The sequence below is a fragment of the Periplaneta americana genome, chromosome 15 (genome assembly GCF_040183065.1).
Source record: "Periplaneta americana isolate PAMFEO1 chromosome 15, P.americana_PAMFEO1_priV1, whole genome shotgun sequence".
Lineage (NCBI taxonomy): Eukaryota > Metazoa > Arthropoda > Insecta > Blattodea > Blattidae > Periplaneta > Periplaneta americana.
Window position 1 is genome coordinate 186,365,838 of NC_091131.1, and position 288,358 is coordinate 186,654,195.

The 288,358-nt window shown below is 35.1% G+C and overlaps 1 protein-coding gene and 1 long non-coding RNA gene across 13 annotated transcripts; one reads left to right on the top strand and one right to left on the bottom strand.

The window, feature by feature from the left end:
* Positions 1 to 24,083: 24,083 nt before the first annotated feature.
* LOC138715586 (uncharacterized) lies at positions 24,084 to 172,428 on the bottom strand. Of its 2 annotated transcripts, none has more exons than XR_011336506.1 (3): positions 172,400 to 172,428; positions 46,599 to 46,707; positions 24,084 to 24,255 (listed from the first exon to the last, which is right to left on the bottom strand). It is a non-coding gene; the product is annotated as an uncharacterized lncRNA (long non-coding RNA). The 2 variants fall into 2 exon arrangements; XR_011336507.1 differs by lacking the exon at positions 24,084 to 24,255 and adding an exon at positions 43,182 to 43,237.
* LOC138715584 (CD2 antigen cytoplasmic tail-binding protein 2 homolog) lies at positions 24,185 to 112,209 on the top strand. 11 transcript variants are annotated; one of them, XM_069848658.1, is made up of 13 exons: positions 24,185 to 24,286; positions 24,671 to 24,789; positions 25,246 to 25,377; positions 36,602 to 36,697; positions 40,407 to 40,529; positions 43,765 to 43,961; positions 48,561 to 48,724; positions 54,172 to 54,337; positions 76,790 to 76,968; positions 85,421 to 85,631; positions 89,132 to 89,244; positions 106,647 to 106,785; positions 112,096 to 112,209. In XM_069848658.1, exons 10-12 carry the CDS (start codon positions 85,493 to 85,495, stop codon positions 106,656 to 106,658), a joined length of 264 nt encoding a protein of 87 aa, XP_069704759.1. In that variant the 5' UTR covers positions 24,185 to 24,286; positions 24,671 to 24,789; positions 25,246 to 25,377; positions 36,602 to 36,697; positions 40,407 to 40,529; positions 43,765 to 43,961; positions 48,561 to 48,724; positions 54,172 to 54,337; positions 76,790 to 76,968; positions 85,421 to 85,492; the 3' UTR covers positions 106,659 to 106,785; positions 112,096 to 112,209. The 11 variants fall into 11 exon arrangements, 6 of the variants coding, with proteins under 6 accessions (XP_069704759.1, XP_069704760.1, XP_069704761.1 ...); XM_069848659.1 differs by lacking the exon at positions 112,096 to 112,209 and adding an exon at positions 107,466 to 108,272; XM_069848660.1 differs by lacking the exon at positions 112,096 to 112,209 and adding an exon at positions 107,249 to 107,458.
* Positions 172,429 to 288,358: the final 115,930 nt, after the last annotated feature.

The window sequence follows — 288,358 nt, forward strand, 5'->3', positions numbered from 1 at the left end:
TTACGAGCGTCAAATCATAGCATGGGAGAGAGGAGACTCAGCTGTAGCGTGCAGCATTTAACCTGTTTGCAGCTTCAAAATATCAAATGATAGACCAATCATATAATAAATAGTATCTTTATTAGCTATTTAATTTACCTTTCAAGGCTATAACTATGAACGTTTCATTCTATTTATTCGTTCAAATCTATGCTTAAATAATACCAACCTTTCTTATCGCATATTATCACTAAGTGTCTGCCGTTGTGACTATAGGTGTAGCGCATATGCTTCCCAACACAGGACTGGGTGTTTATCCGTTGTCTTGTGATTGTTCTGCGATATCTCTGCGGTGGTGGCCCTGCGTCACGCCGATACTGTTTTCAGGAAGGTCCGAATTTGTGAACCTACCCGCAGTGGTCTGTAAGTCGGATAAAAGGGAGGTTTAGCAGAATAAGAAATAAGTTTATCTAAGTGAAGGTATTCCGCGAATTGCGATAGGCGACTTCTTTACACCAAATCACGACAGCAGGCACTGCAGGTAGACTGAAAGGTGAAAACCCGCCTGTCTGCCAGTCTTGTTTCAGTGCAAAATGCAATTATGGGATAATATTATTCATGGTACGTGAAGCTAATAATTAGAGAATTATTCTCGTAGTTGAAATATTATGATATATCAGTACTGTTCACGTGCAGTGTTTAAAGTAACTAATATAAAGTAAGTAACTAGAAAATAAAATTACCTGGGCGGGCTTTAAGCCATTTGGACTAATTTATCTGAATTGGGCTCCACGCCTATGGAGCCCTCGTACCTAAGCACAATGATTTTTATTTTCAGGACCAACCTATGGAAAAGTAAATTATGATTTATTTAACGACGCTCACAACTGCAGAGGTTATATCAGCGTCGCCGATGTGACGGAATTTTGTCCCGCAGGAGTTTTTACATGCCAGTAAATCTACTGACATGAGCCTGTCGCATTTAAACATATTTAAATGCCATCGACCTGGGCCGGGATCGAACTCGTAACTTCGAGCACAGAAAGCCAGCGCTTCACCGGCTACGCTACCCAGACCAACCCAATCTATGGCTACTATAGGAAAATGCGTAGCAGATCTGGAAATGGCAATGACAGATGTGAGGATACAACAGAAACAAGAATAAGTGAAGTCGCCCTCGGTAGCATATTTGGTGTAGTGCTGGCCTTCTATGCTCGAGGTTGCGGGTTCGATCCCGGCCGAGGTCGATGGCATTTAAGGCCCGTATTCATAGACATTCTTAGCGCGGGCTTCCGGTGGATGATCAGCTAACTAACGTTTTTCGTATTCATAAACCAGTGTTAGCGATATGATATAATAGAATACCGTAGAAGTAACCAGTCGATAGCCGGGGCTAGTTTAGCACGCTCGTAGCGCGGGCTAGCGAAATGTCTATGAATAGCACCCTAAGTGTTTAAATGCGACAGGCTCATGTCAGTAGATTTACTGGCATGTAAAAGAACTCCTGCGGTTCAAAATTCCAGCACACCAGCGACGCTGATATAACCTCTGCAGTTGCGAGCGTCGTTAAATAAACCATAATTTATTTAAAAGAATAAGTGAACATAATAAAGTTGTTAATTTAAATTATTACAGCTTGTGGAATGAAGTACTGAAGACAATTCTTCCAGCAGAAATTAAAGTCAACATGAAAATACAATAGGTTTGGTACTACATTTCCAATTTTCTTTTTTTCATTGTCCTTAGGATCTTTCTGACAATCCTAGTGACTGTTGCGTCAAACGAAAAGTTTTTCCGTGCTTAAATGGATCAAAACTTATATATTATTTTAATGTACCGAAGTACATATGATACTTCCATGCAGATATTCTGCGTCATCGTACGATGAAAGAGTAGTGGAACGGAGAAAAATTCTCTCCGGCACCGGGATTTGAACCCGGGTGTTCAGCTTTACGTGCTGATGCACGGATCCCGGCCAATTAGTCCCTCATAACGAGTGCACCTCCGCACATATATGGACAATGTCCTACGTTCATAGACATCTATGACGTAGTGCAGAGGGCAGGCCACTAGAGGGAACCCAAGAGGTGGAACCTGAACTGTGAGGATTCGGGTGTGGCTTAGTGGATAAAGCATCAGCATGTAGAGCTGAAAACCCGGGTTCAAATCCCGGTGCCGGAGAGAAGTTTTCTCAGTTCCACTACTCTTTCATCTGATCAAAACTTATTTGACATCAAAAAAAAAAAAAAAACCACAATCCAACAAAGGTATCATTTTGATATATCGTATTATTGAGCAAAATTATAAATAAAGAAAATTACAGACAGACAGACAATATAATAATAATAATAATAATAATAATAATAATAATAATAATAATAATAATAATAATAATAATCTTACTGGCTTTTAAGGAACCCGGAGGTTCATTGCCGCCCTCACATAAGCCCGCCATTGGTCCCTATCCTTTGCAAGATTATCCAGTCTCTACCATCATATCCCACCTCCCTCAAATCCATTTAATAGTATCCTCCCATCTACGTCTCGGCCTCCCCGAAGGTTTTTTTCCCTCCGGCCTCCCAACTAACACTCTATATGCACTTCTGGATTCGCCCATACGTGCTATATGCCCTGCCCATCTCAAACGTCTGGATTTAATGTTCCTAATTATGTCAGGTGAAGAATACAATGCTTGCAGCTCTGCGTTGTGTAACTTTCTCCATTCTCCTGTAACCTTATTCTCAAACACCCTGAATCTCTGTTCCTCTCTCAAAGTGAGAGTCGAAGTTTCACAGCCATACAGAGCAACCGGTAATATAACTGTTTTATAAATTCTAACTTTCAGATTTTTTGACAGCAGACTAGATGACAAAAGCTTCTCAACCGAATAATAACAGGCATTTCCCATATTTATTCTGCGTTTAATTTCCTACTGAGTATCATTTATATTTGTTACTGTTGAATAACAATAATACTAATAATAATAATAATAATAATAATAATAATAATAATAATAATAAGCTTAACAATAAAGTTAGTAAACATAAATCTTGGTGCGAAATTTAAAAAAAATCAAACTGTGTTTCGTAATTCTCCAAGAAGAGCAACAGATATCTTCAGACTAATAGCTGGACATAAGTCTTTGTCAGCGTATCTCTTCGGAATTGGGGCTTATGCTGTACTTCAACCATGAACTTACAGCACATACTGCACTGCACGCTCTCAACTTTTGAGAAAATAAAATTTCTTAATAAAATCGCAGATGTTTAATTGCATATTAGAAAAGTAAAGAAGAAAATCAAATGTTACGAGCACTTGAATAAAATTATTTGAGATCAATAATGCATCAAGAAAGTTTCAACAGTCTCATAATTTTATTCTATCCATTGGATATGAAAATTATCTGGAGCTTGTTAAACTTAGACAAAATCCTAAAAGTGATTGTAGGGTAAAAATCAAGAAAGACAATTTTTTCACGTTAATGCCCTGATCACACACACTTGCGCGCACGCACGCACGCACACACACACACACACACACAAAGACCGAAGTACTGAAGACACTACGAGAAGAGAGCATGAGGAGTTGGGAATGATAATGGCGAGCTAACAAACAACGGAGCCGAAACAAAGAAGTAATTTCCAAGCATCGCAGAGGTACTAGTTACGAAAATCCCAATTACATCGGGACTGACGACCATGTTCACAGGACACGGAAGAATAAGAGCCTACTTCTATAAATTCCACATAACACCAGGTGCAACTTGTCCCTGTGAAGGTGGAGATCAAACCGTTGACCATCTTTTGCTCGAATGCTCCAAATACATGGAAAGGCAAACACTGCGGAGAAACATAATAACCAAGCGAGGAATTTGGCCACCAGATAGAAGAGACCTAACGAAAAGATTCTTAAAAGACTTGTGCAAAATTGTGAATTCAATTAACTTTAATTCAATTGACTTTACAAACAATTAAATTAGACTAGAACACAGAGTAGTAACAAGTAAGGAGCGGATTCCTATGTAGGCCTAATTAAATATTATTTTTGCGCGTGATAAAACACAATTAACAAAGTTAAAAATTCCGAACATGAAGTTTCAAGTTTAAAATTCGAATTTTATTTCAAATAAAAACACACATTTCACAAAAAAATATGTAAATACATATTTTCAGGAAATCTATTATAAACGCATAAAGCTTGGAGTTTTTTACTTAAATAATTTTTTACAAGTACTTTCAAATATTTTAAAACTAAATCAATTATATCACTCAGAAGTACGTAATATTTTTTACGAATTCTTGGTTGCTTCGTGTTTCTAAGCGCTGTGTGGTGTATCCGTGATCCATTTTTGTAATAGGCTTAGTTTCGCCTCAAGTTCTGAGAACTGCTAGGCAGCATATCAGTGTTATTATCAGAGAATAAATTAACATGGACAAGGAGGAGAGATCTTGCAGCACCTATAAACAGGAATGCTTATTGTTGCTGAAGATGATTTCATTCCACGTTTTGTTTGTGAAATACAACAGATAAGAGCTCGGGTATGAACATTATTTAATTTAAACAAATCTCTCGCCTCTCGCTCATGTCTGTCAAGTAAGGCAATATATCTTGTTGAGAGTCCCTGTAATCGGGCTTTATCAATCGATATCCTTCAAGATATACTGAAAGATGGTTGTTTAAAAAACGATTTGGCTTTCTTATTAGCAAATCTAAGCTTTTTGTGTGACACCATAAAAAAACTCGAAACATCCAAAAACCTGTTGTCTGAAACTGGGAGGTGCATGCCGTGGAAATTACATTAGACTCGCTATCAGGTTCAGAAGTACAAGTACTAAGGGACAAATTCCAGAATGTGTTTGGGAAAAATAGTGGATATAAAAAAATGTATAAAGTTGCTCAAGTATTGGAGGGTGTGTCTGTAGGTGAAATTGACAGTGTTTGTGTTTGTGACATTCCTCTCTTTAAATTTGTACGTCTGACGTTCTGTGATGTGGAAAGATCGTTTTCACAGTATAAGTCGTTGTTCAGAGATAATCGACATGCATTTGTGATGGAGAATTTGGAGATGATCTTTGTTGTTCACTGCAATTCTCGGTCAACTACTAGCTCTCAAGTATGGTTGGTGAGTACATAGTAATTTTTTTTCAAGCTAAGTAAAGTACTTTTGTCATATTTAAAAAAAAAAAATATATATATATATATATATATATATTTTTTTTAGCAAATATTTTCGTACATTTTACAACGTAAAAAATAAATATATCTAACTTTTTAGCACATAAAAATCCGCTCCCTAGTAATAAGCATACATCTGTACATAATGTAAATACATAAACGTAGATTTAGGTAAGACAGAATAGAATTTATTAAGAAGTAAAAGCCAAATTGTACAAAGCACAACATTACTAAACTCAGGCATTCCATACAAATAGCGGCACAATACAAGCTTATATTCTAATTAGTCAACTATCAGGTATAGGCCTATGGTAGCTTATCAATCATCAACTAAACACAACTGAAATTCAACTTAATAACTTATTCATCCCAGGCAATAGAGATGTAAACCAGAACATGTAGTATTACAAACTGTAATGGAACATGTTGTTTAATTACGTTTCTAAAACACACACACACGTCTGTGATCAGGGATTAAAAGCTCTAATACTAATAGCCTATGTATTTCCACATAACAACGAGATAGGCTTGATCATCGAGTAATTGAGGACTGAATATGGTAAACGATGAAAGAGTCACAATGTCAATTTATGTTTCTTTGCATCAAATGATAGTAGGCCTACCTATGTGCCGTGCTTTGTAACCTGATAAACTGGAATGTGCCAGATGCATCCGCTTTAGTAATAATTTTTGTAGTAAGATTTCCCTAATGATGAATAGGCCTATCTTAATCGAGTAACACTGGGGAACGCTGGAAGTTCCTCTGCTGGGCGTTATGCGAATTGTGTGATTGATTAAAAAAAATCCAGTTTTTCTTAGGCCTACACTCTCTATTTAAATGGTCAAAGTTTAAATTTTAAAAAATCCAGCTTTTCTTACATCCTTTATCCAAATTTTGTCGTGTTTTGTTTTAAGGGTTTTCTGTTATTTTTTAATGTAGCCTAATTGCCTACAGAATTTTTAAGTCTAATACAAAATACAAACTTGTAGGCCTAATAAGATGAAATAAAGGTTTCGAAAAGTAAAATAACAAAATTTTGTAGAATAAATCTTAGTAGGCTATGTAGGCCCTAATTCATTTATCCCTAATGCTTATTATTTTCTTCATAACGATTAGCTTATTCATTAGCCTAATCCTACCAATATACAGCATGCCTATAAGTTATAGCCTATTATTTCAGTGCAATAAAATATGTTTCTTAATAAAATATGTGGAAATGGTGAACGATGAAAGTGCCTTAATGAAATATATGGAAATGGTGAACGATGAAAGTGCCTTAATGAAATATGTGAAAATGGTTAACGGTGAAAGTATCTTAATAAAATATGTGGAAATGGTGAAAGTGCCAGAATTATGGAAAAATACTGTCTGGCAAGATTCCCACACTTTTTGTCTGCAGTACTTTAATCATTTACAATATTGAGTCCTCAATTAGGGTAAACGCGGGTGAATCGGATTGGAGGACGAATCGGATCAGTTTATACAAATTGCTGGTCCTAGAGTGCGCTAGTGAGTTCATGGTGATACTATCCTCTGAATTCAAAGAATGCAAGTACTTGATTTCGATGACCATAAGAAGTTGGCGTGTGTACGATCTGCTAGTGAGAAATAGACTACTTTTTATAAGTTTGAGGTACGTAGATGCTCTGAATTTGCCGTTTTGTTATTTTCTAGCTCTGGATTAAACAATTTTTTGAACACACATTATTAAAACTGATGCAACAAGTTATGTAGTAGGAAAGAACAGTCTGTCTTGATTCTATAACCTCACCTGATGTTCTCATTTATTTGCTGCCAGTGCTGCCAATTTTAAAATATATATTTGTCTGCATGTGCGGGCGAAACGGATCAGTGAATGGCGAGTAGTTTTAATTGCTTATTTTATATAGAAATGGCAATATTGTTTTTTTTTTTAATTCCGGATGGGTAAATAACAAGAAGTTACGTACTGTAACAGCAAAGAACAGTTTTCTTGATGCTATAGTCGCAACTTTTTTTTTTCTAATTTCTTTACTGCCAGTGGTGCCAACATGCAAATATGTATTTCTTTGTATGTGTGTGCGAAACGGATCAGTAAATGGTGGTTAGTTTATACAGAAAAGGCCTTCTGGAGATAGAAAAATATCTCAAATCAATTTTGGGGACATTTTTAAGAAAGCTTGGAACAAAGCTGCTACAACTGGAAATGCTCAAAATAGGTTCTCCTCTTGTTGGATTTATCCATATGATGCTGATGTCGTTCGCGAAGACGAGTATACCCCCACTTTGTCAGAAGCACCATCAAATCCTCCTGCTCCAAGTACGAGTGTCTCTGCTCCAAGTAGTGGTTCATCCAGAAGCTTCCATGACTTGCTTCCTACTTCAACAAAAGCAAGGAAGACTTCAGCACGAGGAAGACCCAGACAAATTGCTTGTCTTCTTACTTCACCAGAGAACATAGCACAAATGAAGAAAAAGTAAGAATTAAAAAACGAGAAGATAAATAGTAAGAAAGGATGCAGAATGGACAGAAAAAATGTACAAAGAGAAAGTGAAGACATGATTGAGATTGACGATAGTGATGATGACGACGACGACGATGATGATGATAATAAGGATGTGGTTATAGAAATAGACAATGAAGGGAGTGATGACATTTGCCAATTTTGTATGTTGAAATATTCTGATCCCAAGTCTGCGAAGAAAGGAGAATGGATCCAGTGCCAACGTAAGGGTGAATGGTACTACGAGGTGTGTGTGGGAGCTAAGGGTAGAAAAACGTTTATCTGTGGAAAATGTGTTTGAAAACAGAGAAACTAAGAAATGTGATTTTGCTATTACTGAGCTTCTGATTTTGTATCTTACAGCATGAATAATAAGTTTCCACTGGTTTTTCTTTCAATCCGATTCACCCGCAATACCAATCCTATTCACCCGCCACTGGAGGATGATTCGGATCAATTTTAACAACCAATTAAGTTGAAGAAAAATAAAACATAATAACTATTTCTGACAGAGTGTTGCTCAGACTTAAAGTTAATGAAATTATTTTGCAGCGGACAGGAAGAGACGCAAGAATTAACAGCTTATTACCACTTTTATTTATAATTATTTTAAAAATGATCCGATTCACCCCCGTTTACCCTATTGTATACAGCCTATATAATTAGATCTAATATCAAGCATAAACGATTGTGATTTGAACTTACACTCCTACCTGCTAGGAGAGGCACGAAATTTTCTATTCCGCCGAATGTGCCGACGTCAGTATTCTGTACGGACATGACTTTCTCAGTAGCGTTTAACTTATTTAGGTTATTTATTTATTTATTTAGGCCTATTTATTTATTAAGCGGAGCCGTCCCGTGTGCCCCGTCGTGCAGCAGGAAGAGGTAGAGAGCATACCCTCTAGCGACTACGAACGCACCATAGTGCAGTGTGTTCTCCACGGGTAACGGACGCAAGCCCCAGGGTGCTCTGTGCTGATGACCGCTGCTCTAGAGCAAAGTTGAAAAGTAAAGGTGATAGTGCATCTCCTTGCTTTAGTCCACAGTGAAACACATCTGATAGAAATTGACCTATAAGGACTCTGCTGTACGTTTCACTGAGACACATTTTAATTAATCGAACTATTATATAAAACTTCTCTCTTAATCGATACCACATTGATGATCCCCGATAAATTTCATCTACATATGGAATTAACCTCCACAAAAGAATATTCGACAAAATTGTGTATGACGACAACAAAAGTGATATTGTCCTCCTTTTTAAAGATAGGTACCTACAATTATGGATTCCTTCCATTGTTCTGGTACAATTTCCTTTTCCCAAATAGCAAGTACAGTATCACTATTGATGTTAATAAATTTTGAAGGAAACCGAAGTAAAATAACAGTAACTATCAGGGATGAATCAGCCGATATGTGTCTTTTACTTCAATACAACTTCCGTAACCTATGCAAATAAATACATTACGTTATTGTGATATACCTCTTTATAATCATATTTGTTAATTTGACTAAATCTGCATTAACGAACAAATTACTTCTGTGTACGATGACAGTGAGAATTTTATTTCTGAAAATAGAAATATAATGCAACTTACCAAGTTATCGTCTTGCGATGAAGAATAAATGCCTGGCAGTTATCTCTATCCCAGTAGTTTAGAAGTTGCACCAGCGAATAGGGATTATAAAGAATGGACACTGAGCGAATTTTCCTGTGTTTTGTTTCTCTGTGCGCCAGCGGTTAGTTCCACTTTCAAGCGCTAGAGGTAGTGTAATCGAGCATAAGCTAAGATAATAATTGAGAATAGAGTTGAGACACAGGATCCAAACATCGCCTATCTTATTGCATAATCCAGTAACGCTTTGCTTCAAATAAATTCAAATTAACAGCTTTTCCTTATTTCTCAGTGACGAACTAGTTGTAATAATAATATTTTATATTTCAGATATAATACATTATATTATAAAATAATATAATATATTATAAAATTAAGTATCGAATTCGTTTAATATTTGTATATAATATAATATAGGTATATGGTTTTACTTCTCGTAAGAGTTTTTTTTTTTTCCATTTCAGTGCTATGAAATCATTACATATTTTAATTGTTGTTGGGGTAAACGTCTCAACTCTCATTATAAAGTTAATGACGGATTTATTATTTTATGGATCCAATTTATTTTATTTGAGTACATAATGTACCTAGATGTATGAATTATATGTGTTATATTTCCGCTGTGTCGACTGCTAGCTGGTGTGATGTCAGCGCCAACTCTAGGGAGAAAGCAGAATCTCACGCTTTAACTGGCTTGAAGGTCATTGAAATCAGTCCGTCTACATCAAAGGTACCGACGCGGAGTGTCCGTTCTTTATAATCTCTATTCTCTGGTTGCACCACAGAGAGCGAAATAAGACGAATCCAAGTTGTGACGCTGCAAGGTCAACTTTTCCCATAAAAACTAAAAGGCAGGAAGGGAGTTTCGTATGTCAGGAATTATATTGGCATTGTCCTCACATCTGTAGCGTGTTCGATGTGGTGCGCGGAGTGTTTCATTATTCTTAGAATAAATGTGTTTGTAAATATTTAAATTCTGTTAATTTTGTAAGTAAAATTATCCTGTAGCAAGCTATGATGCGTGTGTCGCCATAAGAGATATTGATTTATTATGTGCTAGATAACACATGTATTAATATTTGAAAATGGAAGGAACGAAGATTCCGGATCTTAAAAGGTAATAATGCAATGTCTTGATCATAATGCTTAAATATAAAAATTATATTGATTGTTAAAATACAGCGTAAAAATGTTAAGTGTCATTAGGACATAGTGATGTGTAGTATTGTTCATGAATATCGTAAATAATATAATTGAAAAAAAAAACAGGTACGTTGCAATTTTAGTATATTGCGTTATAGATAGATACTGCGTCCGAATTTTAGAACCAAACATTCTAATTCTTCCACATGTAATAGCTATATTGCTAGTGGTTTTAGAAAAGCGACGAATATTTTTTTAATAATATAATTCTTTGTATATCATTTATTAACTTCTGTTTCAATTTGGTGAATGTTACTTATGTCCCGCCCACTATAGGAGACATAGGCCAGTTTTACACTAATCCTAAACATTTAGTAGCCTATAACTTGTTGCTTGTGTAGGCAGTCTTTTACATTAGATTTGTGAAAATTGGTTTATAGCGCAACATTGGCAGTGATAAAAGTGTGAAATATTCGGGTGAAACAAGCGTTGAGCGATTTCCGCCGATTTTGGAATAGGCACCGACGCACTAGAACTGCCAACATAGAAAACAAAAAATCACACTCAATCGCTTTCACCTTCATCTTGACGGGATAACAAAAGCCTAACCTAACCTAACCTAACCTATTCTGTTCCAAAATCGGCGGAAGTCGCTCAACGCTCGTTTAACGAATATTCGTTCAGTGGGTGGTGACATTGACCTTAAATTTTTAGCTCTGTATTTATACGAAAGTAAGATGAGTATTCCAATGTATTGCAATGTTCCATCATTAACGATAGATGTGTAGAAGTTCAATGCCTCTGTCTTATTATGTGATATATTCTACAAATGTTTTCGTAGTTTGTTAGCAATTCCTAACAGTCTTACGTTGTTAGGTTGCACTATTCTCTTCACTGTTTACGTGGAAATATGAGATATTTGGTAGCGCGGTGTGATGAAACCTAACAGTAATAATGTTCGCGTTTATGCGGTAAACAAAGACTGTGTCATTATTTTAACTGATGATTATTCATGTTATAAGGAAGAAAAGATGTCCTTACAATTTTTTTCTAATTTCAATATTTAACTAATTATTAAAGTTTACAATAATAGACGTTTTACAACGTTGTTGGATGGTGAGGAGGGAGTTTAGAAGCACATAGTACAGCTCTAGCGGGTGGAAGGTGGTTTAGAAGTACACAGTACAGCTCAAGCGAGGAGGAGGGGGTCCAACAGATGCTCTGTTCTAATGCAGGAGCGACCATGACAATACTGTTATTTACATAAAACGAGCAGCAAATATAAACTTTCAATGTCATTAATAGAACATTATGGTAAATTTACATTTTATGTAACAATATTGCTCCGTTTTTTATTGTACGTCTAAAAAATAAACAATAATGGTTTTCTGCACAAAATCACACAAACATTTTTTCTAATGCAACATTTTAATCTCTCCCGGTTCGTAAATCGGTATCATTTTTAAACAAATTCCTGGTTGTGTGACTTTCGAAACGGGGTAAGACACTCTTAGTTTCGAAAAATTGTTGAGAAACTGCTACAAAAGTTCGCCGATTAGGTAACCTTCTTTGAGGAAAACGTTGACGGTACATCTTCTTGCCTTACTTGAATTACGACGAGTTTCTCCATAATTTAATAACATATGATATTCTTAAACTATGAATGACATTGTAAATTGTTTATGGAATATGCTGTACCGAACTGTCATCCGCTCGGCAGTAGACCTATGGACAGGGAGCTTGAACTCAGCCTACTCGTACTTACGTCTGTGCAGAGTACTGCCTGCTGAACACGTTGCCACGTCTCTCACGCCAGAATATTAACAAATTTAAGCATGCAATTTTATTTAATTTCACGAAAACGTAATGGAACAAACAAATATTTATTTAAACTAATATTAACTCTTTGCTAGATATACCTACTGATGTAGCCTATTTGTCTTCATAATTTTACCAACGATATAAGCAGCATAACGCAAATAAAATAAAAAAGAAATATTTTTTCTGGAAAAACTATCAAGTTTTGACCCTATGTTGTATGGACATTTTTTGATCCTGTAAACCAGCGGTCCTCAGCGCAGAGCACCCTGTGGCTAGCGTCACTTACCCGCGGAAAACACAGTGCTCCATGGTGCACTCGTAGCTGCTAGCGGGTATGCTCTCTACCTTTTCCTGCTGCACCGCTTACCCTTTGCACATTTCAGCGAGTGCTGACGACCACTGCTGTAAACTGTCCCCAACGACTGTGAAAAGGACAGAACTCATACCTCTTACACTCTGTAGGTATAGATATTGCGTCCGAGATTTAGAACCAAGCATTCTATTTCTTCCACATGTAACACGTTGCTAGTCGTTTTAGAAAAGCGGCGAATATTTTTAATAACATTATTCTTAGCATGATTTATTAACTCTTGTTTAAATTTTTATCTCAGCATTTATATGAAAATAAGATTATTCCAATCTATTTCAATGTTCCACTATTAACGATAGATGTGTAGAAGTTCAATGCCTCTGTCTTACTATATGATATATATTCTACAAATGTTTTCATAGTTTGTTAGCAATTCGGAACAGTCTTACTTTGTAGGTTGCACTATTCTCTTCACTGTTTACGTGGAAATAGCCTATGAGATAATATTGAGTGGCGCAATATTATGAAACAACCATATTAATGTTCGCGTGCAGTGTACATAAACATGACACATTACACACAGGCACGATTGACAGACTAAAAAATGGCAAAGCAAGGAGTAGAACTCTTCTAAAAAAAAACCTGACTAAACGTGAAGACTTCATATGACGAATGTAATACAGATATGCGGAAAATTTTTATATCATAATCATGGGTGGACAACTCGTGCTCTCAAAGTGTGAACACAACGTCAGTGCAGGTAGAACGGACTCTGTACTAGCAAGTTTGCTCGCGTCTGCAGTAAGTGGTGGCTCGTTTTTAGTGAAAAACAATATAATCTCCAGATCATTTCCCTTCAGTGATGAGTCGAAATAGAAAGATTATTTTATTAAGAAGGGAAGTAACGCTTGTATTATGCTTTCTTACACACGACATTTAATGTTACAAATAAACACAGTGAAGGTTTTAGTAAAGAAATACTGTCTAGATCTGCTTTAGAATAGCTAAAAGTAAAAATGGGATATCAACAAGGTGAGGCTGATATCAAATATCGTTAGCACGTTGTGCGTGCGAGTTACAGAATTGCACGACATATGATCGACTAGCTAAGAGCATTTATGGATAAATTTGAAATGTGACAGTATTATGTAGAACATAGAAAACTTTACTATAAACTATCTTGAAGTGTGTTAAAAAAATCTTCTTATCAAATATAGGACCCTACTTCAAGACTTACAGCAGAATTTATTGGCAAGTTTGGAAAAGCAGTGACAATTGACAAGGAATCGAGATTTTTCTGAAATCCTTTTGGCTTACAGCCGATAGAAGATCCTGAAAGTTTATAGCTTGAATTTATAAATCTACAGAACAGCACGCCACTCACATTCCAGCGAAGTCGGGAATCGAACTGTTCGTAATGCTGCCTAAATCAGAATATCCAAATATATATACTCTTTGATTCCATAGGCCTATATACTGTATGTGTTTGAGTCAGAGTTTAATACAAGAAAGAAATGTAACAGCCCTCAATGTACAGAAAGTGCTTAGAAGTAAGTTTAGTTCATCTGCCGTGACATGTAAAAATACTTGAATTTGCGATTGTTTGCGACTACAGACTATTACTTTTCTGAAAACAGAGGAATACTCTTTAATGTATAAAGACTTGTAAATTCTCGTGTTATATGTTTCAAATAAGACATATAATAAGAAATATTAACAAATAGTGTAATAATAAATAAGTGTTGCAGCTATGTTTGTTGTATCTTGAAAAGTTTGTATTCAGTTTGTGTTTCCAGTACTAAACTAATTTACAAAACTAGGAAATAATATAGTTTTGTTATGTATGCTTGGGTACATTCTTTATAAAATTACTGTAATTATTGTACCATGCGTCATTCTGAAATTCAAATCATGGAGTAGATATCACGACCAGCTGCATGAGCCGCCAGAGCGCACCGTGGCAATGAACTGCTTTTGCAGCGAAACTACAAACAACTTGTAACTGCTGCGGCTGGCTCCGTCTGTCTTTCTCTCTTTCAAGGTTTTTTAGCACTTTGGGAGCACGAGTTACCCATCCATGATCATAATTGTTATTTTTATATAACATTGCTCGACGTAGCCTACATTTTGACAGCGAAAGGTAAATATCGAACAGCAGCAAAACACGCTTTCATGATTATCTTTTTAAAATACTTCCTCATAATATTGTCGTGAGATATCTTATGACTAGGAGTTTATATTCCGAGAAGAACAACGTCTCAAGATTGGCTGCACAATGTCAGGAGGACATTGAAGCCGAATATCGTGAGAAAGACATAGAAGCCGAAATTATAAAAGACAAGGCAGATGTAAACGTATATTCCAGACATATTGCTGTTCAAGTAAATACTGTAAGATTAAGTGAACTGTAATATCATAAAAATATTCGAGCGAAAGTGTACAGACTCGAAAACAAAATTGTGGAAATAGAGAAGGAACTTCAAGAGGCGAAGGAAGAAATTAATAGCTATACTGAGACAAAGTCAGTAAAAGGTAAAAAGTAAAGGTATCCCTGTAATATGCCATGAAGGCACTTAGGGGACATGGAGGTATAGCCCCATGGTTTCCATGACCTCGGCACTAGAATGAGGTGGTGTGGTCGGCACCACGCTTTGATCGCATTTTACCCCCGGGAAAGACCTGTTACTCAATTTTATAGGAGGTTGAGTGAACCTCGGGACCTTTCTGAAAGTTTGGCAACAAGAAAAAATCCTGTCACCACCTGGGGTCGAACCCGGGACCTTCTAGTCCGTAGCCAGCTGCTCTACCAACTGAGCTACCTGAGAGAAAGTCAGTAGATAACATAAAGAAATCAGCACATGATGGCTACAAAATGGCTGCATATATATACTGGATCAAATTAGAAATTAAAAAAAAAATCGTCCAAAATGGTCCGAGCCAATTATTCGGTACTGCTTGTGTTGGCGAATATCGTCTCTTAAAGGCTACGACTTTGGAAGAAATTTGAAATTAATACAAGCACCGTCGCGCAGCATATTAGATAGGTATATGGGCTCAACGGAATATGGCGTTGGTGTTTCTCCTTTAATTAAACAGACACTAAAGTTAGAAGCCACAAAATTGAATGAAATTGAGAAAGTAGTTTCTCTTATATGCGATGATATAGCAATAAAAGAAAGCTTGCTTTATAATAAAGAAGAGGATAAAATTTTTGGTTTAGTCGAAGCTGAAGGAGTTTATAATAAAGAAATAGGAATAAATCCCGTCTTAGCCAACAAACTTCTGTGTTTAGTTATTCATGGATTATCTACCAAGTACACAATACCGGCAGCATATTTCATGGTACGAAATTTGCAAGGAAATGATCTGCTCTTATTAGTTCAGCAAGTGTTGAAAGCTGTAAAGACTGTGGATTTCATGTGCTTCGGCTTGTAACTGATAACCATAGAACTAATACTGCTATGTTTAAGGGTTTAGGCGGCGGAGATCTACAGCCTTGCGTAGTACACTCATGTAACTTGCAACATAATTTATATTTAAGTTTTGATTACTGTCACATCATCAAAAACATCCGTTCACAGTTTCTAGACCAGGATATAGCAGACAGAGAAGGAATGATCAGTTCAAAATTCATGAAGGAAATATACAGGATACAAAAGGACTTAGCTGTGAAACCCATTCGATTTCTAATGAGGAAGCATGTCGAACCCAGTTCCTTTGAGAAAATGAAAGTTCTTTATGCTGTACAGACATTTTCACTGGAAGTTACAAGCACTTTGGACTATATGAAGGACAATCATTTACGTCTGACATCTCGGGTAAATTTTTCAGAAGCAGGACCAACAATACGTTTTATGAAAAATGTGTACAAATTTTTTTACTGTACACGACATAAGCGATAAATTATCTGTTTACAGTATTTTACTCGGCATTTCTTTTCGGGGACGGGGGAGAATTTCTTAATGAAAGCAAAATTTATCACACTTCAAATGGGCCTTTTATATATGGGGAAGTTACTTTTTGGCAATACTGAACTTAATAAAACAGTAGACCAAGCGTCCGTATAACAATTTCATGGATTGGAAAATATTGCAGGAAGATACCACATACTGTCGTTAATTCAAACCGTGATTTCCAATAATCTCGTAGCTCGGTTAAAGGAAGCATATATTTTTTCGTAAATATATTTAAACTTTTTGAAATATTTTATATAAGTTTCAAATATTATTTCTATTACGTTAATTGATTTTAATAATAATTTTAGTAAACGCCTAAAGCAAGTATAGGCCTACTTATTTGGATGTAGTATCGCTTAGAAAAAAAATTAAGTTTTAATTTCAGTATTAATAGTATTACATATTAAGCATTGCGGGAGGATTCGGACACTCTGGGCCATCGTTTCCATAAGCCCTTGTCTCTTCTGGCACCTAAGACTTCGTAATAATAGTTATTTTAGGGTACTTTGCATATATTGATAATGTTAATAGTGGTAGGCACTAACTGCCGCCTAGCGGCAAAATAACTTTTTTCAAGACTCGCACATAAGCGTTGATTGAGCAGGCAGTGTAAACAGCCATAGGATGTGATCCAGCAGGCAGTGCTGTATTACGATCACAGAGTTTGTAAAATTAGCAGTACAAAACTCTTTGGTTTCGAAAGTTCTTTGGTTATAAGCAGGGAAAGGATTTATATGTAAATACATATTTACTTATAAAGCTAATATAATTTATATTTTGCATTATCTTTATGTTTCACAATGTGTAGGGTTGAAAAATCCTACTTTTATTTTCCATATTTTTCCATATTTTAGAGTTTAGTACATATTTTCGTTAATTTCCATATATTTTCCATATTTCATATAAAACAGTCCATATTATATTAGGTTTAACAATAAAACAAAACAAAATTCCATTAACTTTTAAAAATACATTTCAACAATAGAGATTTAAACACATGTTCAGTAATCCCTTTAACATCAGAGTTATTTGAAAATTAGCAGTCCTATCAACAATGGGAAAGTAAGTTACAAAACTGTATTAATTTAATTTAAAATTTTTAACAGACTTCAGTTGTGCAGCTCAACAGTTAAATGCCAGTCAGAGTACACATAGGTTCAGTTTTGTAAATCATACTATAAAGACGGTAAATATGCCAAAAGTACGTCATTCAGTCAATTTAAAATCAAAACTAACAAGTTACATTTCAGAATTTAAAGAAGATGGTTTATCAACTGACAATAAAATATTATTTTGTAATTTGTGTCAGTGTGCAGTATCATCTACACAAAAGTTCCTGGTGCAACAACACATTACAACTAGTAAACATCAGGCCAACAAACAACTAAATTCCAAGCAGAGACAATTGTTTTTAACACAACCAACAACATCGAATGTAAGATCTGAGTTTAACATCGACCTGTGCCGTTCTCTCATCTCTGCTGATATTCCTCTCTACAAACTAAAGAATAAGGTCTTCAGGGAATTCCTTGAAAAATATACTCAACATACAATCCCGGATGAGTCAACACTTAGGAAGACGTATGCTCCATCCATCTACGATGAGACAATACAGAAGATAAGAGATGAAATTAAAGATAGTTCAATTTGGGTTTCCATTGATGAGACTCCCGACAAAGAAGGTAGACTTGTTGGTAATGTAGTTATCGGTTTGTTAAGTGAACAATATTCTGAACGAATTCTTTTACATTGTGATGTTCTAGAAAAGTGCAATAACAAAACTATAGTTAAACTGTTCAACGAAGCTATGGGTATCCTGTGGCCAAAGGGTGTTATGTACGATAATGTGTTATTCTTTATTAGCGATGCTGCCCCTTATATGGTCAAAGCTGGACAAGCATTATCTGTTGTATATCCTAAATTGACTCATTTTACTTGTGTGGCGCATGCATTTCATCGTGTGGCAGAAGTGGTCAGAGACAATTTCCCTAAAGTAGATTTGTTGATTTCATCAGTGAAAAAAGTATTTCTCAAAGCTCCCAGTAGAGTTAACGTGTTGAAAGAAATGTACCCTGAAATTCCATTGCCACCAAAGCCAATTTTAACTAGATGGGGTACATGGCTAGAAGCAGTTGAATATTATGCCGAACATATAGACTCTATTAACAATGTTCTCCTTGCATTGGACTCTGAAGATGCAGTCTCAATTGATACTGCGAAAACAGTTACCTGTGACATAAGTGTGAAGAATGACTTAGCTCACATTCAGCATACATTTTCATGCATCATAAAAACGCTCAAAAGTCTCCAAAATAGGCACCTTTCACTATCTGAAAGTTTTGAAATTATAAATAGTACTGTGGAACAACTGAATCGTGGTAGAGGTAAAGTTGCAGATGCAGTAAGAGCTAAGGTGGACACTGTACTTTCAAAAAACCCTGGATATGAAGAACTACAAAAGGTTGTTGCTGTGATGAGTGGTGAATCAACAGTGAAGATTAACTTGGACTTATCCCCAGCAGACATTGTGAAATTGAATTATGTACCAGTTACTTCTTGTGACGTCGAACGCTCTTTTAGTCAGTATAAATCTATCCTCAGAGACAATAGAAGAAGATTCACTTTTCAGCACTTGAAAGAAATGTTTGTAACCTATTGTTATGGTAACAGACAATAAAAATTGTGTTTTGTTGAAACTACATTGGAAGATAAGGTACGTCCATTATATTTTTTGTTTAGTTTGATTAAAATGTACCAATATTTAACGTACATAGTCATTTTTTTATAATTTTAAGTCCATATTTAATTCCATATTTTGGTAAAAATCCATATTTAATTCCATATTTTGGTAAAAATAACTACATATATATTTACATATTTCATATATTTTTAGTCCATATAAATCCGTTCCCTGGTTATAAGTTTTGCCCAAAGACGTTATAATAGTATACTAGACTCACACAGAGCGCTGGTGTGTTGTCCAAAATTGAAACCAGTCTGCGCATGTTTACGCCTCCATGCTACTGGTAGAAATAGAGCGGTAAACACGATTGTCATACTTGTCCTTTGTTTTGTCTCGGGTGTTTTTAGTGAATAGTGTGAAAGTAATGGCAATATAATTTTGAAAGATGATATATTATCGCCGCGGACTCATGCTTAACATGCCGGCATTATACAATAACGTGCGGTGTGGTTTAAAAAAAAAATTTTGCCGACCGATTGTTGCTCTGTAGGTTTCACTCTAAGCGTCACGTTGTCACGTCTACTTTCTCGATAAGAATAAGCACTAGTTTGTTATATTGTTAAATGGCTATTATTATTATTATTATTATTATTATTATTATTATTATTATTATTATTATTATTATTATTATTATTATTATTATTTCATATACGAGTACGTTGGCTTTCTTAACTCTTAATAATAACTCTTTAATAATAATTTTTAATCACATACCTTAATGTTCGTCCTCAGCACAAGACATTACAACCTCGGGTTTAGTCTACGTGGATTAGACAAGTAAGTGTCATTTAATAATAATTGAAGCAGCTTATTGGTTGCATTATTGAAATTGAGGCGAGTGATTGGAGCGGCGACACAAGAAATTGAAAACAATAATACAATTAAATTTCAAAGACCTGCCGAACGCATGAGGCCGCTCAAAGACCTGCCGAATGTTAACCATGAGAGCGCGGCGATAATACCATCCCTGTTTAATTTTCCAAGCTATTTGCAAAAGGTACGATATAATATTATCTCTTTTGTTACAATATCAATATCATTAAAAATCAATCAGTAGTTTACGACAATAAAGAATACTTAATTGTTAGTAAAAGTATATCAGACTGTAGAGAAATCCCACTGAGTGAATTATTTAGACTTACACATCAGATCTTAAAACATTAGTGGAAAGATAACTTTTTGTTTTTATTATGTAAATGAATTTATCTGCAAGATAATAAACTTTCATTCAAGATCCATATATGGATAAATAAATATACAGATAATAAATAAATAAATAAATAGCTATAAAAGCTAAGCCTCCTTTGTGAATTTATGATTCAGAGTTCACCTATAAATAACTCTTTTACATTTTGCCGGATATATTTTATTAACAAAAGCAAGGAATGGCATCTTATTGATATTGCATATGTGCATAAAAATTATGTACCATCACTCCGCAAGCAATGATAATATATCTATTTTATTTATTTAAAATAAAAATACAATATGTAAAAAATCCACACATAAAAAGTATGTGTTTTTTTATCTTGCATAAAGTGATTGTTTAGTTTTTAGGTCTTCACCTTCACGTTACCTATTGTTTGCAATGTATTAGGTACCGATACTTTTTGTAATTGATAGCATTCCCTTTATTAATTGAAGAATGAATTCAATGTAATTTGGCTACCTTCGCATATTATATTATGCCAGATTACCTATGTCCTGTGGTCTAAAAGTACCGGTAATATAATTCATTTTTGATTCTCTAAAACTTAACAACAAGTCTATACTGATTATCGCATATTTATTTCACTTAAGAATTTGATTATAACAAGAACTTGTGTAATCAAGGTGCATATATTTATGTCTTGTGATCTAAGAGTTAATATGTTAATATAATTTTAGATTCTCTGAAACCTAACAATTTGCTGATTATCGTAAAATTATACAATCTATAATGTGTATTGTGTAGGCCTAATTATGGATGTATCAGTATGTTTTCTATAAATTGCTGCATACGTATTTTCTTTTCTTTAATGTTCTAACACATATCAATGAAACTTTGAATATGTTTATTTCGTCCTAATTTTACGTTAAACGTCGAAAATGGCCATAATATGTCAATTTTAGATCATCACAGCGTTAAATTGCGTGATTTACGCACTGCTATTATTTGTCTGCTCTCCAACAATATGGCGGCAAGCGCAGCGTTTAATTTGCCCCGGTTTCCTCGTTTCGCGCAGCCGAGACTGTAGGGGCTTGGTTTTGCCAATATGACAGTTTTAAACACATATTATTAATATCCATTATTTCAGAATATATCAGTTTTATAACATTCGGAGTATTATTACTATTACTATATAGCCAATTTGAATTTTCATTCGAGGACAAAGTAGTCATATTAGTCTACTGTGTATGACCTATTAACCTCATTTGTTCAGTTGATAATTGTTGGATGTTGGCATTCCTATTCTGTTTAAATCTTGAATAAATTATGGAATGGACGAACATGGCTGCTTAAGGAAGAAATTTGAACAGATCCAGTTAATTTAGAAGTTACTGGTGCTTTCCTGGGATAAACTCCAGAACATGGATTGCACCCTTTCCCTCTTACTTCAAAATTCAAACCTTGTGCACACAAAATAAATTATTGGCACTGAAAAGTGCCTTTTCGTAAATATAATGATGCGCATTCTACAAACGCAGACAAATCTGCTCTTTTTAGTATTATAAGACAATTTGGTAGGTGCAATCCGTGTTCTAAAATTTTCGGCTAAACTCCAGAACATGGATTGCACCCTTCCCCTCTACCCTCACCGCACCTACCGTGCAACTAGCTACTTTCCTTGCCAAAGACGTTGTAGTTATATATCTAGACACACAATTGGCGTTGGTGTCGTGTACAAATTTGAAACCTCTCGCGCAGGTTCGCGCGACGCCATGTTTGGGGAGCACGAATGATTGTTTCTATAAAGCATTCGGAGTTTAGAAAATACCATTGAGTATATAGGCGTTTTCTTAGTGGATTTCCTCCTTCACTGTAATATAGCTAAACTTATTTTCGTATTTTCTAACGTATAATATAAAATAACAGAAGTAAATCTAAATATTGTAACTAAGCATTGTTTTAAATACAAACGCCTTATATTGCTCATAAATAGACTTATTAGTTTATTTCTATTTCCTATGACCGAATACATGGAATATTTTTACTTATGTTATTTTATATACGTTAGAAAATACGTAAATAATTTATTTAAATTATGTTACAAAGAGAGGGATGTCCGCTAAAAATGTCTATAATTATACCCAATGGTATTTTCCAGACACCTAACGCACTGTAATAATAATCCTCAGTGTTTTGAGAATCAGAGGCGATATGACTCTTCTACTGCAGACATTGATTGCAATTCCCTTATTCTTACATCATTCTCAATGACACAATATTGTCAAAATGTGATTGTGTTCATTGCTGGCTTAGTTGTTAAATAATTAAGAAAAATATGGTGTAATAAACCTAAAGACTCAATTTATGGTACGTAGCCTACCAGCAGTAAACAAAATCTCTTTTATTTTTTTAACGAAAGAATAATGGGAGTCTTGTCATCCCATCATCTGAGATTATAGAAATATGCCCCTTAAGTGAAAGAGCGATTATACAGATGTTGACAGTTCAATGGCATATTACCACCCACTCTTACATCGTGTGAAAACAATGTGCTCCAGAAGTAGAACACTTGTACAATATTTCTACACTTATAGGAACATATTTTAGAAAATGGATCCCAGATTCCTCCCGAGAATCATATTTTTAACTTATTAAACTGACCATAAAAGTACATCAAGATCTACTGACGTAGCTCAGTGGGCTAAGGACTGTCGGTCTGGAGTCGCGCTCGGTCACGGGTTCGATACCCGATGATTTCCTGGTTGGGTTTTTTCTTATATCCCCAACCGTAAGGTGAATATCAGGTAATCTGTGGCCAATCCTTGGCGTCGTCTCGCCAAATATCATCTCGCTATCATCAATTCCATCGATGCTAAATAATCTAGTAGTTGGTACAGCATCATTAAATAACCAAATAAAAGAGAGTACTACATAAAGAGCAGATGTTAGCACACAGCTTAAGGTTACCAGTACAACACGACTTTACATAAAAATGTTGTAAGACAATATTTAACGGAGTCAATAATAATAATAATAATAATAATAATAATAATAATAATAATAATAATAATAATAATAATAATAATAATAAATCAATAGGCAAGATGTTCTGTACACTAGGCATGAGTTCTATTACCGTATATGACTAATTGACTAATTCATGCATGTGACGTTTATTTCATACTACAGCTGTGATAATGAGGTATTGCACGGTAGACCTACTTAAATTTCAAACTAAAACATTAGGTACATGTTTCTATTTTACAGGTGTAGGTCTATATTATGTGAAATGGAAGCGAAATTGTTCATTTATCGTCCACATCAAAGTAACGTCTTATACAGGCAGTGTTTTGTTAATAATAGTTAATACTAATAATTTTCTTTTCATCTGAACTATTACTACAATATGCATTTGTATTTCTGTTGTCAAATAACTATACAACATCTTTAGTTACGGTATCAAATTGTTACAGTTTTCTTTCGTTTCATGTCAAACTATCGGTAACTAAGCTTGATTATGTCTTTAACGTGGTCGCTTTAAATGTTAATAAGATTTTTTTTTTTTCATTTATCCATTCAGATTGATTTATAAGAGAAACCAAACATACATATTAAACATTCAGCATTGTATAGTGCAGCCGTCTGCTGACTGCTAGCCGGTGCTTCTCCCAAAGCATGGCGGCGGATGCAAGCTTCAATTTGTCCCTACTCTAAACTTCTGCGCAGCCTCGGCTGTAGGGGCTCGTTCCTTGCAGACTCCTCCCTCTCTCGCGTTCTCACGCTTCATCTCGCTCCGTCCGAGACACGCGCCACCTCGAAACTCGAAACATCATGGCGGCCACTGGCGATCTCCGCAAACATCGCACCCCTTCCTGCAACAAGAAATAATTCGCAACGTTAAAGGTAAGAAAGAAATACGTTTGAGATTACAAGACTTCACGTCATCTACACGGTACAACTTTTTTTTCAACTTCACACGTTCAAGCCATGGTGGAAGAATATTCTTCCACCACGCGTTCAAGGAATGCCTGCAAAATTGGTATTTTAATACTAATATGGCGTATCTTGTAGGTAGAAAATCTTAATGTATCTTAATTCAAAATGCGCTTTAAACTTGATTCTTTCAATATTCTTCCCAGACTGCGTGCGTACGAGCATGAAAAACTGAACCACGTAGATGCAGCTTAACTGCACCGTAATGTTTTTTTTTTTTTTTTTTTAATTTAAACTGAATTCTTCCATCATATCTTAAACGTTTATTAAACTGAGAACTGTAATTTTTTTAAGGGATAAACTTCAGAACGCGATTACCTTCCTTCTACCACTACCACATGATGAATTGACTTCTGTGTTGAATTACAAGAGTGTATTAGGGCCTAACTGCAAGTACGCCAAAAGCTTTAAAGGTAAGCTAACAGAGTTAATATGCACTTTGGGTATGAACGAACATCTTATTTTTGCATATAGCTAAGTTAAGTTGGTCAGATATCTTAAAATTCATGGGACAGAATCTGATATGACTAAATATGTTGTTCCCGGTTTAATTCTTTACAGTTGCGTTACCAAAGGATGGCGACGTACCCTAGCTTGGGAACGCAATAGTAAAGAAGTGTCGTTCCCGAAAAGACATATTTTAGAAAATTTGACTTTACAGTTAACAGTAGTACCTTTACTCGAATAATTTTGATAAAATAAAAAGAGTTAAATTGCCGGAGATATTTATTATTTTTATAGACTCATGGATAGAATTCTTCCAGGAATATTTCACAAACGTCGATTATACTGCAATCCTTCAATTGTTCTATGAAATGTAGTGTTATTAATGCATTATATGATACTAGCGTACTGCTGGTTTGTTTCAGTTGATAGAAAGACAAATGACGGAGTTTTACACTGTGAATGTGCTGCAGTGTACTGACAGAAATCGGATAGTAATGAGAAGACCTGGTTATTCCTGTTTCCTATGCCGAGTAATGCAGCACACAGCTTAAAAGGTAAACAATGGCGTTGGCATAAGCTCAATGCAAAGATATCCTTATATATCTTCAGTAAATAGTCAGGGTTGATAAACTGTAGTGATTTTTAAATTTAAGTGAGAATTTTTTGTCGAAATCAGATTTGTTTATTAAAATGGGTTTTTGCCTTCTTTTGTAATTCATTTAAACTTAATTTGCGCATTAGTTCCTACATAATTGTGTATTTTTTAATGTGTTATTTTAAGTAATTAACAACATCGCTTCAAAAATAATTTACTATGTTTACACATAAGCCTCATTATTAATACATGAAGAGTTACAGCACTAATAACCTGTACTTAATGATAATAATAATTAGCTTAGACTTAGGCAAGATATTATGCTCAGTTTGTTATTCATTAGAAAAGAATTCAACTATTTAGAGAGATTAATATTTACAAATAGATTTATCAGAAGAGCTTAGCATTGTGTGTTTTCAAAGTAAATACGTAGCCCATTTGGCATTGTGCAACTTTTACTTTGAATATTGTTATGAGCTACAGCAATTCATTTCAATCCTCAGCATCATACTATGCTTTAATTAGGTGGTGATTCACCACTGTGCGCCGGTGGCGATATGAAGTTCAAGGAATAATATAATATTCGTTTTATTTGGTTATTTAACGACGCCGTAACAAATACTAGGTTATTTATTGTAGATGGAATTGGTGATAGCGAGGTGGTATTTAGCGAAATGAGCTCGAGGATTCCCCACAGATTACCTGACATTCGTCTTATGGTTGGGGAAAATCTCGGACAAAACCAACCAACTAATCAGCCCAAGCTGGAATGGAACAGAGAATAGAAGAGAACAATGGAAAACTAAAAAAAATACCGAAAGTCTTCGTAAATGTTTAAAAGTAAATACGAAACAGGTTATACAGGTATATGCAGTACTACAACTTATTTTATCACTAATGAATGAATATAAGTTCTTGTTTGCTATAATTTTATGATAATCTGTAGCCTAAGCTTCTTCCGACCAGGTCGACCTGGTTGGCAAGTTGGTATAGCGCTGGCCTTCTATGCCCAAGGTTGCGGGTTCGATCCCGGGCCAGGTCGATGGCATTTAAGTGTGCTTAAATGTGACAGGCTCATGTCAGTAGATTTACTGGCATGTAAAAGAACTCCTGCGGGACAAAATTCCGGCACATCCGGCGACGCTGATATAACCACTGCAGTTGCGAGCGTCATTAAATAAAACATAACATTTTTTTCTTCCGACCATGAAACTGAACAGAGGGTGATCAGTGAGGGGTGGGGAGGGGATGGATAAGGCGTGGTTTTCCTGCTTGCATTCCTGTCCCTCACTTAATATCAAATTTCGATAATCCGAACAGGTCCCTGTTCCAATTGGTTCGAACTAGTGAGGTTCTACTGTATAGCAGTAGCGGCTATTCAAATGAAGAAGGTGAAAAACATTTCACTTGTAATTTGCGAGCCTTTTGATTTATATTTCATGTATTAAATTATTCAATTTAAAAACTATAGCGCTATAAATCAATAAATGTCAAGTACAGCATCACCAGGCTGTTTTAATATTCCCGCTGTTCACGTCTCAGTTCCTTGAGCGGCAGCGACGAGGCAATGATTCTCAGATTTAAAATATTATTTTGTTCTTCTATGTTAGGGTGGTTGCTATGACAACGACACACACTTCCACATTCTTCAAGAAACGGGTGTTGCTGTGACGAACACGTATTTGGTCTTCAGCCCAGCCGATGCGCTTTCTATAATGGGCAACACGGAAATTTACGACTATTTGTCTGGCCAGTAACATGGCCCGTCCTAAAGAAATTTCTTTCCTAAAAATTCTGCTTCGTCAATTCTTCTTCCCATATAGGTCCTATTATGTTTTATGTTTTTAATTTTTGTGCTGATATCTTCATTCCTTTCATTTTTTATTCTTCTGGCCACAATTTTACTGTTCCTCATAGGAAAATTCTATTAAAAATTAATACTATGAAAGCAATGGAAAGAAAGTTTGATATTCCGAACACAGCCTTTTTAGTGGAAGTTTGAATGAATTTTTGCCTTTCCTCAGTCTGTTTTTCGTCGTGTTTTGTGTCAGTAGGCATATGTCGAGCTATTCAGTTGTGATAGGCCTAATTTTTAAAATATAATTTATTTTACTTATCACTTTATTAGGTGAAGATATTAAGTGCATTTCAGTTTTTAATTAATTTCTAATAAGTGTGTTAGGACCTACCCTATAAGTTTTTGTATTGTTATGTTGCAATGTGAAAATGAATCCGTTCAATAACATAATGTGTACCTTAATTCAAACCTCATTTAATCGCTGGTGTGAGCAGTATAAGAGATATCTATTGTTTTTAGACAGAACTAACCAATTTTAGACATAAACTGTAAAAAGTTTAAACTCACAAGCTGGTAAATCATACGAACTTAATTTTACAACTTCATGGTACTGCAAGCATCACTGAGTGGTTGTGTGGGAGCCACTACATTGAAATACTATATTATTAGTCATGCCTACTACTTGGAGTTAAAAAAACATGTGTGGAATGAAACTGGATTCAGTGATTTTCTAAAATAATGTTAGTCTTGCTCTACAAAAACATGAAAATTCGGCAGAACATTTTTTTAAAGTGCGTGCTGCAGTTAAAAAATTTACAGAAAAATATGAACACTATTGGGAATAACCTGAAAAAAATGCTAGGCTATTGTTAATGCAATATATTGAAAATGTTTGTTTAAACAGACATGTTATGCGGTCAGTCATCGACACTGCTTTGTATTTAAGCAAGCAGGAATTATCATTTCGGGGCCATGACGAAAGCATTTCTTCACTTAATGTGGAAATTTCAGATAGCCTACTGCACTATGTTAGAATTTTGAATGTAGCAAAAAGTAGAAGTGAATTCTCAGGGAGAAAGTACAGACTGCTGCTTCAGTTGAAAAAATGATGTAGAACATGATCGTAATTACACAATATTGTTCTTTGAGATCATTGACAACATCATCATGCAGAACGATAAAAGATTTGGGGATTTAGAAAAACTTCGTTTCGTCAGCCTTGCTGATACTTCCAAATTTGACAATTACCTATAGTATAAATTTCCCACATGATCTGCTTTTTTCACTATAAGCTAGCTATTTCAACATATTAAAAAAGACCCAGGTTCCAAAAACTGAACTTGAGTTTTATACCAGAACAGTGAATATAGGAATAAACCAATTAAGAAAGTGCTAGACTTCTTCGTGACACAAAGATGTATTTGGAGAAGTGTATAAGTTATATTCCCTCATTTTAATACTACCGTCTTACTAGCGTACCAGTCGAGAGGAGCTTCTCATGTTTAAAACAAATAAAAACAAGACAAAGAAACTCAATGTCACAGTAGAGACTGTCAGCGTTAGGGAATATTTCGCTCCAAAAAGATATGTTGGACAAGATGATGGAATCACAGGCCCTCCATGAGAACGTTATTGGCAGGTTCGCAGCCCTGAAGGAATGGAGAATCAACTTAGTGTACAAGATAGGTAAGCAATAAGCATATGAAGAGTCCACTGCAAGAATGATGGATGTCACTTTCTTTTCGAAAATGAAACAAGACTGTTAATGTATAGCTTAAGACATATAGACTGTACATAGAGAGTTATATGACATTAACACTGATAGTTATTGTCCAGTAATGATCAGAAAAATCACAGTTAAGCTTTGAGCGCTAAGCATTTCAAACTTTCAATTGCTTCTCCTGAAAAATTATTCCAAAAGACATCCATCATTCTTGCAGTGGACTCTTCATATCTTAATTTACATGTACCGGTAAGTGCATTGATAACTGACAGAAATAAATGCAATGAAATCGCTTTCACGATTGAATATCATGGGAATTTAAGGGAGGGAATTACTTTAGTTACTCGTACATAGAGTTCCGAGTATCAATGCAACTAGCCTACATGGGCTTTGAAAACCTTGCAACAATTTTGTGCTTCACCTACTTTTTCAGGTATGAGCCGCTACTGCTGTATACACCCCATAATAATAATTAGCCTTTGTAATTCAGCTACCTATAAACTGGAATGTGGTTGTCTGATACAAAGTACAGTATATGTGACGTCACAGCGCAGGTACAGGTACGTTGGTATACAAAATAGTAATGCATCCTCTCCTCTCTTCCTCTAGAACAGCGGTGACCAAAGTGGGTGTCGTGATTACATCGTGTAACATAGACATTCAAACGGGTACGAGGAGTTTACTGTACATTGCTGTGTGTTTCATTCATGTACTGAAGGCAAGCAGTGGCAGTATCATGTCGCTCTACAAACTCTGTCTCTACAAGCAATAAGAGGTGGTATCGTAAAGAATGAAGAAACATTTTTCTTGTTCTTTCGGACAAAATGTAATAGCCTATTATGTTTACTTTGCTCAATGGTTCAATTAGGAGTATGTATATAGAAATATTAATTGCCACGCTGAATAATGTATTATTATTTTTAATATCATTATTATTATTATTATTATTATTATTATTATTACTGAGCACTAAGTATGTGTTTCTATAATTCTTCTGTAGTGCATGAATATTGATATTTTTAGATCTTCTCCCTAGAAGGGTAAAATTATTAGGTTTTATCTCAATTTTAATCTTCTTAATCTTTAGATGAGGGTAACTGTTACAACTCTAAAAATTTCCTACTAGGACATAAATGCACATATAACAGTTTTAAAGTTATGCTATTTATTTATTTTTTTTTCAATTGGAAAGTGTTATATTTTACGTTGTAACAGTTTTCCATTCTCAACTGTTGCTAAAAGCAATGTTCCATTTTGACTTGTAACACTTTCGCACTGAAAATATCCATGCTTCGAGTTTAGATTTTGCACACCTTGCAGTACTTAAAATAATGGTAGCATAATGCTGCCTGCATTGTGTTAAACATAATGTTGTTATTAATTTTGTCTTCACCATCGATGTAGTATTGAAATATTAATCATCGTGCATGTTCTTACACATCAGTATTTAATTCACTTTAATGTTTCATATTTTATATCCCTAAGAAAGATCAATGTTGTGTATATACTGCATATAAAATAGTACAGAAATTAAACCTGCAAGAAAGTTATAATAGAAATATAAAGGAAAGAAACATCAAGGGCTACAAAGACTAAAGATATGAAATCAGCAAAACAGGCTCCAAGCAAAGTTTTGTGCTACTCTGATCTTCAGGTTGTAGGCTACTTCTTTCATCTTGTGGTGAGTGTTCATCTTTATATTATAAAAGAAAACTGTCCTGTTACAATCTCACAATATATGAATATGACCACCTCTGTGGTGAGGGTTTTCCCTGAACTGTAAGGCAAATGCCAGGAAATTCGGGCCACAATGTTTCTGAATATCACCGGTCTCATTCATCATCGAAATCTTATCTATAACAAATCAGTAATACATGTACAGTCGCCATCTAGTTCACAACAATAGAACCAGTCTCAACAATAGTACACAGGCCTTTGCATTTCACCCAGAAGATTAACTCGCGATGTGACCAAAGATGTTAAAGCAAGTATAAATAACAGCGGGGGAAAAAATATATATATATATATGAATGACATCACAAACAGCCAGGGCCATTGTTATTTTTGACATGAGGGCTTGGCCAAAAGAGGTTCAAATCAGATTGACACATGTCTCTATAAATTTCTCACTTCTTTGCCAAACACAGTAACAAACCAGGTAATTTTGTTTTTAGACAATTGTGCTAGACAAAACAAGAACAAATTCATTGCCTCATTACTTTTGTACTGCGTAACTAACCTGAAGGAAGTTCATGCATTTGCATATTTGTTCTCTATCGTTGTGTGAATATGCTGAAAGATTATCTACATGAATCACAAATTTCTGAATACAATGATATTACTTTTATTGTGCATAAAAGTGCATATTTTGTCTTTATTTATAAAAGCATCATATTTTAAAATTTATACAGGGAAACTGCATATCATGTATGTTTATTTGTCTTTCCCTCATTTTTTAAAAGTGTGTAACCTCGTAAACACGACTAATTTATGTTTATGAATTTTAAACATAACGATGACGCCCTCATAGGGAGCCTCTCAAGTTACCAATTGGTATTCCTTTACTGCAGTCTTTAGCAGATTTCGATAGAACAATATTCAGTTTAACATCAGTTCCAGGGAATGTAGGAGATAAAGTGAACGAGAACACAGCAAATATTTTTTCCAAAAACCCTGGCTATTATCAACTTAAAGAAATTCAAGATATTCTCGAAGGAAAACGCCCCAAAAACCAACAAAATTTTCTATAGAACAACTCCCAGCTTTTGTGCAAACCCCTCTTACTTCTTGTGACGTAGAACGAAGTTTTTCGCGCTACAAAGCTATGCTGAGAAACGACAGGCGAAGAATGACAACAGAAAACATATGTCACTGCTTAGTTGTGAACTGTAACAGCATAAATGGAGCATTCAGCAATGAGGCAACCACTTCAAAATCCATACACTAAACCTAAGTTACCTATACCTTATTATTCTGTTAAAATAATCTCAGACTGATAATGCATATTTTGTAGCCTATTTATCTATTTTTACGTCATAAATGAATACATATTCTTCACGTTTTCAGGGCATGAACTTCCTTTCCCTGGTCATAGCACAGAAATTTTTAATCATAGGTCATACCCAGAATGAGAATGACTGTGCATTCTACTATTGAACGGTGGGGGTAGGAAGAGTTCTTAAAGGAGGACCTATTATACTGCAAACACAATAGATACCAGTACTGAAATTGGTCAAGAGAAAAGGCAATACCCTATGTACAAAGTCAATGAACTAGATACACCAGACATCTTAGGAAATAGAGCTACATTTGACTAACAAATAAACATATGCTTTTTCTGACTACAAGATGCAATTTATTTATTATTATTGTTGTTGTAGTCATCCTGGTTGGTGTAATTTATTTATTTTTATTGTTGTAATAATCCTGATACCAATCAATCTCATTTTGTTTCTAAATCTATATTTGGCATATTTTTCCATTGTATTATCTGAACTTATTACATAGTCATATAAGGAAAAACCTGTTGCAAATAACAAAATATTATGATATACAGTTATATCTGAGAAGTTTTGTCTGGATATTTTAATGCGAAAGTGATGCAACTAAAAAAAAGTCACATAAAAATTACATAAAATGTGTGTATGTGTGTGTGTGTGTGTATCTAATGCTCTGTATTTAACAATGAAGTTCTCATTCTTTTTGCTTCCCAATATTTTGATGGAAGGTCCACAAATGTCCTAAGAGTTTCACAATTAGCCAGGTGCCCCATCTCCATGTCCTCTTCTCTGGTGCACAGTAAGCATTTAGGTGAATTCAGTACTCCAATATGATGGAGGTGTTTACTGAGGCGATCATGACCAGTAATCAATCTAAACATGGTCAAGGCAGATTTTCGAGGTAGATCAGGAATTAGTTTTGGATCTTTGAGTGATTCTTTCCATTTTGAATTTTGATGTTTTTCCTGTTGGCTGTTACTTATTCTTTTTATGACTCGTTTTATTTATTCATATGGGAACTTTAAATTTGTCTTTAAGTTGATTTTAGTTCCTTTCTTTGCTAACTTATCTGCTTTCTCGTTACCGTTCAGTCTACAGTGGGCCGGGATCCATTGGAAGATCATTTGTTTATTTAGCATTTGAATTTGTTTTACCATGCAATGAATTTCTTTTACTTTTTCCATTTTAGGGGATGTAGTTGAGCTGATGGACTGGATTGCAGCTTTGGAGTCAGACAGGATGACTGTTTTTGCACTGGTTTAGCCAAACAAATACATTTTGAAGTGATGTATAAATGGCTTCAACTTCACCATCAAAATTTGTTGTGTACTTGCCAAAATTTTTATAAAGAGAAAAGTATTGATAAGTAGCTCCTGTTCCAGCTCCTTCATTTTGATCCATGAGAGATCCATCAGTGTAAATGTACAACCAGTCTTTTTGTGGATATTTTCTATTAATTGTTTGTAGGGCAATGGATTTTGCTACTTCTGGATTTATATCGTTTTTGTTGAAGACTTCATCAAAATCAAGGCAGCAGTCTACTTTGAAGTTATTTGAAGTGGATTAGATCGAGACCTAGAGGGCGCGTCCCCAGGTGGCGGATCGGGGAATGCCTCTCAGAAATTAGTGGTAGGAGAGAAATAAAATATCTCCCGTGGACCAACAGGTAATTATCTATGCTAGCCTGTCATGGCATAGAGATGCGTCCCACAGGAGGCAGACGTGGGAACGGTTGGTGGATTCAAGTAAGCCCTCCCGGCTAGGTCCGAAGGACCCGCTGACCAAAGACTGTGTTCCTTCCATATAGGGGGTTGAGAAAGGACAGTACAACCACCAACTCTTAAAAACATGGCGTCCTTCGAGAAAATGGTTAAAATCAGCTCATGAAATGTTGCATCCCAAATTACATAAAATAAATACCGACAAAATTAATATTTTAATATACTTTTATAACAATAATGAATGTATATACCAATTTTCATTGCTGTGAGATGATTATCTGATTTACCATCTACAATGAAAAACTTTAGGAATATGTATTATATATCTTTCACGTGTTAAATATTACAGTACCTGGTTAACTAGTTTTAGAGTTCTGAAGATGGCCCATAACAGGCTGACACTAGTTAATTAGGTACTGTAATATTTAACACGCAAAAGATATATATTACATATTCCGAAGTGATACAGTGTTAAAAGTTGTGTAATCAAAATGGAAAACTTTAAATGTCTGTACTGAAAAATCTCTATTTTTGAGTTGTAACAGTCTCGTTCTGAATCATCAAGTTATTTTCCAAGATGATATCATTAAAAGCACATACGCAGCAGATTAAATCGGTTAAGGCACTTGCCTGCCGATCCGGAGTTGCGCTTGGGTGTGGGTTCGATTCCTGCTTGGGCTGATTACCTGGTTGGGTTCTTTCCGAGATTTTCCCCAATCGTAAGGCAAATGTCAGGTAATCTACACTACTGTCTTAGGCAGGTAATAAAAATTGTAAAAAAAAAAGAACAAAAATACCATGAAAAATAAAGTATTTATTACCAAAGTATTTAGAAAACACAGAAAAAAGCAATATCACACACAAGAGTCACAGAGTAGGTTCATGGCACTAATATGATGTGTGGCCGCCTTTAGACAACAATATCTCTTGAATTCTCTTAGATATACTTTCTTGCAATTTCTGGAGAACTGAGGCAGGAATATTCCTCCACCTGCCACAATATAGCTGCAGACTTTGGCTGCTTTTTCACCTTCTCTTTGCCTAGATAATCCCAAAGACACTCGATAATATTTAAATCTGGACTATGAGGAGGCCAGTCCAACAGCTGAACATCTCCTCTACCTTGTTTTTGCTGCAAGTAGGTTTTCACTATATTTTCTGTGTGCTTCGGATCATTTTCCTTTTGAAAGACAAAATCTCTTCCAATTAATCGCGAACCTGATGGCATTGCATGATGAATCAATATTTGTTTGTATTTAACAGCTGTCAGCTTACCTTCAATTCTTATTAATCACTCACTCCATTAACTCCATATTTCCACACTACCACCCCCGTGTTTCATAGTTGGTTGCAGACATGCCTCCTTTAATCATTCTTCTTTCCTCCGCCTGACATACTGCCTTCGATGACTTCCAAAGATTTCAAATTTTGATTCGTTGCTCCAAAGGACTTGTTTCCATTATTGGCTCCCTATAGATTGTGTTCTCTTGCAGATGATAATCGCTTTGTCCTATTACCCTTCCGTAAGAGAGGTTTTTTTTGCAGTAACACGTCCATGAAGACCATTTTTGATGAGTGACCGTCATACTGTAGATGCATGTACTTTAGTATTGTTGTTTTCAGAAAGTTCTGCTGCCAGCTGTGCACTTGAAGCTGCTCTACTTCTCAGGGCTGTCACTTTCAGATATTGTTCATCCCTTGCAGTCAATTTCTTGGGCCTGCCAGTCCGCATTCGATCATCTATTGTCCCCAACTGTAGCTTTTCTCTCAGAATCTCCTGCACTGCGCAATACTTGCTTGACAATGATACCGCTCACTCAAAAAATAAACTTTGTATGTCATTTCAACTGAAATTTTTACCATAGCTGCATTTTTTTCTTGTTCAACCTGCTAAGAAGAGACTCAGTCTATTACTAACTTCAATGTTCTATTCTTTAAAGAAACACATTCATTTCATTTAGCACACAGTATTGACTGCAACTTGTTCTGTTTATATGCAATTTGTAAACACAGCAGTCAATATACCCGATTGAGGGTTGTGTCATGGGTCTATAAAGGAATGTGGTGTTTCCATGGTTTTACATTAAGCTCGGTTTTGATGACGGAGACGAATTCTTGTACTTATTTCACCAGTAAGACTTCATTCTAACTTGTTTTAGACTACTTTCATTCTGAATTCTAGGAACTAGAACACAATATAAACATATTGCATCGGGTGCCTAAGACTTTTGCACAGTAGTGTATGTCGAATCCTCGGCCTCATCTCGCCAAATATCATCTATCACCAATTCCATCGACATTAAATAACCTCGTGGTTGATACAGCATTGTTAAATAACCAAGTATATAAATATGCAGCAGATAAACTGATTTTCTTTAGTGTGCCAATTGAAGTTATGTTCAGATATTCTCCCCGATATTGACAAACTGGTGAAAGCTAACAGGTATCAGCGTTCCTCTTCAGAACATGTGCAACACGAATAATAATATTATGCAGCTGTCTCTATTATATTATTATAGTGTTCTGAATTGCATTGTGTTACTTACAAACCGCCTTCAAATACACCACTGGCGTTGACATAGCCAGCGGTGAGTCAAAGTATATCTCACCCCTACTTGCGAGTTTCGCATCCCTGTACTAGACCCTTCAGATTCATCCACTTCATCTGATGAAGAATACATAATTTATAAATTTATCGAATAACTGTTTTCAAACATTCTTTTTCTGGCACAGATGGACCTATAAAATTGGCTCACCTCCTTGTTATTTACTTACTGTTATCTTATTTATTTTCTCATAGATATAGTGCTACAGTGCTGGACGATCAATAATATCTATTAAAATATTGTAGACCTAGATGTGAAATACTTTTTTTGGAGTGGCCAATGAGTATTGTAATTACTCTTATTAAATTTATAATATGAAATTCTGTATATTTTCAGAAACCTAACCTTGAACATCATACTTCACGTACCGGGACTTCTCATGAAATACCAGATAATAGTGACCGGATATTGACTTCTGATGAATATAGTCAGGTATGACCAACATTTTACAATATGACTCAATGAAAGTTCTTAAAATATTGGCTAATGTTGTATTAAGTTGTGAAATAAGAATATTAAAATTACCAACGTAATTCCAAATATGAAATAAAAATGTCATTAAAATGATGTTCTTTGCCATTATACAGCAAGGTATGTTAAATATGTGTCCATTGTAAAATTCTTGCAAATCCAGTTTTCTTCCATTGCAGTATTTTCTCTCTCTGCTGTAATCCTTCCCCGAGATGAATGATAAGAAAGATGATGGTTTGTTTTTAGCCTCCCCAAAAATATATATAGACTGCTAAAATTTCTCTCCTTTCAATTCCTCAGGAGGCTTCTCAAAAAAAAAACACTCTCTTTCCCTCTCCCCCTCCCTCTCCCCCTCCCTCTCCCCTCCCCCTCCCCCTCCCACTCTCCATCCCCCTCTCCCTCTCTCTCCCCCTCTCCCTCTCTCTCCCCCTCTCCCTCTCTCCCTCTCCCTCTCTCTCTCTCCCTCTCTCTCTCTCAAGCCTTTCTGGTCTGAGCTGATGGCTGCAGCTCTAGTCAACTACAGACTGACCCAGCCTGCACCCTTGAACTGGCGGCCAAAGGGCCATTGGCGCATGCATGTAGAAACGAGAAAACATATCAGAATTTACCAAATCGAAAATCCTTTCCTGAACACACATGCTCTAAAATTATAAATAAACAGCAATCATACATATAATTACATCCTGCCAGATTACAAAGACAAATCATTCATACATATACCGTTACAATATTAATATTTACAAAGCAGGGGATGCTTGGATTGTTTTTTTTTTTTTAACAGCAGGTCTGCAGTTCTAAGCTAATCATGTGCAACAGATGGCGAGGGATAAAGAGTTTTGTTTGTCATGTAATTCAACATTTTCGAAATTACATGAAATTCTGTCCTAACCTTGTATGCATTGAAAGTAAATATGTCGGTTGCTACATTAACCATTGTACTGTATCGTTTGCTACCCGTTGCTTGTACTCCCACTCCCCTTTGCGCTGCATATGTCTCGACATTGTGAATTTTCTCTCTTCATTCAATTGCACTTTGGAATATTTTCAATTTAACTTGTCGACTATTGATTGTTTCTCAATTGGAATTGTAGCCTGGTTCGTTACGAATCATTTACACAATTGAGGAGCGTTTTTGCTAAACTTGATAGATGCAAAATTTTGAGAAAATGAGTTATATATCACAATCATATGATGTTTAGCTTCTGTATCACCCATGCAGTCAGATTTTGCACAACTCGGTTCATACCGTGCGTAGAGGATGATTAGAAATATCTCCTTCCCACAACATAAACTGTGTATACAATAAAACTCGTTTTCTGACAAAAGTAGTTTTGTGCATTGATCGAGTTTAGCAAAAACGCTTCTCAATTGTGAATGTTCTATCGCTTTGCATTCTCGAGTTACACTGCCAAGGCTACAATGGGACCTGCCAATTCGTGCCTAAACTTCCCCCTTACCGCAGTGAAGATAGATGATGTCACTCACTCCAACTCAATGATATGTTGGATACATTTATCCTTCTCTTGGTCTCCATTTACTTTATTGGAATGTATCGTGTAGTTTAGAAATTATATGCACGACAAAACTGGCCTGAAAATGTATCGACCAAATTTCTATATTACCTAGTGTTGAACAGAACTTACACACGTTAAAAAAAATAAGAATTGCTTTACTATAAATTTTCTGGCTTAAACATATAGGAGATCAGAAAGTAGGCTCTATTAATATCCTCTCAGCCTGTTACTGACCAGAAGAAACGCAGGGAACAGATATTCAATTCAATATCATTAATGATACAATGAGTCTACCAGAGCTTAATATTCACAGAGTGAACCGTAAGTACTATCAATAATTTCAGGGAGTTGTTTGAGATATTTCAAACAAAACAGTTTAATACAATTTTGCTCGTTTTTGCTTCCTTTTGGAGATAAAAATGATTTTATATGAAACATTTCATAGCATGTTTTGGGAAAGCCACTGATTTAATTCCCAATATACTCCGTCAATTTAAGAGAGCAATGAATTATGATAATGAATGATTGAAAGAATTTTAGTTTTGTTCTTTAAATGTGCAGAAATTTAATCCGGATAAATGTAAGATTGTTGTTGTTATTGTAGTTGTCTAATGGCAGGTGTTTCACAATAAAGTCATTTGACCTCTTGCACTCCAATATTTTTTAAAGATATTATCATGGTCAGCCACTGAAGCACAGATTTTGAGGTGTTCCGAATCCATTTCTTGGTTTGAGTTGCACAATGGGCAGTTAGGGGACTGATATTTTCCTATTCTATGCAGGTGTTTGGCCACACAATCATGGTCTGTTGCCAATCTAACTTCAGCTACTGACGATTTTTGTGGTAAATCGGGAATTAACTGTGGATTATGATGCAGAGAGTTCCATTTTTTTTTCCTTGAGATTGTGATATCAAATTTTGTTTGTTGAAGTCTAAGTATGTAGATTTAATAAATCTTTTCACAGAGTAATACATAGATTTAGTAGCAGGTCTGTAAGTAGCAGTGCTGTCCTTATTTGCTAAAGCATCCGCATTCTCGTTTCCCAGGATTCCACAATGGGATGGTATCCATTGGAATACAATTCTTTTATTGAGTGATATTAATTCAGAAAGAATTTTAGTTATTTCTGCTGTTTGAGATAAAGGTGTCTGTTTAGAGACTATTGATAGAACAGCTGCTTTGGAGTCTGACCATATAACTACATTCTTAAATTTATTGATGTGGCATAGAAGATTCCTGAGACTTTCACTTATTGCAATGATTTCTCCACCAAAACTTGTTGTTCCATATCCAAGAGATCTATAAAGTGAGAAGAGACAGCACGTAATACCTGCACCGGCACCTTGTTCTCTGGAGATCAAGTATAAATGAAGCCAGTTTTGTGGAGGGTACCTAATATTAATTGTCTCTAAAGACAATTGTTTCATTATTTCAGTGTTTACTTCTGATTTCAGTATTTCTTCTGTTAAATTTAGATTATATTCTATATTTAATAGAGTTAAAGGGTTTGGTTTAATTTGTAAGTTTTCTTTTAAATTCGGGATATTGATTTTCTGTTTTAATTCTTGAACAATGGATATGAAACTTTGTTGAGTTTTCAATCTACAGAGAGGACTGTATGAATGCCAATTGTTTCCTGGTAATCTGATCAGTTTTTCATATTGAATCAGTGCTTTTTCTTCTATTGTCATTTTGATGCTGTTAATATTAGTGAGGAATCTCATAGAATCTATGGAGTTGTTTTGATTCCACCAGTAATGGGCCTGTGAGCTTGGTTTTGAACATATTCTACTTCGTTTATGGAAGGTAAAGTAATTAAAATTTCTCCGCAGTATGTCAGCACTGGCTGTATAAACATTTTGTATGTAGTGTTTAAAGTATTCCTGGAGCATCTCCATTTCTATCCTGCTAGACTGTAAAATTCTTTTGCAGAACGAGAACGATAAATTAATGATATTACTTACGGTTCACTCTGTATAAGGAAAAATACAGGAAATTGATTTAAAAAAGCAATGGAATATATGAGGCACTGCGTATACTAGGGGTGGACTCAACAAAGAATCACGATTTCAAGTTTGCTCCTAATACAAAGTATCCACAACGCCTCATACTCTTTCCAGCATAATTATTACTTGTTTCTGTTTTTCTTCATAGCTGCCGAGTGGTGCATTGCAGTTATATGATTCAAAGGAGGATCTCCTACAAGATATTCTGCACAACAGTCTTGCTAAGGAATAGAAGACGATTCTAAGACTGAGAAAAGTACCGGTATTGAAAGTAAGTAATACTTTAGTATACATAAGTTACATAAATCAAAATGTACCGGAATGTTGCCGACAGACTTTTTATAATTGTTATAACACTGGATCTTCATGTGATAAACATTTATTGAAATCAATTTTTAAACACATACTTCTTTACTTTGTAGAGAAGATATATTCATATCAGCTTTTGGACTGTAAGCTTTCCATTAAGAACTTTATTTTATTCGACTTCCACAAGGAAATACGTATGTGTTGTTATTATCTGCTTTATACCCACCTTCCTTTTAGTACATAATAATAAATTGACACACATATCCGTAGTGCCCGGATTTTATGTAATATGAAAATGAGAAATATGTACATAAATATGTGGCTAAAAATGGCAAAATATGTAGATAAATATGTAATAAATAAAAAAAAATGTAATTTAAAAATTAAACTTTATTACATTCATTTTTTATTTTAGTAGGTTATTTTACGACGCTTTATCAACAGCTTAGGTTATTTAGCATCTGAATGAGATGAAGGTGATAATGCCGGTGAAATGATTCGGGGTCCAGCACCGAAGGTTACCCAGCATTTGCTCATATTGGGGTTGAGGGAAAATCCCGGAAAAACCTCAACCAGATAAATTGCCCCGACTGAGAATCGGAACCGGGCCACCTGGTTTTGCGGCCAGATGCGCTAACCATTACTCCACAGGCGTGAACACTTTATTAGATGTATTTTTGCACACTAATAAAAAATTACAGGTGCACATCTGATTCAACCTCAATTAATTATTGTTCGGTGGCGCAATTAATAATTAAATATTTTTCCATATTTTTTGCTGTCATTGATCGTCTCGTCAGTGGCAACCCATACATAGGAATCATCAACATCAGCTCTAATCGTTTCCATTGTGTCAGAGTAGCAGGAGTTCAAATAATTTTTATGGAGTATTGATTCATGCGAACTATTGAAGTTGTAGTATTTGCGTAGGAAAGCTTAAAACTTTGGAGCTCCAAGTTTATACCATGGTATGTTTGCAGCAACCATTGCCATGCACAAATTTTTATTGAATTCACTGGTACAAGACGAAGAATGTTTCAGCACCACTTGTGTAAGAAGAACTTCTTTCTTTTCGACGGAGCATGATTTTTATTTCTCATGTGAAGTTCAGTTTCTAAATGCTGTTCTAATTGTGACTTCATGGAGCACCCAATGTGTTTGTCACACACTTTGCATAGCACGATTTTACCATCGTAGTAAAGGAATCGTCAATTGAAATCCAATCTTTAAGCTTGGATGTGAATAACAGTAGACTAGCTATTTGTATCACCTGATGTAAAAATAAACTTCTTAAGAAAACAGAAAAAACTATTGTTTTCTTTTAGAGCAACCTGATTGGCGATGTTTGTGCGAAATGGTCATACCCACAGGGTAACTTTCACTTTTTCCTTCACCGTGTTAGCAGTACAATGACCCACCCTTCGCAGTGGTATTTGTTTCTACTTTACCGTTACTTCTTAAGGGATATATACACTATTAGCATTGCAAACAAATGTCTATTTTTTTCACAGAATACATTATCATTTTCAATTACTAAATTATATTTACGCACTACAGACGAAGAAATAAGCTTTATAAACCATTTTAAAATGTATAAGTTAAGAATTAAGTAGAGGGAAAATTGGTGAAAAAATGTGTACTGTATTCTTTCAAAATATGTAAAAATTTGTAAAATATGCCAAAATATTTATTATGCACCAAAATGTGTAAAAATATATAACTTAAAACTTTGGAATAATTATATCTTTGATATGATCCGCCGATATTTTTGCTTTCCTTATAGCTACGTATATAGGAACAAAATATGTAATTACATAAAATCCGGGCTCTACATATCAGTAATGAAGCTAAGGTATAAATATTGGGTAGCCTAAGCTGAAAAAATTTGCTTACCTTTTTTTTTTTGTGACAGACCCCTCAAGAAGGTGAGGTCCACTCATTTTCACCCCAGAACAGAATACAGATATATCGTTGTTGTTCCTGCAATAACTCCTATGTGCAAAATATAAAAGTTTTCAGTAGGAAGAAAAAACACATTTATTCATCCTATGGCAGCCGTACATAGGAGACTGTGAATTCTTACATTTTCGAAACAAAGAATTTAATATAATTGCATATAGGAGATTTTATTATTTGCTGTATCACTATTTAAGTTATTTAATAGAGCAAAAACCTGAAAATCGATAAATATGTCACATAGGAGTTATTGCAGGAACAACGACGATATGTCTCATAACATTCTGTTAGCGAAGGATATTTCTTATACCATGAAAATTGAAAATTTATATTTTGCTTTCCACCATGTGCTTTTTTAATATGTAAATTCGGTGTCGATCTTCTGTTTTGTAAGCACATTTTGTTTCATACGTCCAACTTGAAAACAGTTTCTCTTTTAATTCTACAAATAATGACTTCAATGTGCCATTTTACACAAAATTAATATGCAATACACAACACATATTCGCGAATGATTAAACTAATACTCAAAACGCAGCTCATTTAGAGAACATCAATATGGTTGGTTGGTTGGTTGGTTGGTTGGTAGGTAGCCAAAGTTCTGGTATCATGGCAATGAAGCCATCAGCCGTCTTGCAGTTCAGTATTTTTCCGTGATGTTGAGGTTAACAGGCAAGGCTTCTCAATCTTCCAGGTGGTGCTTATCCATGATATCTCCAGCCGCAAAGGAAACATTATTAATAAAGCACCAACATATCTTACAATTGAAAATTACAAATTTGAATATGTAAAAAATGTTATATATGAAGACCTCCCTCAAAGAACGTTGTATATCAACGGCTTTGCATATGATATACAACGTTCTTTGAGGGAAGTCTTCATATCTTGGCTTCATGATCAATAATGACGACATCAGTCTTGAAATTAAGAGAAGAATATCTATAACAAATAAATGTTACTTTGGATTACTGAAATATATTAAATCGAAATTCTTAACTATCTCAACTAAAATAAGAATATATAAGACACTTATTAGGCCGGTGTTGACGTATGCCTCGGAAACTTGGACTATGAACAAACAGGACATCAGAAGACTTAGTATCTTCGAGAGGAAAATTCTGAGAGCAATTTATGGACCCGTCAAAATAAATAATGAATGGAGAATTAGATATAATAAAGAAATATACGATCTGTTTAAGGAGCCAGACATTATAACATTTATTACAATTGGTCGATTGCAGTGGGCTGGACACCTGGTAAGAATGGATGATACTAGACCCGCTAAAATAGCCTTTACATCCAATCCTGGAGGAATCAGATCCAAAGGAAGACCAAGGAGCAGATGGGAGGATAATGTATACGAAGATGCCAACTTTATTGGTGCACGAATGTGGACAGTCAAGGCCAGAAGTAGAGACGGCTGGAATAAAATACTGAGGTAGGCTAAGACTCTCAATGGGTTGTTGAGCCAATGATGATGATGACTTATTTATGATTACGTCCTTTCCACATTACACACAAATCGGTGAGAGGGAGATGCCGATTCTATATAATTGAGCTGCCAAACAATCATGCCCGGTCAGAAGGCAGAAGGCTGTCACTGCTGAATTTCTTGGTTCTTCAGGGATGATGTTTAAATTTTAGAGGACGGGTTCCCATGATTTATCTTTAGCTGATTCCTTTATTCTGTTCAAAGTTGTAGTTTGTATTGAAATTTTTTATTAAATGTGACAGAAATAAATTATTTTTGAGTAATATGTTTTTGTATTAGGGTGCAGCCTTTCGCAGCCAGCTGACCCACCAATTCATTATCTGTAATGCCGCAGTGCGCTGGAACCTATTGCAGAACTATTTTCTTGCCAGTTTTTGGAACTGCTTGATCAGGGTGCAGCATTGAGAAGTTGCGTCAGCTTTCTGTGAACTATTATTAGCTGTAGCTTGTATAGCTGCTTTTGAGCCAATGAAGATTACAGCTTTGGAAAATTTATTTTTTATTTGAAGTAGATTGGTTAGAATAGTGTATACAGCTTCAACTTCTCCATCAAAGTTTGTGGAGTCCTTCCTGACTTCTTTATAGAACGAGAAAAATTTACAAATTCCTCCAGCTCCTGCAGTATCAAAATCGTTTTGTAAAGATCCATCACTGTAAATGTGTAGCCAGGTTTCACAACGATATTTGCCATTAAATGTTTCTAATGTTAATTGTTTTGCTACATTTGGATTTGTATCATTTTTAACAATTGTTTATTATTGTTTATTGTTAGTAAAATAACATGTACAAAAATACAGTCTTAATTCTTCCCTGAAGGAGTAAAAAACTCGTGCTCAGGGAGTTATCTAAACACATACTTAACACAAACAAAGTGGGTCAAGAAAAAAAAAATTATAGGAATAAATTAACTTTAAAAATACAATTTCAATTTTAACAATTTAAATCATACAAATACATACACATATTAAATAAAAATTTAGAAATCTTCTCACTATTTGTGAGATGCCACAAGGGAGAAAGAGTACCTAACCATATAAATGTTTACAAGTTCAGTGAACCATTAACTCCTACAAGTACATAGCTGCAAATACATTTTGTGATTGGTGGAAATACAGTATACCTAGTTTTAGAGAGGCAAGTGTTACAAAAAAGTAAAGAATGTTAATGAACTTGGTTTCATTTCGAATATAGGTGATGCTTCAGGAGAGCAATTGATCCTTTCAATGCAGCTAAAGTTACAATCGGATTAATAGATGTAGGTATTCCAAGCCTCTTAAACACATCTTTCATGAAGAGAATAGCGGTACCTCTTGCTCCAACCAGAAGTCCAATTACTTCAAGCTCTTCTAGCTGGTACTTTTGGAGGTAATATGGAATGGTAGGATTGTAGATATTCTTTTTTCCTTATCCACTTCTGCTGGCTGTTCCTCATTCGTTTCGAAACGCACAGTGGAATCAATTATGAATCTAGATCTTGTAGATTCCTTGAAAGCTATTATATCTATGCGCTGTGTACTGCCAGTGACAGAGAGACCATGTACATATATTCTTTAAAAATTAAATTCCTAATGCTACTTTTGAAATTTCTGATACTAAAATTTTCCAATTTTGGGTATTTTTCAATTATTTTATTGTATAACCTTGGACCAAAGTAGGTACCATGGCTCAGAGCTGTGCTTGTGAAATACTTTGGGTCCTCTAGTCGTATAAAATCGGATCTTTTAGTTCGATATTTATGATGATACAATTTGAATTTATTACGATTGTAATGTATGAAGATTAATAAGGCAATATAATACATCTGTTTAATTTTCAAAACATTAAACTCGGTGAACAAAAGCTCAGATGAGTAATCAATTGGTTTATTAAGGCATATTTTAATAATTCTTTTCTGAATAAGTATTAGTAGAGTGAGATTAGAATTACAAGCATTTCCCCATCCTAAAATTCCATATTGGAGAATGGATTGAAATAAAGCTAAATAAATGAGACGTAAAATATTAACTGGTAAATAAAATGACTGAAGTATAACAAAGATATAAATAACGTAATCTATTGCATAAATATTTAATATATTTATTCCATCGTAAGTGTTGGTCGATTGTAATGCCTAAATACTTAATTTCTGAGGGTTCGGTTAATATGAGACATTCACAATTTTGAGAAGAACAATCAGAATGATGAATTTTGAGCCTAAAAGAAGATTGAGGAGATTTAAGACCACTGGACCTTAGTGAAAATGGAACAACAGTTGCTTTGGATGTGTTTAAGGAAAGTGCCTTTGGTTTGGTTTGGTTTGGTTTGGTTCCAATAAGTTGTTTCCAGTTTGAATATTTATGTATTCCAAGGGATTTTGTCGGATTTGTGACATTTCAGTGTTGAGAATGAGATGCGTTTGTAATCTTTTACCTTTCTGCATAAATCCTTGTGTTTTTAATTTAGTAGGCAAGATTTTGTATTTTCTCTAATATTCATAAGACATAATTACACAGAATAATTATGTATATTTAATAATAATAATAATAATAATATTTTAAAGTAACTAATTACTTAAACTAAAAGTAATTTGCCATTACAACTTACATAGACATACATACAGCCCAGTTACTTTATGGTGACAGCTCATCGACGCGAGAGAGGAGAAGTTTCGACTGTGGGAGGGAGACCGATCCGACACGAAGCGACACGTTTTCTAGATGGAGGGAGGGAAATACAGTCTTATTAGAAATGAAGTCTCACGTTGCTATCTCGCACGTTGCAGTGTCTGGATAATTTTGAGCTCCTATCACTGTGCTCCCTTCATACTCCGGAACAATAGTCACTAATAAACACTAATGTGGAAATACAAGGAGCAGGAGTTCGGAACAATAATAAACACTAAAGAAGTAAATTAATGTGGAAATACAATGCGCAGCAGTTCGGAACAATAATAAACAATAAAGAAGTAAATTAATGTGGAAATACAATGCGCAGCAGTTCGGAACAATAATAAACAATAAAGAAGTAAATTAATGTGGAAATACAATGCGCAGCAGTTCGGAACAATAATAAACAATAAAGAAGTAAATTAATGTGGAAATACAATGCGCAGAGTTCGGAACAATAATAAACAATAAAGAAGTAAATTAATGTGGAAATACAATGAGCAGCAGTTCGGAACAATAATAAACAATAAAGAAGTAAATTAATGTGGAAATACAATGAGCAGCAGTTCGGAACAATAATAAACAATAAAGAAGTAAATTAATGTGGAAATACAATGAGCAGCAGTTCGGAACAATAATAAACAATAAAGAAGTAAATTAATGTGGAAATACAATGAGCAGCAGTTCGGAACAATAATAAACAATAAAGAAGTAAATTAATGTGGAAATACAATGAGCAGCAGTTCGGAACAATAATAAACAATAAAGAAGTAAATTAATGTGGAAATACAATGCGCAGCAGTTCGGAACAATAATAAACAATAAAGAAGTAAATTAATGTGGAAATACAATGAGCAGCAGTTCGGAACAATAATAAACAATAAAGAAGTAAATTAATGTGGAAATACAATGTGCAGCAGTTCGGAACAATAATAAACAATAAAGAAGTAAATTAATGTGGAAATACAATGAGCAGCAGTTCGGAACAATAATAAACAATAAAGAAGTAAATTAATGTGGAAATACAATGCGCAGCAGTTCGGAACAATAATAAACAATAAAGAAGTAAATTAATGTGGAAATACAATGAGCAGCAGTTCGGAACAATAATAAACAATAAAGAAGTAAATTAATGTGGAAATACAATGCGCAGAGTTCGGAACAATAATAAACAATAAAGAAGTAAATTAATGTGGAAATACAATGCGCAGAGTTCGGAACAATAATAAACAATAAAGAAGTAAATTAATGTGGAAATACAATGCGCAGCAGTTCGGAACAATAGTCACTAATAAACACTAATGTGGAAATACAATGAGCAGCAATCGAATCACTATATACAACAGTTAAATTAACAATGAAATATACTCATGCAGAAATACCGGTAATGTTCATCAGTGCTTCACTGTACTTTTCCCATCATTATCATCATCATCATTCATCATCATCATCATCATCATCATCATCATCATCATCATCCATGTAAATGATGGGGGCGGCCTTCTTCTCTGTACTTCTTTATTTTCCTCCAATACTGCAAATTTTTGGCCCTAATGCTGTGATGCTCCACCAGAATTTGGCGATTATTTTGTGTTTTTATTTCCAATGAAATCCTAATTTTAAAATGACTTTCTTCAAAGTCTAGATACCTCCCTGAAAGTCGATAGTCTTTCAATTTCAATAATATTTTTTTAAATTCTGGGCTTCTGTTTCTGTGAAATATAGAACTCGTGTATGGTTCGCCTTATGACAGCTTCATTAAAGTTGTCCACAGTTGATTTTAGCACCGATCGATATCTTTCTTTACTTGGAGCACTAAAAGAAGCTGAAACCCAGGAATCAATCTGTACGATAGGCCTATTCTTCTTCCCATTAATTTTATTTTTTTATATATGTTCAGGTCAGGAAGATGGAGCTGGTGGTTTTGATGGTGAGGTTCACATTACGCCATTCAACATGAAGGAAGAATTTGAAGAAGGGCATTTTGATACAGATGGCAATTATCATTGGAAGTAAGAAGGAAACATAAGGGATAATTGGCTAGAAAATATTGACTGGGTGAAGGTAATAAGCAGTACAATTTATTTACCCGTAATACGTAATTTTAATTAAATTATTCGTTGTTACAGTAGAGTAATTTTGGCTTTTGTCAAAATAGCATGCTGTTTGAGACTGACATGCTTAAACTTATAGGTCTAGGCTATCTATTTTACGAAATGTCGGATGCTTAATGGCCCTAAGGTGTAATGCAAAACTATTGATTTTTAGAGGTCTATATTCATTATATGTGAAATGTTAGAGCTATTTAAAGTTCTTGGTAGGCTAGTTCCCAAGGAAAGTTATCTTGCCCATCCTCACCAAACATCCAAAAACTGAACCAGACTAGACTAGGTTAGGTTCTCTAGGTTTATTTACTGTAGGTTAAATTTGTTGATGAAGGCAGAGTACTTTTCCTTGGAAATTCAGCTTTGTTATTTTTGTATAAAACGGTTGGAATACTAGCCTATAGCTGCAGATGGGTAAAAAATATTGCAGTTGTGTCATTTCGTTCATACCAGAATTAATGTAACTTGTTAGTGAAATTTAGCAATGATAGTTTAAATTGAGCACACGATGTTCACAAATAAATACTTAACATTTTCGTTTATAATGTCAATAACTGAAAAACTTAAGTTATATCTCCTCTGAAATTGTGTCAATCCTTTATGCAAAGCAATAATAAATTAATAAAGAAACATAAAATGCCATGACGTAAAACTGTAAGAAGTGTATATGTATTCAAAATTAACATAAATATGGATATTGTCAAAATAAATAGTCTGTATTTATGATCGACTTTTTCATTAATGTTAAATAACTTATACAAAAATTGATGGAAAAGGGAACTAAAGCTAAAATTGCATCATCTTGCAGCAGGTGTTTTGAGTATGTTTGGCCCAATATATGTTTGTGAGAGACTATTTTCCATGATGAAATTTATTAAGCCATGCCACCATAACATACTCGTGGATGAGAACTTAAAAGCATCACTGAGGGTCAGCTGTGCTGCTTCACATTGCGTTTCTTTATTGTATTTTAATTTGTCATTAGCATGACACATGTCATAGTGGCACTGCAGGTTATATTTTCTCATCATATTGAAAATCTTCTTGCAAATTAAATATCTCGAAACATTCTCAAACTTTGTAAAAAAAATGCCTCCTCGCATGAATGTTTTTTAATTGATTTACTGGGCGTGCTTCCGAATAGGGGTAGCGGCATTTCCCTTAAGGTTAGAGCTCAGTTTACTGTCTTCCTCCAACGAGTTTAGCACTGGGACCTGAGGTATTCTTGCCATCGGTGCAGGGGGGTTGCAGGTAGATTCTTTTGTTGCTGCAGACAAGCCGAGCTGAGCGGAGTGGGAAGTATTAATCGTCTAAAAATATGCAGTCTTCAGTTTGTAGTAGTGTGTGAATATTTCATATACATATTGTTTACCTAGGCCTATATGGTTTTGTTATTAATATATTAAATATGTTGTTGCAATTTTTGCTCAAACATCTCCCTGATGTTAGCTATGTTAATATTATATGAATTACTCATATTAAATATTTCACTGTTACAACTCATTTATAAGGAAACATGCTGTGGAAAAGTTTTTAGTTTTATTCTATTGGAATTTTAGAATATGTGTGATTGGTATCGTGAAAAACAGATTCCTATAATGTCATGCAAAAATAATTTGTTGGTGATATCTTAAAATACAAATCAAATAATTTTACTTCTGAAGTGAGTTTAGCAGTACAGTATATTTAAATTGATTACTTTACAAAAATTAATTCAATTCTACTAACCACTAAATTTTATAGCATGATTCTTCTTTTCATTTATATTATTGTAGTTTTATTATGATTTTTCTTTTTATTTATTTTATTGTATTTGTATTTCTGATGGTGTGATGGCCTTAACTTCACCAGAATAAATAAATAAATAAAATTTTCTACAATACTTTCCTTCTCTGAACACGTAACTGCGAATGGTTGTATCTCTATCTCGCCGAAAATACGTTAGAAAACTAATAGGCATACTGCTCTCGTAAATTGGGCGAATGTTTTCAGTATGATTGTACTTCCTTCCAGACTGCCGCTGTCACTGTTCCCTCCCACTCCAATACCGCGCTAGACTAGTCGGAACCGCATTCCTCTCAGCACTAAACTCCTCAGAGGATGACAGTAGGTGTGTGTGTATTAATCGAAAAAATGTCATATAAACATGCGTCCTTTTCTCAATATTTTCTAGCCCCTAATTTTCGATTAATACACACACACTTAAATTGAGCTCTAACCTTAGAGGAAATACCGCTGCCCCTGATCGGAAGTGCGCCCGATTTATTTTACGATGCTTTATCAACTGTGATGGCTATCTAGTGTTTGAATGAAATTAAGGTGATAATGCCAGCAAAGTGAGTCCAGGGTAGTCTACAGCACCAAAAGTTACCCGTTAATGGGTTGAGGGAAAACTCTGAAAAAAGAAAAAACCTCAACCAGGTACAAATCAAGAAAAATTGGCTCAGTATCTGGTGGAGTTTCTGGGTAGCTCAATTGGTAGAGTGTTGGTACGTTTAACCAAAGATTCCGGGTTCGATGCCTGGCCCCAGAACAATTTTTCCCTCGAAATTATTCAAATCCTCAATACTTCCCATCTTCAGAAACAGGGATATAAACCGGAGATTAAAGGTAATGCTATATAAAACACTCATTCAGAGTATAGTGATGTATGGAAGTGAAATGTGGACCCTCTCAAAGAAAGCCATGGAAAAGATCGATTCTTTCGAAAGGAAAATCCTGAGGAGAATCTACGGACCTGTATGTGTGCAAGGGGAATGGAGAATTACATATATTAACGAACTGTATTACTTGTATGGAGAGCTACCCTTGTCGCATGTTATTCGGATAAAGACACTCAAATGGGCAGGTCATCTAATTAGGATGGAAGAACATAGAGTTCCAAAGAAGGTATTTTCAGGAGATTTCGGAGGAGGAAGGCCTGTGGGAAGACCACGTAACAGATGGGAAGATGGTGTATGTCAGGATGCACTACAAGTCCTCAAAATCCGAATTGGAGAGTCGCAGCACAGGATTGACAGGTTTGGTGGAGTGCAACTGGGGAGGCCATGACCCGAAAACGGGCCGATGCGCCATAGAAGAAGAAGAAGAAGAAGAAGAAGAAGAAGAAGAAGAAGAAGAATTATTCAAATCAACGTTACAGGGAGTTATACCTGAAAGCTTGATTTGCATAATACACGTCACTGTTCGTTAACAGAAAACCACAATTTAAGTCACATAGAGTTAGTGTGCACTCATTGTTGGTTGAGGTCTGTGGATACAGAGGGAAAAATTGGATCGGTGTCTGGTGGAGTTCCCAGGTAGCTCAGTTGGTAGAGCGTTGGTACGTTTAACCAAAGGTCCCGGGTTTCGATGCCCGGCCCCAGAACAATTTTTCCCTCGAAATTATTCAAATTATTCAACTCAACCAGGTAACTTGTTCCAACCAGGATTTGAATCCTGAAGTATGAAGTGTTAACAACATAGGGGTAGAAGGCCTTTGTAAACCACTATCTGAACTTTCAGCTGTCATGTACACATGCTACTCACAAATGTCTACTGACTACTCTCCACTGGTCAATCACCTACATCAACTAAGGCAGTTTTCTCCCTCTCCTTCCTGCACAGTGGTGCATACTCTGATCAAATATTGTCCAGTAATAATATTGGAAATTTTATGATAAAAGTGGCGAATGACTCGCAGTGCTATCTAGCAGCAGGGATTGTAGGCAGCGAGTATGACTTGACTCATAGCATAGCACAGTGAACTTTGATGTGAGTTTTGTTGCAGAGGTCCTGAATCACTCTCCATAGGCTGTGTCAATTATGGTGATAAGGTATATGTACACATTTACGTACAAAAAATTTTGTTTTGTATAATTTTGCTCTGTAAAATTTTTATACAATTGAGAATGGTATCAGAACGAGAATGAAGTGAACAGATCCCTTGAAATTAGGTCTAAATTGTTTATAAAAATTATTTTGTTTATAATTTTGACTTAAAACTTGAAACATGATAGCTCATGCAGTTTTTAAGATAGAGCCACAGTTTCTTCACTGTTTTATAGCTAAAACTATTCTTTAGTGCCTGACATAAAGCTATTTTTTATTTTCATTTACATTAATTAAATATTAGCATATATGTAACTTATACTAATATTTTATGTTGCATATGTCATTTAAAAAATTCATAGATATGTATTAACTATATTAATGTTATTTTACTCATTGTCAGGCACTGGGGGACATTTCAAGCTTCAAAATGACACCAATATCTTCTTGGTATCACCATATTTGGCTGAGATATCATGTTTGAAAGAATTAAATATTCTAAAATTACTATTTACAGGAAATGGAGCCACAAACTTTCAGAGCCTAGAAGACTGCATCATCATATGTCACCCCTTAAGCAGTTTCATGTCGGTCCAGTTTCAGCTTCTTTCTGGCACTCAAATACCTCGTCCTTGTTTTAACTTCAGGTGTTGAATGTTTTTTTTCTTTTTTTTTGGTATTTTTGTCCCTATTTCCATTGATGCAACAAATCCTGTGATGGTGTTTGTCCCAGAGTTTATGCCCATCCTCCTCAGAATTGTAATTTCTACTTTTACACTCTTATTAAAATGACGTACAACATCATTGACACACAAATTTACAGTTTTATGACTAACAGTAAAAGATTATAAATTGCTTCAATATGTAAAAAAGTTTTTTCAATCTCATGATCATGCCTAGATATCTATGCATCTATTTCGGGACTAGAAAGAAGTTTATTTTACAAGCAATGCTGGACGAGGGGATTGACTGCTACGAAGATCACTCCAAAAGTAATGCACTCCAAAAGTAAGTGACCGTGGCTGATGATGCAGCATTTTGGAAAATGGGACTTATCTGAAAAAACATAAGGCATAAATCGAAAATTCTTATATCAAATTAAAGGGGAGAAAATTGTCTATTAAAATAGTTATATTTTGAAAATTCTAATTATTCATCATTTTTTGCGTTTTGTGGGTGTACATATACCTTAAATATACAAATAAAAGAGCTTAATAAGTTCCTATTGATTTGAAAGGGTTTCTTTTATTTATTTATTTTTTTTCGTACTTTACTGATGACGTGAAACAACATTAGAAATAAATTTAACTGTTAGTTTCTTATTAATTCTATACATTAAAGTAATAAACATAGTCATCAATTATGTCTGATCCTTTTTAAATTAATTGTCTTAGCTCTCAAGAAAAATTCCAATTATTTCAGGAAAATGGTGGTTTGTGCTTTATAGACTAGAGCAGCCAAAGTTTAAAATCTGCCTCATTGTGCGTGTGTAATACTGAGGATGGATATGGATTAAATGAATTGTTCTCTCTTTCTAAAAAAAATAGAATAAATATTAGAGATAACATCTTACTTCAGTCTGTTTCTTTCTATTAGATTAAGAAGAAGGATGAAAAGCCAGAAGGTGCAGAAGGTAACGAAAATGATAGCGACAGTGATCATTCAAACCCTGGAACTCCATTTGATCACATTGCTGTCTACAGGCAAATGTTAGAATTGATGAAGCCAGGTGAAACTGTTGCGAAATCTTTACGAAGGCTGGGTAAGTTGCTGAAATTTAGTGATAATATTATGGACCATATTCTGGCCCAGGGTATACAGAAATAAGTTTAGTTGTTCATAGATTATATTGACGTGATGTCATGTTTGACTCGTGCCACATATATTATAATGAAACACTTGCATCTTGTTTGTGCTGCAGTTGCCGTTCTATTCATGATTCAAAACTAGACTCCGCTGACTGTTCACAATGCATTATAGTGATAAAAACTGATATTATGATGACCTTACCTACTATTTAAATCATTTATTTATTTTTACTGGTAGAGTTAGTGCCATATGGTATTTTCTTCCACTCAACCAGTATAAAAGTATGTTACAAATATAAATAACAGCAATACAGAAAACAATATAATTATAATAAAAATAATAATAATTATAATAAACTTACACATACACTCACCCTAGTACATAATATACATAACTCTTAACAGATACACATCATGTACAGTGTAGCCCACCGAAGTGGTGTACAAAGTGAAAATGAGTCACAGTCCTGCCATCTATCCGTAATATACGGAACCCAAATCACGCAAGTGAAGTAGGTAGGCATTAGACACACACACACACAATTATAATAATAGTAAGAGCAAAATGCAGATGTGTTTAGTTTAATTACGTGTAATTCTAAGAGTTAAACAATTACAGTGTAGCATTAAATAATATAATTTGGACTGAAGGAATGATTAACATAATGAAGGAAAATTGATACATTAAAAATAAAAATCATGTTCTACAAAAGTAGTATTTGAATAAATATCTTATTCTAGAGACGAAAAGCAGTCTTTTTGACAGTCTGATTTTGAAAACAGTCAATGTCTGACAGCCCCTACACTAGAATTACTACTTACATTATTATAAAGAACATACGCTTACATTCATTAAACATGAGTATTTACACTATTACACACTATTTAAAAAGTAAGTAGGCTATAGTATTATTAAATAAAATACCTTGCATTAGAATACACAACACTGTACATAATAGTGTAAATAATGTTTGATCAATGTAGGCCTACATTCTTCATAATAGTGTAAATAGTAAAAACTAGTGGCTTGTGCATCAAATGCTGCAAACGAAGTTCATTAGACGTTCAAATAAAAATATTTCAGATTTATTTTCAATGAAAAATACCAGACATTTTGAAAGTTATTTGCCTCCATATTAATGAAACATACTCCCTCTGAATGTTATTTTTATGCCAAATACTTTTTCTTGAACCTATCCACCTTGAGTTTTTGAGTTTCAACGCGGAAACGTAAGTAAAAATGTCAGGACGATCAGTACATTTTTCAAGTGAGAGAAAAGCAATAGCTATTTCAGGTCATTGTGGATTGTAGGTGAAAATTAAAGAAAGTCAGGTTTGCTATGCTTTCGAACAATAGACATAGCATCTTGGTGTAGCTGCCGCATGTAGAGCTTGAAATGTAGAGGGTAAAATCATTTTATCAACAGTAATCTCACTAGAGGTTTTGATTTATCTAGAGAAAATCAAAACTCGAGTGGGATTTAATTGACTATTACACTATTACAAGAAAGTATATAAAGATTAGAAGTAAAGTACTCCAATACGATAAAATATTAATTGGCTTACAAAAATACAACTGTCTTCAAATGTATTATTGTACCATCTCAACATTATGCTAGATGGCAGTAGTGTTTTATGATTATGTTTTCTTGTTACCGGTATCAGTTGTGCCAACTATGGAATCTTAATTGAAATCTGTGGAAGGTTACTAGTCAAGAAGGCTTTGTTGATTCAGTTTCATTTTTATTAAAACATTTGCATTCCACTTCAATCATCCGGATCCCAGTAATCAACGTCACTTGACAGATGATTTTCAATAACTCTTAGTATTAAGCAATCTCTGATACGTGACTATCCATAATATCATATAGCAGAAGCTATAACAAACATAACCTAAATAATATAAACAAGTGTTAGAAAAGTTTTAATTAGGGATGATGAAATAAACAAGAAACGTTTTAATTAACAATGATGAAATAAAAAATAAATATGAATAATTTTAAAAGAAACAATTATTGAAAGTACAATTTTCAAATTTGAATGTTTTAGTGGTTGGTGGTTCAGTTGATGTTATATTGGACGTGTGCGTAAAAGAAGTGAACTTGTTGATGTGCATGGTGTATCCCTCAACTTATTCAGGATTTCCGAATGGTGCTCTTCAGCGATCTTTATTAATTCTTGTTCTTGAATGGCAATGCGAGTCATATTTGAAAGTGCTGTGCATTGACTGGAGTGGTTTGTAATTTTCTGTTTTTTGACGTCCAGACCAGTGCAGTTTGAAATGTTGGCACACAAAGAAACAAATGCTAGGGTAGTGATAAAAATAAACAAATGCTAGGGACGCGATAAAATTAAGCAAATTCAAGGGACGTGATAAAATTGAACGATAAGCAGCCATGATTGGTTGAAAGACGTCCTTTCGTACAGTTTTATTGGTCAAAAGTAGTGTGACGTAGTAAAAGTGTAATAGTCCTGCTAAGAGATCTTGCTGAAATTATCGGATTTTCTAGGCCTCTTATTTTATCAGTAAGTAATATCGTCTTTCCTTAGGAACTGTAATTTTTGCGCTCTCTCAAGCCAATACTGAATCTACACCACACAACCATTAAATATATGAAAAAGACCCAACCCACTTGATTAATAACTATAAAATATTTGATTTTTAATAATAATATTATTATCTTACGCAAGTTTTGTAGTTTATATATTAACAGCATGGCATTAACTATATTAATAATTAATTTCTAATGGTAATGATGTCATCAAACCACCTCAAGTTTTGTAGATTTTAATATCCAATACACAGCTGTATTAAGAAAATTACACACTGCAGAATCAGACCTGTAAATTATTTTTAGTAATTCTTGAAGCTTTTAATAACCAATTGAATTTGAACTCTAAATATGTCAGCAATCCTGCAGGTCATGGTCTTCGTGTAATAGCCCATTGGGTCATTCCATGGTTGCGTGTGTGACATTTTAACAGCAGATTCACTTACAAAAGATACTGTAGATTAAATGTTTTAAGAGATAACATTTTTATTTTTATATATTATATTAACCATCAATTACTTAATTCAGTTATGAAGTTTTGAGTTGGTTAAGAAGAATACACTTAAAAATAAAATATCAATCTTTGTTGCGTGTGTGACAAAATGATACAACTCCTTCTCATGCAAGTGAAGATTTTATTACAATTCTGTTCTCTTGGATTATGAATATGATTGTAACTTGTTGGTGATATAAATAAAATGTATACTTTTGAGATGATATAATAGAAGTTGCTGAGGAACATTAAACATTCCACGTAAATTCCAATTTGAAAATGTTGCGTGTGTGACCATTGCATGTGTGACACTTGAAGACATGTTAAGTTTCCATATTTTTACCAGCAGCAATGTGACATAGATATTTTTTATTTACAAAGGAAACAAAAAAATACCACTGCTATTGAAATTAATTTTAAAAAACATACAAATTTCAAATTTTTTACAAACATTCATGTAGGCTAAAATGCAAGCATAGTCACCTAAAGGCAAATTGACCCCTGTTATTAAGCAAATTAGGAGATTTCACTTTCTTCAGGATCACTGAGAAGTCCTCCCAAGATTTGTCCTCATTTACTGCCTACAACCAACACTTTCCACTGGGATGCATATACTTGAACAAAATTTGATTAGTCTCGTCCTCATACTCTATCACAATAGCAAAGAAAGGCCACCAGCATGGTTCAGTCGGTTAAGGCGCCTGCCTACGGTCTGAAGTTGCGTTCGGGCGCGGGTTCGATCCCCACTTGGGCTGATTACCTGGTTGGGTTTTTTCCGAGGTTTTCCCCAATCTTAATGTGAATGCAAGGTAATCTATGGCGAATCCTCGGCCTCGTCTCGCCAAATATCATCTCGCTATCACCAATCTCATCGATGCTAAATAACCTAGTAGTTGATACAGCGTCGTTAAACAGTCAACTTAAAAAAATAGCAAAGAAGACGTCTTGTTTCCTGTTAGACTTACCTGTTGCATTTAAAGATACAAGTACAAAGTCCCATGGCTCAAGTTTGGTATTGTCCTTGTTGCATGAAGATCTAGACTTCTTCTTCTTCTTCTTCTTCTTCTTCTTCTTCTTCTTCTTCTTCTTCTTCAAGATGTAATAATTAGACTGTTGCTAATTCTTCTTGTTGAGAGCTTACAGAAACCTTCACCACACCTTCTTTAATAGGAGACACAAAGTAAACTTTATGCAGGCTTGGAATTGGCTACACATTTTTCCAACGATTATCCAGGAATGATGATAATTAATTCACTTCTTCTGCAGAGTAAATAGTGTTGTTACACCTTTTACACTATGTTTGGTACATTCATAGAATTCAGAAGGCGAATTTATAATCACTTGGCGTGATTTCACTATTTGCCAAACAGTTCTTTTCAAAGTTCTCCCAACATTATCAACTGCTCCTTTGCCATGGGAAGTGGCAAAAAAATTCCAGTCTGCAGAAATATTGAAGTCAGACTGAATATGTATGAGGTTCAACACTGCGAAGCAATTCTTGAACTGTGCAGCACAGCCACCAGAGAATATCTTCACATGTTGAATATTCGGAACTTGTTTCAGTTTCAAGTCTTAGAGAAGGGTTTTAAGGAATACCTAAATAGAATATTTGCTGTGTGACAAGTCATCACTTATAATGACATAATTATAGTTCTTCCCACATTTCAACCAAACAGCAGCAGTGAAAATGGTGGTTTGTCACTGACTCCAGTCAGCACTTTGAATTTCATCTTGGCTCAAAGATATGTAGTTTTCTGCAAAATCAGTTTGGATGACTGCATCATGAATTAGAAATTTTTTCTTCACCTCTTCAGAGTGTTTGGACTGTTTTCTTTTCATGTAACTATGGAGCTTGAATGCCATTCAACTGCATTTGTATTTTCTTCACATAGATACAGTTCCAGTTTCCAGGACAATTTGAGGTTGTCCTTCCACGTCTCTGCACTGAGGCCATTTCATTTCATTATTAACTGTTTCTTCATCACTAATGATGTTTTGAACAGAATTGCAGGCCGACTTGCATTTCTCACATGTATCTGACATCATTCAAAGTGTTCAATGTCACATACAAGGATGGCTAATAAATCTTGTTTACTACGTGGAAATAGCTACATCAATTTCTTTCCTACACTTTCCACCAAAAACTGCATGTTCCCATAGTAATGTTATGGGCCACAGAGGAAACGGGAAATACAAATGGTGGGCGAAGCTCGAAAAAATTGAATTTCTTTATCACACAATCAGGATATTCCTACACAAACTCTTTATAGGCTTCAGCAATGGTCATCATCATAGTTCATTTCTGTACCACTTCTTTCTTGCTGGTTTGAACATTCTTTATGGTGACTTTGTCTTTTTTACCTAGCTCAGTCCTGCTTATGTCATCACGGAGATAAAACTGCACCATGTTATCTTTTGTTTCATCATTCAATCTTTTACCAGTGGCGTATACTGGTTAAAGGGTTTGGGCTACCACTGACCCTATTATTACACAAAATATATTTTAAAATCCCTATAATAAAATTCCTTACATATTTATGTGAATTCCAGACGTCTTGATTGGGACGAAAATACGTTGATGACTTCGTCCTTGAAATTACAGTTGGGCCACTTGCAAAGTTTCTGTAGAAATGACTTTTCAATGGATATTAGTGCCAAGCCGGATAAACGTTCTTGTGTATGAGTTGATCTACAGTAGGATTTTATTCTCTTCAACGCAGAAAATGTTCTTTCTACCGATGCTGACGTAGCTGGTATTGTCACAATTAATGTTGCCAATTTAAGGACTTCAGGAATAACTTTGTTCAGCTGGTTTTCATATATGGCAGATAATATTTCATGGATAGGTTTGTTCGAAAAATCAAAGACTGCTGCTGAATATATTACACTTAATTCATTTTTCAAACGTACTTGATCAAAGTGACTGTTATAGGACTGAAATAATTTGTTTAGTGCCTCATTCGGGAAGTTTTCTCTATAAGCAGAAAATTTTTGAGAATCTAGAAGATGTGTGAACTGAAGCTTTCCATAATCAGAAAATCTGTCAGTAATTTCCATGTGCATACGATCTAGTATGCTGTAGTACAGCTGCCTGTATTTCAATTCATCATCTCCTTTTCTTCGCTTTAATGGTGGTTCCATTGTATTGGCTGAAGAGTTTTCATTTTCCATATTACTCCATATGGACGGAAACCCACTACGTCTGAACTCGGATATAGTATTTTTTTTTTAACTTTGATACCTCTTGCAAGTAGTATGCTATGTCTAGACTTTTTGTCTGAAGAATATTGTAGAGCACATCTGTATGTGCGAACACTCTAGCATAGACTTCAAGAAGAAATATATTCTGAAACTGTGTGAAAAAATTCAAATATCCTTGAGCCTGCACATTTACAGCATCATCCCAGTTTTCTTCAGAGTCATTACAAATGATATTTTTAAAGAAAGCAGTCCGTTTTTCTCTGTATTCCTTTACTGTATTTACAAGCCGAGATGTAAAATTCAATCTAGTTGGTGCTACTTTTGGGAGTTTCTTGTTCATAAATTCCTTGAGTTTTCTGATCTTTTAGGAGATGATGAGAAAAATGCAGCTAAACCCGACAGTGTTTTGAAAAAAATGCGGCATTTTGGAATGGATGAAGTAGTTTGTTGCAAAACTAAATTGAGAACATGGCTGTAACAATGGACAAATAGTGCTTGAGGATACTTTTCTTGAACTTTTGTTTTTAAGCCATTAATATTTCCCGCCATAACTGAAGCACCATCGTATGTCTGTGCAATTAACTTATCGCCGACATTGTATTCTGCTATAACACCTTCCACATGCTGAAACAAAGCAGCAGCAGTTTTGTCCGAACTGACATTTGTGAATCCTATAAACCGTTCTTGAACATTGGCAGTACTGTTGACGTATCTTAAAACAGTGGACAATTGACTCTGATTAGAGCAGTAACTTGTTTCATCAACAACAATGGCCACAAAAGGTTTTATGTTCTTTATCATAACCCCACTTATAGCAAATATTAAGTCATTCTGAATTGCGAGAGAAGTACCACGAAATACTGTTGAACTCTCAAGATGATTGGCCAGTAAATGGTCAAATTCACTTAAGGAACTTAAATATTCAATATAATTTCCTATATTGTCTGATTCCACACTCTCGTTATGACCCCGAAAAGCCAATTCTTGTTTTCCTAGAAAGCAGACTGCGTTAATAAGATGCAGTAAAATCTCCCGATTTTTTTTCACAAGAGCATTGTGTTGGTTGATGTGTAGAGCTTTTCGCTTATCTGGCTGTAAATCAATTCTTGTCTTCCCAAAGTTTGCATAGTTCATGCTACTACAAATATGAGCGTTTGATTTGTCGTATTCTAGGACTGCCGTTCGAAGGGAGTTCATATTAGAAAACCCCTCTTTTGACCAGACATTAGTTTCGCGGCTAAATAACAAACATGGCCAGCAAAATAGTTTAGACAGTTTAGAACTACCACACAACCAATTCCACTTACCATATGATGTTGAAGTGAAATGGCGTGTGTACTCACGCTGTTTTTCTTTTACGTCCATGGACAAATTTAACTCAGGAGTTGGTCTTTCCATTTTCACAATTTCAACTTTCTCGTTGTTATGTACGACTGTTAAAAGGCACTTTTAATAAACCTTCTATTACACAGTCATTTTCAACACAAACCTCTCCAGAAACTTGTTCTGCCATATTTTTCACAATATCACTTAATTGGGAAATTAAAAACTTAATAATTCACAATTAATATAACTCTTAGACACTCGAACAAATCACAGATTTAAAATAATGTACTGCAAGAACACAATCACATTCATGAGCTAGCGTACTAAGCGTATTGCTGCTTCGTGCCTGCAAATAAACCGATCACGAGAGCGGCAACTCGCCCGGCCTACATTGCACGATGGAAACAGAAGGGAGAGGGTGGGGACGGGCAGTTGTGCGACAGGACAGCGTGCGCGGTACGGTCACAGGCTACCTCACATAGCAAGTGGTTTCTCCAGCGATGCCGCCTTGACAACTTGTTTCTTTTCGAGAGCAGAGAGTGCATATAAATCTAACAATTACTTTAATTTTATTTACTATGGTAAAACTAATAATACAAAATTATTACATTATGTTATATTATAAACTTTTTCTTTTGTAATTTCCTTGGGCTACTGCCAGTAGCCCCGGTAGTCCGCAAAATACGCCCCTGTCTTTTACGTATCTTCTTTTTTTAATTTTTGTAGCAGATTGTCTTTTTGCAAATTCCGGCAATTCCTCAAATATAAATTTCGATACCACTGCTTTCCTTTTCCTTAGGCTGTTCGATAAACCTCTGTTCACTTTAGAAACTGCTTTCCCTAGTGATCTGTTGCTCCTATATGAACCCCTTCTTGGAGATGCATTACTTATCTCAGGTACTCACTTTAGTTTTTCTCTATACTGCCTCTGTCTTATTCTGTTTTGCTTGCGCTTTAGCTTTAACTTTATTTTATCAGTTTGAAGAGCTTGTTTTTGTCTTTCCCTGTTTTTTCATGTTTTGTGTTGCAGGTGTGACATTTGATAATATGAGGCTAATGTCACACACGCAACGCAATTTTGAGAGCAAAATAGTCACGCTACAAAAAAAGTTGTTATATGTTAAAATTTAGATCTTGTGGATAACCTCACTTTCTGAAAGTTTCACTTTGCTAAGTTAATTACTTTCTTATGGGCATAAATAAAATTATATTTTGTGTTGCGGGTGTGACATGTGATCTTAATATTTTGATTTAGTCCATGTACTTCAAAAACTCATCTGATTTGCTTCAAAATTTCACAGTAGAATGTGGAACATCTACACAGCAAGTTTCTCACGCAACAACAAATCAGAAGACAAGCAAAGATGATCAAAGCAGGAAACATATGAGGTGTATTTTTTCCTTTTGTCAGCAGTACTATTAATAATAAAGTCAAATATGCATAGACATTAAATAATTTAATATTTTCATGAAATTAACTGTTTATCTGGTGTAAAGGTTCATCTACTCTAGAAATATGAATATTACAATTACTTTGAAATATTTTATTTTTTTTTGCATTCAGGGTCCTTTGACATGGAATGACCCTATTGTTTATTGTAGTGTGTGTTTTGTTTTATTTTGTAATGTAATTAGTTCTCAAAACTGACGAAAGATGGATTTTGGAAAATATGAAAATTATGTAGGAAAACTGACATTTCACTGAAAACTACTATTTTTCTGAAAAAAACTTTGGGTTCCAAGCTTCAAAATGAGGGGTCATTTATTAAAATCCATTGAGCTGTTGTCCCGTAATTTCCATTACCAGTTCAAATTATATATATAGATAGCGTAGTTTAGTATACATAATGTAAATAATTTATATTGTAAATATTAGTGTAATAATTGTTAAAGTGGTCCATGTTTTGTTCTGCCGAACTTGACCACAGTCATGTGAGCAATTAGTCAAGTACTTCGCTTGCTAGATGCACGCGCATTGTCTACTTAAAACTCCAGTAATACTTAACCTTATAGCCTCGTTGGACAAAGTATGGTCTCTTGTGATAATTGTACTACATCATAACATTTTGTACTTTACTGTATGTAAGTAGGTTATACATATAATCAGAAAATGGAAGAACAGTTGAAAGAAGAGCAGTTTGGCTTCAGGAAGGGAAAAGGTACGAGAGATGCAATTGGACTGCTACGAACAATCGGCGATAGATACCTAGAGAAGAATAAAGAAGTGGTTATAGTATTTTTGGACCTAGAAAAGGAGTTTGACAGAGTGAATTGAAATAAATATATGGGGATCTTAAGAAAATTGGCGTGAATTGGAAAGAGCGGAGGCTGTTTAATAACCTTTATATGAAATGAGTCAAGTCAGGATAGGAGAAGAAATGTCAGAAGGAAGCAAAATAGGAAGAGGAGTAAGTCAACGATGCCCTTTATCACCTACCCATCTACTTGGAGGATTTAGTGAAGAACTGTTTTCAGAACATGGGAGGAGTAATAGTAGTAGGGGGAAGAAGAATAAAGTGTATAAGATTTGCTGATACGGCAATGTTAGCAGAAGACGAGATGATACTAATGGATATGCTACTAAAGCTAAATGACAGCTGTGAGCAGTATGGAATGAATATAAATGCCAACAAGACGAAGACCATGGTCATAGGAAGAAAAATAAAGAAGGTAAACTTGCGAAATCTAAATGAGGCAATAGAGTAAGTGGACAACTTCAAATACTTGGGGTGTACTATAAACAGTAACATGAGCTGCTGCCAAGAAGTCAAAAGGAGAATAGCAATGGCAAAGGAAGCCTTTAATAGGAAAAGGAGCATCTTCTGCGGACCCCTGTAGAAAGAACTAAGGAAAAGACTAGTGAAGTGCTTTGTGTGGAGTATATCATTGTATGGGGCAGAAACATGGACATTACGATGAAGTGAAGAGAAGCAACTAGGTTTAACATCATAGATATTTATAACTTTAGTTGTATTAGATTTTAGATTCCGACTCGAAATTCTTGTATATATGAAGATATCTATGGCAGTTCATGAAAAATACCACATCGTTGCACTGGCGTAGTGTGCGTGATTAGAATGCACAAAAATGTCGATTTAGACAGAATTTTAAAAGTTACCATAATTTAATGGCAGACCTGGTGTATTCTGGCAGAGAGACTCAAGCATTTTGTGTCACGCTCAAAGAACTTCGATATGAAGAGGTGGATTCCAAACTGGCATAAGTCCAAATGACAAGTTATGAGAGAAATGACGAAAACTGGTAAAATAAATTTAATGCTCTTAGATCCGTTTGAAAAAAACATATGCAGACACTAAGTTAAGACTTAGGAGAATCTGTTAAATAAACTTAGACAGTTATAGCACAGTCTAGTATATACAGTCACAAAGTTCAATACATAGGGAATATGCATCCCTAGATAGTTGCTAACCATTAGGATCGCTACTATCACCTCATCGCAGACAACGTGAAATAGTACCGGCACAGTCTGTTGTTCCTAGTACCCTAGATCATATATAAAACAGATTGACCAAGCTTATATTAAATTTAGACGCAACTGGAAAATAACGGACGCTATGCGTCGCTAGTGTCGAGAAATGAGCTTGCAATAACAAACACTAGATGGCAGAGTACCTGAACAGTACATAGAGTAATACGACTGTGGGATGACTTTTTTTACGTCATGCCACCTCCAAATTTCTTTCTCATTGTAATGTGAGGTTATGTTACAATAAGACTTTGATGTGTCGCTAAATTGTAGTATACAGAAGCTTGTTTTATCCAAATTCATCAACACACATAGATGACATTTTGGTACATGGCTGATATAATGTTGTTTGCGTTCAATATATAATCTGTCATCATTTGATGTACGAAATCTAATTGTTTTTAATTTTCAGTATACAATACCTCCCTAGCAACAATTATCACAAAATACTAAAAAGATCAGATTTGTCTGCGTTTGTTGAATGCACATCATGATGCTCACGAAAAGGCACTAATTTATTTTGTGTGAACAAGATTACAATTTTTGAATATGAAGGAAAAGCAGGTATCCCTCTTCTGAAATTTATCCGAAAGGGGAAGAATTACAACTCCCTCCCCCCAAAATTGTTTCCTCTTTTTCTAGGCCTATATGTTTTCATTTTACAGGTGTATTATATGATGCGATATGGAAGCAGATAAATAATAACTGTACGTTTCTCGTCCACATTAAATTCAACGTGTTCATAACGTAGACCTGATATATTGCTTTATGTAGGCTACACAGCTGGCAGTGTTCTTTTTACGAATAAGCGGTCGTACTAATCATTTTCTTTTCATCTGAACTATTGCTAGAATATGCGTTTGTGTTTTTATTTGCTCTGTATGTTGTTAAATAACTACTGAACATCGTCTTTGGTTAACAAATTGTTCTAGTATTCGTTTTATATCAGTCTTACGGTATTGAATTATGTCCATAACGTGGGCGAGATATTATCAGGCTGGAAAATTCGCTCTGAATGCATTTTTTACACAATTTTCTAATTTTCAGCAGATTTACGATACCCTGTGCGGTTTCTCTGCCAATGCAGAGTTAATTGCAATATACGGTAATTCTGTTATTTTCCTGACACTTTTATATCCATTCTCAAACGTACTGATTTAGATTCTTTACCCTACTGTAGGTATTTTGCTCTCTACAAATCATCGTTAGTCAAATGAAATAGCCTATAATAGTTGTTTGCAACTAATTAGTAGACAACCTCAATCCCTCCTGACCGCCTCCCTTACGAATTTCTTTCTCACTTTAATTAAATTTACTTTATACTGGTCCTTAAATTACTGAAACTAGTGCTGAGGTAGTTACGGTGATTTATGAAGTGAAAATCGTTCAATTTATAAGGGTGAAATCAAAAATAACTTTTGTAGCCTTTCCTTGTCCTTAATTGGAAATTTGAGTAACTTCATATGACGACAATATTTCTTCCTTCTTCTACAGTTAACATAATCGCAGATGGGCATTTCTAAATGAAGTTTGTTACACAGAAACCTTTGAGACAATATTGACACTTGAAGTTCTTTATGTAGTTCATCTATAAGAATTAAATTAGCGCTGAGATAGTTTCCTTCATACTCAGCTTATTCACCTTACATACATGAGTCTGTAACAGGTTAGGTTTGGTCAGTGCTGTCATGGTAATTTTTTTCTTGGCCATACACCCCACCCCTTGTTTTCTCCCTTGAAATATATTTTACTCTCCTCTCTCTATTTCTCGAATTGTCATTTAATTATTTTTTTTAATACTAAAGAAGAAGTAAAGAAATTGTTTTGCTTTACAATTTAATTGTACAAGTTTGATTTAAAGAATACACCATGTAGCACCACCATAGATGCACACTTGTCTCGATGAATCTTGGAGTGTATATTTGCAGCACTTCTTGTTTTTCAACCATTATTTTATATAATTATGGATTCCAGTGCTGAAGAGGTGGATAATTTTTGTTTATGAACATCAAACAAAATAGGCGGTAGGTACAGTAGGAACAGGAAGAGATGATCTAAGATCTGTATAGATCTCCACGTACAAAACTTAGGCACCCATATGCCGTATGGCTCCTTACAGACAAAATTTTCATTTCCCCATACGATTAATTAAAAAAAATTGTAGGTTCCATATGATATATGGCCTCGTGTGGCCTCCATGACAGCACTGGGGTCAGTTAGTTTAGGCATGTACATCTTGCATGTACAATCAAATGCATCTCCACAAAAAAATTCCTTATAAATTGAACGGTTTTCACTTCAGAAATCACAGGAACCGCTTCACCCAGGTAAGTAGTTAGCAGTTAATCATTTCAAAGCTCTTGTTATATTATGAAATAGCATCACACAATGCTGCCAAAATAAATGTTCCCAGTGTTAAAATTACAGAGTGTAAATTTCGCTTAGGACAGTTTTTGCTCTGGAAAATTAAAGGAAACAAACAGTATATCAAACCAGCAGCTGAGACACAAAGCACCTGAAATTCGAAAGTGGTTAAAAATTTTTATATTTCGTTCTTTCTTATTTACCAGCAACAGAAGTACCGATATCAGATTTTTTGCAGAGCTAATATCAGAGGCCCCTCCTATTAGAGAATGTTTTGAATATTATTATATTCTGGAAAACTACATTGGCACATCAACCTCCCCTCCCCCCGCCTGAATTCTGGGCTGAAGCACGAAAATTTCAAAATGTACAAACTACAGATGCGGCAGAATATTACCACAATGGTCTTCAGCAAGAATTTTGTAAGACATATCCAAATATCTTCATGGTCATTATATGTATTAAAATAAAACATATACTACATGTGAAGTACCTACTAAAAATGAGAGAAATAGAAATGGGAAGGACAATAAAAAAAGTGGAATGGACAAACACTAAGAAACTATTCATCCTGGATCAGTATGAACAATAGGACACTTTTTTTTGGTGTTAGTGGTATAGAATATGAAATTAAGTTGCATCAATAAGTTTTTCGAGTTTAGCATTACTTTAAGTATTTATTGTCCCCCTGTTTGAAAGATGGAATTACTTTGTTTGAAACTTGATGAAATTTTATTGTACCTTAACTCAATTTATTAAGGTACAATAAAATTCAAAATAATAACTGCAGGCCATTTTAAAATAAATCTGTTGGATGTAAATTATTTCTTAATTTATTAGGACCATAAAGGTATTGTTACAAGCGATAGATTGAATCATTTTTATCTTAATAATTTAATGTAGGATGATTATTTCGGGAATTGTTATGAAATTATTCAAATCAACTTTACAGGGAGTTATACCTGAAATCTTGATTTGCATAATACACGTCACTGTTCGTTAACAGAAAGCCACAATTTAAGTCACACGGAGTTAGTGTGCACTCGAAGTTGGTTGCTTGACGGTTGTCAGCCCACTTTGAGGTCTGTGGATATAGAGGGAAAAATTGGATCGGTGTCGGTTAGAGTTCCCGAGTAGCTCAGTGGTAGAGCGTTGGTACGTTAAACCAAAGGTCCCGGGTTCGATACCCGGCTCCGGAACAATTTTTCCCTCGAAATTATTCGAATCAACTTTACAGGGAGTTATACCTGAAATCTTGATTTGCATAATACACGTCACTGTTCGTTAACAGAAAGCCACAATTTAAGTCACACGGAGTTAGTGTGCACTCGAAGTTGGTTGCTTGACGGTTGTCAGCCCACTTTGAGGTCTGTGGATATAGAGGGAAAAATTGGATCGGTGTCGGTTAGAGTTCCCGAGTAGCTCAGTGGTAGAGCGTTGGTACGTTAAACCAAAGGTCCCGGGTTCGATACCCGGCTCCGGAACAATTTTTCCCTCGAAATTATTCAAATCAACTTTACAGGGAGTTATACCTGAAATCTTGATTTGCATAATACACGTCACTGTTCGTTAACAGAAAGCCACAATTTAAGTCACACGGAGTTAGTGTGCACTCGAAGTTGGTTGCTTGACGGTTGTCAGCCCACTTTGAGGTCTGTGGATATAGAGGGAAAAATTGGATCGGTGTCGGTTAGAGTTCCCGAGTAGCTCAGTGGTAGAGCGTTGGTACGTTAAACCAAAGGTCCCGGGTTCGATACCCGGCTCCGGAACAATTTTTCCCTCGAAATTATTCAAATCAACTTTACAGGGAGTTATACCTGAAATCTTGATTTGCATAATACACGTCACTGTTCGTTAACAGAAAGCCACAATTTAAGTCACACGGAGTTAGTGTGCACTCGAAGTTGGTTGCTTGACGGTTGTCAGCCCACTTTGAGGTCTGTGGATATAGAGGGAAAAATTGGATCGGTGTCGGTTAGAGTTCCCGAGTAGCTCAGTGGTAGAGCGTTGGTACGTTAAACCAAAGGTCCCGGGTTCGATACCCGGCTCCGGAACAATTTTTCCCTCGAAATTATTCAAATCAACTTTACAGGGAGTTATACCTGAAATCTTGATTTGCATAATACACGTCACTGTTCGTTAACAGAAAGCCACAATTTAAGTCACACGGAGTTAGTGTGCACTCGAAGTTGGTTGCTTGACGGTTGTCAGCCCACTTTGAGGTCTGTGGATATAGAGGGAAAAATTGGATCGGTGTCGGTTAGAGTTCCCGAGTAGCTCAGTGGTAGAGCGTTGGTACGTTAAACCAAAGGTCCCGGGTTCGATACCCGGCTCCGGAACAATTTTTCCCTCGAAATTATTCAAATCAACTTTACAGGGAGTTATACCTGAAATCTTGATTTGAATAATAGATTAATTTCAGTGTATGTAGTATCAAAACTGAAAGCGGTAACTAGTCTATGAATGATGTCTTAACAAGTATAAATAAAATGGACTCTTGACAAGAGACACACATTTGGCTTCAGTAATAACTAGGACTTCAAGGAATTTATGGTAGCTCACCTGTCAGGCAAAACTCTGAATAGTCAGCATTGTCGAACTATAGAAGCGCGATTAAAATGTATTTTTTTCCCCACCCATTACATATGATTGCTTTTTTCAAGTCCCGGTAATAACTTTATTAAATTAATTATCCCACATATTTGGGTGGTGCCTTTCTTTGTTTCTGACATAATTTATGAGAGTTTCTCTTTTACACTTCAATAGAGAAATACAACTTTCAGTGGACAATGAACGTGTAACTCTAATGGAACTCTAAGAACCACAGCATTAATGTTTTCTTCTTTTCTTTCATGCCCTTTAGTTTTTGTTGCAGATAATATCATGCTATTGGATAATTATACATGCACCTTTCTAATAAAATTGGCATATATTTCACTGGTCTCAGAAGTAAAATTAAATGTATAATAGCTTCTTGGTGCAAAATATTTACTGAAAATTATTGTAGGATTTGACTAGAAATGTCACTTCTCAGGCAAGGTTATTCGTGGATGACTGTATAATATACAGAAAAAATTAGTTATAAATAAAATGGACTCTTGACAAGAGACACACATTTGGCTTCAGTAATAACTAGGACTTCAAGGAATTTATGGTAGCTCACCTGTCAGGCAAAACTCTGAATAGTCAGCATTGTCGAACTATAGAAGCGCGATTAAAATGTATTTTTTTCCCCACCCATTACATATGATTGCTTTTTTCAAGTCCCGGTAATAACTTTATTAAATTAATTATCCCACATATTTGGGTGGTGCCTTTCTTTGTTTCTGACATAATTTATGAGAGTTTCTCTTTTACACTTCAATAGAGAAATACAACTTTCAGTGGACAATGAACGTGTAACTCTAATGGAACTCTAAGAACCACAGCATTAATGTTTTCTTCTTTTCTTTCATGCCCTTTAGTTTTTGTTGCAGATAATATCATGCTATTGGATAATTATACATGCACCTTTCTAATAAAATTGGCATATATTTCACTGGTCTCAGAAGTAAAATTAAATGTATAATAGCTTCTTGGTGCAAAATATTTACTGAAAATTATTGTAGGATTTGACTAGAAATGTCACTTCTCAGGCAAGGTTATTCGTGGATGACTGTATAATATACAGAAAAAATTAGTGATAAATCTTATATCACCGCCTTGCAAAACTAGCTTGATGTTATTGAAAACTGGACTACAACAAATAAAATTAAAATCAATGTGAGCAAAAGTAAATCAATATGTATCCTTCTGTAAAACACAAAATTAAATTCGTCTCATATACCAATTAAATGGATCACCAGTGTCACAAGTAAACACTTAGGTACTGTATATATTTTAGTAACAAACTGGTTGAAATAAGTCACTAATATTACAAGGATAGCCTGGAAAACACTACATTTCTTTATGTGTATTCTTAAGAAAGCTAACCGAAAGTCAAAAGAATTAATGTACATAACCCATGTTCGGTCCACTGCTGTGGAGTAATGGTAGGCACATCTGACCGTGAAATAAGTGGGCCCGGGTTCAAATCCTGATTGGGGCAAGTTACCTGGTTGAGGTTTTTCCGAGGTTTTCCCCAATTGTAAGGCGAATGTCATGTAATCTATGGCGAATCCTCAACCTCATCTCGCCAAATATCATTTCACTATCATCAATTCCATCGAGGCTAAATAACCTAGTAGTTGATACAACATCGTTAAATAATCAATTTAAAAAAAGACGTCAGATAAGCAGAGGAAGTTACAAAAGCTTGTAGTGGTGAAGAATTTAAAGCATCTGTGTTGTTAAAAAAAAAGGGAAGTACTACAAATGGCAGAAAAAGTGGATAGTTTATATTGATGTATTTGTTACGTGACATTACACAGGAGATATCACCACATATAGTTGTAAACAACCGTGGTTATTTTAAATCTGAAAGTGTACTTTAGTGTAATTTTTTTTTATTGGGTTATTTTAAGACGCTGTATCTACATCTAAATTATTTAGCATCTGAATGATATGAAGGTGAAATGAGTCCGGGGTCCAGCACCGAAAGTTACCCAGCATTTGCTCGTATTGGGTTGAGGGAAAACCCCGGAAAAAACCTCAACCAGGTAACTTGCCCCGACCAGGATTCGAACCCGGGCCACCTGGTTTCGCAGTCAGACGCGCTGACCGTTACTCCACAGGTGTGTAATCAAGTGTTGCTTTGTATAATAAGAACTGTAGACACAGTGTATACGGTAAATCTCTATATGCATTTGAAAAGATTAGTAATCAACTTGACAGAAATGTTCGTGTGTCACAATATAATTTGTAATATTTTATTTGTTAATGGCACTGTTATTTTTATTAAAGTATGCGATTTAGCAGTTACATGTACTTCACAAATGTCTCAATTGTTTCAAAAACAATTAAATGCATTTATGACATTTGGCACAATAATATGAACATTTTCCATTTTGGTAATGAATTAAGTGGCAAGAAAATGTTCATGTGTCACACCATATAATATTTAATATTTTTTACATGATTAATTATTCCTTTTCATTATGATTTTCTGTTTATATTTTGGAATGCTTACGTTAAAAAAAACAGTGATGTGTCTTTCATGAACTCCTAAGTATTTGATTAAGTATCCTGTGAAGCTCATAGTTCGAAAATGTTACGTGTGTGACTATGGAATGACCCATCAGTATTGTTAGTATTGTTACAAATTACAGTCCACACCTGTGGAGTAACGGTTAGCGCGTCTAGCCGCGAAACCAGGTGGTCCAGGTTCGATTCCCGGTCGGGACAAGTTACCTGGTTGAGGTTTTTTCCGGGGTTTTCCCTCAACCCAACATGGGCAAATGCTGGGTAACTTTCGGTGTTGGACCCCGAACTCATTTCACCGGCATTATCACCTTCATCTCATTCAGACGCTAAATAATCTAAGCTGTTGATAAAGCGTCGTAAAATAACCTATTGAAATAAAGTTACAAATTACAAAACCTGAAACTGTTAGAATGGGATCAGGAGTAGTGACAAAAAATGTAATGTTGTAGGCCTACATCAACATGACTATTTGAATCCAGTTTCTAATAGTTTTTAAGGTTTGAAGGCCTTTTGAGGTAAACAGTATTGAACATGTGAGGGAAGGGCTATTTCTTGGTAATGGATTAGGCCTGTATATTTTATAATATTATTAACTATATATTGTTAAAGTACCTAGTAAATATCGTAATATGTATATTATATAATACTGTAAACGAGACAATATCACAGGCTGCAAACTAGATTATTCTTGTTTTTGTATAATTATACGAACAAGTCTGAAATAAACACGACTACCATTGGTTAGGTTAGGATAGGATTACTTATATATTGTAATCAGGCTATATGCACAAATTTTCCAATATACTACTATCATAACTAAATAGGTAATGTTAACATTAATTTTCATAAGTTTTTGTGGTGCAAATTAAAATAATTCAAAGTAAAGTATAACAAAACTCCGACAACATTATAATTATGAACGTCAAATTCTCTTATTTTATTTATTTTTCAGTGTTTAGTCCCTTATTTCCCATTGTTCTTTGGATTTATCATTAGTGAAATATCAATTAACGGATAAATTATGTTATACACTCAGTTGATAATATAAATAATATTCACGACAAATATATAAAAACAGAAGAGATAACGAATCATAATTTAGCCCATCGATAACTTTATAACATGGTCTAAAAATTCTAGGTAGATTGGCTTTGCGCGAGACTCTGCATTGTATTCTATTCAATACAAAGGCGTACTTTATCTTATCTCTCCGCTTCGCCCACGTGACAACTATAATTAGAACTCCCTCGTTCCGAACTTGCCTAGGTCATATAGGCCAATAATATTTATCCATGGTCATCAGTTGTCGACAGTACATACCGTTGCTTACGAGAATATCTCGTAGGCAAGAAATAATCGATTTAGACCGACCAGACCGGTTCAGAGTTCGTGTCTCGTGATGGTGTTGGTCATTGTGCCATCTGTTGACGATTATTGAACTACATCAAGCCGGCCTCGACTGCAAACCCTAAAGCCTATATAAAAGAGCTATCTGTTAGTATATATGATCTAGGCTAGTACCCACAACAACTCAAGCTTCGTGACTGTATATACTAGACTGTGGTTATAGCCTATATAGGCTTGAAAAGGATTAATTAAAGCTTGAATAAAGCAAGTTAAAATCTTAAAAAAAAAGACTTAGGACACTTTGGAATCCTCCTCTTCATATGTGCAAACTCCCCCACAGTGGCATGGCAGATGTCCAACCTGCACTCCACCTCCAACCAGATATTCAGAAACATTTGTGCTGTCGATAGCTTGACGAATTTTGTGTCACAAATCGTTGAAGTTATCCTGAGGTACATGATACACTTGGTCCTTCACAAAATTTCACAGGAAAAAATTCAGATGAGTAAGATCCAGTGAACATGGGGACAAGTGAATGCTTCGGCTCAAATCGACTTCCTCAGGCTTCTTGCAAAGATGAATTCTTTCCACTTTTTCCTCAAACACCGTCCTTTTACTATCACAATAAAGCCCATTTCTCGTAATTGTTTGTCTCATTTAATTTGCTCACATCTAGGTAGAAACATCTTTGTGATGCTTAAAATTAAATTCATTCCGAAATGCACATTGCCTACACTTCACGGATTTCACTTCCATCAGTGAAAGAACGCAGAACAATTTCTGTTGAGGTGTTCATATCTTCGCTCATTCTGATCATGCACATCACACCAGCACCAGAGTATGGTATTTTTCATAAATTGTCACAGATATCATCATATTTACAACAATTTCGAATTGGAATCTTAATACAGTGAAAGTTATAAAAGGTCGTAATATTAGACCTATAAGCCAGACAAGTGGTACAGTAGTTATATAATGTGTTATGATCTTAAATTTTTCCATAATTTCGTAAGAGTAACATCATACAATATTGTATTAATTGTATTGTTCATGAATATAATTCTATGTGCTGTATTCTCTTTCATATAATAAGCATTAATATCCTTCGGAATATGTATGATAAGAACTTTCTTGTGTTAAATTTTAACGTACCTTGTTAACATGTTTCGACCTATTTTCGGTCATCTTCGGAACTGCTCGTTGTTGGTCTTGGCGCCTCTTGTTTCCTGTGTGGGTGCGTTCGTGTTAAAAGTTGTGTAATCAAGATGTATAATCAAGATAATACAAGTCATTTAATACACAAATATAGATCGGAATGGATAAAAGCCATAAAAACATCACACCACTTACATTTTAACCACGAATGCCTAAAACACACCCCAACGATATTTTCAACACACAACTCAATTTCAAAACACATACACTCTTTGACTCTACACTACGAACGCACCCACACAGGAAACAAGAGGCGCCAAGACCAACAATGACCAGTTCCGAAGATGACCGAAAATAGATCGAAACATGTTACAAGATACGTTAAAATTTAACACACGAAAGTTCTTATCATACATATTCCGAATTGATACAGTGTTAAAAGTTGTGTAATCAAGATTTGTAACATTTATATCCGTTGTAGATCACAATTCAGTCACATTTTTCTTTTCATTTTTATTGGTTCTGAAATCTTGCTATTATCATGCTATTCTTAAATTCCTTACGGACTTCTGTTTTCCTGTTTTTAACTTATTTATATGTCGTTTCTCAGAATTATTGGGAATATTATTTTGTAAATTTTTTAAAAGTCGCCTAGGCCTATTAATAACTTACTGTTCATGTTACCTTAAGCTTTCTCACAACCAACAAAATATGATATATGGTGATAAAAGTCGTTCTTTTACAATATTGCGTATACAACTTGTGCTCTTCTTAAAGCGGCACTTTTCTCTCTCTAAGATATTCTCAAATCATGTTTGAATTCATTTTGTATAATGCAGATAATTCATTACTATATTTTCTTTTGCCTTGTTTATTAATGCAGTCCTTATTTTCAATTTCTATGTATCTGTTTATTTCATTCATTCGTAATTGTCTGCCCAAGGGCAGATCTATCAGTCCAAATCCAATTTTTTCCAATCTTTCCTCTTTTCCTCCTACTTCTTAAACAATCTATACAATCTCTATATCTTAATACTGATCTGCTTATTGTTGTTGTTTAGTCAACTGTCCGAAGACAGGTCTGAATCTCATAAGTGACACCATAAAGTATCACTCATGAGGCAACTAGGCCATTGCATACATCGCTGACTAGTTACATATTACACTAATCAGACTTCAGATGTATACAAACAATTAATCTGTCTCTGATACATATCATCAAGTGATGTACTGCCTGATAATAGATGTACATATCAGCCAGAACTGCAATCAGAGGTAGATGTGTTTATTATTCTTCATTAATTTATGGTCTTTTAAATTTTTTAATGCAAAATAAAAATTAGAACTGTTACTTCCTCAGGAGGCAACAAAACTATGTCAGCATCAGAGTGATGGAGGCGAAAGAAAGCTGGACAAGATGATGGTCAGCAGGGAAACCAGCAGCAGGTAACGGATTTGACAGAACTGGCTAATCGTCTCCTTACCGAAACTGGTAACATGGATATTTACCAGGAAAGCTATGAACATATATCGAAGTTGGTAAGTTCATTTAGATAAATATCTATAATGGCTTTCTTACATAAATTTCAGAGATATATGGTCTTACTAATAAACCATATATAGTTTTTATACGAAACTTATGTAGAGTTGGGACAGTAAAACGTTACTAATAAATCATGCATAAGTGTTGGATGTATAAGAAGCCTGTAACTATACATGGGAATTGCTTTGCAGTAGTTATGTACACGAAATCCCTTGTTTAAATGTTGTACAGAGATAAAAAAAAATGGGCACCCCTCCAACAGCTGTTTGTATACTTACTGGCTTTTAAGGAACCCAGAGGTTCATTGCCACCCTCACATAAGCCCGCCATTGGTTCCTATCCTGAGCAAGATTAATCCATTCTCTATCATCATATCCCACCTCCCTCAAATCCATTTTAATAATATCTTCCCATCTACGTCTCAGCCTCCCTAAAGGTCTTTTTCCCTCCGGCCTCCCAATGAACACTATATGCACTTCTGGATTCTTCCATATGTGCTACATGCCCTGCCCATCTCAAACGTCTGGATTTAATGTTCCTAATTATGTCAGGTGAAGAATACAATGCGTGCAGTTCTATGTTGTGTAACTTTCTCCATTCTTCTGTAACTTCATCCCTCTTAGCCCCAAATATCAGCTGTTTGTATAGAGTGTCATTTTATGATGATGGTTGCCATGTAACTACAGAAGAACAAACCAAAGAGCACAGAAGAATTAGAATAATATTGCTGTAGCTCATACTCTTTGACCAAAATATAGTGTGGTAATCGACTAGGTCCAGTTTTACTATCAATACTTAGCATGGCACACTAGCGCTCACTATTGGATGCAATAGAGAACCACAATTTTATTATTCTATCACCTTTTGTAATGAAGTAATGACGAAACTATGACATAGTTATGTAAACAGTTGTACTGTTATACATTATGTATGTAGTGATTATTAGTAAGAAATTTACACACTACTTATAAACGAGCTATCATTGTGTAAGTATAAGACAGTTAAACGTCTGTATAAGAGTTTTTATTAGTAAGACATTATTAAAAATGTCTGCCAGAGACAATTCTGAAATGTTATAAATTCATGGCAATTCCAACTTTGTAATACAGCTCAGAAACATGAACCTTAACATTTTGGCAACTTCAAAGAATAAAAGTGCAGAAATGAGAACTCCTAAGGCCTTTGGTTGGATATACTTTATATGATCACAAATGGAATGTCTACATCAGGAATGAATTAAACATAACTGCCATCACTGGTACCATATCAACATACAGAAACAACGGGTATGAACATGTATCACGGATGCCCAATAACAGGCTGCCTCAGAGGCTATTTCACTACAATCCTTGTGGGAAGAGAGAGATCTGGGCGACCAAAAGTGCAATGAAGAGACCAGCTTTCAGCCAGCATCCAACATGGACCCTATTCTACAAAAGTATGGTCTAATACATTACAAGTTTATTGAGCTGTAACTAATAGTTATTATTAGAGCTAGGATTCGTATGTATTAAAAGCTAATATTTTTAGTCGGTATAGTTTATAAACATACAAGCCATGCTCCCCAGTCCTTATATTTGCCATTCTTGTCATTCAGTACTTCCATTAGTTAGCACTAAGGATCTTTAATCCTCTTAACCACCACTTACAAAACAGCAGGGGGTTTAAAAGCTGCGTTGTCTAGTCCTTGTGACTTTTCTTGCATTTCGAGTCTTGTCAACCAGGCTTAAAACCTTCTTAACTGGCATCACATCGACTCAACTATACTCGGCATCATTCTTAACTCTTACTAATATAAATCCTAGCTCTAGTTATTAGTGACAAAGATTTCTTGTACATTTGTACTTTATTACTCCATATTTACAACAGTAGAGTTGTAACTTTATATTCCACAATACTATACAAGAACATTTGAGGACCGTTTTTGCTAACTGAAAAAAACTAAATTTTACAGGAGAGACAAAACACTATAGTAAGCACGTTTTGCTGTATGTCTCACTTATAGCAGAAAGCAAGTTTTGAAAAAACGATCACACTTTGACACACTACAATGAAGAGAAATAACCCAATTTTACTAAGATGCTTTGAACATCATGTAGAGATCTGCCTTGTATTAACAAATCCATCAAAATCTCAATTTTGCAAATTTTGCAGTTAGCAAGTTTTGCAAAAATGGTCCTCATTTACTAATGAACCTTGTATTCCCTACCTTAGTGCCAAGTATAACATCCCTCTCTTCAATTGGTCAGTGACATTTATTTTTTGGTGCTCGGAGTACTTTACCAAAATTTACATATAATTTTTTAAAACAATTACTAATATCTTTTGAAATTCAAATAAATCATCTCGCAAATTCTTAAAGATTCCCTGCAGATTATACAATTTCATTTATACCACTCAGAAGGCCTTAATTAAGGATATGGTAATTTTAAATAAAATCTTTTATTTATAAGTATAATTTTAAAGTAATTTTCTAAGATTTTATTTTATAATTGATAATCAGTGGTGCTTAATTATTACATTTTATTTTTATAACAATACTCATATTTAATTAATTATATTTTTATTTGCTATTAATTTCCGGATCCTTGTGGTCATCCTTAATTAAGGCCGGACGATTTATTTCTCTCTCTCTTAATGTATTAACCACTTCCCTTATTATCCTGAGTTAACTCGGGTTGCTAACATGTGTCAAAATTTATTAACCCGAGTTAACTCGTTTGAGTCCCATTGTCTACTTCATAGTGATTTTTTAAGTATGTAAGAAAATTAGTGATGTACAGTGATTCTGCAATATTAAATGACCTCTTTACGAAAATAAAAAAAATGACACTTTTTTTTCACAAAACTGGTAAAATAAATAGTAAGGGAAGAGGTTAAACCATACACCATACTAATATGGTGTATAATACAATTTGCTGCTGTAAATTACTATAAACTGAAAATTTTCAACGAAATTGCAAAGCGATTTTGAATCTTTATTTGCCACCTCTAACATAAGAGTGCTGAAAGCATCAAGCACAATTCTCACTTCTCCCTATCCACTTTCTAATCCACACTTTTCTTTTCCGTTTCTTATTTTTATTTTTTCACTTTTATTAAAGGGAGTCATCAAGCCCTATCTCACTAATGTTAAAACAGCTATATTAATGACCCGTTATCACAGAACATACTAGGTATAGAAATGTGATATTTTACAGGATGTTTATGCATTCCTTCTGAGTGCACTGATTCGTTTTGATGATAAAATATCTAATAGAAAAACAATATTTTTTTTATAAACTTATAAAATTAAAAACAAGAATTAGACATTTTATTTATTTTTATTATTATTATTATTTTTTAATAAGCTATTATAGCAAACTCAATCAAAGGAATTCCATATCATCACATTGTTACCTGAAATGTATCGTAAAAATTTCATGCAGATAGACCTAGTAGTTTCTGAGAAAACAGGTCATTTATGTTGAAAAATGTAGTTTTAAGTAAATCATGTTTGAAGTAAAAATTTCTATAAAAATTCACCTATTACAGAAAAAAATATTTTAAAACCCTTCTGGTTGGTGGTCCTCGTCTTCTTCTCTATCCTGCTCAACTAATACTGCCCTCCTTCTCTTGGATCTTGCCCCTTTGGTTGTGTTTGTTACCATTATTCGCAATGTGTCCAAGTTAGCCATGTTTTTTGAGGTATTATATCCTATTTGAATATCTAGATCCTTCGATGCCTGTATTCTTGCAATGTATCCATCATTAAATGTGAGTACAGCATCTAGTATACTAAATTCCAACGTTGACATACCAACAGACACATTTTTTTGGGACTCAGTGTCCACACCTGTGGAGTAATGGTCAGCGCGTCTGGCCGCGAAACCAGGTGGCCCGGGTTCGAATCCCGGTCGGGGCAAGTTACCTGGTTGAGGTTTTTTTCCCGGGGTTTTCCCTCAACCCAATACGAGCAAATGCTGGGTAACTTTCGGTGCTGGACCCCGGACTCATTTCACCAGCATTATCACCTTCATTTCATTCAGACGCTAAATAACCTAGATGTTGATACAGCATCGTAAAATAACCCAATAAAAAAATAAAAAAAAAAATAAAAAAATTGGGACTCAGTGCCAAACAACGTTATTAAATGATTCATTAATATTGTGAGTTCATCAGAATGGGAAAAATCTTGAAACACAGGCTCACGAAGCATTAATTTTACTATTAAACAAGTCAAACCACAGTCTTCTAAGACAATTAGTTCCTGAGATAATAATTTTTTTGTGAAAAGTGGTAAATTTTTTCTCTAAAACACAAATACACTAATATTTTTAAAAAAATATTTTAAATAGCTAATATTTGAATATTTTCATAAACCGAACACCAAATTAAGCAGAATGAACCATACTTTCATAAAGTTTAAAAAAATTTTAAATGTTAATTTTTTTTCCCCCTTAATTTAACAATTCTGGCCATGGCTTCAACTATTCCCACTTCTAACATTTTCTTATGATAGTATGGTCTCATTCTGAGTCTCATGTAAACACTTCCAATAGAATTCCAAACGGAAATAACATTTCAATGGATACCTAGTCATTGTGGTATACCTGGAAACGAGAAAGTCGATAATATTGCAAAACAGGCAACATATTTGCAACCAAGACCTCTTCAAGTGATATCTCTATCCAGTGCTTTTGCTTCAGTAAAGTCTCATTTTACAAACCTATGGATCAACAATTGGCTCTCTTCTGACAAAGGAAAAATTTTACAGTCTGTACAGAAGAAACCAAATGACCTGGAAATGTACAAAAACTTGCCCAGATATGTTCAAACATTTTTAACAAGAGCCAGAACAGGTCAAATTGTCACTCAATTGTACCTACACCAATTTCACATTTCTGATAATCCTACTTGCCTGTGGTATAATAATCATGATGAAGATCTGGAACACATTCTTCTATACTGTCCATCCATAAACCACAAAAGAAGTAAATTAAAATCATCAGTACCAGTTGCAGAAGACACAGCCCTGCAGTATATATTGACTACACCTCAACTCTGGCTACTAGCAACAGGCATCTATAATGAACACCGATCAAAATACCCTCATTTCTCGTGAAAAACAAAAACTGAATTTACTACAGTGGACTTTATGTTGTCAGCAAACAGCTGGATACATTAAGATAATTGATTGATTAAACACTTCCCATCATGAGAGTGAACTATAGCAACTCTCACGAGAGAGCTGTCACTGTGTAAAAGAGGCTTTAATGTATGTAGTGTAAAGTAGGTTCACTTTGTGTTTCTCAATGTACCATAACTGACAACTCAGGTAGTGCTAGCTACCAGGGATTTCTTCAGTTATTTGTTCCATAGACCATTTATCACAAAAATATCATGGCATTGGTCTCCTGGAAAAATGATGGGTACAATGCAGTAGATTTCCATTGATTTCTGCAATAACCATAAGGATGATTGTGTCAGTTATGAAGCAGTGGTCGAATGACAGCACAGAAAAGGGGAATATTCTGGAAAAACTTGATACATCATCATCATTGGTCATTACAAATTTTACTTAGATTGCCTGGATTGGAAAGTTTGTGCTCTAGCTGTCTGGGAATAAAACATCAGATTCATCTCACACCTCCTGAAAAGAAGATTCTGAAATGTTGTACCTCTCAACCATAATAATGCCAAGCTATATGCATAACTCAGTGCTTAGTATTTATGAATAGGGATTGGATTTCTGTGACATGTCATATTTTTATCCCATTCTCTTTTTATAAGCTTAAGTTAAATTAAACATATTTCTAGCTTTTCTAAACATATCACAGTGTTTATTGATTATGTTGTTGGTGTTGACCAATACTAAGGATCTTAGATTTCTTCCATTCTCCTGCAGGTGTGCCAATAGTATTTGGTGAGCTGCAATGGTAAATCAGCATCTAATTTCTTTATTGCTGGGCATTGTAGCAAATGTTCTTTATCCATGATGGAGTTCTGATTTCTACAGAGGGTGCACTGTGAATGCTGGTAGATATTAATTCGATGTAGATGAGAGGCGAGACAATCATGTTCAGTTGTTACGCGAAATATAGCAACAGCCTTTTTTTCGTGGTAAATCTGGGATATTATTACTGTCTAGCAGAATATTCCAATGTTTGCCTTCGCTTTTCTTGAGGAATTCCTGTTTACAAAAGGACTGGACTATGTGTTTGATCCTGACTTTTGAGGCATGAAAAGAGATTGTATTATTTTGAGTTTGTCTGATGTTTGTTCCTTTTTTGGCCAGGAAGTCAGCTTTCTCATTATCTACTATTCCACAGTGTGAGGGTATCCATTGAAAAACTAGCTCTTTACGCACCCTTGTAGCATTTTAAGAGCAGAAAGAATTTCTCTTCCTTGTCTGTTTTCTGGAGGACTTGATGTTAGTGCTTGGAGTCCAGATTTACAATCACTAAGTATAACCACTTTGTTAAATTTATGTATGTGATGATAAATCTGTTTCAGGGCTTCTAATTCACCATCATAATGAGTGGACAGTATTCCAAAAGATATGTGAGAGCTAAAAATGTCACTTAGATTCATGCTCCAGCATTACTATGTTTATCAAGCAGAGATCCATCTGTATAAATATGAAGCCATTCAGATATTGGATATCTTGTACATATGCTTTCAACAGCTAGTGATTTTAATACTGATTGGTCGACGTCACATTTTGCAGTGATGTATTGTATCAGATCATTTTCACATTTAATTTCAGGCTAAGAGAGTGGCTATACTGAGAGTAGAAGCTTTTCTATATTATCAGTTGTTTGTACATTGTATTTACTTTGTAATTTATAAATATCCTGGAAGAAGCCAGATTGTGTTTTGAGTTTCCGTTCAGTTTTTTAGTTCCTCCAAAAATCATTGTTTATTGTTTATAAAAATCCTTATTTTACCATTAAGTCATATTTGATCAAAAATGGCAGAAAAGCATATTTTTAGTTATATTACAACAATCTTAACAGTTCTCCAAACATGTTTTGTGTCAATAATGGCAAGAGATTTTATTTACATTTGGCTATTTATTTGGATTTATTTCCCTAAGAAATATTTTGTGGTTAAATGAAGTTTGAAGGTAATTGGATTCGCCAGCAATAAGTTGTCAAAACACAAAGGACAAAAGGATGTTAGGATTATGGTCAAATTGTTGCTGATCGGTCTCACCTTCATCTCTTCACCCTGTTGCCATAACAGTCAGTGACCCTGTTAACATAGCTGTAATAAAATTAGTCACGCAGAGGACAGATGTTGGATATTTTTCACCCGTCTTTTACCCCTGCTATTTTTATAGGCTGAACAGTTTGCTATGGACAGTACAAGGAGTTAATATTCACAAAAACAATTTTGCAGAATAGCCAATACAGAGTTTTTAAAGTAATTTTTAGACTATATTTAATTTGTTTTGCGTCATATTTCCAGTTTTTCTTTACCATATTTTAGTATTCTTATGGCATATGTGCATACATATTTCCAGAGTTTTTAGTAATAGAAATCCGAGCTCTATTTCTGATTATAGGCACTTTTGGTCGTCTAGTCACTGCCACAGGTCACAGGAGAGCCAAATCCTAGCAATTCCTGTCATAAAGTGTTGAGTTCAGTGTTAGAGAAGGCTTTATGGCCTTAACTCTGCCTGGTTAAATAAAACCATTATTATTTTTATTATTACTATTCATCCTCTTTCACTCTCTCAGTCCCTCGTCAATGGAATTCTCTACTCAGAATATTAGGGACTACCAGACAATAACTACTTTCAAGAATAGGCTAAGCAATTTCTTACGAACATAGTCAAATTGAAGATATCATAATCATAATTGAGTTTAATCATTTCATTATATTGTAGGTCTAATAATGAGTATTATTATTATTATTATTATTATTATTATTATTATTATTATTATTATTATTATTATTATTATTGGTATTTTGGGATGACAAAAGAAACTGTTTTTATTGTTTTACATTAATGATGTATTATGTAGCTATTATATTATATATTATATTATATTATATTATATTATATTATGTTTTGTTTATAGCAATGTACTAATTTTATATCATACTGATTGAGTGGAAAAGAAGGATGAATGTCCTTAACTCTGTCAATTAAAATAAAACAATACATTGGAAGAATTTTAGTTGAAAAATACATTTTTTAATTACTTTAAGAGTCGACCTGGTGACATAGTCGGTAGAGTGCTGGTTTTCTGTGCCTGATGTTGCTTAAATGCAGTAGGCTCATGTCAGTAGATTTACTGGCATGTAAAAGAACTCTTGTGGGACAAAATTTCAGTACACCAGTGGTCCTGATATAACCTCAGCATTTGTGAGTGTTGTTAAATAAAACATAATTTTTTAATTATTTTTAGAATTTTAGTAACTTGTAATTATTATTTATTGCATTTATGTCCATTTCAGATTGAGGATTCAGAACGTAAAAATGTCAAGAAAGAGAGTAGATGAGCAATAAATTATGATGATGCATTGGATATGTATGCTGAAGACTTTGACGAAAAGGAAAAAGCAAGATTTGAAAAGAAAAAGGAAGGAGTATCTAGTGCTGGTACAGGAGAAGAAAATGGAAATAGAGTTGATGATACATCCAGAAGTGCACACAAAGAAAGCGAAGGTAATTATAATGCTGTAATCAGGCAGTCAAATTTATAATGATAGTAGAGTGATAGTGATGGTGTATATATACATCCACATGTGAGTGTGCATGTGTTTTCTTTTGTTTAACTGCTGTAACTGCTGTCAGTACTTAAGATCTGTTGGAAACGTTTAGAGGCACTAATTAAAAAAAAAAAAACAGCATATATCATAGTGAGGATCATGTAAGAGCAGTTCCTAAAGGACTAATTTGGCTGTCTCTTCAGTGTTGCCAATTAATACCAGATATCACCAAAGAGGGTAAAATCACAATGCCATGTACTATAGAAGTAATAATAATCATCATCATCTTTGCTTGTATTGGACCTAGTGGCCCATTACGGTCTCTTGCCAACGGTTGAACGGCCTGCCCAAGGATCTCTTGCCCACAGGATGGTAATTTAAAATTTGGCGTGGAATTCTAGAACGAGGCATTCAGATGACATGTGATCTCCAGTTTTGTCTGTATTTCTGTAGGTATTCTGTAATCGGTTCAATCTGCAGTTCTTTCATAATGTCAAAATTTCTAATGTGATCCATTCTCGTGTATCCCGCTGTATGACGCATAAATCTCATTTCTGCTGCCGTTAATCTTTGTGAATCAATATTACGAATCGTCCAAGCTTCACTACCAAAACAGAGTATAGGTCTGGCCAATGTTTTATAAATTCTGGTGAGCGTGTGTTTTTGTACTAAGGTTGGTTTGAATATCTGATTAATTATCCCCATTGCTCTGTTGAATTTAATAATTTTCTCATTCAAATCTTTTTCTTATTCATATGAAATTTGGTAGCCGAGATATCTAAAATTTTTAACTTGTTTGATGATCTTATTATTGATGCAAATTTTGCTACAGACTGATTCCTTTCCTAATAAAGTCATCACTTTAGACTTGTCATTCCTTTCCTAATAAAGTCATCACTTTAGACTTGTCAGTTGAAATTTCCGTATTGAAACTTTGTGCCATTTGATTAAAGTTGTAAACCAAATGTTGTAAATTATTTTCTGAAGTTGCCATAAACACAATATCAGCAGCAAATAATAAGGTATCCATTTGGGACAAACGTCTTATCGGTATACTTCCATGTGGTTTCAATCTCCATTCCTTAATAATGTGATTCATGTATATTATAAATAATAGAGGAGATAAACTACAACCTTGTCTCACCACTTGATTTATGCGTTTCCATTCTGAATATTTGTTTTCAATCCTAACCTGTATATAATTATTATTATAAATATTGTAAATAGCTGTTATTTATTGATTTGGAATACCATCATGTGCTAAAATATTTAATAATTTGTTTCTATCTACTCTGTCGAAGTCTTTTTTCATATCAATAAATGCCAGGTGGGTTTCAATATTAAATTCTCTATGTTTTTCGATCAAAAGCTTCAGTATAAAATATAATAATAATAATAATAATAATAATAATAATAATAATAATAATAATAATAATAATAATAATAATAATAATATAGTATTAACAGTAACGATGTCTTGCTTATGTGCTCATGTACCACATCTCATCTTTATGTTGGGAGGCGTCTTGTAAATGGTTCAATAATTTGTGAAAGAGTATGTTTTTCTCTTGGACCTCTCGCACATTATGTTGATAATTAGTAGATTAATATGATTTAATGTTTTATTTTCAAAAGGAAAATATTTGACAAGTTTTTGGGCATTGAATCTTAGTTGCCTTGGCTAGGTAATAGGTACTGTTTTGTTTCCCTAAAGTTTGCAGCACTTACTCATAGAGAGATCAGCTGTTAATGTATGTTTTTCAAGGAGTTATTGTTGAAGAAATATTTAGAAAGTCTGCACTGTTAATTCCAGGATCAACTTTTTACTCTGTACTACATTCTTTCTGCCATTCATTTTCAGTAGTTTGAGTTAATAACAATTAAGAGTTCAAGTGAATATTTTTTTGAGTTACAAATGTCACAGTTGTTTTGAAACTTGAAAAATTAAGGACATCAACTCATCTGTAACATTCATGACAAAATGTGTGTAACTTCCGTGACATGAAAGAAACACCTATAAAATATATAGCGATTATGATTTTGTGAACTAATTGGATGCCATGAGATTTGCATAGCTTTCACATCGACACTATGAGAATGAATCTCATTTTGCTTGAGGTAGAGACCTGAGTTTTACACTTTTCATTAATGAGATGTGAAGTGAGTTCACAAATCTTCTAACATCTGTGACGGAACCTTTTCTTTATTTTCTGCAATAATAATAAATATTATTCAACAACTTTTTTTCTGTAAAATGATAGTGATCTTCTAAATTGATTCTAATAATAAAAATTGACAAAAGTCACTTCATTTTCAATATATAGAGTTTGAAAATAGTAAAAATGTAGCATCCGTGGCAACTGGAATGGCTGTTGGTTAAGTGAGATATGGTCCACTGTGCAATAAGTCCTCTCTACGAAAATGTCCTTGTTTAGAAATGTCCACATAGAAAATTCGTCCATGCCATAAAAATATCCTTACCTGAAAAGGTCCACTGTCAGCAAGTCCTCTCCATAAAAATGTCATACGTTTGAAAATGTCTACATATAAATTCGTCCATTTCCCTAAAATGTCCAATAAGGAAAACTGCAAGGAAAGTGCCGAGGAATTTATTGTCATTTCAATTATGTTATACAAAAGATACATCTATTGTTCATCTTGAGGGTCACTATATAATTTCAAATCGTATGATATCGCTCTAAGATATCGAAATATTTCATTCCTATCTTTGTAATCTTGGTAATTACCAACAATGTTGAAAATTCTGGTTTAATTATTGATATACCGTTTATTTACTAGTTGCCTAATATGTGTATGCCCACCAAAGACCTTTGTTACTAAATGTTCTGTCTCTGATTGCTGTTGTTGCAAATGGCTAATGAATCGCCAAATGTTCACGTGGTGTCTCTACAAGTCGTTGGAATTGAGAGTGGAATTCTTCAACCACATTATTCGTATGCTGTCTGCCATTAATTACTAATTCATAGACTTTCCATGTTTCAGGAGAGAATCTAGGGGGAACTGCTCGCCTTCGCCCTCTTGCCGGATGACCAGTAATATATGTAGGCCCTAATTATTATTACAGTTAGTAACTCATTTCTGTTGAACAGCTTTGTATATTGGACCTTTCGAATGATGGACTTTTCCGTATGATGTGCTTTATAATATGGTGGACCACATAGATGTTGGGCTTTTTCATTCCATGGACGAATTGTATGTAGGACTTTAAATGTTGGACAATTTAGTTTGTGGACATTTTGTTATGGACCTTATAACCTGGAAGCTGGCTGTTATCAGAATTTCTCAGTGTTGTAAATTTGAGGTTACTTGAACTTAACATTGTATTTAATGCATTATCTTAATTTATTATTTGCATGTCTCTAGTATGCTTTGTCTATGGACAACCTCGAAATTTGACGAAGCAATAAAATAAAATGTATGCATTTCTTTTAACAGAAGTAATGTGGGAATTTAAATGGGACGAGAAGAGTGCGGACGTACATGGACCACATACAACAACTCAGATGCAGGAGTGGGTAGAGCAAGGCTACTTCAAAAACCCTGTATACGTACGTAAATATGGTACAGATGGCAATTTCTACAACTCTTCGAGAATTGATTTTGAATTGTATTTGTGAACTTCCTATGACATTGTTCACCATCTTTGTAAGTAGCTATACTTCTTATGTAGCTCAGGAGACTTGACACCGTTTTACTTTCTTCACATATGTCTTTCTGCAAGGCACAGAAATATTTTAATTTTCTGATGGGTTAAAATGTACTTGATTCTGATAATATTGCTTTAATAATCTCCCTATTGGAAAAGAGAGAGAATAGACAGAGTGAATGAGTTACAGGGAAGGGACAAGAAAGGAGAGATCATGTACGTTATTTTTCTTTTGTCATATATTTGGTTTGTTCTGAGTCCTTTTAAACAAATTGTTTCTTCTCTGATAAAGTTAAGCATAGTAGTAATGTTATTGTTAATTCTTAAATTTCGTAGTTAAAGAAATTTTTTAAGCATTTCCATCCAGTCATGTATTAAGGGGAGAGTATGGTATTTTTTTTAAACTTTTTTTCCTTTTTGGTGTAAAATATTAATTTTTTGTATGTGGAGAGCTCATAGCTGTGGCAACTCAACCAAATAAAAATATTTTGAAAAAAAATATATTATTTGGGGGCCCAAATTTGAAAAAAAATATACCCAATGCAGGATTGTAGTAAAACCGATGTATCTAAACCGTTTTTAAAGATAGATTCAAACAGTTTTTTGCAATGTATTTGCAAAAGCATGTTCTACAAACTGTCTGTAACAGAATTTTGATATTAGTCCCTACATATGTAAAATAAACAATTAAAATTTAATAACAATTTTCTGATTTCCTTTCTTGCAAACAAACGGACGTATTTTTTAAATGAAATCAATTAACAAAATTCTGTTACAGAGAAAAGTTTCCTAATAGTCTAAAGAATGTGTGTTCTAAATTTCATGCATGTATCTTTAATAGTTCAGAAATTATATCCATTTTTGTCTGGCAATGTAGCAAAAAAATGAAGTTACTGGAAACCGATAAAAGCGGGCGATTTAAAAATCCATAGTGCAGAAAGTTTAAAAATGACGTCTCAACATCCACAAAATGTTATGCAATGCATTCCACACATATCAAAGGGTATTTTAAAGAAAAAAAATTGTTTTGAAAATTTAATTTACCGGAAACAACAATAAAAGTGGGCGACTGATTTAAAAATCCTTAACGCAGAAGTTTAAAAATGGCGACTCAACATCCGATAAGGGCACAAATACCCACAAAATGTTATGCTATGCATTCCGCACATATCACAGAGTATTTTAAAGATTTTTTTTTTTTTTTTTTTTAAGTTACTCATTTTTCACCAAAAAATACCATTCTCTCCCCTTAATGTTTTATACTTTATTTTACAAAAACAATCCAAAGAAGCAGTGGTAGTTTTTCTTCTTTTTTTAAGAATCTGGGAAATTTTCATGAAAATATAAAAGTAGACCTGTTACTTTGGGTAAGGAATAAATTATGACCAATATCATTAATTTCAAGGGGTTATTCTTTGAGATATTTCAAACAAAAAAGTTAATACAATTTTTATATGAAACATTTCATAGCATGTTTTTGGAGAGTCTTTGATTTAATTCCCAATATGCTCAATCAATTTAAGAGAGCAGTATATTATGATATCAAAGGTAAGAAGTTCATACCGAAACTGTCAAGTTGCGTGAGCTTGAACTGTAGCCTATATCTACCGAATGAACAGTAGTGATGCAGCTCTCAATGTCAACACACCAGCAAAACAAACATGTACAGTCGAGGGGTAACCAAACTTATCTTTGTGCCAGTGATTCATGGCCTCAGAATAAACAGAATGAACAATTAGCCTATGTGAGAAAGAATAATTGGCACTTACATTCTTCCTAATTTTCAATATAAAATAATTTACCCATATAACAAACAAACAAAATACGTAATAATAATATGTGTCTAATCTTGTTACAGTTAATAATAATGTACATTTTCAGTGTGTTATTTGGCAGTAAAAAGTTGTAATAACCTCCCTATCGATATAAAAAATCAAAATCCAAAACATAAGATTATTTAGGGCCAAATTAAAGAAGTACCTAATTTCTCACACCTTCTATTCTGTAGGTGAATTCATGACATTCAATAACGCTTCATGAAATTGATACTGAAACTTTGTGTTGTACTAGTAGACTATATTGTAAACCACGTCTGTATATATTTGATCTAGACTCTGACTATAAATTAAGACTATATTAAGCTTTTTGACTTGTTCCATATTCTAGTTGTGAAGCAATGTATGAATACCATAGAATGTTAATAAATACAATACAATACAGTATCAAAAATATATCAAATATGTTCAGAAAAATAGTATTTTTGTACCTTGAAAATGTTCGTTCTCCATCGCAAGACGTAACTAGAGCAAATCTGAAATATGACACAGTATTTCTTGCTATATCACCAAGTGAACAACAGCTTTGTGAATCTAATAGTATATTTCGAATATGGCACATCACATTAAACCCATAATTCGTTTCAAGAACACTTTTCATTTTTGCTTTAATGACTATTGGGACTTCTGCATACATACATCTTGATTACACAACTTTTAACACTATGTCACTTCGGAATGTATATTATATGTCTTTCTTGTGTTAAATTCTATCGTACCTGGTTAACCACACAACCACACAGGCTTATACAAACTCAAATGTAACACCTGCAACAACTTCTACATAGGGACAGACAGACAGATCATTTCAAACACGTTACAAAGAACACATCACAGCCATAATAAAATTACAAAAGACGTCCACATACGCAGAACACGTCACAAATGCTAACCACACCTACAAAGAGATCAACACAGACATGGAAATTCTACACATCCAACCAAAAAGCCAGAAACTAAACACACTAGAACAATACGAAATATACAAACACACAAAAACACATCCAAATGAAATTCTCAACATAACTCAATTTCAGAACTCGCACAATCTTTGACTCCACATTACACTATACAAACACACCCCCACAGGAAACAAAACAAAAGGTCAGCAACAACCAGTTCTGAAGAAGGCCCATACAAAGCCGAAACATGTTAACCAGGTACGATAGAATTTAACACGAGAAAGACATATAATACACATTCCGAAGGTATGTTAATATTTCTTTTATTACAAAATAATTATGATAAAACTTAATAATAATGATTTTACAGTTAGCTACATATGAAAGTCAAGGGAACTATAATTATTAAAGAAGGACAGAAAATATCTATTTAGAGTTAGCAAAGAGAGTTATGATATGATCGTTGGCAAAGAGTATATTCCATTGATGCTGCTGCCACCTACAGACAAATTACTTGAAAAAGGCGTTAAATCAGATAATTTCAAAATATCAGGCATTCAAGTTACTACTTCTACTACTACTAAGATTTCTTTCAAATCATCCGTCCTCAAGTGAGGTTGATCACTGGGATCCGGAATTAACAAACATAAAAGATAAAGGGAAATGAAACGAGCAAAATAATGATTCGATTTGTACATCAAAACAAAAATTTACGTGTTAACATATAGATGATAGTGTAGAATTTGAAGAGAGGCCTTCAGAATTTCCATTACAATCTTCTGAACCTCATAAAAGGGAATTTGAAAGGATTTAAGTATATTACATGTAAATTTTGGTAAACAACCCCTCGTTCCAAATAGTAAGCCTGTAACATCCCAGTTGTAAAGCGAAATGCCATATTTTTCACTGAGGTATGGAAGACAAGGTACATATTTAGCTCGCTTGTAATCATTTATCTGCAGTGCTTGATTTGTGTCTCGTTCAAAGCAAGTCTTAGGGTCTAAGACCATCGCTTTCTGGGTTCTTCTATTGATGGCAATTATATCAACTTTTCTATGAGAATCATCTTCAGACACACAATGAATCTCCTCATGTACTTCCCATCCTCTGTTTCTTGATTTTTTAAAAATCCGCCTGGACCCTGGACAAAGTTCTAAAAAGGAGGACATGTCTGGATAAGAGAGGGCGTCTGGTCACCCTAGCATATTGAAAGCCTCGAAGTAACCATATTTTATCAATACTGTCACTATTTCTGATTAGAAGTAAGTAATACAGTCCTAAAAATTGTTCAGTAGGTACAAACAAGGGTGCTTCATAAAATCCAAGTTGCAAGAGGAAAAAATGCAATTCAATGCTTTAGGCATTACAAAAAGCTTCTCTCCTACAAGCTTTTTGTAATGCTAGGGTGACCAAACTATTGCAAGATTGGATGGAAGCAAAGCAATCAATCAAGAGTTGGTATCCAAAGAGCCTTAGTTGGATCAGTGACAGAGATATCCAGAAATGATGCTGCAGATGGAGTCAACCATCTCTTCCAAGGATTTGGCAACATATTGTTGACATGGCAGGGGACTCTATTTGAATTATATCATGTCAAAAGTAACCTGAATAAATTTAGTGTGAAACAGTAACTATGTTACCATTACTTTTCGAATGCCTTAGTAAAGATTTCATAGCACAGTGTCCCTGAAATAATATTCGTTCTCTATATTACGTATACAAATTACATAATTTTCAGCAAATGTGTTTCTCCATTTGTTGATAGGTTTGTATGATTACCAGTGAATCTTCGAGTATTCATTCAACTTCGTGTGATTGGAAGATTTAATGTTAAAAACTGCTCACTAAACTGCACAACTCTACTGTGCATATTGATGTAATGTAGTTATGACAGTCATCATTCCACACTTGAGGATATACTGTGAGTTGGTTATGTGAACAGATTATACTATACACAGAAGACAAGTAGTGCAATAGAGCCTGCGTGATCTATGTGTGTGGCTGCACTCAACCTGAAATCTGTGTTTTGGTACGAGCTTCCTACCTTTAATTATGATTAGACAAAGGATTTTGGGTCCTGATACTCAACACTATACTAGGGGCAGAAGAAATCGGCGGGTCTGGCGAACCCCTACTTCTCTACCCCGACTCCTACATCCCTCAGAACTTGCTTGGTGTATGGTCCTGTTCCAAATAACTCCACTGATACTTTTTCACTGCAGGAAAACTTAGAAAATAAATAAAATAATAACGTGATTTGTAGTAATTACAAATAGGGCCTACATTCTTTACTCAATATTATCATTATAATATTTTGCAAGTTAAGTCATTTCACAAATGTAATAAAGTGTAATGTAAACCTAATATAAATCAAATATTTATCATTACACAAATACTTTGTATTTCTGTATTTTCTGAATGTTGTGTTGAAATAGTAAATACTAAATAATGTTTATGCAGTATACTTACCAACTTTATAAATCACGATAAAATTAAACACTAAAGTACAAAATATTAATGTATGTTTACTGATTGTGGTATATGGATATTATTATAACATGAACGAGTTTCGTAATGAAAGCACACTTACGAATGCTTAGCTTAATAAAATAAATAACATAATAAGTATGACACAAAAAATTGTTTTATAAATTGGGCACTTGGCACTATTCTGATTCTATGCGGTAAGTTTCATTCAGTCTTGTTTATGCATCTGTATTATTGAAGTCCATCAACAATTCAATACAAGAAGTGTTGAAATAGCATATATTCAATGAAAAATGTCTATAAAATAGTCACCAGTCACAGTTACATCTACTCAGGTTAATGTATTATTGACAAGTTATTAAATAATATTTAATTTTATGATCCTAATAACATTTTATTCCCAAACGTAATGTATTTTACCTAATTATAACTAACACTGGAGCTCCTAAAAATTTAGCAGTAGAGAATATGTAGTAGACAGGGACGGATGCAAGGGGGGGGATTAAGGGGATATATCCCCTCCCGAAATTTTGAGAAAAATACGAAACAAGAAACAAAAATAATATTAATTTTAATTCGTGAATGTACATAGGAATTAGAGAGTTTTCCATGTAAATTCTCTTTGCTAAAATGTTAAATTCCAAGAACTGCAGGAAGACAAACATAGTTCAAGACAGAGAGTCATGAAGAGTATTTTAGGCTTTTAATTTTCCTTCTCTTCTGAGACTGTTTCATTAGTCAGCTCAAGGACAGGTTTTTAAATCATGAGGGAATCCTAAAGTCCATACAAACTTTGCTGCCTAAAAACATAGTGCGAGCATCAGATGAAGATTTAGAAACTGCTACTGAGGCTATAGTGATCAGTGGCCCAATGATGTTGATGCATCACCAGAGTCTTTCTTCAATGAATTGAGGATGCAGAGAAGAAATTTCCTTGATCAGAAAAATCTTCACCTAATACCTACTGATTTTATATCATCTTTGAACAGGTGCAATGAAATTATTTTTCCCTGCACTCGCAAGGCGCTGAAACTTTTCTGCATGTTGCCTGTAACTACAGCAACACCAGAACGGCCGTTCTCAACTTTGCGGTATTTGAAGACTTACTTGAGGAGCACGATGGGAGCAGACAGATTAAATGGACTGGCCTTGATGTATATATATATAAAAATGTAGAAGTAAAAGCTCATGAAGTACTGGATGAAATGTCTAAGAAGCCTCGTCGCCTTCTTCTGTGCATGTCATCCTGTTATTGTTCTTGTATTGCAGTCATTGTAAATGTTAAAATTAAAAAATTATGTTTTATTTAACAACACTCACAATTGCAGAGGTCATATCAGCGTCCCCGGTATGCCAGAATTTTTTCCCCTCAGGACTTCTTTTACATGCCAGCAAATCGACTGATGTTTGTGACTCGGAAACAAATTGTGAGTATATAAACTTATTTCTCATTACTCCATTTTTACTATCTCCTCAAATCCCTCCCCGAAAAAAAATCCTGCGTCCGTCCCTGGTAGTAGACTACAATATAATACTCCATTTGACAGAGATATAATTAGCATATCAATTAAGAAATTTACTTTATTCCGTGAACAATTTCTAAAAAAAAAATAAATTAACTTAATAATGATTTTCAACAATCTAAATAATGAAACAATTTTCCATTGTTAATGTCTTAAATAAACAACTTAATATAGCATAAAATAAAATGTTACAATATCTAAAAAAAAATATTATTAATTTAAATGTAAAATTCCATATTATCTACATCTGTCCGTGTATTCTTTAAATAAATATATGTAAAATTAGGCTTCATAGGATCATTGCTTTACTGCTATTCGTCTCCCTTTTGCATAAATTCTCTGGATTGATCATAAAGAAGTGCCATTAGCCTTTGACAGTGACTGTCTGCATTGATGACAGGACATTTTTAATGTCCTCACAGTTCTTTCAAGTTCCTAAACATCCGGGCTCTAGTGATAAGTAATAATTGACATTACAAGCGGCTCTGGTATCAATATAATAATTTTATTGTTATATTGATACCAAGTGCAGGAGAGCATGTGATTATATGTGCTGATAACATTAGTGCTAATAACGCTTTGAAGTGGAATGTACATACCCTCCCTCTTGCTCCGCATAGTCCCTGCAGTGCCTACATACAGTTGTCAACAAACGACGGTGCGCTTACTGGACAGCGGTAAAGAAATTTCAGACAACCAATACGAATGAAGTCAACATATAATCAAACACAGTCATACTTATAACTTGCACTGTCAAGCATTACTTGCGGACCACTCCAGCCACTGAATTAATATCCGCAAGTCCAAGGAAGAGTCACCAAGTCAGCTCCAGCAGACTGAAAACCCGTGTAACACAGGCGAAACTGTAGTGCAGTTACTAATCACTTGCTGCTGTACAGCTACACATCTCGTCGACTGACCCCTCACTCGGTGGACAAACAACCACCACTGTTGTCAGACATCAAATTCTGATGTGTACTCGGCTGCACATCGCAGATCACTCTCCCATGATGCACCACCACTCCAGTCGAACGCTGCTTGCTAACTCTCTGCCCTATAGTCACTTCCAATGGATGATGTCCGAAAAACAGGAGTAGGGATTTTAACTGACAAATTTGAAAAGACACCCATAGTAGAAAAATCACACAAGACACTGGCTATCCAACATGCAAAATTCGCGGGTACTCGTGTAAAGGGGGCTAAATCAAATTATAAGATATGTAAACTTCACTCCTTTGGTACTGAACAAAACCACTTTGTCACAAAATACAGAGCACTGTAACTGCATTATGGATGGAAGCATGATTTAACAGAAGTAATCGTGGAGGGTTTAAATCTTTACTTATCCCACTTTAGCAAATTCATACTTAATCCCCTTTACATGAGCACCCGCGAATTTCTACTCTCGTTCAAGGTGCCAATTGATATAATCAAAAGCAAAGATGATAAGCCAGTAGGACTGCCATCTATGTAAAAGAAAGAAAACGAACAGAAATATATGAAAATGAAATACGAGCGAAATAGAAACAAAGTGGCATTAGAACACATCACATAACATATAAATTTAAACTGATGACACTGGTTCCACTTGTTGAATTTAATTTGAAGGACTTCAGTATTCATTAGGAAGTGGTATGTTATTTCACTTAGAAAACTCAATGATGATTTCATTGTTAATGCTAATATGAATTATTACTTACTTATTTATGGCTTTTAAGGAACCTGGAGGTTCATTGCTGTCCTCACATAAGCCCGCCATCAGTCCCTATCCTGAGCAAGATTAATTTAGTCTCTACCATCATATCCCACCTCCCTCAAATCCATTTTAATATTATCCTCCCATCTATGTCTCGGCCTCCCCAAAGGTCTTTTTCCCCTCCGGCCTTCCAACTAACACTCTATATGCATTTCTGAATTCGCCCATACATGCTACATGCCCTGCCCATGTGACCCGTCTGGATTTAATGTTCCTAATTATGTCAGGTGCGTTGTATAAGTTTCTCCATTCTCCTGTAACTTCATCCCTCTTAGCCCAAATGTTTTCCTAAGTACCTTAATCTCAAACGCCTTTAACCTCCGCAAATCTAATACATTACTGTAGTATATTAAGAGAAAACCACAATTTCAAGTCGCACAGAGTTTGTGAGAGTTTCTGGCGTCTTGTCAGCCCACTCGAGTTATTATGTGACCTCCAGATGTGGAGGGTAGCTGCGAATATATTGAATAAGCAGTCGTGGACAGCCGATAAGGAGTGGTCCTCCAGCTTGGAGTTGGGCGAAGGGCTACAACCCATTACCATAAAAAAAACAGCTTGTTACGAAACCATACAATAAGCTTCGGAATATGAATTATTACTATTGTAAAATACACACTTTTAGCCTTTTTTTCTGACAGTTCTGTAAAGTTGTGTGTGAACATGTGAGCCAAATTCCATTCTGTAACTACATTGCATACCAAGGTTAAAAGAGGACAAAGTTATGCAATGTGTTTACCACATAAACTTTTTAAACCTGCATCAGAGTATGTAACCTGGAACCTACCAGCATTCTATCAGGTTGTGGTGCAAACATGGAAGAACGTAGTTACAGCAGCATATTATACAGTACGTGTTATTCTACACACATTCAACTATTATATTAATATTAACACAATAGAGAAATGTAAACATTTTAACGTAACAGAATACTGGTTTACTAATAGCTGTAGGTAGGTGAAAGGGAGGAAAAAGTATATTTACTTAAAGTTACAAAGACTAATTATAAAATCATTACGGTCAATAATATTACCTACAATCTGATTTACTTCTTCCACCTATCCATTAAGGCAGGTTGTTGTTTTTTCTTTTCTTATAAACCCTATATACCACATTTTCAACACTGCTGGGGGCAGGCATTACATTATCACCACAATCAAATCTCATTAGGTATTTAGTAGTATTGCTGATGTCTTCCAGAGCTAACAGAAAAGTTGTTGGGGACTCATTGTTTTCTTTATTTCCCTCGTCCTTTTCTTGTTTTTCAGATGCATCAAATGCTAGATTTCTTTCTAACATTAATTGTTCCATGATTTGAACTTCACGTGTTACATATTTTTCATATGACACACTAGCTTCTAATTGATAACATTTGTCTTCTGTCGTGTTAATTCTGTTACACTTTCAATCCCGAGAGATCCACTTCCATCCACAGATAACCACTCTACTTATGAGAACAGTTAGACATTATTGAATCTGTGATTGCTTTCCAAGCCTCTGCAATGAAATGCAGAACATCCAGAACGTTTACCTTAATCAGAGTTGCATCATGAATCAACTTGTCAATTGCACATATTATTTTTCTCACAAGATTCTTGCAGTAATAATGTTTAAATGACATGATTATATTTTGTTCAGTGTAGAGTAATCAGTAATTATGTCCACCGCTATGCAGTAACGATTAGCCTGCCTGACCATGAAACGAGCAGGCCTGGGTTCAAATTTGGTTGGGACAAGTTACCTGGTTGGGGTTTTTTTCCATGTTTTCCCTCAACCACTTGAAGCAGAATTGCTGGGTAATTTTCGGTGTTGGACCTTGGACTCATTTCGCCTTCATTAGCAAAATTTCATTAATCACATTTAATAGCTACAGGTTGACCAGGGGGACATGGTTCCAGAATTCGCGTACAGATGGCATCTGTCTGCAGGAGCTGCACATATCCCAGAAATGCCACATGGGTTTCAATCAGCAGGCTGCAGTAGACGGAGGGAGTATAGCTCTCTTGGATAGATAGCGCTGTGGTGAATCGCGGAATGAATGTGTCCTTCTGGTTAAGGATGCAGCAGATTCATGCACGTGAATTTTAAACAGATGCTATTGATCTGAAGAGGTTGCAGAGGAACATCACAGGGAGGTGGAGGGGGATTCCTGTTACATGGACTCCATCAGACCTGAATGCTGTGGCTGAATTGATAGGATGGCACCAAGCAGTGAATCACGTGCTTGTTGAGCTTGTTGTCTGTTGCACCCATTCATCAATGTAGTCTACTGTTATTGAGTAAAAATGTACAATTTTTCTGAAAGGGCTTTCTGATAACAGACCTTCTTGTAGACTACTTTGGCAAGTACTTCACTATTTATAAAGACCTCATCTTGTCTTGTCCTAAGCTTGAAAAGATTGTCTGTTTATTTTTTTCGTTTCAATAGCTGAGGCATCCTTACACTCAATCATCAGTATACAGCTTTAGAAAATATTCTTTTTTTTACTTTTTAAGAAAATGAGATAGGAAAAGTTCTCTCTTTTGTTGAAGGAAATCACAAAGCATGCATGGACAATGTCATGTATCCAAGCTTAAGAAGCAAGACCTGAGGCGTTTATACATATCATTCAAACGATTTAAAGCAGTCTTCAAAGAAAGTCATCTGGTTTTGCTGTGGCCTAACACAGGGTTTAAGCTAGAAAATAAATAATTTGTGCAAAAATGCACAAATGAAAAATTACATTTGTGCAAATTGCGAAATGCTTGTGCAATATTATGAATAACTGTGCAGAAAGATAAAATTAATGAAGTATGCAGAAACAAAAAGTTACGTAATTTGTTTATTGGAGTTTTATTACTTTCAATCCATCTTATCACAGTCTAGATACACTTATGAAAGTAAATCATTAGACATACGTATGTTTAGAATCAATTACTGCTGAATTTATGCCACATTAAAATACGTTATTTTATGGGCACTCTAAACATGGAAATTCTTTACTGGTAGGCCCTTCAAGATTTATTGTTAGCAGAGTGCTAACTTTTTTTTACTGAAAGACTGTTTCTAATTCCAGTTTTGACAAGATTCATGCAACTAAATCCTTGCTCACAATTTTCGGTATGCCATAGAATTATATAAATCAATTAGAAAAAATTGTTCACTTGACTTACATTAATTGCACCAACTCTTTGAAATCAATTCCTGAACATCTATTGCTCAATCCGTTTTTGAATATTACCCATGCCATTAGCATTTCATTTAAATTCAGATAAGTTCAAACACATTTCTGATTTCGTTTTCTCCATTACCATCTTCGTTTCTGAAGTCCAATGTGGTTGTTGCATTTTTTGCACATAGACATTCAAAGTTTGTTGCATTTTTAGAAGTCGAGTAGCAAAATGCGACTGTGACTTAAACCCTGGCCTAACATAATTTTATATTCTCTTGTAAAAATTTCACAGACTGATTTTAAATTTTTCACTTTGACAATAAATGAATGAAAGAACTGATACTTTTTCCTATAACAGCCTGAATGTCAACTGTCAAAATACGAGTATGTACTGTACAGCATTGTCTATTATACTGGGTGTTCATTTCAAAGTGTGTCATGACGTCACTGTTGTTGGGTCACTGATTTGAAGCGAGTTTCAGTTTATATGTTAGAGAAGTTGCCTATTATTTAAGGTGTTCTTCAATCTGAACTTGAGAATGTGTACGGTATAACTTGAACGTCGTAGCAACAGATGGCGGTCTGTACTGTCTGTGTGCTACCATAACCTCTTTCGAACTGTGTTTTGCGCTGGCAAGTCGTAAACAGGGTATTTGTTATCATCGGTTGCATACGGTAACATTCCACAACACAAATCAAATGCTCCATGTCCATGTTGACCGTCGAAGTTAATGTCAACAAATACGTAAGTAATCGTCCTAACCCTCTCCCCATATCCCGACAGTACGTATTTCCAAACAGTTCACATTCCTGCCACTACCGGCGTTACCGTACGTATCAGCACGTACTCTTCAGAATGAATGCCGTACTTGCTAGCCAACTTCTCTGCCTCTTAGATTATACACCTGAGCTGCGGAAGTGTAGGAAGATTGAATTCTCTAGGCTCATCAGCTAGCCACATGACGGCATACAGCGAGCCAAGACACATTTTGAACTGAACACCCAGTATGGGCTACACAACTACTCCACTTATATTTGCCCATCCAATTCTTTTTCATTTCTAAAATAAATTGTTTTTCTTTTTAAATCACCAAAATTGGTGTTTCTATTGTCTCCTGATATTCCTAATATTTTGTCTGAAATGTTACTCATTTCAACAATTTCCATAATGTGCTAAACCAGAATATCTGAAGTCTTTCTGTTTAATTATATTGGTGAATTCTAATATTTCATTTTTAATATCAAAATTTGGAGTTTTGCAGTACCTAACAATAACTGGCGACATTTTCTTGTCAATGTGGTTTGATGTATCAATTTATACTACATTAAAGAGCGAACCTTTTAAATCTTAAATCATCTCCTTTTGAGCATATGGTATCAAGACATTTACAACTACCTATGTATTTACATTTAATCTGTGAGAATGCAGATGCTTTAGCAAAAAAGGGCAGCATTGCTACTTACAGACCTGTTACTAAATCTACGTATTACTCTGTGAAAAGATTTATTAAATCTACATACTTAGACTTCAACAAACAAAATTTGATAACACAATCTCAAATGAAAAAATGGATCTCTCTGCATCATAATCCACAGTTAATTCTTCCCAATTTACCATGAAAATCGTCTGTAGCTGCATTTAGATAGGCAATAGGCCATGATTGTTTCGTCAAACACCTGCATAGAATTGGAATATATCAGTCCCCTAACTGCCCATTGTGCAACTCAAACCAAGAAATGGATTCGGAACACCTCAAAATCTGCGCTTCAGTGGCTGATCATGATAATATCTTTGAAAAATATTGGAGTGCAAGAGGTCAAATGACTATTGTCAAACGCCTGGCATTAGAAAACAACAACAACATTTAATCTGTGAACAAGTAAATTTCTCACTCAACTGGGGCTATGATCACTGACAGATGGAAAGCATAGTTCTTCAAATAACTTGAAGAGGTGAGTTTTCATAAGCTTCCTTGAGTTTTAGGGCAATGTAAAAACATTTGGGGCCTTAAAATTTTTCTTCTTCACGATGGCAATGGAGATGTGAGACATGTGAGTGTCAGGCGATTATTTAAAAAAATCAAATTTCGAAGACTAGGTCTTCTCCAGATGTAGAAATTTATAGGGAAATTTCTTATTTCAAATGGAACTTACCGGGGGGAAAAATCGTAGTGAAAATCTATTATTATTTAATGAGCTTTCCTTGTCAGTTCACTTTCTTGAGACAATGAATGACCTATAACTATATTGAAAGAAGAGACTACACATCCTACACGTGGTCTACACTTTTAATGTTCATCCAATAATGATTAACATTCAGATTCAATAAAACTAAAGCAAGACTCCCGTGTGCAAATTGTATCTGAACAGCAACTGCAAATGCCAGTTAGAAAAGCAATCAGAATGACCAATACCAGAAATAGTAAGAATGTAGACTCATGCTCGTCATGCTCATACTAAGATATTCTCATTGAGTGTCAGAGGGAATAGAATTGCTACCAGTTGAATATTTGCTAATGAAATCGGGAAATTTTAAATAGGTACCTATATTTACTTTACTTTACCTATCACATAAATAATATTATCTTATGTAGGCTGACCAGATGTCCCCGGTTTTGCATTGCTGTCCCCTGGGTGCAAATGTCCCCGTTTTGTCCCTGGAAATTAATTTTGTCCCCAGAAGTTTTGATTTTGTTTCAGTAACATTTTGCACGTGAATATTTAAGTATCGTGTTCAAACTCCTATGATTCATGCACATTTCTGAACGGCTCTCAGTATGAGACAGAAGAACCAGCAAGCACAATATGAGATAGTCTGCACTCTTTAAGAAGAACAGCATCTTCGTCTTCATTCGCATTGCGTGGAAGCGTTAGAACTGCCGCAGCATCCATTTCTAAGTAAGTAAAACAATGAGGAGTTTTATGACGAACCAACAGGTGAAAGTGGTATGATGTTTTTCAACATTTCAAAAAAAAAAAAGAAAGTCCATTACATTTGAAAATCTTCTCAAAATAGTGTCCTTAATCATGTGTCTCAGTCAGTAATTCATCAGTTGAAAGACTTTTCTCCACATTGAACTCAATCTGGACTGATGAAAAATCAAGAAAGAAAATTGAAACATCTTTGTTACAAGTGAAAACAGACTTTAATTTCTCATGTGAAGAACCTAGTGTGTAGCTATATGGGAATGAACAGATCCTTAAAAAGATACATTCTTCAGACAAGTACTTGTAAAATGTGTGTTAGAGTTCATTGTGTACAATATTTTGTGAAAGACTTCCATGCATGCGTCAGTACTGAAATTGAATTCTTAATGGTCATAATTATTTATAGGAGTTACGTGTGTTTATGCATTTAGTTCAACAAGTTAAGATACTCTACAAATTTAGTGTGCAAAATTCTGTCATTGTATCTACTGTTACATGTATTTTCTGCAACATTTCAACAGATTGTGACTAGATAAGTGTTTGTGTTTTTTTTTTAATTGTCGATGTCCCCTGCTGGACCATAAAAAATTAGGTTAGCCTAATCTTTTGCTTTAGAGGAAACTGGGACATTTGACATCCTGGACACACTCTTTCGTGACAGGGGTACAGATATTAGAAATTCGAGTTTATCCTGGCTAAACTGGGACATCTGGGGAACCTACTAAGGTAGCAAGAAAGGATACCACATAGAATATAAAAGTTACTTACGTCCAAGAAAATCCGACAATGACAGTGCATTTTCTGGTGATCTAGTAATTCATACATTATCCGCAATATCTCGTCACAATCTCCTAACAGTTTATAAGTGTTACTGTTCCTGAAGCGTATCAAGTTCTTAACCCTCCTGCTATCAAAATTTTTCACAACTTAATACTAGGTACCAAGGAGGGGTGATAAATTTACCATCATCAAAATCATATACTGATCTTTGTTAAGCATTTGGAATATAAACAGTTGATGTATTATTGACTACAGACTTACAAAAAATATAAAAATATGAAATAATCATCCTATTTTTAAAAATACAGAGTGATTCAAAAGTTCTGCTCCACTTTGTTGAAAACATAGTATACCAAAATTAATGAACTTTAGATATGTTACCGGTGACACTATGAGGTATCATATAAAGTAATTTAAATTTCCCTCCCTTCCATTTCAAGACAAACTGCTCAATGCTATATAGTTTTGACATGGTAGGAAACACATTTACAAGCAATGAAAGTCACAGTACTATTTATTTATTTATTCTGGTGTAGTTAAGGCCATCAGGCCTTCTCTTCCACAACATTGAAATCATTGAAAATCATTTCAGTTAATTCTTTAAATTTAAATACAGTGAGGTTAATTGGGAATGCTCGGGTTTTGCAAGAGACGTTCCCCGCCAAGAGATGGCATGGTCACCAGGAATAGTGCATTCGCATTCTCGGTATGCAAGCAATGAGTGACACTGCAGTTTCGCTTTAGTTGTGTTGTGTTGTGGGAAGTAAGTTGGCGGAGAAAGTTGTAATCTTAAAAGTTTAAGTTAGGTTTAAAGTGCTCCGTGTAGACTACTGTTGGATGACTTATTCATTAGGTGAACGTACAATACATGCATAGGAAACGAAAATCTTGTGCGGTAACAAGACCAAATTTCGGGAAAAGTTTCCAGAGAGACCTGTTCCAGCTGTCAGTACAATAAGAATACTTTATAAGTAGTTCATGCGGACAGGTTCGGTAAATGATGAAAAACCGAAAAGAATGCCGTGTCCTGTCAGAAAAGATATTAGACGAGATTGGTGAAAAATTGGAACACAGCCCTCAAAAATCCCTCACAGTTCAGCGCATGAAACTGAAAGAAGTAGAAGCTCTGCTAATGTAGCGACAAAATTATTTAAGTTAAGACCCTACAGAATCCAAGAAACCCACACTCCATAAACGAACTTAAACAGAATGTAAGAGATGCAATAAATTCTATCACTGCTGAAGAACTTGTGACTGCAAATTTCATAAAAAAGATGTCAAATGTATGTTGCAGTAAATGGAGGACATGTTGAACAACGAATGTGACCTTGGTAAGTACTTTGTATCAGTAGGATTATAGGCCGGAGTGCCGGAGATGTGCATGTGTTTCCTGTGGTAATCAACACATTGATAACCAGCCGGCTCTGGACGAAAACCCAAGCATCCCCAAGTAACTTCACTGTATTAGAACAATATATAACTTATACAACCATGAGCATCTCAAAAACATTTGTTTATAATAAAACAAAATCCCAAAAAAAAAAAAAAGTTTTGAAGTAATAAAAATAAATAATTAAAAATATAAAACTAATCAAATTTTAGTTCTTTGTTGAAATTCAAATATTCGAATACCACCTATACTACAATGAACATATAATGATAATATAAATAACAATATAAAAATTGGTATAAATAACACAAAATAAAATAATTTGGAAGCAGACTAACTTAGAAATGAAGAGAATTAAGCTATAGATCGAATTTTATACCCTGGAATTTTCATGACACAGACTATCAAGACGGGTAACAAGATCACCCCACATGAATAATGTGAATTATATCTTCAAGTAGATTAAGACTTTCAGTCACGAATTATGATTTTTGTTTATGAAAGTCTAGTTGTTTGTTCATGACTCCTTTTAAGATTTTGTCTCATTTTTACAGCATGATACCTAGATTTCCAGATATGAACTGTCCACTTGAGAGGACAAGGTGGCTAAAAGGACCTGTCAACAGCTGTCCATGAAGCGGTATTGAAGTTGCTGTCCTCTTAGACCTATAGGCCTACCAGTATTTAGATATGGTATGTAGTAGGCTATATAGCAATGAAATGATTCAGTATAAATTAATATAATGCAATTGAAAGCTATCACATTTTTACATGTCGTGTCATTCAGTCAGATCACTGCTTGTTTAATTTGTCCACAATGTAGAACTGGTTGTTAAATGTTTTAGATTAAAAAAAAATAGCATTTACAGGATGGAAGAACACTGACAATACGGTATTATCAAGCATTTTAATATTGCACAAAACATAATGTAATAGTTATTTAGATACTAATGTCATAACATTTCATTTTACAATACGAGATTTTGTCAAACAAGGCTGCAGGCCGAGTTTCATAACCAGTCTACTATTGTAATATGAAGTTACGACATGTGTATCGTACAAAGTTTTATCCGCTTTGATAAAAAAAAATAATGTAAAATTGAATATTGTCTAAATGTAAAATTCTTATTGCCAGCTATATACATTTGCTTTGTAGGTGATCGATTCATATAGAGGGCCTTGTACGAGAAACATTTGAAGCTATATACATTTTCTTTGTAAGTGATTGATTCATATAGAGGGCCATGTACAAGAAACATTTGAAGAATGTTATTATTGTCGGTATTGTCACCATGACTATTTATAAATATAAGTGTCAATGGTATTGCATTAACAGCTGTACTGATTTATTAATTCCACCAAAATCGCGACAGAGGTATGAAGAGGAATATAAGAAGTTTGAAGAGTGGTGTAAAAAAAAAAGTAGAGAATATTTCTGAAAAGTTTATGCTGGAATATTTTTCAATGAAAAGTGAAAAGAAGAAATCAAGTTCTCTGTGGATTCATTAGTCTATGCTGTGGTGTACGGTATCACTGAAGAAAAACGTGGACGTCAATCAGTAAGTAGACACAATAATTGTTAGATTTTTAAAGCAAAGAAGTGAATTGTGAAAATGTTACCATTAATGTGTATAACAAATATAAAGCTTACAAGCACAAGGATCCTGCTGATCCAAAGTTGCACTCGGGCATGGGTTCGATTCCAGCTTGTGCTCATTACTGGTGGTTTTTTCCAAGGTTTTCTCCAACCATAAGGCGAATGCGAATGTCAGTAATCTATGGCGAACCCTCGGCCTCATCTTGCCAAATACCATCATGCTATTACCAATACAATCGATGTAGTTAATACAGGGTCGTTAAATAATCAATTATAAAAATTGCAGAGAGCAATCAGAGTATTAATGGTTGAAGTGTTGATAAAAATTTTTTAGTGGTGGTGGTAGCAGTATGTGTAAGAAAAGTAAATAGTTGGTGTACTATGGTTGATGTTTAAGAAAGTGCGAAGTTAATATAGTGCTAATAGTACCTCCCTCATGCCAATAACTCTGCTACAAAAAAGAATAATAAAATTATGCCTTAATAAACTCTTGATTACCCTTCAGAACTGTTGTATTCAGGGTTTAAAGTATGTGACTTCCATCAGATTTATAACAATGTATTATTGAATTTTGTACATAAAAACCGAAATATATTTAATTTATATTCACATAAATTGGTGATGTCAATTGATGCCCATAGGAGCAAGCGCGTCCTTCAGAGATCAGGAGAGCCTGAGCGCTTTACAGCGGAAAGGAAAGAGACAGACAAAAGAGGTAGTATATGCCGCTTGGTCGAGCTATGTTCAGGGATGGCCAGCACTGATTCAATAGATAAAGGGAAGAGAACTTATTAAAACTGTATCCATGTTAATTTTTAGATTTGTCTGGAAGTATAAGTGCATTATAAGAATGTAAGTTTTCATTTTAATGTTCATTTTTCACAAGTTTCATTTTTTTGTTCAAAATAAATACCGTATTTTCTCAACTTTCTTTATAGAAAAGTGAAATTTTCAGATATAGGCCTATTTATTTAGTAGCCTTACAGAATGTTTTCGTTACTTTAATATACCGTAAATGCGTATTACTGAAGATAGTGTATTGAAAGTTTTGAAAATATTCGCATGGAAATGAATTAACAAAGCAACTACTGTTACATCATAAGCAAAAGATACGTCCCCATGTGTTGTAAAAATGTCAGCTCTATAGCTTCAGCACATTTCGAGAAAATAATTTAATATTCTGATGATAGGAAGTTGCTCACCAATATCACCTTAAAAGCATGATAAGAGTTTTGTTATGGAATATTAGTTTCATTTAAAACATATACAGCACCTAGGTAACTTTGCTTTGTACTGTAATATTTTTTTTGATTAGTTGATTGATTATATTTATAGGGCTAAAGGTATCATCAATATCAATTACAACTTGTCATGTCATACTCAATCTCTTTTTTTCGGATATCACTTTCTTTATGAATGATGTGTTTCATCCATTTAGTATAGTATAGTTGTACTACTATGGAATTTAAGTGAATATTCCTTCTTATCTCTTTATTATGTTATTAACATTTAAAAAACAACTGCAATATTAAGAAATCAGTATTAGTACTTTTGTTTTACAGACAATATAGATAATATCAAACAGAAAGAAGCCATATAAAAATAACGACATAAAATGTCACGTTCCGTTTGAAGTTTGTGCACCACTGTTTTCTTAATCCTACAGGCTGCTTACTCATATACACAACCCTTCCTCTTTCCAACATAGCGCTTGATGCCCGCGCACGAGGTCAGTGTCAGAAAAATGCGCTTGCTTTGACATCACTGACATAAATATAAAACCAAAAGATCAGAAAACATATATTATGCTTAACAGAACCTAAATGTATCATAGCTGTAGCATATAATCGCAGCAGCAACTTCGGTCCAAGGCTTTATAACATGATAACTTAATAGCTAAATTCCTAAATATACAATTTACTAATGCTCCTTATTTAAAAAAAAATCAATTAAAAATTGCTGTTTAGAGAGAAAATTTAAAGTTCAATTATTGTGATATGTGTCTTTTCTTCTTTTTTCTTTTTCTTTTTTTACTTTTTACTCTGTTACCTATTTAATAAAATGTCTTAACATTATGTGGAATGTGCTCTGAGCACGAGTGTGTAACTTACTCTACTGGGGATGCTAGAATGTTTTTATATAAAAAAGCAGTATATATCTTTGTTCTACGAGGGTTATTCATAAAGTAACTTCCGTTTATTTTTTACAAACCTGTGAATGACGTTACAGAATTCGGTTACAATACATTTGAAAGTATACACTCTAGTTTATTTTTCCACATAGTTTCCAGTCACATTGAAACACATGTAGCATTTGACGAGCTTTGAAATTCCGCAGTCATAGAATTCGGCCACCTGTGACTGAAGCCAACCTATGCTGCTGGTTTTCAACTCTTCGTCATCGTCAAAGCACTTCGAGCCAAGCTACGTCTTCGTGTGCATGAAGAGATGGTAATCGCTAAGTGCCAAATCTGGGCTATAGGGAGGGTGATCCAATACTTCCCAGTTGAACTCTTGCAGTTTGGTTGCAGTACGACGCGCTATATGCGGCTGGGCGTTGTCATGCAGGAAAATCACCCCAGAGCTCAACATGTCACGTTTGTTTTGAATGGCCCTTTTCAAGTTTGTTAGTGTGTTACAGTAATGCTCAGCGTTAATTGTGGCATTCCTCTCCAAGAACTCCACTAGCAAAATTTATTTTCTGTCCCAGACGACAGTTGCCATAAGTTTCCTCGTGGAAAGTGTTTGATGACACTCTGTGAATTTTTTCGGGGAGTGAGTATGGTCCCACTGTATTGATTGAAGCTTTGTTTCTGCATTCACATATCGCACCCAAGTCTCATCTCCTGTCACAATCTGATCGAGAAAAGCATCACCTTCTCTTTCGTAATGCTCAAGAAAGGACAGTGCTGCTCCCATTCGCTGAGCCTTTTGTTACTCAGAAAGGAGTTTAGGCACCCATCTGGCAGAAAGTTTCCAGTAGCCCAAATCTTCGGTAATCACTTTGTACAGAAGAGTACGACTAATCTGTGAAAAATCCTCACTAAGCTCTGACATGGTAAACCTGCAGTTTGCTCTAACCTTTACGTCAAACAAACAAATCAGATCTGCATTCACGATACTCGGTCGAGGTTCTCTTCATCATGGACATTGGTTCGCCAATTTTTGAACATACGGCATCATCCAATTTTCAAGTCTCCCTACTTCCACATTTCTCTTCTCTTCGAGCCTTTTTCTACTTTATTTTTGCATAATGTGAAAATTTATTTGAAACATTTAATTTTTACATGGTTGAAGGTGATTTATATGATGGATTCTATTGTTCCAGAAATACACTGAAATGTGCAGCTAAGCTCATACATAGAGTGTTTTCTGTTATGAACAGTAAGTGAACAGATATATACATACATTCATATATGAAGTGTCGCATCCTCATTGAATAATCAAGACTACTATTTTTTGTTAGTAGTCAACATGTAGGATAACAGGCAGGGTTTGAAATTGGATGGGTTACACCAGCTTCTTGTCTATGCAGATGACGTGAATATGTTAGGAGAAAATACACAAATGATTAGGGAAAACACGGAAATTTTACTTGAAGCAAGTAAAGGGATCGGTTTGGAAGTAAATCCCGAAAAGACAAAGTATATGATTATGTTTCGTGACCAGAATATTATACGAAATGGAAATATAAAAATTGGAGATTTCTCCTTCGAAGGGGTGGAAAAATTCAAATATCTTGGAGCAACAGTAACAAATATTAATGACACTCGGGAGGAAATTAAACGCAGAATAAATATGGGAAATGCATGTTATTATTCGGTTGAGAAGCTTTTATCATCTAGTCTGCTGTCAAAAAATCTGAAAGTTAGAATTTATAAAACAGTTATATTACCGGTTGTTCTGTATGGTTGTGAAACTTGGACTCACACTCTGAGAGAGGAACATATTTTAAGGGTGTTTGAGAATAAGGTGCTTAGGAAAATATTTGGTGCTAAGTGGGATGAAGTTACAGGAGAATGGAGAAAGTTACACAACGCAGAACTGCATGCATTGTATTCTCACCTGACATAATTAGGAACATTAAATCCAGACGTTTGAGATGGGCAGGGCATGTAGCACATACGGGCGAATCCAGAAATGCATATAGAGTATTAGTTGGGAGACCGGAGGGAAAAAGACCTTTCGGGAGGCCGAGACGTAGATGGGAGGATAATATTAAAATGGATTTGAGGGAGGTGGGATATGATAATAGAGACTGGATTAATCTTGCACAGAATAGGGACCGATGGAGGGCTTATGTGAGGGCGGCAATGAACCTTCGGGTTCCTTAAAAGCCATTTGTAAGTAAGTAAGTAAGTAAGTTAACATGTAGATACCTATTAATTTGAGAAAATTTCGTTCCAGCACCGGAAATTGAACCCAGAACTTCTCTGGTCTGTGTGCTGAGCGCTCTTTCGAACTGAACTATGCCAGGACACGATCCATGGTACCAGCCGAACTCTCCTCATTATAGCATCAGTGGCCTACCTGCATTTTAGACATATACCGGTAAGTCATATATGCAGGAGCACATATTTAAATGACTTTATGGTCAATTTTAACAAGCTTTTTTTAATACTGTTAACATTAATATATACCTATATTCACATATGAGGTCTCGCAATCCTTAGATGTTCGAAACAGGAGTGCGACACATCTAATCAAATCAGAACTGCAAATCACAGTCAACTTCAATTACTCATGTAGGAAATTTTTACAATTTGTTTGAAACTATTACGCTAGGTAAAATATCTAAAAAAAATACTTTAATTTAAGCCTAACTGCCAAAATGTAGAATAAAATTGTTTTCAGTGCCGCTAACTGAATTTAATAATTTTTCAATTTTTTATGTGAAATATTGTAGACCACTTAGTCTCCCGTATTTTCTTCAAAAATAGTTGGCAACCCTAGCACCAACACTATTTGTACCCAAGTCTTCAACAGAAATCAGAGTGAAAAGTCCATGTGCTTGTGTAATACTCACACATGTTTTCCATCTATTAGGAATATTCACAATTTGTCATATCTTCAAATGATTCTTCGGACATTCTATAATATTCTGCGAATTTGTCTGGATGCTGTGCTAACTCTACCAATAAAACACTACAAGAACCATGATTTTCAGCGTTTTGAATAAATGAATAAAAAACCTATGCCTTCATCTTCGCATTCTTATTATTGAAAATAGCAGAAGATCTTCATCATCTGATGACTCCATACTGAATGACTCATTACATCAAATAACATGGCGTTATGTGTCACACTCCATGTGCCATGCATCATGTTTCTTGCACCATCCGGTGTGTTAACATGCAGGGGCGAATCTAGTTACTTGGCGCCTCTAGGCAGAGAAAAATATTTCTGCCCCTTATTTCGCCCTATATGCGTCATTTGGATAAAATGAAATAATTGATTCCGCGTCATTATTACTGTTTCCAATATCAGAAACACCTGACTCAGATAAACCACACACTGCACTATTTTCGGTACCTACTGTTCGCCACATTATTACACTCTGATGTATCTGGACTCGAACTGGAACAAGCTGGCTATGTTTGTTTTTTAAATGACACATTTTTGCACTTTTTCTCACAATTTCCTCTCTTTTTATTGCCTTGTATTTTGCGAGTTTCCGGTATTGTTGTTTAGTCAACTGTCCGAAGACAGGTCTGGACCCCACAAGTGACATCATCAAGGCATCACTCATAAGGCAACTAGGCCAGGAGATAATGGGGTAGGGTGACCAGTTCCTTTCCCCCTCCATTGCATACAACGCTAACTAGCTACATATTACATTAATGAGATTCTAGATGCAGTTCTTCCTCTGACACATATCGTCAAATGAGATGTACTGTCTGGTAATAGATTTACATATCAGCCAGAATCTCAATCAGAGGTGTTTCCGGTATTGAGAACCACTGAGATTTTTCCGACTGTCACTCATTATAATGATTAAAATATAAATCACCTAGGTACAAAAGAACTGCACTCTTTATCGTTTCAAATTAAACTGAACTTCCAAGCGTCTGGCTGATACAACGACTGGCGGTATTTTCTTTGAATTTAAGTCTGAATGGGGATTGCTGAGTGTTGATACTGGCTACTCTTATGACAGAGTTAGCGGCGTTCTCATCAGTTCATCACAAAGCTTATGATTGCGAGCAACGAGATTTGCCTTCCTAACATATCATAATATAAAACCATAAGTTCTTTAATGTTATTATGTGACACTCTCACAGTGAGAGGGCATAACACTTTTTCTGTGCGTTTTCTGACCATTAGTTAATGGAGAAAATGGTGTTAAAAGATAGAGAGAAAGACTCTGCGCTACACTACTACATTTCCAGAAAACTTTAATTTTTCTCTCTGAGTAAAGAACACGTCTGCTTGTCATGTGGTTCTAAAAATGGGTATATTTCCTGCTTTTGTTGTGTTTATTTAATTTGTGGAATAACGCAATAGTGTATTTGTGTATTACGCTGTGCTAAGTAGGTCTCCTTGAACTTATATTTTTGTAGTGAGTTATAGCGAGGCAATTCCACACCACTCTGGCATCTGCCGAGTGCACAGGTAATGTGTCAGAAGTCTACAGATAGGTGTTCTTATTTTCTACCAATATATAAAAGGTTAAGTAACACCATAAAACACTATTTTTAAAAATGAATAAAGCCTGAAAATTCATATCCACATCTTGCCAATTGGACGTACTTGATGCTAGAAAAATTTGAGTTTTAATTGAGTGTAATCAGTGCAGTGCTTGACAAGGTCAGGAGAATTGAAGGAACTCTCTTAATATGGTAACAGGCATTGTGATGGATGAACATTACAGTACGATGTTGAGAACAATGTATACGGTAAACTGTAGAAAGAACTGTTTATAATAGCATGTTGGACTTTGCTCTGCGTTATGGATGAACATTGCTACATCTTTTAGCTATAAATTTCCCGAAGATCTGGCATTCATCCTCTTCATGTTGCCTTGATGCAGATGCCATCAGAATTTCAAATATGCCATATTGGGTCTCTATTCCTCGATTCTTCACTTTTTAGACGTGAAGGGTGGATATAAGGCGTATTGTATTTATTATTGTTGTTCTTTCTGTTTCTTTTTTAGAAGCAATGGAAACCAGGAAAGTTCGAGGGGTCCACTCTGTGTTATTCTATCTGTGGTATTTGAAGAGTCAACTTAAAAAAAAAGAAAAACTTTTATTCATTTGGAACAACTGGATAATGCATACCATACAGCAGTGCCAAATATGCTCGCCATTGGGGCTCATGACAGGAAGAACTTGGCTCTTAAGATCAAACTGCGCATGCACAGACTTCTCTTGTAGTGTCAGTGTGATCCTTATCTGGATTTATTTTCGCGTGTACATTCATAATCAAATGAAGTTCCCTTTGTACTCCAGTTACACATCTTGTATATACGAAGGTTAGGTTTGGTTAGTTTAGGTTTTTATTAACCAAGTCCGCGCATGCGTAGTTTGATCTCACAGTCAAGTTCTTTCTGTCGTGAGCTGCATGTGTCATTAGTGACCAGGCCATACTAAGCCATGTGAAACAAAAGAGAATCGAAATGTTGCTAGTAAAATTGGTGATGATATTCTTTAATACTAAGTCCCTGCACTTTTAAATGCAAGATCTATGGAGTATAATGACGACTTTTTTAATACACTAAAAGAAGATATCATAACACTTTAACACGGCGAAATTAATGAGAAATATGATGTGGTCCAGGGAATATCGTTGAAATCAACAGTGTGTGTAATTGACATTCATACATTATCTCCTCGTCAAACCCCAGCCAACCTTATCACTGGCAAAGTGTGCAATTAACACTATTGTACTTATCTCCTTATCTAACCTTGTTGCTAAAGTCTATTTTATATCATGGAGTGCAGTTTGGTGGCTCCTTTGAACACCCACTTACAGATTTATGACTTTCTACACAAACACCTCTGACCAGTCCATCGTCCCAACATTGCACAGTTGCCACAATCTTGGCGACCTTCGAAATGAGAGGATTAGTGGCCGTCATCCTCATCTGGGCGCCACGTGTTTTGAAAAAAAAACAACGTAATATCACGAGCTGACCGCTCAATGAATACTACAGAATACACTCTCAATTATACTTTTATGATAACTGACGGGATTCTTGGAATTCAGAAAATCTTTGGCAACTCTGCCTCCACGTGGATTTGTCAGGATCCTGTCAATTCTTCTGAACGAGGGTTGCGATTGGTTACTAACAGGCAAAGACAAGATTTTCGTCACAGTAAGAACACATTTATGACAGCCAATTAGTAGGGGGCAGTAGAAGGTCTGTCGGCAAAGTCCTTTCTATGAAACTGCACTCCATGGACTATAATAGTGAAGCTATCTCTCAGTAATGTTGAGAATGAGGGAGTGAACGAGAAAAAAATAAATTTATCCTGGTAATGACGTCAATGTTGGCAACATTGTGTACTTGATTATCATTGCAATGCCATGTTGAAAGCTGCGGTACCTAATTCTCCAGTTTAGTGATTTATTTTTTTCTGTGGTGCTTTAAAATTATTCAATCAGTTATTTGAGAAACTACACATGTTCCTTTCTGCTAGTTTTGAGAAAAGTGTATAAAACTGCCAGCTATATATGATTTCCAATATTCTTGACATTCTTAAGAAACTTACTTTGTAATATAAAGGCGCAATGGGGCCCAAAATGTCCAGTGCATGTGTGATTTCTCAAATAAAATATTAGTAGCAAAAAAATCGGTATATATTGCTTTAAGTACAATACAGTGTTGTTAAATTTCATACATATGTCATGATTGAATTATATATTTTAAATTTTCCTCTATACTGCAAAAATGAAAGACAAAATTCTATACTTTTTGTAGCTACAAACATTCATATATTAAAGCTCTTCAGGTGCTGTAAAAGATTTTGATTTCATTCTGATTGGGAAAATACTTTGTAACTTTTTCACATCATCTCCAACACAACATTATATTTTACATTAGCATATGAATAATTTTGCAACCAGCATACAGTACATGTGCTTACTTTTGTCATTATCCCAGTGAATGTACGCATGTTACTTTAATTTACATTATGTTATCTTAAAACCCGAAATCCATCAAAACCAGTTTCAAATAGGCCTAGTAAAAACTAGTTTAAGCAAACAAAGGCATAAACAAAAAGCATATATGTAAAGCGAGTTTTCGCAAGGTCTAGCCCAGCTCTGGGCACAACAGGGAAGTGAAACGGAACTCTGAAACCCCCACCCATGTCTTTTTCGCTTACACTGCCTTATAAACAAAAACACAGTAGGCGCTATACATCAGTGATGGATTGCAGGTAACCAGCAAGAGCTGAAAGTTTGTAAAAACTATGACGCCTGCCTTATACAATCTGTCACTCAGCAATGCTTTTCTTCCTGTCTACTCGTCTCAGCTGGGGAAGGTGGAGTGGGGAGTTAAGGGGAAATCTGCAATGACTCGATTGAGTTACTAGTGCCCAGGCCTGGTCTAGCCTAAACAAACCAAACCGAACCTGTCACTGATTCTGGACCTTACGAAAACTCGCTTTTTATCTATGTACATTTGTTTAAGGAGGTCTGCCAAGTTAGCTCTGTGGCAGCACGTCTGCCTCCAGACTAGCCGGTGGGTTCGATTCCCAGTGGGATTAGAGATTTTCATGTAAAATTTGTGGTGGTGCAGAACTTCTAACCACTAAATTCTGCACCAATATGCCTGGGTTAAATCCCAAATCCCTCTGCAGTGGATATGAAGAGAAGGCATATGTCACTGTTGATAGTGATTAGACCATTGGATGAGGACGTTAAGCCTGGTGGCCCCCTTGTTGCTATTCGACAGGAGTAGGCTATGTGCCGGCACCATATTTCCCCTTCTCCCTTCCTCTTCATTATCATCCTCACCCATTCCCTACACTACACTTACACATACACTCACCCTAGTACACGACATAACTCTTCACATGATACACATCATGTACAGCGTGGTCCGCCAAAGTGTTGTACAATTGAAAATGGATCATAGTCCTGCCATCTATCCGAAATATGCGGAATCTGAATCACGCAAGTGCACAGTGGGCCAGACTGAATAAAAAATGGGACAAAATTGAAAAAATGAACTTTTTTCTACAATACTTTTGACAGTGTATACTCATAGTAGGGATGCTGGTGAGCACTAAACTCATGATGCATCATCTATAACATGTTTTAACAGCTGTGGCTACAGCCTTGAAAGAGAGCTATTGTAAGCAGGCGATAGCGTACCAGTCAGTCCTAGGCCGTGCGTTTGAGACATTGGTGTGTGTTACGTGGTCATATTCGTGAATAAAGAAATAACAATGGCTGAGAATGTTAGAACAAAGGGTAGGTTTTATTAGGAATACATGTAATTTTGAATTGGTTTATATAGAGTGTTGTTGTTGTTGTTTTCTAATGCCAGGCGTTTGACAATAAAGTCATTTGACCTCTTGCACTCCAATATTTTTCAAAGATATTATCATGACCAGCAACTGAAGCACAGATTTTGAGGTGTTCCGAATCCATTTCTTGGTTTGAGTTGCACAATGGGCAGTTAGGGGACTGATATATTCCAATTCTATGCAGGCGTTTGGCTAAACAATTATGGCCTGTTGCCAATCTAAATGCAGCTACAGACGATTTTAGTGGTAAATCGGGAATTAACTGTGGATTTTGATGCAGAGAGTTACATTTTTCCCCTTGGGATTGAGTTATCAAAATTTGTTTGTTGAAGTCCAAGTATGTAGATTTAATAAATCTCTTCACAGAGTAGTATGTAGATTTAGTAACAGGTCTGTAAGTAGCAGTGCCGCCCTTCTTTGCTAAAGCAGCCGCATTCTCGTTTCCCAGGATTCCACAATGGGATGGTATCCATAGGAATACAATTCTTTATTGGTTGATATTAAATTGAGAGAGCATTTTAGTTATTTCTGCTGTTTGAGATGAAGGTGTGTGTCTAGAGACGATTGATAGAATAGCTGCTTTGGAGTCTGACAATATAACTGCATTCCTAAATTTATTGATGTGGCATAGAAGATTCCTGAGACTTTCAGTTATTGCAATGATTTCTCCATCAAAACTTGTTGTTCCATATCCAAGAGATCTATAAAGTGAGAAGAAACAGCACGTAACACCTGCACCGGCACCTTGTTCTCTGGAGATCAAGGATCCGTCGGTGTATAAATGAAGCCAGTTCTGTGGAGGGTACCTAATATTAATTGTCTCTAAAGACAATTGTTTCAGTATTTCAGTGTTTACTTCTGATTTCAGTATTTCTTCTGTTAAATTTAGATTATATTCTGTATTTAATAGAGTTTAAGGGTTTGGTTTAATTTGTAAGTTTTCTTTTAAATTCGGGATATTGATTTTCTGTTTTAATTCTTGAACAATGGATATGAAACTTTTTTGAGTTTTCAATCTACAGAGAGGACTGTATGAATGCCAATTGTTTCCTGGTAATCTGATAAGTTTTTCATATTGAATCAGTGCTTTTTCTTCTATTGTCATTTTGATACTGTTAATATTAGTGAGGAACCTCATAGAATCTATTGGAGTTGTTTTGATTCCACCAGTAATGAGTCTGAGAGCTTGGTTTTGAACATATTCTATATCTTTTATGAAAGGTGAAGTAATTAAAATTTCTCCGCAGTATGTCAGCACTGGCTGTATAAACATTTTGTATGTAGTGTTCAAAGTATTCCTAGAGCATCCCCATTTCTTTCCTGCTAGTCTTTTTAGAAGGGAGAATCTTTTACGAGCTTTTTCAGAAATGTATTTCAAATGGTTGCTCCATGTTAACTTACTATCGAAAATAACTCCAAGATATTTGGATTCATAAGTCCTAGGAAGGTGCTGGCCGTTGTATTGGATATTGAATTCTCTTTCTTTTTTACCGAGTGAAAATATTTGGTAGTTACTTTTGCTTAAATTGAGTGTCATCAAATTTGATGTATTCCATTCATGTAGTTGATTTAGAGCTTTAAGAGCAGAATTTTGAATTTTGTCTCTATGTCTGTAAGATCCGGAAGTCCACAAAACTATATCATCTGCAAATAGTGCTGTTTTCATATTTGATTCCTCTAATAGGGAGGGTAAGTCATTTATATAAATATTGAATAAAGTTGTGCTGAGGACAGCGCCCTGAGTTAGACCTCGATATGTTTGTCTGTAATTAGAAAGTGAGTTATTGAATTTAGTGGCAATGAATCTTTGACTAAGGAATTCTGATATCATATAGAGTGTAAATATTTGTGATAACTCGGAGGAATGCAATTTAAGCTAATATATTTTAGTTTTCAATATTTAAAGAGGGTTATAAAGTGCGTGTCACTCGATGTTACGAAAATGTTTGTGTCGATGATTTAAACAGATCCTATAGATTGCAGAAAAGTCGTATTCAGCTGCAGCTACTTGCACTTTTCTGATTAATGTGCGAAAATTCAGATACCTACGTACCGGTACAGTATTATTTATTACTATTCCAGATGACTGCTGTTTTTTACACCATGAAATCATGGAATCCTTGCTACAAAATAATAATGATAAGACAGCTCTTCATGAGTTTGTTATTTCATAATTAGGATTACGTGAAAATTGTCAACAAGATTTTTCTTCAGAGCTAAAGAAAAAAAAAATAGTTCATTCTGCAGTAATTTGAATAAAAGATAGCAGTATTGCTACAGAATGAAAAATAAATAGGATGAAAAATATGGCAGTTCACTGGATCAAGAATTTAAGCTGCCCCATGTAATAAATTTCATGTTGAACATGTGGCTGGATGTTCATAGTTGTATAGTCATTCTGGTCATCCAAGAAAATTGTTCTCTGAATCATCTAAGAAGACCAAGAGGAGGAAAACTGAACATCTCAGAGAAGCTGCTGATCCTGCTGCACTTGTTCTTGCTACTCGGATAAGTATGAAGGCTTCTGGTAAAGAGAAGCAGCTAAACTAATGGAAAATGCTTTAAGTACACCAATCCGTGTGGCAAAAATTCCAACTGCATATAACGAGCATAGTGGTTCCTGCAAAAAATGTTGCAAAATATAGTGGTGATGACGTTTTAGCCCTGATAATGGATACGAAATTATCTAAGTACCAGTACACTTTATTGAGACTACAAGAAAAATGTAGAAATGTAGATTTATATCCAGCGTACAATAAAGTTCGAGAAGCAAAGCTGCATTACTATCCATGTGATATTACTCTGACAGAAATAAGTGCAGAAGTGAAGTTACAGAGTCTGTTAGATCATACAGCCAGACGAATTTATGAAAAGGAGAAAGGAAGAAATTCAGAGTTGGTTTCCAAATGAGATGGGACTTCTTGTGGACAAACCTAAACCAGGAGAGAGTGGAACCTTAAACAACGTGAATACTTCTAGAAGATTCTTCTCAAATCCCGAATTAACATATTCATCACTGGGATAGATAAAGACTTAATTATACATTTTGCAGTTGTTCTTCGAGTAATTTCTAACGGAAGAGACATTAAAATTGATTCTTTGGATGAATATACGCTAGAAAATGCAAAATTGTTCATTCAGAAGTATCCCTGGTTTAACCTCCCAGGTAGCGTACACAAAATTCTCATCCATGGGTCTCAGATTATTAACTCAGCTCTGCTTCCAATTTCACAGTTATCTGAGGAGGTTCAGGAGGCTCATAATAAAGATATTAAAATATATCGAGAGCCCCACACAAGGAAAAGTTCTCGTAAAAATACAATGACAGATTTAGTCAACAACCTTCTCATATCTTCCGATCTTCTCATTTCAAATATCAAGAAAGTCACATAAAAATACAAAACTTCCTTGTGGAAGGAAGGATTACAACTATTGAAAGACTCTAGTGAGGAAGAAGAAGAAAGTGCCATTCATGAAGAAAATGTCAGTAATGAAAATGTAATGATGAGGAATCAGATATTGAATAAAAAACTATTATGTTGTGAAAGTGCTTTTAACTTAAAGAAAAAGTGAAAACTATTGAATAACTATTGATTTTATGCTCCAAGAAAACAATAGAGACATAAAATAATTTTGTCCCATTTTGAGTCGATTCTGGCCCACTGTGAAGTGAAGTGAGTAGGCATTAGATACACGCACACATTTAAGCTAGTTTTTACTGGATGAAACTGGTTTTGACGGATTTCGGGTTTTAACGGTATTACCGGTAACATATACATTTTCAAATTAACATACACATACAGCCTACACAACATAGGTTTACCTCTAATAAATATGGTTTCTTTGCAGGTAGATGAATGAAAGTTATTTAGAATCATATATTCATTTCCTGCTGCCTCTAACTTTTTGCTTTCATTGCCAGATTCTTTCAACCTTCCCTTCTTAATGACTGGTTCAGAAATTTGAAACAATATATTATACGCAAGTACCTAGTTATACTCGCTAAGCTATAACACCAAATACAGCAGACCAGCTGTTACAATATGTTGAAGGAGGGCAATGCACATGGAAATCATTGCTACTTGACACATTTGTAAGGAAACTGGCATGGTTAACTGGGTTGTGACGTCATTGAAGCCATTTGATGCTCATACATCACTTCTACTTGAGATACGCTACTAGTTAGACTTGTGCAAGTGGTTCTATATTTTTGTGTAATAGTTTGTAGTCGAGAAGTGTCTAGATTCAGTGACAGTGTTTCAGTGTTTTTATTAAGCCTTTTTTTTCACGCTTTCATATTATTTATTCTTTGTTTGATAATCTAGAGCCCCTTCGGGGGTCTCTTACTACTCATACATGGAAAACATTCCGGAAATCATGGAGGAAGCTCTGCCCATTACATCATTTCCGATTGAGCAACAATCACTGACCAGTACCAAGCCCCTTTCATCACTTAGATCTAACGAAAACCAGGATAGGTCTGATATAATGAAACCTCAGTTATCTTATCAATATATATTTTCAGATTCTGGACCCTTCTTTGTCACTATTAGAAGCAAGACTGCGAACATCAATAAGATGCATCCGATGAAGTTCGGTAAATGGCAATACACTAATAATTATGACGTTTTGCAAATTTTCAAGTCAGGATTTAATCAACTTGAAATACACTTTACTTCAGCCGACCAGGCTAACAAATTCCTTGATTCTGATTTCGACGAGCTGTTTCAGACGAAGTCATTCATACCTAATTACAATATCATGGTGCATGGGATCATTGGTGGAGTTGACCTAGACATTTCAATCACAGATATTATAACCAATATTTCGGTATCTGAAGGATTTACAGTCACAAACGCCTACCGCCTGAATTATAAATCCACGGACGAGAATGGAAAAACGATTTACAAACCTTCCTCTAAAGTTAAACTTATATTTCGATCACAGAAACTCCCTCAATACGTGGTCTTATATTATCAGAGACGTGTAGTGCATGTATATAAGGAGCAAATTATACAATGCAATAATTGTGGATTATTAAATCACAAGTCCAAGTTTTGTCGCAACGCTATTCGTTGCATGAAATGCGGAGGCCCTCATACCACAGCTGAATGTCAATCAGAGAAACCTTGTTGTGTAAATTGCAAACAGGCCCATTATAGTACGGAGTTGGATAAATGCCCGAATTATAACCTAGAAAAAAATATTGCCGATACCATACAAAGCCTCCCAGTATCCAAATATCAGGCGAAACAAATATTTAAAGGGCACACTACTTATGCCACTATCCTTAGAACGAACAATAACACTCAGGGTAGCCCAGCAACTAACTTTCCGCCCCTTCAGACATCAGCACCAATCTCACCAAATAGTAAACCATCATCTCACAACCTGTGCAATGCTAACAGTACCCCGAACCCCCATGCATCTGACAAGAGAGGGAAACGAAAACTGCCTTACAATACTACAGGCTACAATGTTGCTGAATATAAACAGGCACTCAAAGACAACTTTGATCATCCAAGATCTAAAAATCTAACATAGGCGTCAGGAGGGGTAAATATGAGACAAAATCAAAACTTTAATGTTTTTAAACAGAAAGCAAATAGTTAAAATTTTAGTAAATTATTAAAATGATGGTAAACTGCATGTTGAATTCAATTTTATAAGTAATATTGCTTCAATTTATATATTTTTTCATCAATAAAATAAAAAGTGTGTTTTTTTTACCCACCAAATGGGGTAAAAAGAAGACAGTTGGGGGTAAATAAAAGACAGCATTCAGTCTCCATACCTAAGAGAGCTACAGGAATTTACTTACTTACAAATGGCTTTTAAGGAACCCGAAGGTTCATTGCCGCCCTCACATAAGCCCGCCATCGGTCCCTATCCTGTGCAAGATTAAATCCAGTCTCTATCATCATATCCCACCTCCCTCAAATCCATTTTAATATTATCTTCCCATCTACGTCTCGGCCTCCCTAAAGGTCTTTTTCCCTCCAGTCTCCCAACTAACACTCTGTATGCATTTCTGGATTCGCCCATACGTGCTACATGCCCTGCCCATCTCAAACGTCTGGATTTAATGTTCCTAATTATGTCAGGTGAAGAATACAATGCGTGCAGTTCTGCGTTGTGTAACTTTCTCCATTCTCCTGTAACTTCGTCCCGCTTAGCCCGAAATATTTTCCTAAGCACCTTATTCTCAAACACCCTTAACCTATGTTCCTCTCTGGGAGTGCAAAAATAAGACACAGCAGTTTTTTTTAAGTATAGTATGCTGAACAAACTTTTAATTTTCATAAAAAAAAAATACATTTTTATAAGAAATAAACAAACCCATGAGGCATTTTAGACGCTGATTTATGTTTATCTTAGTTTAGTTCAGATAGTATTAGTATTAAACAAAAATGATTGAAAAACATTCCAGACAACCTGCACATATTAGGCCTACTTTTCACACACATCAACTGGCTGTGCGAAGCAATATTGCATATGTTGTCCAGTGCAAGACATAAATGGTACTGGAAGTATGCCTATAATATCATTTTTGTGAATTAGTGACACATCTGCTTCATTCAACTTGAAAAGAGTCTTATTTCCAGATATCATATTCATACACATTACATCATACTCATCAGTTACAGGATATGTTTTCTGCACAACACAAACATATTTATAAATAACTGTTTTTCTTTTACCGCCTTTAAACTGAACTAACACATAATCTCCAATCTTCACTTCATTTGGCTCAATCACCTCACATATTTCTGCAGGTTCATCTTCTAAGAGATCAATGTCCTGTAAACTATCACCGCTTTCCAGCCATTCTTCATCCTCAGAAGTTTCAGGATCTTTTGGTATGTTTCTCTTCTGCTTTCCTAACTTAGTTTTTCTGTTTCCTACAGGTTTAGGTCTACCATTTTTCAGTTTGCCACACTTGTTCTTTATCAAAGTCATATCCTCTTCTGACGTAACAACTTCACTATGTTGTTTTGTTTCAGGAATGGGAGTAGTCTTTTTAACTTGTAACAGCAAATCTGCAAAAGTGACACTGCTCTTTCCACAGTTTTGCTCAAGAGAACTGATAGGTTCAGGCCCATCTGATGTATTTGAAGGTCCTGGAAGAGGCTATGACTTGCTAATGAGTGATGCAATTGTGATAGGAGGCCTATTTGATATATTCGAAGGCCCTGCAAGAGACTCTTTTCCAACAGGAGATACCGTTATGGTAAGAGTTCCAGGCTCTGATGCATTTGAAGGTCCTGCCATAGGCTCTGACTCTCTAACAGGTAATGGAGTTGTGGTAGGACTAACTACCTCATTTGTATGGCCTGTTTGTGTAGTCATTGCATAATATTTTTCTATTTACCAGGATCTAAATGATGTTTCGGGTATTTCTCTCTGTTACAAGGAAATATCACTGTTGAATTAAACCCTGCTTGGATAATTTCAAAGGCATATTGGTTCCGTTAAGTTCAATGTTAATTGAAAAATGAGTTCTATTCAGTCAATACTTAACATAACACAATAAAACATGTTATAATAACATTTACACAGATTTTAAAAACAAACATTTTCGCCAATTTTGATTGGCATCTTCAGGTCATGCAGGTCGAATGGAACATGTTATAAAAAGTGAACACTTGGTATATGACGTTAAAAACCAAAGTTACAACTGTAATATCACTTAAAAACAGAGAATAGAATATAGCAAAAAGCCTCCACGATGTGTGTAGAATCACTGTGTTGAAAGAGGCATGTGTGAACCAAGGAAACAGCAAAACTCTTCTGTCATTGCAGATACAGTTTTCAAGATAGATTTGAAGATGCTACGAACAGTTCGGAGAGCAGGAAAAATCCTGTAAATTGTAAGGATAGAATGAAAGAATATTTAGAAGCATTTAAGTATTATTTAAATCTTCTAAAACAATACTTACAAAAAATGGAAGAACTTCTTGAAATCCATGAGGACGGTGATACGACTGATCTTTACATTAAGTGGTAGCGTATGACGAAAAACTGTATACGTTGCACGACTAGTGGATGAATGACCGTTACTTGCGTGTGATTTTACACATCGTGGAGGCTTTTTGCTATATTCTATTCTCTGTTTTTAAGTGATATTACAGTTGTAACTTTGGTTTTTAACGTCATATACCAAGTGTTCACTTTTTATAACATGTTCCATTTGACCTACACGACCTGAAGATGCCAATCAAAATTGGTGAAAACGTTTGTTTTTAAAATCTTTGTAAATGTTATTATAACATGTTTTATTGTGTTATGTTAAGTATTGACTGAATAGAACTCATTTTTCAATTAACCTGCTTGGATAGTTTTTTGTGAAATGCTTTCCTCCCATATTCCGCACAACAAATCCACCATTTCAGATCGAGATATTTTCCTCATATTAAGGCGCTGCCACTCATGTAGTCTTTCATTCCACATATCCTTCAGAGGTTTGAAGCATGCTTTGTCCAGTGGCTGAATGGTTTCTGTTGTGTGTGGAGGAAGCTTTAATATGGTAATATGTTGCTCTCTAGCTTTTTCTAGAGTTGTCAGGTCCAAATGTGATAGATGTCCATCAAATATTAATAGCAAAGGCCTTTCTTTAACCAGACTACAGAATTTTGTAAACCAATCTTGAAAAATGACTGAAGTCATATACGCTTTGTCAGAACTTGCATAAAAAGTTCCTTTTATGTCATGTTTTCCTTTCCAAGTTGTCCACAAGTGCTGACCAGTAAAAATTATTAATGGAGGAAGCACTTTTCCATCTGCTGAACAACAAGCAAGAATGCTAGTGTTGTCTTTGCCGGATCCTTGTACATTCTGATGTGCCTTCTGACCTTTACCAGCAACACATTTCAATCTTACAGGATTATTGCAAATGTAAGTCTCATCCAAATTATAAATATGAGATGGCTTACCCCCAATGCCTAATGAAGCAGTGACTTCTTCTAATCTATCATAAAATTGATATATGATAAATGGATCGGCAGTGGCTGTTCTTCTGTTCATCTATAATTTCTCCAAATTTCTAATGCTAAGGTTATGTCTTCGTAAGAAATTAGTCATCCAATCCTTTCCTAGCCTTCCTGTGTTGCTATTAAAGTGTGTACTGATGTTATTTTGGGAAACATAGTCAGCTACTACATTTTTTATTTCCTTAGTGGTTAAAGCAAATCCCCACTGAGCCATATCCCTTATATGCGAAGCCAGCTTTCCTTCAGCCTCTAAACTTATTGCTGTCTTTCTTCCACGTTTCTGCAACACGTGTCCAGAAATACGCCTAGCCTACTTAATAATGATTTATCTAAATTGTACTGTACTTTTTTTGTAATGTTTCTCAGTGAATCTTTCTTTTCTTTCCACTCGTACATCATCTTCATTGATTTTATTCTTTTTCGCATAAGACCTAGGTATTTTTATAGGTTAGACCTAGGCAATACACAATGCTAGTCAACCTGCAACAAATGATGCAGCCAAAATAGCAATGGTTCCAAAAGCACCAGTAATAATATCACTGCGAATAATTGCACATGCTCTCACCTGACTGTCTTCTTTTTCCCCCTCTTCAATATTTTCTTTTGAAACTGAATTTCAAATCTTCAAACAACACCATTTCTCTATCAACTCTGCAGCAAACTAACCAGAAAGCACTATGACTGCTATAAAGCCTGGTAACAGTTCAGCCAACCATGTAGGTACAAAATAACTAGGAAAGTTTGGAGGGAAAATTTGAATTTGTTCTACGAAAATTAGTATGCATGCATTTCCCCCCATCCCCAAATTCATTAAATATATTTTTTTTTATATTCTTTATCTTGTAAAGGATGTTTCTATACTTACTGAAGAGTGTTGTAAATTAAATATATATTTTTGTCTACTAAAATATACGCATAATAAACTTGTTTTACCCCACTTTCTCTGTATCTCATATTTACCCCTCCTGTCCCCTATGTGACTAATCCCACATCACCTAAGCCTTCTCAATCTACTTCTGGGACAACTGCATACCACAGCGAAGAGATAGAACACAATTCACAGGAATTGTCAACTACTCAAAAAGAGGTTCAATCTCAAAAACGAGTCTCTACTAAGCTAAATAAAACTCCATTCATTGCCTTTATTAATAACATTATACAGGAAGCACCTGACTATACCAGACCCCAGTTGGAAGATTTGAAAACTACTTTTGCATAGATCGACTCAAAATCCTATATTGGAACGCCAGAAGTCTAAACAACAAGATTCATGACATATCATACTTGGTATCCAAAAAATTTTATCGTATAATCATTATTACAGAGACTTGGTTTCAAAATTATCGACAACAGAAAATTAAATCCTACCATTTAATCTCCGCCAACCAGGAAGATACTGGAGGTGGTGTCGCAATGTATATCCACAAGTCTGTTCACCTTACTAAGAAATATGAAATGTTTAATATTAATAATAAAATACAAATCATCTCTATCACAGTCAACAATATAAGTATCATGGGTGTATACTGCAAACCCAGGGAGAATATATCATTACACCAATGGAATCATATTTTAACAAACGTTTCTACTCTTTCCATACTAATATGTGGCGATTTTAATATAGCCAACTTTCATATGCATAGACGATCGCAGCAAATCCATCATCTTCTCATAGAATTTGCTATATTACATGATTGGCAACTTGCATCTAAACATATTTTAACTAGAAAAGGAAGATGGGGTCAGGATGATTCTCAACCAGACTTAATTTGGTCATCCGAAGACTTACTACAGCATATTAATATTAATAAAATTTTGGATACTATGAATAGTGATCACTATCCGCTTGATATAGATTTATATTTAAACCAAGCCATTTTCCTCAATCAACCTAATCCAGCACAACCCAGACATATTAATAGTAACAGGGTGGATGAGATAATATCTAAACTACAGAGTTTTCAGGATACAATAAAGGATTTTGACGACATACATAACTTGTTAATAGAAGAATGCCGGAAATGTCCTCTCTCTAAACAATCTGCTAGAAATAAAATGCCTCCCAAACCACCTTGGTGGAATGAAGCCTGCAACAGAGCAGTCGCCAAACGACGACTGGCTTATAAGAAATACAGGTTAACCCCGAATTTTTTCAATTACTTAGGGGCTAGGAACCAAGAAGCCCTCACTAAGAAGGTGCTCTGTTATTACAAACGTCTCGGCTGGAAAAAGTATACTGCATCAATTATATCACAAACTCCAACTACAACCATATGGAAGAAATTAAACTGGTATAAGACAGGCAAGCAAACTAACTTCACCCCGATTTTTATTGATCATGAACTTCAAGATACTTTCTTACAAGATCATTCTCTGGATACGGTTAAAGCTCCTCCACCTATTTTTGAAATTCCTAGCACTACAGACGATCATCAGCTTTTAAACCTATTACCTCATAAGAGATCTCGCACGTCTTGGCTTCTCGAAGAAACACTGCACCTGGTCCGGACAATATCCCATATCTATTACTCAAGAAGCTTCCATTCAAGTATTTATCACTCCTAGCAACTAGATTCAATCAGATTCTCACAACTGGAGAAGTCCCGGATACCTGGAAGTTATTTTATATTCAACCTATAATTAACCCCCTCAAGAAAGGAACAACAGTTACTGATTACAGACCTATAGTTTTGTCCAATACACTTCGCAAACTATTTGAAAAAATCCTTACTGACAGAATTACTTTCCATTTAGAAAGATTTCATTTATGGCCCTGCAATCAATATGGCTTCCGAAAGGGATATAGCACATCATATAATATTTATCTACTAAAAAAATACCAGCTCCTACATTTCCTTGAGGGTCTGTTTTTGAGCCATCAGTATAAATTCTTATCCAATAGTCTTCCGGATATCTGATGTTGACGGTTTCAAAGGCCAATTGTTTTAAATTTTCTTTACTGTCTTGATTTTTGGTGATTTGTTCTAGGAGGTCTATTTCTGATTGAATTATATCCATCTGAAGTGGGTTTTGTGGAAGCATTAGAGATTGAAGGAGATTGGGTATATCGAGTTCTTCTTTTAGTTTCTCTGCATATTGGATGAATCTGTGTTGCGTTTTCAGATACCTTTCTGTGTTAAGGTATGTGGACCAATAGTCGTCATTACTTCTGATCAGTTTTTCATAAAGAATAATGGCTCTTTCTTCTATTGTTGTTACAAGAGGTTTAATGTCTGTGAGGTAAAGCATACAGTTAATGGGAGTAGATTTCACTCCTCCTGTGATAAGTCTGAGTGCCTGGTTTTGTACTTTGACAAATGGGTTTAGTGTAGTTTTTGGTGCAGTGATTAGAGGTTCGCAGAGGTCATCCTCTCAGACTCAAAAGCAGCCATTTTGTCCATAAATAAAACTGACCACCCCTACACAGAACAAATCAATAATTGTCAAAAAATACTTGCAAATTTAAAAGAACGTGGTAAAACAGTTGTGTTACAATGGATCCCAGGACATTGTAATCTACATGGGAATGAACAGGCTGACACATTAGCTAAGAAGGGTGCCAACCTCAAAATAAACCCACGGAAACCTTTGTCATTTAGCTCAGTAAAACATTATATCAAGCAACTACAAAAAAAAATAATCACCAACAAGAACTGGACATAAATATTTCGCAACAACGTAGGAAATTACTGAAGGATATACCTCCTGAACCCAGAAGACTAGCAGTTGCAAGCTTTCGTCTTAACACTGAACATGACATCCTGGGTAAACACCTCAATCGTCTTGGCATCCTTCCATCAGCATCCTGCATTTTGTGCCATCAGCAGGAAGACATGGATAGACAACATCTTGCAAAATGCCCTGCTCTGAAATCCTCCACAGAAGTCGACCGCTATTGGGAAGCCAGAGCCCAAATGTTTTTAATTACTTAATCTGTAGTTTTGTTCACCACTTTCTTGTTTTTCCCTCAGTCTATGATAGTAAATATCATGTACTAGCCATTAGACAAATAAATAAATATTTATCTACTAGTAGTTGATGCATACCTAGCACTTTTATCTAACAAGGTGATGTTCACTCTATTCCTAGACATATCAAAGGCATATGACTCTGTTCAATTGGACCTACTTTTGGATCAACTACCTGCATACGATATTCCACCACCTGTTATCAAATGTATTTATAATCTTATGAGTAACAGATTGGTCTCCTTGGCACCTAAATATAACAACCACCATCAAAGCTACTCATCACTGGGAATTCCACAAGGGTCTTGAATCAGTCCCTTACTTTACACATTATATGTTGGAACTTTGAATTTACCAAACAATACTTCAATATGGGTCCTTCAATATGCAGATGATATTGTTTTATATATGTCATACAATTATAAACACATATCAGAAGGAACACGACTATTTGAAAACCAGTACAACCAGATTATTAACTATCTCCTTGCAAAAGAACTCAAGATCAATACTGCGAAAACGCTATTTCTATTATTCAAGAAAGGTTGCACACACCTCAAACGTAACAGTCGCATACAGAATGTTTATATTACATCTCAAAAGACAGCCAGATTTCACGGAGTGATTCTGGACTATCGTCTTTCGGATCGACAACATATGGATCATGTTATACATAAAGTGAAAAATATCCAACGATTATTCAAATGTATTTCTAATAAATCGTGGGGCATTGAGCATAACATTTTATTCAAGCTAGTATACCCCTTAATAATGGCTAGATTGGAATATGGATCTCTACTGCAAAATGACGTTTATACATATTTTATTACCTGGAGGAAACAACTTTTTTACCATCTCTTCAAAAATATTTTCAACAACAATGGCAACCCGTCATATGTCCAGCTGGAACAAACTTTTCCGTTCTTTGACAAAAAATACCGAGAATTCCAATTGGCAACTAAATTCATTACCAGACTGTTTTCACACACATCTACCCCGATCTTCCACAAACTCAAGCTTTTATCCGAAATAGCATAGGCTCAACCGGCAAATGGTTTCACTCAAAATATCCTGCTTTTAAAAATTTTTTCAGCTTACTTACTACAACCAAACATCTACAAAACCCCTATCTTTCCTTGCTACCTTGTAGACCAGCAAGAAATTGACGAATCAATAGTTGACACATCTTTTACACCACAAACAACCCATTGTATCCCCCAAGAATGGGAGGAATATCTCAAAACTTTTTCTCCAGGTCCCGAAATCAAGCACATATACTTCACGGAGGGATCTAAGAAACAGGAGCTTGTTGGAGCAGCATATTACAATTCCAGTAACAATTACCTCAAGGGCATCCGACTGCACAATAACACATCACTCTTCAATGCTGAGATCCTGGCTATGTATACTGCTCTGAGGGACATTCAAAAATATGTTGTTGTTGTTGTTGTTGTTGTCTAGTGCCTTGCATTTGGCAATGAAGCTATTAGCAGTCGTGCTTTCCAATACTTTTGAACTGTAGTTTCTTCTGATCTTAATGCTTCACAGGTCTTCAAGTGGTCTTCATTCATTTCTGCTGGATCGTTACACAGGACACATATGGCATTCAAAAATATAAATATTCGCAATCAATCATATGCACGGACAGTAAATGCACTTTACAAGCTTTACTTAAACCTTACTCAGATACCAAAAATATATATATATATATATATATATATATATATATATATATATATATCATCCTTTTAAAATCACTTATTAATAAAATGAGACAATCACAAATGTGTTTGCAGTTTCTTTGGATACCCGGTCACAAAGGCATTAGAAGCAATGAGAAAGTCGACCAACTAGCACAACTAGCCACATCATTCCCAAATGCCGCAACCAATTTTCTGCTTACTCCACAAGATTTGGGACACCATTTTTTATCTTATCCTATGGAAGGATGTCAAGAAGAGATCCATTATAAAGAGGAGGAGGATAAAATTCGAGTCATTAAGAACTTCACAACATCCTATTCAAAATTGCCTCGAAAAGCAATCGTCATGCACTACCGCCTGGTTATGGGAACTTTTGCAACTCCGCAATATCTTTTCAACATTAAAAGACGTGCTAACAATTTATGTGAATGTGGTGAGATTGGGACCTTGAACCATATTTTTTTCGGATGCACATTTTTCCAAGCCAGTAGTCAAAAATTATTATCAGAAATACATGACATACTACCTATTGAAGGCCCTTGGAGCGTACATGATCTACTTAACCTACATTCCCACTCCATAACTAAATGTTTATTTAGATTTATCACTAGAACTAGGATGAAATGGTAACCAGTCGAATTGCCATTATTGCATATACTACGTGACTAACAGAAATTTATATTAAAGTCTTCTTGACACAGCAGCTCAACTAGGTTGGCAACAGTGTCGGTAAACTGGATGTGAAGTGAAGTGATGCTCATAGGAACTACCAGTACTTACTAAGTTACGAATTTCACTTAGCACTCTTGTAGGGAAATGCAGAATATGAAATAACTTCATTCTACAATAAAATATGAATTGTACATAAGTGTTCGCATAGGCTTCCGCGGCTGGTGTACATGGTGTGTGGATAAGCTTCAGGGCTTCTACCGTGTTGTAAGGAGAAGGAGAACCTACGACCTATCACCGCAAGTACTCCCCCCATCGAGACTACTATATATATACGAGCTCGCAGACTATTTCCTTATCCAACAACTGTTCTGAAGATGACCACAACACAGCGGTCGAAACGTCAGCCACGAACACCAAGACAACGCGGTAGAAGCCCTGAAGCTTATCCACACACCATGAATTGTAGTTCTTTGTTTACTTGTTTCCTTGTTTGTTTATTTATTTTTAATTTTGCTCTTTAGGCCTTTTGTAACGTTAAGTAGGTACTCAATTAAAAGTGAGTTACCACAGTTTTTTTTTTTCCATAATGAAGGATGGATTCCTTAGCAAAATAATTTCGCGTGAATATCTTTATGAATTTGTCATAGTAAATGGAAATTTTGTGCTCACACTAAAATATGTTTAAAATGTGACAGCATCATGCATTATACAAGTTGGTATTTAAATAAAATTGAACTATCGCTTTATGACCAAAAGATGTTAAAGCGAATATAAATAACAGCGAGGGGGAGAAAAAAAAAATTGAACTTACAGTGTTTAATCCTTCTTGAGGCTTGTCCTTCCATAGAAACGGCAAAGTCTTGAATACAAATCATGTATTCTGATATATTATATCGTCAGTTCCAATAAATGAAACTTTTGAAATAAATAATATGTAAAAAAATGTATATAGGCCTACCAGTATTTAGATATGGTGGTATTTTCCTTGTACCCGGTACTCGTTACATAAGTCGTTTTTATGTTTACACAGTGGCTTCTTTCTAGAAAGAATTTTAATAGTTCGTTACTAGATGTGATTCTAGTCAGTTTGTAATATATTTTTGGTCCAGGGCAAATGTACATCTTTTATGATTATACAACAATGGCTGACTTAACAGCGTATGCAGCGAGTACTGGGTACTAGGAAATTTCCAATAAAATGTTACAACATTAGTTGCTTACTTACTTGCTATTAATGGTTTGTTACTAGGTGTGATTCTAGTCAGTTTGTAATATATTTTTGGTCCAGGGCAAATGTACATATTTTATGATTATACAACAATGGCTGACTTAACAGCGTATGCAGCGAGTACTGGGTACTAGGAAATTTCCAATAAAACGTTACGACATTAGTTACTTACTTACTTGCTTTTAATGGTTTGTTACTAGATGTGATTCTAGTCAGTTTGTAATATATTTTTGGTCCAGGGCAAATATACATCTTTTATGATTATACAACAATGGCTGACTTAACAGCTTATGCAGCGAGTACCGGGTACTAGGGAATTTCCAATAAAACGTTACATTACTTACTTACTTACTTACTCGCTTTCAAGGAACCCGGAGGTTCATTACCGCCCTCACATAAGCCCGCCATTGGTCACTATCCTGAGCAAGATTAATCCATTCTCTATCATCATATCCCACCTCCCTCAAATCCATTTTAATATTATCTTCCCATCTACGTCTCGGCCTCCCTAAAGGTCTTTTTCTCTCCAGCCTCCCAACTAACACTCTATATGCATTTCTGGATTCGTCCATACGTACTACATGCCCTGCCCATCTCAAACGTCTGGATTTAATGTTCCTAATTGTCAGGTGAAGAATACAATGCGTGCAGTTCTGAGTTGTGTAACTTTCTCCATTCTCCTGTAACTTCATCCCTCTTAGCCCCAAATATTTTTCTAAGCACCTTATTCTCAAACACCCTTAACCTATGCTCCTCTCTCAAAGTGAGAGTCCAAGTTTCACAACCATACAGAACAACCGGTAATATAACTGTTTTATAAATTCTAACTTTCAGACTTTCTGACAGCAGACTAGATGATAAAAGCTTCTCAACAGAATAATAACAGGCATTTCCCATATTTATTCTGTGTTTAATTTCCTCCTGAGTATCATTTATATTTGTTACTGTTGCTCCAAGATATTTGAACTTCTCCATCTCTTCAAAAGATAAATTTCCAATTTTTATATTTCCATTTCGTACAATATTCTGGTCACGAGACATAATCATATACTTTGTCTTTTCGGGATTTGCTTCCAAACCTATCCTTTACTTGCTTCCAGTAAAATTTCCGTGTTTTCCCTAACCGTTTGTGGATTTTCTCGTAACATATTCACGTCATCTGCATAGACAAGCAGCTGATGTATTAACCAGTTCAATTCCAAACACTCTCTGTTATCCTGGACTTTCTTAATGGCATACTCTAGAGCAGTGGTTCCCAAAGTGTGCTCCGTGGAGGGGCTCCGACCGTGGCAGTTATGAAAATGACAAAAATTTCTGCTTTCATCTAGTCTCTAGTGCGAAAAACGTAAACTACTTCCATCAAGCGAAAAGTACTTTCTCAGAAAGTAGTTTGATATCTTCTTGCTAGATAGAAGCAGCAATAATAGATCTACTAGAGTCATCAGCCACCAACCAGTACTCAATCAAAGGGGGATAATAACAGCCTTACTTTCGAAGAAGATAGTGCGAATTCATTGGGATTGAGTTCAGAATATGCTGCACATGATCCTGCTTCAGAGTTTACGGTGCCTAGTGTAGAGGTACCGAAAGGAAGCAAAAAACTAAAATATTGTGATTCATATTTGGATATGGGATTCACTGATGGACGTCCACAGAGTGTGAAATGTAACAAAGTTTTGCCGAATAGTTCTATGTTACCTGCCAAGCTTAGACAGCATTTCGAAACTCATCCTGACTTCACAAATAAAACTGCAGATTACTTCAAAAGAAAATGGGATGAACTCCATGCAGTTCAGACAAAAATTTTATCTCGTGTAAAGACAAATAACTATAAAGCACTGGAAGCATCGTACTTGGTTAGTCATGACCAGGGTCTTACTGGTAAACCTCGTACCCTTGCCGAAATTCTTATAAAACCACTCTTAGTGAAGGTAGTGGAGTGCATGGTGGACGAAAAACTACAAACTTGATCTCCAGTGTACCCTTATCAAATAACACTGTGCCTACTTGGATCCAGGATCTATCAAATGATGTTAAAAATGCCATCATTTCCCATGTCAGTCAAACGAAATTTTTGCTACAACTTGGTGACACCACGGACGTTGCCGGATTAGCTGTGCTAATGACGTTAGGCGGTACAAATTTTCAGGTTCTTTTCATGAAGATATTTTGTTTTGCAAGCCATTGCCATCCTCTACAAGTGGTACTGAATTTTTTTCCCTGATAGATGTCTTCATTGAAAACTCGACACCATGGTATTATTATGATGTACCGAAGTAGTACATCATAATAATATGATATGCGTAAGTAACCACTTATTGATTCAAGATCCCGGATCCCGGTCAATTAGCCACTCGTAATGAGTGCACCTCTGTACATAGTGCATTGGATATTGTGCCACTGTCACATATCTGTGACACACTACATGAGGGTAGGCACCAAAGGTAAAACTGAGAGACAGAACTTAAACTGAGGGGATTCGATCTGGTATCAGAACTGGAATCCGGTGTGGCTTAGTGGATAAAGTGTCAGCACGTAGAGCTGAAAACCCGGGTTCGAGTCCTTGTGCTGAAGAGAATTTTCTTCTGTTCTATCCTCCTTCATCGATACCATGAGACAATTGCACAGATGAAGCAAAGACCATAGTAAGTCCTGTTGCTGGCACTGTTACAAGGATCAAGAAAGTTTGAAAAAACTGTAAAAGTAGTCATTGTGTACTACACTGACACGCCCTCGCAACGAAAAAAAAAAAAACCAACATTATTAAAGCAAGTACTAGACAATGTCGCCTAAATTATCAACTTTGTTAAGTCACGACCTTTGCAGTGTAGGTTACTCAAAATCCTGTATGAAGATATGGGAAGTACACACAAGTCATTGTTATTAGTTATTTATTACACACAGAGGTGCGGTGGTTGTTGCTTGATAAGTGTTGTCTTCACTTTTGAATGATCAAAAGAGTTTGCTAGCAGATTATTTTAATGATTAGGAATGGTTGTGCAAATTATGTTACTTGGCACACATTTTTTTTTTAAATTAACGAATTCAGCAATCCATACAAGGGGAACAGAAGACTATATTCAATGCTAATGACAAAATTGCCGCATTGAAGAAAAAAATAACGTTCTACATGGAAAGAGTCTAGAATAGGATGACATGTTTCTCATTGACTTCAAATTTTATGGAAGAAAATAACATAAAATGAATAACTCATTCATAGCAATAATAAAAGAACACCATGATAATTTGCTTCAAAATATGAATTCATACTTTCCAAGGGACACTCAGGAAACGATTCAAAACAAATATGAGTGGATTGTAGATCCGTTTTCAGTGAAGTCAAAACCAGCAGCCCTCACTGCAGCAAGAATATGAGGTCCTTATAGACATGGTTTCGGACGGCCACTGTCAGGCATCATTTAAAGGCAAACCACTTCCCGAATTTTGGGCTGTTAGGGGAAGATCATTCCATATTAAGTTCAAAAGCTAAATTATTTGGATGCAGAAGACGATATGCGTCTTCAGCTGACTTCTGTGACACCCGACATTGACAAACTCTGTCAGAAGAAACAGGCACATTCTTCACATTAATTCAGGTATAAATGTAACATTGTAACATTTTCTAAATATCTTAACTACCGGTACTACTTATAATTATCATTTTATAGATTTAAATAATATTGTCTCCAGTTCGTTTTTACTATTGTTTCCTTTATATATATATACCTTATTATTCATACTTCCGTATATATATATATATATATATATATATATATATATATATATATATATATCATGTGTATTATGCTTCACGGAACATATACAGACAGAACTAAACGCCAAACATTTCTTGGGGCTCCACGAGAAAATTTTGCTTCAAAAAGGGCTCCGTAGCTCAAAAAGTTTGGGAACTGCTGCTCTAGAGCAAAGTTAAAAAGTAAAGGTGATAGTGCATCTCCTTGCTTTAGCCCACAGTGAATTACGACATTAGTATCTAAATAACTATTACATTATTTTTTGTGCAATATTAAAATGCTTCATAATATCGTATTGTCAGTGTTCCTCCATCCTGTAAATGCTATTTTCTTTTAATTTAAAACATTTAACAACCAGTTCTACATTGTGGACAAATTAAACAAGCAGTGATCTGACTGAATGACACGACATGTAAAAATGTGATAGCTTTCAATTGCATTATATTAATTTCTACTGAATCATTTCATTGCTATATAGCCTACTATATACCGTTTTATTTTACAATACGAGATTTTGTCAAATAAGGCTGCAGGTCGAGTTTGATAACCAGTCTAGTATTGTAATATGAAGTTACGACGTGTATCGTACAAAGTTTTATCCGCTTTGATAAAAAAAAATAATGTAAAATTGAATATTGTCTAAATGTAAAATTCTTATTGCCAGCTATATACATTTGCTTTGTAGGTGAGGGCCTTGTACGAGAAACATTTGAAGCTATATACATTTTCTTTGTAAGTGATTGATTCATATAGAGGGCCATGTACAAGAAACATTTGAAGAATGTTATTATTGTCGGTATTGTCACCATGACTATTTATAAATATAAGTGTCAATGGTATTGCATTAACAGCTGTACTGATTTATTAATTCCACCAAAATCGCGACAGAGGTATGAAGAGGAATATAAGAAGTTTGAAGAGTGGTGTAAAAAAAAAGTAGAGAATATTTCTGAAAAGTTTATGCTGGAATATTTTTCAATGAAAAGTGAAAAGAAGAAATCAAGTTCTCTGTGGATTCATTATTCTATGCTGCGGTGTACGATATCACTGAAGAAAAACGTGGAAATCAGTAAGTAGACACAATAATTGTTAGCTTTTTAAAGCAAAAAAGTGAATTGTGAAAATGTTACCATTAATGTGTATAACAAATAAAAAGCTTACAAGGACAAGGATCGTGCTGATCCAAAGTTGCACTCGGGCATGGGTTCGATTCCAGCTTGTACTCATTACTGGTGGTTTTTTCCAAGGTTTTCCCTAACAAGGCGAATGCGAATGTCAGGTAATCTATGGCGAACTCTCGGCCTCATCTTGCCAAATACCATGATGATATTACCAATACAATCGATGCCAAATATCCTATTAGTTAATACAGGGTCGTTAAATAATCAACTAAAAAAATTGCAGAGAGCAATCAGAGTAGTCTAATAAAGCATTAATGGTTGAAGTGTTGATAAAAATTTTTTAGTGGTGGTGGTAGCAGTATGTGTAAGAAAAGTAAATAGTTGGTGTACTATGGTTGATGTTTAAGAAAGTGCGAAGTTAATATAGTGCTAATAGTACCTCCCTCATGCCAATAACTCTGCTACAGAAAAGAATAATAAAATTATGCCTTAATAAACTCTTGATTACCCTTCAGAACTGCTGCATTCAGGATTTAAAGTATGTGACTTCCATCAAATTGATAAAAATGTATTATTGAATTTCGTACATAAAAACCGAAATATATTTAATTTATATTCACATAAATATAAAATCAAAAGATCAGAAAACATACCGAGGGTGCCAAAAAAATGTACACACTCCTTAATAGCTAATAACTAACTCGCTTTTTAATATTTTTTCAAGTGTGACCGCTTAAAATAATGGCTGAAGTCAGATTAAACTTTGAGGAAAGAAAATTCATTCTAAAGTGCTACTGGAAGACTGAGAACATAAGTGAAGTGCAAAGACGGTTTAGAATGGAGTTTCAGCGAGATTCACCAACGCGACTCACAATTGCTCGTTTGCAAGATAAGTTTGAAGATGAAGGAACTGTTCAGAATGTCCATAAGAACAATTCCGGAAGACCACAAACATCCACCAGCCCCACAAGAGAAAGAGAAGTCATCGAAAGGTTTCAGCAATCTCCTAGAAAATCTGTTCGGCAAGCAGCTCTTGAGACAGAACTTTGAAAATCGAGTGTCCATCGCATTTTGAAGCATGCTCAATGGAAAAGTTTTATTCCTAGATTAGTCCACGCTCTCTGAAGATGATCATGACCGGAGAATTGAATTTTGTGGGTGGTAACTTACCAAGCAAAATGTGCGTAGGACAGTCAATTTCCATACAAGATTGTTTGGAGTAATGAGGCCACATTTAAATTGAATGGCTCAATTAATCGTCACAATTGCACCTACAGGGCATCTAACAATTCTCATGTGACAGTGGAACACCATGTGAACTTACCACAGCATGGTGTGGTTTGTCAGCATTTGGTTTAATTGGACCTTTCTTTTTTGGTGGTATCGTGACTGGTGCAATTTACCTCAACTTGCTAAAGGAATCCACCATGCCATGCATCGAAGAGACATTTAGGAATGAAGAATGGTACTTCCAGTAGGATGGAGCATTTCCTCACTACCATGCGACGTGAGGGCCTATCTTAATGGCCACCTGCAGAACAGATGGATAGGACGAAGAAGTAGTACCGACTACTCCCCTCGCTTACCAGATTAGACTCTGGTAGATTTTTTTCTGTAGGGACATGTCAAGCATAATGTTTATAGCACAAAACCAGCTACAATCGATGAGTTGAGAGCAGCCATTGAAAGAGAATGTGCCCAAATACCAATCGAAATGATTAGCAATGTTTTGGATTCCATCGGTCAGCGTTATCAGCTATGCGAGGACCATAATGACCAACAATTTGAACACTTTCAATAAATGACTGGTTTCTACATTGGTTTACATTATTTTTAACTTTGAAACTTTTCTGTATCATAATAATTCTTAACGTTTTAGTTATTGAAAGAGTGTACCGGTATACATATTTTTGGCACCCTCTGTAACTTATATTATGCTTGACAGAACCTAAATGTATCACAGCTGTAGCACATAATCATAGTAGCAACTTCGGTCCAAGGCTTTATAACATGATAACTTAATAGCTAAATTCCCAAATATACAATTTACTAATGCTCTTTATTTAAAAAAATCAATTAAAAATTGCTGTTTAGAGAGAAAATTTAAAGTTCAATTATTGTGATATGTGTTTTTTCTTCTTCTTTTTTCTTTTTTTCTTTTTTTACTTTTTACTCTGTTATTTAATAAAATATCTTAACATTATGTGGAATGCCCTCTGAGCACGAGTGTGTAACTTATTCTTTCTGGGAATGCTAGAATGTTTTTATATAAAAAAGCAATATGTATCTTTGTTCTACGAGGGCTATTCATAAAGTAGCCGTTTATTTTTTACAAACCTGTGAATGACGTTACAGAATTGGGTTACAATACGTTTGAAATTGTACACTCTAATTTATTTTTCCACACAGTTTCCAGTCACATTGAGACACTTGTCGTAGTGTTTGACGAGCTTTGAAATTCCGCAATTGTAGAACTCGTTCAACCTACAACACTGGTTTTCAACTCTTCGTCATCGTCAAAGCACTTCGAGCCAAGCCACGTATTCATGTGCATGAAGAGATGGTAATTGCTAGGCACCAAATCTGGGCTATAGGGAGGATGATCCAATACTTCCCAGTTGAACTCTTGCAGTTTGGTCGCAGTACGATACGCTGTATGCGGCCAGGCGTTGTCATGCAGGAAAATCAGCCCAGAGCTCAACATGTCACGTTTGTTTTGAATGGCCCTTTTCAAGTTTGTTAGTTAACACTCAGCGTTAATTGTGGCATTCCTCTCCAAGAACTCCACTAGCAAAATTCCTTTTCTGTCCCAGAAGACAGTTGCCATGAGTTGCCTTGTGGAAAGTGTTTGACGACACTTTGTGGATTTTTTCGGGGAGTGAGTATGGCCCCACTGCATTGATTGAAGCTTTGTTTCTGCATTCACATACCGCACCCAAGTCTCATCTCCCTGTCACAATCTGATCGAGAAAAGCATCACCTTCTCTTTCGTAATGCTCAAGAAAGGACAGTGCTGCCCTCATCCGCTCAGCCTTTTGTTCCTCAGAAAGGAGTTTAGGCACCCATCTGGCAGAAAGTGTCAAGTAGCCCAAATCTTCGGTAATCACCTTGTACAGAAGAGTACGACTAATCTGTTGAAAATCCTCACTAAGCTCTGACATGGTAAACCTGCGGTTTGCTCTAACCTTTTTGTCAACCAAAAGAATAAGATCTGCATTCACGAGACTCAGTCGACCACTTCTCTCTTCATCATGGACATTGGTTCGCCCATCTTTGAACATACGGCACCATTGTCTTACACCATCTTCACTCATTACGTCTGGCCTATAATCTTCACAAAATTGGCGATGAATTTCACTGGCTTTACAGTTTTTGGCCACAAGAAATCTTACTACCTACAGATAGTACCTCACACCTGGCGGGACTTGCGATTGCAGCAGCACACATTTTGTCAGCATGTGGCTGAGAGAGGAACAAAGACACGACCTTGACTCTACTGCTGCTTGACGCGTACACTCCACCGCAAGAGCGGCGCCACTGTCTCTGTTGTTACGCATGCTATATGAAAACGGAAGTTACTTTATGAATAGCCGTCGTAGCAGTAAAGTATTATTATTATATTGTTGTTTCAGTTACATCACTGCCACTTCTTATGAATGCCATAGTGTATTTTTGGTCTAGAGTAGGGTGACGAGATTTCCAAAATAAAAAAACGAGACATTTATTAAAGTTGACATGAATCAACATTTTATCTAAACATTCACTATTAGCCTACTTGTGTTTATATAATGTCAGTGAGCAATAAGGTCCAGTTTTATTTATTTTAAAGTAATAAATACTACACTGTTTACAATAACTAGGCTATAATAATTGTTGTTTTCTAATGTCAGGCGTTTGACAATAAAGTCATTTGACCTCTTGCACTCCAATATTTTTCAAAGATATTATCATGGCCAGCCACTGAAGCACAGATTTTGAGGTGTTCCGAATCCATTTCTTGGTTTGAGTTGCACAATGCGCAGTTAGGGGACTGATATATTCCAATTCTATGCAGGTGTTTGGCCAAACAATCATGGCCTGTTGCCAATCTAAATGAAGCTATAGACGAGTTTCGTGGTAAATCGGGAATTAACTGTGGATTATGATGCAGAGAGTTCCATTTTTTCCCTTGAGATTGTCTTATCAAATTTTGTTTGTTGAAGTCTAAATATGTAGATTTAATAAATCTTTTCACAGAGTAATACGTATATTTAGTAACAGGTCTGTAAGTAGCAGTGCTGCCCTTTGCTAATGCATCCGCAATCTCGTTTCCCAGGATTCCACAATGGGATGGTATCCATTGGAATACAATTCTTTTATTGAATGATATTAATTGAGAGAGTATTTTAGTTATTTCTGCTGTTTGAGATGAAGGTATGTGTTTAGAGACTATTGATAGAATAGCTGTTTTGGAGTCTGACAATATAACTGCATTCTTAAATTTATTGATGTGGCATAGAAGATTCCTGAGACTTTCACTTATTGCAGTGATTTCTCCATCAAAACTTGTTGTTCCATACCCAAGAGATCTATAAAGTGAGAAGAGTATGTAATAGAGTAGTATGGATACTTGGCTTAAGTCAATGTTGACAATTTTTTATGTGGCAGCTAGTCTGAATTAAATAGGTTAACTTATCTGTTTAAAAATACTTCAGGTTAATTGGATCTTACAATCATATTCATGTCACTGTATTCTGAATTGTTTCGTAACAAAATTTTTTGCCTCATACTACCTTTTAACCAGTGGTGATATTCAAGAAATTTAACACCAATTCACTCATGTGTACCTATGTTAAACATATACAGTATATGTCCATGGTAATTGCAAATATTACTGAGAAATAATAAGTATTTTAACATTCTCCATGAAGATCAACTGTACAATCTGCATCATATTTCTTTGATGAGTGAATTTGCTGTAGAAGTGTTGGCCTTTCCTTCAAGAAACTATAAAAGTCCATGCAAGACACATTTTTGAAATTACATTTTGTCATTATGGTTTTAACTGGAAACTGATTCCTTTCGTCAGACCAAATTGAATTCAACAACGAAGACACTCTTTCTGATGATGCATTGGTACCAGGTATTCCTAACACAAAACTTACAATCTGAATTATGTTTGTAAAACTAAGTTAATTTATTTATCTTTCATAATAAAATAAAAGAAAAATAAATATCTTAATTATAATTTAGGGAAATGCGGTGCCATTTAAAAAAACGAGACATTTGGCGCACTGAGCATACTTTTCTCGGGGGCTGCAAAAGGGTATCTGTCGCATACAGGGGGGGAGAGACATTGAAGGCCTTAAGGAACCAACCTGGACAAATACCTAATGTCCCATCCCTACCTTCCCATGGTGCAGCTGTTAGTAAGCATAATTTTACAAGCTGAACTAAAGGCAGGGGCTACTCATCAATTAGCCTGGTCAGCTTGATGAGTTAATGACTGAATTTGGTATAATTTTCCTTTATTCAATACCTAATTCCCTCTTTACCCTTTCCTATCCAGTCCCCTGACTGAACTCTTACTTTCTTCGACCCCGACGGCATTAGAGCATTCGAGGCCTAGGGGTTCATTTCACTTTCCTTCCTCTTCTTTCTAATTTTCTGTTCCTAGTGCTGACCTGCTATGGCACTAAAATCGTCCTCCAATGGCTTAAGGAGGTGATCAACAAGATCTCCCAGCTAGGTCCAATGGACCCGTCGACCAACAGCAGGTGTGGTCCTCCAGACATTCTGGGGGTTGTGTGTGAATGAAGTAGCCACCAAAACGTTAAAATATGGTGTTCACTTAAATCGGCTACAACTTGCCATTTTCAAATATTGGAGTGCAAGAGGTCAAATGACTTTATTGTCAAATGCCTGGCATTAGAAAACAACAACAACATACTTTTCTCGGGACAGGGGACAAGAAGCTGAAAAAAGGGACAATCCCGTTAAAAATGGGGCGTCTGGTCACCCTAGTCTAGAGAAAATATTAATACTTTCTTACGAAAACGTTCCTATTTTTTACGAGTATTGTTGTAAAAGAAGTGTATTTTCCCTGGACCAAAAATATAATATGGCATGCTAGAAAGTGGCAGTGATGTGTTAAACATTTAATGTTAAACTAACTTGATGTAACAGTAGATGATAAAAAGTACTCTGCATATATATATTCTGTACTGGTACTAGCGTGATACATTGCGATTTTCCTTTATTTATAGCTGCTTATTATTACCTTATTTACTATTTTTTATAATAAAATTTTGAAATTTGTAGTTATTAGGAGAGAGAACCAAAAATGATAGGAAATTAGAATATCACCACTGCATTTATACATATCTGCTTTCGTTATTCCTGTGATTTTCTTTAGTTTTGCTTTCTCCCCTCAGAGAGATGGAAGAATGACGGTCATTTTCTTGTGGTACTATTCCTCAAAGTTTTGTTGGAATGCCTTAAATATTTTGCATTCTACAGAATTTCTTTTATTATTCATTAAAGTGTGTTGTATTTTGTTCAATGCACTCTATGTTCACTGTTGATGAAGACTTAAATAAATGTTATATGCACAACCACACTTAATGCAGTTCGAGCATGCTAAACCTCTTTTGATGTCACGGCGAAAAACCGACAAGCTATGGAACACAGCAGTTCAAGTAAAATAGGATACACACCAGAGGCGGTTCCTCGGGGGAGGGAAGGGAGGAACGTCCTCCTCACATTTTTCTTCTTTCGAAAGTAAATACCAAATAAAATATGTGCCTTGAAATTCAAGGAAGATTCGATAATTTTTAAGTTCACAGCTATAAGAAAACCTCGGTTGATCGAGTTTTAAACGATGCGCGCTCATGTGCTGCTAGAAACTGTAAGAAAGGTGCCAGATTGTTTGTGTGGAGGAAAGCCAAGCCATTCCTCCTTTACTGCAGTTAGCACACATAGACAACAGCGCACTAGTGGCCAGAGAAAGAAGCAGAGTTTTAAAGCGAGTAAATGAATGGAGAGGGAGGAGATCCTCCTCTGAATCAGTCATGAGCGGGAAATAGAAACCGACTGGTCGTGCAGCAAGCTCGCTACCGCTGCCATCTAACGATCTTGCATTCAACCAGACTATAACACATCTAGGAGGAGGCACAATAAAATGGTTTTAACGCAACGCTATGAAAGACACCGTATAAACTTTTTTTCTAAAATTATAAATGAAAAATATTATTCATTGCACTTTATATAGGCTACTATTCATGGTTTGAAACTTTCAAGGATATTTGAAAGTTAAAGTCGTGTTTATATAAAACAGAGAGGAAGTTAGTTCTGCGTTGGTATCACAGATCTTTTTGGCCCCTGAAATTCACTTCTATTCATTGTTTATTAGACAGGGCAACAGCCAAGTTGTCAGTTTTGTACAAATATATTTGAAATTGAAAGTAGGTACTCCAAACTACAACATTTTTAACATAAAAAATTGGCCACCGGCAACTTTGAACAATAATGGTAGTATGACTTTACAAGAACTGATATTCTTCAAAAGCATGTGATACTGAACTTGTAAAATGTACATGTGGCAACACAGACCACGTGGGTGGGTGCAGTGTTCTCGCTTTCCTCAGATTATATCCCATTCCCATTTCCGCAGTTCCGATTACGTGTTAGTAGCTATAGTCTCTTCCAACACGTGTGATGCTGTAGTGTGCTCGAAAAATGCTGCGAGGTGAATTTCCTTGTAATTGTTAATTTGTGCAATTATTCAACAATGAATGGAAGTGAAAACATTATATTTTATGAAAAATTTAGGAAACTCAGTTTACAAGAACAGATTATTGCTATACAGAAAGGAAGGCCAACCCCAACACTACCAGGTCTTACATGTATGCATGTTGGCTAATTTGTAGCATGTTTCATTCAAAGAGGTGTCAATTCGTCCTGTTACCTTCTTTCCTCTTAAGAAATACGCAGGAGCCGCCACTGATACACACCAGTCGATACAGACACATGAAGTAGTATGCATGGAACATTAAGCATGCATCAAAGGAGAATAAACGAACGCCTTTAGGTGCTACTAGTCAGGCCAGATAATGCAAGACACAAGCAACATAATGCATGTGCCTTGCACCATAACCAAGATAAAACATGCTGATTCTTTGTGTTGTACTTCATGCAACCTGGCCACTATAGCCCAGAGTTCAGTTGTCAGTGTACACTTTCCGATCATGATGGACTACCAGAAATTTAATGTGATGGAGAGGTATCCAGTTATTATTCAAGGAAGAATCTCACAGATAAAATTTGGGCGGAGATAGCTGCAGACGTAAAACATAAACTGAAATAGGATTGTCCGGGAAAGTAGCTATTTAGTTCTCGTACATGTATTCATTCATTTATTTATTTGTTTTAAAATATAAATGTCCCACTTCATAATAAGTTTTATTAAGTCACTGAGAATTAATTGCCAAGGAAGAGCTATGCTACACTTAAAAAAATAAGAAACTGACCTATCCCTCGTATAGACATTTTCATCTGTAGGTCAGTCATCATACGGTGTGTGGAAATCATTTCGAACTTCTGTGGCATCAAAGTCTGGAATATTTTCCACTGTAGGTTGGCACATTTTTCTTTCTCTTGTTTTCAAAAAGTTGTGCAGAATACGTGCACACTTGATAATGATACCAATTGACAGTTAAATGCTGTGACCAGGACTTTAAATTTAGAACATAACATCCCAAATGCACATTCTACATTCTTTCTAGCCCGGGATAGCATATAGTTAACAATTCGTCGCTCCTTTGTCAATATGATCTTGGGCAATGACCGCATCATATGCTTCAACAAGGGAAATGTCTCATCAGTGAAATAGAAGAAAGTTTAGTTTATCTTGTGTTCGTAATGGGCAGCACAGCACCAACTAGTGTTGCCAACTCTCCCGTATTTAGCCCCAATTTTTAACAGTCTCCCAACTTCCGTATTTTTCTTCTCTTCGATCCTTTTTCTCCCTTATTTTTGCATAATATAAAAATTTATTTGAAACATTTAATTTTTATATGGTTGAAGGTGATTTATATGATGGATTCTGTTGTTCCAGAGATGCACTGAAATGTGCAGCTAAGCTTATACAAAGAGTGTTTTCTTTTACGAAAAGTAAGTGAACATATATATATATAGATACATTCATATATGAGGTGTCGCCATCCTCATTGAATAATCGAGACTACTAGTTTTTGTTAGTAGTCAACATGTAGATACCTATTAATTTTGAGAAAAATTCATTCCAGCACCGGGAATCGAACCCAGGACCTCTCAACTCTGCGTGCTGAGCGTTCTTTCCAACTGAGCTATGCCGGGACACGATCCATGGTGCCAGCCGAACTCTCCTCATTATATCATCAATGACCTATTACCTGCATTTTAGACATATACCGGTAAGTCATATATGCAGGAGCACATATTTAAATGACTTTATGGCCAATTTCAACAAGCTTTTTTTAATACTGTTAACATTGATATATACTTATACTCACAAATGAAGTCTCGCAATCCTCAGATGTCCGAAAAAGGAGAGTGACACTTTAATCAAATCAGAACTGCAAATCACAGTCAACTTCAATTACTCATGTAGGAAATTTTTACAATTTGTTTGAAACTATTACGCTAGGTAAAATATCTCAAAATACTTTAATTTAAGCCTAACTGCCAAAATGTAGAATAAAATTGTTTTCAGTGCCGCTAACTGAATTTAATAATTTTTCAATTTTTTATGTCAAATATTGTAGACCACTTAGTCTCCCGTATTTTCTTCAAAAATAGTTGGCAACCCTAGCACCAACACTATTTCTACCCAAGTCTTCAACAGAAATCAGAGTGAAAAGTCCATGTGCTTGTGTAATACTCATACATGTTTTCCATCTATTAGGAATATTCACAGTTTGTCGTATCTTCAAATGATTCTTTGGACATTCTATAATATTCTGCGAATTTGTCTGGATGCTGTGCTAACTCTACCAATAAAAACACTACAAGTACCATGATTTTCAACGTTTTGAACCAATGAATCCGAAACCTATGCCTTTATCTTCGCATTCTTATTATTGACAATAGCAGAAGATCTTCATCATCTGATGACTCCATACTGAATGACTCATTACATCAAATAACATGGAGTTATGTGTCACGCTCCATGTGCCATGCATCATGTTTCTTGCATCATCCGGTGTGTAACGTGCAGGGTCGAATGTAGCTACTTGGCGCCTCTGGGGAGAGAAAAATATTTCTGCCCCTTATTTCGCCCCATAAGCGTCATTTGGATCAATAATTGATTCCTCATTATTATTACTGTTTCTAATATCAGAAATGTCTGACTCAGATAAACCACACATTGCACTATTTTCGGTACCTACTGTTCGCCACATTGTTACACCCTGATGTATCTGGACTCGAACTGAACCAAGCTGGCTATGTTTGTTTTTTAAATAACACATATTTTTGCACTTTTTCTCACAATTTCCTCTCTTTTTATTGCCTTGTCTTTCTCGAGTTTCCGGTATTGTTGTTTAGTCAACTGTTCGAAGACAGGTCTGGACTCCACAAGTGACACCATCAAGGCATCACTCATAAGGCAACTAGGCCAGGAGATAATGGGGTAGGGTGACCAGTTCCTTTCCCCCTCCATTGCATACAAAGCTAACTAGCTACATATTACACTAATGAGATTTTAGATGCAGTTCTTCCTCTGACACATATCGTCAAATGAGATGTACTGTCTGGTAATAGATATACATATCAGTCAGAACCTCAATCAGAGGTGTTTCCGGTATTGAGAACCACTGAGATTTTTCCGACTGTCACTCATTATAATGAAAATTAAAATATAAATCACCTAGGTACAAAACAACTGCACTCTTTACTGTTTCAAATTAAACTGAAGTCCCAAGCGTCCGGCTGGCTGGCCATAATGACTGGCGGTATTTTCTATGAAATTAAGTCTGAATGGGGATTACTGAGTGTTGATACTAGCAACTCTACTAGCGGCGTCTCTGATCAGTTCATCACAAAGCTTACAGTATATTGCGAGCAACGAGATTTGCCTTCCTAACATATCATAATATAATACCATAAGTTCTTTAATGTTATTATGTGAGACTCTCACAGTGAGAGGGCATAACATTGAAAAAAGTACTAATGATTGCATTGTGACACTAATATTGAAAAACTGTCATTTTTCCTTGGCAGACTGTTGATTAAATTTTAACTGATTGTTGCCAATGTTATTGATATCTTTTTCATTGTGCCTTTAAGTTCATGTACTCTTTTAAAGAATTATGAATAAAATTTAAAAAATAAAAAAAAAAATTATCAGTACTAGCCACCCTAGGCAGCTGCCTAGTCTGCCTAGGCCTAAATACGCCCCTGGTAACGTGCCTAATCGATTTTATTGAAGCTACAGACTCGGGTTGTGCACCCAAGTTACAAAGTACAGCCCACATAGGAACACAGCATGTTTACAGCATGAACTTCGATTGCAAGTCTGGTTGCAGTGTAATGTTTACCTTTCTGAATGTTGTATATTTTTATACGAATGTTGTACTTAGATTATACAGGTGATATATTGTTGTTGTTCCAGTCCCTAGGCACTTGACAATAAGTCAATCGCTGTCTTGTACCTCAATATTTGTGTACAATGTTATCTTGTTGTAGCAATGTTTTGCATCCCTTGATGTGTTCGATGTTCATTTCTTCATTTGCATCACACAATACCGTACCCCGGCTGATGTATGGGAAATTTCTATCCTGTACAGGTGGCTTGTCAAATAATCGTGACATGACTTGTTATCAACCTGATTTATGTGGCCCTTGAGGGATTATCTCGGGGTTAACCATTCAAAATTTCCAGGTTTTATCATTTGCTCCATCCGAATTTTATTGTTTTGGGCAGATCTGAATTTACTTCTGATTAGTTGTTTTACAGAATAAAATGGAAGTCTGTTATTGGATTGTTGTAAAATTTCAGTTCCCTTTTTAGCCAAAAGTCTGTTGTTTCATTTTCCTTATGTCACAATGGGAAGGAATCAACTATTTTTTTTCTGTAGTTTAGTTAGATAACGCATCTTTTTTTATAATCTTGTATTTCAGCCTTTTTTGTGGTCTGTTGCAAGATTATAGTCTGTATGGCTGCTCTTCAATCTGATAATTAGAATTTATTTAATCTATATAAGAGATTTTGCAAACATAATATGTAAATAGCCAGAAATGCATATATAGATTGACAAATCGAACTCAAACCCTGACCGAGTTACTACGTGAGCGCTGGCTGTCTTGGGGAGGAGCAAGTGAGAAAGCACGGGGGGAAGGGAGAGACACTATGCACTATGTACTTACAGGTCCACTCACAATTTGTCAAACCTGCTAACAAAAGCATTAAAAGGTTGACTAGTTGCCTGCAATTCTAGCATAATGGAACCTTCCTAACCGACAGTCGAGGCAAAAATGAAGAATCCGTTATTGTGGTAATACTGGAGAGTGGTTCTTCTATTGGTCGCGATGCCACACACACCCTCTCAGATATTTACATGGTGATTGGTGACTGAATGACGAGGAGCGAGGGAGAGAGAAGAAAGAAAGAGAGAGATTCCAGAAGTTGGCGTATTTTACAGGGTTTCACTTGAAGTTGTCAAACTATAGAGTGTTAGTTGGTAGGCCAGAGGGAAAAAGACCTTTGGGGAGGCTTAGACATAGATGGGGGAATAATATAAAAATAAATTTGAGGGAGGTGGGATATGATGGTAGAGACTGGATTAATCTTGCTCAGGATAGAGATCGATGGCGTGCTTATGTGAGGGCGGCAATGAACCTCCAGGTTCTCTAAAAGCCATTTGTAAGTAATAGGCCTATGTAAATAGCAGTAACTTAAAAATTTGTTGTATATTCTCCTACATAATAGTAAAATGAAAATACAGGACATATTCATCCCAGTTTCTGCACCTCCTGAATATGATAAAAGTAGATCCATCTGTATAAATTTGTCAACACTCCATACGTTTGTATCTTGTCTCAATTGTTTCTATAGCCATAATCTTCAAACCTAGTTTATCTGTAGCCTACATATAATATTTGTTTGTAGTTTATAGACATTATTTCAATAGTTTCTTTAAAGCTGTAATGATATGTATTGAAAACTCACTTTACAACATTTTTTGGTGTGTAAAAATTGCATTAATATTGCTGCCTGGATACAAACGAACGTATTTTTCATACTTGTTAATTGTTTTGGAACCCTACATAAGAAGTTGAATGTTTTAAGAGCAGTGGCGATTTCTGTTAAGGAGCACAGGAGCAGTGCACCACCTCTTCAAATAACACATGTTTTTAAAGTTATATCAATGGCAGCAATAGACTATGTGAGCGACATAATTCTATAATAGGCCTACTATGTAAAAATAACACTGCACGTGTACTGGTCTTGTTGATGCCTGGGACTTACGTTTACCGCTCGACACTTGCGGCACACTGTTCCACTCGAGCATGCGCAGTAGTACTGTTTCACTGGCAGGCTTTGGAGCATGGTAGGGAGGCAGTACAGTGTGCGTAGGGGGGGTTAGGAGCACTTTCAGATGTGTTCTCAAGCTGTCTGCAGTAGCTGTTGGCCCGTTCTATCATAAATATTGCAATGAATAGTGTGCAAAATCTTTTAAATATGTAATTTTCTGTAAGAACTTTACACGAAAAGATAAAAATAAAGAAGATGGGTAGACGTACACAGGAATTAAAATTATAAGTGACGAAGAACAGTAATAGAGAAGTGACAAGAAAATTCAACATTCGGACTTACGAAAAATACAATATGTGGCTGCAATATAAAAGATGCTGTATTTTGTTTTCCTTGCCTATTCTTCGGCGGCAAACATTCATTGACAAAAAACAAGTAGGCTACGTGTTATGAATTTTATTTATTTTTCTGTTTGAATTTAGGACTGTGCGTAGTATCTAAATAATTTTCATTATCGTTCTGTAGGTATGATTGATTTGAAGCACATGAATGAAAGAAATAAAAACACTATTCTTCAACTGCACACTCAACAATGATGTTAAATTAGCAATTTTGGGTCAAACAAACATACAGACACAATTGGATTCAATGAGACTGTCGAACTTCACAATGATGAAGTTACCAAGAACAGATAAGTGCGTGTGGTTTTGTGGAGCTTCTGAGTTGGCTTTAAGAGGACACGAAGACGGAAACACTTTTTTAAATGCTAGTATTTTTCTTGGCCTTGTCAATTTTAGTTCTGAATTAGACACACTCTTACAGTGTTTAAAAGCACATCAAACACTATACAGCACAAAATCCTTGAAGCCATTTTGGATGTATGCCGTGATGAGATTTCAAAGAAATAAAGAATGCAGCTGACTTTTAGCAGTTAAGGCTGATGAGACGACACACGTATCGAATGTTTGTGAACGTGTGAACTGTGTTATAAAACGTAATATAGTGAAAACAATATTATTTATGGTGTGCTGCATAGAAATTGAACACTTTACTTTGCTATTACTGGACCTATATAGGAAACTGATTAACTGCAATTTCTTGACTAACAAAATTATGTAAATCTATACCTATATAACATATATAAATAGTTATGTCGTAGTTAGTGCCAATAATAATAATAGGGTGTAATAATAATAATAATAATAATAATAATAATATGATAAATATAATCATAATAAATATTTGTGCACCACACCCCACTGCTTAAGAGGAATGTGATGAAATAGAATGGTGAAGTGTTTGGCAGCGAAAATATATGTTTTTCTTGATTTGTTTTTTCCTCCCAATGTATAAAGACCATTATTTCGATATGTAGACAGTGTATATTTCATATGATATGCAAGTACCTTCGTTCCTTCACAGTTCATGACATTGTCACACAGAATATAATTATGATGTTTCTTTCAAATAATTCACAATTTAATGCACATTAATTTTATCTTCCATTGTTTTATATGAAACTTTTCATAGCCTATTTTAGGAAATCTATTGATTGAATTCCCAATATGCTCAGTCAGTTTAAGAGAGCAGTGTATTATGAAAATAGATGTTTGAAAGAATTTTAGTTTTGTCCTTTAAAGAGAAAATTTGGTACGAACAAATGTGACTTTTTTTCCTCAAAATACAAGGAGAAAATAGGGAATACATAAACAAAGAAAATACAAGACGATCAAGGCGAAGACAGATGGACGGGCAGGCGGGCGGGCAGGCAGGCAGGCAGGCAGGCAGGCAGGCAGGCAGATAGATTAATTTTTTCCATAATAATCTTACAATTACTTTATAGCATAGAATACAGCCTAACATATCCAATTCTTACGTTTAACATATAAAAATGCAAATAATATGAAATATATACAGAATTAATACTGGTACCTTAATAACAATAACATATTATACAATGCAATATGTTTACCATTTAATAGTATTAAAAACATTTACACAGTACTGTGAAATGTCAAGAATTCATCTACAGAATAACAAGTGTGAGATATTAAGTATTTTTTTTAGTTTTACCTTAAATAATGCAGAGTTTTGGTTATGATTCTTAATGTCTTCAGGAAGACCATTGAAAATTTTTATTGCCATGTAACGCACTCCTCTTTGATAGCATGATAAATTTGATGATGGTGTATGAAAATCATTCTTTCTGCAGGTATTAGTGCTATGTATGGCTGAATTAGTTAGAAAATTTTCTTTATTACATAAGAGGAAATTTATTGAAGAGTATACAGTATGTACTGATTTGTTAAGATCGGAAGCTCTCATTTAAAAAGAAATGGTCTACATGATTCTCTAGTCTTTGCTCCAACTAATTGCTAAGGAGACAAGGAGAACAAGTGTGGGTTATTTATAATAATAATAATAATAATAATAATAATAATAATAATAATAATAATAATAATAGTTATTATTATTATTATTATTACTACCTAACTTATTTATTTATTTATTCTGGTAAAGTTAAGGCCATCAGGCCTTCTCTTCCACTCCACCAAGACAGTGACAGTTAATTCCAGAGTTAGTCCACCATTGTGGCTGAGAGGTTAGCGAGTCTAACTCTAAATCCAGCAGGCACGGGTTCGATTCCTGGTCGGGACGAGTTGCCTGGGTGAGGTTTTTTCGGAGTTTTTCCCTCACTCCTATGGATGAATATCAGGTAACTTTATCAGGCAATTGGAACCCCACTCAACTTCGCCACTTCCTTTCCTCCCCTATCATCCTTTCATTCATCATCCCGCTACTTCTTCTGGTTTTCAGATCGCTCTACAGGCAGCCCTCCGAAGCTCCTGGCTCTCTCGACCGGCCTCTGTGGATTGTATTCAAGTGATGATGGATAGCTTCTGCAATGGAACCCGGGGCAAACCTTCTCTGTGGAGGACTTCCGCCTCGGACCGTTAAGGGAGCCTTGGAGGGGTTGCCGGAGCAGGAGTGGTACATGGACTCTGTTGGCTGTAGGGACCAGGTGTTAAGGGGGTCAAGTGGTAGGTCGGTGCGCATACAGGATCGGTGGGCACGCAACTCATCCCATATAGGGGGTGTACAATAGACCTCAGGTCGTAGTGCGTGGGATGTTCCCTCCCTTCTAACAAGAAAAAAAAATTCCAGAGTTATCACTCAAAGGTACCTCCTGAGGAGAAAGACGTAGTTCTGCGTGGACAGTGGATACAAAAGAGAACAAGAGGGCATACACTCATTCATTTACAGGGTCTGCTGGGGCCTTCGCTATAAGTTCTTTATCGGCCTGGATAGCAGAATCGTGACGTCATACAAACGGGGCATGCTCTGCATGCCATTTCTCTTGGGTATATTTAATAGCGGTGCTTGGCGTTATTTACTCTAGCTACTAGTAAATTATATTATTATTATTGTTATCCAAATATTGAAACCCTATTTTACCTTTGGTATATTAGGGTTGTAGTTTGTTACATGTGAAATACATTATGTAGTGATAATACACAATTTTAAAGAATTAATAGTAGGTGTGAATCATAGTTACAATATAAATACACTAATTAAGAGACAGTAAACAATACTAAATACGTTATGCAATAATTACTTTCAGTTAAAACAAAATGAAATACAATTAGAAATTATAATCGAAGGTGTAGAGAAATTGCAAGATTATTACATTAATTTGTGATTTTATACATAATTTTAAGCAATATTAATGAGATAATGCACAGAATTGGCGTAGTTACAAATAAAACACCTATTATATAGTTGGTTTGCGATAGTAAAAAAAAAAATAAAAACAAAATTACTTATGGTTACAAACTATATACCTGTCATCAAATACTCAACAATAGTAAAAACTATAATACAAACATAGTTATTGTTGTTATTACTATTATTATGTCCCAAAGATAGACACCTTGTTTTACATAGTGCATTAGGATTTTATAACATCATTAATTTATATACAATTAACAGCTACAGTCTTGCGTGGATGTGGTGTATAAACTCTGTGAATTGTTTGTAACAACATTTTTTTCTAAGAAAATGGTAAAGGGGTGTGGAGTAATTTAAATTGCAGTCCGAGATATGATATCATAAAAAGTGTCTTTTCCTTTCGAACACTGGACAGTGAAAAATCAAATGTTCAACAGTCTGATTCTCTTTGCATATGCACAGAGATTCTTCTGCACTTTTGATCCTAAATCTTTCAAAGTAGGAACCGAATTTTCCATGGTCGGTCATAAATTGGGTGTAAAAGAAGTCGGTTGAGAACTGACTGCAACATAGTCTGTCTTGTACATTGGGAAAGAATAATTTCTTGGTCACAGAGCCTTTAACACTAGAGTTCCAGTATGTATTCCACTTGAGTGTAGTTGTGTGCTTGATCTTCTGCTTAATGTACGAAATAGGACAGGTGGAATATTTATATTCTGAGTTGGTTGAGGCTGCTTGCTTCGCTAATGTATCAGCTCTTTCGTTTCCTTCAGTACCTGTGTGGCCGCGCACCCACATTAAGCAAATACGACCTTCAAATTTAAGTATTAGGGATCTAATTTCGACGGCTATGGAATGCAAGTTGTATTTATCGTCAATGGTTTGTAAGGCAGATTGAGAGTCGCTGTGAATACATGAGTCAATCCCGTTGGTAATGCTCCATTTCACTGCTTGCAAGATGGCAAAGAGTTCTGCTTGGAACACGGAGCACATGGGCGCCAGGCGGAACGTGGCAGAGTGGACTTCAGTAGTGTTGTAGTAGGTAACAAAAGCACAGCTCACCAAGGTGACGTCGTTCTCCTTTTGCAACCGAGAGCCGTCAGTATAGATGTTGTATTCATGTCGATCTGTACATGTATTTGATGCACTGTGAAAATCTTTCGGATGACCAGTTAATTGAAAATGTGATCTTTTTTCCACCTCAAGATATGATTCTTGTTCTATAAATATCCCATTTCTTTTCACGTTAGAGATTTCAGCTTTAGCCATGGCTGTTAAAAACAATGGTGGTATACCCGCGATCACTAGGGCTGCGTCTGTCGATGTGGTTCTGTAAGCCTTCGTGATTTGTAGAATGAATCCACGCTGGATTTGTATTAATTTATTTTGAACCCACTTTTTGTGAAGTATATTTTGAAAAGCCGAGACACAGTATAATATCAATGGTTCGAAAGCGCCATGATATATTGTTCGCAATATATCAGGACTAAGACCCCAGGTTGGTCTGGTGGCCCTATGCAAAGCAGATTGAAACTGGTGTGATTTAGCGACTAGTGAATCAATATGTGCCTTAAAAGACATACGTTTGTCGAGAGTGACGCCTACATACAAGAGTGTCTCTACTATGTCGATATCCTTCATGTCCATCTGTATGTGTGGTAGGTCGTAATTTCTTTTCCTTGTAATCAGCAAGGCTTTTGTCTTAAGAGGGTTGAACTGCAGTTTGTTTTCTTTTCCCTACTTGGATATGGAAGTCAGCGTTTCATTGGCTTTGTTTTCAATACAGTTTATATTGTCAGCTGTTATTAGGACGAGAGCGTCATCAGCATATGCTATTAATTGACAATCATTTGGCAGATCCATCTGTAGCAGGTCGTCATATAAGATATTCCAAAGCCCTGGATTACAGCAGGAACCCTGGGGACATCCTTTATTAACGTCTTTCATTAGAGTAGTAGTTCCTATCGTGAGTTGTACTTTGCGATTGCTAAAGTAATTTTTGACTAGGTTATATAGGTTTCTAGGACAACCTTCTTTCTTCAGTTGAGACATAATTTTAGGCCACCAAGCGTTGTCAAATGCCCCCGAAATGTCCAGTGATATGAGTAATCCGAACTTCCGACGTCTTAGAGTTTGATTTGCCCAGTTCACAATTAATAAGACAGTAATCAGCATACTGTTCTCCAACCAGGAGATCAACCGTGAAAGGAATGTGCTTACTATTGCGTCATCTATTGGAGCGAAGTAGATAGATAATATTACCGTTATAACGTCAGTTTAAAAACCACGCGCTCTTCTGCGTATGTTATTTCCTGTATGGAGAGATTAAAAGACCAGGAGATTAACAAAGATCTAATTTTGTAACTGGGGTAGTATCAATATGTGTGTGTATCAATGTTATTGTTTGTGCTGTGAGAGCTAGCCAATACAGATTCGAGTACCCACGTGTGTGACCTTTTGACATCATATGACATCAACATTCATTCACAGCATTACCCCTCTTCGGCTCAGTCCCCAAAGACTTTCTCGTGGTTAGAGTACAGTAATTATTATTTTATCTACCACCACCACCACCAACCACCACCACCACCACCACCACCACTATCGCAACATGCTTCTTTTCCTATTATGGATATATGTATCTTCAGAAGTCTTACATTTCGTACCAACATAACTTATGAGACATTACAAACATTTCACCTAGTTTGCAATGTTCCAGCGGGATAGAAATTCGGCCATTTTCATACCTCAGGGAAGTGTGTAGGGGTAAGAAAATGGAGTGTTATCACAGTTTAGGTTAGTTTAGACTTTTATTACCGGTATGTCTTACGTACTTATCTGTGACAGATTAGGTTACGGTAGTTTAGGGTTTGGGCGCGCTTCCGTACAGGGGCAGTGGCATTTCTCTAAGATTAGAGCCCAGTTTAGGTGTGTGTGTATTAATCGAAAAAAAAAATGTCTTGTAAATATGCTCCTATTCTCAATATTTTCTAGCACCTAATTTTAGATTAATACGCACACCTAAACTGGGCTCTAAACCTTAAAGAAATGCCACTGCCCCTGTACGGAAGCGCGCTCTAGGGTTTTGTTATGCCTTGTATAGGCAAATCTGTGTTAGGTTAGGTTAGTTTAGAATTTTAGTGACAGGTTAGGTTACGTTAGAATAGACTTTTATTAACTTATGCTTTGCATATACGAAACTGTGACAGGTTAGGTTAGGATAGTTTAGGCTTTTGTTATGTCTTGTATAGGCGAATTTGTGACAAGTTAGGTTAGGTTAGGTTAGTTTAGGCTTTTATTATGCTTTGCATATACGAAACTGTAACAGGTTAGGTTAGGATAGTTTAGGCTTTTGTTATGCCTTGTATAGGCGAATCTGTGACAAGTTAGGTTAGGTTAGATTAGTTTAGGATTTTGGTGACAGGTTACGTTAGGTTAGTTTAGGCTTTTATTATCGTCAAGATGAAGGTGAAAGCGATTGAGTGTGGCGCTCTTGAACAGGTAGTGATATTTCGTTTTCTATGTTGGCAGTCCAAGTCAGTCGATGCCTATTCCAAATTCGGCGGAAGTCATTCAAAGCTCGTTTCTTACTACTGTCAGTACAGAAAAACGACAGTTAAGAAAGCAGAAAACTGACAGGAATGCACAGTTCTCTAAAGAAGTAGAAGCAGTAAAGTTATTCATCAGATGTCATTTAAATACACACTGTTACCGGTACCCATTTTTTTAATGAAAGTCTGCAATTTTCTTCTTGTTCCTGAAGCACCGACAATATTATCTTATTTCATTTTAGAATATTATCCAATATAGTTGTGGCTCTAGAAACTAGCATACTTGTGGAATGTCCGCAATCACACACTTTCACATTGTTCACGTATTAATGTTTTTAAGAGATGCCTTTGATTTGTTGCACGACGAAGACAAAGTCGAAGACAATTTAAGAAGTTGGTATCTATGAGTCTATGGCGCCAATAAAACAGCTGAACGACGTTATTTGAGAAAATAATTCATGCAGTAGAGGGTTAATGAAGTCGCTCTCATGTTTGTCCGAAATTAAACACTGGAAAACTTTATATGCAAGTACAGTCACATTTGTTACAAATTGTATGCGTCACATGAGTCCTCCTCTGTCTATTATTCTTAAATAATTCTTCTTCTTCTTCTTCTTTCTCTTTCATGGCCTCGGTCACCAAAAAATGTCCATGTAGCCAGCTCAAATTATTTATACTATAGTCTCTGACTTATCATGATATCCTCTGTGAAGTACAATATCTTCTTTGGTTTCATAAAAAATCAATATTCCTCATACTTTAATTTTGCTACGTCTAATAAACTTGATTAATATACTTATAATGTCCATATTTGCCGACGCTAGTAATGTTTTAAGATTAGTCGGTAAAGGTATCTTCTTTTGGTGTAATTCCTCATACATTTTTTCCCTGTGTCCATTATTTAATTCACACTCAAAGAAAAGATATTGATATTTGGCCTCCTATTTCCACATTGACAATAAGGATTTGAAGTTAATTTAAAAAGAAATAATTTTTCCGGATTTAGTGTATGATTTACCCTCAATCTATTAATTAAAACTATTTCGTTTCTTTTCAGCTTGTATTTACTGAACCATGGAACGTGTAGCCATCTGTTTTCGAGAGTATATAAATCTGTAGGTGATTGTAAATTTTGATTTAACCACCAGGTTTGATTTGCAGTTTGGAGATTTAGCTTCAGTTTTGGTGTGTAGGTATTATACGGAAGCAGTATATTTAGCAGTTTTCCTGAGAGCACTGCTCTTTTAGCCAGGTGATCTACATACTCATTATCTCTTATGTTTGAGTGTCCGGGAATCCATGCAAGTGTGATGTCCAAAAATTGCTGGCGGGCTCTCCATAAAAGGAATCTAATATTATTAAGGTACCAGTTATCTTTGTTCGATTTTAATGTATATAGATCCAATGTTAAGGACAATGAGTCTGTAAAGATAATTAGTTTGTTGTTCGGTCTACGATTATTTCCACTAATGTAATATAAAATAGCCTGTCTAATAGCCATTACTTCTGCTAAGAAAATAGAAGTCTCACTTGGGAGCTTATATATCTCGTAATAATTTTGGCTGGGAATCCAGAACGCAGCACCAGCTCCTGAATGTTGTTTGGATCCGTCTGTATAAATGTGATCGTAATCAATGAATGCAGACAATTTCTCCTGGAATAGAGAGTTATATAATGCTGAGTTATTCTGTGTTATTGGATGTTCTATATTAAGAAAATTTAAATGAATAGGAATCTTATAGAATGATGCCAAATACGGAATAGTATAACTGGGATGTGTTTTGTTTTTTAAAATATTAGGCACAAATATTTCAACCTGCTGATAACTCTTAACCAATGGAGTATTAAGGAAAAGTTTGCGACTATTTCGAGCCAATCGGCCCAGTAATTTTAGTTTTGGAAGTAGAATATGAGAAATTATTGCCGTTCTCTTAATTATAAACTTATCTGTTAGGAATTGAAAACGGTGTAAAATTGGGGATATTGCAGCCGTATGCAAGACCGATTTAATTGGCGTTGTTTTCATTAAGCCTAAAGCTATTCTAAGAGCTGTATTTTGAAGTGTATCCAATTCGGATATATTACGTTTACTAGTACTAGTGAAAGCGAAGCATGCATATTCCATAATTGGTCTAATATATGTCTTGTATATTAATAGCAATAACCCGGGATCAGCTCCCCACCATGTATTGGTTAAGCATTTAATTATATTTAATCTAGGAAGGATTTGGGATTTTATATGTTGAATATGCGTAGTGAATGAAAGCTTCGAATCTACTATTAAGCCCAAGATTTTAACCGACATTTTGTAAGGAATGACCTCGTTATCTACTTGATATCTTTCTTCGGTGATGTTTCTCGTCCAATTAAATCTGATGTGGGAGCTTTTTGTAGGATTTATGGAAAGTCCAGAAGTTTAAGACCATTTTTCCATATCTCTTATTGCTGTTCCAATTGCGAAAGCTAACCTCTGCGAAGACTTATCTGATTTATAAATTAAGATATCATCAGCGTACATGACAGTTCGTATGTGTGTTGTGAGAATTTTTTCAAGAGGTTGTAAGGCTAAAGTAAAAAGTAAAGGACTCAAGACAGATCCCTGGGGTATTCCAGTATTCACCTCCCTCGGTTCTGTATCCTCTAAATGGGATTTAATTGTTACAAGTCTATTCGAAAGGAGTTTCCCTATTATGCAGATTATCGGAGACGGTATTCCAATCTTTTCCATTTGCTGAAATAAATACCAAGTACATATATTATCATAAGCCGCTTTTAAATATAGGCAAATTAAGTCCGTAATCTCCCCTCTATTTCTGGCTAGTGTAATATCAGTTAAAAGAATTGCAAGGCAATCATATGTAGAAGAATTTTTTTGAAAACCAAACTGTAACCTAGGCATTTGATGATTTCTATGAAGCCAATTTAAAAGTCTATTCTTTAAAATATGTTCAAATAATTTCCGAGTGCATGGTAAGAGGGAAATGGGACGATAATGTTCTGGCACCTCAGGCGTTTTATTAGCCTTTGATATTGGTTTTATTAATATATACTTCCATGCATCCGGTACCTCTTGTGTGCGAAGAATATAATTGAAATGTTGAATTAAGAGGCGAAATGCTTCGTCTGGAAAATGTTTAATCATATCATATGTTATCTCATCCTTTCCTGGACTTGTACTCCTAACTGTTTCAAGCACAATCTCTATTTCTCCTTTTTCAATAGGGTGTAATAATATGTGGTCACTGAAACTCAGATCACTCTGAAAGGTATATGGAGAAACACTTACTGTAAGGGGACATATGTGCTGCTTGATTTCTTCTATTGTTTTCCAGTTGAGTGGTGTTGAGTCTGTGAAGGTCCTGTTATTTTTCAACGTCTTTATTATTTGCCATACTTCCTTTGACCGTGTATCTTTCCTTAATGTATTGCAATATTGTTTCCACGAATTCCTTTTTTTCTTACGTATAAGTTTTTTCGTTATTGCAGATTGTTTATTAAGTAACATGTAATTTTCTGGCGTCATATTTTTAATATATTGAGATGTTAACTCCTTCCTGAGCTTTATGTTGTTTTTTATATCCTCATCCCACCAAAGAGGAGGGCGGAATCTACTGTTTAGAATTCTTGTTTTAGGGTGTTCAGTATCTAGATAATTTGTAATTGTCGCATTGATCTCACATATGCCTTCCGAAACCGGTATGTTCTCCTTTTTATTTAACATATCTTGAAGGGAAGTAGAAAAATGTATCCAATCAATATGAGCAATTCCTTTTCTCTTCCGAATCGTATCCTGTACATTCCTACTAAAACAAGACACTCCCACTTCTGTGACAATAGGAAAATGGTCACTGCCCATTGAATCTTTTATAATGCTCCAGTTTGTATACAACGCCAAAGGAGGTTGCATAATAGTTAAATCGACTATAGACTGTTCTCCATAAGGTGCTATTAAACGCGTACTATCATTTTGATTTAAAACAACAAGGTTTAAAAGATCAAGTACCTCATAAATTTGTTGCCCTCTTTGATCTGTGTGGCTACTGTGCCAAGGGATGGTGGGAATTAAAATCACCAACTATAATTAGTTGTTCGTTTTGTGGTATTTGCGAAAAAACTGCGTGCCAACTAGTAGTAGATGAGATAACATTAGGAGGTTGGTAAATATTAATTATGTTTACATTTTTCACTCTAATCCCAATAACTTCTACCTCTGGTGGTATATTTGTGAGATGTAATAAGGAATATGGTATACCCTTTCTAACGAGGATTGCTACTCCTCCTCTACCGTCCATCCTATTCTTTGTATTTAAAATAAAATTTCGAAATTTTGGTAGAAAGGATTGATTTATCCATGTCTCTCATAGGGCTGCAATATCAATCTCTTGTAAAGATAACAAATTTTGTAGCTCTGTTATTTTATGTTTGAGACTACGACAGTTCCACTGCAGAATTTTTAAATTTAGATCTGCCATCGGAGAGTTTGGAAGGGCTAACCGAAAATATGTATAAATAACCCAGTAAGAAGTATATATAAATATGTATATAAATCTATGAAACGGTGAAAGGTTATGTCTGTTTAAATTTTATATCGATAGCTTCTGAAGAGGAACACTCTTCATTGTACTAAATTAAGGAGGATCTTTTGTTTATAGTCTTGGACTAGTTTCTCTCTCAATTCTGTGTTCGTGGGATCCATTCTCTGTACGTCTTTTATTAGACGATTTAATATTGAATTTATAAATGTCATTGATAGAGCATTTGTTGTATTTGGGTGAACTGGAGCAGTTGCGTCTTCTTGAAGGGTGTGTTGACTATTGTGAACCGTATGTATTTTAGATGGACTATCTAATAGTAAGGTCTGTCTCTGAGATCTAGTGGGAATACCGAGCCTGCCCGGTTGGGATTTGTAGAAATGTTGAAAAGGATTTTCTTTGGAGTTTCTTTGGCCTGGAACTGTGGGTAAATCTATCCGTGTTCGCTTACGCGGAGTACTCTGTGTTAGAGGGGTCGGAAAGTGTTGGGTGGATTGTGTCTGGCTAGGAAGGACTGATGGCAATTGTGGGAAATCTTTTTCCGTTACTGCTGAATACGACCTTTCTTGCTTTGAATCAATCTCTCTTGCTTCATGAAAGGATATATTAAGTTCTGTCATCTTCTTTTTAATATTGAGTTGGGATTTCATCATCACACACTTTTCACTATTCGCTAAGTGATCCAAGGAACAATTACAACATCGCAATTTTGAACTTGAACAATTAGTCAAGGTATGATTTTCTCCACACTTCACACATCTGCACTGTTTTTCGTGATGTCCATACCTCTGGCAATTTTTGCATTGTAGAACAGGAAATCTATATTTCTCTACCTCGTATCTAACAAAGTATAACGTAATATACCAAGGTAATTTTTGTGCTTCAAAAGTAATCTTCACTGTTTGAGTTGGAATATATTTCACCTCTTCCCCTACATACATCTTTCTATAAAAACGTTCTATTTTGTATACCTTTTCCGAACTATTTATGTCCTTTTGTATCTCTTCAATAGAAATTGAAGTGTCGACTCCTCATATTACACCGATGGAAGTAACTCTATGTTTGGGAATAAAGGCCACCAATTTCTCTGTTTCTAGTACTTTGTCTTCTAGAAAATTATTAGCTGCCTGTGCTGTTGTAAAGTTGATCTGCAGTCTTTTAATTTCTTGAATATCTTTGTGTTCTCTTTTAAATAATAATCGTCCTATTTTCAGTGGGTGTAAATTGCCTATATTATTGTCTTGAGATTGGACATATACTGCATATGGTCCTCTTGAATTTTGTGCATAATATACTACCGGTAACTTTTGCGATTGTGTATTAAATGTAGAAGTGGAATTTAGTTCCTCGGTCTCCATTTTTTGTGTTGTTTCTTTCTCTAATGTATAGTTATGTAATGAGTTTAGGTCCCCATCCCTAACAGATGGGGGTGTACCCCGTTGTATTTCGTTAATATTCAAAAAACTTCAGTGAGTGTATGTAATATTATATATTGAGAGAAGAAAAATAAAAAAGAAAGGAACGAATTACAAATTAACACAACTAAATTTATAGAAATGTCTTCAAATAACACTGTTCACACACAATAAGCACTATAAGATGTATCCACTCTGAAAGCACTTACGGAACTCCAAATAATTATTCAATTCTACTGTATCACTGGAATATTCCAATGTCGAGGCAATTGTAAAGTTTAGCGGTCCCTGCTTAGGTCGTTCTTGCACGCATGCAAGTACAACGGGATTCAAAAGCACTGCCATAATAAAAGAAGTCTGACGGTTTTATGCATGCAATTGACGGCGTAGTTTACGAAGGTGACACTAGAGCAGGGGCGTATTTTGCGGGCTACCGGGGCTACTGGCGGTAAGCCCAAGGAAATTACAAAAGAAAAAGTTTATAATATAGCATAATGTAATAATTTTGTATTATTAGTTTTACCATAGTAATTAAAATTAAAGTAATTGTTAGATATATTTTGTGTAATAATAGGGTCAGCGGTAGCCCAAACCCTTTAACCAGTATACGCCACTGCACTAGAGTGGCATAAAAAGCGCAATTATATTAATTTGTCTATGATTATATTTACATAATGAACGTCAGTCACTTTAACCTCTCCTTTTAATGCCAGTCGACGGTTCGAACCCCGAAATGAAATTATTCTTTATTGTAGGTATATAGAAAGCGCAATTATATAAATTGTCTATGAATATATTTACACAATGAACGTCTGTCACTTTAACCTCTCTTTTATTATAGGTACATAAAAAGCGCAATTATATTAATTGTTTATGAATATATTTACACAATGAACGTCTGTCACTTTAACCTCTCTTTTAAATGTCAGTCGACAGTCGACGGTTTAACCTCTCTTTTAAATGTCAGTCGACGGTTCGAATCCCGAAATTAAATTATTATTTATTACAGATATAATACAATTGCTCGAAAAATCTAAATAAAGTGTATACAGAATGAACTTCTCCCTTTAAATCTCAGTTTACAGTTTGAACCAAGTGACGGCTATATTTTCCGAGTTCGAGCCTCGAAAATTAATTAGAAGTCCAGTAGAGAGGAGCTATGGGGTGTAGAAAAGAAGATTTCCTGTTTTAGCTACTGGAATCAGACTAAAATTGGACAGAATTCAAAGTGTAATTGTGGCAACAGCTATTTTACACAATATATGATTTGTTGGTGAACCAGTGAAGGAAGAGATTAAATTAACATAAAATAAGTTTCATTCACTGCAGTAAATGTAACATTGTTTATTATTCATGTTAAACTTGCATATTTTCAAAAGTACCTATATTATAACTTTCCTTCACTGGAAATTAAGCATTACCAGCACCTTATCCATCAGTACGTTCCTGACTAAAATTTGTTTGTGAATCAGTGAAACAAAGGGATGAAATTAACATAAAGTAAGTTTCATTCACTGTAGTACATGTAACATTGTTTATTATGCATGTTAAACTTGGATATTTTCAAAAGTATTATAACTTTACTTCACTGAAAATTAAGCAGTACCAGTAACTTGTACCATAAATTATTAAACCTAAAATTGTTATTTTTTTTTTTAATCTGACATAGACTATTACCTTGTGTGGTGTAACTTTAGATGCAACACAACCGCAATTATATAGAATCTAATGATGACATGACTTAACTATAACTGTGTTGTATAAAATATTACTACTGATACACAAATATTTTAACACATTATAGTGTAATCACAATGTATGTAAAAATCCCACTTTATTTTAATTACGCAGTGATGTTACAAGTTGAAATATATCTGCATTTGTATCAAAATTATATTAATGTCGGATTTCAATGAAAGAAAGTAACTAATTACTTGAAATATGCAGTGTGTTTATTTAAAACATATAAGAAATTAGCTGGAGGGAATATACTGTATATTTCATATTATGTTCATGTCTATTAAAATAGTTAAAAATGAAACTAACGATTTATGAACATTTTGATGTCATGTTATAATTAGGCCTAGCCTACTGTTTTTTTCTTATGTATTATTACTATATTATAAATAAGCCATATATAGATTATGTGATAGGTGATAACATGCAATAAATTTGGTTTTTCAATTGGAATTAAGTTAAACTACCTACTGATTAACTTGTTATTCAATTATTTAAGAAGCTACATAAATTTAAATAGCTTCTGTTTTAAGTAGCATGATAACCTCATGTGATATGTTGAATATGGTATTATTAATACAGTGAATGATATAAACCGAATGGCATTATGAAAATATCAAAATGACATCATAACATATTACGACCACTACAAACCAAACCACTACAAAACTGAAGTTACCTAATGTGATTTAATATGTTAGATTAAATTTTTTAATTTAAATAAAAAAGAACATATAGACTTGAACAAAATAAACACCATAACTACTTCAAAATCTTGTGATTTCAGTTAGCTGTTTGTTTTAAGGTCCAATTCCCTATTCCTAACATCAAGTTCAAGAATTCTTCTTTTCATCTCAAGATCAAACTCATTTTTTTATATGAAGTTCTGTGAATTTCATCTTCACTCTATGTTCTTCTTTCATATTTATGTTACCGGTACTTTAAATTCATGCTCCATCCTTTGGAACTGAATTTGATCCTCTGTTGCTTGTTTTTGTAACTGAAGAACTTGTTTTTCTTGCCACAATGCCATAAGTTTCTTTCCTGTCAATGAACTATCTACTGGTGGTCTTTTCTAGGAGTGGAGTGGAAGTAGGTTTCCTCAGGTCCCTAATACTGAATTGACTGCTACATGGAATGGCTTCTACTTCATTAATTTGTATATTATCCTGAGATACTATTGGTATATATCTTCAATTACCTGATCAGTAGGATTTGATCGTCACCTGCGACAAATGCTTGGGATTCAGAAGCTACAGACTTGTACAGATTCACAGATGAAAAGGGAATTACATTGGAATTTTGAATTGATTGGATTTGAGGAGGAAATTGTGCTTTTCCAATGTTTGCAGATGGATGCTCCACAGATGCGAGTAGTGATGACTGGCCAGTACAATCTGAGTCACATACAGATGGTAGCCCCTCAAGTTGTATTGTGCCAATAATCTCTTTTATTTTAATATAAGTTATATAATGAACAGTTTAGGTAAAGTGCTGAAAAGCTTGAAGAATTGTTAAATATAATGGGACCTGCCATAACAAGACAAACAAACAAACAAATAGAAGTCATGCATTATGAGCAAAGCTTCAAATACAAGTTGCTCTACAAATTAGAATGTTGATTATTTTCCAATGCCATCAGGTCTTTCTGTCCTAGACCAGCAACACTTGCAGAATTTTTTCTTAATAATCTAATACCAATTCATCAACTGCAGTAATTTTTGCTGGCTTCCCTCCTCCACTGCCAGTTCTTCTGACACTGTCAACTTTAGCCTACAAATTAAATATAAAGCTACACTAGTTTATGAACAGATCAAATGTAAAGCTGAAAAAAAATAGCGAATTTTTCATCAAATCATATTAAGTGGCATTCATGTCGGCAGTAGACCCACTGGCTACATAATATGTTCATATTATGATACTAACTGTGAACTTGAATTTGTACTTGACAAAGTTGCTTTCTTAAAGTATGCATAATCTTTGTTCTGAGGTATCAGTTCCATAGCCTCACACATTACAAACATTTTTGTCTATTGGTTTACTTTACCATTTTTGTTAATATGCTTTAAAAAGCACCGAATAAATTATCCTTCGATTCATTAATCATATTCACTATAGTTGATTTACTTTAAATTGATGGCATTTCAGCACATTTACCTTCTTTAACTGTAGGTAGAAAATTCAGCACAGTACCTTCTGTGATATTAGTTTACGTCCTCTGGTAGATAGTAGATAAATATAATTCAATACAACCCAGTATAGTAAGAAAAAAATAAATAATACAATTAAAATGTTTATTTAGTGTAAAGTGTGCATAAGTTCCATTTATTTGTTGCATAATATGTTGCAGGTATAATTATAAAACTGTGTTAATTTTAATTCAGCATGTTAACATAACCTGTTTGCATCAACATTTTAAGTTGAGAACGAAAGCTATTTTGAGAACACAATTACCATCCTTACTTGTAGGTAGAAAATTCACCACAGTCTCTCCTATGAAATGTAGCCTACATAGGTTAGGCCTACCGTAAATTACTTCCCCTACATAGTTGATAAATACAATTCAATACAACTCAGTATCATAATAAATAAGTTAATTAAAATACAAATTGAAAGTGCGGGGTATCATACGTGACATTATGCTTAATTATAATCAGGGGCGTAGTTTGCGGGCTACCAGGGCTACCGGCGGTAGCCCAAGGAAATTACAAAAGAAAAAGTTTATAATATAACATAATGTAATAATTTTGTAATATTAGTTTTACCATAGTAACTAAAATTAAAGTAATTGTCAGATATATTTTGTGTAATAATAGGGTCAGCGGTAGCCCAAATCCTTTAACCAGTATACGCCACTGATTATAATGTATAATTGCGGATATAGAAATAACTTATAAGGTAAATACAGTAAACATAACCTATAATTCCTATATGGTATCATAACGTAGTAATGGAATGACGGGGCATTGGAGAACATCAAAATTAGACAAATGGTCTTAATTTGAACTGAGTACATTAAGCATTTCTGATATTTTCTGGAAATGCTTTATCATTGTCTATAACTAGTAGTCTATATGTGAAGATTTCTCAACACAACTGCTTTCTTTCGCTGTAAAAAAAAAATTATTCAGCAATATATTTATACATATATTAATACAGTGGTCTGTAATTTGAATAATTGTGCTATCACATTCACATTTGACATGACAACATAACCTTGTAAATCTGGTTGCTTTAAGGTTGCCTTATTGCAATACAGCTGTCATTTAGTCAAGTGTCTGAAGACCAATAAAGCATCACTCATAAAGCAACTAAGCCAAGAAATAATGGGGGTAGGGTGGCCAGTTCCTGTTCCCTTCCATTGCATACGTCACTTACTACTAGCGCTGAGGTAGTTCTTGTGATTTCGGAAGTGAAAACCGTTCAAATTATTTTTTTTTTGGAAATGCATTTGATCCTATAAACAAGGCATAATAAAAGTCTAAATTAACCCAACTAATTCGTGTATGCAAGGAGTATGTGCGCTAGTTTAGTCCTAGTAACATATTTAACTAATCAGACTTCAGATCGAAGTACTGTATGAAACGAATAACTGCAATTGCGTTTACAAGTCGTCATACGTAACATTACGCTTAATTATAATTGCATAATTGCGAATGTAAAAATAAAGTAAGTAGTGATAGAGTAAACATAACCTATAATTTTAAAACACCAAAATATGCGTGCGATGCAACTGAAAATTATTGATTCATGCATAAATGAATGTGCAAGAATTTCGTAATGAGGCACGCTTCATTTCATTTAATTACAATATTAGGTATTGTAACAGTAATGAAATCTATATGGTAAAATTTTTAGTAATATACATCTTGTTTTTAGTTCTAATTGTGTATATTATCAAATATGTATTATTTCCAAGGCGAATGCGACTCTGCTGTACCCAAAAATAATAATTTCATGTCGGGGATCGAGCAAATATTGCCCTCACTGCGTTCAAACTGCAGACATATTCCGCGAATGTTGTGTATATTATCAAATATGTATTATTTCCAATGCGAATGCGACTCTGCTGTACCCAAAAATAATAATTTCATGTGGGGATCGAGCAAATATTGCCCTCACGGGGTTCAAACTGCAGACATATTCCGCGAATGTTGTGTATATTATGAAATATGTATTATTTCCAATGCGAATGTGACTCTGCTGTACCCAAAAATAATAATTTCATCAAATATATATTATTTTCAATGCGAATGCGACTCTGCTGTACTCAAAAATAATAATTTCATGTCGGGGATGGAGAAAATATTGCCCTCACTGGGTTCAAACTGCAGACATACCTGCAATGTAGTCAAGGCCCTACATTAGTGGCTGTGCAAACCATACGGGACAGGTCAAATAGAACGTTGCGCTCGACGCCATTACTGTGGCAGCTCAAGCTGGCAGGCTATTAAGTTTCTAGCTACAAATATCACAAATATAAGTATCCGGACCCTTAATAATACATCAAAATATGATAAACTGTGAAATTATTATTTATCCTTACTATAATAAAATAATAAGTACACAATACGATTTATAAAACCAATATAACTGGATCACATTCCGTCAATAAAGTTTCATACGAAGGCCTGCCTACTGTACTTGAAGAAATAAAGTACCTACATTATATGCTCTATACTTATATATTTTTTTTTTCAAAACTAACAATCCTCTTGATATTTATGTATTAAATACTATACAAGTGTTATTGTGACGAACAAAGTGACAATAAAAACGGACAGGAATGAAGAAAATGTAGACCTACTACTTATCCTAAAAAAAGTAAACAGACTTTATTATGTTGAGTGCTATTAATCAATCCACTAAATCTTACTTCAAAATGCATTAAATTGGAATCTCAATAATAATACTAATAATAATAATAATAATAATAATAATAATAATAATAATAATAATAATAATAATAATAACAATAATAATAATAATAATAATAATAATAATAATAATAATAATTTAGGGCTGTAATATTAAATAATAATAATAATAATAATAATAATAATTATTATTATTATTATTATTATTATTATTATTATTATTATTATTATTATTATTATTATGGGGTATTGTAGCTCTCTTTATTAAATCAAGCGTCAGATCTGAAGAAATTTGCTGTTTACAATGTCATGCAAATTTTCGTTAATCAGGTTTTTTTCCTTCAGTTTTTTAGTCAAGCTTCTTAAGTTTGATATTATTATAGTTGCATTTCTGTCAAATCCTCTGATTGAGGTTCTGGCTGATATGTAGGCCTACATCTATTATCAGGCAGTACATCTCACTTGACGATATGTGTCAGAGGAAGAACTATTGTTTGTATGCATCTGAAGTCTACTAGTGTAATATGTAGCTAGTCGGCGATGTATGCAATGAAGGGGAAAATGAACTGGCCACCCTATCCCATTATGTCCTGACCTAGCTGCCTTATAAGTGGAGCCGTCTTGATATCACGACCTGTCTTCGGACAGTTTACTAAACAACAATCTGTCACATTTTCTTTCACAAGCCAGATTTCCGGAAGCAATCTTCTGTGGAATGTTCAGAATACAATTTATGTTGTGATAATTTGTTCGAATAAAATTATCTCTTCTAATGGCAGATAAACAATCGCAACTGTAGTTCTGGCTTTTTTTTTAGGGGGAAAGCTAGAAATAACACATTTTATAATAATGTTTGTATCTTAAAAAATAGCAGCAATATGTTTGCCGAAATAGTTTTAGTGTAAGCTAACAGAATAATTCAATATACATAAAAGTGCTATTTATTGTCTGCATTAATTGCACCTTAAACTATTAGATACATTTAAGTATCGTTATTTACGCAAGAAAAGTGATGCAGTAGCCTTTCCTGAAGCGATTTGTGCAGTCATAAGCCTTACAAAAATGCTTCATTATGATTGCACCTTAATCATAAGCCTTACAAAAATGCTTCATTATGATTGCACCTTAGACTATTAGATGCATTTAAATATCGTTATTTACGCAAGAAAAGTGATGTTGTAGCCTTTCCTGAAGCGATTTGTCATAAGCCTTACAAAAATGCATCATTATGATTGCACCTTAAACTATTAGATGCATTTAAATATCGTTATTTGCGCAAGAAAAGTGATGCTGTAGCCTTTCCTGAAGCGATTTGTGCAGTCATAAGCCTTACAAAAATGCATCATTATGATAGATTCATCAAATGCGCACTGGATATACTCGCAGTCACTATCACAACTACCTGTTATTTAGTGGCGTATACTGGTTAAAGGGTTTGGGCTACCGCTGACCCTATTATTACACAAAATATATCTAACAATTACTTTAATTTTAATTACTATGGTGAAACTAATAATACAAAATTATTACATTATGTTATATTATAAACTTTTTCTTTTGTAATTTCCTTGGGCTACCGCCGGTAGCCCCGGTAGCCCGCAAAATACGCCCCTGTACAGGCTGTTAAATGCCACACTTGCCACAATGATGTCGATGCGCGAAGGGTTTCAATTTTGTACAGCACAGCAGCGCTCCGCTCACTGTGCGTCTAGGTAGGTAACTATAACGTCATTGAATGTAGTAGGTCTATATCAGCGCCATCATATTATTTTCCTCAAACTCAACATCCTCACAAACAAAAATAACATCTTCACAATCACATTCCACAACAGCATCTAAATCTCTCCTATAGTTACAATCATCTCCACTCCCAATTTGAGGGAATTTTAAAAGTAGACGTTAGTTGTCCATTACATAATTTCTCTAGCACAGCGTTTCTCAAACTCTTTTGAAGTGAGGACCACCTTTTTAAGTTACTTGTGATTGGGTACAAAAAAATATAATTAGAAAAGTATTGTAATTTGAATTTTTGGATCTGATTCGCCCGGATTTTAAAATAGGCAGAGTCTAAAATTTCTTATATCGTCATCTGGAAAAACAGAAATAAAAAGAATTAATGCAGAAACATGCCCGATTTCCAACAAGTAAATATGCAATTTGGCACGTTCTATTATCGGTATACGACGTACAGTATGTGACCATTTCAGTGTGCAGACTAGGTATCGGCAAAACTATTAAGAAAGTCATAAATACATGAAAAGATTCGGTACTTTGGTCCTCTGTTATGAATTCAGGTGGTCCCTGGCTGGGTTACAGACGCTGGATGTGCAGGGAAAAGATGTCCAGAAACACCACGTTCATAGTGTTTTAAATCCCTCTTTTGTTGCTGAGAGTAGAGTGGGAATTCGGTAGATGAGTAGGGTAATACAGTTCATAAAATGTCAGTACTGGGAGAAAAAGTGAAAGGCGATTGCCATGGTTCATTTCCAAGCCCTGAGATTTTCAGCTATAGTGTGATACGCAATTCGTTTGAATTTTATTTTTTCTGTCTTTTTTGAAAGACCAAAAGGGCAGACCTCGAGGACCACAGGTGGTCCTCGGACCATAGTATGAGAAACGCTGGCATGTTCCAGTTGATTCTATTGTTGTCTGAAATGAGAGGGATAACTTGAAATCCGCACTGATTCAGGATGTTTAGAATTGATACTGCAAATTCGTAAAGCTTTTCTGAAGTCAAATTCTTTACGGGAAAAAGACTTTATGGTATATCTTTATTGTTTGACAGAGTGACGTAATCATAAATGCTTGCACTGTGGTAGCAGGTTCAATTTATCTGCGAAATCCTGTATTTTGCCACCCTTGTAAGAAATTGCAGGTTTAACATAAATTTCATCCAATAATAAGTTAACAACTTTCTCGTGATCTTCTAGGGTGCTATTCATAGACATTTCGCAGCACGCGCTACGAGCGTACTAAGCTAGCCCCGGCTATCGACTGGTTACTTGTACAGAATTCAAATCATATCCTATCGCTAACACTGGTTTATGAATACCAAAAACGCTGATAATCCACAGGAAACCCGCGCTAAAAATGTCTATGAATACGGCCCCTATTGTCTAAGCTTTTTCAGAAAGATATTTTAATCAATAGGAATTTGAGCTTTCTGGACTGAAGGAGTGGGATAGCTGTCTTAGATAGTTAGGATAAGGGATGGTGAACACGTTGGAACTCCATAATTGTCTATAGGATGGCAGATTTGAAAAATAATTCAAGGATGCCCATACTAAAGTATCAGTTGAGTATTTCGGCGCTTTTGTTGTTAACAGTGACACTTGCTCCCATAGGCGGAGAGAGAACCGTTTTCTTGGGGGAGGGGGCAAAGCAAAACCACAGAATCTCCATATAACAGGGTTAGGGGGACATCATTTACCTCCTCAACCCGTTACAACTTGACCGTGGTACAGTATATCGAAATATGATCATTTAATAAAAGTACCCATTTTCGGGGGCATGTAGCCTTATGTGAGGGCGGCAATGAACCTCCGGGTTCCTTAAAAGCCAGTAAGTAAGTAAGTAAGTAAGTAAGTAAGTAAGTATGTAGCCTATCTTACAGAGTTATATCCAAATCCGCGATGTTTCGGACCGAGTTGTAGGGGAAAGTTGCCGAAATTGGACCGTTGCCTAAATTGGACCACAGTTGTATTTCCATACATAGAAGTATTTCAAACATTTCATTTGGCACCACTGCTTGCTAACTCTGCCTAAGGTACTCATCTTGAAGTTCAGTGAGCTTCTGCCATCTTAGCGAATAGGATTGCCGTTAATATGTTTTGGTGTTTTCTCTTACAATTTTTATGCTACGGATCTTAAGCTTCTGTATACAGTGGGAGTAAGTAATAATTATTTCTATACTATACATTCCAAGTATTTTTCATTACTACTATCTGCGTGTATTAAAACTAGGTTTTAATTTCATGTGTTTGTTTAGTGTCGTCTGTTTGTATAAGTGAACAAATTGCCTAGGTTGGACCTCTGCGCGTTGCCTGGATTGGTCTAGTCCAATTTAGGAAACTGTTAGTTTTTTTTTCAACATGAATATAAAGCATTAGCTTATGGTCAACGTTAAGAAAAAGTAATGTATTGGGGGATTCTGTGTCTTTATGTTTCCAAGATGTCAAAAAGTGGAACCTACCGGAGATGAAATGATACTTTGAAGATGGAGGTAGCAGCATACAGGAATGGTGACTATGGACTCAACGAGTGTGCTCCGTATATGGAATGCCATAGGCAAAGAGACATACTGATTGTAAAAACGCTTTCCAGAGAAGTCCTTCGGAAGGCAAGCAACCTTCAATTGAGATATGGAAAAATTTATTGCCGACCACATTCTCTTATTTGAAGAAAGGTTTTATGGGTTAACAATCAAAGATGTGCATAAGCTTGCTTTTGATGTCGCAGAAAAATATGATGCTCCCTACACCTTCAACAAGGAAAAAAAATGGCGGAAAGAAGAGGTTCTGTGCTTCTATGAAGGGAAACTCAAAACATTCTCTCCGTCACCCAGAAGAGACATCAATGGTCAGAGCTAAGGGGTTCAATAGGGAGAGTGTTAACCAGTTTTCCGATCTGCTGGAAAAAACTGTCGATGAGAATGGTATCACAGCAAACACTGTGTTCAACGTTGACGAATCTGGGTTTACAACGGTGCAAAAGAGGCAACAGAAAGTTATAGCCCAGAAAGAGAAACACCAAGTCGGAGCCGTAAGTGGTGAAAGAGGTGTAAACATCACAGTAATCTTGTTGTCAATGCGGCGGGGTTCTTTATACTGCCACTTGTAACTTTCAAACGCAAGAGGAAATCATGTCAGATGTTTATTTTTTATGTCTACGTTTTCTTATTCACAGGCGTTTCGTAGCCAAAATAGGGTATGTAACCGAGACAAGCAACTAATATAAAACTATTTCAGTGCAAAGAGAAATATTCTGAGTGTAACAATCAGCTTGAATGCAATAGTGTTTCTGTAATTAATTTATTTTATTTTCCTTTAATTTTTCATCATAGTTCAGGGAATTGTGTAACTTATTTCACCAAATGTTACTATCTGATACATTTTAACGTAAAATTTATAATAAATACCCTTCTTGTACTTATTTGTTTACTATTACCAATGTATTTTGCGAGGTCCAAATTGGGACACTATGAGTCCAAATTAGGCAACTGGTTTCCCAATTTGGACCATTTCCATGATTTTGGTTTTACCTTTTTATATTTATTAGGAATTGTGTAATTTAAAATATAACACTATAGGATGGAAGTGCATAGTATGTAGAATGTACTAAAACATATTTTGATTTAATCTAATCATTTTTAAAGACATGGGATTAAAAAACAAAAAACTGGTCCAATATAGGCAACCTTCCCCTATAGGGCTTGAACTGTAGGTCTACTACATATTATAAGAGGGAAAAATTAAAACAATCTTCCTCTTTTTGTCTGTCGTATAAAAATATATGCATACATCAATAAAATTACGTAACAGTGCTAACAAACTTTTTTTTATATGAAGCTTACTTTGCTGAAGATATCATAACAAATGTAAACTCTAATTTTGCTATTTTATTTAATCTTGTCTTTAAATTTACACATTATATCGGAATCACTTTTCTTTTTTCTGCAATGTTGTGCAGTATGTTATTCATATTTCTCCAAGTGACGGCCTGAACACCTGCAGACTTCTAAAGGCTAATTCACACGGGGATAGTTTACAGGATTCAAGTGCTTGGAGCAAGTCGACTTTCCTTTAACTTTCCCCGTGTGATATGGTCGAGATAGTCAAGTTGTGACTTGGCGGTCAAGCAGAATTTGAGTGGACGACCCGTCAACTTTTGTGTCCACTTTCCCGTCACGTGACCAACTTGACTCCATCACTTTCCACGTGTGAATCCGAACTTGTAAGAACTTGGCAAGTAGAAAGTTTGTAAATTTAGGCCTATTGTCGAAGTAAATTAATATTAATAATGAGCGCCCCTAAGTGGAATTTCAACGATATCATAAAGTTTTTGGAAATGTGTGAGAAGTATGAACTTCTACGGAATATACGTGACAAAGAATACCTCAATAAAAACAAGCGGGAATTATTATTCCAGAAACTAGCCAGTAAACTCATGGAACAAGGTTTCGAAAACACAGACGTAGAAGTGGTTATAAAAAGTTAAAAACTCTTAAAACAGGACTCATTCTGAGATGTTTCCTGTATTCTGCAGGATCTTCTTCAGCTAATTCTTTCAACAAGGTATTAGATGCACCGTGCATATTTCTTCTACGAATCCATTTCTTAACCTATGTTCTCTTTGCCTTTTTTTTCAAGAATATTTTGTAATTCATACAATAAAAAGGCTCCAATTAGCTGCACACATGCTTTAATATGTGCTGGTGGCATCTTCAGTTTCACCAAACTAAAAATGCCAGTTCACTATTGATTTTTATTTACTATAACAGAATACAAGATTTCAAACACCACTACGAATACAACATTCAGCGCGCGCTTTTTTTCAAGCATGGTTTCAAGTTGAATATTTTCGTGTGATCACAAATATAGCATGAAGTTTAGAGACTTCAACCACTTGACTCCTGTAAACTATCCCCGTGTGACTCGGGTTTAACACATGAGTACAGGCTGTTACAAAATAAACATTACAATGCTTTCATTCCTCAAATGAATGGGAATATTGCGAAACCCCACATGTCCACTTTTTTACTAAATTGAGTTACATGCCATTTTGTATTCTCCACACCAGGACGCATCATTCTGAAGAGAGACACTATATCTTCCATCATACCACATACCAGAATTGAGTTCAACTTATTTCCAATATGAAAAGAAACCACACATGTTCAGGAATTTTGGGGTTTCTCAATATTTTAGATTCTTAGATTGGCAGCACATGCATAGTTTGGTAACATTGTATATTAAATACATTTTCCTTAGCACAGGGGAGATTTGAACGAGCCCCTACCACGCGGTAGCGAAGAAGTGAGAAATATGTTCCCAAATTGAAGCAGTGGAAAGCCGCCATTTGTTGGCAGAAAACGCGCGGGATTTGGAAACAGCTATTTGAATACGTGTTGTATTGCGTTTCCGAACGCTAAATGTTTTTGTTTACAGGAGCAATATTTCCTTTACGAGATACCTTTAATAACGTGTTTCTGCTCTAAGCAGAGTTGCGAGGGAAATCGGGATATCAGAAACTAACTTAAGATATTAGACTTATCAACACTTTATCTTAAGATTTATATTTGCTTTCTGCAAATTAGTGTCGCGTGTTTTTAATGTAATATTCGCTTCCTTGAGAAACACCAAAATACGAATGACACACAGTTACAGTGAATACTACAGGCTAATCGTTTTTCTTTTATTGGCCACGAATATGTTTTAACCATTCCCTACTAAATTAATTTTGCAACTTTTCTTTTTCGGAACCGGTACTGCAACAGTAATCTGATGATGAATCCATATTTAAACATAGTTCACTGAATTATAAATGCAGCAATTGTACGTGTTTGTTATTAGTGTAAAATACGATATCAAAACGCTATTTTTTATGTCACTCAACGCACCTAAAATACACAATGTTTATTAATCGCGAGAGCAGCAACTAGGTATCGAAACGGATTAATCAACAATGCAGTAGAACTAGGGGAACTACTAACTTGCGAGTAGAGTTGCCTTGTGGCAATCAGATGTGTTATCTTATAGACTTGCTAAATTTCCGCAGGTTACTTCTATGTGTACAATGTTACCATTTGAGTCAATATATAAATAAAAATATTGGATAATAGGAAATGCAGACTAATTTGTTTAAATTACGTGGTAGGCTATTATCTCTCAAATCGAGATTTTTTATCAATCCCCAATTCGCTTTATCGGGATTCAACCAGAAAAGTGGGAAAATCCCGCCTAAATTGGGATACCGGCAACTCTGGCTGCCAGGCTTGCATTATTTTCATAGGAACTCTGAATGTGAATATTCATAACTACGGTTAATAAAAGAATTAATGTCTACTGTTTAATTTAATCTGTAGGTTAAATTATTATTATTATTATTATTATTATTATTATTATTATTATTAGTAGTAGTAGTAGTAGTAGTAGTAGTAGTATTAGTAGTAGTAGTAGTAGTAGTAGTAGTAGTAGTAGCAGCAATAAGTGGTTGTAGTAGTAGCAGTAGCAGTATAAGAAACTGTGTCATTAATCCGTAACTAAGACGAATTATTTTCAATCAGTCGTATTAAGAAATTAACTTTTTATAATTTATACAGTTATTATATTATTAAATTCGGCGAATAATTATTCATGTATGCACTGAAACAATAGCTGTTTGCAGAAAATGAAGGATATGGAGTGGATGAATGATAATAACAATTATTTATCTTATGGTAATAACGTAGTTTGAAAAGTAACAACTATCTTCGAAATGAGTTGAACACATTGAATGATTCATTGTAGGGTAGAAATTCTCTCTGGGGATTGCACCTATCCACTTCCGGTTAAAGGAATCTTTACTCAGAGGAAACCAGACGCATAAACAGCCGTATAAGTACAATAGTTCGTCTTCTGTAACATAATACGGAGCAAAAATCGTCGTAGAAATTAAAGATTAACTAATCAGTGAAATATAACATTCCTTCCTTCTTTATCTTTACATCCGTGTGCATTGTTGCAAATAAAAACAGCACATAAACGAACCATACTTATTCAGCTCAACGAAAGAAATGACTGCCAGTCGGCTGTCCAATTTAGGAGCATGATACTAGCGCCAGTGAGCGCTGTAGCGGTTATTTAGTAAGTCTATGGGTTTGAAACAATCACACATTACTTCCCCATAAGAGGCCATTCCTTCCTCCCCTGCGACCGTGATTTTGGCGTTATAGAAAGGAAATTGAAAAGAACAATCTAGTTCAAAAAATAAATTTATGTTACAGTTCCAGAAAGAACTGAAATATTGATTTTAAAGAATGGTGGCCTCACCATTATCGCAAGAATTCATAGTCTCTGGAAACTCAAGTGAGAGGAACCCCACATTCTCAGTAAGAACCGTTTTAAACTGAATTCCACCAGTTTCATTACTCCAGTGAAAATCCCGGAGTTGTAAAAGCAAAAGTACACATACATAGAAGAATAATGGAACATACTTTTGTATTATCAGAACTTTCATTGTTCCTCATACCATATAAAGGAAGTTTGCAAATTAACAAAAAAAAAAAAAAAAAAGACAGATCATCTGAAAAAGTCCCACAGATTCCTTCCAGAAAACGAAGGGGCGCAGGAAGTTTAAATTATGATTACACATGAAAATGATTGAGTATTATAATATGATATTGATGATTTGTGAAGGATTTGCAATGTGTACCCTTTGTTCTGAGGAATGCGCGCTTCCTCCTCATGGTGAAAGAAATTTTCTCATGAAATTTCGGCTAGTGTAGGCCTGTGGGATCGATGTGCACCCAGCATCGTGATGCACTTGGGGAGCTGCGATAGGTAGCGAAAATTCGGTTTCCGAAACCAGCTATAACGGCTGGGGGCATCATCATGCTAACCACACGATACCAGTCCACACCTCTGGGGTAACGGTTAGCGTGTCTGGCCGCGAAACCAGGTGGCCCGGGTTCGATTCCCGGTCGGGACAAGTTACCTGGTTGAGGTTTTTACCGGGGTTTTCCCTCAACCCAATATGAGCAAATGCTGGGTAACTTTCGGTGTTCGATCCCGGACTCATTTCACCGGCATTATCACCTTTACCTCATTCAGACGCTAAATAACCCAAGATGTTGATAAAGCGACATAAAATAACCTACTTAAAAATACCACACGATACCTCCATTCTGGTTGGATGATCGTTCACCTCTGCTTCAGCTTGTCGACGTGAGACCAGCAACCGACTAGTCGGTCTTGGTCCTTCATGTGCTGTAGCGCCACGGATTTATTTTTTTATTATTATTTTAGTAGGTTATATAGCGTCTGAATGAGATGAACGTGATAATGCCGGTGAAATGAGTTCGAGGTCCAGCACCGAAAGTTACCCAGCATTTGCTCATATTGGGTTGAGGGAAAATCCCGGAAAAAACCTCAACCTGGTAATTTGCCCCGACCGGAAATCGAACCCGGGCCACCCGGTTTCGCCGCCAGACGCGCTAGCCGTTACTCCACAGGTGTGGACGATTTACTTTTTACTTCTACCCTGTGTTCTGAATAAAAATCTAATTTTAGTGTTCTATTCCGACGTTTACTCTGAGTATGTATATATATATATATATATATATATATATATATATATAAATGAATATTCTATTATATTGATGGTCTGTGAATGTTTCAAAATAAGTAACAATTTTTCCTGAATAAGAATATCATTTTAACGTTCTATTCTGAAGCTTAAAGTTTGACTACACCAGTGGCGTCTCCTGGGGGTGTGCGGGTCGTGCGCCAACGCCCAAATAAAATTAGGAAATTATGTTATTATTCTTTTAATCCGTATAAAGTACATTACATCAGTGTTTTTCTTTAATAATGATTATTAACGCTTCACCTGAACTGCTACTGCTATCTATCGTCTAGCGGCCTAGCCTAGCAGTATGAAACGCGCTAAACTTTGCCATGGCGTTGCAACGAGTTACTTGCTGAACCCTCGCTGTAAGAGACTCATTGCGCATGCGCCCTCTCACACTCTCCCTCGTCTTTTAGCTCCTCAGGACGTTGAAATTACTTCCAACGCCACACGCCAGGACCGGCATGAGCAGCTATCGCTGATGTTGCGTATGTTGCGGTATATATCGTTTTAAGATGGCTAGTGAAAGCGTTGTACAAAAACTATTACATAGGCCTTTTTCATCGCTTCCTTACGCACAGAAAAAACAAGTTATTGACAGCGGCAGACCATGTCCTAATTTAATAATATCAACGTCTGTAAAGGGCAAATGTGGTGCTACTGGAACTGGAAGGGGGTTCGAGAGACATTTTCGTAAAGAGCTATATGAGATTTCAAACTGGCTTTGCGGCTGTGATGTAGTGAACAGATTTTATTGTTGGACATGTTTGTTATTCTCAACAAAGAAAACTGTTTGGAATCAGCAAGGGTATGGTGATTTAAATCACCTCAATACTGCTGTGAAGAAACATGGTGAGTCAGAAATTCATCTCGCTAGTTTTTTAACGTTCAACAGATTTATTGCATCCCCTACTAGAATTGATGTTCTTCTGGATTCTCAACGAAAGGTTGAAATAGAACTGCATAACGAAAAAGTAAAAAAGAACAGGAAAATATTAAAGAGATTGATTAATGCTGTTTGCTATTTAGCGAAACAGGAACAGTCATTTCGAGGCCACGAGGAAAGTTCAGAATCTATAAACAAAGGTAATTACGTGGAATTTCTTCTTGCAAGTGCAGAGTTCGATTCACCATTGAAAGAACATTTACTAACGTCTACAGTTTTCCGCGGTACTTCGGCAAGCATTCAAAATGATTTAATCAATTCAGTAGCCGATGTTCTGAGAGATGAAATCTACAACGAAATTCAGAATACGGATTTTGTGGCTATTATGCTTGATGAAACATCAGACATAAGCAATAAGTCACAGTTATCAACAGTATTTCGTTATTTTTCAGTTTCACAGAAGAAAGTAGTAGAACGGTTTCTTGGGTTTCGTGACGTGAGCGCTGACAGAACTGCAGTAGCTCTTTTTGATCATGTCAATGAAATAATAGAACAATATAACTGTGGGGAAAAACTAGTCGCTCAAACATATGACGGCGCTGCCGTGATGAGTAGTCACCTCAATGGACTTCAAAGCAAAGTTCTGGAAAAATATCCTAAAGCTCTCTTTACGCACTGCTATGCTCATGTTATGAACCTAGTACTTCAACAATCATTAGAATGTAACAAGGACCTAAAAGTATTTTTTTTCCGGTCTTAAATCACTGCCTACATTTTTTTCTCATTCTTCTAAGAGGTTACATGAGCTTTCAGCATTCATGTCCCGAAAGCTACCATCATTGTCTAATACCCGATGGAATTTTACCTCTAGACTTATCCATACAGTCAGTGAGAACAGAGAAGCATTGATAATGTTCTTCGAACATGTTAAGGAAAGTGGAAACTTTGATCATATAACTGCAATGACCGCAAATGGATTTTCTAGCTTCCTCAAGGATTTCCAGAACATATTTTTAATAAAGGTTCTATCTAACCTACTTGTTTTTTCGGATGTTTTGTTCACTATACTCCAGTCAAAAAATGTTGATATTTTGTATGCCAGTACTAAAATTACAGCATTTCAACAGCAGCTGCAAAAGGAAAGAGAGAATTTCGAAGCAGTGTGGTCTTCTATTCATGATACTGTGGAAGATGAAGAGGTGATTGAAGTAAAAAAGAGGAGATTGAACACTGAGTCACAGCGAGATTATTTCAAGCGACTTTATTTCGAAATCATTGATAATGTTAGCAACCAGTTAACAATTAGATTTGCATCATTTGAAAAGCTACAGTATTTTAATTTGATAAATCCAACAAAAATGGCCCACTTCAATAAAAGAGAAAACTTCCCAAATGATTTATTAAATAGAGTGCAAAATATTTATGGCAGTGTTTTCAATGTAAGCAAACTCCAGAATGAACTTCACGTATGGTATGCTTCTAATGAAGGGACGGACAAAACGCCAATTCAAATTTTTAATTATCTATTGGACATGAATTTAATGAGTGGATTTACGGAAATATACAAATTAGCATTGCTGGTCTCTACAATTCCTTGCACTACGTCATCTGTGGAGAGGTCATTCTCATCATTGAAGAGGATCCACACCTACTGCCGCTCCACTCAAACGCACAACCGGATGACTAACTTAAGCCTTATCTCAATCGAGAAGGAATTACTTGCCAGCTTACGAGAGGACAAATCCAGGTTCTACGAAGCAGTAATCAAGAAATTCTTGCAGAAGGAAAGGAGAGTGGATTTCGAATTCAAATAACTGTGAGTAACGAGACAGCTTCAGTGCTTTTGGTTTTCAATTAATTATATTTATATGTTGTTTAGATTTATCTTAATCGACGTTTACTCTGTCAGCTTGATTCAATTTTACTTATGTTTAAAAAATTTACGCTAATTACCTTTATGAATGACTTTCCTATTATTTGTTCACAAAAAAAAATATGAGGGAATGTGTAAAGGTTAATAGAGTATGTTTTATTTAATTTTTTTCTTTGCCAACGCCTTAAGATCAAAGTCAGGAGACGCCACTGGACTACACATGAAAATGAATTAATATTTTATTATATTAATGATCTGTGAAGGATTTGCGATCGCAAATAACAATTTATTCTGAATAAAAATTTATTTATTTTTTGTTCTGTTTTGAAATTTACAGTAATAGTACACAAATGAAAATAATATTGGTGATCTGTGACAGTTTTGCAAAGAAACCATTTCTTGTGAGTAAAGATGTAATATTTTATTTTATTCTGCTAATTAATGTATGTTCAAAATATTGAGAAACAACACATACCCAACGGCTTTTATATATTTTTTCTCGGAAAATAGATGTCGCATAGGGATGAAATCTACTCAAAATCTTTAACTTACTTTACTTAACCACATATATTTTTTACGGGGTCAAAGTTTTAGGTAAAAGTAGCTGTGTGGTTTTTGTCGTTCCTGAAAATTTTACTTTTGTGGACGTGTGTGGTTTCTCAATATTCCCATTCAAGTGATGTATAGAGATTATTATACATTCAACAATTTAAAATAAAATATATTATAGTCCAGACACATGATCTGAAGACATCAATTCGTCAATTAAGCACAGAAACTTAATCATAAACGAAAGCAAAAAACACCTTCTGAATTCATTATTTTCTAACTTTAATATACAGGATGATTCAAAACCTCTGCGACAAACTCTGAGGGGTGATAGATCTCTTTTTGTTAAACAACCTATGTCGTTTCAAAGTTACCGTTGAAAATGTTTTTGCGCGGGCGTACGTCAACGTATGTGAATGTGTGCACCCCTGTTTGTTTGCTTGTTTGTTGAGATGTTTGTAAGAGAAGAGAGAGGTTGTTGTTGTTTGTTTACGTTTAATGTTCAATGCCTTTTCGCTTCAGTTCAGTGTAATCATCAATTGAGAATGGATGTTTACGCGGTCTTCCACCAATGCGCCAGGGACGAAGAGACCCATCGTCTCGAAGGCGCTGATAAAATCGAGCAAACATTGTGTGGTGAGGGTGATTTCTGTTTTGAAACTGTTGTTGATACATGTGGAGAGCTCTTCTTTCGTTTCCGCGAGCCTCCCCATAACACATTACCATGTCGTCTAACTCGGGAAAAGTGTAAACATTCCATTCTCAATTGATGATTAGACTGAACTGAAAGGAAAAGGTATTGAACATTAAACGTAAACGAACAACAATAGCCCTTTTCGTCTCTTACAAACATCTCAACAAACAAACAGGGATTCACACACTGGCATACGCCTACACGGACATACGCCCGCACAAAAACATTTTCAACGGTAAATTCGAAACGACGCGTCAAAAAACATAGGTTGTTTAGCAAAAAGAGTTCCTTATTGTTATATCTATCACCCCTCAGAGTTTGTCGCAGAGGTTTTGAATCATCCTGTATAACGGAAAAGGAGTTGACACAATTTTTGGGGTGTAGTGTTCCCCATCCCCCCCCATAACTCCGCCTATGCTTGCTCCTTCAAAAACGTGACCTTACTGTATAGTCCTGGACTTTCGTCAATTTCATCGCAGTAGTTGCGCAATAAATTTGAAGCTAGTTCAATTTTCTCGTTTGGTGATAAATTCCAAATTTTGTAAGACTTCAAATGACTCAAAAGAGTGTCGAATTTAGACCACTTATGCATTACCATATCTTTGCCAAGCACCCATTTAAATTTGGAACCAGCAATGGAAATGTCGTTGTTTGAAATATTAATTCTAAGTTCGTTAATTACTTTTAAACTCGCGATAATTTTTGGCACAACAGAAGTACTGCCAATTTTAAAAAATATAACGTTCAATGTCATTTACTATTACCGTGAACCCATCAATTTTCATATTTTCGATCCTACTTTTGTACTGGTTAAAATCTGAAATCACGTCATTTGCCAACCACTTGCTAAACGCATATTCATCTCTCGCCTCTGCTTCTTTTCGTCTTTCTTCTGGTTCTTCACGTTTTTGTTTGCATTCAGAGGACAAATATGATGGCTGATTTGGAAGTTTTGAAGGGACTGCATCATCTGTGAGTTCAGGTATTTTTCTGGGCATTACAAGAACACTAAACTCACTTCGAACTGCTCTTCCAGATTTTAACCAGTTCAAAAGTAGGATCGAAAATATGATAAGTGTCTCTGGTAATCGACTTGGATACCACGAAACCTGCGACATGAGTAGCACAAAGGAAACTGGACTCTGTTCACTATGTGAAGACAGTTGTGCACCACTCAATGACAGCGAAACGATGTGTGACCTAGATCCATATAATGGAAAGACTATTATGAAATTGAAATGTGTGGAATACTACTAAAAACATGTTAGAAATGCTCTACGCCAACTAGCAAAATCAAACAATCTAGGTTGTAGAGGGGACCTAATGCACAAACTTATCGACAACCTCCAGAACTACTTTGGCATTGCTTTGAGGGCCAATACTGGCAGTGTAGAAGATATGTTAGAGCAATCTGGGCTTCCTTGTTCCATATCGCAGCAGATGATGACCAGCCTCTCCATGCTAAGTGTCCAGTAGGTGAAGGGAGTTGGTGTCCTTACCAAGTAGCGAAAGCCAAAGGAGAAAATTACAAACACAAAGGACCTGGCATGAAAATAGATATCGTAAGAGCGATTAAATCTGTATATATGAGAGGTTGATTGACCTAAAGTTGTTGGCAAGGTGCTTACATAGAAAAACCCAAAATGTGAACGAGGCGTTCAATGGAACAATATGGAACAGGTGCCCCAAGGAAGTTTATACAGCTCAGGAAACTGTAAATTTGTGTGTCAGTAATGCTGTGTGTCATTTTATTTTCGGATCCAGAAGTGGAAATTGAAATTCTAAGGAGGATGGATGTAAACCCTGAAACAAACACCATCGCAGGATTTACCGCATCAATGGAAAATGAGGACAAAAGCCACATCAATGGAAAATGAGGACAAAGCCGCATCAATGGAAAAAGAGGACAAAAGTGCCAGAAAACATCAACACCTGAAGTTAAAACAAGCAGGAGGTATCTGAGAGACAGAAAGAAGCAGAAACTGGACCAACATGAAGTTGCTGAAGGGGTGACATATGATGCTGGAGGCTTCTAGGCTCTGAAAGTTTGTGGCTCATTTCCTATAAGTAGTAATTTTAGAACATTTAATTTTTTGAGACATGATATCTCAGCCAAATATGATGATACCAAGAAGATATTGGTATCATTTTGAAGCTTCCTTAGTGCCTGACAATGAATAAAATTACAATAATATAGTTAATAACTATCTTTGGATTTTTTTACATAATTATGGAACATAAAATACTGTCATATGTTACGTATATGGTAATATTTAATTAATGTAAATGAAAATAAAAAAATAGCTCTATGCCAGGCATTAAACAATAGTTTTAGCTATCAAATAGTGAGAAAAACTATGGCTCTATCTTGAAAACTGCATGAGATATCATGTTTCAGTTTTAAGTCAAAATTAAAAACAAAATAATTTTTAGAAACAATTTAAAAACAATTTCAAGGGATATGTTCAGTTCATTTTCTTTCCGGTACTATACTCAATTGTTTACAAATTTTATAGGGCAATAGTATGCAAAACAAAATCGTTTATATGTAAAGGTGTACATATACCTAAAGGCAATTTATTCACTTTGTTCGTCTATAGTTGAGTTGAGATTTCTGAAAGTTCTAACCAGCTTAATTAAAAATATAAGAAAAAAGGTGCTTTCAGATAGTACGACACAAAAACATAAAAATTACATTTTGTTTTGTTATAAAATAAAATTAACTGCTGTATTGCAGGACAACATTTTACAGCTAAAAGAAAAAATAATGACATTTCATGAACATACTCTCGGATTCCAGAATCTACACTATTTTCGTTGAAATTTTTTAGTTTTCCGAAAATGTAAGGTTCGAAATTTGGAATGTAATGTTCATTACGGTGGTCAACAGTCATTTTGCGCCAGATATAAAACGATCAAGTTCTTACTAATTTCGATCTCCTGAATTAAAAAAATAACCAGAAAAATGTTCCATCATTTCGGGTTTTCGAGGTGAACATTATAATTAATTTTCTATGTATTTTATTTAAAAAATCACCGTATTTCCTGTGAAACTATTTGTGATGACCTATTATGTGGAAAACAATACGTGTATTAGTATAAGTAGGCCACCATGTTAGAAACACTTGTAGAAATGTAAATTATTTTATTGCCCTTTTACGAATCTATTTGGAGGAGGTGAAACAGGTTCACGATATGAGCTTGAGTTTACATGATTTTACTTGAGATGTGTATTTATATCACTCTGAGCTTTGATGACATTACTGTAGTTTATATTTTTCAATATACTACTCTGTAAAAACTATTTATTGAAGCAGAAATTGTTATAATGCCCTTTTCGTTTCCATTTGGAGGGGGAGATTCAGGTTCGCCACATGAAATCGCTTCAGATTACCAGGAGATTTACTTGGTGTTAGTATTCTGTATAAGACGTGTATTGCTTTAAAATGTGCTTTAATGATAACATTCAAAGTACGAATGTTTATATCTGCGGATTTGAAGGTTGTAGCATTGCTTCTTAGAATGCAATTAGCCTACACGAAATTTTTCTGTGCTAATGGGATAGTCGCGCTGGAATGAGCATTATAAAATAAAAGTCTGGCTAACACGACAATTACTAGAGCCAGGGAAGAAAAATATTTTACTGCACCTCAAAGTAAAGTAATTTTATCCCGTTTACACATTAAGTTAGGGTTAATGAAGAATGTTGTTAAAGGTATGACTCATGAAACTGATGCATTTAGTGACTCAAAAAGAAAAGAGAAATCTTTGTTGGAAGGAAAAGAGAGAGCCGCCTGGATTGCATTCAAGAGGCTGTATTACATTTTCTGGGTAACCGTGGAAGTTTATTTTTATTTTATTGGGTTATTTTACGACGCTGTATCAACATCTAGGTTATTTAGCGTCTGAATGAAATAAAGGTGATAATGCCGGTGAAATGAGTTCGGGGTCCAGCACCGAAAGTTACCCAGCATTTGCTCGAATTGGGTTGAGGGAAAACCCCGGAAAAAACCTCAACCAGGTAACTTGCCCCGACCGGGATTCGAACCCGGACCACCTGGTTACTTCACAGGTGTGGACACCGTGGAAGTGAGTACTACGAAAAACTAGTACAAAATTTACTGTTGGCGTTTGAAGCTATGGGTTGCAACATATCCCATCTTGACTTCTTCCCCGAGAATTGTGACAAATTCAGTGATGAGCATTGTAAGCGCTTTGATGAAGAAATTTTATCTATTTAAAAAACATACCAAGAACAGTGGAGTACCAATAAGCTAGCAGACTATTGTTGGAATTTAGCTAGTGATATACCCGATGTGCAGTATAAAAGAAAATGCAGAAAAAGAAAGCTGTAATTTTCTGAATAGTGAGTATTTAACTTTACGGTCGTTATATAAAGCAGTATTTTGAATAGATATAAATTCGAAAAATTTCTTTAAAAACCGTAACCTAAAACTGCTTTTTGTTGTCATATTCGTATTCAGGATGTTCAAATTATGTAGAAAACATGTATCACGTGCCCGGTGCAAAAAAAAAAAGGTTAAAATTTCTTACGCAGTGATCAACATTAGTTTTGAAAGTAATTACTAGGAAATAGACATTTATTTCAATGATTGAATGTCGAATTAGCCTATCTCTATTGTATTATTATTTGAAAAAGTTTTGACTCCTACAGATGTTTCTAATCTATGTCTTCTATCAGTAAGTTCATTACCATATGACTGACATAATGTAGTATCAGAAACTGTCGTAGTGTGATAAAAAGCGGTGAAATTTCATCTGTCTACTTTCACTTGTTCAAGAGAAAACGGGGACACATGCAAATAAATGTAATTTTTTAAAACCAAATAAACAGATGAACACGTGGTAAGAACTATATTTCCTTAACTGCACAGTCGCAACATTGAAGTTCATCTCCTAACTGTTATGAAAACGCAGCCAACATAGTATAGAATGAATTTCTGCTACGAAATTAATAAAGCAAGAGGAAGAAGATCTCTAAGCCAAAGAGTGAATTTTATAAAGATAAAAATCAAGTAACATGAGTGCGATACATAACTGCATCACAGTCTAGTAAATTCAGTCACGAAGCTCAATATGTAGTAAATATGCATCCATAGATAGTTGCTAACCACTAGGTTCGCTACTATCGCCTCATTACAGACAATGCGAAATAGTACCTACACAATCTACTGTTCCTAGCACCCTCACAACTCAAGCTTCGTGACTGTATATACCAGCCTGTGACTGCATCATAAAATGTACGTTAAATCAATTTCTTTACAAAACTTAAAAATACGGTTTAAATATAAAATACGAAAACAACAATATTTAAATTCCACTGCGGCCGGTTGACTACATTTAAAATCAGGTCGAAAGTTTTCAACACAAGTACCATCAATTTTCTTACCTACAGCTTCTATTCCTTGACGCTAGTTCCATTTTTTCATTCTCTATGGAATTCGCGTTCATCGCTCAACGCGTAACAAAGCCCTCCTCAACAATGCAAATGACATATTGGACCGCCATTATGAGTTTTGATTTCATTTAAAGCAAGAAAAGATAGCACTTTATATGTATTGAGGAGCTAGATTCGATTCTCATGGGACAATCAGGATGAAGCTCTTTCCACTGAGGTAAGCTTTATAAGTTATATTACGATTCCTGCTTGAAAACTACAACAGTAAGTAGGGAATAAAAAACATTTTCCTTTTGTAGCGTCAATGGCTATTCCAGGAATAAATGTGTATATTAGGGGGCTGATAATTAGGACTGCATTGGACAGGCATATTTAAAAATACTAACGAATGCACGACGCAGTTTAAAAATTACTGTGGACAATGAGGTTTTATGGTTTTAATACATTACGCTGTTTTCTGACCATCCTTCCTTACTAATAAATAGTAATAAAATAAATCATACAATGCTACACATGTGAAAGTTTGGAAACATGTGAATCGTAAATAGTATTTAAACAGTATTTTAAATTTGGATAATACTGCAAAATGTACAGAAACTCACGAAAATACGAATCAATAAGAACATGTAATATCACCAATAAACATTATTATAATATAATTTTATTAGAAAATAAATAGGTAGTTTCCTAGTACCCGGTACTCGTTAGATAGATCATTTTTGTGTTTACACAGTGGCTCTTTCTGAAAAGAATTTGAATAGTTTGTTACTAGATGTGATTCTAGTCATTTTGTAATATATTTTTGGTCCAGGGAAAATATGCATCTTTTATGATTATACAACAATGGCCGACTTAGCAGCTTATGTAACGAGTACCGGGTACTAGGAAACTTCCAATATATATTAATAATAATTATTAATATCATTAATACAATAAAGATCTAAAAAGATATATAATAATTATCAGTTCCATATCTGGGTTCTCTGCGTATTTATCCATGAAAACAGATTACCGAAATACGCTAAATGAAGATGCAGAAATGAGGCTACACCTTCCCGCCCTAAAACCAAATAATTATACAAAAAATTTGTAGCCTTTAAAAAAGAACATATTCACCTCACCAAACAGAACAATTCAGTTCTATATGTTATATAATTACGTGTGTTATTTATTAAATACTATTAAAATATATTAACATTTGCATCGTAAGCATTATTTTTTTTATTCTTTTAAAGATCTTATGACAGTTCATAGTAGGCCTACTGAGTAAAGCGAATGTGCACTTCAAACTAAATTGAAAATACAAGTTTTGACAATGTATGTGCATTATTAAATAGTTTCAATCCACTTACACCCACTTCAATAAATTTGTAATAATAATTACTTAGGCCTACAAATGGCTTTTAAGGAACCCGCAGGTTCATTGCTGCCCTCACATAAGCCCGCCATCGGTCCCTTATCCTGTGCAAGATTAATCCACTCTCTATCATCATATCCCACCTCCCTCAAATCCATTTTAATATTATATTTCTATCTACGTCTCGAACTCCTCAAAGGTCTTTTTCTCTCCGGTCTCCTAACCAACACTATATACAGTATGTATTTCTGGATTCGTCCATACCTTCACATGCCCTGCCCATCTCAAACGTCTGAATTTAACGTTCCTAATTATGTCAGGCGCATGCTGTTCTGCGTTGTGTAACTTTCTCCGTTCTCCTGTAACTTCATCCCTTTTAGCCCCAAATATTTTCCTAAGAACCTTATTCTCAAACACCCTTAATCTCTGTTCCTCTCTCAAAGTTAGAGTACAAGTATCACAACCATACAGAACAACCGATAATATAACTGTTTTATAAATTGTAACTTTCAGATAAATTTCAGTACACACACACTATTTGACTCCACTCCATTTTTCAACACCTTTCAACAATCGAACGCACCCACATGACAGGCAGAGAAGTTCCAGATGACGCCGAGCTCTAGTAGGCTCTGAGGATGAAGCACCGAAACAGCTGTAAGCCGCACAGACTTACATAATTAACACGAGGAAGTCCGCTAGTTAATCAATTACTTAAGTTTGTAATTATTATTAAATCTAATATAAATTCAAGAAACACTTACGAAAATCTTCATTAATTTCTAATTTAACAGGAATATATTGTACGAATGGACAATTGCTTCGAAATGTTTGTAATTTTTCACCACGTTACGAACTCGCAATATCAGAGGTCTTACAGGTGGCCACGAACTGATCACAGATCCCTCGAATAACGGCTAAATTGACACGAACTCATCTTTCTTCTTTGGTACTCCTATTATCCAAGCGGTCACAACGTTGACAGAAATTTAAATAGATTAAATCCCTTAAATCCTTGTATCCCACTTGGTCTGGTCACTTGTTTGGATCACATAATCCCGTAGCTTATCATGGATTCATTTTGCCTTAATATCACCTCCATTCCACCAATTCAGCCAGCGCTGAGGGACCTCGTTAAATAACAGATTTACAAGTTGCAGGAAAGAAAAAAAGAGCATACTTTTTAACTTTCCACGTTCGAATGTGGAAAGCTGCACTGTGTGTACTGCAATTTCGGCACTACCTCCGAGATCGTGGAAAGAAAAAAAATATGCGCACATTATAATCTGTCAGCCTGAGTGTAATCATCCCCAACACACGAGTCCCTTTCCATACTCCATCCACTTACGCCAGTTATCACTAGCTGTGTTAAAATAAATTCCAAGCGTTCCGAAAATTTTAGGAGGCCTTTTACAAATCTTTCAGAACTTTCGAAACAATTTCAGGAATTAAATGTATGAAAGTCACGTATGAAGTTTCTTGCAATATTACAGAGTCATTTACCTGCGACAGAGAAAATTTTCAGAGAAAGTGACATCTAAATGTTTCATAGAATCCACTCATTTAGGAATAAGACTAATTTAAACGCGTCAGTCTACATCTTGGGACACTCAACTTTAGTTCTGTTCTGTAGTGAGGCAAATTAGGGCTTTATAGCCCTTAAAACTTCTCCATCCTCCATTACTTACTTACTTACTGGCTTTTAAGGAACCCGGAGGTTCATTGCCGCCCTCACATAAGCCTGCCATTGGTCCCTATCCTGAGCAAGATTAATCCATTCTCTATCATCCTATCCCACCTCCCTCAAGTCAATTTTAATATTATCTTCCCATCTACGTCTCGGCCTCCCTAAAGGTCTTTTTCCCCCCGGCCTTCCAACTAACATTCTATATGAATTTCTGGATTCGCCCATACGTGCTACATGCCCTGCCCATCTGAAACGTCTGGATTTAATGTTCCTAATTATGTCAGGTGAAGAATATAATGCGTGCAGTTCTGTGTTGTGTAATTTTCTCCAGTCTCCTGTAACTTCATCCCTCTTAGCCCCAAATATTTTCCTAAGCACCTTATTCTCAAACACCCTTAACCTATGTTCCTCTCTCAAATTGAGAGTTCAAGTTTCACAACCATAAAGAACAACCGACAACTTTCAGATTTTTTGACAGCAGACTGAATGATAAAAGCTTCTCAACGGAATAATAACAGGCATTTCCCATATTTATTCTGTGTTTAATTTCCTCCCGAGTATCATTTATATTTGTTATTGTTGTCCCAAGATATTTGAACTTCTCCACCTCTTCAAAAGATAAATTTACAATTTTTATATTTCCATTTCGTACAATATTTTGGTCACGAGTCATAATTATATACTTTGTCTTTTCGGGATTTACTTACAAACCTATCTCTTTACTTGCTCCCAGTAAAATTCCGGTGTTTTCCCTAATCGTTTGTGGATTTTATCCTAATATATTCACGTCATCCGCATAGACAAGCAGCTGATGTATTAACCCGTTCAATTCCAAACCCTCTGTTATCCTGGACTTTCCTAATGGCATACTCTAGAGTAGAGTTAAAATGTAAAGGTGATAGTGCATCTCCTTGCTTTAGCCCACAGTGAATTGGAAACTCATCTGACAGAAAATGATCTATAGGAACTCTGCTGTACGTTTCACTGAGACACATTTTAATTAATGGAACTAGTTTCTTGGGAATACCAAATTCAATAAGAATATCATATAAAACTTCTGTCTTAACCGAGTCATATGTATTTTTGAAATCTATGAATAACTGATGCACTGTACCCTTATACTCCCATTTCTTCTCCATTATCTGTAGAATATAAAATATCTGGTCAATAGTTGATCTATTACGCCTAAAACCACACTGATGATCCCCAATAATTTCATCTACATATGGAGTTAATCCTCGATTGAAACTTTAAAATTCATTATTCCACATTTCTAAAATTTTCTAGGAACATCAGGAGCCCATGGAGTTGAAAGGCATCGACGCAAAGAATGACCTGCAGCTCATGGAGTGGGAGTCTGCAACAAACCCAGTCGAACATCTTGCTACAACAGAATACCAGACAATGGAATGGGATACCCAATGGAAGTAATGCTAGTGAACTAATCGTTTCGCCAACAAGGTAAGACCTTGCGGCTTTCATCTTCTTTATTAGGTCACATAACTTAATTAGCATGAACTATTACTCCAGCAGTATTTCTGGTCCGCATTGCACTAGAAGGAAACTGAGGGTTTAAGATTATTTACCTCCAGAAATATAAGGCTTTTGTTTTGAGAATTATTCTAGTTACAGTCCCGTCGCTCTAATTTCCGGTAACCAATCACGTTGCAGGTCGGCTACATTTAAACGTGTGCGACTTGTGATTCACTGCTGATCACGTTATGCACTTTCTAAGGCTCGATAAATACTTAATATAATCGCCCGCCATTTTGGCTCTTTTGTTGGCGCTCGTAGAAAGCACACGAGGACGTTATTTACCGCTCAATTATTTGCTCAATTACAGTGCGTTTGATTTATTATCATAGGAGCTACGGCATGATAATGTTTAACGGCGTGACATATAGATTCCTCGTCTGGTGCTCTGCAACGAAGGAAAAAAAAATGGCAAATAATGTTACTTACCTAGACTTTATACAGCCTTCACTTCCTAAGGTGTAAGCAAAGAGGAGGAGTCACGCCGGAAATAACAGCGTCGCAACTATAAATGATTGCATTTTCATAACGTCTTGAACGGGCAATTTTAACGACGATAGAACACTTTGTTCTTTCGTATAGGTTTTGTGCCTCTTGGGATTTAGGCAAAACCAACTGTTACAGGCCGCGTACAAAAGTATCAATTATAGATCTACGAGTATGTACTGTATAGATACGGACAAAAAAATTTGGAGCTCCCTTATTGTTCAAATTTCGCTTACAACACACTGCGCATGTGCAGTAAACAAGTGCCCCTGTAATATGCTACTTGTCGACAGTCGTGCGAAACTGTTGCCTACTTACCAGTGGACTTCCATCAAGACTCGCTCCATGAAATAATTTCGAGACAGTGCGTATGAGAATGCGTAGCGCTTCTGTTTCATTACGATTTTATTGAGACGGGCTGTTCGCTCTTAGTAGCGCCTGTTCGGTCTGCTTAGCTATGTTTTTTTCTACGTGAATCATCAGAGGACTGAAAGCAAGTAACGGTCTCTTACACCAAATTATAGTAATTTAGCAATTCCTTCTGATGACAAAACATAGGAACTTCACCAATTTTAATACCTTTCACAGTATGTATTGAAACAATTAGAAACATAATTCGACCTGGTGTGTACAACAAATACAGAAAGGCGGGAGTAAGATTATTCCAATATTCATGTTAAACAGTGTGACGTACACAAATTTACAATATGAATAACATTGGGCAATTCTGTAAAGCATAGCCCAGTGATGTCAAAGCAAGCGCATTTTTCTGACCTTGATGTCGTATGCGGACAGCAAGCGCTAAGTATGGAAAGAGGAAGGGTTGTGTATATGAATAAGCAACCTGTTGGATTAAGAAAACAGTGGTGCACAAACTTCAAACGGAACGTGAAATTTTATGTCGTTATTTTTATATGGCTTCTTTCTGTTTAATGTTATCTATATTGTCTGTAAAACAGAAGTATTAACACTGATTTCTTAATATTGTACTTGTGTCTTAAATCTTAATAACATAGTAGAGAGTTAAGAAGGAATATTCACTTAAATTGCATAGTAGTATAATATTATACTGTATTAAGTGGATGAAACACATCATTCATAAAGAAAGTCATATTCCAAACAAAGAGACTGAGTATGACATGATAAGTTGGAATTTATATTGATTGTATCTTTAGCCTTACAAAAGTTATCAATAAACTAATCAGGTTCAATTTATATTGTGATGAGTAGTCCGACCAAATGAAAAAATACTGAAGCTCCACTGGCAGTACCTCAGTCTGGTAAGATGCTGATTTTACTGCATCTACAAAGTCTGCAAAATCATATACTTTATATCCACGTCTTTTCACTGACTGTTCCACTTCGTGATGAAAGGATCAGAAGCCATTAACGAATGGCCTGGTTCAAAATATCTTACCAAAATTTCATTAGTACTTACTTCATTTGAATTAACAATGTAAATCAAAAATGAAAAGAATGTCCAATTTTTGTTCTGGACCGTGCAGTTGTCCAACCATAGAGTAATTTTGAACAATCTCTCTTGTACTTGAAAAAATTGTAGAAAGTGCTTACTATTTCTTCTTTGCTCCTTTTAAAGAGAGCCTCGTGCCGGACAGCTGCAAACGGCTTGCACATTTTTTTGTTTTTGTTTTTTCCCAACAGGAACGAAGCTTTCATGTATACAGTCAAATACTTGTGAATATAGCTACCTTAAATGTGTCCAGTCTTGGCAACAAGATAACTTTTTGAAGATCTGCATAATAAATTATTTTGTTAACCTCTTCAATTTTTTCAGCATCTTCTCTGTATTTGGCCCGAGATTTTGATGCTCTCTCAATATGTTTTCCACATTTTACAAGTTTAAAAATTAGTGTCCAAATTTTCCTTTGTGTGGCATTGAAGATTTCACAGTTTATCAAAAGATATGTCCATTTCATTGGCTACCGTTCTGTACTTTTCATATGAACATTTGTAATTAACATTCTGAGTAATACAATCATGGTGCATGGCAGTCAGAGTTATATCACTTGGTAAATAAAGACGATTAGATGCATGTTCCCTCCGGTAATGTACCAATGTGATATGGTAGGATTAAATGAATTTATGTGTCTACGAATAATTTCATTGTCCATTTCGTTGTCTCTAAACATATGTGCATATGAACTATCAGTCCAATAGTGATAAAAATATATATTATTTTACTTACATGGTGATTATAATGGTGTTTCTAAAATAAGGTTGAGTAGAATCAATATTCTGCGTCTTGGCTACATAACAACTAACAAGCAAATGAAAATTGACATGTTTTCAATAATAAGCTAGAAAAATTAATCGGAACACACCTTGCATATTAATTTTTATGATCAATGAATTAATTATAAGAACTATGTTCAAACGATGGGAACTGAGCATTCGGGTAGTGGCGATTACATGCTGAGAACGGATTAAAACACGAAGGATTTGTTACTAATGCAGTTACGTCTAATTTGACTAGAATGGCAAATAGGAAATACTAAGCGAAAAGAACGTGTGCCTGAGAAACGGCCTTTTTGCTTAGAAAAATAAACTTCCGCCAAATTCGCTTAGGAATCTATATTAATTTTGAGATACGGCTTTCATTAAATCACATCTTAAAGGGAGAATTTATTGAGAAACGGCCATTTCCTTTAGGAAATAGATATATTAGCATCTGAACTATCCAATTATTTCAAAAACTGATTTTCAGAAAATCCTTGAGATACGCCCTTTTGGCTTGGGAGGGCAGAATATGCAAGCTTAATAGTGAACTGATGGTGTGGCTGTGTTTTCTTTGGGATATGGGATTGAAATTGAAGTAACAATTTGTATATTTATTACTAATTTCGGAAGTTTCCTAGTACCCGGTTCTCGTTGCATAAGGCATTAAGTCAGCCATTGTTGTATATTCATAAAAAGATGTATATTTTCCCTGGACCAAAAATATTTTACAAACTGACTAAAATCACATCTAGTAACAAATTATTAAAATTCTTTTCAGGAGAAACATAAAAAAAAATAGGCGTTACATAAACCCTGATATGAATCCGAAAATTAACCTACAACAAAACTGTTTAATGTGGAAAATGAAGATACTATTTACTATGTTAGATTTTAATCTCTGAGTATTATGATAATAATAAATCTCTTTCATTAGACCCTTTTATACTCGTAATATGACGGTCTTTCCCCAGTAATCGGGAGATCATTTTAGGTGAATTAAAGGCAAAGCTTTCATTTTATTAGAGTGTAATTATTTTTTTTTTTCAGGAAGTAAAAGAATTTAATTTGTGACGGTTTTCCACATAACATTAAAATTATGGGAAAATAAAAAATGGTGAATTTTGAGTTGTGACTATTTTATTCCAAGGCAACGATTTGTCACCAACAGATGTTTATAACAGTCATTATGAAAATTGTTTATAATTTACATTATCGTTATTTTAAATATTATTATTATTATATTATTATTATTATTATTATTATTATTATTATTAATTATGTTACAGTATTATTTATTTTTATTATGTAGCACTTATGGCCGAATCCAGAAATGCATATAGTGTGTTAGTTGGGAAACCGAAGGAATAAGACCTTTGGGGAGGCCGAGATGTAGATGGGATGAACTTGAGGGAGGTGGGATATGATGGTAGAGACTGGATTAATCTTGCTCAGGATAGGGATCGATGGCGGGCTTATGCGAAGGCGGCAATGAACCTCCGGATTCTTTAAAAGCCATAAGTAAGTAAGGTATTTATTTATTAATATTGTACTGTTTTAATAGAACATATTCTTGAATATCCTTATAAAATCTTTGAATCGTAATTTTTTCACAGTTATCTAATTTTTAACAAATTTCAACTTCTGTTTAATTTTTATAATAAAAATACTTGTGTTATTATTACACTTACATAAAAAGTTTAAATTAAAGATATGAACTGTCAAATGCACAAAACGTTAAACGAACGTTTCACAATAAAGTCAGAACTCTAACTAACGAAGGGGTGAATACCACTCTTAAGATTAATTTAAAATCGGCAATGCACAATATTTAAAATCTGCACTGTAAAACTGACAAAACAAGCTTTTCAATGTGTTTCACAAGAAGTTAGATTTCATATTGTGTTGGCTTTATTTTATTAGGTTGTAGGTCTCTTTGTAATAAAGATAGCATTATTATAATTCGTACGTGCCGCGGCATCAAGCACAGGGATTATATTGAACAAGGTTTAGGAGGGCTATGTCTTATGTCGATGTAGATTTTGTTACTCTGGCAGTGAAAAATTAGACAAAAGAAAACGATTATAGATACAAAAATACTCAAATCTAAATATGCCATTTTTTAAGTTCAAGGGGGGGGGGAGTTAAAATCCCGTAACCCCCTCTTACGTACGGCCGTGTTAGGACCTGATGCTGCCCGACATAAGTGAAGACGTTAGTTCAAATGATTTAAAATTGTATGAAACATGAGTTATTGACGGAAATAAAAACTTGTAAGTAAGATTATTTAAGTTATCGGAACCACAATGTCATCAAACTATGACTCATTCATTCATTCATTGTAATGTAGTGGTTCAGTTAAAGTGGTTATAGCGTCATAAAGAATATTATTTTGATGTACCGAAGTACGTACTGTTGGTGACTGGTAAATCCGGCCCTGTAACGAATTTCACCCACTCCACTTCTAACAGTCCGCAAGCTGTCAACAAACACGTGACAAACCGAGGTAGAAGGTAGAGAAGAGACTGCCCTGCTACTGATACTATTGATAAAGAAAACATATTACTCACCGGTGAATCATAATGCTGTTGCTTCAATTACATTAGCCTCAGAAACCGTTTTAGCTGTATTTGATAACAGCCATCCCATTGAACTGAACACATTCACCTGTTCAAATATTTTATTTACTATTACATATTACTTGCTTATTTTCTGTTACAAAAGAGGGCGCTGTTTAAAAAAAAACAGCACTATATGAACGGTTGGATACACTTAGATAAATCACACGAGAAATGCCGAAATTCACACATTAACCAAAATGACATATTGCAAGAAAGGGATGAATTCGCATTGCATATTTCTGACAACAAAATCAGAAGGAAAATAAGTTTGAAAAGATTTCTGGTAAATTACTACGTGCATTAGTTCGGCGAAATTAACTATTTCATCAAACATTTGTGTCCAATGGTAATTAAAACATTATTGGAAACTTAGGACTGCAGTGTCCTAAATGTAATATATCAAATAGCAAATACACATTAAAGCGATCTGAGGGTATTCTGAAAATGACTATAACTACATCTAAATATTAAATACTAGTTCGCTATTATGTAGTTTAATTTTTTTATTTTTTTATTTTTTTTTTTAAATCCATTTGACCATCCTTTCGAAATGTCGTGATCTCTATATTTCACCAGTGTTGGAAAACTTCCAAGTTAAATCCCTGTTGGATACTCATATGTAGGCTACTACAGCTGTGCTCTTGAATGCAATATTCTCAGTCGATCTACTCCAATTCGGAGTAGACTAGTTACGAATATTTTAAGGGCTGTCTCGTTATACTGTAGTTTAATTAGTAACGGGAAAACGTTTTGCCTATCCAGTCGCAGTCCTTTCAACAGCTGTAGATGAATTAACATACTCCTTTAATAAATTGCGAGTTAATCACACTCTTCAGTAATTTCAAAATTGTTTCGATAAGCTAACTGCAAATTAAGAGAAAGTGCCAGCCAGCACTTTGCTGTAAAAATAGAATAAAATAATACTTTTAAGAAGTCGCGTTGTGAAAGTAGCTAGCATTAAATTTTCACAGGAAAGAAGTGTAGGATCCGCAGTTACAACAGCATGTGCTTCACAACTAGGCAGTCCGTGGTTCCATTCCTGACGTGGGGTGAAATTTTGTCTCTATGCCACAGGACTCGGTAGGTCTTGCACTTGTCCTGTGACGTCTTCACGATGATCCTGTATTGTGAGAGATATGCCATCCCCTACATCTCGTTGGCTTGTTAAGTCGGTTAAGGCGGAGATAAAACAAGACAAAGAAAGAAGTTGTGTACGAAGGCCTGCCGAAGGATAGCGAGACTCCCTCGAATCATTAAGAAATGGACAAAGGGCTAAAGTAACGAAGAAGTTCATTACCCGTCATCATGAGTAATTATCAAATCAGGCTTGGCATTGAAATCAGATTCCCGCTTTCAAACTAGGCAGAGGGAGTCGGATGTTAACACCGAATGAGTAAGTCCAAGGCGACATTTATTATAACTAAAAACTTGAAACAATTATAAAGAAGAACACACTAACTAAACTAAATTGTTATAACAAAAACTAAAGAGCTAGTAATATATTACAGAACGCGAAAGCGAAAGATCATCAAACCAAATGTTTTCAACACGTACAACACACAGGCAGGCAAGACTGAGGATCTGACCACCTGACAACCATAAACTGACTGACAAACTCTTGCTACTGAAGCGTGTGGTGGGTGGTGAGCAATTTTCACCCCTAACTTCTCCAAGTTCTAGGGTCGGATTTACCAGTCACTAACAGTATGATATTTCCGTGCAGAAATTCTGCGTTACCACATGATAAAGGATAGATAGAACAGAGAAAAATTCTCTCCGGCACCAGGACTCGAATCTGCGTTTTCAGTTCTACGTGCTGACGCTTTATCTACTAAGCCACACTGGATTATAGTTCCGATGCCTGATCGAATCCGTCTCAGTTAAGTTCTACCTCTCAGTTTTCCTTTGGTGGCCTGCCCTCATGTACTGTGTCACAGAATATGTGACATTGGCATATTGTCCAACGCACTGTGTACAGAGGTGCACTCATTACGAGTGACTAAGTGGCCGGAATCCGATAGGATGAACGCCATCTTAAATCACTAAGTGATTACTTACGCATATCATATTATTATGATGTACTGAAGTACATAATGATATTTCCGTGCAGGAATTCTGCGTTACCATGTGATTAAGTATGGATAGAACAGGGTTTAAACCTAAAGATTTAGGATCAATAAGGCTATGTTGCCTCAATTCATTGAAAGTATTTTGTAATTTGACATCATGCAAATACCGATAAGTGTGAAACTAAGATGAAATTATTCTCTTGTTTTAATATTCATGTATTTCTGTTAATATAGGGTAATTTAGGATAAATCTTTGATAATGTCGGTTTACAAGCAAAACAATTTAAGTAAAAAGATAGATAATTTGTAGGAACAAAAGCCGCCCTAAATAAGGGTTCGATAGATCGGCCTACTAATCAATTCATAAAGAATAATAAGTAAACAAAACAATTTTGTGACACTTGGAAAGAAAAAGAAAAAACATTAAGATAAGAAAACGTAGGAAATCATTTACAATAAAAATTTTGTTGGGTACAAATGATTACTAATTATAGCTAAGGATGATTTTAACACGTGAGATCCTATGGCATCAATCGTTGCTTCAGAAATTTTATATTGTTTAAGTTGATTTAAAGTTTCACGTGGGATCATGCCACGGGCACCGAACATGAGCCCAAAAACTGTCCAATGTATGATGTGGTATTGTGCTCCAAGATGCTGACAACAAGGCTCATATATGACTTGTTTTTCACGACACACCTCTTGTGGATGTTGCTCATGCATCTCAAAACGGATTGTGGGATCCAGAATGACACCCTTATCCTTCTGCCGATCAATTATGATGATATCAGCCCGTCTAGTAGAGCCATCAGAAGAGACGCAACTAACCTCCTCGTAAACCTCATAGGAAGCATTCTGACGGATTGAAGCTGCGATGAGAGAACGAACCGTATTATGTCTGTTGATTCGGAGCAATTCTCCATGATGGCAGAAACCCAAGACGTGAGGAAGCGTTTCTTGCTCGTCGCATCTTCTGCAACGGGTTGAGTCAAGAGTTCTATCAGGGAGAGTACGTACAGGTATTGTATTACAGTTCATCTTAATGGCTTGCGTCCACTGACTGCTCGAAAGTCCCTTCTTGGTTGAGATCCACGAATTACCTTTCTTCCAGTGAGAATAGAAAACAACTCCCAAACCTTTACTTTTCAATTTGCTTCATTGATGAAAAGAATCTTCACGCAATGCTTAATTAATTTTGAGAAACGGCGTTTTTATGTTCTTGGAAAAACTGAATCCTCAAAGTATTATTTTTAGTAAGTTGTTCTCTTTATGTGTATATGATTGTTCAATTCTAAGTTTATACACATAGATTGCATTGTGCACATTATATACGCCTTTTTCTCAGAAGTTATATTTTTGACTTAATGTGTTTTGCTTCTAAACCGACGATATAAAGAAAACGAATCAGGAAGGTTGTTCTTTCACACATTGTTAATATGATTTTGTAACCCGGTTATGTCAGATTGCATTACTTTCTTACAATATCGGATTGGCACTGCTCCAACCCCACATAATATGAGATTTGCAATATCTGCAGTGAATTGCCCTCTTCCAAGACAATTACTTGATTAAATTACTTTAACGCGTCAACCTATAGCCCTAATACATAGCCTAACACAGCGATAATCAGAACACTGCACTCTCGGGCTAGCGTCACTTACCCGCGGACAGACACTGCCCTAGCGTGCAATCGTCGCTGCTGGCGGGTATGCTATCCCTCTATTCCTTGTGCACGACGGAGCAGAGTTCCTTACACTCCATTCACTCTACCCATTTCAGCGAGTGCTGACGACCACTGGCCTAACAGAATTGGAAAGCCTATACTGTTTGTGCAGCAACATTTAATGGCATCCCTTTGATGAAGCGGTTGTTTGTAAATTTAACTGCATTATTTCTCGATATAAGTACTGAATTTTATGATCTTCGAAAATATTCTCGTATGTTCCACAGTTGTAGTTTGAGTGTTCTGGTTTGAAAACCTCTCGTTTTTTGATAATTTCAATATTAGTCTATTATTATTATTATTATTATTATTATTACTATTATTATTATTATTATTATTGTTATTATTATTATTACCTATATACTGTATTTTAATTGGCCAACGGGTGTTGACCAGCACATAAATATAAATAAATAAATAAATACATAAATAAATAAGTAAGTAAATAAGTAAATAAAAATAAGTAAATAAATAAGTAAATAAAACAGACGAACAAACGAACCAAGGAACCAACGAACGAGCGAGTGAGCAAGCATTGAGAATATTCCTCACTACAGAGGTTCTTCTCCTGCCAGAACAGTACGACATTACAGCCACACAAGCTTCACTCTTTTTTCCATTTATTAACTACCGCCATCGATCTCTATCTTTAGCTTCATCCTCTGTGATCTCAATATTCCTCATAGGTTGCTGCATATTCTGTTTACAGTAAGTCTGTGATCGTTGTCTTCTTCTTCCCTCCAACTTCCATTCATACACTATCTTAGGAGTACATGTCTCATCCATTCTGCTTAAATGTCCATAACTATCACTTACCCGTAAATCGTCCTCTTTCAATTCAACGATTTCAACTATGTCTATTTTTTTCGTATTCAGCGTATAGCGATTTCAACGATTTCTCTCTTTTTCGTATTCAACGTACAGCGATTTCAACGATTTCTCTTTACTTCGTTTTCGGCGTACAGCGAATTCAACGTTTTTTTTCAGCGTACAGCGATTTCAATGATTTTTTCGTATTCAGCGTACAGATATTTCAACGATTTTCTTTCATATTCAGCGTATAGCCATTTCAACGATTTCTTTTTTCGTATTCAAAGTACAGCGATTAAAAAGGTTCCTCTTTTTTTTCGTATTCAGCGTACAGCTATTTCAACGATTTTCTTTCGTATTCAACGTACAGCGATTTCAACTACTTTTTTTCGTATTCGGCCTACAGTGATTTCAATGATTTCTCTTTTTTTCGTATTCAGCATACAGCGATTTCAACGACTTTTTTCATATTCAGCGTAAGACATTTCAACGATTTTTTTCGTATTCAGCATACAGCGATTTCAACGATTTCTCTTTCTTCCGTATTCTGCGTCCAGCGATTTCAACGATTTCTCTTTTTTCGTATTCAGCGTAGAGCGATTTCAACGATTTCTCTTTTTTCGTATTCAGCGTAGAGCGATTTCAACTATTTCTCTTTTTTTCTTATTCAACGTATGGCGATTTCAACGATTTTTCTTTTTTTCTTATTCAGCGTATAGCGATTGCTACGGTGTTTCTTTTTTGTTGTTTTGGCATTCAGCGTACAGCTATTTCAACGATTTCTCTTTTTTTTTCGGATTCTGCGCACAGCTAATTCAACTATTTTTTTCGTATTCAGTGTATAGCGATTTCTCTTTTTTTCGTATTCAACGTACAGCTATTTCAACGATTTCCCTTTTTTCGTATTCTGCGTACCGCTAATTCAACTATTTTTTTTCGTATTCAGTGCACAGCGATTTCTCTTGTTTTCTTATTCAACGTATAGCTCCTTCAACGATTTCTCTTTTTTTCCCGTTCAACGTACTCTATTTCAACCATTTTTTTTCCTATTCAGCGTGCAGCGATTTCAATGAATTCGCCTTTTTTCGTATTCAGCGTACAGCGATTTCAATGGTATCTTCCTTCTCGTATTCAGCGTACAGCGATTTCTACGGTGCTTTTTTGTTTTGGTATTCAGCGTTCAGCTATTTCAACGATTTCTCTTTTTTTCGTATTCAGCTTACCGCTATGTCAACTATTTTTTTCCGTATTCATTGTACAGCGATTTCTCTTTTTTTCGTATTCAACGTACAGCTATTTCAACGATTTCTCATGTTTTTCGTATTTAACGTACAGCAATTTCAACAATTTTTTTCCTATTCAGCGTGCAGCGATTTCAATGAATTCTCTTTTTTCGTATTCAGCGTACAGCGATTTCAACGATTCCTCTTCCTTTCGTATTCAACGTACAGCTATCACAACCATAATTTTTGTATTCAGGGTACAGCAATTTCAAGGATTACTTTTTTTCCGTATTCAACGTAAAGCGAGTTCAACTCTTTCTATTATTTTTCGTATTCAGCGTACAGCAATTTCAACGATTTCTCTTTTTTTGTATTCAGCGTACAGAGATTTCAACGATTTTTTTTCGTATTCAGCGTACAACTATTTCAATTTTTTTTTTCGTATTCATCATACAGCTATTTCTATGAATTTTTCTCCTATTCAGTGCACAGCGATTTCAACGATTTTTAGTATTCAGCGTACTGCGATTTCAACGATTTTTTTCGTATTCAGCGTACAGCGATTTCAACAATTTTTTTCGTATTTAGCAAACAGCAATTTCAACGATTGTCTTTCATATTCAGCGTAGAGCCATTTCAACGATTTCTCTTTTTTTCTTATTTAGCGTACAGCGATTTCAACGATTTCTCTATTTTTCATATTCAGCGTACAGGGATTTCATAAGATTTCATTTTTTTCGTATTCAGCGTTGAGCGATTTCAACGTTTTCTCTTTTTTCGCATTCAGGGTACAGCGATTTCAACTATTTGTATTTTTTTGTATTCAGTGTACAGCGATTTCAACGATTTCCCTTTTTTCGTATTAGCGTACAGCGATTTCAACGATTTCTCTTTTTTTCGTATTCAGCGTAAAGCGATTTCAACGATTTCTCTTTTTTTCGTATTCAACGCGCAGCGACTGCAATGATTTCTCTTTTTTTCGTATTCGACGTACAGCGATTTCAACGATTTCTCTTTTTTCATGTTCACCGCACAGTGATTTCAACGATTTCTCTTTTTTTTGTGATCACCGCACAGCGATTTCAACGATTTCTCTTTTTTTCTTAATCAACGTACAGCGTTTTCACCGATTTCTCTTTTTTCATGTTCAACGGAGAGTAATTTGAAAGAATTCTCTTTTTTCCGTATTCAGCGTACAGCGATTTCAACGACTTTTTTCATATTCAGCGTAAGACATTTCAACGATTTCTTTCGTATTCAGCGTACAGCGATTTCAACGATTTCTCTTTCTTCCGTATTCTGCGTACAGCGATTTCAACGATTTCTCTTTTTTCGTATTCAGCGTAGAGCGATTTCAACGATTTCTCTTTTTGTTATTCAACGTATTGTGATTTCAACGATTTTTCTTTTTTTCTTATTCAGCATATAGCGATTGCTACGGTGTTTTTTTTGTTGTTTTGGTATTCAGCCAACAGTTATTTCAACGATTTCTCTTTTTTTTGGATTCTGCGTACAGCTAATTCAACTATTTTTTTTCGTATTCAGTGTATAGCGATTTCTCTTTTTTTTTCGTATTCAACGTACAGCTATTTCAACGATTTCCCTTCTTTTCGTATTCTGCGTACCGCTAATTCAACTACTTTTTTCGTATTTAGTGCACAGCGATTTCTCTTTTTTTCTTATTCAACGTATAGCTCCTTCAACGATTTCTCCTTTTTTTCCTATTCAACGTACTCTATTTCAACCATTTTTTTCCTATTCAGCGTGCAGCGATTTCAATGAATTCTCCTTTTTTCGTATTCAGCGTACAGCGATTTCAATGGTATCTTCCTTCTCGTGTTCAGCGTACAGCGATGTCTACGGTCCTATTTTTGTTTTGGTATTCAGCGTACAGCTATTTCAACGATTTCTCTTTTTTTTTGTATTCCCCCTACCGCTATGTCAACTATTTTTTTTTCGTATTCATTGTACAGCGATTTCTCTTTTTTTTCGTATTCAACGTACAGCTATTTCAACGATTTCTCATGTTTTTCGTATTCAACGTACAGCCATTTCAACAATTTTTTTCCTATTCAGCGTGCAGCGATTTCAATGAATTCTCTTTTTTCGTATTCAGCGTACAGCGATTTCAACGATTCCTCTTCCTTTCGTATTCAACGTACAGATATTACAACCATAATTTTTGTATTCAGGGTACAGCAATTTAAAGGATTACTTTTTTTTTCCGTATTCAACGTAAAGCGTGTTCAACTCTTTCTATTATTTTTCGTATTCAGCGTACAGCAATTTCAACGATTTCTCTTTTTTTGTATTCAGCGTACAGCGATTTCAACGATTTTTTTTCTTATTCAGCGTACAACTATTTCAATGTTTTTTTTCGTATTCATCATACAGCTATTTCTATGAATTTTTCTCCTATTCAGTGCACAGCGATTTCAACGATTTTTTAGTATTAAGCGTACTGCGATTTCCACGATTTTTTTTCGTATTCAGCGTACAGCGATTTCAACAATTTTTTTTCGTATTCAGCATGCAACTATTTCACCGTTTTTTTCTTATTCGTCGTACAGATTTTTCAATGAATTTTCCCCCTATTCAGCGTACAGTGATTTCAACGATTTTTTTCGAATTCAACGTACTGCGATTTAAACGATTTTTTTCTTATTCAGTGTACAGCGATTTCATCGATTTTTTTGGTACTCAGCGTACAGCTATTTCAACGATTTCTATTTTTTTCTTATTTAGCGTACAGGGATTTCAACGATTTCTCAATTTTTCATATTCAGCGTACAGAGATTTCATAAGATTTCATTTTTTTCGTATTCAGCGTACAGCGATTTCAACGATTTCTCTTTTTTCGCATTCAGGGTACAGCTATTTCAATTATCTGTTATTTTCGTATTCAGTGTACAGCGATTTCATCGATTTCCCTTTTTTCGTATTAGCATACAGTGATTTCAACGATTTCCCTTTTTTCGTATTGAGCGTAAAGCGATTTTAACGATTTCTCTATTTTTCGAATTCAACTCGCAGCGACTGCAACGATTTCTCTTTTTTTCGTATTCGACGTACAGCGATTTCAACGATTTCTCTTTTTTCATGTTCACCGCACAGCGATTTCAACGATTTCTGTTTTTTATGATCACTGCACAGCGATTTCAACGATTTCTCTTTTTTCTTAATCAACGTACAGCGATTTCAACGATTTCTCTTTTTTCATGTTCAACGGACAGCGATTTGATAGAATTCTCTTTTTTCCGTATTCAGCGTACAGCGATTACAACGAGTTCTCTTTTTTTCGTATTCGGCGTACAGCGATTTCAAAAATTTTTCTCTTTTTTCGTATTCAACGTTCGGCGATTTGAACGATTTCCCTTTTTCGTGTTCAGGGCACAGCGATTTCAATGAATTCTCTTTTTTCGTATTCAGCGTACAGCAATTTTAACAATTTATATTTTTTCCTATTCAGTGTTCAGCGATATCAACCTTTTCTCTTTGTTTTTGGTATGCAACGTACAGCGATTTCAAAGATTTCTGTTTTTTGGTATTCAGCGTACAGCAATTTTAAAAATTTATAATTTTTCATATTCAGCGCACAGCGACTTCAACGATTTCTATTTTTTTGTATTGAGCGTACAGCGATTTCAACGATTGCTCTATTTTTCGTATTCAGCGTACAACGATTTCAACGATTTCTCTCTTTTTCCTATTCAACGTACAGCGATTTCATCGATTTCTCTTTATTTTATATTCTACGTACAGCGATTTTAACGATTTCTCTTTTTACGTGTTAAGAGCTCAGCGATTTCGAAGATTTCTCTTTTTTTGTATTCAGCGAACAGCGATTTCAACGATTTCTCTTCTTTTCGTATTCAGCGTTCAGCGATTTCAACGATTTCTCCTTTTTTCGTATTCAACGTACAGCGATTTCAACGCTTTCTCCATTTTCGTATTCAACGTACAGCGATTTCAACGAATTCTCTTTTTTCGTGTTCAGTGCACAGGACTTGAACGGTTTCTCTTCTTTTCGTATTCAGCGTACAGAGATTTCAACGATTTCTCCTTTTTTTCGTATTCAGCATATAGCGATTTCAACGATTTCTCTTATTTCATATTCAACGTACATCGATTTCAACGATTTTTCTTTTTTTCGTATTGAGCGTACAGCGATTTCATCGTTTTTTTCGTATGAAGCGTACAGCGATTTCAAAGATTTTTTTTCGTAGTCAGCATACAGCTATTTCAACGATTTTCTTTCATGGTCAGCATATAGCCAATTCAACGATTTCCCTTTTTTTCGTATTCAAAGTACAGCGATTAAAACAATTACCCTTTTTTTCGTATTCAGCTTACAACGATTTCAACGATATTTTTTTTCGTATTCAGCCTACAGCTATTTCAACGATTTTCTTTCGTTTTCAGCGTACAGCGATTACAACGATTTTTTTTGTTTTCAGCCTACAGGGATTTTAACGATTTCACTTTTTTTTCGTATTTAGCGTACAGCGATTTAAACGATATTTTTTCGTTTTCAGCGTAGACAAATTTCAACGATATTTTTTCGTATTCAGCGTACAGCTATTTCAACGATTTCTCTTTTTTCCGTATTCAGCGTACAGCAATTTCAAAGATTTCTCTTTTTCTCTTATTCAGCGTATAGCGATTTTAACGATTTCTCTTTTTTACGTATTCAACGTACAGCGATTTCAACGATTTCTCTCTTGTTGGTATTCAGCTTACAGCGATTTCAACGTTTTTTCTCTTTTTCGTATTCAGCGTACAGCTACTTCAACGATATTTTCTCATACAGCGTACAGCGATTTCAACTTTTTTTTGTATTCAGCGTACAGTGATTTCAATGGTTTTTTTTTTCGTATTCATCCTACAGCCAATCCTATAATTTTTTCCCTATCATCGTTGAGCAATTTCAAATATTTTATATCGTCCGGTCACCATTCTTACCAGTGCATCCTTCTGTAGACAGTTTCTTCTTAGCCCTTGACACAGGCTATTCCTTTTTTTTGATCCTGATCATTTTCAGCATCATACTTTCTTCACCCTTTCTTTCCAACACAGCTTCATTTCTTATTCTGTCTGTCTGTTTCCCACCATTCATTCTTCTCCATATCTACATTTCAAATGACTCTAGTCTCTTCTCTTCACTTCGTCGCAATGTCTATGTTTCCTCCTTATACAATGTCACACTCCACAAAAAAGTAATTCACTAGTCTCTCCATTAGTAGTTTTTCTAGATTTCCGTAGAATGCTCTTTTTCCCTATTAAATGCATATTGTTATTATAAATGCAACTAGTGTTATAAGAAAAAGGATTTGCTCTCCTAGAGGACTGTGTAACTCTGTTGACTAAATCTTTTGCATACATTTATATTACATCAACTTGTACTCTATTTAGTTAAATATATTACACTTTGTAATATGTACAGTACTATTACTCTTCTTTACTTTAGGATATATTTTATTGTAATTATATATATTTTAAAAATAAAAAAGAAGGAAAGAACAATTGGGGAAGTAAGGTCGGCTAGAGGGGAGGAGGAGGCCGAAATAGGAGTAATAATACTGTACAGTTTAAATCATATTGCGTGTTAAATGTAATAATAATAATAATAATAATAATAATAATAATAATAATAATAATAATAATAATAATATATTCTTTTGAGAACGGCCTGGGAACGCGATGAAAATTGCAAGGGAATGTTGGTTGAAGAAGGTATTACTTCTGTAGGTAGCCTACCCTGCATTACTGTAAATCCCAATATTCTTCACAGTCCGTCAGAAGTATTCTCTGTCCTCGAAAATTATTCAGACTTCTTCCCTATTACTCGTAATTCGTAATTATCCGTCAACCATTATAATTATTATTATTTTATTTCATTCATTGTAGTCATCCCCTATTACTCGTCATCATAGGTCATCGTCATCAGACATTGTACGTCACCATAGTTCGTCATCCAACATTATTCATTATCATAGGTTGTCTGCCACAATTCATCGTAAGTTATCCACCACAATTCTTCATAGTCATCCTCGCAACTCGTCAATATTGGTCATCAATCACCATTCATCTCTCATGCTCCATTATTCGTCGTACTGGATCATCGTATCATATAATTCGTCTGTAATCCTCCATTAACCGTCATAATACATCATCAATCTTAACTCGTCATAATCATCCTCCTCGTCGTCATAGCCCATCATCAATCACAGTTTATTTTTGTCAGCCTTTATTATGCGTCATTTCAAATTGTTATTTAGCCAACAGTCCTAAAACAGATCTGAACCTAATATGGCATTACTCATGAGGCAATTAAGCCAAGAGATAATGGGGTAGAGTGGCAAGTTCATTTCCCCTTCCATTGCATACATCGCTGATTAGCTAGATATTACACAGATCAGACTATTATTTTTTAGTAGGTTATTTTACGATGCTTTATCAACATCTTATATTATTTAGCGTCTGAATGAGATGAAGGTGATAATGCCGGTTAAATGAGTCCGGGGTCCAGCACCGAAAGTTACCCAGCATTTCCTCATATTGGGTTGAGGGAAATCCCCGGAAAAAACCTCAACCAAGTTAATTGCCCCGACCGGGAATCGAACCCGGGCCACATGGTTTCGCGGCCAGCGCGTTGCTGACCGTTACTCCACAGATGTGGACTCAGACTATTATGAGACACAATTAATATAATTCGTCATACTTCGTTGGTATCCTCTGAAAGTAGTCAGTTTTTCGTCCGCATACCCAAGGTAAATAACATAAAAGGACGTCCAGCTCAATTTACGAATTGCATTCAGCGTTTAGGGGTCGTACTCTTTTTTTGTATTCAGCGTACAGAGATTTCAACGGTATCTTTTTTTTCGTATTCAGCGTACAGCTATTTCAACGATTTCTTTTCTTTTCGTATTCTGTGTACCGCTAATTCCACTATTTCTTTTCGTATTCAGTGTACAGCGATTTCTCTTTTTTTCGTATTCAACGTACAGCTACTTCAACGATTTCTCGTTTTTTCGTATTCAGCCTACAGCTATTTCAACCATTTTTTTCCTATTCAGTGTGCATCGATTTCAATGAATTCTCCTTCTTTCGTATTCAGCGTACAGCGATTTCAATGGTATCTTCCTTCTCGTATTCAGCGTACTGCGATTTCTACGGTGTTTATTTTTGTTTCTCTATTCAGCGTATGGCTATTGCAACGATTCCTCTTTTTTTCGTATTCAGCGTACCACTATGTCAACAATTTGTTTCTTATTCAATGAACATTGATTTCAGCGATTTCTCTTTTTTTCGTATTCAACGTACAGCTATTTGAACGATTTCTCTTGTTTATCGTATCCAACGTACAGTTATTTCAACTATTTTTTCCTATTCAGCGTGCAGCGATTTCAATGAATTCTCTTTCTTCGTTTTCAGCGTACAGCGATTTCAACGAATCCTCTATCTTTCATATTCAACGTACAGCTATTTCAACCATACATTTTTGTAATCTGAGTAGAGCGATTTCAAGAATTATTATTTTTTCCGTATTCAACGTACAGCGTCTTCAATTATTTCTATTTTTTTCGTATTCGGCGTACAGCAATTTCAACGATTTCTCTTTTTTTCGTATTCAGCGTACAGCGACTTCAGCGATTTTTTTTCGTATTCAGCGCACAACTATTTCAACGTTTTTTTCGTATTCATCGTACATCTATTTCAATGAATTTTTCTCCTATTCAGCGTATAGCAATTTCAACGATTTTTTTCGTATTCAGCGTACTGCGATTTCAACGGTTTTTTTCGTATTCAGCGTACAGCGATTTCAACGATTTTTTTCGTATTCTGCATACAGCTATTTCAAAGATTTTCTTTCATATTCAGCGTACAGCTATTTCAACGATTTCTATTTTTTTCTTATTTGGTGTACAGCGATTTCAACGATTTCTCTTTTTTTTCGTATTAGCGTAGAGCGATTTCGACGATTTCTCATTTTTTCGTATTCAGCGTAAAGCGATTTCAACGATTTCTCTATTTTTCGTATCCAAGATACAGCGATTGCAACGATTTGTCTTTGTTTCGTATTCAACGTACAGCGATTTCAACGATTTCTCTTTTTTTTTATGATCACCCCACAGCGATATCAACGATTTCTCTCTTTTTCTTATTCAACGTGCGGCGATTTCAACGAATTCTCTTTCTTCATATTTTCCGCAAAGCGATTTCAACGATTTCTTTTTCTCGTATTCAACGTACAGCGATTTCAACGATTTCTCTTTTTTCATGTTCACCGCAAAGCGATTCGAATGAATTCTCTTTTTTCCCTATTCAGCGTACAGCGATTTCAACGAATTCTGTTTTTTTCTTATTCAGCGTACAGCGATTACAACGATTTCTCTTTTTTTCGTAATCAACAAACAGCGTTTTCAAAGATTTCTTTTTTCTTTCGTATTCAGCCTACAGCGATTTGAACGATTTCTCTTTTTTTCGTATTCAGCTTACGATTTCAACGATTTCTCCCTTTTTCCTATTCATCGTAGAGCGAATTCATCGGTTTCTCCTTTTTTCATATCCTACGTACAGCGATTATAACGTTTTCTCTTCTTAAATGTTCATGGCACAGCGATTTCAAACATTTGTCTTTTTTTCGTATTCAGCGTAGCGCGATTTCAACGATTTCTCTTTTTTTCCTATACAGCGCTAGCGATTTCAACGATTTCCTTTTTTTTCGTATTCTACGTACAGTGATTTTAACGATTTCTCCTTTTTTCTTATTCAGAGTACAGCCATTTCAACGATTTCTCTTTTTTTCGTATTCAACGTACAGCGATTTCAACGACTTATCTTTTTCTTATTCAACGTACAGCGATTTCAACGATTTCCTTTATTTTTCGTTCAGCGCACAGTGATTTCAAGTATTTCTTTTGTTCGTACTCAGTGTACAGCGATTTCACGTATTCTCTTTTTTTCGTATACAACGTACAGCGATTTCAGCGGTTTCTCTTTTTTCGTGTTCAGCGATTGAGCGGTTTCTATTTTTTGGTATTCAGCGTACAGCGATTTCAACCATTTCTTTTTTTTTCGTATTCAGCATACAGCGATTTCTATTTTTTTCGTATTCAATGTACAGCGAATTCAACGATTTCCCTATTTTTCTTTTTCAACGTAGAGTGATTTCAACGATTTCTCTGTTTTTCGTATTCGCTGTATAGCGATTTCAACGATTTCTATTTTTTCGTATTCAACGTACAGTGATTTCAACGATTTCTGTTTTTTAGTATTCAGTGTACAGCGATTTCAACGATTTCTGTTTTTTCTTATTCAACGTATAGCGATTCAACGATTTCTCTTTTTTCTTATTGAACTTATAGCGATTTCAACGATTTCTCTTTTTTTTCTTATTCAGCGTCCAGCGATTTCAACGATGTCTTTTGTCTTATTCAACGTACAGCGATTTCAACGATTTCTCTTTTTTCTTATTCAACTTATAGCGATTCAACGATTTCTCTTTTTTCTTATTCAACTTATAGGTATTTCAACGATTTCTCTTTTTTTCGTATTCAGTGTACAGCGATTTCAACGAGTTCTCTTTTCTTCTTATTCAGCGTACAGCTATTTTAACGAGTTCTCTTTTATTCGTATTCAACGTACAGCGATTTCAACGATTTCTCTTTTTTTCGTATTCCGCGTACAGTTATTTCAACGATATCTTTTTCTTATTCAGCGTACAGCTATTTCCACGATTTTCTTTCGTATTCACCGTACAGCGATTTTAACGGTTTTTTTCGAATTCAGCCTACAGCGATTTCAACGATTTCTCTTTTTTTCGTATTCAGCTTTCAACGATTTCAACGATGTCTCTCCTTCACCTATTCAACGTACAGCTATTTCATAGATTTCTCTTTTTTTCATATTCTACGTACAGCGATTTCAACGATTTCTCTTTGTACGTGTTCAGCGCACAGCGATTTCAAAGATTTCTTTTTTTTCGTATTCAGCGTACAGTGATATCAAACAGTTTATTATTTTTCGTATTCAGCGTTCAGCTATTTGAACGATTTCTCTTTTTTTTGTATTCAACGTACAGTGATATTAACGATTTCTTTTTTTTTTTTTTCGTATTCGGTGTACAGCGATTTCAACGATTTCTCTTTTTTCGTATTCAGCGTACAGCAATTTCAACGATTTCCCTTTTTTCGTGTTCAGCGCACAGGACTTGAATGGATTCTCGTTTTTCCTTATTCAGCGTACAGGGATTTCAACGATTTCTCTTTTTTTTACGTATTCAAGTACAGCGATTTCAACGATTTCTCTCTTTTTGGTATTTAGCTTTCAGCGATTGTTCGCTTTTTCTTATTCAGCGTAAAGCTATTTCAACGAATTTTTCTCATTCAGCGTACAGCGGTTTCAACGTTTTTTTTCGTATTCAGGGTATAGCGATTTCAACGGTTTTTTTTCTATTCACCTTACAGCCAATCCTTCTATTTTTTCCTTTCATTGTTCAGTAATTTCAAACTATTTTTTTTCGTCCGTTCACCATTCCTTCCAGTGCATCCTTAAGTAGGCAGTTTCTTCTTAGACCTTGCCCGAGGCAATTCCTTTTTTTTTTTCTTCCTGATCTTTATCAGCATCATTCTTTCTTCACCCTTTCTTTCCAACACAGCTTCATTTCTTATTCTGTTTGTCTGTTTCACACCCCGGTCTTTGTCACACTCCACACAAAGCACATCACTAGTCTCTCCATTAGCTGTTTTTCTAGAGTTCTGTAGAATGCCCTTTTTCTCTATGAAAAGTTTAGTGTTATTATAAATGCAACTAATATTATAAGAAAAAGGATTTGCTCTCCTAGAGGACTGTGTAACTCCGTTGACTTAGTCTTTTGTATGCATTTATTTTACATTAACTTGTACTCTAGTTAGTTAGATATAATACACTTTGTAAAATGTACAGTATTATTATTCTTGTTTACTTTAGGATATATTTTTATTGTAATGATATATATATATTTTTTTTTTTTTGAAATTAAAAAAGATGGAAAGAAGAATTGGTGAGGTAAGGTAGGCTAGAGGGGAGGAGGAGGCCGAAATAGGAGTAATAATACTGTACAGTTTAAATGAAATTGCGTATTAGTTTTAATAATAATAATGATGCTAATAATAATAATAATAATAATAATAATAATAATAATAATAATATCTTTTGAGAACGGCCTCGGAACGCGATGAAAATTGTCAGGGAATGTTGGTTGAAGAAGTTATTAATTCTGTAGGTAGTCTACCCTGCATTACTGTAAATCCTAATATTCTTCACAGTCCGTCAGAAGTATTCGCTGTCCTCGAAAATTATTCAGACTTCTTCCCTATTACTCGAAATTTGTAATGATCCGTCACCCATTATAATTACTAATTATTTTATTTTATTCATCGTGGTCATCCTCTATTACTCGTCATTGTAGGTCATCGTCATCAGACATTATTCGTCACCATATCTCGTCATCCAATATTATTCATTATCATAGGTTTTCTGCCACAATTAATCGTAATTTATCCGCCACAATTCTTCATAGTCATGCCCGTAAATCGTCAATATTGGTCATCAATCACCAATCATCAGTCATTCTCCCTTATTCGTCGTACTGGATCATCGTATCATATAATTCGTCTGTAATCCTCCATTATCCGTCATAATATATCTTCAATCTTAATCGTCATAGTCATCGTCCTCGTCGTCATAGCCCACCATCAATCACAGTTCATCATTGTCATCCTTCATTATTCGTCATTTCAAATTTTTGTTTAGCCAACAGTCCTAAAACAGATCTGAACCTCATATGGCATTACTCATGAGGCAATTAAGCCAAGAGATAATGGGGTAGAGTGGCAAGATCATTTCTTCTTCCACTGGATACATCGCTAATTACTTAGATATTACACTAATCAGAGTATAATTTTTTAGTAGGTTAATTTACGACACTTTATAGCTCCTGAAAGAGATGAAGGTGATAATGCCGGTGAAATGAGTCCGAGGTCCAGCACCGAATGTTACCCAGCATTTGATCATATTGGGTTGAGGGAATACCCCGGAAAAACCTCAACCAGGTAAATTGCCCCCACCGGAAATCGAACCCGTGCTACACGGTTTCGCGGCCAGCGCGTCGCTAACCTTTACTCCACAGATGTGGACTCAGACTATTATGAGACACAATTAATATAATTCGTTATACTTCGTCGGTATCCTCCGAAATTAGTCAGTTTGTCGTCCGCATAACCAAGGTGAATAACATAGAAGGACGTCCAACTCAATTTACGAATTGCATTCAGAATTTAGGGATTGTACTTTTTGTTTGTATTCAGCGTACAACTATTTCAACGATTTCTCTTTTTTCCGTATTCAGCGTACCGCTATTTCAACTATTCTTTTTCGTACTAGTGTACAGCTATTTCAAAGATTTCTCTTTTTTTTTCGTATCCAACATCGGCTATTTCTACCATTTTTTCCCTATTCACGGTGCAGCGATTTCAATGAATTCTATTTTTTCGTATTTAGCGTACAGCGATTTCAACGATTCCTCTTTGTTTCGTATTCACTGTGCAGCTATTTCAACCATACTTTTTGTATTCAGTGTAGGCCTACAGCGATTTCAACGATTACTTTTTTCCGTATTCATCGGTCAGCGATTTCAACGATTTCTCTTTAATTCTTATTGATCTGTAAGAGATTTAACCGATTACTCTTTTTTTCCTATTCAACGTACAGCGATTTCAACGATTTCTCGTTTTTCCCATTCAGCGTACAGCGACTTCAACGATTTTTTTTTCGTATTCAGCGTACAACTATTTCAACGTTTTTTTGTATTCATCGTACAGCTATTGCAACGAATTTTTCTCCTAGTCAGCGTACAGAGATTTCAGCGATTTATTTCGTATTCACCGTACAGCGATTTCAACGATATTTTTTCGTATTCTGCGTACAGCGACTTAAACGTTTTTTTTGTACTCAGCGTACAGCTCTTTCAACGATTTTCTTTCATAGTCAGCGTACACCTATTTCAACAACTTCTCTTTTTTTCTTATTCAGCGTAGAGCGGTTTCAACGATATATTTTTCATAATTATCGTACAGAGTTTTCAACGATTTCAATTTTTTCGTATTCAGCATACAGCGATTTCAACGATTTCTCCTTTTTCGTATTCAGCGTACAGTTATTTCAACAATTATTTTCGTATTCAGTGTACAGCGATTCAAATGATTTCTCTTTTTTTTCGCGTTCAAGGTACAGCTATTTCAACGAGTTCTCTCTTTATCGTATTCAGCCTACAGCGATTTCAACGATTTCTCTTCTTTCGTATTCAACTTTCAGCTACATCAATCATAATTTTTTTGTATTCAACGTACAGAGATATGAAGAATTTGTCCCTTTTTCGTATTCAACGTACAGCGATTTTAAACGATTTCTCTTTTTTCGTATTTAGCGTACCGCGATTTCAATGATTTCTCTTTTTTTCGTCATCAAATTACAGCGATTCCAACGATTTCTCTTTTTTCGTATTCAACTTACAGCGATTCCAACGATTACTTTTTCGTATTCTGCGTACAACTATTTCAATGATTTTTTCTCGTATCCAGCATACAGCTATTTCAAAGTTTTTTTCAGCGTAAAACGATTTCAACGATTTTTTTTCGTGTTCATAGTACAGCGTTTTCAACGATTTTTATTCGTGTTCAGCGTAGAAGTATTTCAAAGATATTTTTTCGTATTCAGCGTATAGCTATTTCAACGATTATCTTTCGTATTCTGCGTGCAGCTAATTCAACGATTTCTCTTTGTTTCGTATTCAGTGTACAGCAATTTCAATGATTTCTCTTTTTTTCATATTCAGCTTACAGCGATTTCAACAATTTCTCTTTTTTCGTATTTAGCGTACAGCGATTTCAACAATTTCTCTTTTTTCTTCTTCTGTGTACAGCGATTTGAACGATTTCTCTTTTTTTCGCATTTAGGGTAAAGCGATTTCAACGATTTCTGTATTTTTTGTATTCAACGTACAGCGATTTCAACGATTTCTTTTTTTGTATTCAAAGTACAGCGATTTCAACGATTTCTCTTTTTTCATGTTGACCGCACAGCGATTTCAATGATTCCTCATTTTTCGTATTCAGCGCACAGCGATTTCAACGATTTGTCTTTTTTTCTCTTTCAGCGTACTGTGATTTAGACGATTTCTCTTTTTTTCGTATTCAGCGTACAGCGATTTCAACGATTTATCTTTTTTCGTATTCTGCGTACAGCGATTTCAACGATATTTTTTTCCCATTCAGCGTACAGTAGTGTCAATGTTTTCTTTGGTATTTAGCGTACAGCTATTTGAACGGTTTTATTTTGAATTCAGCCTAGAGCGATTTCCAAGATTTCCCTTTTTTCGTATTTAGCGTACGATTTCAACGATTTCTCTCCTTTTCCTATTCAACGTACAGCGATTGTAACGAGTTCTCTTTTTACGTGTTCAGCGCACAGTGATTTTAAGGTTCTCCCTTTTTTCGTGTTCAGCGTATAGCCATTTCAATGATTTCTCATTCTTTCGTATTCAGAGTTCAGCGATTTCAAAAATTTCTCTCTTTTTCGTATATAACGTACTTTGATTTCAACGATTTCTCTTTTTTGCATTCGGTGTACAGCACTTTTAACGATTTCCCTTTTTTCGTATTCAATGTACAGGACTTGAACGGTTTCTCTTTTTTTCGTATTCAACGTACAGCGATTTCAACGATTTCTCTATTTTCGTATTCAGCGTATTGCGATTTCAAGGATTTCTCTTTTTTTCGTATTGAACGTACAGAGATTTCAACGATTTCTCATTTTTTCATATTCAGCGTACAGCGATATCAACCATTTTCTTTTCGTATTCAGGGTACAGCGATTTCAAAGGTATTTTTCGTATTCAGCGTACAACTATTTCAACGATTTTCTTTCATATTCAACGGATAGCCATTTTCAACGAATTCTCTTTTTTTCGTATTCAAAGTACAGCGATTAAAACGATTTCTCTTCGCATTCAGCTTACAGCGATTTGCAACGAAATTTTTTTCGTATTCAGCGTACAGCTATTTCAACGATTTTGTTTCGTTTTCAGCGTAGAGCGATTTCAACGATTTTTTTTTTGTTTTCGGCCAACAGCGTTTAATGATTTCTCTTTTTTCGTATTCTGCGTGCAGCGATTTCAACGATTTTTTCTCGTTTTCTGCGTACAGAAATTTCAACGATATTTTATTCGTATTCAGCTTACAGCTATTTCAAAGATTTTCTATCGTTTTCAGCTTGCAGCGATTAAAACGATTTTTTTTTTCGTATTTGGCCTACAGCGATTTCAACGATTTCACTTTTTTCGTGTTCAGCGTACAGCGATTTCTATGATTACTATTTTTCGCATTTTGAGTACAGCGATTTCAACGATTTCTTTTCTTTTCGTATTAGCGTACAGCGATTTCAACGATTTCTATTTTTTGCTTATTCAGCGTAAAGCGATTTCAACGATTTTTTTTTCGTATTCAAAGTACAACGATTAAAACAATTTCTCTTTTTTTCCGTAATCAGCTTACAGCGATTTCAACGATTTTTTTCGTATTCAGCGTACAGCGATTTCGACGATTTTCTTTCGGATTCAGCCTACAACGATTTCAACGATTTTTTCTTCGTATTCGGCCAAGAGCAATTTCAACGATATCTCTTTTCTTCGTATTCAGCATACAGCGATTTCAACGATTTCTTTTGGTATTCAGCGTACAGAGATTTCAACGATCTTTTTCGTATTCAGCGTTCAGCGATTTCAACGATTTATTTTCTCATATTCAACGTACAGCGATTGCAACGATTTCTCTTTTTTTCGTGTTGAGCGCACAGCGATTCATCGTTTTTTTCGTATTCGGCGTACAAAGATTTCAACGATTTTTTTTTCCTAATCAGCGTACAGCTATTTCAACGATTTTATTTCATATTCAGCGTATAGCCATTTCAACGTTTTCTCTTTTTTCGTAATAAAAGTACAGCGATTAAAAGAATTTCTCTTTTTTTCGTATTCAACTTACAGGGATTTCAACGATATTTTTTTCGTATTCAGCGTACAACTATTTCAACGATTTTCTTTTGTATTCTGAGTACAGCGATTTCAACGATTTTTTTTCGTATTTGGCCTACAGCGATTTCAAAGATTTCTCTTTTTTTCGTATTCAGCGTACTGCGATTGAATGATTTTTTTTTCGTATTCAGCGTACAGAATTTTCAACGATTTTTTTCGTATTCAGCGTACAGCGATTTCATCGGTTTGTCTTTTTTCCGTATTTTGCGTACAGCGATTTCAACGATTTCTCTTTTTTCGTATTCAGCGTACAGCGATTTCAACGATTTCTTTTTTTTTCTTATTCAACGTATAGCGTTTTCAACTATTTCTCTTTTTTTCTTATTCAGCGTATAACGATTTTAAAGAGTTCTCTTTTTTACGCATTCAACGTACAGATATTTCAACGATTTCTCTTTTTTTCGTATTCAGCTTACAGCGATTTCAACGATTTCTCTTTTTTTCGCATTCAGCGTATAGCGATTTCAACGGTTTTTTTGTATTCACCGCACAACCATTCCTACTATTTTATCTTTTACATTGTTCAGCAATTTAAAGTATTTTTTTGTCCGTTCACTATTCCTTCCATTTCATCCTTCAGTAGGCAGTTTCTTCTTAAGCCTCGACCCAGGCAATTCCTTTTTTTCATCCTGATCATTTTCAGCATCATTCTTTCTTCACCCTTTCTTTCCAACACAGTGTCATTTCTTATTCTGTCTGTCTGTTTCACACCCTCCATTCTTCTCCATATCTACATTTCAAGTGACTCTAGTCTCTTCTCTTCACTTCGTCGTAATTTCTGTGTTTCCTCCTTATACAATGTGATACTCCACACAAAGCACTTCACTAGTCTCTCCATTAGTTGTTTTTCTAGAGTTCCGTAGAATGCTCTTTTCCCTATTAAATTTTTATTGTTATTATAAATGCACCTACAGTAATTGTATAAGAAAAAGATTTGCTTTCCTAAAGGACTATGTAATTCTGTTGACTTAGTCTTTTCTATTCGTTTATTATGCATTAACTTTTACTCTAGTTAGTTAGATATAATACACTTTGTAATATATACAGTATTATTACTCTTCTTTACTTTAGGATATATTTTTATTGTAATTATATATAATTATATTTTGAAAATTAGAAAAAAAGGAAAGGACAATAGGCGAGGTAAGGTCGGCTAGAGGGGAGGAGGAGGCCGAAATAGGAGTAATAATACTCTACAGTTTAAATAATATTGCATGTTAGTTTTAATAATAATAATAATAATAATAATAATAATAATAATAATAATAATAATAATAATATTTTTTGAGAACGGCCTGGGACTCGATGAAAATTGTCAGGGAATGTAGGTTGAAGAATGTATTAATTCTGTAGGTAGCCTACCCTGCCTTACTGTAAATCGTAATATTCTTCACAGTCCGTCAGAAGTAGTCGCTGTCCTAAAAAATTATTCAGATTTCTTCCCTATTACTCGTAATTCGTAATTATCCGTCTCCCATTATAATTACTACTTATTTTATTTTATTCATCGTAGTCATCCTTTATTACTCGTCATCGTAGGTCATCGTCATCAGACATTATTCGCCACCATAGGTCGTCATCCAACATTATTCATTTTCTTAGGTTGTCTGCCACAATTCTTCGTAACTTATCCGCCACAATTCTTCATAGTCATCCCCGTAACTCGTCAATATTGGTCATAAATCACCATTCATCAGTCATTCTCCATCATCCTCCACGTCGTCATAGCCCATTATCAATCACATTTCATCATTGTCATCCTTTATTATTCGTCATTTCAAATTGTTGTTTAGCCAACAGTCCTAAAACAGATCTGAACCTCATAAGGCATCACTCATCAGGCAATTAAGCCAAGGGATAATGAGGTAGAGTGGCATGTTCATTTCCCCTTCCATTGCATACATCACTGCTTTGTTAGATATTACACTGATCAGTCTATTATTTTTAATAGGTTATTTTACGACGCTTTATGAACATCTTATGTTATTTGGAGTCTGGATGAGATGAAGGTGATAATGCCGGTGAATTGAGTCAGGGGTGCCAGCACCGAAAGTTACCCAGCATTTGCTCATATTGGGTTGAGTTAAATCCCCGGAAAAACCTCAACCAGGTAGATTGCCCCGACCGGGAATCGAACCAGGGCCACATGGTTTCGCGGCCAGCGCGTCGCTGACCGTTACTCCACAGATGTGGACTCAGACTATTATGAGACAATATAATTCGTTATACTTCGTTGTTATGCTCCGAAATTAGTTTGTCGTCCGCATAACCAAGGTAAATAACATAGAAGGACGTCCAGCTCAATTTATGAATTGCATTCAGCATTTAGGGGTTGTACTTTTTGTTTGTATTCAGCGTACAGCGATTTCAACGGTATTTTTTTCTTTCTTATTCAGCGTACAGCGATTGCTACGGTGTTTTTTTTGTTTGTTTTGGTATACGGCGTACAGCTATTTCAACGATTTCTCTTTTTTTCGTATTCAGCGTACCGTTAATTCAATTATATTTTTCGTATTCAGTGTACAGCGATTTCAGCGGTTTCTCTTTTACTCGTATTGAACGTACAGCTATTTCAACGATTTGTCTGTTTTCGTATTCAACGTACAGCTATTTCAACCATTTTTTCCTATTCAGCGTACAGCGATTGCAATGAATTCTCGTTTTTTCGTATTCAGCGTACAGCAATTTCAATGGTATTTTTTTCGTATTCAACGTACTGCGATTTTTACGGTGTTATATTTCTTGGTATTCAGCGTACAGGTATTTCAACGATTTCTCTTTTTTTCGTATTGAACGTACAGAGATTTCAACGATTTCTCATTTTTTCATATTCAGCGTATAGCGATATCAAGCTTTTTCTTTTCGTATTCAGTGTACAGCGATTTCAGCGATTTGTCTTCTTTTCGTATTCAACGTACAGCTATTTCAACGATTTCTCTTGTTTATCGTATTCAACGTACAGCGATTTCAACGATTTCTTTTTTTTTTTTTTTTTCGTATTCTGCGTACAGCGATTTTAACGATTTCTCTTTTATTCATATTCAGTATACAGCGATTACAACGATTTCTGTTTTTTTCGTATTCAACGTACAACGATTTCAAAGATTTCTCTTGTTTTCTTATTCAGCTTACAGCGATTTCAACGATTTCTCTTTTTCTCGTATAGTGGGGTAGATTATTTTACGACGCTTTATCAACAGCTTAGGTTATTTAGTGTCTGAATGAGATGAAGGTGATAATGCCGGTGAAATGAGTCCGGGGTCCAACACCGAAAGTTACCCAGCATTTGCTCATATTGGGTTGAGGGAAAACCCCGGAAATAACCTCAACCAGGTAACTTGCCCCGACCGAGAATCGAACCCGGGCCACCTGGTTTCACGGCTAGACTCGCTAACCGTTACTCCACAGGTGTGGACTCGTATTGTGTGTACAGCGATTTAAATCTATTCTCCTTTCTCCGTATTCAGATTTCAGCGATTTCAACGATTTCTCTTTTTTTCCTATTCAACGTACAGGGATTTCAACGATTTCTCCCTTTTCGTATCCGATGTACAGCGGTTTCAACGATTTCTCTTTTTTCGTATTCAACGTACAGCGATTTCAAACGTTTTCTCTTTTTTCGTTTTAAGCGAATAGGACTTGAACGGTTTCTCTTTTTTTCGTATTCAGCGTACAGCGATTTCAACGATTTCTCTATTTTCGTATTCAGCGTATTGCGATTTCAATGATTTCTCTTTTTTTCGTATTCAAAGCACAGCGATTAAAACAATTACTCTTTTTTTCGCATTCGGCTTACAGTGAATTTAACGATATTTTTTTCGTATTCAGCGTACAGCTCCTACAACGAATTTCTTCCGTTTTCAGCGTACAGCGATTTCAACGATTTTATTTCGTATTCGACCTACAGCTATTTCCACGATTTCTATTTTTTCCCGTATTCAGCGTACAGCGATTTCAACGAATTTTTTTCGTATTCGTCCTACAGCGTTTTCAACGATTTCAATTTTTTTTCGTATTCTGTGTACAGCGATATCAACGATTTCTATTTTATTCTTATTAGCGTACAGGGATTTCAATGATTTCTCTCATTTTCGTATTCAGCGTAAAGCGTTTTCAACGATTTCTCTATTTTTCTTATTCAACGTACAGCGATTTCAACGATTTCTCGTTTTTTCTTATTCAGCGTACAGGGATTTCAAAGATTTCTCTTTTTTTTCATATTCATCGTAAAGCGATTTCAAAGTTTTCTCTATTTTTCGTATTCAACGTACAGCGATTTCAACGATTTCTCGTTTTTTCGTATACAGCATATCGCTATTTCAACTATTATTTCTCGTATACAGTGTACAGCGATTTCAGCGATTTGTCTTATTTTCATATTCAACGTACAGGTATTTCAACGATTTCTCTTTTTTATCGTATTCAACGTACAGTTATTTCAACCATTCATTCCCATTCTGCGTGCAACATTTCAATGAATACTCTTTTCTTCCTATTCAGCGTACAGCGATTTCAACGATTCCTCTATATTTCTTATTCAACGTATAGGTATTTCAAACATACATTTTTGTATTCTGAGTAGAGCGATTTCAAGGATTATTTTTTTTCCGTATTCAACGTACAGCGTTTTAAATTATTTCAATTTCTTTTTTTCGCATTCAGCGTACAGCAATTTCAAGGATTTCTGTTTTTTTTTTGTATTCAGCGTACAGCGACTTCAACAATTCTTTTTTATTCAACGTACAACTATTTCACCGTTTTTTATCGTATTCAGCGTACAGCTATTCAACGATTTCTATTTTTCGTACTGATCCTACAGCGATTTCATCAATATCTCTTTTTTTCTTATTCTGTGTACAGCGATTTAAACGGTATCTTTTTTGTTCGTATTAGCGTACGGCGAATTCAAGATTTCTCTTTTTTCGTATTCAGCGTAAAGCGATGTCAATGATTTCCCTTTTTTTCGTATTCAAAGTACAGTGATTAAAAAGATTTCTCTTTTTTTCGTATTGAGCTTTCAGCGATTTCAAAGATACTTTTTTTGTATTCAGCGTACATCGAATTCAACGATATTTTTTTCTAATTCAGCGTATAGCGATTTGAACGATATTTCTGTTCCCCTTATTCAGCGTACAGCGATTTCAACGATTTCTCTTTTTTGTATTCAGTCTGCAGTTATTCAACGAATTCTATTTTTCGTATTCATCGTACAACGATGTCAACGATTTCTCTTTTTTTCGTATTCAGCCTAAGGCGATTTCAACGATTTCTCTTTTTTTCGTATTCAAAGTACAGCGATTAATACGATTTCTCTTTTATTTTGTATTCAGTTTACAGCGATTTCAACAGTATTTTTTTCGTATTCAGGGTACAGCTATTTCAACGATTTTCTTTCGTATTCAGTGTACAGCGATTTCAACGATTCTTTTTTTGTATTCGTCCTAAAGCGATTGCAACGATTTCTCTTTTTATCGTTTTCAGCGTACAGCGTATTCAACAATTTTCTTTCGTATTCAGCGTACAGATATTTCAACGACTTATTTCGTATTCAGCGTGCAGCGATTTCAACGAGAAATTTTTCGTTTTCAGCGTACAGGTATTTCAAAGATATTTTTACGTATTGAGCGTACAGATATATCAACGATTTTCTTTCATATTTTGCGAGCTTATTGTACGATTTCCTTTCTTTTCGTGTTCAGCGTACAGGTATTTCAAAGAAATTTTCCGTATTCAGCGTATAGTTATTTCATCGATTTCCTTTCATATTCTGCGTGCTCTTTCAACGATTTGCTTTATTTCGTATTCAGGGTACAGCGATTTCAACGATTTCTCTTTTTTATATTCAGCGCACAGCGTTTTCAACGACTTCTCTTTTTTCCTAATCAGCGTACAGCGATTTCAACGATTTCTATTTTTCATAAACAGCGTACAGCGATTTCAAATATTTCTCTTTATTTTCTTATTCAGCGTACAATGATATCAACGATTTGTCTTTTTTCCTATTCAACGTACAGCGATTTCATCGATTTGTCTTTTTCTCATAATTAGTCTACGTACAGTTTTGTTAACCATTTCATTTTTTACGTTTTCAGCGCTCAGCGATTTCACGGATTTCTCTTTATTTCGTATTCAGCGAACAGCGATTTCAACGACTTCTCTTTTTTTCGTATTCAGCTATCAGCGATTTCAACAATTTCTCTTTTTTCGTATTCTACGTACAGTGATTTCAACGATTTCTCTCTTTTTCGTTTTCGGTGTAGAGCGATTTCAACGATTTCTGTTTTTCTTGTATTCAGCGTATGGCGATTTCAACGATTTCACTTTTTTCATATCAAACGGACAGCGATTTCAACGATTTCTCCTTTTTTCTTATTCAGGGTACAGCGATTTCAACGTTTTTTATCGTATTCAGCGTTCAGCAATTTCAACGATTATTTTTTTCAGCGTACAGCTATTTCAACAATTTTCTTGCATATTCAGCGTATAGTCATATTAGCGATTTCTCTTATTTTCGTATTCAAAGCACAGCGTTTAAAACAATTACTCTTTTTTTCGTATTCAGCTTACAGCTATTTCAACGAATTTCTTCCGGTTTCAGCGTACAGCGATTTCAACGATTTTTTTTCGTATTCGACCTACAGCGATTTCCACAATTTCTATTTTATTTCGTATTCTGTGTACAGCGATTTCAACTGTTTCTTTTTAATTCGTATTGCGTACAGGGATTTCAACGATTTCTCTTTTTTTCTTGCTTAGCGTAAACCGGTTTCAACGATTTCTATTTTTTCATATTCAACGGAGAGCGATTTCAACGATTTATCTATTTTTCGTATTCAGCGTACAGAAATTTCAACTTTTTTTCGTATTCAGCATACAGCGATTTCAACGATTATTTTTTTTCAGCGTACAGCTATTTCAACGATTTTCTTTAATATTCAGCGATTTCTCTTTTTTACGTATTCAAAGCACAGCGATTTAAACAATTACTCCTTTTTTCGTATTCATCTTACAGCGAATTCAACGAAATTTTTTTGGTATTCAGCGTACAGCTATTTCAACGAATTTTTTTCGTCTTCAGCGTACAGCGATTTCACGTTTTTTTTTTCGTATTGGACCTAGAGCGACTTCCACGATTTCTACTTTTTTCGTATTCAGCGTACAGCGTTTTCAACGATTATTTTCCGTATTCGTCCTACAGCAATTTCCAGGATTTCTATTTTTTTTTCGTATTCTGTGTACAGCGATATAGACGATTTTTATTTTATTCGTATTAGCGTACAGGGATTTCAACGATTTCTCCTTTTTTCGTATTGAGCGTAAAGCGATTTCAACTATTTCTCTTTCTTTGGTATTCAGCCTACAGCGATATCAACGATTTAATATTTTTTATTCATCGTACCGCGACTTCAACGATTTCTCTTTTTTCATGCTCGCCGCACAGAGATTTCAACGATTTCTCTTTTTTTTCGTATTCAGCGTACATCGATTTAATCTAATTCTCTTTTTTTCTTATTCAGCGTACAGCGATATCAACGATTTCTCCTTTTTTCGTATTCAGCGTACATCGAATTAATCTAATTCTCTTTTTTTTCTTATTCATCGTACAGCGATATCAACGATTTCTCCTTTTTTCGTATTCAGCGTACAACAATTACAAGGTTTTCCCATTTTTCGTTTCCAACCTACAGCGATATCAACGATTTCTCGTTTTTTCGTATTCAGCGTTCAGCGATTTCTCAATTTTTCATTTTCCACGTACAGCGCTTTCAACTATTTCTCTTTTTTTCGTATTCAACGTACAGCGATTTCAACGATTTCTCTTTCTTCATGCTCGCCGCACAGAGATTTGAACGATTTCTCTTTTTTCGTATTCTGCGTACAGCGATTTCATCTAATTCTCTTTTTGTCTTATTCAGCGTACAGCGATTTCAACTTCTCTTTTTTTCGCATTCAGCGTACAGCGATTTCAAGGATTTCTCTTTTTTTCTTATTCAGCGTACAGCGACATCAACAATTTTTTTTCGTATTGAGCGTACAACTATTTCACCCTTTTTTTCGTATTCGTCGTGCAGCTATTTCAATGAATTTTCCTCCTATTCAGCGTACAGCGATTTCAACGATTTTTCTCGAATTCAACGTACTGCGATTTCAACGATTTCTTTGGTATTGAGCGTACAGATATTTCAACGATTTCTAATTTTTCTTATTTAGCATACAGCGATTTCAACGATTTCTCTTTTTTTCATATTCAGCTTTTAGAGATTTCAAAGACTTTTTAGTATTCAGCGTACAGCGGTTTCAACGATTTCTCTTTTTTTCGTATTCATTGTACAGCGATTTCTAAGGTTTTTCTTTTTTTCGTATTAGCGTACAGCGAGTTCAACGATTTCTCTCTTTTTCGTATTCAGCGGAAAGCGATATCAATGATTTCTCTAATTTTGGTATTCAACGTACTGCGATCGCAACCATTTCTCTTTTTTTTCGTATTCAACGTTGAGCGATTTCAACGATTTCTCTTTTTTATGATAACCGAACAGCGATTTCAACGATTTGTGTTTTTTTATTCAACGTACAGCAAGTTCAACGATTTCTCTTTTTTCTTGCTCACCGTACACAGATTTCAACGATTTCTCTTTTTTTGTATTCAGCGTACATCGATTTAACCTAATTCTCTTTTTTTTCGCATTCAGCGTAACGCGATTTCAACGGTATTTTTTTCGTATTCAGGGTACAGCTATTTCAACGATTTTCTTTCGTATTCAGTGTACAGCGATTTCAACGATTCTGTTTTTGTATTCGACCTACAGCGATTGCAACGATTTCTCTTTTTATCGTATTCAGCGTAGAGCGTATTCAACGATTTTTTTCGTATTCAGCTTACAGATATTTTAACCATTTTTTTCGTATTCAGCTTACAGGGATTTCAACGATTTATCTGTTTTCGAATTGAGCGTACAACGATTTCAACGAAATTTTTCGTTTTCAGGGTACAGGTATCAAAGATATTTTTACGTATTGACCGTACAGATATATTAACGATTTTCTTTCATATTCTGCGAGCTTATTCAACGATTTGTTTTCTTTTCGTGTTTAGCGTACAGGTATTTCAAATAAACTTTTCCGTATTCAGCGTAGAGTTATTTCAACGATTTCCTTTCATATTCTGCGTGCTCTTTCAACGATTTGTTTTTTTTCGTATTCAGGGTACAGCGATTTCAACGATTTCTCTTTTTTATATTCAGCGAACAGCGATTTCAACGAATCCTCTCTTTTTTCCTATTCAGCTTACAGCGATTTCAACGATTTCTATTTTTCATATACGGCGTACAGCGATTTCAAAGATTTCTCTTTATTTTCTTATTCAGCGTACAATGATTTCAACAATTTGTCCCTTTTTCCTATTCAACGTACAGCGATTTCATCGATTTGTCTTATTCTCATAATTATTCTACGTACAGCTTTTTTAACGATTTCATTTTTTACCTGTTCAGCGCTCAGCGATTTCACGGATTTCTCTTTATTTCGTATTCAGCGAACAGCGATTTCAACGACTTCTCTTTTTTCGTATTTAGCTTTCAGCGATTTCAACAATTTCTCTTTTTTCGTATTCAACGTACAGTGATTTCAACGATTTCTCTTTTTTCGTATTCAGGGTACAGCGATTGCAACGTTTTTTTATCGTATTCAGCGTTCAGCGATTTCAACGATTATTTTTTTCAGCGTACAGCTATTTCAACGATTTTCTTGCATATTCAGCGTATAGTCATATTAGCGATTTCTCTTATTTTCGTATTCAAAGCACAGCGTTTAAAACAATTACTCTTTTTTCGTATTCAGCTTACAGCTATGTCAACGAATTTCTTCCGTTTTCTGCGTACAGCGATTTCAACGATTTTGTTTCGTACTCGACCTACAGCGATTTCCACAAATTCTATTTTCTTTTGTATTCTGTGTACAGCGATTTGAACTATTTCTCTTTAATTCGTATTACGTACAGGGATTTCAAAGATTTCTCTTTGTTCGTGCTCAGCGTAAACCGATTTCAACGATGTCTCTTTTTTCATATTCAACGGACAGCGATTTCTACGATTTATCTTTTTTTCGTATTCAGCGTACAGCAATTTCAACGATTTTTTTTCAGCGTACAGCTATTTCAACGATTTTCTTTCATATTCAGCGATTTCTCTTTTTTCCGTATTCAAGGCACAGCGATTTAAACAATTACTCCTTTTTTCGTATTCATCTTACCGCGAATTCAATTAAATATTTTTCGTATTCAGCGTACAGCTATTTCAACGAGTTTCTTCCGTCTTCAGCGTACAGCGATTTCAACGTTTTTTTCGTATTGGACCTAGAGCGATTTCCACGATTTCTACTTTTTTCGTATTCAGCGTACAGCGTTTTCAACGATTATTTTTCGTATTCGTCCTACAGCGATTTCCAGGATTTCTATTTTTTTCTTATTCTCTGTATAGCGATATCAACGATTTTCATTTTATTCGTATTAGCGTACGGGGATTTCAACGATTTCTCTTTTTTTCGTATTCAGCGTAAAGGGATTTCAACTATTTCTCTATTTTTCGTATTCAGCGTACAGCGATATCAACGATTTCACTTTTTTATTCAACGTACAGCGACTTCAACGATTTCTCTTTTTTTCGTGCTCAGCGTAAACCGATTTCAACGATTTCTCTTTTTTCATATTCAACGGGCAGCGATTTCAACGATTTATCTATTTTTCGTATTCAGCGTACAGCAATTTCAACTTTTTTTTCGTATTCTGCATACAGCGATTTCAACGATTATTTTTTTTCAGCGTACAGCTATTTCAACGATTTTCTTTCATATTCAGCGATTTCTCTTTTTTCCGTATTCAAAGCACAGCGATTTAAACAATTACTCCTTTTTTCGTATTCATCTTACAGCGAATTCAACGAAATTTTTTTGGTATTCAGCGTACAGCTATTTCAACGAATTTTTTTCGTCTTCAGCGTACAGCGATTTCAACGTTTTTTTTTTTCGTATTGGACCTAGAGCGACTTCCACGATTTCTACTTTTTTCGTATTCAGCGTACAGCGTTTTCAACGATTATTTTCCGTATTCGTCCTACAGCAATTTCCAGGATTTCTATTTTTTTTTTTCGTATTCTGTGTACAGCGATATAGACAATTTTTATTTTATTCGTATTAGCGTACAGGGATTTCAACGATTTCTCCTTTTTTCGTATTGAGCGTAAAGCGATTTCAACTATTTCTCTTTCTTTGGTATTCAGCCTACAGCGATATCAACGATTTAATATTTTTTATTCATCGTACCGCGACTTCAACGATTTCTCTTTTTTCATGCTCACCGCACAGAGATTTCAACGATTTCTCTTTTTTTTCGTATTCAGCGTACATCGATTTAATCTAATTCTCTTTTTTTCTTATTCAGCGTACAGCGATATCAACGATTTCTCCTTTTTTCGTATTCAGCGTACATCGAATTAATCTAATTCTCTTTTTTTCTTATTCATCGTACAGCGATATCAACGATTTCTCCTTTTTTCGTATTCAGCGTACAACAATTACAAGGTTTTCCCATTTTTCGTTTCCAACCTACAGCGATATCAACGATTTCTCGTTTTTTCGTATTCAGCGTTCAGCGATTTCTCAATTTTTCATTTTCCACGTACAGCGCTTTCAACTATTTCTCTTTTTTTCGTATTCAACGTACAGCGATTTCAACGATTTCTCTTTCTTCATGCTCGTCGCACAGAGATTTGAACGATTTCTCTTTTTTCGTATTCTGCGTACAGCGATTTCATCTAATTCTCTTTTTTTCTTATTCAGCGTACAGCGATTTCAACTTCTCTTTTTTTCGCATTCAGCGTACAGCGATTTCAAGGATTTCTCTTTTTTTCTTATTCAGCGTACAGCGACATCAACAATTTTTTTTCGTATTGAGCGTACAACTATTTCACCCTTTTTTTTCGTATTCGTCGTGCAGCTATTTCAATGAATTTTCCTCCTATTCAGCGTACAGCGATATCAACGATTTTTCTCGAATTCAACGTACTGCGATTTCAACGATTTCTTTGGTATTGAGCGTACAGATATTTCAACGATTTCTAATTTTTTCTTATTTAGCATACAGCGATTTCAACGATTTCTCTTTTTTTCATATTCAGCTTTTAGAGATTTCAAAGACTTTTTAGTATTCAGCGTACAGCGGTTTCAACGATTTCTCTTTTTTTCGTATTCATTGTACAGCGATTTCTAAGGTTTTTCTTTTTTTCGTATTAGCGTACAGCGAGTTCAACGATTTCTCTCTTTTTCGTATTCAGCGGAAAGCGATATCAATGATTTCTCTAATTTTGGTATTCAACGTACTGCGATCGCAACCATTTCTCTTTTTTTTCGTATTCAACGTTGAGCGATTTCAACGATTTCTCTTTTTTATGATAACCGAACAGCGATTTCAACGATTTGTGTTTTTTTATTCAACGTACAGCAAGTTCAACGATTTCTCTTTTTTCTTGCTCACCGTACACAGATTTCAACGATTTCTCTTTTTTTGTATTCAGCGTACATCGATTTAACCTAATTCTCTTTTTTTTCGCATTCAGCGTAACGCGATTTCAACGGTATTTTTTTCGTATTCAGGGTACAGCTATTTCAACGATTTTCTTTCGTATTCAGTGTACAGCGATTTCAACGATTCTGTTTTTGTATTCGACCTACAGCGATTGCAACGATTTCTCTTTTTATCGTATTCAGCGTAGAGCGTATTCAACGATTTTTTTCGTATTCAGCTTACAGATATTTTAACCATTTTTTTCGTATTCAGCGTACAGGGATTTCAACGATTTATCTGTTTTCGAATTGAGCGTACAACGATTTCAACGAAATTTTTCGTTTTCAGGGTACAGGTATCAAAGATATTTTTACGTATTGACCGTACAGATATATTAACGATTTTCTTTCATATTCTGCGAGCTTATTCAACGATTTGTTTTCTTTTCGTGTTTAGCGTACAGGTATTTCAAATAAACTTTTCCGTATTCAGCGTAGAGTTATTTCAACGATTTCCTTTCATATTCTGCGTGCTCTTTCAACGATTTGTTTTTTTTCGTATTCAGGGTACAGCGATTTCAACGATTTCTCTTTTTTATATTCAGCGAACAGCGATTTCAACGAATCCTCTCTTTTTTCCTATTCAGCTTACAGCGATTTCAACGATTTCTATTTTTCATATACGGCGTACAGCGATTTCAAAGATTTCTCTTTATTTTCTTATTCAGCGTACAATGATTTCAACAATTTGTCCCTTTTTCCTATTCAACGTACAGCGATTTCATCGATTTGTCTTATTCTCATAATTATTCTACGTACAGCTTTTTTAACGATTTCATTTTTTACCTGTTCAGCGCTCAGCGATTTCACGGATTTCTCTTTATTTCGTATTCAGCGAACAGCGATTTCAACGACTTATCTTTTTTCGTATTTAGCTTTCAGCGATTTCAACAATTTCTCTTTTTTCGTATTCAACGTACAGTGATTTCAACGATTTCTCTTTTTTCGTATTCAGGGTACAGCGATTGCAACGTTTTTTTATCGTATTCAGCGTTCAGCGATTTCAACGATTATTTTTTTCAGCGTACAGCTATTTCAACGATTTTCTTGCATATTCAGCGTATAGTCATATTAGCGATTTCTCTTATTTTCGTATTCAAAGCACAGCGTTTAAAACAATTACTCTTTTTTCGTATTCAGCTTACAGCTATGTCAACGAATTTCTTCCGTTTTCTGCGTACAGCGATTTCAACGATTTTGTTTCGTACTCGACCTACAGCGATTTCCACAAATTCTATTTTCTTTTGTATTCTGTGTACAGCGATTTGAACTATTTCTCTTTAATTCGTATTACGTACAGGGATTTCAAAGATTTCTCTTTGTTCGTGCTCAGCGTAAACCGATTTCAACGATGTCTCTTTTTTCATATTCAACGGACAGCGATTTCTACGATTTATCTTTTTTTCGTATTCAGCGTACAGCAATTTCAACGATTTTTTTTCAGCGTACAGCTATTTCAACGATTTTCTTTCATATTCAGCGATTTCTCTTTTTTCCGTATTCAAGGCACAGCGATTTAAACAATTACTCCTTTTTTCGTATTCATCTTACCGCGAATTCAATTAAATATTTTTCGTATTCAGCGTACAGCTATTTCAACGAGTTTCTTCCGTCTTCAGCGTACAGCGATTTCAACGTTTTTTTCGTATTGGACCTAGAGCGATTTCCACGATTTCTACTTTTTTCGTATTCAGCGTACAGCGTTTTCAACGATTATTTTTCCTATTCGTCCTACAGCGATTTCCAGGATTTCTATTTTTTTCTTATTCTCTGTATAGCGATATCAACGATTTTCATTTTATTCGTATTAGCGTACGGGGATTTCAACGATTTCTCTTTTTTTCGTATTCAGCGTAAAGGGATTTCAACTATTTCTCTATTTTTCGTATTCAGCGTACAGCGATATCAACGATTTCACTTTTTTATTCAACGTACAGCGACTTCAACGATTTCTCTTTTTTCATGCTCACCGCACAGAGATTTCGACGATTTCTCTTTTTTTTTTCGTATTCTGCGTACATCGATTTAATCTAATTCTCTTTTTTTCTTATTCAGCGTACAGCGATATCAACGATTTCTCCTTTTTTCGTATTCGGTGTACAACGATTACAAGGTTTTCCCTTTTTTCGTATCCAACATACAGCGATATCAACGATTTCTCGTTTTTTCGTATTCAGCGTTCAGCGATTTCTCAATTTTTCATATTCCACGTACAGCGATTTCAACTATGTATCTTTTTTTCGTATTCAACGTACAGCGATTTCAACGACTTGTCTTTCTTCATGCTCACCGCACAGAGATTTCGACGATTTCTCTTTTTTTCGTATTCTGCGTACATCGATTTAATTTAATTCTCTTTTTTTCTTATTCAGCGTACAGCGATATCAACGATTTCTCCTTTTTTCGTATTCAGTGTACAACGATTACAAGGTTTTCCCTTTTTTCGTATCCAACATACAGCGATATCAACGATTTCTCGTTTTTTCGTATTCAGCGTTCAGCGATTTCTCAATTTTTCATATTCCACGTACAGCGATTTCAACTATGTATCTTTTTTTCGTATTCAACGTACAGCGATTTCAACGACTTGTCTTTCTTCATGCTCACCGCACAGAGATTTCAACGATTTCTCTTTTTTCGTATTCTGCGTACAGCGATTTCATCTAATTCTCTTTTTTTCTTATTCAGCGTACAGCGATTTCAACTTCTCTTTTTTTCGTATTCAGCGTACAGCGATTTCAAGGATTTCTCTTTTTTTCTGATTCAGCGTACAGCGACATCAACAATTTTTTTCGTATTCAGCGTACAAATATTTCACAGTTTTTTTTCGTATTCATCGTGCAGCTATGTCAATGAATTTTCCTCCTATTCAGCGTGGAGCGATTTCAACATTTTTCTCGAATTCAACGTACTGCGATTTCAACGATTTCTTTGGTATTGAGCGTACAGATATTTCATCGATTTCTATTTTTTATTATTAGGATACAGGGATTTCAACGATTTCTCTTTTTTCATATTCAGCCTATAGAGATTTCAAAGACTTTTTAGTATTCAGCGTACAGCGGTTTCAACGATTTCTCTTTTTTTGGTATTCATTGTACAGCGATTTCTAAGGTTTCTCTTTTTTCGCATTAGCCTACAGCGAGTTCAACGATTTCTTTCTTTTTCGTATTCAGCGGAAAGCGTTATCAACGATTTCTCTCATTTTCGTATTCAACGTACTGCGATTGCAACGATTTCTCTTTTTTATGATCACCGAACAGCAATTTCATCGATTTGTCTTTTTTTACTCAACGTACAGCGACTTCAACGATTTCTCTTTTTTCATTGTCACCGCACAGAGATTTGAACGATTGCTTTTTTTCGTATTCAGCGTACATCGATTTAATCTAATTCTCTTTTTTTCGTATTCAGCGTAAGGCGATTTCAACGATTTCTCTTTTTTTCGTATTCAAAGTACAGCGATTAATACGATTTCTCTTTTATTCGTATTCAGTTTACAGCGATTTCAACGGTATTTTTTTCGTTTTCAGTGTACAGCTATTTCAACGATTTTCTTTCTTATTCATTGTACAGCGATTTCTACGTTTCTTTTTTTTGTATTCGACCTACGGCGATTGCAACGATTTCTCTTTTTATCGTAATCAGCGTTGAGCGTATTCATCGATTTTTTTCGTATTCAGCGTACAGATATTTCAACGATTTTTTTCGTATTCAGCGTACAGCGATTTCAACGATTTATCTGTTTTCGAATTGAGCTTACAATGATTTTAACGAAATTTTTCGTTTTCAGCGTACAGGTATTTCAAAGATATTTTTACGTATTGAGCGTACAGATATATCAACGATTTTCTTTCATATTTTGCGAGCTTATTGTACGATTTCCTTTCTTTTCGTGTTCAGCGTACAGGTATTTCAAAGAAATTTTCCGTATTCAGCGTATAGTTATTTCAACGATTTCCTTTCATATTCTGCGTGCTCTTTCAACGATTTGCTTTATTTCGTATTCAGGGTACAGCGATTTCAACGATTTCTCTTTTTTATATTCAGCGCACAGCGTTTTCAACGACTTCTCTTTTTTCCTAATCAGCGTACAGCGATTTCAACGATTTCTATTTTTCATAAACAGCGTACAGCGATTTCAAATATTTCTCTTTATTTTCTTATTCAGCGTACAATGATATCAACGATTTGTCTTTTTTCCTATTCAACGTACAGCGATTTCATCGATTTGTCTTTTTCTCATAATTAGTCTACGTACAGTTTTGTTAACCATTTCATTTTTTACGTTTTCAGCGCTCAGCGATTTCACGGATTTCTCTTTATTTCGTATTCAGCGAACAGCGATTTCAACGACTTCTCTTTTTTTCGTATTCAGCTATCAGCGATTTCAACAATTTCTCTTTTTTCGTATTCTACGTACAGTGATTTCAACGATTTCTCTCTTTTTCGTTTTCGGTGTAGAGCGATTTCAACGATTTCTGTTTTTCTTGTATTCAGCGTATGGCGATTTCAACGATTTCACTTTTTTCATATCAAACGGACAGCGATTTCAACGATTTCTCCTTTTTTCTTATTCAGGGTACAGCGATTTCAACGTTTTTTATCGTATTCAGCGTTCAGCAATTTCAACGATTATTTTTTTCAGCGTACAGCTATTTCAACAATTTTCTTGCATATTCAGCGTATAGTCATATTAGCGATTTCTCTTATTTTCGTATTCAAAGCACAGCGTTTAAAACAATTACTCTTTTTTTCGTATTCAGCTTACAGCTATTTCAACGAATTTCTTCCGGTTTCAGCGTACAGCGATTTCAACGATTTTTTTTCGTATTCGACCTACAGCGATTTCCACAATTTCTATTTTATTTCGTATTCTGTGTACAGCGATTTCAACTGTTTCTTTTTAATTCGTATTGCGTACAGGGATTTCAACGATTTCTCTTTTTTTCTTGCTTAGCGTAAACCGGTTTCAACGATTTCTATTTTTTCATATTCAACGGAGAGCGATTTCAACGATTTATCTATTTTTCGTATTCAGCGTACAGAAATTTCAACTTTTTTTCGTATTCAGCATACAGCGATTTCAACGATTATTTTTTTTCAGCGTACAGCTATTTCAACGATTTTCTTTAATATTCAGCGATTTCTCTTTTTTACGTATTCAAAGCACAGCGATTTAAACAATTACTCCTTTTTTCGTATTCATCTTACAGCGAATTCAACGAAATTTTTTTGGTATTCAGCGTACAGCTATTTCAACGAATTTTTTTCGTCTTCAGCGTACAGCGATTTCACGTTTTTTTTTTCGTATTGGACCTAGAGCGACTTCCACGATTTCTACTTTTTTCGTATTCAGCGTACAGCGTTTTCAACGATTATTTTCCGTATTCGTCCTACAGCAATTTCCAGGATTTCTATTTTTTTTTCGTATTCTGTGTACAGCGATATAGACGATTTTTATTTTATTCGTATTAGCGTACAGGGATTTCAACGATTTCTCCTTTTTTCGTATTGAGCGTAAAGCGATTTCAACTATTTCTCTTTCTTTGGTATTCAGCCTACAGCGATATCAACGATTTAATATTTTTTATTCATCGTACCGCGACTTCAACGATTTCTCTTTTTTCATGCTCGCCGCACAGAGATTTCAACGATTTCTCTTTTTTTTCGTATTCAGCGTACATCGATTTAATCTAATTCTCTTTTTTTCTTATTCAGCGTACAGCGATATCAACGATTTCTCCTTTTTTCGTATTCAGCGTACATCGAATTAATCTAATTCTCTTTTTTTTCTTATTCATCGTACAGCGATATCAACGATTTCTCCTTTTTTCGTATTCAGCGTACAACAATTACAAGGTTTTCCCATTTTTCGTTTCCAACCTACAGCGATATCAACGATTTCTCGTTTTTTCGTATTCAGCGTTCAGCGATTTCTCAATTTTTCATTTTCCACGTACAGCGCTTTCAACTATTTCTCTTTTTTTCGTATTCAACGTACAGCGATTTCAACGATTTCTCTTTCTTCATGCTCGCCGCACAGAGATTTGAACGATTTCTCTTTTTTCGTATTCTGCGTACAGCGATTTCATCTAATTCTCTTTTTTTCTTATTCAGCGTACAGCGATTTCAACTTCTCTTTTTTTCGCATTCAGCGTACAGCGATTTCAAGGATTTCTCTTTTTTTCTTATTCAGCGTACAGCGACATCAACAATTTTTTTTCGTATTGAGCGTACAACTATTTCACCCTTTTTTTCGTATTCGTCGTGCAGCTATTTCAATGAATTTTCCTCCTATTCAGCGTACAGCGATTTCAACGATTTTCTCGAATTCAACGTACTGCGATTTCAACGATTTCTTTGGTATTGAGCGTACAGATATTTCAACGATTTCTAATTTTTCTTATTTAGCATACAGCGATTTCAACGATTTCTCTTTTTTTCATATTCAGCTTTTAGAGATTTCAAAGACTTTTTAGTATTCAGCGTACAGCGGTTTCAACGATTTCTCTTTTTTTCGTATTCATTGTACAGCGATTTCTAAGGTTTTTCTTTTTTTCGTATTAGCGTACAGCGAGTTCAACGATTTCTCTCTTTTTCGTATTCAGCGGAAAGCGATATCAATGATTTCTCTAATTTTGGTATTCAACGTACTGCGATCGCAACCATTTCTCTTTTTTTTCGTATTCAACGTTGAGCGATTTCAACGATTTCTCTTTTTTATGATAACCGAACAGCGATTTCAACGATTTGTGTTTTTTTATTCAACGTACAGCAAGTTCAACGATTTCTCTTTTTTCTTGCTCACCGTACACAGATTTCAACGATTTCTCTTTTTTTGTATTCAGCGTACATCGATTTAACCTAATTCTCTTTTTTTTCGCATTCAGCGTAACGCGATTTCAACGGTATTTTTTTCGTATTCAGGGTACAGCTATTTCAACGATTTTCTTTCGTATTCAGTGTACAGCGATTTCAACGATTCTGTTTTTGTATTCGACCTACAGCGATTGCAACGATTTCTCTTTTTATCGTATTCAGCGTAGAGCGTATTCAACGATTTTTTTCGTATTCAGCTTACAGATATTTTAACCATTTTTTTCGTATTCAGCGTACAGGGATTTCAACGATTTATCTGTTTTCGAATTGAGCGTACAACGATTTCAACGAAATTTTTCGTTTTCAGGGTACAGGTATCAAAGATATTTTTACGTATTGACCGTACAGATATATTAACGATTTTCTTTCATATTCTGCGAGCTTATTCAACGATTTGTTTTCTTTTCGTGTTTAGCGTACAGGTATTTCAAATAAACTTTTCCGTATTCAGCGTAGAGTTATTTCAACGATTTCCTTTCATATTCTGCGTGCTCTTTCAACGATTTGTTTTTTTTCGTATTCAGGGTACAGCGATTTCAACGATTTCTCTTTTTTATATTCAGCGAACAGCGATTTCAACGAATCCTCTCTTTTTTCCTATTCAGCTTACAGCGATTTCAACGATTTCTATTTTTCATATACGGCGTACAGCGATTTCAAAGATTTCTCTTTATTTTCTTATTCAGCGTACAATGATTTCAACAATTTGTCCCTTTTTCCTATTCAACGTACAGCGATTTCATCGATTTGTCTTATTCTCATAATTATTCTACGTACAGCTTTTTTAACGATTTCATTTTTTACCTGTTCAGCGCTCAGCGATTTCACGGATTTCTCTTTATTTCGTATTCAGCAAACAGCGATTTCAACGACTTCTCTTTTTTCGTATTTAGCTTTCAGCGATTTCAACAATTTCTCTTTTTTCGTATTCAACGTACAGTGATTTCAACGATTTCTCTTTTTTCGTATTCAGGGTACAGCGATTGCAACGTTTTTTATCGTATTCAGCGTTCAGCGATTTCAACGATTATTTTTTTCAGCGTACAGCTATTTCAACGATTTTCTTGCATATTCAGCGTATAGTCATATTAGCGATTTCTCTTATTTTCGTATTCAAAGCACAGCGTTTAAAACAATTACTCTTTTTTCGTATTCAGCTTACAGCTATGTCAACGAATTTCTTCCGTTTTCTGCGTACAGCGATTTCAACGATTTTTTTTCGTACTCGACCTACAGCGATTTCCACAAATTCTATTTTCTTTTGTATTCTGTGTACAGCGATTTGAACTATTTCTCTTTAATTCGTATTACGTACAGGGATTTCAAAGATTTCTCTTTGTTCGTGCTCAGCGTAAACCGATTTCAACGATGTCTCTTTTTTCATATTCAACGGACAGCGATTTCTACGATTTATCTTTTTTTCGTATTCAGCGTACAGCAATTTCAACGATTTTTTTTCAGCGTACAGCTATTTCAACGATTTTCTTTCATATTCAGCGATTTCTCTTTTTTCCGTATTCAAGGCACAGCGATTTAAACAATTACTCCTTTTTTCGTATTCATCTTACCGCGAATTCAATTAAATATTTTTCGTATTCAGCGTACAGCTATTTCAACGAGTTTCTTCCGTCTTCAGCGTACAGCGATTTCAACGTTTTTTTCGTATTGGACCTAGAGCGATTTCCACGATTTCTACTTTTTTCGTATTCAGCGTACAGCGTTTTCAACGATTATTTTTCGTATTCGTCCTACAGCGATTTCCAGGATTTCTATTTTTTTCTTATTCTCTGTATAGCGATATCAACGATTTTCATTTTATTCGTATTAGCGTACGGGGATTTCAACGATTTCTCTTTTTTTCGTATTCAGCGTAAAGGGATTTCAACTATTTCTCTATTTTTCGTATTCAGCGTACAGCGATATCAACGATTTCACTTTTTTATTCAACGTACAGCGACTTCAACGATTTCTCTTTTTTCATGCTCACCGCACAGAGATTTCAACGATTTCTCTTTTTTTTTCGTATTCTGCGTACATCGATTTAATCTAATTCTCTTTTTTTCTTATTCAGCGTACAGCGATATCAACGATTTCTCCTTTTTTCGTATTCAGTGTACAACGATTACAAGGTTTTCCCTTTTTTCGTATCCAACATACAGCGATATCAACGATTTCTCGTTTTTTCGTATTCAGCGTTCAGCGATTTCTCAATTTTTCATATTCCACGTACAGCGATTTCAACTATGTATCTTTTTTTCGTATTCAACGTACTGCGATTTCAACGACTTGTCTTTCTTCATGCTCACCGCACAGAGATTTCAACGATTTCTCTTTTTTTCGTATTCTGCGTACATCGATTTAATTTAATTCTCTTTTTTTCTTATTCAGCGTACAGCGATATCAACGATTTCTCCTTTTTTCGTATTCAGTGTACAACGATTACAAGGTTTTCCCTTTTTTCGTATCCAACATACAGCGATATCAACGATTTCTCGTTTTTTCGTATTCAGCGTTCAGCGATTTCTCAATTTTTCATATTCCACGTACAGCGATTTCAACTATGTATCTTTTTTTCGTATTCAACGTACAGCGATTTCAACGACTTGTCTTTCTTCATGCTCACCGCACAGAGATTTCAACTATTTCTCTTTTTTCGTATTCTGCGTACAGCGATTTCATCTAATTCTCTTTTTTTCTTATTCAGCGTACAGCGATTTCAACTTCTCTTTTTTTCGTATTCAGCGTACAGCGATTTCAAGGATTTCTCTTTTTTTCTTATTCAGCGTACAGCGACATCAACAATTTTTTTCGTATTCAGCGTACAAATATTTCACATTTTTTTTTCGCATTCATCGTGCAGCTATTTCAATGAATTTTCCTCCTATTCAGCGTGGAGCGATTTCAACATTTTTCTCGAATTCAACGTACTGCGATTTCAACGATTTCTTTGGTATTGAGCGTACAGATATTTCATCGATTTCTATTTTTTATTATTAGGATACAGGGATTTCAACGATTTCTCTTTTTTTCATATTCAGCCTATAGAGATTTCAAAGACTTTTTAGTATTCAGCGTACAGCGGTTTCAACGATTTCTCTTTTTTTGGTATTCATTGTACAGCGATTTCTAAGGTTTCTCTTTTTTCGCATTAGCCTACAGCGAGTTCAACGATTTCTTTCTTTTTCGTATTCAGCGGAAAGCGATATCAACGATTTCTCTCATTTTCGTATTCAACGTACTGCGATTGCAACGATTTCTCTTTTTTATGATCACCGAACAGCAATTTCATCGATTTGTCTTTTTTTACTCAACGTACAGCGACTTCAACGATTTCTCTTTTTTCATTCTCACCGCACAGAGATTTGAACGATTGCTTTTTTTCGTATTCAGCGTACATCGATTTAATCTAATTCTCTTTTTTTCGTATTCAGCGTAAGGCGATTTCAACGATTTCTCTTTTTTTCGTATTCAAAGTACAGCGATTAATACGATTTCTCTTTTATTCGTATTCAGTTTACAGCGATTTCAACGGTATTTTTTTCGTTTTCAGTGTACAGCTATTTCAACGATTTTCTTTCTTATTCATTGTACAGCGATTTCTACGTTTCTTTTTTTTGTATTCGACCTACGGCGATTGCAACGATTTCTCTTTTTATCGTAATCAGCGTTGAGCGTATTCATCGATTTTTTTCGTATTCAGCGTACAGATATTTCAACGGTTTTTTTCGTATTCAGCGTACAGCGATTTCAACGATTTATCTGTTTTCGAATTGAGCTTACAATGATTTTAACGAAATTTTTCGTTTTCAGCGTACAGGTATTTCAAAGATATTTTTACGTATTGAGCGTACAGATATATCAACGATTTTCTTTCATATTTTGCGAGCTTATTGTACGATTTCCTTTCTTTTCGTGTTCAGCGTACAGGTATTTCAAAGAAATTTTCCGTATTCAGCGTATAGTTATTTCAAAGATTTCCTTTCATATTCTGCGTGCTCTTTCAACGATTTGCTTTATTTCGTATTCAGGGTACAGCGATTTCAACGATTTCTCTTTTTTATATTCAGCGCACATCGTTTTCAACGACTTCTCTTTTTTCCTAATCAGCGTACAGCGATTTCAACGATTTCTATTTTTCATAAACAGCGTACAGCGATTTCAAATATTTCTCTTTATTTTCTTATTCAGCGTACAATGATATCAACGATTTGTCTTTTTTCCTATTCAACGTACAGCGATTTCATCGATTTGTCTTTTTCTCATAATTAGTCTACGTACAGTTTTGTTAACCATTTCATTTTTTACGTTTTCAGCGCTCAGCGATTTCACGGATTTCTCTTTATTTCGTATTCAGCGAACAGCGATTTCAACGACTTCTCTTTTTTTCGTATTCAGCTATCAGCGATTTCAACAATTTCTCTTTTTTCGTATTCAACGTACAGTGATTTCAACGATTTCTCTCTTTTTCGTTTTCGGTGTAGAGCGATTTCAACGATTTCTGTTTTTCTTGTATTCAGCGTATGGCGATTTCAACGATTTCACTTTTTTCATATCAAACGGACAGCGATTTCAACGATTTCTCCTTTTTTCTTATTCAGGGTACAGCGATTTCAACGTTTTTTATCGTATTCAGCGTTCAGCAATTTCAACGATTATTTTTTTCAGCGTACAGCTATTTCAACAATTTTCTTGCATATTCAGGGAATAGTCATATTAGCGATTTCTCTTATTTTCGTATTCAAAGCACAGCGTTTAAAACAATTACTCTTTTTTCGTATTCAGCTTACAGCTATTTCAACGAATTTCTTCCGGTTTCAGCGTACAGCGATTTGAACTATTTTTTTTCGTATTCGACCTACAGCGATTTCCACAATTCCTATTTTATTTCGTATTCTGTGTACAGCGATTTCAACTGTTTCTTTTTAATTCGTATTGCGTACAGGGATTTCAACGATTTCTCTTTTTTTCGTGCTCAGCGTAAACCGGTTTCAACGATTTCTATTTTTTCATTTTCAACGGACAGCGATTTCAACGATTTATCTATTTTTCGTATTCAGCGTACAGAAATTTCAACTTTTTTTCGTATTCAGCATACAGCGATTTCAACGATTATTTTTTTCAGCGTACAGCTATTTCAACGATTTTCTTTAATATTCAGCGATTTCTCTTTTTTCCGTATTCAAAGCACAGCGATTTAAACAATTACTCCTTTTTTCGTATTCATCTTACAGCGAATTCAACGAAATTTTTTTGGTATTCAGCGTACAGCTATTTCAACGAATTATTTTCGTCTTCAGCGTACAGCGATTTCAACGTTTTTTTTTTTCGTATTGGACCTAGAGCGACTTCCACGATTTCTACTTTTTTCGTATTCAGCGTACAGCGTTTTCAACGATTATTTTCCGTATTCGTCCTAGAGCAATTTCCAGGATTTCTATTTTTTTTTCGTATTCTGTGTACAGCGATATAGACGATTTTTATTTTATTCGTATTAGCGTACAGGGATTTCAACGATTTCTCCTTTTTTCGTATTGAGCGTAAAGCGATTTCAACTATTTCTCTTTCTTTGGTATTCAGCCTACAGCGATATCAACGATTTAATATTTTTATTCATCGTACCGCGACTTCAACGATTTCTCTTTTTTCATGCTCACCGCACAGAGATTTCAATGATTTCTCTTTTTTTTCGTATTCTGCGTACTTCGATTTAATCTAATTCTCTTTTTTTCTTATTCAGCGTACAGCGATATCAACGATTTCTCCTTTTTTCGTATTCAGCGTACATCGAATTAATCTAATTCTCTTTTTTTTCTTATTCATCGTACAGCGATATCAACGATTTCTCCTTTTTTCGTATTCAGCGTACAACAATTACAAGGTTTTCCCATTTTTCGTTTCCAACCTACAGCGATATCAACGATTTCTCGTTTTTTCGTATTCAGCGTTCAGCGAATTCTCAATTTTTTATATTCCACGTACAGCGCTTTCAACTATTTCTCTTTTTTTCGTATTCAACGTACAGCGATTTCAACGATTTCTCTTTCTTCATGCTCACCGCACAGAGATTTGAACGATTTCTCTTTTTTCGTATTCTGCGTACAGCGATTTCATCTAATTCTCTTTTTTTCTTATTCAGCGTACAGCGATTTCAACTTCTCTTTTTTCGCATTCAGCGTACAGCGATTTCAAGGATTTCTCTTTTTTTCTTATTCAGCGTACAGCGACATCAACAATTTTTTTTCGTATTGAGCGTACAACTATTTCACCGTTTTTTTTCGTATTCGTCGTGCAGCTATTTCAATGAATTTTCCTCCTATTCAGCGTACAGCGATTTCAACGATTTTTCTCGAATTCAACGTACTGCGATTTCAACGATTTCTTTGGTATTGAGCGTACAGATATTTCAACGATTTATATTTTTTTCTTATTTAGCATACAGCGATTTCAACGATTTCTCTTTTTTTCATATTCAGCTTTTAGAGATTTCAAAGACTTTTTAGTATTCAGCGTACAGCGGTTTCAACGATTTCTCTTTTTTTCGTATTCATTGTACAGCGATTTCTAAGGTTTTTCTTTTTTTCGTATTAGCGTACAGCGAGTTCAACGATTTCTCTCTTTTTCGTATTCAGCGGAAAGTGTTATCAATGATTTCTCTAATTTTGGTATTCAACGTACTGCGATCGCAACCATTTCTCTTTTTTTTTCGTATTCAACGTTCAGCGATTTCAACGATTTCTCTTTTTTATGATAACCGAACAGCGATTTCAACGATTTGTGTTTCTTTATTCAACGTACAGCAAGTTCAACGATTTCTCTTTTTTCGTGCTCACCGTACACAGATTTCAACGATTTCTCTTTTTTTGTATTCAGCGTACATCGATTTAATCTAATTCTCTTTCCTTTCGTATTCAGCGTAACGCGATTTCAACGGTATTTTTTTCGTATTCAGGGTACAGCTATTTCAACGATTTTCTTTCGTATTCTGTGTACAGCGATTTCAACGATTCTGTTTTTGTATTCGACCTACAGCGATTGCAAAGATTTCTCTTTTTATCGTATTCAGCGTAGAGCGTATTCAACGATTTTTTTTCGTATTCAGCTTACAGATATTTTAACCATTTTTTTCGTATTCAGCGTACAGGGATTTCAACGATTTATCTGTTTTCGAATTGAGCGTACAACGATTTCAACGAAATTTTTCGTTTTCAGGGTACTGGTATCAAAGATATTTTTACGTATTGACCGTACAGATATATCAACGATTTTCTTTCATATTCTGCGAGCTTATTCAACGATTTGTTTTCTTTTCGTGTTCAGCGTACAGGTATTTCAAATAAACTTTTCCGTATTCAGCGTACAGTTATTTCAACGATTTCCTTTCATATTGTGCGTGCTCTTTCAACGATTTGTTTTTTTTTCGTATTCAGGGTACAGCGATTTCAACGATTTCTCTTTTTTTATATTCAGCGAACAGCGATTTCAAAGACTTCTCTTTTTTCCTATTCAGCGTACAGCGATTTCAACGATTTCTATTTTTCATATACGGCGTACAGCGATTTCAAAGATTTCTCTTTATTTTCTTATTCAGCGTACAATGATTTCAACAATTTGTCCCTTTTTCCTATTCAACGTACAGCGATTTCATCGATTTGTCTTTTTCTCATAATTATTCTACGTACAGCTTTTTTAACGATTTCATTTTTTACCTGTTCAGCGCTCAGCGATTTCACGGATTTCTCTTTATTTCGTATTCAGCGAATAGCGATTTCAACGACTTCTCTTTTTTCGTATTTAGCTTTCAGCGATTTCAACAACTTCTCTTTTTTCGTATTCAACGTACAGTGATTTCAACGATTTCTCTTTTTCGTATTCAGGGTACAGCGATTGCAACGTTTTTTATCGTATTCAGCGTTCAGCGATTTCAACGATTATTTTTTTCAGCGTACAGCTATTTCAACGATTTTCTTGCATATTCAGTCATATTAGCGATTTCTCTTATTTTCGTATTCAAAGCACAGCGTTTAAAACAATTACTCTTTTTTCGTATTCAGCTTACAGCTATTTCAACGAATTTCTTCCGGTTTCAGCGTACAGCGATTTCAACTATTTTTTTTCGTATTCGACCTACAGCGATTTCCACAATTCCTATTTTATTTCGTATTCTGTGTACAGCGATTTCAACTGTTTCTTTTTAATTCGTATTGCGTACAGGGATTTCAACGATTTCTCTTTTTTTCGTGCTCAGCGTAAACCGGTTTCAACGATTTCTATTTTTTCATTTTCAACGGACAGCGATTTCAACGATTTATCTATTTTTCGTATTCAGCGTACAGAAATTTCAACTTTTTTTCGTATTCAGCATACAGCGATTTCAACGATTATTTTTTTCAGCGTACAGCTATTTCAACGATTTTCTTTAATATTCAGCGATTTCTCTTTTTTCCGTATTCAAAGCACAGCGATTTAAACAATTACTCCTTTTTTCGTATTCATCTTACAGCGAATTCAACGAAATTTTTTTGGTATTCAGCGTACAGCTATTTCAACGAATTATTTTCGTCTTCAGCGTACAGCGATTTCAACGTTTTTTTTTTTCGTATTGGACCTAGAGCGACTTCCACGATTTCTACTTTTTTCGTATTCAGCGTACAGCGTTTTCAACGATTATTTTCCGTATTCGTCCTAGAGCAATTTCCAGGATTTCTATTTTTTTTTCGTATTCTGTGTACAGCGATATAGACGATTTTTATTTTATTCGTATTAGCGTACAGGGATTTCAACGATTTCTCCTTTTTTCGTATTGAGCGTAAAGCGATTTCAACTATTTCTCTTTCTTTGGTATTCAGCCTACAGCGATATCAACGATTTAATATTTTTTATTCATCGTACCGCGACTTCAACGATTTCTCTTTTTTCATGCTCACCGCACAGAGATTTCAATGATTTCTCTTTTTTTTCGTATTCTGCGTACTTCGATTTAATCTAATTCTCTTTTTTTCTTATTCAGCGTACAGCGATATCAACGATTTCTCCTTTTTTCGTATTCAGCGTACATCGAATTAATCTAATTCTCTTTTTTTTCTTATTCATCGTACAGCGATATCAACGATTTCTCCTTTTTTCGTATTCAGCGTACAACAATTACAAGGTTTTCCCATTTTTCGTTTCCAACCTACAGCGATATCAACGATTTCTCGTTTTTTCGTATTCAGCGTTCAGCGAATTCTCAATTTTTTATATTCCACGTACAGCGCTTTCAACTATTTCTCTTTTTTTCGTATTCAACGTACAGCGATTTCAACGATTTCTCTTTCTTCATGCTCACCGCACAGAGATTTGAACGATTTCTCTTTTTTCGTATTCTGCGTACAGCGATTTCATCTAATTCTCTTTTTTTCTTATTCAGCGTACAGCGATTTCAACTTCTCTTTTTTCGCATTCAGCGTACAGCGATTTCAAGGATTTCTCTTTTTTTCTTATTCAGCGTACAGCGACATCAACAATTTTTTTTCGTATTGAGCGTACAACTATTTCACCGTTTTTTTTCGTATTCGTCGTGCAGCTATTTCAATGAACTTTCCTCCTATTCAGCGTACAGCGATTTCAACGATTTTTCTCGAATTCAACGTACTGCGATTTCAACGATTTCTTTGGTATTGAGCGTACAGATATTTCAACGATTTCTATTTTTTTCTTATTTAGCATACAGCGATTTCAACGATTTCTCTTTTTTTCATATTCAGCTTTTAGAGATTTCAAAGACTTTTTAGTATTCAGCGTACAGCGGTTTCAACGATTTCTCTTTTTTTCGTATTCATTGTACAGCGATTTCTAAGGTTTTTCTTTTTTTCGTATTAGCGTACAGCGAGTTCAACGATTTCTCTCTTTTTCGTATTCAGCGGAAAGTGTTATCAATGATTTCTCTAATTTTGGTATTCAACGTACTGCGATCGCAACCATTTCTCTTTTTTTTTCGTATTCAACGTTCAGCGATTTCAACGATTTCTCTTTTTTATGATAACCGAACAGCGATTTCAACGATTTGTGTTTCTTTATTCAACGTACAGCAAGTTCAACGATTTCTCTTTTTTCGTGCTCACCGTACACAGATTTCAACGATTTCTCTTTTTTTGTATTCAGCGTACATCGATTTAATCTAATTCTCTTTCCTTTCGTATTCAGCGTAACGCGATTTCAACGGTATTTTTTTCGTATTCAGGTTACAGCTATTTCAACGATTTTCTTTCGTATTCTGTGTACAGCGATTTCAACGATTCTGTTTTTGTATTCGACCTACAGCGATTGCAAAGATTTCTCTTTTTATCGTATTCAGCGTAGAGCGTATTCAACGATTTTTTTTCGTATTCAGCTTACAGATATTTTAACCATTTTTTTCGTATTCAGCGTACAGGGATTTCAACGATTTATCTGTTTTCGAATTGAGCGTACAACGATTTCAACGAAATTTTTCGTTTTCAGGGTACTGGTATCAAAGATATTTTTACGTATTGACCGTACAGATATATCAACGATTTTCTTTCATATTCTGCGAGCTTATTCAACGATTTGTTTTCTTTTCGTGTTCAGCGTACAGGTATTTCAAATAAACTTTTCCGTATTCAGCGTACAGTTATTTCAACGATTTCCTTTCATATTGTGCGTGCTCTTTCAACGATTTGTTTTTTTTTCGTATTCAGGGTACAGCGATTTCAACGATTTCTCTTTTTTTATATTCAGCGAACAGCGATTTCAAAGACTTCTCTTTTTTCCTATTCAGCGTACAGCGATTTCAACGATTTCTATTTTTCATATACGGCGTACAGCGATTTCAAAGATTTCTCTTTATTTTCTTATTCAGCGTACAATGATTTCAACAATTTGTCCCTTTTTCCTATTCAACGTACAGCGATTTCATCGATTTGTCTTTTTCTCATAATTATTCTACGTACAGCTTTTTTAACGATTTCATTTTTTACCTGTTCAGCGCTCAGCGATTTCACGGATTTCTCTTTATTTCGTATTCAGCGAATAGCGATTTCAACGACTTCTCTTTTTTCGTATTTAGCTTTCAGCGATTTCAACAACTTCTCTTTTTTCGTATTCAACGTACAGTGATTTCAACGATTTCTCTTTTTCGTATTCAGGGTACAGCGATTGCAACGTTTTTTATCGTATTCAGCGTTCAGCGATTTCAACGATTATTTTTTTCAGCGTACAGCTATTTCAACGATTTTCTTGCATATTCAGTCATATTAGCGATTTCTCTTATTTTCGTATTCAAAGCACAGCGTTTAAAACAATTACTCTTTTTTCGTATTCAGCTTACAGCTATGTCAACGAATTTCTTCCGTTTTCAGCGTACAGCGATTTCAACGATTTTTTTTTGTACTCGACCTACAGCGATTTCCACAAATTCTATTTTCTTTTGTATTCTGTGTACAGCGATTTGAACTATTTCTCTTTAATTCGTATTACGTACAGGGATTTCAAAGATTTCTCTTTGTTCGTGCTCAGCGTAAACCGATTTCAACGATGTCTCTTTTTTCATATTCAACGGACAGCGATTTCTACGATTTATCTTTTTTTTCGTATTCAGCGTACAGCAATTTCAACGATTTTTTTTCAGCGTACAGCTATTTCAACGATTTTCTTTCATATTCAGCGATTTCTCTTTTTTCCGTATTCAAGGCACAGCGATTTAAACAATTACTCCTTTTTTCGTATTCATCTTACCGCGAATTCAATTAAATATTTTTCGTATTCAGCGTACAGCTATTTCAACGAGTTTCTTCCGTCTTCAGCGTACAGCGATTTCAACGTTTTTTTCGTATTGGACCTAGAGCGATTTCCACGATTTCTACTTTTTTCGTATTCAGCGTACAGCGTTTTCAACGATTATTTTTCGTATTCGTCCTACAGCGATTTCCAGGATTTCTATTTTTTTTCTTATTCTCTGTATAGCGATATCAACGATTTTCATTTTATTCGTATTAGCGTACGGGGATTTCAACGATTTCTCTTTTTTTCGTATTCAGTGTAAAGGGATTTCAACTATTTCTCTATTTTTCGTATTCAGCGTACAGCGACATCAACGATTTCACTTTTCTATTCAACGTACAGCGGCTTCAACGATTTCTCTTTTTTCATGCTCACCGCACAGAGATTTCAACGATTTCTCTTTTTTTTTCGTATTCTGCGTACATCGATTTAATCTAATTCTCTTTTTTTCTTATTCAGCGTACAGCGATATCAACGATTTCTCCTTTTTTCGTATTCAGTGTACAACGATTACAAGGTTTTCCCTTTTTTCGTATCCAACATACAGCGATATCAACGATTTCTCGTTTTTTCGTATTCAGCGTTCAGCGATTTCTCAATTTTTCATATTCCACGTACAGCGATTTCAACTATGTATCTTTTTTTCGTATTCAACGTACTGCGATTTCAACGACTTGTCTTTCTTCATGCTCACCGCACAGAGATTTCAACGATTTCTCTTTTTTTTCGTGTTCTGCGTACATCGATTTAATTTAATTCTCTTTTTTTCTTATTCAGCGTACAGCGATATCAACGATTTCTCCTTTTTTCGTATTCAGTGTACAACGATTACAAGGTTTTCCCTTTTTTCGTATCCAACATACAGCGATATCAACGATTTCTCGTTTTTTCGTATTCAGCGTTCAGCGATTTCTCAATTTTTCTTATTCCACGTACAGCGATTTCAACTATGTATCTTTTTTTCGTATTCAACGTACAGCGATTTCAACGACTTGTCTTTCTTCATGCTCACCGCACAGAGATTTCAACGATTTCTCTTTTTTCGTATTCTGCGTACAGCGATTTCATCTAATTGTCTTTTTTTCTTATTCAGCGTAGAGCGATTTCAGCTTCTCTTTTTTTCGTATTCAGCGTACAGCGATTTCAAGGATTTCTCTTTTTTTCTTATTCAGCGTACAGCGACATCAACAATTTTTTTCGTATTCAGCGTACAAATATTTCACAGTTTTTTTTCGTATTCATCGTGCAGCTATGTCAATGAATTTTCCTCCTATTCAGCGTGGAGCGATTTCAACATTTTTCTCGAATTCAACGTACTGCGATTTCAACGATTTCTTTGGTATTGAGCGTACAGATCTTTCATCGATTTCTATTTTTTATTATTAGGATACAGGGATTTCAACGATTTCTCTTTTTTTCATATTCAGCCTATAGAGATTTCAAAGACTTTTTAGTATTCAGCGTACAGCGGTTTCAACGATTTCTCTTTTTTTGGTATTCATTGTACAGCGATTTCTAAGGTTTCTCTTTTTTCGCATTAGCCTACAGCGAGTTCAACGATTTCTTTCTTTTTCGTATTCAGCGGAAAGCGTTATCAACGATTTCTCTCATTTTCGTATTCAACGTACTGCGATTGCAACGATTTCTCTTTTTTATGATCACCGAACAGCAATTTCATCGATTTGTCTTTTTTTACTCAACGTACAGCGACTTCAACGATTTCTCTTTTTTCATTCTCACCGCACAGAGATTTGAACGATTGCTTTTTTTCGTATTCAGCGTACATCGATTTAATCTAATTCTCTTTTTTTCGTATTCAGCGTAAGGCGATTTCAACGATTTCTCTTTTTTTCGTATTCAAAGTACAGCGATTAATACGATTTCTCTTTTATTCGTATTCAGTTTACAGCGATTTCAACGGTATTTTTTTCGTTTTCAGTGTACAGCTATTTCAACGATTTTCTTTCTTATTCATTGTACAGCGATTTCTACGTTTCTTTTTTTTGTATTCGACCTACGGCGATTGCAACGATTTCTCTTTTTATCGTAATCAGCGTTGAGCGTATTCATCGATTTTTTTCGTATTCAGCGTACAGATATTTCAACGATTTTTTTCGTATTCAGCGTACAGCGATTTCAACGATTTATCTGTTTTCGAATTGAGCTTACAATGATTTTAACGAAATTTTTCGTTTTCAGCGTACAGGTATTTCAAAGATATTTTTACGTATTGAGCGTACAGATATATCAACGATTTTCTTTCATATTTTGCGAGCTTATTGTACGATTTCCTTTCTTTTCGTGTTCAGCGTACAGGTATTTCAAAGAAATTTTCCGTATTCAGCGTATAGTTATTTCAACGATTTCCTTTCATATTCTGCGTGCTCTTTCAACGATTTGCTTTATTTCGTATTCAGGGTACAGCGATTTCAACGATTTCTCTTTTTTATATTCAGCGCACAGCGTTTTCAACGACTTCTCTTTTTTCCTAATCAGCGTACAGCGATTTCAACGATTTCTATTTTTCATAAACAGCGTACAGCGATTTCAAATATTTCTCTTTATTTTCTTATTCAGCGTACAATGATATCAACGATTTGTCTTTTTTCCTATTCAACGTACAGCGATTTCATCGATTTGTCTTTTTCTCATAATTAGTCTACGTACAGTTTTGTTAACCATTTCATTTTTTACGTTTTCAGCGCTCAGCGATTTCACGGATTTCTCTTTATTTCGTATTCAGCGAACAGCGATTTCAACGACTTCTCTTTTTTTCGTATTCAGCTATCAGCGATTTCAACAATTTCTCTTTTTTCGTATTCTACGTACAGTGATTTCAACGATTTCTCTCTTTTTCTTTTTCGGTGTAGAGCGATTTCAACGATTTCTGTTTTTCTTGTATTCAGCGTATGGCGATTTCAACGATTTCACTTTTTTCATATCAAACGGACAGCGATTTCAACGATTTCTCCTTTTTTCTTATTCAGGGTACAGCGATTTCAACGTTTTTTATCGTATTCAGCGTTCAGCAATTTCAACGATTATTTTTTTCAGCGTACAGCTATTTCAACAATTTTCTTGCATATTCAGCGTATAGTCATATTAGCGATTTCTCTTATTTTCGTATTCAAAGCACAGCGTTTAAAACAATTACTCTTTTTTTCGTATTCAGCTTACAGCTATTTCAACGAATTTCTTCCGGTTTCAGCGTACAGCGATTTCAACTTTTTTTTTTCGTATTCGACCTACAGCGATTTCCACAATTCCTATTTTATTTCGTATTCTGTGTACAGCGATTTCAACTGTTTCTTTTTAATTCGTATTGCGTACAGGGATTTCAACGATTTCTCTTTTTTTCTTGCTTAGCGTAAACCGGTTTCAACGATTTCTATTTTTTCATATTCAACGGAGAGCGATTTCAACGATTTATCTATTTTTCGTATTCAGCGTACAGAAATTTCAACTTTTTTTCGTATTCAGCATACAGCGATTTCAACGATTATTTTTTTTCAGCGTACAGCTATTTCAACGATTTTCTTTAATATTCAGCGATTTCTCTTTTTTACGTATTCAAAGCACAGCGATTTAAACAATTACTCCTTTTTTCGTATTCATCTTACAGCGAATTCAACGAAATTTTTTTGGTATTCAGCGTACAGCTATTTCAACGAATTTTTTTCGTCTTCAGCGTACAGCGATTTCACGTTTTTTTTTTCGTATTGGACCTAGAGCGACTTCCACGATTTCTACTTTTTTCGTATTCAGCGTACAGCGTTTTCAACGATTATTTTCCGAATTCGTCCTACAGCAATTTCCAGGATTTCTATTTTTTTTTCGTATTCTGTGTACAGCGATATAGACGATTTTTATTTTATTCGTATTAGCGTACAGGGATTTCAACGATTTCTCCTTTTTTCGTATTGAGCGTAAAGTGATTTCAACTATTTCTCTTTCTTTGGTATTCATCCTACAGCGATATCAACGATTTAATATTTTTTATTCATCGTACCGCGACTTCAACGATTTCTCTTTTTTCATGCTCGCCGCACAGAGATTTCAACGATTTCTCTTTTTTTTCGTATTCAGCGTACATCGATTTAATCTAATTCTCTTTTTTCCTTATTCAGCGTACAGCGATATCAACGATTTCTCCTTTTTTCGTATTCAGCGTACATCGAATTAATCTAATTCTCTTTTTTTTCTTATTCATCGTACAGCGATATCAACGATTTCTCCTTTTTTCGTATTCAGCGTACAACAATTACAAGGTTTTCCCATTTTTCGTTTCCAACCTACAGCGATATCAACGATTTCTCGTTTTTTCGTATTCAGCGTTCAGCGATTTCTCAATTTTTCATATTCCACGTACAGCGCTTTCAACTATTTCTCTTTTTTTCGTATTCAACGTACAGCGATTTCAACGATTTCTCTTTCTTCATGCTCACCGCACAGAGATTTGAACGATTTCTCTTTTTTCGTATTCTGCGTACAGCGATTTCATCTAATTCTCTTTTTGTCTTATTCAGCGTACAGCGATTTCAACTTCTCTTTTTTTCGCATTCAGCGTACAGCGATTTCAAGGATTTCTCTTTTTTTCTTATTCAGCGTACAGCGACATCAACAATTTTTTTTCGTATTGAGCGTACAACTATTTCACCGTTTTTTTTCGTATTCGTTGTGCAGCTATTTCAATGAACTTTCCTCCTATTCAGCGTACAGCGATTTCAACGATTTTTCTCGAATTCAACGTACTGCGATTTCAACGATTTCTTTGGTATTGAGCGTACAGATATTTCAACGATTTCTAATTTTTTCTTATTTAGCATACAGCGATTTCATCGATTTCTCTTTTTTTCATATTCAGCTTTTAGAGATTTCAAAGACTTTTTAGTATTCAGCGTACAGCGGTTTCAACGATTTCTCTTTTTTTCGTATTCATTGTACAGCGATTTCTAAGGTTTTTCTTTTTTTCGTATTAGCGTACAGCGAGTTCAACGATTTCTCTCTTTTTCGTATTCAGCGGAAAGTGTTATCAATGATTTCTCTAATTTTGGTATTCAACGTACTGCGATCGCAACCATTTCTCTTTTTTTTTTCGTATTCAACGTTCAGCGATTTCAACGATTTCCCTTTTTTATGATAACCGAACAGCGATTTCAACGATTTGTGTTTCTTTATTCAACGTACAGCAAGTTCAACGATTTCTCTTTTTTCGTGCTCACCGTACACAGATTTCAACGATTTCTCTTTTTTTGTATTCAGCGTACATCGATTTAATCTAATTCTCTTTTCTTTCGTATTCAGCGTAACGCGATTTCAACGGTATTTTTTTCGTATTCAGGGTACAGCTATTTCAACGATTTTCTTTCGTATTCTGTGTACAGCGATTTCAACGATTCTGTTTTTGTATTCGACCTACAGCGATTGCAAAGATTTCTCTTTTTATCGTATTCAGCGTAGAGCGTATTCAACGATTTTTTTTCGTATTCAGCTTACAGATATTTTAACCATTTTTTTCGTATTCAGCGTACAGGGATTTCAACGATTTATCTGTTTTCGAATTGAGCGTACAACGATTTCAACGAAATTTTTCGTTTTCAGGGTACAGGTATCAAAGATATTTTTACGTATTGACCGTACAGATATATCAACGATTTTGTTTCATATTCTGCGAGCTTATTCAACGATTTGTTTTCTTTTCGTGTTCAGCGTACAGGTATTTCAAATAAACTTTTCCGTATTCAGCGTACAGTTATTTCAACGATTTCCTTTCATATTCTGCGTGCTCTTTCAACGATTTGTTTTTTTTCGTATTCAGGGTACAGCGATTTCAACGATTTCTCTTTTTTTATATTCAGCGAACAGCGATTTCAAAGACTTCTCTTTTTTCCTATTCAGCGTACAGCGATTTCAACGATTTCTATTTTTCATATACGGCGTACAGCGATTTCAAAGATTTCTCTTTATTTTCTTATTCAGCGTACAATGATTTCAACAATTTGTCCCTTTTTCCTATTCAACGTACAGCGATTTCATCGATTTGTCTTTTTTATCATAATTATTCTACGTACAGCTTTTTTAACGATTTCATATTTTACCTGTTCAGCGCTCAGCGATTTCACGGATTTCTCTTTATTTCGTATTCAGCGAACAGCGATTTCAACGACTTCTCTTTTTTCGTATTTAGCTTTCAGCGATTTCAACAACTTCTCTTTTTTTTGGTATTCAACGTACAGTGATTTCAACGATTTCTCTTTTTCGTATTCAGGGTACAGCGATTGCAACGTTTTTTATCGTATTCAGCGTTCAGCGATTTCAACGATTATTTTTTTCAGCGTACAGCTATTTCAACGATTTTCTTGCATATTCAGCGTATAGTCATATTAGCGATTTCTCTTATTTTCGTATTCAAAGCACAGCGTTTAAAACAATTACTCTTTTTTCGTATTCAGCTTACAGCTATGTCAACGAATTTCTTCCGTTTTCAGCGTACAGCGATTTCAACGATTTTTTTTTGTACTCGACCTACAGCGATTTCCACAAATTCTATTTTCTTTTGTATTCTGTGTACAGCGATTTGAACTATTTCTCTTTAATTCGTATTACGTACAGGGATTTCAAAGATTTCTCTTTGTTCGTGCTCAGCGTAAACCGATTTCAACGATGTCTCTTTTTTCATATTCAACGGACAGCGATTTCTACGATTTATCTTTTTTTCGTATTCAGCGTACAGCAATTTCAACGATTTTTTTTCAGCGTACAGCTATTTCAACGATTTTCTTTCATATTCAGCGATTTCTCTTTTTTCCGTATTCAAGGCACAGCGATTTAAACAATTACTCCTTTTTTCGTATTCATCTTACCGCGAATTCAATTAAATATTTTTCGTATTCAGCGTACAGCTATTTCAACGAGTTTCTCCGTCTACAGTGTACAGCGATTTCAACGTTTTTTTCGTATTGGACCTAGAGCGATTTCCACGATTTCTACTTTTTTCGTATTCAGCGTACAGCGTTTTCAACGATTATTTTTCGTATTCGTCCTACAGCGATTTCCAGGATTTCTATTTTTTTTCTTATTCTCTGTATAGCGATATCAACGATTTTCATTTTATTCGTATTAGCGTACGGGGATTTCAACGATTTCTCCTTTTTTCGTATTCAGTGTAAAGGGATTTCAACTATTTCTCTATTTTTCGTATTCAGCGTACAGCGATATCAACGATTTCACTTTTTTATTCAACGTACAGCGACTTCAACGATTTCTCTTTTTTCATGCTCACCGCACAGAGATTTCAACGATTTCTCTTTTTTTTTCGTATTCTGCGTACATCGATTTAATCTAATTCTCTTTTTTTCTTATTCAGTGTACAGCGATATCAACGATTTCTCTTTTTCGTATTCAGTGTACAACGATTACAAGGTTTTCCCTTTTTTTCGTATCCAGCATACAGCGATATCAACGATTTCTCGTTTTTTCGTATTCAGCGTTCAGCGATTTCTCAATTTTTCATATTCCACGTACAGCGATTTCAACTATGTATCTTTTTTTCGTATTCAACGTACAGCGATTCCAACGACTTGTCTTTCTTCATGCTCACCGCACAGAGATTTCAACGATTTCTCTTTTTTCGTATTCTGCGTACAGCGATTTCATCTAATTCTCTTTTTTTCTTATTCAGCGTACAGCGATTTCAACTTCTCTTTTTTTCGTATTCAGCGTACAGCGATTTCAAGGATTTCTCTTTTTTTCTTATTCAGCGTAAAGCGACATCAACATTTTTTTTCGTATTCATCGTGCAGCTATTTCAATGAATTTTCCTCCTATTCAGCGTGGAGCGATTTCAACATTTTTCTCGAATTCAACGTACTGCGATTTCAACGATTTCTTTGGTATTGAGCGTACAGATATTTCATCGATTTCTATTTTTTATTATTAGGATACAGGGATTTCAACGATTTCTCTTTTTTTCATATTCAGCGTATAGAGATTTCAAAGACTTTTTAGTATTCAGCGTACAGCGTTTTCAACGATTTCTCTTTTTTTGGTATTCATTGTACAGCGATTTCTAAGGTTTCTCTTTTTTTCGTATTAGCGTACAGCGAGTTCAACGATTTCTCTCTTTTTCGTAATCAGCGGAAAGCGATATCAACGATTTCTCTAATTTTCGTATTAGCGTACAGCGATTTCAACGATTTCTATTTTTTGCTTATTCAGCGTAAAGCGATTTCAACGATTTTTTTTTCGTATTCAAAGTACAGCGATTAAAACAATTTCTCTTTTTTTCCGTAATCAGCTTACAGCGATTTCGACGATTTTCTTTCGGATCCAGCCTACAACGATTTCAACGATTTTTTCTTCGTATTCGGCCAAGAGCAATTTCAACGGTATCTCTTTTCTTCGTATTCAGCATACAGCAATTTCAACGATTTATTTTGATATTCAGCGTACAGAGATTTCAGCGATTTTTTTTCGTATTCAGCGTTCAGCTATTTCAACTATTTATTTTCTCATATTCAACGTACAGCGATTGCAACGATTTCTCTTTTTTTCGTGTTGAGCGCACAGCGATTCATCGTTTTTTTCGTATTCGGCGTACAAACATTTGAACGATTTTTTTTCCTAATCAGCGTACAGCTATTTCAAAGATTTTCTTTCATATTCAGCGTATAGCCATTTCAACGATTTCTTTTTTTTTCGTAATAAAAGTACAGCGATTAAAACAATTTCTCTTTTTTTTCGTATTCAACTTACAGCGATTTCAACGATATTTTTTTCGTATTCAGCGTACAACTATTTCAACGATTTTCTTTTGTATTCTGCGTACAGCGATTTCAACTGTTTTTTTTTCGTATTCGGCCTACAGCGATTTCAAAGACTTCTCTTTTTTTCGTATTCAGTTTACAGCGATTGAATGATTTTTTTCGTATTCAGCGTACAGAATTTTCAACGATTTTTTTCGTATTCAGCGTACAGCGATTTCAACGATTTGTCTTTTTTCCGTACTTTGCGTACAGCGATTTCAACGATTTCTCTTTTTTCGTATTCAGCGTACAGCGATTTCAACGATTTCTCTTTTTTTCTTATTCAACGTATAGCGTTTTCAACTATTTCTCTTTTTTTCTTATTCAGCGTATAGCGATTTTAAAGAGTTCTCTTTTTTTCGTATTCAGCTTACAGCGATTTCAACGATTTCTCTTTTTTTCGCATTCAGCGTATAGAGATTTCAACGGTTTTTTTTGTATTCACCGCACAACCATTCCTACTATTTTATCTTTTACATTGTTCAGCATATTAAAGTATTTTTTTGTCCGTTTACTATTCCTTCCATTTCATCCTTCAGTAGGCAGTTCCTTCTTTGGCCTCGACCCAGGCAATTCCTTCTCTTCATCCTGATCATTTTCAGCATCATTCTTTCTTCACCCTTTCTTTTCAACACAGTTTCATTTCTTATTCTGTCTGTCTGTTTCACACCCTCCATTCTTCTCCATATCTACATTTCAAGTGACTCTAGTCTCTTCTCTTCACTTCGTCGTAATTTCTGTGTTTCCTCCTTATACAATGTGATACTCCACACAAAGCACTTCACTAGTCTCTCCATTAGTTGTTTTTCTAGAGTTCCGTAGAATGCTCTTTTCCCTATTAAATTTTTATTGTTATTATAAATGCACCTACAGTAATTGTATAAGAAAAAGATTTGCTTTCCTAAAGGACTATGTAATTCTGTTGACTTAGTCTTTTGTATTCGTTTATTATGCTTTAACTTTTACTCTAGTTAGTTAGATATAATACACTTTGTAATATATACAGTATTATTACTCTTCTTTACTTTAGGATATATTTTTATTGTAATTATATATAATTATATTTTGAAAATTAGAAAAAAAAGGAAAGGACAATAGGCGAGGTAAGGTCGGCTAGAGGGGAGGAGGAGGCCGAAATAGGAGTAATAATACTCTACAGTTTAAATAATATTGCATGTTAGTTTTAATAATAATAATAATAATAATAATAATAATAATAATAATAATAATAATAATAATAATAATAATAATAATAATATTTTTTGAGAACGGCCTGGGACTCGATGAAAATTGTCAGGGAATGTAGGTTGAAGAATGTATTAATTCTGTAGGTAGCCTACCCTGCCTTACTGTAAATCGTAATATTCTTCACAGTCCGTCAGAAGTAGTCGCTGTCCTAAAAAATTATTCAGATTTCTTCCCTATTACTCGTAATTCGTAATTATCCGTCACCTATTATAATTACTACTTATTTTATTTTATTCATCGTAGTCATCCTTTATTACTCGTCATCGTAGGTCATCGTCATCAGACATTATTCGCCACCATAGGTCGTCATCCAACATTATTCATTTTCTTAGGTTGTCTGCCACAATTCATCGTAACTTATCCGCCACAATTCCTCATAGTCATCCCCGTAACTCGTCAATATTGGTCATAAATCACCATTCATCAGTCATTCTCCATCATCCTCCTCGTCGTCATAGCCCATTATCAATCACTGTTCATCATTGTCATCCTTTATTATTCGTCATTTCAAATTGTTGTTTAGCCAACAGTCCTAAAACAGATCTGAACCTCATAAGGCATCACTCATCAGGCAATTAAGCCAAGGGATAATGAGGTAGAGTGGCATGTTCATTTCCCCTTCCATTGCATACATCACTGATTAGTTTGATATTACACTGATCAGTCTATTATTTTTAATAGGTTATTTTACGACGCTTTATGAACATCTTATGTTATTTGGAGTCTGAATGAGATGAAGGTGATAATGCCGGTGAATTGAGTCAGGGGCCCAGCACCGAAAGTTACCCAGCATTTGCTCATATTGGGTTGAGTTAAATCCCCGGAAAAAACCTCAACCAGGTAAATTGCCCCGACCGGGAATCGAACCAGGGCCACATGGTTTCGCGGCCAGCGCGTCGCTGACCGTTACTCCACAGATGTGGACTCAGACTATTATGAGACAATATAATTCGTTATACTTCGTTGTTATCCTCCGAAATTAGTTTGTCGTCCGCATAACCAAGGTAAATAACATAGAAGGACGTCCAGCTCAATTTATGAATTGCATTCAGCATTTAGGGGTTGTACTTTTTGTTTGTATTCAGCGTACAGCGATTTCAACGGTATTTTTTTCTTTCTTATTCAGCGTACAGCGATTGCTACGGTGTTTTTTTTTGTTTGTTTTGGTATACGGCGTACAGCTATTTCAACGATTTCTCTTTTTTTCGTATTCGGCGTACCGTTAATTCAATTATATTTTCCGTATTCAGTGTACAGCGATTTCAACGGTTTCTCTTTTATTCGTATTGAACGTACAGCCATTTCAACGATTTGTCTGTTTTCGTATTCAACGTACAGCTATTTCAACTATTTTTTCCTATTCAGCGTACAGCGATTGCAATGAATTCTCGTTTTTTCGTATTCAGCGTACAGCAATTTCAATGGTATTTTTTTCGTATTCAACGTACTGCGATTTCTACGGTGTTATATTTCTTGGTATTCAGCGTACAGGTATTTCAACGATTTCTCTTTTTTCGTATTGAACGTACAGAGATTTCAACGATTTCTCATTTTTTTCATATTCAGCGTATAGCGATATCAAACTTTTTCTTTTCGTATTCAGTGTACAGCGATTTCAGCGATTTGTCTTCTTTTCGTATTCAACGTAGAGCTATTTCAAAGATTTCTCTTGTTTATCGTATTCAACGTACAGCGATTTCAACGATTTCTTTTTTTTTCGTATTCAGCGTACAGCGATTTCAACGATTTCTCTTTTATTCTTATTCAGTATACAGCGATTACAACGATTTCTGTTTTTTCGTATTCAACGTACAGCTGTCAAAAAAAAAAAGTGGCCGCACTCGTGAACAGCGAATATTTTCAAAGTCCACTTCGGGTCGCGGCGATGTTACACGATGCATGTGCTCGTACAAGCAGTTCCGGAACTATGAAAGTGTTCCATATCTACGCCTCGTGGACCAGTGGTAGAGTGCTTGTTTAATGATTCAAAGGTCGTGGGTTCGGGCTTTCTTCAAGTTTTCATTTTATTTTTTAATCTTTCTTTAGCGATGTAAATGATATTCAAATTATCATTTATATCCAGTTATCGTTCTTTATGGATATCACGTTATTTATATTTTGTTATCGTTCTTTAGAGATATGAACAAAATTCAGGTCATCATTTGTATTCTGTTATCGTATTATAACGATATGAATAATAATTATTATTGTATTTCCAATGGGGGTTAGCCGTATTTTGCATATGTATGTTAGAGCTATAGTTTTATACACAAAAAAAGATAAGCATAAAGAGAAATGTAAAAGAAAATTAAATTAGCTTACGCGATGTAAACAAAACATAAACAATCCGTAAATTAGGCATTGCGATTGCAAAACAAATATCAGGTATCAATTTGTAACATACAAAAACATTAACAACACACATACGTAACACTTCTATAACACAAATATGCAGCTTTCCGTACCATACATCATAAATTAATACACAATAGTCACACAAACACAATCAAACCATAATTACGACATTGCGACGACATCAAGCATCACATAACTGACTCACATACATAACAAATCAAGCATCCGTTACAACACATACACTTCAACATAGTAACCACACTTTTAAAAGTTACAAATTTGGCTCCAAGAAGAATAAATAGGACACTGTTACTAATTACTATTCTTCTACAATTCCTTAAATACATCTGTAATCAATCTGTGAAATTCCGATATGAATAATGTTCACGTTTTTTATATTGTTATCGTTCTTTAGCGATTTAAATAATATTCAAGTTATCATTTATATTCTGTTTTCCTTCATTAGCATTATAAAACAATATTCAAGTTATTTATATTGTTATTGTTCTTTCGCAATATATTAATTAAACAAACCGATATTTATCATTTATATTCTGTTATCGTTCTTTAGTGAGACTGTATAAATAATATTCAAGTTATTTATATTGTAATCGTTCTTTAGCGATATAAATAACATAAATTTAATATTAGGTTTGGAAAAATCCAGTTGCATAATACTGGTATTAGTTTTTCTTTTTGTATTATTACATACAATTGAACCACAATCAAATGAAAAGGAGTAACGAGGAATTGAACCTGAGACGTTGACATCTAAATTCCGACGTTCGTCCGCTGAGCTACGAGAGCAAAAGTGTGGAAACATTTTTGGAAAAATTGGCCCAATCACACTCTAAGATCTTCTGATGATTCGTAGAAGCTAGTCCAGGATGCGGGGGGCAAAGGCTAATTGAGATTTCCCGGTCTCTGACCGGGTCAAACATCCTGATAGAATTAATATTTAACCCTTGCCGTGACTTTCGGTGAAGTCCGGAGGGCCCAATTAGTCAAATCCACTCTCCTCATCTCCACGCTTGGGCCCCTTGGAATTTAATAAAATGCGAAAGAGATTGTGGTGTGCGGAAAGCAACGGGATGTTACCGCATTTAGGCCTATCCTTCCTAAGAAAACTGCAAACATGAACAAAGGAAGCTTTTAATAGAAGAAGAAGGATCTTCTGCGGACCTCTGGAAAAAGAACTAAGGAAGAGACTAGTGAAGTGCTTTGTGTGGAGTGTGGCATTGTATGGGGAAGGAACATGGACATTACGACGAAATGAAGAGAAACGAATTGAAGCATTTGAAATGTGGATGTGGAGAAGAACGGTGCGTGTAAAGTGGACAGGCAGAATAAGAAATAAAATTGTGTTTGAAAAAGTGAGTGAAGAAAGAATGATGCTGAAACTGATTAGAAAGAGAAAAAGGAATTGGTTGGGTCTCTGGTTGAAAAGAATAATGGACGACATTAGGATATGTGGGTCATATGCGGAGACTAAGAGGAAGGCATAAAATAGGAAAGATTGGAGATTGCTGGGTTTGTAGTTAAAGACCTGCCCATGGACAGAACATTTATGTGTGTATGTTCAGAATGCCTGGAATATCGTGTCTAAGAACAGTCGCTATTTGCAAAGACTAGTCAATTCCATGCCCACTCGACTGCAAGATGATCGAGATAAGGGGAAGATAGACTAAATATTGAATTGTGGCTTTTTGTTTTGTTTTTTGAACGCTTAATTGTTTGAATATTTTAAGGCTGACGCCAGTAAATTTGTTATGTTTATGCCACGAAAGATATTTTATTGAGAATAAAATCTTTTTTCTTTCCATTTGCAGCCACAATATCATAATGATAATGATAAAGTCATGGCATAATATATTAATGAACCTGATGTTAATTACTAAAATAATCATAAAAGAAAAGGAGCCATTATGTCTAGTTTGTCTCTCTCAAAAACAGAACAAAAAAGGACATAAAAAGCACGAGGTTGTAGTCGAACGCAGGACCTCATGAATAACACGCCTGAATGCTACCATTATGCTATCGAATAACACACAGTATACTTCAATTATAACTGTAGATATCAGGCAACGTGGTCCAACAACATGTAACATCGCCTGTCTCCGAATTGTAGCGAAGATACCCGAAGGGAACTTTGATACAGGAGAGCGGCCACTTTTTCTTTTGACAGCTGTACAGCGATTTCAAAGATTTCTCTTGTTTTCTTATTCAGCGTACAGCGATTTCAACGATTTCTCTTTTTCTCGTATTGTGTGTACAGCGATTTAAACCAATTCTCTTTTTTCCGTATTCAGCTTTCAGCGATTTCAACGATTCCTCTTTTTTTCGTATTCAACGTACAGGGATTTCAACGATTTCTCCCCTTTCGTATCCGGTGCACAGCGGTTTCAACGATTTCTCTTTTTTCGTATTCAACGTAAAGCAATTTCAACGATTTCTCTTTTTTCGTGTTCAGCGAACAGGACTTGAACGGTTTCTCTTTTTTTTCGTATTCAGCGTACAGCGATTTCAACGATTTCTCTTTTTTTCTTATTGAGCTTATAGCGATTTTAAAGATTTCTCTTTTTTCATATTGAACGGACAGCGATTTCAACGATTTCTCTTTTTTTCGTATTCAGCGTACAGCGATTTCAAAGTTTTTTTTTTGGATTCAGCGTACGGCGATTTCAACGATTATTTTTTTAGCGTACAGCTATTTCAACGATTTTGTTTCATATTCAGCGTATAGCCATTTCAACGATTTCTCTTTTTTCGTATTCAAAGCACAGTGATTAAAACAATTACTCTTTTTTTCGCATTCAGCTTACAGTGAATTTAACGATATTTTTTTCGTATTCAGCGTGCAGCTCCTACAACGAATTTCTTCCGTTTTCAGCGTACAGCGATTTCAACGATTTTATTTCGTATTGGACCTACAGCGATTTCCATGATTTCTATTTTTTTCCCGTATTCAGCTTACAGCGATTTCAACGAATTTTTATCGTATTCGTCCTACAGCGTTTTCCACGATTTCTATTTTTTTTTCGTATTCTGTGTACAGCGATATCAACTATTTCTATTTTATTCGTATTAGCGTACAGGGATTTCAATGATTTCTCTCATTTTCGTATTCAGCGTAAAGCGTTTTCGAAGATTTCTGTATTTTTCTTATTCAACGTACAGCGATTTCAACGATTTGTCGTATTTTCTTATTCAGCGTACAGGGATTTCAAAGATTTCTATTTTTTCATATTCATCGTAAAGCGATTTCAAAGTTTTCTCTATTTTTCGTATTCAACGTACAGCGATTTCAACGATTTCTCGTTTTTTCGTATACAGCGTATCGCTATTTCAACTATTATTTCTCGTATTCAGTGTACAGCGATTTCAGCGATTTGTCTTATTTTCATATTCAACGTACAGGTATTTCAACGATTTCTCTTTTTTATCGTATTCAACGTACAGTTATTTCAACCATTCATTCCCATTCTGCGTGCAACGATTTCAATGAATACTCTTTTCTTCCTATTCAGCCTCCAGCGATTTCAACGATTCCTCTTTATTTCTTATTCAACGTATAACTATTTCAAACACATTTTTGTATTCAGAGTACAGAGATTTCAAGGATTATTTTTTTTCCGTATTCAACGTACAGCGTTTTGAATTATTTCAATTTGTTTTTTTCGTATTCAGCGTACAGCAATTTCAAGTATTTCTGTTTTTTTTTTCGTATTCAGCGTACAGCGACTTCAACAATTCTTTTTTATTCAGCGTACAACTATTTCACCGTTTTTATCGTATTCAGCGTACAGCTATTCAACGATTTTTATTTTTCGTACTGATCCTACAGCGATTTCATCAATATCTCTTTTTTTCATACTCTGTGTACAGCGATTTAAACGGTACCTTTTTTGTTCGTATTAGCGTACGGTGAATTAAAGATTTCTCTTTTTTCGTATTCAGCGTAAAGCGATGTCAATGATTTCCCTTTTTTTCGTATTCAAAGTACAGTGATTAAAAAGATTACTCTTTTTTTCGTATTCAGCTTACAGCGATTTCAAAGATACTTTTTTTGTATTCAGCGTACAGCGAATTCAACGATATTTTTTCTAATTTAGCGTATAGCGATTTGAACGATATTTCTGTTTCCCGTATTCAGCGTACAGCGATTTCAACGATTTCTCTTTTTTGTATTCAGTTTGCAGTTATTCAACGAATTCTATTTTTCGTATTCAGCGTACAACGATGTCAACGATTTCTCTTTTTTCGTATTCAGCCTAAGGCGATTTCAACGATTTCTCTTTTTTTCGTATTCAAAGTACAGCGATTAATACGATTTCTCTTTTATTCGTATTCAGTTTACAGCGATTTCAACAGAATTTTTTTCGTATTCAGGGTACAGCTATTTCAACGATTTTCTTTCGTATTCAGTGTACAGCGATTTCAACGATTCTTTTTTTGTATTCGTCCTAAAGCGATTGCAACGATTTCTCTTTTTATCGTATTCAGCGTACAGCGTATTCAACGATTTTCTTTCGTATTCAGCGTACAGATATTTCAACGACTTTTTTCGTATTCAGCGTACAGCGATTTCAACGATTTATCTGTTTTCGAATTGAGCGTACAACGATTTCAACGAAATTTTTCGTTTTCAGCGTACAGGTATTTCAAAGATATTTTTACGTATTGAGCGTACAGATATATCAACGATTTTCTTTCACATTCTGCGAGCTTATTCAACGATTTCTTTTCTTTTCGTGTTCAGCGTACAGGTATTTCAAAGAAATTTTTCCGTATTCAGCGTAGTTATTTCAACGATTTTCTTTCATATTCTGCGTGCTCTTTCAACGATTTGTTTTTTTTCGTAATCAGGGTACAGTGATTTCAACGATTTCTCTTTTTTTTATATTCAGCGCACAGCGATTTCAACGATTTCTATTTTTCATATACAGCGTAAGGCGATTTCAAAGATTTCCCTTTATTTTCTTATTCAGCGTACAATGATTTCAACGATTTGTCCCTTTTAACTATTCAACGTACAGCGATTTCATCGATTTGTCTTTTTCTCATAATTATTCTATGTAGGCCTACACCCTTTTTAACGATTTCATTTTTTACGTGTTCAGCGCTCAGCGATTTCGCGGAATTCTCTTTATTTCGTATTCAGCGAACAGCGATTTCAACGACTTCTCTTTTTTTCGTATTCAGCTTTCAGCGATTTCAACAATTTCTCTTTTCTTGTATTCAGCGTATAGCGATTTCAACGATTTCTCTTTTTTTCATATCCAACGGGCAGCGATTACAACGATTTCTCTTTTTTCGTATTTTTAGGGTACAGCGATTTCAACTTGTTTTATCGTATTCAGCGTTCAGCGATTTCAACGATTATTTTTTTCAGTGTAAAGCTATTTCAACGATCTTCTTGCATTTTCAGCGTATAGTCATATCAGCGATTTCTCTTATTTTCGTATTCAAAGAACAGCGTTTAAAACAATTAATCTTTTTTCGTATTCATCTTACAGCTATTTCAACGAATTTCTTCCGTTTTCGGCGTACAGCGATTTCAACGATTTTTTTTCGTATTCGACCTACAGCGATTTCCACAATGTCTATTTTCTTTCGTATTCTGTGTACAGCGATTTCAGCGATTATTTTTCGTATTCGTCCTACAGCGATTTCCAGGATTTGTATTTTTTTTCGTATTCTGTGTACAGCGATATCAACGATTTTTATTTTATTCGTATTAGCGTACAGGGATTTCAACGATTTCTCTTTTTTTCGTATTCAGCGTAAAGCGATTTCAACTATTTCTCTATTTTTCGAATTCAGCGTACAGTGATAACAACTATTTCACTTTTTTTAATCAACGCACAGCGGCTTTAACGATTTCTCTTTTTTCATGCTCCCTGCACAGAGATTTCAACGATTTCTCTTTTTTTCGTATTCAGCGTACATCGATTTAATCTAATTATCTTTTTTTCTTATTCCGCGTACAGCGATATCAACGATTTCTCCTTTTTTTCGTATTCAGCGTACAACGATTACAAGGTTTTCCCTTTTTTGTATCCAACATACAGCGATATCAACGATTCCTCGTTTTTTTGTATTCAGCGTTCAGCGATTTCTCAAATTTCATATTCCACGTACAGCGATTTCAACTATTTCTCTTTTTTTCGTATTCAACGTACAGCGATTTCAACGATTTCTCTTTCTTCATGCTCACCACACAGAGATTTCAACGATTTCTGTTTTTTCGTATTCTGCGTACAGCGATTTCATCTAATTCTCTTTGTTTCTTATTCAGCGTACAGCGGGTTCAACTTCCCTTTTTTTCGTATTCAGCGTACAGCGATTTCAAGGATTTCTCTTTTTTTTCTTATTCAGCGTACTGCGACATCAACAATTTTTTTCGAATTGAGCGTACAAATATTTCACCGTTTTTTTTCGTATTCATCGTGCAGCTATTTCAATGAATTTTCCTCCTATTCAGCGTACAGCGATTTCAACGATTTTTCTCGAATTCAACGTACTGCGATTTCAACGATTTCTTTGGTATTGAGCGTATAGTTATTTCAACGATCTCTATTTTTTTCTTATTTAGCATACAGCGATTCAACCGATTTCTCTTTTTTTCATATTAGCGTACAGCGAGTTCAAAGATTTCTCTCTTTTTCGTATTCTGCGGAAAGCGATATCAACGATTTCTCTAAATTTCGTATTCAACGTACTGCGATTGCAACGATTTCTCTTTTTTATGATCACCGAACAGCGATTTCAACGATTTGTCTTTTTTATTCAACGTACAGCGACTTCAACGATTTCTCTTTTTTCATGCTCACCGCACACAGATTTCAACGATTTCTCTTTTTTTTCGTATTCAGCGTACATCGATTTAAAATAATTCCCTTTTTTTCGTATTCAGCGTAAGGCGATTTCAACGATTTCTCTTTTTTTCGTATTCAAAGTACAGAGATTAATACGATTTGTCTTTTATTCGTATTCAGTTTACAGCGATTTCAACGGTATTTTTTTCGTATTCAGGGTACAGCTATTTGAACGATTTTCTTTCGTATTCAGTGTACAGCGATTTCAACGTTTCTTTTTTTGTATTCGATCTACAGCGATTGCAACGATTTCTCTTTTTATCGTATTCAGCGTAGAGCGTATTCAACGATTTTTTTTCGTATTCAGCGTACAGATATTTCAACGATTTTTTTCGTATTCAGCGTACAGCGATTTCAACGATTTATCTGTTTTCGAATTGAGCGTACAACGATTTCAACGAAATTTTTCGTTTTCAGCGTACAGGTATTTCAAAGATATTTTTACGTATTGAGCGTACAGATATATCAACGATTTCCTTTTATATTCTGCGAGCTTATTCAACGATTTCTTTTCTTTTCGTGTTCAGCGTACAGGTATTTCAAAGAAATTATTCCGTATTCAGCGTACAGTTATTTCAACGATTTTCTTTCATATTCTGCGTGCTCTTTCAACGGTTTGTTTTTTTTCGTATTCATTGTACAGCGATTTCAACGACTTCTCTTTTTTCCTATTCAGAGTACAGCGATTTCAACGATTTCTATTTTTCATATACAGAGTACAGAGATTTCAAAGATTTCCCTTTATTTTCTTATTCAGCGTACAATGATTTCAACGATTTGTCCCTTTTTCCTATTAACATACAGCGATTTCATCGATTTGTCTTTTTCTCATAATTATTCTACGTACGGCTTTTTTACCGATTTCATTTTTTACGTGTTCAGCGCTCAGCGATTTCACGGATTTCTCTTTATTTCGTATTCAGCGAACAGCGATTTCAACGACTTCTCTTTTTTCGTATTCAGCTTTCAGCGATTTCAACAAATTCTCTTTTTTCGTATTCAACGGACAGTGATTTCAACGATTGCTCTCTTTTTCGTTTTCGATGTAGAGCGATTTCAACGATTTCTGTTTTTCTTGTATTCAGCGTATAGCGATTTCAACGATTTCTCTTTTTTCATATTCAACGGACAGCGATTTCAACGACCTCTTTTTTTCGTATTCAGGGTACAGGGATTTCAACGCTTTTTATCGTTTTCAACGTTTTCAACGATTATTTTTTTCAGCATACAGCTATTTCAACGATTTTATTTCATATTTATCGTATAGTCATATCAGCGATTTCTCTTATTTTCGTATTCAAAGCACAGTGTTTAAAACAATTACTCTTTTTCGTATTCTGCTTACAGCTATTTCAACGAATTTTTTTCGTTTTCAGCGTACAGCGATTTCAACGATTTTTTTCGTTTTCGACCTACAGCGATTTCTACAATTCCTATTTTCTTTCGTATTCTGTGTACAGCGATTTCAACTATTTCTCTTTAATTCGTATTACGTACAGGGATTTCAACGATTTCTCTTTTTTTCGTGCTCAGCGTAAACCGCTTTCAACGATTTCTCTTTTTTCATATTCAACGCACAGCGATTTCAACGATTTATCTATTTTTCGTATTCAGCGTACATTAATTTCAACTTTTTTTTCGTATTCATCATACAGCGATTTCAACGATTATTTTTTTTCAGCGTACAGCTATTTCGACGATTTTTTTTCATATTCAGCGATTTCTCTTTTTTCCGTATTCAAAGCACAGCGATTTAAACAATTACTCCTTTTTTCGTATTCATCTTACAGCGAATTCAACGAATTTTTTTCATATTCAGCGTACAGTTATTTCAACGAATTTCATCCCTTTTCAGAGTACAGCGATTTCAACGGTTTTTTTCGTATTGGACCTGGAGCGATTTCCACGATTTCTACTTTTTTCGTATTGAGCGTACAGCGTTTTCAACGATTATTTTCCGTATTCGTCCTACAGCGATTTCCAGGATTTCTATTTTTTTTCGTATTCTGTGTACAGCGATATCAACGATTTTTATTTTATTCGTATTCGCGTACAGGGATTTCAACGATTTCTCTTTTTTTCGTATTCAGCGTAAAGCGATTTCAACTGTTTCTCTATTTTTCGTATTCTGCGTACAGCGATATCAACGATTTCACTTTTTTTAATCAACGTACAGCGACTTCAACGATTTCTCTTTTTTCATGCTCACCGCACAGAAATTTCAACGATTTCTCTTTTTTTTTCGTGTTCAGCGTACATCGATTTAATCTAATTCTCTTTTTTTCCTATTCAGCGTACAGCGATATCAACGATTTCTCCTTTTTTTCGTATTCAGCGTACAACGATTACAAGGTTTTTCCTTTTTTTCGTATCCAACCTACAGCGAAATCAACGATTTCTCGTTTTTTTGTATTCAGCGTTCAGCGATTTCAACGATTTCTCAATTTTTCATATTCCACGTACAGCAATTTCAACTATTTCTCTTTTTTCGTATTCAACGTACAGCGATTTCAACGATTTCCCTTTCTTCATGCTCACCGCACAGAGATTAGAACGATTTCTCTTTTTTCCTATTCTGCGTACAGCGATTTCATCTAATTCTCTTTTTTTATTATTCAGCGTACAGCGATTTGAACTTCTCTTTTGTTCGTATTCAGCGTACAGCGATTTCAAGGATTTCTCTTTTTTACTTATTCAGCGTACAGCGACATCAACAATTTTTTTCGTATTGAGCATACAACTATTTCACCATTTTTTTTTCGTATTTATCGTGCAGCTATTTCAATGAATTTTCCTCCTATTCAGCGTACAGCGATTTCAACGATTTTTCTCGTATTCAACGTACAGCGATTTCAACGATTTCTCTGGTATTGAGCGTACAGATATTTCAACGATTTCTATTTTTTATTAGCATACAGCGATTTCAACGATTTCCCTTTTTTTCATATTCAGCCTATAGAGATTTCAAAGACTTTTTAGTATATAGCGTCCAGCGGTTTCAACGATTTCTCTTTTTTTCGTATTCATTGTACAGCGATTTCTAAGTTTTCTCTTTTTTTCGTATTAGCATACAGCGAGTTCAACGATTTCTCTCTTTTTCGTAATCAGCGGAAAGCGATATCAACGATTTCTCTAATTTTCGTATTAGCGTACAGCGATTTCAACGATTTCTATTCTTTGCTTATTTAGCGTAAAGCGTTTTCAACGATTTTTTTTTCGTATTCAAAGTACAGCGATTAAAACAATTTCTCTTTTTTTTCCGTATTCAGTTTACAGCGTTTTCAACGATTTTTTTCGTATTCAGCGTACAGCGATTTTAACGATTTTCTTTCGGATCCAGCCTACAACGATTTCAACGATTTTTTCTTCGTATTCGGCCAAGAGCAATTTCAACGGTATCTCTTTTCTTCGTATTCAGCATACAGCGATTTCAACGATTTATTTGGTATTCAGCGTACAGAGATTTCAACGATTTTTTTTCGTATTCAGCGTTCAGCGATTTCAACGATTTATTTTCTTATATTCAACGTACAGCGATTGCAACGATTTCTCTTTTTTTCGTGTTGAGCGCACAGCGAGTCATCGTTTTTTTCGTATTCGGCGTACAAAGATTTGAACGATTTTTTTTCCTAATCAGCGTACAGCTATTTCAACGATTTTCTTTCATATTGAGCGTATAGTCATTTCAACGTTTTCTCTTTTTTCGTAATGAAATTACAGCGATTAAAACAATTTCTCTTTTTTTCGTATTCAACTTACAGCGATTTCAACGGTATTTTTTTTCGTATTCAGCGTACAATTATTTCAACGATTTTCTTTTGTATTCTGCGTACAGCGATTTCAACGATTTTTTTTCGTATTCGGCCTACAGCGATTTCAAAGATTTGTCTTTTTTCCGTACTTTGCGTACAGCGATTTCAACGATTTCTTTTTTTTTCGTATTCAGCGTACAGCGATTTCAATGATTTCTCTTTTTTTCTTATTCAACGTATAGCGTTTTCAACTATTTCTCTTTTTTTCTTATTCAGCGTATAGCGATTTTAAAGATTTCTCTTTTTTACGTATTCAACTTACAGCGATTTCAACGATATTTTTTTCGTATTCAGCGTACAATTATTTCAACGATTTTCTTTTGTATTCTGCGTACAGAATTTTCAACGATTTTTTTCGTATTCAGCCTACAGCGATTTCAACGATTTGTCTTTTTTCCGTACTTTGCGTACAGCGATTTCAACGATTTCTCTTTTTTCGTATTCAGCGTACAGCGATTTCAACGATTTCTCTTTTTTTCTTATTCAACGTATAGCGTTTTCAACTATTTCTCTTTTTTTCTTATTCAGCGTATAGCGATTTTAAAGTTTTCTCTTTTTTACGTATTCAACTTACAGATATTTCAACGATTTCTCTTTTTTTCGTATTCAGCTTACAGCGATTTCGAGGATTGCTCTTTTTTTCGCATTCAGCGTATAGCGATTTCAACGGATTTTTTTTTGTATTCACCGCACAACCATTCCTACTATTTTATCTTTTACATTGTTCACCAATTTAAAGTATTTTTTGTCCGTTCACTCTTCGTTCCATTTCATCCTTCAGTAGGCAGTTTCTTCTTAGGCCTCGACCCAGGCAATTCCTTTTTTTCATCCTGATCATTTTCAGCATCATTCTTTCTTCACGCTTTCTTTCCAACACAGTTTCATTTCTTATTCTGTCTGTCTGTTTCACACACTCCATTCTTCTCCATATCTACATTTCAAGTGACTCTAGTCTCTTCTCTTCACTTCGTCGTAATTTCTGTGTTTCCTCCTTATACAATGTGATACTCCACACAAAGCACTTCACTAGTCTCTCCATTAGTTGTTTTTCTAGAGTTCCGTAGAATGCTCTTTTCCCTATTAAATTTTTATTGTTATTATAAATGCACCTAATTGTATAAGAAAAAGATTTGCTTTCCTAAAGGACTATGTAATTCTGTTGACTTAGTCTTTTGTATTCGTTTATTATGCTTTAACTTTTACTCTAGTTAGTTAGATATAATACACTTTGTAATATATACAGTATTATTACTCTTCTTTACTTTAGGATATATTTTTATTGTAATTATATATAATTATATTTTGAAAATTAGAAAAAAAGGAAAGGACAATAGGCGAGGTAAGGTCGGCTAGAGGGGAGGAGGAGGCCGAAATAGGAGTAATAATACTCTACAGTTTAAATAATATTGCATGTTAGTTTTAATAATAATAATAATAATATTAATAATAATAATAATATTTTTTGAGAACGGCCTGGGACTCGATGAAAATTGTCAGGGAATGTAGGTTGAAGAATGTATTAATTCTGTAGGCAGCCTACCCTGCGTTACTGTAAACCGTAATATTCTTCACAGTTCGTCAGAAGTAGTCGCTGTCCTAAAAAATTATTCAGATTTCTTCCCTATTACTCGTAATTCGTAATTATCCGTCACCTATTATAATTACTACTTATTTTATTTTATTCATCGTAGTCATCCTTTATTACTCGTCATCGTAGGTCATCGTCATCAGACATTATTCGCCACCATAGGTCGTCATCCAACATTATTCATCTTCTTAGGTTGTCTGCCACAATTCATTGTAACTTATCCGCCACAATTATTCATAGTCATCCCCGTAACTCGTCAATATTTGTCATAAATCACCATTCATCAGTCATGCTCCATCATCCTCCTCGTCGTCATAGCCCATTATCAATCACAGTTCATCATTGTCATCCTTTATTATTCGTCATTTCAAATTGTTGTTTAGCCAACAGTCCTAAAACATCTGAACCTCATAAGGCATCACTCATGAGGCAATTAAGCCAAGGGATAATGAGGTAGAGTGGCATGTTCATTTCCCCTTCCATTGCATACATCACTGCTTAGTTAGATATTACACTGATCAGTCTATTATTTTTAATAGGTTATTTTACGACGCTTTATGAACATCTTATGTTATTTGGAGTCTGAATGAGATGAAGGTGATAATGCCGGTGAATTGAGTCAGGGGTCCAGCACCGAAAGTTACCCAGCATTTGCTCATATTGGGTTGAGTTAAATCCCCGGAAAAAACCTCAACCAGGTAAATTGCCCCGACCGGGAATCGAACCAGGGCCACATGGTTTCGCGGCCAGCGCGTCGCTGACCGTTACTCCACAGATGTGGACTCAGACTATTATGAGACACAATATAATTCGTTATACTTCGTTGTTATCCTCCGAAATTAGTTTGTCGTCCGCATAACCAAGGTAAATAACATAGAAGGACGTCCAGCTCAATTTATGAATTGCATTCAGCATTTAGGGGTTGTACTTTTTGTTTGTATTCAGCGTACAGCGATTTCAACGGTATTTTTTTTCTTTCTTATTCAGCGTACAGCGATTGCTACGGTGTTTATTTTTTGTTTGTTTTGGTATACGGCGTACAGCTATTTCAACGATTTCTCTTTTTTTCGTATTCAGCGTACCGTCAATTCAATTATATTTTCCGTATTCAGTGTACAGCGATTTCAACAGTTTCTCTTTTATTCGTATTGAACGTACAGCTATTTCAACGATTTGTCTGTTTTCGTATTCAACGTACAGCTATTTTAACCATTTTTTCCTATTCAGCGTACAGCGATTGCAATGAATTCTCGTTTTTTTCGTATTCAGCGTACAGCAATTTCAATGGTATTTTTTTCGTATTCAACGTACTGCGATTTCTACGGTGATATGTTTCTTGGTAATCAGCGTACAGGTATTTCAACGATTTCTCTTTTTTTCGTATTGAACGTACAGAGATTTCAACGATTTCTCATTTTTTTCATATTCAGCGCATAGCGATATCAAACTTTTTCTTTTCGTATTCAGTTTACAGCGATTTCAGCGATTTGTCTTCTTTTCGTATTCAACGTACAGCTATTTCAACGATTTCTCTTGTTTATCGTATTCAACGTACAGCGATTTCAACGATTTCTTTTTTTTTCGTATTCAGCGTACAGCGATTTCAACGATTTCTCGTTTATTCATATTCAGTATACAGCGATTACAACGATTTCTGTTTTTTCGTATTCAACGTACAACGATTTCAAAGATTTCTCTTGTTTTCTTATTCAGCGTACAGCGATTTCAACGATTTCTCTTATTCTCGTAGTGTGGGGTAGATTATTTTACGACGCTTTATCAACATCTTAGGTTATTTAGTGTCTGAATGAGATGAAGGTGATAATGCCGGTGAAATGAGTCCGGGGTCCAACACCGAAAGTTACCCAGCATTTGCTCATATTGGGTTGAGGGAAAACCCCGGAAATAACCTCAACCAGGTAACTTGCCCCGACCGAGAATCGAACCCGGGCCACCTGGTTTCACGGCTAGACTCGCTAACCGTTACTCCACAGTTGTGGACTCGTATTGTGTGTACAGCGATTTAAACCTATTCTTCTTTCTCCGTATTCAGATTTCAGCGATTTCAACGATTTCTCTTTTTTTTTCCTATTCAACGTACAGGGATTTCAACGATTTCTCCCTTTTCGTATCCGGTGTACAGCGGTTTCAACGATTTCTCTTTTTTCGTATTCAACGTACAGCGATTTCAAACGATTTCTCTTTTTTCGTTTTCAGCGAACAGGACTTGAACGGTTTCTCTTTTTTTCGTATTGAGCGTACAGCGATTTCAACGACATTTCCTTTTTTCTTATTGGGCGTATAGCGATTTCAAAGATTTCTCATTTTTCATATTCAAGGGACAGCGATTTCAACGATTTCTCTTTTTTTTTCGTATTCTGCGTACAGCGATTTCAAAGTTTTTTTTTGGATTCAGAGTAAGGCGATTTCAACGACTATTTTTTTTAGCGTACAGCTATTTCAAGGATTTTGTTTCATATTCAGCGTATAGCCATTTCAACGATTTCTCTTTTTTTCGTATTCAAAGCACAGCGATTAAAACAATTACATTTCTTTTCGTATTCAGCGTACAGCTACTTCAACTAATTTCTTCCGCTGTCAGCGTACAGCGATTTCAACGATTTTATTTCGTATTCGACCTACAGCGATTTCCACGATTTCAAATTTTTTTCCGTATTCAGCGCACAGCGATTTCAACGATTTTTTTTCCTATTCGTCCTACAGCGATTTCCACGATCTCTATTTTTTTTCGTATTCTGTGTACAGCGATATCAACGATTTCTATTTTTTTGGTATTAGCGTACAGGGATTTCAATGATTTCTCTTATTTTCGTATTCAGCGTAAAACAATTTCAACGATTTCTCTATTTTTCGTATTCAACGTTCAGCGATTTCAACGATTTCTCGTTTTTTCGTATTCAGCGTATCGCTATTTCAACTATTATTTCTCGTATTCAGCGTACAGCGATTTCAGCGATTTGTCTTCTTTTCGTATTCAACGTAGAGCTATTTCAAAGATTTCTCTTGTTTATCGTATTCAACGTACAGCGATTTCAACGATTTCTTTTTTTTCGTATTCAGCGTACAGCGATTTCAACGATTTCTCTTTTATTCTTATTCAGTATACAGCGATTACAACGATTTCTGTTTTTTCGTGTTCAACGTACAGCGATTTCAAAGATTTCTCTTGTTTTCTTATTCAGCGTACAGCGATTTCAACGATTTCTCTTTTTCTCGTATTGTGTGTACAGCGATTTAAACCAATTCTCTTTTTTCCGTATTCAGCTTTCAGCGATTTCAACGATTCTTCTTTTTTTCGAATTAAACGTACAGGGATTTCAACGATTTCTCCCCTTTCGTATCCGGTGCACAGCGGTTTCAACGATTTCTCTTTTTTCGTATTCAACGTAAAGCAATTTCAACGATTTCTCTTTTTTCGTGTTCAGCGAACAGGAATTGAACGGTTTCTCTTTTTTTTCGTATTCAGCGTACAGCGATTTCAAAGTGTCTTGTTTGGATTCAGAGTACAGCGATTTCAACGATTATTTTTTAGCGTACAGCTATTTCAACGATTTTGTTTCATATTCAGCGTATAGCCATTTCAACGATTTCTCTTTTTTTCGTATTCAAAGCACAGTCATTAAAACAATTACTCTTTTTTTCCCATTCGGCTTACAGTGAATTTAACGATATTTTTTTCGTATTCAGCGTGCAGCTCCTACAACGAATTTCTTCCGTTTTCAGCGTACAGCGATTTCAACGATTTTATTTCGTATTCGACCTACAGCGATATCCACGATTTCTATTTTTTTCCCGTATTCAGCGTACAGCGATTTCAACGAATTTTTTTCGTATTCGTCCTACAGCGTTTTCCACGATTTCTATTTTTTTTTCGTATTCTGTGTACAGCGATATCAACGATTTCTATTTTATTCGTATTAGCGTACAGGGATTTCAATGATTTCTCTCATTTTCGTATTCAGCGTAAAGCGTTTTCAACGATTTCTGTATTTTTCTTATTCAACGTACAGCGATTTCAACGATTTCTCGTTTTTTCTTATTCAGCGTACAGGGATTTCAAAGTTTTCTCTTTTTTTCATATTCATCGTAAAGCGATTTCAAAGTTTTCTCTATTTTTCCTATTCAACATACAGCGATTTCAACGATTTCTCGTTTTTTCGTATACAGCGTATCGCTATTTCAACTATTATTTCTCGTATTCAGTGTACAGCGATTTCAGCGATTTGTCTTATTTTCATATTCAACGTACAGGTATTTCAACGATTTCTCTTTTTTATCGTTTTCAGCGTACAGCGATTTCAACGATTCCTCTTAATTTCTTATTCAACGTATAGCTATTTCAAACACACATTTTTGAATTCTGAGTACAGCGATTTCAAGGATAATTTTTTTTCCGTATTCAACGTACAGCGTTTTGAATTATTTCAATTTCTTTTCTTTTTATTCAGCGTACAGCAATTTCAAGTATTTCTGTTTTTTTTCGTATTCAGCGTACAGCGACTTCAACAATTCTTTTTTATTCAGCGTACAACTATTTCACCGTTTTTATCGTATTCAGCGTACAGCTATTCAGCGATTTCCATTTTTCGTACTGATCCTACAGCGATTTCATCAATATCTCTTTTTTTCTTATTCTGTGTACAGCGATTTAAACGGTATCTTTTTTGTTCGTATTAGCGTACAGCGAATTCAAGATTTCTCTTTTTTCGTATTCAGCGTAAAGCGATGTCAATGATTTCCCTTTTTTTCTTATTCAAAGTACAGTGATTAAAAAGATTTCTCTTTTTTTCGTATTCAGCTTACAGCGATTTCAAAGATAATTTTTTTGTATTCAGCGTACAGCGAATTCAACGATATTTTTTCTAATTCAGCGTATAGCGATTTGAACGATATTTCTGTTCCCCTTATTCAGCGTACAGCGATTTCAACGATTTCTCTTTTTCGTATTCAGTTTACAGTTATTCAACGAATTCTATTTTTCGTATTCAGCGTACAACGGTGTCAACGATTTCTCTTTTTTTCGTATTCAGCCTAAGGCGATTTCAACGATTTCTCTTTTTTTCGTATTCAAAGTACAGCGATTAATACGATTTCTCTTTTATTCGTATTCAGTTTACAGCGATTTCGACAGTATTTTTTTCGTATTCAGGGTACAGCTATTTCAGCGATTTTCTTTCGTATTCAGTGTACAGCGATTTCAACGATTCTTTTTTTGTATTCGTCCTAAAGCGATTGCAACGATTTCTCTTTTTATCGTATTCAGCGTAGAGCCTATTCAACGATTTTCTTTCGTATTCAGCGTACAGATATTTCAACGACTTTTTTCGTATTCAGCGTACAGCGATTTCAACGATTTATCTGTTTTCGAATTGAGCGTACAACCATTTCAACGAAATTTTTCGTTTTCAGCGTACAGGTATTTCAAAGATATTTTTACGTATTGAGCGTACAGTTATATCAACGATTTTCTTTCATATTCTGCGAGCTTATTCAAAGATTTCTTTTCTTTTCGTGTTCAGCGTACAGGTATTACAAAGAAATTTTTCCGTATTCAGCGTAGTTATTTCAACGATTTTCTTTCATATTCTGCGTGCTCTTTCAACGATTTGTTTTTTTTCGTATTCAGGGTACAGCGATTTCAACGATTTCTCTTTTTTTATATTCAGCGCACAGCGATTTCAACGATTTCTATTTTTCATATACAGCGTACAGCGATTTCAAAGACTTCTCTTTATTTTCTTATTCAGCGTACAATGATTTCAACGATTTGTCCGTTTTTCCTATTCAACGTACAGCGATTTCATCGATTTGTCTTTTTCTCATTATTATTCTACGTAAAGCTTTTTTAACGATTTCATTTTTTACCTGATCAGCGCTCAGCGATTTCACGGATTTCTCTTTATTTCGTATTCAGCGAACAGCGATTTCAACGACTTCTCTTTTTTTCGTATTCATCTTTCAGCGATTTCAACAATTTCTCTTTTTTCGTATTCAACGTACAGTGATTTCAACGATTTCTCTCTTTTTCGTTTTCGGTGTAGAGCGATTTCAACGATTTCTGTTTTTCTTGTATTCAGCGCATGGCGAATTCAACGATTTCTCTTTTTTCATATCCAACGGACAGCGATTTCAACGATTTCTCTTTTTTCGTATTCAGAGTACAGCGATTTCAACGTTTTTTATCGTATTCAGCGTTCAGCGATTTCAACGATTATTTTTTCAGCGTACAGCTATTTTAACGATTTTCTTGCATATTCAGCGTATAGTCATATTAGCGATTTCTCTTATTTTCGTATTCAAAGCACAGCGTTAAACAATTAGTTTTTTTTCATATTCAGCTTACAGCTATTTCAACGAATTTCTTCCGTTTTCAGCTTTCAGCGATTTCAACAATTTCTCTTTTCTTGTATTCAGCGTATAGCGATTTCAACGATTTCTCTTTTTTTCATATCCAACGGGCAGCGATTACAACGATTTCTCTTTTTTCGTATTTTTAGGGTACAGCGATTTCAACTTGTTTTATCGTATTCAGCGTTCAGCGATTTCAACGATTATTTTTTTCAGTGTACAGCTATTTCAACGATCTTCTTGCATTTTCAGCGTATAGTCATATCAGCGATTTCTCTTATTTTCGTATTCAAAGAACAGCGTTTAAAACAATTAATCTTTTTTCGTATTCATCTTACAGCTATTTCAACGAATTTCTTCCGTTTTCGGCGTACAGCGATTTCAACGATTTTTTTTTCGTATTCGACCTACAGCGATTTCCACAATGTCTATTTTCTTTCGTATTCTGTGTACAGCGATTTCAACTGTTTCTTTTTAATTCGTATTGCGTACACTGATTTCAACGATTTCTCTTTTTTTTCGTGCTCAGCGCAAACCGATTTCAACGATTTCTTTTTTTCATATTCAACGGACAGCGATTTCAACGATTTATCTATTTTTCGTATTCAGCGTACAGCAATTTCAACTTTTTTCTCGTATTCAGCATACAGCGATTTCAACGATCATTTTTTTCAGCGTATAGCTATTTCAGCGATTTACTTTCATATTCGGCGATTTCTCTTTTTTCAGTAATCAAAGCACAGCGATTTAAACAATTACTACTTTCTTCGTATTCATCTTACAGCGAATTCAACAAAATTTTTTATTATTCAGCGTACAGCTATTTCAACGAATTTCATCACTTTTCAGTGTACAGCGATTTCAACGGTTTTTTTCGTATTGGACCTGGAGCGATTTCCACGATTTCTAATTTTTTCGTATTCAGCGTACAGCGTTTTCAGCGATTATTTTTCGTATTCGTCCTACAGCGATTTCCAGGATTTGTATTTTTTTTCGTATTCTGTGTACAGCGATATCAACGATTTTTATTTTATTCGTATTAGCGTACAGGGATTTCAACGATTTCTCTTTTTTTCGTATTCAGCGTAAAGCGATTTCAACTATTTCTCTATTTTTCGAATTCAGCGTACAGTGATATCAACTATTTCACTTTTTTTAATCAACGCACAGCGGCTTCAACGATTTCTCTTTTTTCATGCTCCCTGCACAGAGATTTCAACGATTTCTCTTTTTTTCGTATTCAGCGTACATCGATTTAATGTAATTATCTTTTTTTTTATTCCGCGTACAGCGATATCAACGATTTCTCCTTTTTTTCGTATTCAGCGTACAACGATTACAAGGTTTTCCCTTTTTTTGTATCCAACATACAGCGATATCAACGATTCCTCGTTTTTTTGTATTCAGCGTTCAGCGATTTCTCAAATTTCATATTCCACGTACAGCGATTTCAACTATTTCTCTTTTTTTCGT

Excerpts from the sequence above, each read along its gene's own strand:
- LOC138715584 (XM_069848658.1), top strand. The coding sequence starts at position 85,493 with ATGTATGCTGAAGACTTTGACGAAAAGGAAAAAGCAAGATTTGAAAAG. Across the intron at positions 85,632-89,131 it reads TGCACACAAAGAAAGCGAAG|AAGTAATGTGGGAATTTAAA; the intron begins GTAATTATAATG and ends TTCTTTTAACAG.